The 250,511-nt window shown below is 34.8% G+C and overlaps 3 protein-coding genes across 7 annotated transcripts; 2 read left to right on the top strand and 1 right to left on the bottom strand.

Annotated features, from left to right (window-relative positions):
• The first annotated feature begins 10,846 nt into the window (after positions 1-10,846).
• Positions 10,847-95,811, top strand: LOC148956357 (peroxisomal ATPase PEX1-like). Of its 3 annotated transcripts, none has more exons than XM_089095025.1 (18): positions 10,847-10,931; positions 20,903-21,033; positions 23,788-24,024; positions 27,260-27,371; positions 29,955-30,394; positions 31,616-31,863; positions 35,149-35,270; positions 38,474-38,581; positions 59,544-59,703; positions 62,229-62,391; positions 64,986-65,154; positions 69,932-70,107; positions 72,613-72,747; positions 87,543-87,667; positions 88,077-88,266; positions 89,324-89,483; positions 91,091-91,181; positions 95,628-95,811. In XM_089095025.1, exons 2-18 carry the CDS (start codon positions 20,965-20,967, stop codon positions 95,692-95,694), a joined length of 2,772 nt encoding a protein of 923 aa, XP_088951151.1. In that variant the 5' UTR covers positions 10,847-10,931; positions 20,903-20,964; the 3' UTR covers positions 95,695-95,811. The 3 variants fall into 3 exon arrangements, with proteins under 3 accessions (XP_088951151.1, XP_088951156.1, XP_088951146.1); XM_089095030.1 differs by lacking the exon at positions 10,847-10,931 and adding an exon at positions 15,260-15,324; XM_089095020.1 differs by lacking the exon at positions 10,847-10,931 and adding an exon at positions 18,330-18,626.
• A 10,531-nt stretch (positions 95,812-106,342) lies between these two features.
• Positions 106,343-142,493, top strand: LOC148956356 (serine/arginine-rich splicing factor 4-like). 3 transcript variants are annotated; one of them, XM_089106838.1, is made up of 11 exons: positions 106,343-106,439; positions 118,017-118,157; positions 120,502-120,572; positions 122,951-123,091; positions 125,493-125,562; positions 130,265-130,338; positions 131,775-131,960; positions 133,133-133,198; positions 136,005-136,049; positions 138,670-138,755; positions 142,380-142,493. In XM_089106838.1, the coding sequence occupies exons 2-10, from the start codon at positions 118,026-118,028 to the stop codon at positions 138,752-138,754; spliced, it is 870 nt and encodes a 289-aa protein (XP_088962964.1). In that variant the 5' UTR covers positions 106,343-106,439; positions 118,017-118,025; the 3' UTR covers position 138,755; positions 142,380-142,493. The 3 variants fall into 3 exon arrangements, with proteins under 3 accessions (XP_088962964.1, XP_088963045.1, XP_088963010.1); XM_089106919.1 differs by lacking the exon at positions 122,951-123,091 and adding an exon at positions 122,781-122,891; XM_089106884.1 differs by having other exon boundaries at positions 106,416-106,434.
• A 15,062-nt stretch (positions 142,494-157,555) lies between these two features.
• Positions 157,556-224,255, bottom strand: LOC148956355 (nucleolar pre-ribosomal-associated protein 1). Its single transcript, XM_089106760.1, has 19 exons — positions 224,210-224,255; positions 214,420-214,603; positions 208,851-208,999; positions 205,824-206,260; positions 201,746-201,916; positions 197,918-198,079; positions 195,563-195,862; positions 191,526-191,855; positions 186,403-186,709; positions 182,789-183,862; positions 180,351-180,574; positions 177,144-177,312; positions 175,209-175,721; positions 173,068-173,195; positions 169,481-169,678; positions 164,660-164,883; positions 163,745-164,008; positions 162,074-162,212; positions 157,556-159,992 (listed from the first exon to the last, which is right to left on the bottom strand). The coding sequence occupies exons 1-19, from the start codon at positions 224,229-224,231 to the stop codon at positions 159,249-159,251; spliced, it is 5,739 nt and encodes a 1,912-aa protein (XP_088962886.1). The 5' UTR covers positions 224,232-224,255; the 3' UTR covers positions 157,556-159,248.
• Positions 224,256-250,511: the final 26,256 nt, after the last annotated feature.

The raw sequence follows: 250,511 nt of genomic DNA, 5'->3' as shown, positions 1-250,511 counted from the left end.
TGTATTATTACCATCAACTCCACTATCAACTTCTAATAGGGTGAACATTCCACTTGCCATCAACACAAATATATAACCAAATAAACTATTCTCTTTGAATTCTATTCACAGACTAATAAAACCATAGTAAAAATCCTTTCCTTATAGTCCCTCCGCCGATAATATGTAAGAAGCCCTCTGATTGGCTGAGAAGGAAACACGCAATCTAACTGTTTCCGGGAAACTCATAACATTTGCTGAGAGCAACAACATGAAGGAAGTGTCACAACAACAGGAAGGAAGTGTCATTAACTTTGCCCGGAAACGATTTGGTTAATGACTCAATAATCCATGAAAGTGACAAAATTCCTGTTTTTCAAATTCTCACTGACAAAATCCATAAAACATCCAAGAAAACAGACATAAATGTGACAAAGTTCCTGTTTTTTCAAATTCTCACTGACAAAATCCATAAAAACATACAAAATGTGACAAAGTTCCTGTTTTTCAAATTCTCACTGACAAAAACCATAAAAACATGCATAAATTATGTAAAAAAAGTTATAGGTGGCAGCAGGGGTGGGTGACACGAGTCAATAAGGCATCTCTACTTCTTCCAACATAAAAATAGTAAGCCAAAATATGGATTCTTATAGAAAAAAAAATTGAAAAGATACAAAATGTTATTTTTTTCATGAAAATGACTTTGTCAATACGAAACGAACAGAAATTAATCAAAAAAAACTTTTTCCACAAAACAAGTTTTTCAAAAAAAAGTAAAGAGCTCCATTAAGCAAAAAATGGGCAGAAATGAAGTCAAATAAACACCCAAGCGTAAAACTATCACAAATCACTATCAATAAATAAATGAAACTCAAAATGAACAGAAATTAGAAAAGATAGCCGAGTGAAACTCAAAACGAGCGAAAATTAATATTAGTAGGGCTGATAACCCCCATGCCTTCTCAAGACTAGAAAATAATTTGCGCTTTACTGAAAACCAAATATGTTTAAATGTTTCACTTTTTTTACTTAAATAAGTAAAAAACTTTTTTTTACTCACTTTATTTAACCCTTTTTTTTATTTTAAGGAATAAATATCAGTACATTTATATTAAACTGACAATCAACGGTCATTTATTTTCTTTTTTTTCAGTAAAGCCTAAGTTAAATTCTGGTCTTGAGAAGGCATGGGGGTTATCAGCCCTAGTAATGTTAATTTTTGCTCGTTTTGAGCTTGAACCGGAAATTTATTATAATTGTTTTGAGTTTCATTTAGTTGTTGATAGTGATTTGTGGTAGTTTTACGCTTGGAAGATTATTTGACTTTATTTCTGCCCATTTTTGGCTTAATAGAGCTCTTCACTTTTCTTTGAAAACTTATTCTGTGGAAAAATTTTTCAATTATTACAAATATATAACACCGTCATTCAGCCAGGGGGGGCCTGGCGCCCCCCCCCTATGGGTGCCCATGAAGGATGGTCGTATAAACCTCGAGGGGGAGGGGACTCATTCGATCCATTTTGTTGAAGATAGTCCAAAGGTTTAACAACTATGCCTTCGAGTTTGACATAACCCCACAACCTTCGGGGGAAGGGCTGTAAGTCATGCAAATTGCCCGTTGTTAAAATATAAGGTGTATTAAAATATAAGGTATTGGAAAAGGGACCTATTTGATCCTGGTTATCCCAAAAGGCTTATGACATTAAGGTGAAACTTTAAGGGAATGTTGAGATGGATAGCGAGCACAACCAAAACACACTATATGCATGCGGGTTATCAAGAAGGAATACCAGCAGTAACGGCTGAGGGTATTAAGTTAAAACTTTCAGAACATGTTGAAGAGTGATCATGGGGCAACCAGCTCACTCTTCCCTTTTTAGTTGTCCCCTTCCCTCAACACTGATCCAAAACCAGAAAAAGCCATTTTTTTCAAAATAGTCAAGAGGTCTAATAACTATGCCGCCGAGGATGCCATGCCCATCCTATGGACCCGGGGCGAGAATTGTAAATTATGCATTTTTATTATCGTTTATATGCAGGATTTGTAGTTACTAGCAGTTACAGTCGTAGGTATTTGCTGTCGGAAGTAGTCAAAGTTGCAAGTAGTTGCAGTCGTAAGTAGTCGCAGTCACAAGTGGTAGAAGGGGTAGCAGTAATAGCCCCACCGAAGTTCCTTGGGCATTTCCTTCCGTGCAAGGTACAGTTCGGAAAAACGAGTAAAATGATTAATATATAGAGCCCATTTTGCTTTTTATTTAGGCAACAGTATCGCACTGTCTATAAATAGTGATAAGAGCGAGTGTGACATTTATATATCTATTGGCTTGGTATCTGAAGGAAATAAATTAGCTAGCCTAATGATACTTTTTAGACGTGGATATGCCGTGGATAAAGTTTAAAGAGGAGATTAGGATGTTCTTAGAAAGTGTAGAGGAAGGGTCGACTGAATTTGCACTCTTAGATTATTAATTGAAAAGCACATGAATCATCATGCACGCTTTAGTTCTCAGTTTTATTAATCATAGACAGGCATTTGATTCAGCTCATAAAAGCAAATAGAGGGTCCTATTCTTGTATGGTATGCGAGATAAATACATGAAAGTGGTTAGTGCTATGTACGAGAACAAAGTTGTCTGGTCTATTCCGCCCTCCCTCCTAGAAAATTCTCCACCGGACAAAATTCATTCAGGAAATTTCTCTTGGACAATTCCTTCCCCGACAATTCTCGTTGCGTGTAAAATTGAACCACCAAAGCCAAAGTAAGACATGTAAAGAGAATGAAGGAACGATGAGATTCTAGAATATTCTGCGTACAATCCAAAATAGGCTGCTACATATAAAATATTTGATAAAGAACATTCGATAGGATTGATTTTTATATTTATATTTCTTTTATTTCTTCTTTTCGTGCTTGTGGTTCTTGGGGCCAGGTTATCATGGAAGGGCATGATAATGGTTAAAGAAACTAATTCTACTTGCTTGTTTAAAATAAGGAGTTCTGGTCATCTTAAATTTTCTTTGTTCTGACTTGGAATTTGACCCCATGATATTAAACTTAAAAAAAAAACACCCTTTAAACGTATTTCTGACGGTAAAACTTATGATGCACGCCTAGAGGGCAAATTGTCAATTTCAAAGATTGAATTTGTGTCATCTACTTTAAATGTCGACAAAGGACAGTGCTTCCACTTTAGGGATTTCCCCAAAAAGGATATTTTGAGGTTATCTCGGGGTGAACTTTTTCAGTTGGGAATTTCGAGATTTTTGCAAGCCTTCGTTGGTACTACGTTCATACTTACAAATTATTTTATTGACCTTTATCCTATCCAGCCATAGTAACTCAATCCCACAAAAATACGAAAAAAAAAGAATATAAAATCAATGATAAAGGATATTTTACACCACCACTCTAACTATAAACTGAAATATAAAATAGAATATTCCGATATTTCCTGAGAGGAGTTTTCTGGGGGGGAATTTCCCGGGGGGACTTAGCGTAGAACCGAGAATAACTTGTCAGTGGTTAAGATAGAAAATGAGTTTAGCACCTGGTTTGGTATTGAATTAAGAGTTAAGTATGGCACAGACTACGGAAAGGCATACAAAACTGTAACAGACTGTATTTGCAAAACCGTGTTAGATTATGTACAGGATTTGAGTATCCAAGATCAATGTGTTAGGAAAATTAATTAAATAATATGGATGTAAGAGTAAGTTCGAAAATCAAACAGTTCGCGGTAACGAAGCGACCGGGCTCAATAGTAACTGAAACTCTAAAAACCGGAATTTTGATCACCTTAGATACATCAATAGAATCAGATTTTATGCTGATTTCAAATATATAAGTTTCATTAAGTTTAGTTTTACCCATCAAAACCTACGCGCATGAGAAAATTTGCCTTATTTTCGAAAAAAGGGGGATACACCCCTAAAAAGTGATAGAACTTTAATGAAAACCACACCATCGGATTCAGCGTATCAGAATAGCTCATTGCAGAAGTTTCAAGCTCCTATCTGTAAAAATGTGGAATTTTGTATTTTTTGTCAGAAGAAAGATCACAGATGCGTGTTCTTTTTTTTTTTTTTTTTTTTTTTTTTTTCCCAGGGGTGATCGTACCAATCCAGTAGTTCTAGAAAACCGTAAGAGGGCTAAATTGACCGAAAAATAAAAGTTATAGTGCCCTTTTTAAGTGACCAAAAAATTGGGGGCATCTTCGCCCCCTCCCACGCTCAGTTTTTTCCCGAAGTCACCCAATCAAAATTTTGAGATAGCCAGTTCAGCATAGTTAAGCATAGTAAAAAATCTAATAACTAAGTCTTTGAGGATGACTTCATCCCCCACAGTTTCCGGGGGAAGGGCTGCAAGTTATGGGCTTTCCCCTTTGTTTACATGTAGTATTGGTTAATGGGAAGTATAAAGACATTTCAGGAGGGATTTTTTTCTTATGGTGGGGAGTGTCGGAGGAAGGGGTTACGGGGGAGGACCCTTCCATGGAGGATGTTTCCTTGGGGGAAGGGACATTTCTATGAAGGGGCGCCGGATTTCCTAGCATTATTTAAAAAACGATCAGAAATTAAAAAAAAAACTAGTTTTTCAACTGAAAGTAAGGAGCAACATTAAACTTAAAAGAAACAGAAAATTTTACGTATATGAGGGGTTTCGACCCCTAGTCAATACCTCGCCCTTTTCGCTAAAGTTTTTTTAGTACTTTCAAAAGAGCTATCTATCAAAAGATCATTGCTTTTCCTGAGGCCAAAATAATTTCCATGACTTAAAGAACATGAAAACTGGAACTTGGAATGTTACGACGTTAAAAAATGACTATCGTATCGACATTTTGACTGGCAAATTCAGACGATTCGAACTGGATTTATTAGGAGTTTCAGAAACTCACAGCCCAGGGGTAGGAAGTATGAAATTAGGTGATATAGAATTTGTTCACTCAGGCAGGAAGGATGGGGTACATAGACAGGGAGTAGGGCTCAGGATGAATAAGGAAGCTGCCAACTCTTGTTTAGGCTGGGAAGGTATTAATAATAGAATACAAATTGCTCATTTTATGACTAAACAGTTCAAAGTATCAGTTATGGTAGTATATATCCCTGTAGAACCGACTGACGGAGATACTAGTGACTCAGATGAATTTTACTTACAGTTACAGGAAAAAACAGACAGGGTCCCAGGTAGATATATTATGTTTTTACTGGGAGATTTTAACGCCCAACTTGGTAGAAATAGGGATAGATGGTATCCTAGCCTAGGTAAATTTGGTGTAGGAAAAGAAAACAGTAATAGATACAGACTTTTGCAATTTTGTAGGTATAACAATCTAGTTATAACAAATACGATGTTTGGTCATAAAATCGCTCATAAGTTAACATGGTATTCAAGTGACGGTCAGACAGAACACCTTATTGGTTATATTATTGTAAACCGAAGACTGGCAGGATCAATACAATATACTAGGGTATATTGGAGTGCCGTTATTGATGTTTAGAGTAAAGATCACCATCTAGTAGAGTCAAGGGTTAATTTAAAGCTGAAATATCGGAAGGGTAACTACCTCCCGGGAAGTATATGATGCTGGTAGACTCAAGGACAAGAATTTGAGAGACGCTTTCCAGGAGCAGTTGAATACTAAACTTAAGATTTTAAAATTTGATAATGTGGAAGCTGGTTGGAGTAATTTTAGAACAATAATTTGTGAAGTTGCTGAAGGTGTCTTGGGAAAGAAAGCTAGAACTGCAGTTAAGAATATTAGTGAAAAAGCTTTATGTTTGCTAGAAAGGAGAAAGGACTTGTACAAGAATGACCTTAGTGATAGATGATATGAAAACAAAAGGAATGTAAAGAAACTGGAGAAAGCATTTAAATATCAAATAAGGAGGTGTGAAGTGGAGGCCATGGGTAAAATTTCCGAGGATCTGGAAAATGCAGCTAGACGGCATAATAGTAAAATATTGTACTGGCATGTTAACAAATTGAGAGGGAGGAGTCAATGCGGACTTGGCCTAGTTAAAGATAGGAATGGGCCGCAATTAGCGATAAGGAAAAAACTAAAGAGAGATGGGTCGAATATTTTGAGAATTTGCTTAACCGAAATAGAGTTGAAGGAAGAGATATAGAGGAAAATGAAAAAGTTTGATATACATTGGATGTGAAGGAAGATTTGTTTTGTGAGGAAGAATTAGCGACAGTACTAAAAGGACTAAAAATAATAAGGCTCCAGGTGCTGATAGGGTGGTAAATGAGTTTCTTAAATATGGTGGCTCTGAGGTTAGAAATAACTTACTGAAGATTATGAATATGATTTTTGAAAAAGGGGAAGTACCTAACGATTTTAGGAAAACCTAATTAAGCCACTTTATAAGAAAGGTAATAAAAGTGAGTGTGGTAATTATCGAGGGATTATTCTGGTCTCTGTAGGTAGTACATTACTTAGTAATATGATACTTTTTAGACTGAGAGATGCCGTAGACAAAGCTTTAAGACAAGAACAGTGCGGTTTTACAAAAGGTAGAGGATGTGTCGACAAAATTTTCACTCTTAGGTTAATACTTGAGAAGTTCCTGAGTTTTCAAATACCTTTCGGTCCTCAGTTTTATAGATTATGAGCAAGCGTTCGATTCTGTTGACAGAAGAGCTTTAGTATAGGTTTTACCCTTGTATGGTAGACTAGAAAAATACATTAAAGTGATTAGTGCTATGTACAAGAATAATACTGCTGCGATTAACGTAGGAAATGAGGTTAGCAGCTGGTTTTGTATTAAAACAGGAATTAAGCAGGGTTGTGTTCTATCCCCCTTTATATGGATTATTTTGATGGACTTTGTCTTAAGGAGCACAGGAAAGGCAATGGGAGAGCACGGAATCAAATGGGGAGGAAAAATTCTCCTGGACTTAGATTATGCTGATGATTTAAGTATCCTATTTGCGAGTTTGCGAGTTCAGGGTGCTAGAATAGGGTTGAAAATTAATGCTCAGAAGACGAATTCAAAAAGGCTATAAATAAATGAAGGTAGAATCGTGAAGCTTGGTAATGAAAAGAATAATTATGGAGATCGCTTTACTAACCATGGAAGCATTAATAGTAAAAACGATGGCGGCAGTGAAAAATTCAAAAGTGCAATGGCCAAGGCCGGGGGAATTTTTTCAAAGATGAAAAAAAGTTTGAAAGAATAGGAAGATAACTATGCAAACCAAGGTTAGAAGATTGGAAGCTATTGTAATGACAGTGGTCAAATACGGGTCTGAAGCATGGGCACTCCGAAAAGCAGATGAAGATTTGCTAGATGTTTTCCAGAGAAATTGCTTAAGGATTATTCTGGGTACCCGGCGGACTGACCGTATTTCAAACAATAGGCTATACGAAAAATATGGTTCAATACCGCTCTCTAGGGCTATAATGAAAGAAAGGTTGAGGAGGCTAGGGCACGTTGCGCTGATGAAGGATGACAGATTGACGAAGATTGTTCTTTTCAGCCAACCGTCTAGGGCTAAACGGAAAGCAGGTCGTCCTCGTCTGGAGTGGAAGGACGTCATTAAGAAAGATTTAAAGGAAATGGGAACTTGATAGGCGGGTGTAAAAAGGGAGGCTTAGAATAGATTGGGATGGAGGAGGAGCATACGTAACTTTGTTGGCCTCAGGTGGCTTGGTGCTGCGGTGAGTTGTTAGTAGTAGTAGTAGTAGTATCTATTCTAATTAACCGGCCTTTGTGATTCAGGGGCTTGTGATTCGAACAAAAGTCGAACTTTGGCGTAAAGAACGAGGTATCGACTAGGGGGCAAACTCCCTAATATACGTAATAAAAAATTACTAATATAGAAGTTCGTTACGTAAGTTAATTCGTAAGTTACGTCAGAACAAAATTTCGAGAAAGCCATTTAACAAAAAAAGTAAAATTATTATGCAAATTTCATTTTAATTATTCATGTACGGTGAGCCAAAATAAAAACCTGCACTAGTTTAAAAGCGTTCAGAAATTAAATAAAAAAAACAAGTTTTTTTAACTGAAAGTAAGGAGCGACACCAAAACTTAAAACGAACAGAAATTATTCCGTATATGAAATAAACTGTCCCCTCCTCAATACCTCACTCTTTACGCTAAAGTTTGAATCTGTCACACAACTTTATTTTTTTAAACAATAACAAACTTTAGCGTAAAACTTTGAGGAGGAGACAGTCCCTTTCATATACAAAAAATTTCTGTTCCTTTTAAGTTTTAATGTCGCTCCTTACTTTTAGTTAAAAAAAACTTATTTTTTTTAATTTAATTGTTGTCAAGAAGACTTAGGCACTTAGACTAGGAGTAAATGAAGGTGAAGAGGTGATGTTGGGTAACGAAAAGTTTGGACATGGGAATTGCTTTACTTACCTGGCCAGTATTATTAGTTAATATAGTGGATGCAGTAAAAAAAATATGACAAATAGAACAATCCAGACTCAATTAATTAAATCACAGTTGAAAAAAAGTTTGGAAAAATGGGAAGATAAGTCTACGAGCCAAGATTAGAATATTGGAAGCTAAAGTAGTGACAGTGGTCAAATTCGGTTCCAAAATGTGGGTGGTTAAAAATACGTAAGAGGATTTGTTAGACATTTATCAGAGGAATAGTCTGCGGATAGTTTTGGGTAGGGTACCCGTTTGACTGACCGTTTATCAGTCAAATTTGCTCTTTACTTTGAGCAAATATTTTTTTTAAATAATCCATGCTCACTTTTAACGTAAGGAAAACGAGAAAAATAGCGGTCCATTGCACTTCATAATATGTTCCAGAATTAATGTTTTTTTCCAAATATACAGTCTTTGAAACCTTATCATTTAGTAAAAATGTGAGCCTAGTTAATGGCAAAATTGAATAATGTTCTATGCTTCCTGTTTCGCCACATTTGCTCAGGTCAATTTTTTCCCCTGACACTTGAGGTGTTTTCACTTCCTAAAATCTATCAGTTCAAGATTTGATTTTCTTGTTTTAAAACTTTCAAAAGTGGAAATAAATACATCCTCTACATCTGCAAATAGGATAGAAATGGAATCATTCAAGAATAAGAAGGTAGATATACAGTGAAATCTAATTTCCTGAATGAATGAGAGATCATTGAAAAAGAAAATAAGACTTAGTGCTTTTTACAATGATTTTCGCACTATAACTAGATAGGCCAAATCAGTTGTAGCTTGGTCATGGAATTTGCTAAAGAGGAATCCACTCCAGAAATCATTTAATTGTTTTAATCTTTACTTCCAGTATTTAATTGAAACTCCAATTCTCCTATTTGTCATTGAAATGCCTAATAAGCACTGAGAAATTCTTATTCCCTGCGTATTGGATTCACATACTAACGCATAAATACTTAATTGCCTTATGTACGATACCATGCTGACTCTTCGGTATTTTCGCTTTTCTAAATATTTCTTTTATCCAGCTTCAAAAAAAGAACTGACACAAATGTGCTAAGAATTATGATTGAAATTACTCGCATTTCACATAACGTCAAGGCTACTTGTGGGATATTTATCTCTGCATCAGAATTCTGTACCAAATGTCTGCTGAGACTAGAATATAGAGAATTTAAAGAAAATATGTATATTTTTCTCACGATTTCGAAATGTGGTGTGCAAATATAAGCGGTATCAACCCATTCTCTTTTTCTACTGTTATCAGTTTTATCAAGCTACACTAGGAGACCGTGCTTTGCTTGTGAAGGGAATTGTAGACATAAAAACCATATTCAATGTAACCCCCTCCAGAAATGTATACCCCCCATACTCTGAATTACACAAGAACAACTCTAGGAGTCAATTTTCCATTCCAGTTAGTATCCCTGGCAATTTTTAATTAATTTAAGGTATCTTCCGCAATGATGCCAAAAATTGTTTTGATTTTCTGGATATTCTTTGTCAAACAATGCCCAACAGATAAGTTAATAATTTTAACTTTATTTTCCGAATACTTTCAAATTTAAAGTACGGTTGCTATTTAAATGTAGGGAATATGTCACAACATAATGTTTCACAATCTTTGATAATACTTTGACTTATCCTGTACCTTTAGTCAGACAGCGCTATTTCGCTGCCCATGATCTTTATTTTGGCTTTGGCCCGCTGATACCAATGCTATTTATATAAATTGGCGAACCTACAAACAAATCAATTTTTTTTTTAATCACAAATAATATCTCAATAAATCACGTATATTATAAGTTTTGTACAACAAGAGTCAAAATCCATTAAAAATTACGAGCAAATGAATAGTGCGATAACTGGGGCTGTTAAAATAGAGCTTGGTTCAATTATAAGATTGAGCATCCTGTGCTGGCCGTTGGGGCTGGGGGAAGGGGAGGGTGGATATGCACTGCGGCATTAGTGGTGAATCTGACCGAAAAAAAAGCCGAGTGTATTGCGACATTAACACTCGCCCACCCGAAAGCTCGTTTAAGCTATACTACTGTCGTCTGCTGCAGCCCATTGCAGACAATTTTAGTAAAAGGCGAGCATCATTACTTTTATTTATTATTGTTTAATGTGTGTTTATTGTTTATAATTTATTGCGTAATTTTTCTAAATTCACTAAGTAGCGTGTTTTTTAAATAGTTACTTTTTTTCACTACCAATTGAATAGCAACTACTTAAATAGCACCCCCTCTTGCCCCCTCCCCCTAGATGATAATACTTTAGATACGCCCCTGCAGAGAACAAAAAGGGACAATAATCGTGGAAATTTGGCAAACCTTCAGGGGCTTGCGAATAAGCTATGTTTACAGTGGAATGCAGTGAGTACATGAGTCGAAGTATCTGTAGTTATTTTTACAGGTTACATCCGGGAAAATTAATATTAAGCGGAAAAGTTGGTGGCTGCTCAAGGAGATCCTAGATGGCATCTTTATTATTTTAAATTTGCAGTTTTCAAAATCAAAAAGTAACGTGGAACTAAGCACTATTAAGCACAGGTAAGTCGAGTCCGTGAACTTTAAAAAGTTATAAGTCAAACCAACTTTAGACGAAATCTATAGTCTTTTCTTAAGTCCGTGTAAATGTCTCATCATCCGATAAAAATGTCTGAGAGACTGCAAATTGAAATATATAAAGTAGAATAGTCTTAAGATCAGTGGTGTTCTAGGCAGGGGAGGGCAGCTACCCCTTCCCCAGTTGTTCTGACGGTAAATATATACCAAATCATATTATTGAGTTAGGAATAAAGTGAATGCACCATTGGATGCTTTTTTTATGCTGATTACGAACATAGCCTTATAATCATTTCTATTGGAAATGAATTTTAGCCCCCCCCCCCTATATATGCCAATTCAGGGTATATATTTCTACATTAGGGGGGTGGGGGTAAATTTTAAACTTACCTCCCATTTACATCAGAAACAAAATTTGCCCCCCCCTCTAATGTAGAAATATATATCCTGAACTGGCATATATAGGGGGGCTGAAATTCATTTCCGATAGAAATGGTTATTATATTTGTAATCAGCATAAAAAAGGCATCAAATGGTGTATTCACTTTATTCCTTACTCAATAATATGATTTGGTATATATTTACAGCTCTCACATCTGATAATATTTTCCTTTTATTTTATATACCTTGATGTACCTTGTCCCCCCAGCTTATGAGCAGGGCAAAATAAATGGTAATTGGAATGATTGGGCCCTGGCTTTTAAAGGGCCCTGTGCTGCCATCAAAATGAACACTTGATTTTTGAAAATTTGAAATGTTCTTAACAATTCCAGTAAGCATTGCTTCTGAAAAAAGATCATTTTACAGATTAAAACCAATAAAAAAAAACCCATCTGATCAGGATCAACAATAAATCAGGATAGACTAAATAGTGTAGGAATTATGTTGATTGAAAGTTAAGATGCAAGGAAAATAGATTTTCAAATCATTTTAGAAGAATTTATAAAACAAAAATTTAGAAATGTTTAAATTCAGGTGCCCATATTTAGTGATGTGAATCTCAAAAGGAATTTTCAGCAGTTTTTTAATATTTAGGGGATGCAAATGTAAATTAACATAAGCACAAAATGAGTACAAAAAAGAACAAAAACACAAGCTCAAACTGAATAAATTGGACCATCAAATGAGACAAGATCAAGAAAACAACCTGAGAAATGCAAATATACAGGTGATAATGAACAGCCTACACCAATCCAAGCAGCTGAGGCAAAAGGCACTGAAAAAATGTCTGAAGCAATGATAAACAAAAGTAAATATCAAAGAAATATACAGTTAGAATATTAGCCAAACTGGTAATTAGAATAAGTTGAAAACAAAATTGAAGATCATAGAAATATATAGTTAAAAGATAATTGGCAGTAAGAATCACAATAACTCAAAAACAAAAGTGAATAAAAAAAAAAAAATGGGTTTACAAGACATGCAACAATGAGGATCAGAACAAATCATCATTAAAATGAAGAACAGAAAAATTGGTGGTTAATATATATATAAAAATAAGAACAAAGAAATATGCACTCAGAAGATAATCAGCACCAAGAATTACAAGCAACATTAGGAAGCAGAATGTGTCAAAAATGAAAATGAAGAACAAAGAATTGTAGGGTTAGCAGACAAGCTAAAGCAAGTATCAGAAAGTGTTAAAAATGACAATGAAGAACAAAGAACTGTGCTGTTAGAAGACACTGAGAATCAGAACAAATCAAAAATGTAAGTGCAGAACAAAAAAAATTATGTTATAAGAAAAACACCCTTGCAATCTTTGATGCCACCAAACTGTGGTGTAAAATCCTGAAAAGATGCTGTAAACTATGCAAATTTTATTTACAAGTCATTAGACCCTTCAACCCTGTATGTATTCACTATGGAGTCCTCCATTATCCTGCAGGAAAAGTAGCCAACAGCCAACCTCTATAAATAAATACAAAACTGAAACTCTTGTTTTGTATTAGCTTCATTAAACATAAGCAATGATCAAACAATGAATAGTTGTAATATTTTCAAAAGAGCTGGACAAATTTATCACTTATGCATTTATCAATTTATTAGTATACACATCTTGGACCCCTGAATGAGGTTTTGAACTATATCCATATAGTCAAATTTACTTTTAGACCCCAATGGAGATGTTAAAGAATGCCTTTCATATCTTTTAAATTATTAGATCAGTTGTAATGCAACAGATATCTTAGAAGGAATATTGCAAGACACAAACAGCTATGGTAAGGATTACTTAAAAATTTAATACATAGAGGGGCCTGGCAAACAAAAATCCAATCAGGCCCTGCACCTAGTCAATCTGACCCTGGTTTTGATGCCTTAAAACTGCTAGTCTACTGCTTGAGCTATATGCATGTAGCCTATAGGTTACATTGTGTCATAACTTAAGTAGGGAGAAAAGGAACACTTGTAAATTTGTAGTTTTAAACATAATTTATCTAAAATGAAACTGAATTTAGCACTTGATGTCCTATTTGTGCTCTTTCATAATCTAATAATTGCTTCTGAGGGAAGTTACATTCTGAGCCCTCAAAGAGCTAAAGTGGCTCAAAACAGCCTATAGTAATAAAAAGTTTAAAATCATGTTTCTAAAAAGAAATAAAACTGGCTAGTGATAAAAAATTGCCATTTGTAGGCTAGCTGGTTCAGGAATAGAGGTAAACCTTTATATTAACAGAATATTCAGATAGCCAGGAAATAAACTTACCTCTGGAATCAGAATTAGCCTATAATTAAAAGTTCAAGTATGGATAAATCCATTTAATAGACAGTAATAAATTTCACAAAAAACACTTGATATTTTGGTCACATATGCAGTGACCATCATCAGTAGTTTTAGTATTACTACTGATGATGGCTACTGCATATGTGACCAAAATATCTAGTATTCTTTGTGAATTTGTCACTGTCTATTGAAAGGATTTATCCCTATTTAAACTTTTGTTTATTGTCATAGAAATGCTGTGTGGTCTTCAAAATTATCTACAAGATCAGAATTTTATCCTGAGTCCAAACATGACATTCATTTCTGTTGCAAATCCTTTCTAACCTTACCTAAATACATAACACTTATTGTATATTTCCCATACATTTGTTGATTCTTAGTTTTGTCACTGTAGATTCAATTTATGGGTAAACCAGTTTTAATAACATTGATGATAATAAGCTGTATCTAAAATAGGTGGAAAAGGTATCAAACAAATGTCATGTTTGGATTCAGGATGAAATGCTGATTCCAGAGGTAAGTTTGTTTCCTGGAAATCTGGATAATCTGTTAATATAAAGTTTTACCAAATGGAAATTATTCCATTCTTAATAGTAAAATGTCCTTAGTTTTAATAGGAAAATGTTATTTGAAAACAAATTTACAGAAACTTTTTAAAGGGCTAGAAGCCCTGCAAAAGTGATTTCAGTTTTGTAGTTATTAATATGGACTGTGTGGTGAGGTCATTTTCAGGGGTTTCAGGCTCTTAAAAATTCCTACAAATTTCTTATCATAATAATATTTTACTATTAAGAGAATAAGAAAAATAAGGATAAGGCTACCATTTCTCAATCAGCTACAAATGAAAATTTTCTCTTACTCGACAGTTTTTTTTTATAAGCATGTTTTTAAACTTTGGTTTAGCCTACTGTGGACTGTTTTAAGCTTTTGGGGCCCCATTAATGGCTCAAAACCTAATTTGACCCAGAAAGGAGTATTGAATTATGAAAGAGAATCACTTTCATCATAACTAAATTGGGAGGCATTTCTCCCCTGGAAAATTTCCTGTTTTCCCCAAACATATCTGATCAAAATGTTGAGGTAGCCATTTTGTTGAAAATAGTCCAAAGATCAAATTACAATGCCTCCAGGTTTGACAACCCCCCTTCCAACCTGGACAAAAGCTGCAAGCTGCCTATTAATAAGATATAAAGATTTTATGGGAAGGGTGGTTGTATAAACTTCAAAGAGGGGAGAGGCAGGTGCCTCAAAGGGTGCATTTTAATGCCAAAATATCCTAGCTCTCTTTGAGCCTTCAGGTAAATACAGGATTGGTTCTAAGGCAAGGGGTGGAGGTTGAAATTGATATTTAATCCCTCTCAATTTCTGGGGATATTCCCGGTCTATACTGTTATTATGAAAGTAAACAGTATCATTAAACCCCAGAATTAGCAGAAATTATTCTGTATAGGAAGGGGCTACCCCTTCCTTGTCCCTAAACTCCCCATAGTGGTTGTAGAAACTTTGGATGATCATCATTAGGTCAGAACTTGAGAGTTCTGGTCTTTTCTTATAGGTCAGAAGTGATAGGATACCAACCAGCCCCTGTCCTAAAACTGTATTGATGTCTGGTCCTTCTGTTACCCCCCTGGGAGACCTGATCAACATTTTAAGGTACTTATTTTGTACTTTCTATTTGTCTGCTCAATTTTGCGTGTGGGAGAATTATCTGGGAGGGGGGAGGGGTGCTGGCTCCCAGCTAAATTCATTTGAAAATTACAAATATACCACATTTTACAATTTAAGAAATAGACATACATTAAGAATTAGGATTCCATCTTGAATCCAAATATAATTTTCATTTGTATCAGAAATGAATTTCACCCTCACCCACCTAATGTGCAAATATATATTCTGTGGTGTATATATACACTGAATTCTCTTCAAGTCTCTCTTTACTTCAAATTGATTGAACAGTTTGATAAAATAATGGAAAAAATTAACTAGAAAATTTAGCTAATACACTAATTTATTACTCTTTTTGCTCTTTTCAAAAGAGCTTATCAATGCGCTTGCAAAGGCACAGCCCCTCATGATGATCCCATATATAGCCTTAATAATGCTTTTATGCTCACCACCCCCAACAGTGTTTTGCATAATCTGATTAAATATTTAACAAACAATAAAACGGGTGTATTATTATAGGTTTAATGGCACAAAAACTAGTAGCCTAAAAGGAACAAAAAAAGGTATATAAATATGAAAGGGTAGAAAATACTGAACATATTAATCAAATTACCGACAGTGTCTTTACTGGAAATTTTGTTAAAGTTGTTTATGAAGGAGAGTTTTTTCCTGGGTCTGCCCAAGAGGAAAACAAAAACAGGGTCAGAGTGAGTGTCATGTTCATGGCTGGTCTAAGAAAGTGGAAGTGGTCAAATTGAAAAGACTCAATATTTATGCACAGGAAGACATTTTGAAAAAGTTGTCGCCTCCTACCCCAGCACCTGGTACAGCTTCCAGAGCAGCGTCATACTTCGTCTTTGCTGACTGGTAGTCTAGTCTTGTGCCTAAGATATTTTACTTTTGAAGCCAAATTTGTAATGTAGTTTTTATATGATGAATAGTCAAAGTTTTCTACCAATACGTGAATCTTTTTACTATGCCCCAGTGTATACCACCTTGTGTCCCAAGATATACCACCTCTGGTACATAGCAGGACAAATAGTATAAGCAGGGACACTCTCCTTTTTTTTCTTCTAGCTATACAAGAAAAATCACAATTTCTGCAGCAGTTCTGGGACTTTCATTTGAGCCATAAACCATTTTTCTACTCCAATGCTAACCATGCATTTTGGAGGTTTTCCAAAATCTGTCCCTGCATTTACCACTCTCCTCTACTTGTCTATCATATAAAACACACTCGAAAAGGGAAGTTTGATGAATGCTAATGAAATAAAACAAAATTATGATGACAAGATAATAGTTTAGAAACAAATTTGGGCTATATATTTGCACATTAGGGGGAGGGGGTTAAGCATAGCATATATTAAATACGTAACCTAAACAAACCTATTTTAACCTAACCAAAACTATTTAACCTAATGAAAAAAAAAAATATGATCAAAATAGAATACTTTATTAGCAAAATTGTGAAAACTACAACTTGGAAATAAGCTCTCAGAACGCAGAAATGTCCTCAAGAATCGCGTTAAAAGGAACTAGGCCTTCTGCCTTTACTGCCATCCGCCGCTTGTACTCTATTAAGTATGAATGTTAACAATAGCGGGACGTACATCGGCGCCGGTTGTTCCTCCACTTTGCAGAACCCCACATTCTTTTTACTTTTTGAGTAGAGGTACCGGTTTCTGGGTCGACAAAATTATTTTTGTTCTTCACTTTCAAATGAGTGAAATCTGCTTGTTCCAGCTCAGTTGTGTTGTAGCCCTTCCAACAATCTGAAATCATTATAGAACATTCATAGTGAGACACCATATTCTGTCACTAGTCAAAGATAACTAACCGGTGTCCTCAAGAATCACGTCAATACTGAACTAAAATGAAGTAGGTCAAGAATCGCGTTACTAATGAACTTTTATTTGTCTTTAAGACGGTCAGCCCACGCAAAGCTCCCAATTTAATAATTCACAAATGACTTGCATAATTTTGCTAATAAAGTATTCTATTTTCATCATATTTTATTGCCACCAAACTTCACTTCTTGAGTGTGTTTTATATAATAGAAAAGTACCAAATTCCGATCTCATGATCACTCATGCCTGACACAGACTGTCTTGACAAAATTATTACCGTACAACCTTTGACTGAAAAAGCTATTAAATTGAAATTAACATGCTTGTATTTACCTAATCAACTTGTCCCTGTAATTGTTACTGTATTAGTATTGTGTCTTAGCTATGAAAAGAAAACAGTGACATCATACAAGTTTCTTTAAAGTCGTGAAGGTAATGATTCAAAATTTAATGCTAAAACCAAATAGTCAGAAACACTTTTCACCAACAGCTGGGACTTGCTTTCCAATTCTTGTATTCTTGCAAAAATTGGTCTGGCAGCCTTCTGTTAGTCACAATTATCAAATGGAAAGTTAAGCAGGCTTTTCCAGCTAGCTAAAAAAAAAAGCATTGTCTTTGAGGGACAAAGGGTAATATTTATGCATCGAAAATATCTGTACTTTTCATAAGCATATACTGCTGATAACAATTGCTAAGTTTGTAAGTACAAGGGTCTTTTGGAAAGTAACCTTGGAAAAGGGTATTTTGGAAAAAGATCTGGAAGTCTTGGTTGGTGATAAGCTCAAGTTTAATTTTCACGCACAGTCTGTAGTAGCCAGTGCCAACCAAACTCTTGGTATAATAAAAAGAACATTCTGCCGCACATCTCCAGCTGTGATTACCAAGCTCTAAAAGGGCCTGATCAGAACAAATTGAAAATTTGGGATGTGTGTTGCTACTCCAGTAAATAAAGGTGATATATCAATTCTAGAATCAGTGCAGCGACATGCAACTAAATGCATAAAGCGATTCCAACATCTTGCATATCTTACCCGATCACATAAGCTCAAACTACCATCTCCTACATATAGTCGTAGGTAAGGAGATGCAATAATGACATACAAGTTAGTACGTGACCAGAGTATGATCCCCAACCTGTTCCAGATAGTCAGTTCACCAAGTACTAGAGGCCACCCCTTGAAGCTTTATTGAAAACGTGCTAAAACCAGGCTGGAAAACAGGCTCTTTTCTAACTGCTTAGTCAGCCTATGGAACTCCCATAGCCAGAATGCTATTATGTCTTCCAGTGTTGAAGCCTTCAAGTCTGCAGTTGACGAAGACTGGTGCAAGAAACCTTGTCTGACAATATGGGATACATCTAACAAATTGAGTTATCATCATCAGTGACCGGCGTTCACAAGATTTGTCCTTATCGCTGGCAAGTGCGATTTAAGGTAATATAAGGTAAGGTAACCTCCTATTGATGGTGAAAGAAATTCCACCCAAAAATAAAATAGATTTATTTTTCTACATTTGAAAACTGCATCATTATTCTGCTTTTTAGCATAGTTACTCTAGCACTTACTATATCCTTGCAGTAGTTTAGAAATTTTATTAGTGTTATAATTTACTGTCTGTGTCTTGAGCCAGCTCTTTGACCTTTTCCTCCAGCTTCTCATTATCACTAAAGCAATAAACCATGGCTAAAAAGGATCACAACCAGGGATAAAACGGTGGAGTGTGTGAATCCTGAGACAAAAACACCATCAAGGTGTGGGCCTAAACAAATTTACTGAATAAACCCAAAAAAGCCTGGCAAAATTTCACAGCAGGTCATTCATGGCAACTGTTTTCTGAAATTTTATGCATGTTTTTTTGGCTTCATTCATGGAATAAATGACAATATTTGCGAAGAACATGTACCATGAAACATTAGAAAAAATAAGCAGGGCTATACAAAACAAATGATGTGGTATGCAAGCTTTGGGTATTGTACTGTTGCACAACAGTGCTCTACCTCACACTTTTTACGGCCTTTGGGGATGTTTTAAGATATCTTCTTTGTAGCCCAGAATGGTCGAAACCCTGTCAGCATTTTTTGTATTGTTCTGTATCAGTTGTATCATTAAGTTAGCCATCATGTATTTGGATTCCTATTATTGTGTTTTCATTGTGACTAGTTAGAACAAATATCACTTTGAAGAATTTCCACCAGTTTCTTTGCACTCTCAGATGGGATCTGATTCTTTGGTTGAAAAACAATTAAAAGAATGTCTCATCTGGTCTTTTATCAGTAGTCTTTTAGTCCTGTTATCTCTATATCTGTAATTGTGTCACCAAAATGTAAACGTCTGCCTTTGTTGTGATTTGCTAGTCCTTGGCCTTTATTATTCACGTCCAAGTGCCTTTTTGTCTTGGAGGGCAAACAGCCTCCCCCCCTCCATAATCTCCGTACACATCCAATCAAATTTTGAGACAGCCATTTTATTCTGCATATTTGAAAGGTCTAATAATTATGTCTTTGGGGAGAGACCCCCTCCCCCCACAGCTCTCAGGGCAAGGGCTAAAAGTTATACAAGTTGCCCATTATTAACATATAAGGTTTTTTATGGAAGGGATGGTCATATAAACTTCCAAGGGGGGGGGGCTCATTTGATTGGAAATCAGAAGTTCTAGTACCCTTTTTAAGAGTCAAAGTGATTAGACGGCAATTAGCCCCCCCCCCCCTATGTCCTCTTTCCCCCAAACGCATCTAATAGAGATTTTGGGATAGCCGTTTTGAAAAAAAATAGTCCAAACATCATATAACAAGGTCTTTGGGATTTGACAAAACCCCTAGAGCCTGGGGGTAAAAATTGTAAGTTATGCCTCAAGGGCATATAAGGTTTTTATGGGAGGTGTGGTCGTATAAACTTTAGAGGAAGCTCATTTGACTGAAAGTTGAAAGTTCTGGTTTCGATTTTAAGGGTCAAAAGTAATACCAGGTTGTCTAGACCCCCCCCCCCCTCCGACGCCCTCTTTTCACTGAACGCATTGGATCGAAATTGTGAGATAGCTATTTTGTTCAAAATAGTCCAAAGAACGTATAATAATGCCTCCAGGGTGGAAACAACCCTCCAGGGGCAAGGTTTGTAAGGTGTGACCTAGGGCATATAAGGTTTTTATGGAGCGGGAGGCTGTATAAACTTCGGATGAGACTCATTCGATTGGAAATCAGAAGTTTTAGTGCCCTTTCTAACAGTCAAAAGTAATTGGAAGGCAACCACTCTACCATGCACATCATCATAGGCAGTGCAATTGCGCTGCCTAAGTAAAGAGCAGTGTGGGCACAATGTGTTATTTTTTATTTATTGTTTCCGACCAAGGCCCTTTGTATAGAAGTTGTTGCAGAAACTTCGAAAGGAGCTCATTTGATTGTAAATCCCTGATATTTCATGTTTGACTAAATTGTTTGACATAACTGCAAGTAATTAGTCTTTTAGAGCTTATCCATAGGCTATTAATAATAATTTTCTAGAAACCAATGATTTGACATTTGGTTAAGATTGCAGTTCTTAATTCTTATCTTTAGAGATAAGACTAACCCTGTGTATTTTTATGCTTTAAGTAAAAAAAACTTGCATTGACAGAACATGTCTCAATAAATATATAGAATCTGTACTAATATAAGGATGGCAAATTAAAAATATCCACCTATAATCAAAATTAAACAGATTCTTTTCTTTAAAAAATATTTCCAGGAACTTACCAAGCTAGAAGAAACATGGAAATTTAAGTTTAAGAGAAGACCATAATTTTACTGATGACTTCACTGAAGTTAACAGAAGCCTTGAGAGGAGGCGAGGCATTAGTTTTGGGAAGAAATTTCGAAGTAAGTCTGACAGTTTTACTGCTGAAAAAAATAAAATAGAAACCTCTAGCCCAAACTGTTTCTCGTGATCTCAATCCTTATTCATGTAATCATATCAACCTGTATCCCTAATGTCGGCTTATTGCTTTGAAAAACAGTAATACAAGAAAAGAAAGCTCCTCAAATAGAGTTTAATCCTTCAAGAAAGTTGAGAAGTTTATGCTCAATATATAAAGCTCCTCAACTCTATTGATGGCTTCATTCTTAAATGGGAAGTCATGATTGTGTGGGATTTTTAGTCTGATGAATAGTAATTTTTGTATTATGGCTTATCTCAGTGGCCCCTGGCATAAACTACATGATTGAGTCTTGCTTTTAGATAAATGTACAACAAATTATTGAGTCTTCTATCAAACACCTCAGGCTGTATTTGAGGAAAGCATTCAGAGTGAAAGCATTGTCAGAAAAGTGATGACTAAGTTCTTGCAAAGTCATTGCAGTAGTATTCGAAGACATAATTTGGGCTGTTATCGTTGCGATGGGATTTCATCACATTAAGGGTTTGGAGTTTGTAGAGAATTTGAATGTGGAATAGTTAGTAATATCAAACCGTATCTTTCCAGCAAAGGAAATGGTGGACTTCTCTACCCTTGTTTGTAAGCCAGAGCAAGGACAGGGTAACCTGTTTCGAAGCGTTGTCCTGTTTCGGTTGGTCTTATAATATTTCTCCATCAAAATGAAAGGAGGAATTTAAAATCATTAAAAAAACACACTTAGCTTCCCTGTTTCAGAGGCAATGATGCTGCGCGTTGGCACTTCTGTCCCTCTAAGATGTACGAAGTCCGTAAAATTTAACAGTTCATATGGACATTTATTTTGAAGCTTGATTCATTTGAGGCTTGGTTAAATTATGTACACTGATGTGTAATTACAAATGAGTCATTACCAAGGAAGCTTGGTAACAAGTTTTCTCAGGCTCGTAACCTTTGTTAAGTACCGTAATTTGAAACTTAGTAATTTTTGTATTTGAAACGACCATTAAAAAACTCATTATTTTCATGTATATGTTGAAATTAAATTTTGTCTCTTTATAATTTTGGCCACTATTACCGTGAGTTGTATCTAACTTACATTTTATTATCAAAACTGTTAGGAGTTTTCTAATTTTCTGATGTGCTGAATTTAATTGTGTAATTGTCATCAAAATTATTTTCGTTTTTAAGGGGGTTTTCATCTTTCTTCTGTGATTTGGCAAATATTCTCAGGCTCGTAACTTTTGTTGAGTAATTTGGAACTTGGCAATTTTATAATTTTGAAATTGCCATAAAAAATCATTCTTTTCATGCAAATACTGTTATGAAAGTTCCTTGCTTAAAGTTCGTTATAATAAATTATTAGAAATTTCATAAACCAGAGATTCACAACCTTGTTTTAAATGTTTTAAATTTCTGACTTTCAAGGTTATTATTCTGAAATAAATTTTAGAATCTCGAAATAAAATTCGATTTTATTTAAGAATCGTTGCACAAAATCAATTTGTTGCATTGATTCTTTAGGTTATTTATACAGGGTAAAGTGTGAGTATAATGTAAATTTATACCTTTATCTTGATATTATTGTTTTTAACCTTTGTCTTTATCTGCATCTATTTAATTGTCACTAACTTTATCTTTCATTGTACACGTACATGAACATCGTACTGGACGTCTGTCTCTTCATCTATAGTTCCTAGACAAGGTATAAAAATTAACATTCTAAATTAGTCTAGTTTTCAGGTAGCCTGACAGCTTAATATTGTTGGATAGCATTTTAAATTAGCTCAAAGGTGCTTCTCTATATAGGACTCATTGCTGGTAGCGGCCTGTTCATATCATTCTTTTAGTGGTTTGGTGAGAAATGTCACACTATAAATACCACCATCTCATACCATAGAAACTCTATTTATGTCAGACTATGAAAATAATTTGTCTCAAAATTGCCTTTTTCGCTCTCTATCTTTCTATCTCTTTTTCTCCCTCTGATGTTACTGTACTTGTTTTCAGTGGTAATAAAGGGTAAATACAGGATTACAACCTTATAATTATGACCATAGGCTACTTATGTTTTGCGATGTGATAAACTGTTGTTTCATGTTCTTATCACTTTTTTTATACAAAATATGAAAACCTGTTTGCATTTTGTACAGCTAGAAAATGACGATAATTGCATGGCTCACGCATATGTCAATATAATAAATTTATTTGATTTATATATACCTACTCTCTTTAAACGAGCAACTGTGTATTTATGTATGCATGTATGTAAAAAAAAGTTCTTGAAAACAGCTCCATATTTTTTTGAAAATGGCACCCTGTTATTTTCTGGCCTAAAAACGATCTAGATAGGTTACGTGTTTGCTAAAAGTTTATTTAGAGCCTTAATTTTGGTTTATATATATCTGTGTGTGTATGTGTGTATTCTTATATGTACTATTTTTAATATCTAGTTTTCAGTTAGACGTATTGAAAAACTTATTAAGTTTATTGCGGATAAAATGGTTAAATATTTTTCTTTTTTCTTTTATTGTTAACCCCTATTTTTAGCAAATATATTCTTACGAATACGCAAAATTCAGAGCTAATGAAGTACCTTCACAAGAAATTACAAAAAAGTAGTGTTATTTGAGTCAGCACTTCCGTTGCTCAACATAGTACTATGTAAAATATTAGTATTATTTTTACTTATTTATTTATTCCACTCTCAGTATCTTTATGTAGCTGCTATATTTCATTCCAGGAATCCTGCGTTATTAAAGTAGCTAGTCTTGAAGATGCTTCAAAATTTGTCTTATGCAGTGCAAAACCTAATTTCAGACAAACTGTGATAGATACTCAGATAACTTTAAATTTCACTTTTGCTAAATCTAATGGCTTGAAAAACAATTCGCTAGTAGACGTCACAGAAGTGAAGAAGGTTCTGAAAGCTACAAAAGTGTATGTTGAGCCTGTGTCCAGTGGTGACTATGAAGTTATAGTAAGTAATGTCAATCGTATTTAATCACCATTTAGGCTGGTGCTCCTATTCTTTTTGTTTCTTATTATTATTGTTTTGTTCTATTTTTATTATTATTATTGTTTGTATTATTGCAAGTTGAAGACAATGAAGGCACAAGTTGAGCAATTAGTTTGTGAGTGTACCCATTACTCTAGGCCTACTGGTGTCTCCTCAGATTTCACCTGATTTGCTTCCGCTGGTGTTGAGTCTCAAGGCTACCCAGTGTGTAGTGCAGACAAAGGATATCCGATGCAGACATAAATAGACTCCAGTGCAGTCTAGTGCAGACGCAAGATATCCAAGCCATAAGATATCCAATGAGAAGTAAAAGCATAAAATCTTATAAATGTTCTTTTCGGAATATTTAGTGTTTTTCAAGTAAGTTCAAATCTTAAAATTGTCATGCGTAATTGATAAACGTTTTATGTTTGATTATTTCCTTGATCCATAAGATCAGATCCAGATAACAATGCACAAGCGAGAGGTAGAAAGAAAACATTTATTTCTCAGTTTTTCTCTCTAGCAAAAAAGGAAATAATATATATATTTATTTGTGCCCGCTTATTATAAAAATGAGAAAAGAGCGGAGTATCAAATGAAAGAAGAAAAGGAAAAAAACATAGCTAACGCTAAAACTTAATTCACATAAACGCAATCCCATAAATAGTTGAGTCAGCTGTGAATCGTATAGCTTGCTGAGAGATCGCTCGGAAGCTCTACGCTTTATGTCGATCACTTTAGTTGATGGATTTAATACTCCGTGTATCGATGAAATCTCGGTTTTACAGAACCTGAGTGGAAGTCCCAGGCAAAATTTTGCATATTGGTAATAAGTGCTTCGTATTTTTCTACGCTCGGTGAGAGACAACATTTCCCACAAGGGCGATATATGCCAGATTATGAGAGAGACAACGGCATTGAAAAATTTTGAAATAATAAAACGATTGAATGACCTCTTGCATTTGACAGTGTTCCCGTAAGATGATCGGATAGACCTGCAGATTGGCAGGCCTCTAGTGGATCCAAGCGTCTGGCCGTGATACCAAGGTATTTCAGGGACTGAGGCTGCTGGATTCTAGTACTATTAATGACGAGATTAGTATCTGCCGGGTTAGCACTATTAAAAACAATAAATTCCATTTTTTTCAATGTTGACCCGCAGTCCTATTCTTCTGTATAGGGTCACTAGGAGGTGAAGATGCTCTTGTACACCCCTGAGCGTGCTGCTTAGGAGTAACAATCATCTGCATATGAAATAAAACTGAGATCCACGCCCTTTGTAAAAAAATGTCCCTCGAATGGGTCCAGCTACGGAATAAATTGCAAAATCGAGCATGATGGGGCTTAGACCAGACCCTTGTCTGCTCTACTGAGCTTTCAACTCCCTTTGAAAGCTCAATGGGCTCATAAAGTTTTTGCCTACTGTGTCCAGCGATTTTTTCCCATCCCAAAACAAGACTGGTGTGCGTGTGGGAGTACCGATCATGGAGAGCTGGGAGAATGCTGTGATCTAAACCTGAATCTAAGAGGCAGCAGAGTGCTTGCGAGTGGACGATTGAGTCGAAGGCAGCAGCAATGTCGACATTACAGACAAATAGCGCCTTTTTGATCAGAGATGTAGTTGTTATTAGTGTCTTTAGTAGCTGACGGGCTACTAAAGAGAAGGAACTGTGATTGGCCTGTAGCTTTTACAAAGCAGTGGATCTTTATTCTTTTTCAGAATATTGGATGTGCGGCCACCGTGAAAGTTGGCAGGTGTGAGTCCCTGCTCAATGCACATTTGGAACAGTAGGGCTAAATACTCATAAAGAAGTTCTGTGCCATGTTGTAAGTATCTCCGAGTAATTACATCGAGCTCCGGAGATTGTTCTTTTTCAATGTTTTTATAATTGTTTCAACGTGCCATTTAGAAATAATGACTGTAGTTCGGCGGAGTTTTGACCTACCTGTCTTTCTTTGTAGCTTAGATCTGGAAGTGTAGTCCAGCTCATTGAGTGGTGGCGCGAACACGTGCTTGTAATAGTTTACCCAACTTTCATCAGAAATGGGACTTTGCACATCACCGCCAGCCCTGTTTGATTGGAATTACTTTAAAGGATTTGTGGGTAATTTTACAATAATTTGATAGTTACTCCGCTTGTTGTGCTTGTATGCTATCGACAGTAAAGTTGAATTCTTTTTTGGCATTCCTTCCACAATCCTTCTACAGTTGGTACCAGAATTTGGATCTCTTCTTGATAAACTTGACAAGTGGGTTATCCCATCCATTTTTACGAGTGTTGGGGTACACTTTTGCCACTGGCACAGAGACTGATTCCACCAACTTCGTTGAGTGTACAATTTTGGAGCAACAGATATTCAGAGCTATTCTGTTTTCTTTTTGACCATGAACTAGGAGGTGGAACGGTACTTTAATTATAACAAGAGTCGAGTCAAGGATATTTTTGTACAAAGATTGCTCTACTCTATGCCAATCACTATGTGCCGTGATCTAACGGGGCATCACTTTCGGATCAATAATTGTACTAATAAGCTAATTCCAAGATGATCACTACAGTTGTGCTCAGAGTGCATAACTGCTTTCATCCCCGTCGGGAGTTGGAAATTAAGAAAAAAGTGATTGATATTAGACGTGGTCAAGGATGCGCTATGAACAAAAGTAAAGAACTTAGATTTTGGGACTGGAGTCATAGTGCCTTGCAGATACTCCCTAAGTATAGTGAAGAAACGGTCATCATCTAATAGCTGGCAATTTAAGTCCCCACAGATAATAATCTTTTCTGACTCGTGTTGTTCGACCGACCTCCCGAGTCTCAAACAAGCGCTCGTATGTCACCTTTTTGAAAGAACACCACGATAATTTATGGGGAGGTACACTGATATTACGATAAAACCGCTAAGGCCAGGGCCAATATTAAAAAACAGTTAGTTTGTGTGAACTGTCATTACTAATTACCAAAACCGTTTCGAGATGATTTCGATATTCCCTTTTTTGTTCAAGAAGGTGGAAAAATCATTTTTTTCCGGATAAGTTTGTGTATGTTTTTCTGTGATTCACAGCTCAGAGTACACGGTGTGCATGGCGACCCCGTTATGTAGTTACTCCTGAATGTGCAACTACAGAACAGAGTTAGACAAGCTACATACAAAACTTTGACTGTTGTAATAGCAGAAGAAACTATCCAAAAAAGAAAGTCATTTTTAATTTTTTCAGGTATCAAACCTAGAGGGAATACAGTCGTCCTTGTTAGAGCAGTTTCAACTAGTTTGGAAAGGGGCAGTCATTCCAGTACGTTTTCAGGGTCTCCGATCCTCTATTCGTGTCTGTAAGTGCTTCCTATTCCTAGCCCTCTTAAAAGATCAAAGACAACAAATAGGGAATAAGCCTTTCTTTAACTCATCAGAGAGCTACGAATAGACATAGATTTTACAAAATTAGTTTTGGTGCTTTTTTATGCTCCTTAAAAATGACAATACTGACATTCCACAAATCCTACTAGTAAGATGCTGGAAAGGCATTTGGTATTAGTTCCTTTTTGTTAATACTGTATACAACGGAATCTTATTTCAGAAAAGCATTACAGCTAATGATAAACTAGGATATTAGTCTCTGCATAGTATTTTTGTGGCCTCGATATATTTTAGTGCATAATACCAGGAAATAATTTATTCTGTAGGTTTTGCATTTGAGATGAAGTGCTTACAAATTAAATTTAGCTTCGGGCAACCTTAATTTGGATGTAATGCAAGCTATGAAGTAGCTAAAAAAACAGAAACTGTTCGACTGTTCGATAGCAGTGTGTAGAAAATTCTCATATCAATCAGTTTTAAAGGATTTTCAAACAGTTCGTGGTAACGAATGGTAACCGAGAGTCTAAAAAACGGAATTTTGATACCAATAGGTACATCAAAAGAATCAGATTTTAAATGTGATTTCAAATATATAAATTTCATCAAGTTTAATCTTACCCATCAAAAGTTATGCGCCTGAGAAAATTTGGCTTATTTTGGAAAAAGCGGGAAAAGACCCCCTAAAAGCTATAGAACCTTAATGAAAATCACACCATCATATTCAACGTATCAAAGAACCCTACTGTAGAGGTTTCAAGCTCCTACCTATAAAATTGTTGAATTTTTCTTTTTTTGCAGGAAGAAAGGTCAGGGATGCGTTTTTATTTGTTTTTTTTTTCTTTTTCCCAGGGGTAATAGTATTTACCCAGTGTTCCTAGAATATCGTGGGATGGCTCATTGGAACGAAAATTAAAAGTTCTAGTGCCCTTTTTAAGTGACTAAAAAATGGAGGGCAACTAGGCCCCCTCCCATGCTCATTTTTTTCCCGAAGTCACCCGATCAAAATTTTGAGATAACCATTTTGTTTAGTAAGGTCGAAAATGTGATAACTATGTCTTTTAGGATGACTTAATCACCTGAAGCCCCTGGGGGGAGGGCTGAAAGTTATGATCTTTACCCAATGTTAACATATAGCATTGGTTATTAGGAAGTATACAGACGTTTTCAGGGGGAATTTTTTCTGGTAGTGGGGGGTGGCGGGGGCTATGTGGAAGGATCTTTCCATGAAGTAAGTTTTCATGGGGGAAGGGACATTGCTATGAAGGGGGTGCCGGACTCCCCAGTATTATTTAAAAAAAAAAACAGAAATTAAATATAAAAAAACAAGTTTTTCAACTGAAAGTAAGGAGCAACATCAAAACTTAAAACGAACAGAAAATATTAGCTATATGATTGGGTTCACCCCCTAGTCAATACTTCGCTCTTTAAGCCAAGCATGTTTTAGTATTTTCGCAAGATTTATTTATTCAACGTCATTCAAAATATGTGTGACTAAGGGATCAATTTGAAAGAACTAGAAGAAATCTCTACCTTCACATTAAATAACAAGGTATTGACTATGAGAACAACCCGCTAATATACGTATTAAAAATATATGAATATAGAAGTTCGATACGTAAGTTAATTCGTAAGTTACGTATATTTGTTACTAATAAAAACGTTCGTAAACAAAATTCAACAAGTTTCAAGAAAGCCATTTAACCAAATAAAAGTAAAATTAATAAGCAAATTTTGCTTTAATTATCCATTTATGGAGAACCAAAATCAGAACCTCCATTAATAAAAAAATGATCAGAAATTAAATAAAAAAAAACAAGTTTTTCTAACTGAAAGTAAGGAACAACACTAAAACTTAAAATGAACAGAAATTATTCCGTATATGAAAGGGGCTGTCCCCTCCTCAGCGCCTCGGTCTTTACGCTACAGTTTGACTTTCTCACAACTCTATTTTTTTTAACAATAAAAAACTTTAGCGTAAAGAGCGAGGCGTTGAGGAGGGGACAGTCCCTTTCATATACGGAATAATTTCTGTTCGATTTAATTTTTAACGTCGCTCCTTACTTTCAGTTTAAAAAAAACTTTTTTTTTTATTTAATACTCAATAAAGACTGGCCATGTACTTATCACGTGCACACCTCGAATGTATAGGAATGTTAACTTTCCAGGAGAAAGGAAAGCTAATTTTAGGATGTTCTCCGTTGCTGATGGGTGTAAACATTAAATAAAATCCCAAAAAGAAGTTTTACTAACTTGAATATTAAGAATAAAATTTAAAAACCATACTCTCTCTCTCTCTCTCTCTCTCTCTCTCTCTCTCTCTCTCTCTCTCTCTCTCTCTCTCTCTCTCTCTCTCTCTCTCTCTCTTCTCTTCTCTTCTCTTCTCTTCTCTCCTGTCTTTTGTCTTCTTTTCGTCATGCTTCTCTTTGTCTGATATTTTGAATTGTAACTATGTGTCTCACATGGATGACACGTTGTTGTTATTTTTTATTCATATTTTGAACTCGTACTAATTGAGCTGTGTACATAATCATATTTATTATATAAGCAACCATTTATAGTGCGTTTAGAGAATGATGGTCAAATCTATGGGCGTCTAGTAGAAATGACAGAAGTTCATATTTTGGATCCCAAACATCAGCAGAGTGATGAAGAAACTAGAAGCTTTTCTGAATTTTCCTTCGAGGGTTACGGCATAAACAGCAGCTTTATCAAGAGAAAGTTTAAATTGCAGAATGATATGGCCTTCGTTTGCAGAAACACTTTAGCAAATTTTGGACTTGTAAACAACTTCAGTGAGCTCAGTGGTTTGTTAATGTATGACGAAAAGGAAGTTCTTGTTAAACTTATTTTGGATGACTCCGTGCCAGTATGTCATATATTCATGTCTGATAGTCTTTTTAATTGTCTAGAGCTTAAAAGGCCGTCGTTAATTGTTTTTAAATGGATAAATGCCTGTCAAGTGAAAGAACCGAAGCGTCTTGTTGTGAAGCATAAACAGGTGAGCTTTGGGTTTAATATTGTAGATAATTTTGTCAATAGTTTCTGTTTAGGCTTTTAATACTGGTTCTGTTTAGTATTTATAGACCGAAAGTTGTCTAATTATAAAACTCCCTTCCAGAAGTTTGTTTTCAGGTTTAAGCTTAGCCTTTTTTATTTTTGGGGTTTTATCAACTTAAAGTTTAAATTTTATTAACAAAGGTTACAAAAAAACATACCATAGGCTCTAAAAGGTTATACTCGTCTGAGGAACCCATGACTACACAAAAATTGATTATCTAGGTTTTACACAGACAGTAAAGAAAGCATAAACAAAAATAATAAGGCTTATAAAGAAATGAGAAAAATAAAGGACGGAAAGAAAAAAAGAAAGTAAAAAAACTATAGTCTTGTTTTGATTGCTTTCTATTTGATTTTATTTTACATTTGCCTTTTCTCCTTGTTTTTTTTAATTAGTTTTTGTATTTTACAACATTTTTTAAAACCTATTCTTGCACTGGATATGCTTTAATAGAGATTGTTGCGAAAACATGTAAGATTTCTTTTTCTTCCTTGCCTAAAAAATTTCCTTGTTTTTGTTTGTTTACTATGTCTAGCCTGTGTGACCAAGTGTCTGTCCTTCCATGGAGCAATTATAGTATATGTAGTTGCTCAATGAGGAAATTCCAGAAAAAAATGGTCTCAATGGACTCCAATTATTTGTCAATATACTGCTTTCTATTTGTATGTTACAAAATCGATTATATTATATAGTTCGCACAAAATAATCGATATTTTCGGCCAGTTAAGGGAGCAGTTTTCATTTTGTTAGCGTTCCTCGTTTTGGCATTTATTTAAAAATACAGTTCGAAAATTTAAACTGTTCACAGTTTTTATATAACAGTAGTCATGTTGTTTTTACTGATTATATTTTATGCGAAATGTTTTTGTAGTTTGTTCTGTTTGAAACATTCCATTAAAAAAAAACTCAACATGTCTATAAAATAAAACATTTTCTATTCGCCATATGGAAAACATTCAGTTCGGTAGAGCAAGTCAGTTTCACTCCTGAAAATTTCTTCAAGTCCAAACCGGCTAAATTTTATAGAGAAGGAAACTGATAAGCTAATCAACTGATACCACTTAGCTGATATACTGTCACACATAATATTTGTCTCTGTGCAGCAAGTTAATATTTTTAAGCAGGCTATTTGCGACCTGACCTAATGATTTCCTTTTCCAGGGTATTTCGCTAACATTAGCAGAGAAGGATGTAAAAAACTTAGCGAATGGAACTGCTCATGTTTTTATCAATGAAGGAATGCAAATACAGCTATGCGACACAACTGCAAGCCTCCACTTAGATCCGGAGAACTTAACATATTGTAAAGTCAGACCTATCACATTAAAATCGATCCCTATTGTTTTTGAAGAAGAAAAAGAACAACTTCAAAAACCTGTTCTTGTGAAAAACAACGTGCTAATTGAAGAGTAAGTCGTCAAGGCTACTTGTCAATTAAACGAAACGCATCCAAAAAGTGAAGATAGATTAATCCTAGTAAAATATAACCTTGATATAACCTTAAATTTATATAATAATATAATTTGGGCTATATATTTGTACATTAGGGGGTGGGGTGTGGGGTAAAGTATTTGGACAGCGTCCCTAACCTAACCTTACCCCCACCCCCTTATGTGCAAATATATAGCTCAAATTATATAAGTCCAATGCATTATATCACCCGTCACTTGTCTTTTTGGCTATGAAACCGGTTGTCTGAGATCTAACTTAAGCGTAATTCTTGAGTGTGTTTCGTTTAATTAACTAGTACCTCTTCAAGTTCTATTTCTCTACATAGTAGTGCTGTAAAAACATCTGAAAGTCCGTATTGAAGTAAGAAGTTTATGTTTTCACCTGTGTAAGCTCAAATAATGCTGTCCAATAGAACTTATATCTGAACCTGTCTTTTGAGCAGAGGGGTGACATCGAAGGCCTTTGGAATTTGTCTAAAACTACCCTTTTTGCAAAATATATGCAGAAAACGTTTTCATTTTTGTGAAAGACCAGGATTTTAATGGTGAAATGCAATAAGGCAAATAATTTTGCTTTTCTTGGAGATTTCAAAGGTGCAACTAATTTCAGAATTTTTCAGAGTATAGGAGCGCATAGGAGCGAGTAATCAAATCTTGTTGATCCAAACCAGTAAAGTAAACATTTCTCAGAACTTTATTATTGACTGTTCAACTATCTATATCAAATAATAAGAGGTCGTCTCTGTTTTATTTCCTAGTTTTTTTGTTGTTTTTTTTTTTTTTTTGCTTCCATTTTATAAAAATACGTATCTGAAAACGTGGCTATTTTTATCTATAAATATGTAAAAGTATATTTATAATACTTATAAATATTACAAATAGCAAAATGGGAGGAGAGCTGTTTTGACACATTCAGTAATTGCTTGTAATTTCTATAATCAACGTTGTTAAGTCAACATTCCTCTCAGAGGGGGCTGTCGGTATCAACCTGACTCATTAAGGAAGAAGAGCTAGACACATTTACTCTGTTAGGGAAAGGGGGCTCCTAAATTGTTGTTTTCAGCACGTTTACCTGAAAGGGTAAACGTGCTAGCAAAATTAGCAAGAAGTAATATTTAATGTCCTGGTTGTGTTTTTGATGTCTTGACACAATCCAACCTTTTCTGAAGAGAAGCGGCCCCTAAGTTCTTTTCATTTGAACAACTACCAGAATTGGTTATATAATCTTAAGCAAATTGTGTGTATAATAAAGGCGCATTAATTTTCCTAGTACTGCCATTCTGTGGTGCATAGCTGATCTGATCATTGTGGGGGGGGGGTTTCATATTTGTCGTCACATTATCACACAAAGATGCCAGATATAAATAAAGCTGGGCTGGAAAGAAGGCATAGAGTCATATCTATGTTTTTCTTATTCAGAGCCGATCGTACCTCTCTAGGTTATGGAGGAAAATTCTTGCAATCTGGACATCTACTAGAACGCATTTTTGGTAGCTCAGCAAAAGATCGTTGAAAGTTGAGAGCTGATTTCCCCATTTTTCCCCATTTTATTTTGGGGTCTGGGATACGGCCTTTGCAGGGGGACGGGGCTCTGAATTCTTGTATTAAGCACATTTATCAGGAGGGGCTGCGGGTCCAAATCAACATTGGTAAGTATTAAGACCTAGGCTTGTAGTTGTCCCTTTAATGGTCTGCACCTGAACTGACCTCTGTGGAAGGCTTAAGGTTGCCAGAATGTCTTTATTTCTATCTGATTAGTAAACCTAATTATCGTTCATAAGACTATTTGCGCTTTTAGACGGTTGAAGTTCAACCCGATTGACGTTGTTCCTTGTGTTGCTCCACAACCAGTGACCGTTGGGTCCCATGGGTCATAGTTTCTGCCCCTAGGTCTTTGCACCAGATTTGAAGTTTCGACTCTATCCCCTGCTGATTAATATGCTTTCAACGAAAACAAGAGTTTGGCTGAGGTAATTTAGATTTGCCTCAGCCTCTTTAGTTGATTTTCCGCTAGATTATTCCCTTAGATTCTAACTGCACTTGAATTTAAGACTAAACGGTTTATTCTTTATCGTCGACTCTATCCCCTGCTGATTAATGTGCTTTCAACGAAAACAAGAGTTTGGCTGAGGTAATTTAGATTTGCCTCAGCCTCTTTAGTTGATTTTCCGCTAGATTATTCCCTTAGATTCTAACTGCACTTGAATTTAAGACTAAACGGTATGTTTATTCTTCATTTAACTATATATCAAATTGGCTCTATTCCGAGGCTTGTAAAACTTAAAGCATGTGATATTGTAACTATAAATAAAAAAAATAAACAAAAATGCCGTGGAATTTAGTTTGGATCAAAAATGATATTTCAGAATGATATATGGATAGTGATAAACTTGTCAGTGTACAAAATTCTTGGATCAGCATTAACATTAAAAGCAAAAAGAAGAAATTCTGCGCCGCACCGATTTTAGAAAATATCGAAGCAAAAGCGCAAAATGAATTGCTTCTGGTTATTTTCGCTCACCCAAATATTAAGTTTTCATCTTAAATTTTAACATGCTGTGAGCTACATGACAAGTAACCATTTCTGTATTTTGCTGTAATCTCAAACAGGTAATATTGTTGTCTATAGGCTGTTTTGAATGGAACCCTAAAATAACTAAAGAGTAGTGTCATTTGGTTTCCCAATCAACACTATTTACAAATATAATGGTTGTTGTCTTGACAATAAGCCCCATTCTGCCTAATGAGATCAGATATAGCCCTGGGCTAAATATATAGAACAACTATAACAATAAAATTCTTGTTTTATAAAATTTGTATAAAGAAAGCTTCTATTAATCAGATTTTCACATTTCCTTCCATTTGTATCCATGTTTTAAATCATTTTTTAATAACCTATTTATTTATCTGTTGTGATTCTTTCAGAATGATACACAGCCATTGACAGGTAACACAAAAACTCGCTAACGAAAAGGCACGACAATTCAAGCAATGAAACATAACAGATAAATATATTATTTTGGGATATATTTGGCGCCAGTCTCTTTGTTGGGAATCGGTGGTATTACCCTTTTGTCAGTAGGCTACTATCCGTACTACCTTTTATACAGTGTTATCCTCAAACAAATTCTAGAAGTTGAGTATATAATGCAGGAGTAACGTTGACTCAGTTAGCAGTTCAGTATTATGCTGCATGCAAAATTAAATACCATTTGCTTCAGACCCTATTTATGTCTTTTACAGTTTGCATGATCAGCAAGCCCTTATAGACATTGTATTATCGTGTCTACCCGTGGACCCTGAATTACATGGGACCCCGCAGTACCTAGTATCTGGATGCAAATTTGGCAATATTCTAGTCACAGGTAAGCTGCAATTATTGTTGTTCAACCGTTTTTTTTTTTTTTTTTTTTTTTTTTTTTTTTCTCATAATATTGGTATTTAGGGAGGCTGTAGCTAACGAAATGGAAGGATAAAGTTGCAGAAAAGGATAGTGCGATTGCATAGCTCTCAGTTCATCCAAGGGTTTGTGTACATATAAATAATAAGGAAAATGTACAAAAAAATCATTGTAAGCAGGGATACGTTTCAAACAAAACTGGTTGGAGCGAGTATGCCAATATAACATATTTGCGTCTAAGCAAATTAAACGTACTGGCGTTGGGTTTAAACATAAATTATTTTAAATAAATGGCGTTTAACCCATTTAGGACAAATGGCTCCACTTCGTACTTAGTTATTCTAAGTATATTATTTACGGTGTTTGGCAGTAACGTTTATATTTTTGTTTCATTCAAGATGAATGAATACATTAGCATAAAACCCACTGTTAAATTGCAGTGTAATTTTTGAAATCAACGCATGGGGTTTTGTGAAATGATGGGATTTAAAGCTGGAGCCAGCACCGTAATTTTGTATCATCCTTAGAGAAGATACAAAATATTTCTCTCAGCCTCCTCTCCCCCCCCCCCTATGTGTAGGTATATTTACAATTGCGTCAGTCTCCCCCCTGAAAAAAAAAAAAATCTGACACTGTTTTGGGTAACATCTGTACATAAGCGATGTTGGTTTAAAGGATTAAAAATCTGTGAATTTCTAGGTATCAATGTTGCTTAAAGAATTTCTACGAATCCTTGTTTCAACGTAATGCTTTCTTTCAAAAGTCACAATAAAAGAGATTTTTATGACCAAATAACAATCAGCTAAGAGAAGCGCTTAAAAATAACCTTCGAGAGAATTGAAAAAAAAGGAAAGCAACTCCAGCGCTATAGTCGAAAAATTCAAGACAAACACCATTCAGTCAAAATGTATTGGCTATTATACCAAGTATAAAATAAGGTATAAAAGAGAAAAATAATATAGCAAGAGTTTTGTTATAAAGAATTGTGACTTTGGCATGTACAAGGTTTGTCCGGAAAGTAATAGGACTAATTTTCTCTCGCCACGACTGTACTTCGGAGCGTGCGCGCTCCAACTCGATTCGGTAGAGGGCTTTCCTAGCTAACAAATGAGCTGCTGGTCAGTTGTCTCCGAGCACCTGTAGAGTCAGGACAGGCATTTTTGCGTGACGTGTTTTCTGTTAGTGGTGCAAGCCGAAAATGCAGTGTTCGTTAGAGCAGAGGTAGGCGATTAAATTATGTTTGAAACTCGGTAAAACTGCGATAGAAACGTTTGATATGATCAAGCAGGCTTACCCAGATGTTTCTTTAGCAAGAAGTGGTTTTGGTGGCACCAGGCCTCTTTGGAGGGCCGGGAAGAGGTCGCCGATGAAGACCGTACTGGAAGACCTTTGACTTCGACAAAAACCGACAATGTGACTCTTGTGCGCAAAGTTTGGAACTCCGGCCGTCGACTAAGTATTCGTTTAATTGGCCAAATGTTAAATTTACAAAAATCTGTCGTTCATGATATTGTGACGATACATTTGAACATGCGCAATGTGTGCGCGAAGATGGTCTCAAAAGTGCTCACTGAGGACCAGAAATTGCGGCGAGTGGAAAAAGAAAGAAAATTTGAACATGTGTGAAAGTGACCCCCAATTTTTGCATGACGTAATCACAGGTAACGAGTGCTGGATCCTTGAGTATGATCCCGAGACAAAGAGGCTGTCTTCCGAGTGGCACACGTCGGCGTTTTCTCGCCCAAAAAGGCAAGAATGAGCAAATCCAAAATGAAAACGATGTTCGTTGCCTTTTTTACATCTAAGGCATCTTCCACCATGAATTTGTTCCTCCTTGATTAACCGTCGACGCCAAGTTTTATGTGGATGTCCTCAAGAGACTCAAACTAAGGGTCAATTGGGTCCGACAAGACATCGCAACCGACTGGAAGTTGCACCACGACAACGCCCCGGCTCGCAGCCGCCCTACAGCCCATATGTGGCCCCCCGGACTTTTTTTTGTTTCCTAGCCTCAAAAGGCCCATGAAAGGCAAGTATTTTGAGGTGACAGAGGGGATCCAAGCAGCATGCACCGCGGCTCTCAAGACTATTCCGGAGAATGCATACCGTGACGCCTTCAATGCTTAGAAATCGTGCTGGCAGTGCTGCATTGACGCAGAAGGAGCCTATTTTGAAGGTTTTTAAAGAATTGTAAAGAATGGCTCAACAAATGTTTTTAATTTGACTCAGTCCTTTTACTTTCCAGACAAACCCTGTATATTTTTAGGCTACAACATTGTACAATTTTTTCATGTTGTGATAGTTTAGTAAATCCAAGATCAACGATCCGCGATAATGACACTCGATCTTCCCCAGAGATTAATGCATTGATTGTTTCGAACTGGTCGACATTTTATGTTCTTCGTAGGGGGATTAAAAGTTGGAAGAATCACCTTGATGAGAGTATTAAAAAACTTAGCGATATTTATATGTTTAAGAGAGCAATTAAAGAAATCCTTTTCAGTGAGTATGAATTTTGTTTTTTTTTATGAGGAGGGGGTGTGTAAATAAATAATTAAATGAATTATTATAGCCTCTTGTAAAGTTGAAATTGTTTTGTTATAAGGTTTGGGTTGCCAATTAGGATGTGTGATTTGTATTAGTTATTTTATTATTTATTTATTATTTATTAAACACAAAATGAATATAGTTAAGGCCATTCCCTGAACAAATGGCTAAAATACAATTTTCGAAACCATCACACTCCCACAATTCTAAAACATATGTTTAACACGACAAAAGTTGATTTTTAAGGTGACCACAATGGTAGAGCTCAAATTCAAAATTGTCGAATAGCACAATCAGTTGAGTTTTCAACTATTGTGTTTTCTATATTAAGCGATAGCAGAGCGTTGGCCTTATCATTATAGCACTAAATTATTTAAATCGCAGAGTAACTAGCATTACCTAACATTTGTCTAAATGCATATCTATAATAAATACAATTTATTTATTAAGTTATTTCATTATTTATTTTATAGTCCTGTATTATGTAATGTATTTTTGCCACCCCCTCGGGTAAGTTTTTTTTATTTCTCGGGGTGACTGTTAATACTGATGTTGTTTTTTCTTGTGTAATAACTATAAATCCGATTGTATTCTTTGTCTCTTTTTTTTCAATTGTTGTAGGTGGCTTAGGCTGTGGGAAAACTACTTTTGTTGATCAGATCTGCAAGAAATTGGAAGACCCACCATTTGGTGTAAAAGCTGTTTACTTGAATTGCGTCCATTGGAAGGGTAAATATGATTTTTGGTCATTTATTTTGTTTTAAACTTCAGTGGGTTTTTTCCTGTTACTGTTATGATAATGTTAGTTGTATTTAAGGAGTTATTAAGCTACCAACAATAATAAAGCGATATAGCGTTATAGTTATAAAATAAAAGAACGAAAGTAAATATGGAAAATCGTTCTAAGGCTAAAATTACGATGAACAATATTATGTATCAAAGGAATTTCCTCTTATGTTTGACAATTTTTAACACTTTAGATACGGTAATTCAAAGAGCATGTTGTCAAACACGAAATGAGTAAAAGATTAGGTCGCAAAAAGTCGTTCTAAGGCTAAAATTACCATGAACAATATATTTCAAAAGAACTTCCTCTTATGTTTGAAAGTTTTTAATGTTTTCGCTACGGTAATTCAAAGAGTGTGTTGTCGAACACAAAGTGAGCTTGTACGAGAGTAGATCGTTAAAATTTGTTCTAAGGCTAAAATTACCATCAACCGCGTTATTTATCAAAGAAACTTCCTCATGTATTTCAAATTTTTAATATTTTGGCTACGGTAATTCAAAGAGCATGTTGTGAAACACAAAATGAGTTTGTACAAGAGTAGGTGGTAAAAAATCATTCTAATACCATGAACAACATTATGTATCAAAGGAACTTCCTGTTATCTTTGAAATTTATTAATATTTTGGCTACGGTAATTCTAAGAGCATGTTGTCAAACACAAAATGAGTTTCTACAAGAGTAGGTGGTAAAAAATCGTTCTAAGCCTAAAATTACCATTAACAATATTATGTATCAAAGGGACTTCTTCTTAAGATAAGATAAGATTTTATTCATTATCAATACACATACAATAATACACTGTGCTATTCTTCGCAGAGGTACATTTACCTGTAATTAGGAGTTTATATACGGGTCACAAACTAACAATAGCGGATAACTTAGTGAGATAAAAAAAAAGAAAGAAAAAAACAGTAAAAAAAAAAAAAAAAAAAAAAAACATCAATAAAGCATAACATAATTCATTTCTCTGCCTATTATTCTAGAATCAAAAAGGTGATCTTCCTACCCTTCTGCAATCCACTGGTCACAATCAGATTTTACAGAAAAAGAAACGGAAAACAATTAAATGAAAAACTATTGCCAACCATTCAAAACACAAAAGTAAGCCACGAGAAAGGCAAAAAAAAACAATTATACTCACAGTCACAGAAAGAAGAGTAAAAGGGAGAAGAAAAGAAAATATAAATAAATAAAAATTATGAAGTAAAATTTATTGAGGAAAAATTAAATATTTATTCAGGAAAAAGTAAGGAAAATTAATCACATGAAAACGAAAAATGTTTACTTGTCTTTTGAAGGTGTCAAACGAGTGGCATTCTCGAGCCGAATCGGGAAGGGTATTCCAGGTCAAATTACGCGTAACAAAAGGATTAAAATCGGATCTTATTGTTGGTATATGCGGAATTTGGATATTTATAGAACTACGGAGCCGGTACTTTGACCGATCAGATACAAAAGAAGACGTAAATCTAAGGGATCTAGGAATATCACCATGGAGCTGAAGAAAAGCGAAAGATGCACAGGAAAGAATATAAAGTTTTTTAATATCAACTAACGGTTTAGTTGCCGAACGACTTACATCCTGGATAAGATTTATAGCTTTATCGTAAGTATTCGAAAGCGGTTTGAAAAAATAATGGAAAGTAGACATCCATATGACTGGACAATAGGAAACATAAGGATAAATTAAGCTTTGAAATAGGATTCTTAGAATTGGTCCTGGAAAAATATGTTTGAGTTTTCTTAGAATACCGAGGTTTTTGCATACCTCCACTTTGATCAAATCAATATGGTGTTTAAAAGATAAATTGTTATCTAGGAGGATACCTAGGAAACGGACATGGCCATCCTTTGGTCTACTAATAAAGCCTTTGGATATATGAATTTCAGATAATTGAGGACAAGCTTAAGATATACGAGAAAAATTAAAAAATTAGTTTTAGAAACATTTAAGGCAAGAGCTTTAGTATCAAACCAAATGAAACTCTCTCGAAGAAGTCCACTAACCTTGTACGAAACTCATTCTCTGTTCTCCCAGAAGTAATAAGGGTGGTATCATCGGCAAAAGTAAGAAGAGAATCCGAGGTATGCAAACTATGGTTATGGGTACGGGAGAATGTTGGGCAACATAGACGACAGCAGTAAAGAGGATTTTTACTTCTAACTGCAAAAATTCAAAGGCTTTACGAACATCCAGAAACAAAGCGGCAGGAATCAAAAGGGAGTCTAGGGCAGATTGAAGATAATTCAGTAAAACTGCACAAGCATGCTCAATCGAATGATTTGCTCGAAAACCAAATTTAAAATCGTGAAAAAAATCTTCGGAAGTAAGAAAATTATTAAGACGAGAAAGCATCGCTTTCTCAAATATTTTGCTAAACACAGACAACAAAGAAATTGGCCGATAGTTGGCTGGATCATTTTTTGTCCCCCTCCCTCCTTATATAATATGATGACTCGAGCTCGCTTGAGACTACTCGGGATAATACCATACTGAAAGGAAAGGTCAATAAGTTTCGTTAAGGGAGAAATAATGAAAAGAAGTGTGAACTTAATTACTTTAGTAGGAATATTATCAGGGCCAGACGACGAAGAATTTTTCAATCCCATAACAATTTTAGTAATTTCTTTCGCCGTCGCTGGTTCCAAAAACATTGAATTCATACAACGTGGCCCAAGATAAGATCTGAAGTTGGATCTTGAAGGAGAAGGAGAACTAACAGCCGAAGCAGTCCTTTTGCAAATATTCACAAAATATGAAGTAAATGCATCTTCAACAGTCAGCTCGCCTTCGATAATTTTGCCATCGAGATCCAAAAAAGAAGGGACTGATGGAGATTGAAAAGAGGGTCTAAGCACAGAATTTATAACCTGCCAAATTTTTCGTATATCTTTATCTTACCTTTACTTTAGACCTTAGATCCGCCTGTGCCTCCAGAGGCACCCAGGGCATCAAGAAGGAGCCGCCAATCTTCCCGCCGGTTTGCTGCTGCAAGTATGTCCTCCCACTGAGGTTGGATTGATGTGTGCAGGTTACAGAGATCTGTCTGGTACGTTCGACGCAGGGTGTTTCTGGGTCTGCCCCTGCGGCGTGGACCCGATGGCTGCCAATGGAGCGCTGCATTTGGTAGTCGGAGATTGTCCATACGTAGTACATGGCCAAGGTATCTCCATCGGCGGACTCTTATGATATGTGTCACAAGAGGCTGGCCAGTCTTGTCACGGATGGATTGGTTTGTTATTTTCTGCTGCCAATGGATGTTGAGAATTCTTCTGAGACATGTGTTTTCGAAAGCAAGTAACGCTCTTGTTCCTGGTTCATGTGCCAGGTTTCGGCAGCGTAAAGCAGCACTGGCATAACATTGCTATTGAAGAGTCATGACTCTAGCTGTATAGAGAAGCTTTGGGACAGCGATAGTTTCTGTAATCTATTGAAGACCCCATTGGTTTGGTCGATTATTATGAGCCCTTCTTTTGTGGTAGATTCGGTACTTTCTATTAGGCTTCCCAAGTATTTGAAATGGATGACTTGCTCTATGTGTTGGTCTCCACAAGTGATGCTCAGGGGTGAATCTGTGGTAGCCATTCATTTTGTTTTCTGATTATTTATTTTCAGGCCGACATGGCCACCTCTCTCCCTCACTTTGTCAAGGAGTTCTTGGAGTCTTTGCTTGCATGATTTTAGGACGGCGATGTCGTCAGTGAAGTCTACATCACTGAGTCGTGTTTCTGGATTCAGGTTGATTCCGTCTGTGCTTGTACTTCGCAGTATGTAATCAATGACGATTACGAAAAGTAGCGGTGACAAGACGCAACCTTGCTTAACTCCTGACAGAATGCGGAAGAAACGGGTTTGGCCATCTGGTGTCTTTACACAGCACTCGCTATCTTCATAAAACGCAATAATCAGTGAAACTATCTTATCAGGGATTCCGTAATGCAGTAGGATCTTCCACAGACTTTGGCGGTCTACTGAGTCAAATGCCTTCTCAAAATCGATGAATATCATATAGATTTTGGAGCGCCATTCTCTGCTTACTTCCGTCAGTAGCCGTAGGGTGAATATCAAGTCTGCACATGAACGGTTCGGTCTGAATCCATGTTGCTCGTCGCGAAGGTGTCTGTCGAGCTGTGAGCTGATTCTCTGCAGTAAAATGTGCGTCAGCAATTTGCTGGGTATGGAAAGCATGCAGATTCCTCGCCAGTTGCCTGGGAAGGACGTATCGCCTTTCCACAATCTGAAAAACAATTAAAATAATGCTGGGACTTGGCCTTTCGACATACAGAATTGTAAATATTCCTACAAATTTTAAATCGCTGAAAGCAAATAGCTTTTATTAAGGGGCCAGCAGACTTAAAGGTCCTCCAGGGATTATTTTTTCTCCTACAACTCCTAAGGAGACCAGGGGTCATCCAAGGATTTAGAGGAAATGCATTCTTGTACTTACGATTAGAAGGTGAAACAGAACAAATATCAAGAACAGTTTCTTTAATAGACTTATAAAAAGTATCAAATAAATTACCGAAATCAGAATCAGTCAAAATTACCCCAAGAAATTTCTGCTAATCTTGACCTAAGAAGCGTCAATTCCACTTCACCAAATCTAAAAGGCCTCATACTAGATTCACCACTCTTCTCAATAGTCAGTTTATCAAAACAGTATCTAGAGTCAACAGGGAAATGATCAGAAATGTCACTCACTAAAACATAATTTTGGATCACGGTAGCCGTACAGAAAATATTGTCAATCAGAGATGACGTACTTTCTGTTATGGAAGATGGGATACATACAGAAGATAAAGTGCCTGCGTCAAGCATGGACGACAGAAAATCCAAAGATACCGAAGACCTTATATCCATCAAATTTATATTAAAATCTCCCATGATAATTAACTCAGCCGATTGTTTGAGGATGGTATCCAGTAGATCATTAAGGATGTGTAGAAACGGTGGAATCGCACCACTAGGAGGTCGCTGAATAATACCAACAATTAAATATTTACCTCCACATTTTATCTACGAACAATGACTCAAAGACACCTTCGATATTTCTGGATAAATCCATTCTAAGAGAATATGGGAGATTGTTAGAAATATACAAAGCAAAACCACCCTTGGCCATCTTTTGTCGATTCAGTCGCTCCATTTCATAACCTTGCAAATCCGAAAGGATATCATTTTTAGGATCTAAGAAATTCTCGCATAAACCAACAACATCAGGAGGCTCACCAGAAACAATCTGTTTTAGATGGTCAATTGAAGGATAAAGACCCTGGATATTCAACTGCATCATCGAATAACATCCATCCCGTTCGACAGCCTTCCTTACGTTGCAAATGTGTTTATCTGTTACTGGGTGGTATATTGTGGTTAGATAACTAATAACATGCCCAATAGAATTATTAAGTATACTTACAACATCTAACGGGTTATTTTCAAGCTCAAAAAGTCATCCTTCAACTGGGGGCATTCCTGATTTGCCAGTAAAAAGACAACAAATTTTAGATATGGCACTAAATCATAAAATATACATAAAAAAAATACAAGAAAAAAAAAAAAAAACACCATATCTAAGCACAATCCGCGAATGATCGAATCTTTCGCATCATTGATTAACCTGGTGGTTTGGCCAAAATTTACCCACGGTCAGTCCACACATTAGATTTACCGAAGCAATCTCTTGCCGTATTTAAAATTTCACGACGCTTTTTTGATAGCTATTCTGACAAAAATATTCCACTTTCTGCTAGTTTAATCTTTGCTTTGAAAACAATTCGAGCTATTTCAGCATTTTTGAAGCGTATTAGCACTGGAGACACTTTAGATTGATCGTTATAGCCATTCAAACTAAATCAATAAACATTTACCATATTATTGACTTCAAAACCAGGGACCAGTATCTTGTCTTTATTGATAACCGATACCTCTTTCTTTAGATCATTTCCAGGTCTCTGCTTTACTCCATTCATCACTAAGCAATCCAACATCTTTTCTTGCTCAAAATCATCCACTTTTGATTCCAATGACAAAATCCTACTTTCAAAGCTTTTAACCATTGCAAATAGTCCTTTGAGTGATTTTTCTATTTCTTGGAATTTTGGCTTGTAATCAGTGGAAATGGCATCATGAATTTTTTTTTTGACTGTACGTAGTATCAATTCCTTGATTTGCTGTATCAGGGTCTGATAGTTTAGCCTTAACTTGACGGGAAATCTCAGCTGTGAGATTCACTAGTGTGCGATTTAATTCATCCTGGGTAAAAGCTATTTTTTGCAGGATTAGGCCAGGTGCCAGTGAATCTTCTGCAATAATGCTCGCTGGGGTTAATGCTAGATAAGTAGGTGATGACGAATTATAAATGCCGGGAAACGAATCCAATTCGGTAAATGCTTTACCAACATCTTTTTCCGTTCTTTTGCGAGCACTAGGGTTATCCGAAAGTAATTCCAAATTAGTCTGTGCCATTTGGTGCTCAGAGTGATCGCCGTAGCAAAAAACTGTATATCTCCATATTCCTTTAGCACCAGTTTTTGACTGCAAAACAATTGCCGGCCAAGGGGAGTAACTTTTGAAACTAGCGAGAACAATATCAAAAGGCTTGAATTTTGACATGAGCGTAGCAATGAGAATAAATAATCACTTATCTTTGAGTGGGTCAAGTAATCCAGTAATTTGCAAATAATTGCAAGTAGTCCAAGTATTTCAATGCATCAGATGATAATAGTGCTGAATTCAGATGATAATAGTGCTGAATACTAACTCAAAGCCACAATCCATAAATAATCCTTAAGCCGTAATCACATAGAAGTTTATAAATTTATCTAAGAAGTTTCAATTATAATTTCAAAAGTGATGCAATACGAGTCAATTACTCCCGAAAGCCAAAGTCAGTGGCAAAAGGTTTTGCAAGCAATCCAAGAATTTCACTTTAGATGTTGTTTATTTGAACGAAATGAAATATAATCTGATTAGTTAGATGTTGACACCTTGAAAATTAGTTCAGTACTAGTTTGGTTTGAAAATTTTTAACACTTCGGCTATGGTAATTAAAAGAGCATGTTGTCAAACACAAAATGAGTTTGTAAGAGATTAGGTCGCAAAAAGTCGTTCTAATGCTAAAATTACCACTAACAACGTTATATATCAAAGAAACGGTAATTCAAAGAGCATGTTATGAAACACAAAATGAGTTCGTACAAGAGTAGGTGGTAAAAAATCATTCTAATACTAAAATTACCATGAACAACATTATGTATCAAAGGAACTTCCTCTTATCTTTGACAATTGTTGGACTCCTTGGTCCCACTTTGTTCAGATAAATGTCCCTCCCAGATTCATTTCTTTTGGCCCCTTAATTATTTTCCTTCCCCGAGTAATAAATATTAATTTTCCTTTATTTTTGTGACGCCAATTTGGGTCTTCTTAATTGCGTACGTGTTTAATAGACCACGAGGTAAGAAATTGCGCAGTTAGGGAGGTTGACCAGTAAATTAGTAAGTCCTAGGATTGGCTGGAAAGATTCATTTACTACCCTCGTAACCCCTGTCGCAGCACGCGGCTAGCGGGCTGGGAGAAAGAGTCCTTTTTAGTTCAGTTCTTTTATACAACGTGTTGTGAATACAGTAAGGTTTTTTTTATGTACTTTTTTAACTTTTCAGCTTTGGTCGAAACTAAAGAGATAGTTAGAAAACCTTATCGGTAAACTTTGGCTTTAAATGTGGCCATAGACCATCCGATCACGTTAGTATACGGAACCGTTGGAGTAACCGCGGAAATCCCACTAATTTGGGGCCGACGAGGGAACTCCCCCTCCAGTAAATGGCATAGCAGCTCTTTTGCGCCATTTTTGCCTTTAAAACTGGTGACCCCCGCACGTTACACGTCCAATAAATGGTGCCAGCGGTACTGACACTTCAATAAGAGGTGGCAGCGATTTAAGGTCCTATCAGTAAATCTGATAATAAAAGAATTCCGCGCTTTCGAAAAGACGGGTTAATTTGGCCTAGAAAGTAACCTATTGTGGGTAAATATATAAAAATCGTAAAAAGAAATTTTTTATCTGAGCTGTGCCTAGTCGGATAATAATAGGTAATAAAATTTAAGAATCAATAAATCACGCGAATAATTATACTTGTGAGACAAGGGAGGCTGCGCCACCCGCAGATAATCGACAAATTAAAAGGAAATAATTTTTCACGAAAGGATAAAAAGAAACATTGATAAAAGGATTTTCATTTGAACGAAAGACGTTAAATAAACCTTGAAATAATGGCGGACAAACGAAGAATTCAGACAAGATCTAGAGCGGCAAAACAAAAATCGGATTCAGACACACAATTGTGTGCGACTCCCGCTGGAAATACCCCAAGAAAAACACCGTCAGATAGAACCATATATCACTCAACAGATGAAATAGACATTTCTGGGACCTATGAAGAGGATATCTTCAAACCAAAATCAGTAATAGAGCGATCCCCGGTACGAACCAGAGAAGAAGAGAAAAGTCTAAAACAAATGCAGAAAGAATTACTCGCAGATTGAGAAACCCGAACAAAAGAAACAGTGGCGATAATACATGAGGAAAAGTCATTACATGAAAGAACGGGTATAACAAAACAAACTCACCCTTCAGAGAAGGTACAAAAAGTAGGGGGGAGTTGGGGGGAGAAGAAAATATTATACAACGAGAAGACTCAGAAAATAAATTAAGAGAATATAAAGACAGTGATATTTAAAGTAGGCCAAGTAGCAGGAGTAGTAGAAGTTCAATTTCCAGCAGGAGCTCACGAAAAGGCACTAAAATAGATATGACACAACGACTTTTAAATTTCATAGAGAAGGGAAGATTAGACAGAGTACGAAGAGAGGAAGAAGATAGAGACCAAAGAGAAAGAGATATAATTGCTAGAGAAAAAAAGGAAGAGGCTTATGGTAAAGCCAGAGAAAAAAAGGAAGAGGTTGATAGGATAGACAGAGAAAAAAAAGGAAGAAGCTAATAAGATAGCCATAGACAGATAGGAAGAGGCAAACAGAGAAGACAGAAAATGCATAATGGAACTTATTGCCGGGAGAAATTCCCAAGAGCCTCAGAAATTGTTTACAATAGAGATAACGCAGGCAGTAAACCTTCAACCAATGAAAGAAAATGAAGATGTACATTTATTCATATAGAATTTTGAAAAAACGGCGGAATTAAGCGGATTACCGAGAGAAAACTGGGTGACAAGAATACAACCCCTCCTCAACTACAAAGCACAACTTGCATACAAAGCATTACCAATGGAATACTCAAAAGATTTTGAAAGACTAAAACAAGCCATTTTTGAAAAATTTCAACTCTTCCCCGAGCACTTTCAAAGAAGGTTTAGAAGCGAAAGAAAGCGAGATAACGAAACTTATAAAGAACACGGGTACAAATTGAAAGATATGTGTGTAAAATGGCTAGAGATAGAGAACTATACAATATTAGAAGACCCGGAACAAATAAAAGATAAGATAACGGGAATAGTTAATAAAACAGCGATGGAACAATTCTTAGAAAAGACCCATCCAAATATGAGAAGGTACATAAACTAAACAACCCCACAAAAAAATGAAGAACAGTCCTAATTAGCAGACAGGCACACTGAAATTAGAAGTGAGGCATTCCCACAAAAACAAAGGTTGGGAGGACCTGGTAGAAAAGAATACCAGCACACAGAGAATAAAAAGAATGCTAGTCAAATATGGCAAAAACACGGAGAAGTAACATGCTACCACTGTGGCTTAGGCGGCCACTATAGCCCCAATTGCTCAAATAAGGAAGATAGAAAATACGGACGAAAGCAGGAACAGTATGACGTTACCTATTACAACTGTAACAAACGAGGACATTACACCTCAGATTGCTAAAGCGCGAAAAAAAATTCCAACAATAATTACAGAAGAAGAGACTATGGGGCAAGCGGAAGACAAGACAATCCGAGAAATGATCGATCCCGAGAGAATTGGAAAAAGTCTCAAACGTATAAGAGAACCGCATGGTTAAAAGCCCAGAGAATATGAAAACTTGCGCATTTGCAGAATCACACAAAGTATGTGACGAACTAACTGGTAAATCGGTAGAAATAGCTATTGATTCCTGCAGCGACCAAACCTATGTACGGGAAGACTTGATAAAGAAAACCGCCATAAATTACAAAAATAAAGTGGCATTGCTATGCTACTATGGAGCAGAACATAAATGTCCGACAGCTCAGGTCATAATAGAATTAGCCAATAAAGAGGGAAATACGGTTAAAAATGAATTAAAAGTAAGGGTTGTACCTACTCTTGCAGTAGACATTTTATTAGGGGGAGATTTCGGAAATATCGAAAACTTTCTTGCACTAAAAGCAACCTCCATGATAAAAAGAGTAAATGCGGTGACACGAAGTTAAGAAAAAAATAAAAGGGAGGCTGGGCCGTCCCCTAATGAAAATGATGATCAGAATATACAAAACCCATTTCAATTCAACGACGAGATATTCATAAAAAATGCAAAACTAAGAAAACCGAAAAGCCAAAAAAGGGCAGATAAAAAGAAATATAACCAAAAACAAGAGAAATTATTGACCGTAGAAAAAGAACCAGAAAAGACCAAAGAGGAACTAACCGAAACACTCGGAATAACTTCCGAAAAATTTGCAGAATTACAAACAAATGATAGAGATTGCAAAAAAATAAAAGAAGCACTATCGAATCAAAAGAATCCACAATCTAAACAGTTTTCCAGTAATGGAAATCTACTTTACAAAATAATGGAAACCGGGGAAAACGCTAGAAAACTTCAACTTTTGGTACCACATGAATTAAGGAAAGCGGTAATAAAGTTGGCTCACTCAAGCCCAACGGGGGGACACATGGGATCCCAAAGAACAAGAGATAGAGTCTTACAGCGTTTTTGGTGGAAATGATTAAACAAAGATATTATCAACTTTTGTAAAAGATGCAAAGACTGTCAATTAGTTGCATACTAAAATCCAAATGAAAAAGTTCCAATGAAAAAAATGCCCATTTTCGGTAAACCCTTTGAGAGAATTTCAACGGATATTGTGGGTCCACTCCCGAAATCTAACGCAGGAAACAGATTTATTTTTGTTATCAATGATCTGGCTACAAGATACCCAAAAGTTGTCCCAATGCAAACAGTAAGAGCACCAAAAATCACAGAAGAATTAGCAAAACATGTCTCACGTCACGGAATTCCGAAGGAAATTTTAACAGATAATGGAACCAATTTTATATCGACATGCATCCGAAAATTATACAAAATTATCGGTATTAAACAAGTATTAACTACTCCATTCCATCCTCAGACAAATGGAGGGACAGAAAGATTTAACGGAACCCTAATTAGTATGTTGAGACGTTTTGTAAGAGATGATGTAAACCAATGGGACAGAATGCTTCCTTATGTCCTTTTTGCATACAGAGAAACTCCACACCAAGCTATAGGTTTCTCGCCATTTGAATTACTATATGGGACAAACCCAAGGGGGTGTTAGACATTTCAAATTAATCATTGGAGAATGATGAGAAAAAAGAAGCAACAGTGATAATCCACGTCCTATGACTACGAGAGAAACTGTATAACGACACCGAAAGTGCAAAGAAATCACAGGGGACATTTGCGCATAAAACTAAAACATGGTAATACAAATTAACCCAACTGTACGAATTGAAGAAAGGGGAGGAAGTTCTCATTTTATTACCGGACGGAAATAATAAATTGGAAGTAAGATGGAAGGGACCGTTTAAGGTGAAAAAGAAAATGAATGATGTAAATTATATAATAGAATTAGATGGAACAAGAAAAAAGGAAGAAGTTTACCATATGAATTTACTGAGAAAATTTAACAAGGAAAATGAAAAAGAAAACCTCAAGGATCCGCAAAAGCGCTGTCTCATGATTTCGACCTCAGAACATGACGAGGAAAGTGCCCCCTTAGGTACAATAGACCTGGCAGAAGCACATAGAAACGCCATTGAAAGGGCTTCAGCAAACAAATATCTGAGCTAGGCTCAGAAATCCCAATTTAATAAGTTACTCACGGAATTTGCAGATGTATTTACAGACCAAATCGGAAAAACAGAAAATTTAGTACATAAGATACTATTAAAGGACAAGAAAGCAATAAAACAATACCCGTACCGAATACCGGAAGCAAAAAGAAAAGAAATGAAAAAAGAAATTGACCGAATGCTCGAGTTAGGGGTGATAGAACCATCAAATTCAGAATATACAGCACCAGTCGTATTAGTCCCAAAGAAAGATGGCTCCATTCGATTTTGCGTAGAATACAGGAAACTGAGTAATATTTTCGAATCAGACGCGTACCCTATACCAAGAATGGATGAAATTCTAGAATCAGATGGCTCCACAAAACTTATATCAATTTTAGACCTGAGAAGGGGATATTGACCAGTAAAAATGGAACCAGATGATTCAGCCAAAACTGCCTTTATTACTACATTTGGGTTGTACCAATTTAGGTACATGCCATTCGGACTAAAAGGGGCACCAGCAACATTCCAAAGGCTAGTAGATTATATTTTAAATTCCTTACCCTATACAAGAGCCTACTTGGATGACATTATAGTATTTTCGAACTCGTTCAATGAAGATCAATCCATATGGAACAAGTATTAACTAGACCGAGGAGAGCTGGACTAACTTTGAATGTATAAAAATTTAAATTAGTGCAGACACAGACAGAATACCTGGGACACAAAATAGGAAACGGTATAATAGCCCCATTAAGGAAAAAAACAGAAAAAAAAATTAGAATTGCAGAAGGTCCAGTTACACAGAAAAAAGTTCTGTCATTTTTGGGGTTAGCAGGTTATTATAAAAAATTTATGCCAAATAGTGGAACAGATATAACAACTTTGAGAGATTCAATATGAAAAGCGGCCGTATACCCTAGGCAATTGTTAAAGATAGAACTAAAAGCATTTGATACACTAAAAGAGATTTTTTGTAACAAGAGGGTACTCTGAGATCCAGATTTTTCCTTACCATTTGTGCTACAAACTGACAGTTCAAATTACGGATTAGGGGCAGTTCTATCCCAAAATTTTGAAGATAGGGAACATCCAATCACATTTAAATCCAGAAAATTATAAAAAGTAGAATTAAATTATACCACAATTGAAAAAGAATGCCTTGCGATAATTTATGCGGTCAAAAAACTGGACTATTATTTATATGGAAGTAAATTTAAAATAATAACGGATCACAACCCATTGAAATGGCTGAATATAATGAAGCCAGATAACCGACGATTAGCACGGTGGGCCCTATGCTTAAAAGAATATGATTTGGAAATAAAATCAAGACCGGGGACAGATAACGGAATTGCTGACGGCATGTCCCGATTGGGAAAAAAGAATAATATAAGTTAAATTAGGCGGGCTGTGCCTACCTAATACCATGTATATATACGAAAAAGATAATAATTGTATTTTTTCTTCATTAAATAGATGTCGATATTTTGGGGTAAACGTCTGCCGACGGAGAAGGAGGTCAAAGAAGCATTTATGGCACAGGACATAGGATGTCTCTAAAATTGGACGAAACCAGTAATGATACCAATGGTAGAAATGAAACAAAAGAAACCAGTAATAATGCCAGACCGAGTAGTAATGGAGCGACCCATTGTAGGGTACACAATATTTAAAGCCGACATTGTCGCGTGGAAAATTACACCTCCATAGGGAAGGCTTGTGGAACTGGCGAAACACCTGCACCGAAGCGGAAACCATCTAGCGGTGAAGGAGATGTTTCACCGCATAAAAGAATACGTGCATATTCCAAGCCTCAATCAAATTTTAAAGGAATCGGTGGAGGGGTGTGGCTGTTCGGCATGGAAGGAAGAGTCCCTTCGAAAACGCCAGCTGCTGTCCCATCAGAAAGGGAAAAGAGAGGTAGGGACCCACGCCAGAGCAGAAACAAGCAGATCCCAAAACCCTCCACCGCATTCACAAGAAATAAAGACACGTCAGACTGGACGGGGGGCTGTGCCTGGCCGTCCATCGTTATTAGGAATCGACCAACCAATATTCAGCTATCAAATACCCCAAAGACCGCAGGCTGAGCCCTCGCGCCCTTACGTCAACCCTCCTCTTCCCCCTCCAAATCGTTACACCCGTCCACCCACCACACACATTCGCCCAAGCACCACTCCTTATTTACACCCCTCCCCAACTCGTCACAATCAACCGAATTCTAGATTCATTCGCACCCCAATAAAACCCCACCACAATTCCCGTAACTCTCACAATCCCAACTCATCACCAGCCTCATCTGGAGTGGCCTTACAAAGGCAACCTTCGAAAGGAACAACTATTAATGCAGCCGCACCAAAGATTCATTACCCCGCTATGGATATTCGGTTTCCTGCTACTGCAACTACAAGCAGAGCAGAGATTATTTATTCCGCCACGGATATTCGATATCCGGCCGAGGAAATAAAACCCCTGCTACCTATGTCAACCCCCTTAATCCCCCCAGAAAAATTAACTGATAGGGCTCTCCTTAAAATGTTCGTTAACCGTCAGGAGACTCCCGAGGACGACATCCTACAATTATTTCCAACGGAGGAGGAAGAGAGGATACTGAAAAAAGAGGAAAACTTCATAGTACCCTACACTACTCGGCAAGGCAGAAACCCCCACACGGCAGGATCTATAAGGAAGAAATAAACAGGAAGACCGGAGCAAGATGAAGAAAAATTTAGTGTTTATTTTAATTTGATTTTATGTCTGAGTTTCCAGCCAATCCACCGGAGATACGGGCCATCTATCTTAGGAGGGAGGGGTTGGAACCCTTGGTCCCAGTTTTTTCAGATAAATGTCCCTCCCAGATTCATTTCTTTTGGCCCCTTAAGTATTTTCCTTCCCCGACTAATAAATATTAATTTTCCTTTTATTTGACGCCATTTTGGGTCTTCTTAATTGCGTACGTGTTTAATAGACCACGAGGTAAGGAATTGTGCAGTTAGGGAGGTTGGCCAGTAAATTAGTAAGTCCTAGGATTGGCTGGAAAGATTCATTTACCACCCTCGTAACTCCTGTCGAAGCACGCGGCTAGCGGGCTGGGAGAAAGAGTTCTTTTTAGTTCAGTTCTCTTATGCAACGTGTTGTGAATACAGTAAGGTTTTTTTTATGTACTCTCTTATCTTTTCAGCTTAGGTTGGAACCAAAGATAGTTAGAAAACCTTATCGGTAAACTTTGGCTTTAAATGTGGCCATAGACCATCCGATCACGTTAGTATACGGAACCGTTGAAGTAACCGCGGAAATCCCACTAATTTGGGGCCGACGAGGGGTCTCCCCCTCCAGTAAGTGGTATAGCAACTCTTTTGCGCCATTTTTGCCTTTAAAAGTGGTGACCCCCGCACGTTAAATGTCCAATAACAATTTTTAACACTTTGGCTATGGTCATTCAAATAGCGTGTTTTAAAATACAAAATGAGCTTGTACAAGAGTAGAACAAACTTAGTTATGTTGGAATCTTCAATTGTTATAAATGAACAATTGTTTTTCCAATAAAGCTATTTTGAAGGAACTATTTTGATATTAAAAGCTCTGAATTTTTCCTATTCAGAATTAAATAGGAATTGATAATAAAAATGGGAACCAAATTTTTACAACCAAATATAAATGAAAACGGATTGCAACAATTGAGAGAGTCTATTTCATTTAACAGAGTATGTCGTAAATACCAGTTTGACACAAAGTTTCAAGTAATGCCTTTAAAATAGCCTCAGGCAACAGGACCAAAATATGCACATACCTTCACCCATTCAATATGCATTCATACGTTTGCTCTCCTCGACTAGAAAGAAAAGGATTAAAATTTAAATTAACAAATATTTTAAAGTTTAAGTAGTAATATCAATTTTCTGCATTATTCTAATGATTTGGGTTCAAACAAATAATAGCAAGTTATATATTCAAACTATTATAGCATTTCGATTATTTAGTATGGATTTTGGAAAAAGAAGATTTAATTATTAGGCTATAGAAGATTTAATTCTTAGTCGAAATTCGTAAGACAAAAAAGAAGAATGTATTTTAAATCTAATCTGGAATGGAGTAATATATATTAGTTTTCATATGTAATTGAAAGTAATTGACTTAAGCTACTATGAAGTGGATGTAATGAAAACATCTTTTAAATAGAACACTATGGGTAGGCTGGGGGGGGGGGGTCGCGAATAAATTGGACCATTATTTTGTTAAGTTCGTATTGTTTGTGCAATACAAAATTATTTAATTTTTATATTTTGATTTTACAAGGGAGAGGGATAATTGCCCAATCTACTCTCTTCCTCGTTTGTGCCGAAATTCGGCCACTAGCTGTAGCGAATCCTAAGATTTTTTTTCTTATGTGGTTAATTTTATGCAACTAATTAGCAACGAACAAAGCAAAACTTTTCACTAAGTTACTATGATGTCATTGTGTTATTATTTTAAAATCTTTTCTTATAGGTTACTCTCAGCACAGCCTTTACGTGATTGACAACATCTATGAAACCATATTAATATGATACTATGGTACCATACGTGGTACTATGCGCCATCAGCATGGTCTTTGGCATCTGTAATGATTAATGAATGTACTACAGTAAATATAGGCATGTGTGCTCATGAACATCGCTTCGAGCACAGTATTTAATCCATCTACTAGCTTTGTGATAAAATAAATTAAAATTTTTGAAAATAGTATTAAATACGAACGATCGAAACATCTGGAGATCTTGTTAGAATAATCAAATTCAGTGAGGGATGGGAAGCGTTTTTCAAACTTGAAGCTGCTTTCTGAATTCTTAAATCCTGAAGTAGTCTTTAAATGAACACTGATAAAAAGTAATTTCCTGCAATACTTAAAAATACAGGCACTAAAAATATACTTTATGGGACTTAAGACTGCCTCATTTACCATGAAAACATCTTTGGCTCGCCTAAAATTTGTATGCACCTTGGTTAGAAAAGTTCTTTGATTTTTTATGTATTTCAAGCAAGCCAGATTTACGTTGCTTGGACAGCGTGAAGTTTTTCGGGAGCATTACTTCGATTCCGTTTCATCCGCATTGACATAATACTGAAGTTGTCAACCTCTCAAAACTTTATAAATGGTATACATCAGGAATATTTTTTTTTTAAGACGAGATGTTCATTAAAATACGATCCCAAAAAAAGTTGTATTGTTAAAACCATATTTATCCTGAATTTCCGAATATTGAGTCATTGTTTTAAAATGCACCATGTAAAACTAACTAGTGCTCTGCTACTTGGCCCCAAATAAAAACGGAACACAATCAGTGCTGTTATTTCAAAAATTATAGTATATACAAGCTAAGGCTATATTAATTTACCTTACTATATAACACCTATTATTTCTAACAGTTTGACGCTGTGTCTAAAAATAATTTGATTCTATGAAAAGTTTGACTAAAAATAATTTGTTTCTACGTCTGTTTCCGGCTGATGGCTACGTAAACACATTCTTAGTAATCAGTAAACTATTTCATTGCTTTGCTTATTTTTTACAATTACTGCGCAATAGATTTTATAAAGACAAAGTCTTCTATCTTTAAATGTAATGAAAACGACCAAAAAGGTAGACCAATTACCGCAAGTATGTAACCTCTCGTCCCCGAAGAAGAACAAGTTTTACGATTCTTGCTAACAAGGCACTCTGTAACAAATCGAAAATTCTCCAAAAAAGAAAATTTAAAGCCTGTTAGCGTCTGAGCCGTTACAATCAACTGTCTAAAATTCCTCGGTTAACGTCTCCTTGACTGTAAATACCTTTTTACTAAATTATAAGTGAATGCAGGCAATTTAGTGCGGATGAACTTTCATATTTTTCCTCTGAAAGTCCATCCGCTCTGTCTCTTTGCCCAAAATTACTTACCCTGTAAGTTCCAAGCAGATTGGTGGTCGGAAAGGGGAAATGTACCTCTAAATTCATCGTTATCATGTCTCATTGACTCAGATTACTTGCCCTATGAATATCATGCCGATCAGTCACAATAAAATTCCCTGCCTATTTCTCTGCCAAAAATTCGGCGAGGGAGCTGGTCTTGGAAGGTCTAAGGGTGCGCTTCGTGCTTTGGGTCATACAGTTGAGAAATTCTTGCGGTGAAGGGCGGCTTGTCTTTGAGGGGCCACTTGCCTATTTCGTACTTGAAATAATACAGATTGAAAATCATTGCATATCGTTGATTCAAACAATTTGCAACGTGCCTACCCTTTCACTCAATTAAATTTAAAAAACTCCAATTTTTTTTTTTTTGAAGGTGCGACATTAAAACTTAAAACGAGCAGAAATTATTCCGTATATGAAAGGGGCTGTCCCCTCCTCAATGCCTCGTTCTTTACACTAAATTTTGACTCTTTGTCGTAACTCTACTTTTTAAAGCAATAAAAACTTTAGCGTAAGGAGCGAGGCGTTGAGGAGGGGACAGCAAAAATGTGGAATGTGCAAAAATGTAGAATTATTATTTTTTTTTTCATAGGTGATCATATTGATCTAGTGATCGTAGAAGACCGGGAGAGGGCTCGTTTGATCGGGAATTAAAAGTTCTAGTTTCCTTTTTAAGTGACCAAAAATATTGGAGGGTATCTAGCCCCCCCTTTCCCCAACGTCATTTTTCCACGCCCGTTTGTTCCCCAACGTCAGCCGATCAAAATTTTGATATAGCCATTTTATTCAGCATAATCGAAAAACCTAATGATTATGCCTTTTAGGATGACGTAACCTCCCCCCTCCTCACCGTCCCTGGGGGGAGGGCTGCAAGTTATAAACCTTGCCCATTATTTACATATAGTATTGGTTATTGGGAAGTATACAGACGTTTTCAGGGGGGATTTTGATGGTTGTGGGTTCGGGGGTTACGTGGGAGGATCTTTTCATGGGGTAAGGGAATTTTCCATGGATGGGGAGCTGGATTTTCCAGCATTATTTCAGGAAATTAAAATTATCCCTCGTCAATACCTTGCTCTTTACGCTAAAATTTTTTTTAGTAATTTAAAAATAGCTATTTGCTCTAATTAAACGGTCTTTGTGATTCATGAGTCATTCTTAAAGAACTGGGACAAAATTCAAACTTAGCTTAAAGAGCGAGGTATTGACGAGGGCCTAACCTAACATCATTTTTATACAATCCTAAAATGGGCTTATCCCAGATTTGCCTCTCAATCACTCGGACTATCTGTCTTGGTTTTTTCTACAATTAGCCATGTCTTGATGCCTGCAAAATACTTGATTTAATTCCTTCCCATATCCCTAATAATTTCTGTTCGTTTTAAGTTCTAATGTTGTTCCTTACTTCGGTTAAAAAGAACTTTTTTTTTCTTAATCTTACTATAGAACAACTTTCTTATATTACCATTAGGAGAGAAGCAAAGAGAGAACTATTGAAAACCCCCAATTTTTGAAACATAGAGAGAACTATTAAAGTTTAAACGTGATACCATTCTTCTACTTCATCCCCAATCGCAGAAAATTATATCACAAACTCAACAGAATAGCAAACAGAAATTGCTCGTAAAAGCAGAAAGTAGCACTTTCAGGCCCGTGGAGAGATTTTCCTTGTTTGGATTGAAAAATTTCCTATTTGTTAATGTAAGAAAACATACCAGAACTGGGGGCAGGGAACTGTCGCTCATCTTAAAAAGTTTTAGATGTTAACCTAGTTTAATTTCAAACTACCAGATTGCTTACTTGCTTGAACAGAGCTTTCAACTCGAAAGCAAAAACACAGCTTGAAGAAACGAAATTTTGGCAAAACAGTCTTCTCTGACACATGCTATAAAACTTCGCTTCAACTGACACACTGTTTGTTCTGGCTCGAGGACAAGCGAAAACCATCCTTTTCTTACCCTAGGTCAGAATTAGACCTAGCTTTCATAATGTAATATCTTATTTATTAACCTGACCGGAGATCCGCACTTTCAGTAAAAAAATTGCAGAAGTCAGGCCCTTGCTGCTTTCTTGCAATAAACGAAATCGACGGCAGAGGGGTAAAAATAAAAGGAAAAAAAACAATTGTGTTGCTCCTGCACCACATCTTTCTTAAAACATAATTGGATATATTTTATAAATCTGTATCGTCAAGAAAAAATAACAGGTGGTGACAAGATAATTTATATTTGAGATCATATTGAAACGTATTCATTTTTCGTTTTTGACCCAGACTATGGTCTCTTCGTTACATTGGGCTATTTCAGTAGTCGGAAGATAAAATGTTAGCTTTCACGTGATCGGACGAAGTGGTTGCTCAGGGAAATTTGACTTAGGCTTGCCAATGTAAAATAAGGTTGAAAGACACCAGTTAAACAACTCAAATGTCTTTCTTGTTTGCTGACTCAACGTAATTCCTGATTCTCTGCCTTCTGCCAGGAGTGCCATGCGTGATTGGGGGCAAATCGTCCGATCCTTCCTGTGTTTTTCCCCCCAGATTTCTTCAAGTACCAAATTGGAACTTCATCGGTCCTAGCTGAGCTTACAGAGTCACCGATCATCTCATCTTTAAGTAAATAATCAGTGACACCAGGACTCGAATCCCAACCCTGAAAGACATCCAGTCCAGTACACAAACCACATACAACCGCCCTTTATTTGTGCTGGATCCCCCCCCCTCCAACTCACAAATGCTACATGACCTTAGTATCCATATATCTTTTCGCATGTAGGACTCTTATAGCCACCTCTGATGGAATCTTTAATAGAATATAGACAGCATCATCAAAGGGTGGCAGCGAGGTTTTCCTGGTCACTAGCAAGTGTGATTTTAGATAATTTTAAGTAATGGTCACCATTTGTCATTCGAGAGTTTCGCATACTGTTGCTATATTTACGGTATTTTTAGGGAAAAGTCCAGTCTCAATATCTGGAAAACTGGAGAAAATCTGGGAAGATTTATCAAAAGTACAGCCATCTTTATTGGTGCTTGATAACATGGATGTTCTGTTTTGTAAGACGGAAAACATTGTGGTTAATAACCCCATAGAGGCTTCTCATACTGACAGGTATCATCATTAAGTTGATGTTTTCTCTTTAAAGTACCAAAGATAGTAAAAATGAAATCTGATTCTTTCAATTAGTTAAGTGAAAACTTAAATAACTATATACCTCTTAAAAAATTAGGAAAATCCGGGAACTCTATTTTATGAAAAAGATTTCCATGGAAAGCTATGCGGTTTTGATATTTAGCGGACGTCAAATTTGAAAATAAGCAACGTGTGTGAAAATGAGCGGAAAAAAAAATATCATCATGGAGTTGTAGAAAGTTTAATTTCCCTGATTGCTGTAGCAAAAGACAAAGACTGTTGGAAGTAAACTGGGAAAAAAAACAGTGATTAAAATTATGTTAAAATATAACCCTAACAGCTTGTTACCAATTAGGAATTGAAAAGAAATGTATGTATCATCAGATAGCTAAAAATCAAAGGTATCCATTAATATGTTTATTATTAGGCTTACTAAACATTAAACACTTCAGATCATTAGTTAATTCACTTACTACAAGAACATCTTCTTAGTAAAACCAATTGTACTGTTTTGATATATATTGTCCTTTAGTGTTCGACTTCATTCACATATCAGTAGGATCCTTGTTTTCTTCCGATTCCAAAAGTATCACTTGTATTACTCAATTTTTTTTACGTAAAGCACAAATGTTAAATTCAATTTTTTGCTTCAGACACCAGCAGAACAAAATCCAATCAGACGTGATGCATTGAAATGTTTACTCTTTTGAACTATCGCCTGATTGCCTTATAGTGAACCACCCCGTTGAGCGTTAGATTAGCCTATGTTGTGTAAGCAGGAAAAGCAAATTACCGCATCAGTTTCCGCTTCTTTTTTTTCACCGTTCAATATTGTGAACTTTGGCGAAACTTTGCGCAAGTCTTTAATCTTCGTAATCTTATAACAAACAAAAGTGAAATCGATGAAAATTCCTATTTTGAGTTATGAATAGACTTAAGATGGAGCCAGGGGGCATTTTTTTTTGTTTCCGATGTCCTTGGTACTTCAATTAACTTTTACTGAACATGCTAAATCCTTGCCAATCCCATATTTAATTATGTACGTCAAAGCTTCCTTTTTTTTATCCTTTTATCTTACCAAAATTTTCTAATCATCTACCGTAAGTTGCTAGTGGCTTTTTATTCTCCATAAAAAATATTTGATGTAAGAAACATCGTATGCGTTAAATGCTGGAACTGAAAAGAATTGGCTCTGACATTTATAACAGTACACAGATAGCTGTTGTTCTATTCAGTTTCAATGTAAATGTGGACTGGGTCCGTTGTTTTTTTATTTTATTTTTTTATTATTATTTACATGTTTCAAGTTTCGAAAGAAAATTACTTGCCTGAGTAAAGGTGCCATTCTAAATGCAGTTAAGGGTATTAAACAAGTAACCGAGGAAGCTAACGGACAATCTATTGTTTTCTTTCTTTCTTCTTTTCTTTTTTTTTTGGTTATCACTCATGTGGTGGAAAAAAGTCTCTCAGTTTTCGTCGAAAAACAAGCTTTTTGAAATTTTTTGTATATCAATCCTTATCTGGAAGAATTCTAGCTCAAAAAAGTACTTTGTGATTACGGCTGTTCTCCTTGAATAACATGGAGGAGCAATCGACTTTGCCTATAATACTTTCAATTTTGGTGCAAAAAATGCCTACCCTGTATCCAGGCACGTACATGGTATGTGGTGTATGACGCTGTCCGCCCCCCCCCCCTCAAATGTCGAGTATGTTTTTCTGAATCATTCGCAAGTGTTCTTCGTTTTTTATGTGCCTCTCCCCAAAGCAATATTTGGGTACTTTTGATTTAAGCTCCTTTGCTTTGGGTCGAAGTATAAAGTTTTTTTTACAATTTCTTAGACCCCACAGCTGTTCCATTTACAAAGAGAGTTTAAGAGAGAAAAAGGGTTTAATTTAAATAAAGCAGTGACAGGCGTACTAAAACCTACTATAAATAAATAAATATATATAATTGCATAAGAGCTCCCATGTCTATTCGTAAGGCTGTCGTCTTCAGACATTTTCTGAATTTAGGCAACTAGTCTATTTGTATTTTTTTTTCTGTATAGCATTATCGTCAAGCTTTTTAGGGAGCTCTAGTGGAATATATAGTTCTTCTTCTCTCTCTTCTTCGTAGTACAAATATGGATTTCAATTCTTTTGTCATCTTTTGGCGGCTTTTTTCTAGTCCCCACAATTGAGTTAATTCTGTTAAGACCTACGTTAGTCTTTGAGGAATTGTAATCTCTAATAATCTACTCTACACAAAAGTTAACCAAAAAGGTAATCAGCAAAGCTGGTTAAATTTTATTTTATTAAAAAAAATAAACTTTAAGCACAATTAATTTTGGTATCGAAATATTTTTTTTTTCATCTTTTCTCCTTCTTTCGTAAGTGAAAGTAGAAACTGTCTGATCTGTTCTTCTTCTTTCCTTGTCTACGTTGACAGCTTGTAAATAAATAGTATTGTCATTGATGTTTCGATTGACAATTGTGTATATAGAAAATACACATTTTCTTTTTAGGATTGTAGAAAAGCTGTGTTCGATAGTCGAAAACACGGAAAGAAATCCGAGGCTGTTAATCATTGGAATTGCCCAATCAAAGGCAAATCTTCATTCAAAACTAGCTGTTAACCAAGGCCGTCATTTTTTCACTTATTTTTTTGAGCTGAAAAACCCAGATAAGGTAAGGCTCAATCTAAAACCGATGAGAATGATCAAATAAATAAAGAATTTCTGCTGCTCTTAGTATAGTGTTGTTCATTGGTGATTACGGATCATGTCTCAGGAAACGGATTATCATGAAATTTCTCACAGGAAAAGGGGTTATAAATAGATTAGATCATAATTTACGAAGTTTTCCATTGAGATAATTCCTTGAAATCTGTCAGGTTGGGGGCGAAGGAGGAAGGACCCGCCCTCCCAACTGGGATCAAGTGCAAGTCTTGTTTAGCCGCAATATAAAAAAGAGCTGGTAACAGTAATTTTTTTTTATCCTTCTTTTCTTTTTCAAAAACAAAGTCTAAAAACTTGTCGTTGAGGCTATGCTGGTAAAATTTCTCGAAAGTTTCAACTAACCTACATCTAAGAACACTCGTGACAACATTCTATTTCCCTGAAACTACTGTATATGTCTTTTTTTTGTATAACAGTTAATGCAGAAGTACTTAAACTGTTAAATAGTTAATGAGCAGCAAAACAGTAAGCATCAGTGGTAACAGGAAATCCTCAATGTACAGCAGCACTCTACATAATCACAGGGAGTCCCGTACTTAATTTTTTAAAGTTCCTAAAATTCTTATAAAAATAACCAACGTAAGTCTTAAAATCCAATTCAGCCTATTTAATTGCATGAACAGTTTTTGAGGTTTCCGGGTGGTTAATTTGGTTCGCCTTATAACCACTGTTAATAGATATAAGATTCGGTATAATTATAGGTATTTTGGGTTTAAATACATGCAAGTTGTCTCTAACATACTCAAATAGCCAATATGTTCCGGAAAGATTGCACATTTTTTTTCAAATTATGTACCTTTTTTCTCGTCTTTTTGTTTTCGTCATTGGTATAGTTTAACGTTGCCAATAACTGAAAGACCTTTTTCCAAGTCTGTTGCTAGTACCAGAAGTGTAGTCAAAATCTTTGAAGAGGATATAAGTGACATTTTTTATGCTCAATGTTCAGCTAATCTAGAAGAATTTAGTCGTGAAATTAATTCACTTTGCGAAGGAACTTACGATTTTTGTAAACAGCATTTCTATCTCAATCATAGTTAAATTAGTTAATTTTCTGCTAAGCCTTGGCCATCGTTTCTACCTCAAGAACTAATCGATGAGGAAATATTAGTTCTTTGCTATCGATGTAAAGCACATTACGAGGACAGACGTAAATCAATTGCGCCTTCTTAAGCTTATTGGAATAAATTGTACCCAGGTCCTATTCCAGACGAAATATAACTTTTGACGCAACCGAGCGTTGGCTTCTATCTCGGATAATTATATTTACAAAAGTTGTTAAATTTAATGGCCGTTTTGGTCAGTACGGCTTTAGAGGTAATCCTGTAATGACTTTTTTGCTCTTGATATTTTCAAGGTCAGCCAAAAATTACCAGCTATGCTACCCATATATAGCGAAGATACTGGCATCGTGGCACTTGCATAAATTTTGGCAAATTTAAATATTGTGCAAGAATATACCATTTTTCGTGAACGAGTTTCTGATGCTCTTAGTTGAGGTAACTTTTAAAGAAAAATGTAGACTTTAATTTTCATTGTGTACATACAACTTGTCATATTCACAGTTGTATATAAATCATTGGCTGTGTCTAAATTTGCTATAATTACTCAGCTTCCAGACCTCAAAATGGGTTTTCCAAGTTTAAGCACGTGTAACTTGTATGAAACATACTCAAATAGCCAATTCCTTCTAAATGGATTGCCCATTCTTTGCTTTCTCAAATCAGTTACCTTTTTTCCTGTTCTATATTCTTTTGTTGAAGGTATAGTTCAAGGTGCCAGTAATGGAAATGCCTTATTTACAGTCTGCTTCGAGAGCTACAAGTGTTATTAAAATCTTTCATGGGGATGTAAGGGACATCTTTACCAACCTTTTACTGATCAAGGTCGAAATTTTGGTAAAAATTGAATAGACTGCTTTAAAATTGTAGTGATTCCTACTGCTATTGGAAGCACAATATTTTTACCGACTGGTTGACCACGTGGGGGGGGGGGGTAATTTTTAAAGATAAAATCTAGACTATAATTATAATTATGTACATAAATAATTTCCTAGACCACACTGCTTTTACATTTACGAAAATTTAAGGGAGAAAAACGGGTTTGATTCGGCTTGATAAAGTCGTGAAACAAAAACGAAAAAAAAAGAAAGAACATAAATTAATAAAAAAAAATCCGAATATTTCGGCTCCACGTCATGGACCATTTCTAAACGGAAAGAATAAAAAAAACTTAAAAAAGAAAAAAAATTTTTTAAATTAAAACTACCAAAAAAAAACGACGGACTAAACACACTGGAGAAAAAAAAAGAAAAAAAACCTAAAAAACGAAACAAATAAATACAACTCACATTATAAACAACTTCCGGAACTGCTGTTACTCACCGAACAAGACAAAAACGAATGTCTATAGTGCTCCTCTTTACAATCAGTGGACAAACGGGATCTATTAAAAATGAGGACTATATGTATTTGAAGAAAAGGTCATAAAACCCCAGGTTATGTACCTACAACTTGTCATTTTTACAGTTATATATAATTGTTTCAGATGCAAAGATTGAAACTGCTGCAAATGATATGTCCAAGTTTCCTACCTGGTGAAACTGATGAAAATTTCGACGAGCTTTTGAAGCGTATGGAAGGCTATTCAGCTGCAGATATTAAATGCGTTGCAGAAAGAGCTTTTGACTTTTCGTTTCAGAAAGGTAGTTCACATGGTGAGAAAAATTTATTCTTGCTGTTATTGGAATCGATAAAAACTGTATTATTGTTGGAAAATACAAACTTAAAAAAAAATATGAACTAAGGAGGTGTGAAGTAGAGGCCCTGGATAAAATTGCCGAGGATCTGGAAGATGCAGCTAGACGGCATAATAGTGAAATATTGTACTGGCACGTTAACAAATTGAGAGGGAGTAGTCAATCCGGACTTGTCCCAGTTAAAGATAGGAATGGGGTCGCAATTAGCGATAAGGAAAAAACTAAAGCGAGATGGGCCGAACATTTTGAGAACTTGCTTAACCAAGATAGAGTTGCAGGAAAAAATATAGAGGATACTGAAAAAGTGCGTGATCCTTTGGACGTAACGTTTTATGTGTTTTGTGGGGATAAATTAGCAGCAGTACTAAATGGGTTAAAGAATAATAAGTCTCCAGGTGCTGATTGTGTGGAAAGTGAGTTCCTTAAATATGATGGCTTTTAGGTTAGAAATAAGTTACTGAAGATTATGAAAATGATTTTTGAAAAAGGGGAAGTACCTAATAATTTTAGGAAAACCTTAATTAAAGCAATTTATAAAAAAGTTAATTAAAAAACAGTTTGGTAATTATTAAGCTATCTGTCTAGTCTCCGCAGGTAGCAAATTGCTTTGCAACGTGGCAATACTTAAACTTAGAAATGCCGTAAACGCAGTTTAAAAAAATAAGCAGTGCAGTTTTAGAAACGGTAGAGGATGTGTCGACCAAATTTCACTCTTAGGCTAACAATTGAGAAATGCCTGGGCTATTAAACACCTTTAGTCCTCTGTGTTATAGATTATGAGCAAGCGTTCGATTCTGTTGAAAGAAGATCTTTAGTAAAGGTTTTATCCTTGTATGGTATACCAGACAAAAACATTAAAGTGACTAGTGCCATGTACGAGAATAACACTGCTGCGGTTAAGGTAGGAAATGAGGTTAGCAGCTGGTTTTGTATTAAATCAGGAGTTAAGCAGGGTTTTGTTCTATCCCCCTTTTTATGGATTATTTTGATGGACTTTATTTTAAGGAGCTCAGGAAAGGCAATGGGAGACCACGGAATCAAATGGGGAGGAAAAAGTCTCCTGGACTTGGATTATGCTGATGATTTAAGCCTCCAAGATGAAAATGTGAGCAAAATGAATGACGTTCTAGAGGTTTTGCGTGTTCAGGGTGCTAGAATTGGTTTTAAAATTACTGTTAGGAAGACTAAGTCACTAAGGCTAGGAATAAGCGAAGATGAAAAGGTGACGTTGGGTAATGAAAAAATTGATTAGGTGGGCAGCTTCACTTACCCTGGTAGTATTATTAGTAAAGATGGTGGGAGCAGTGAAGATGTTAAAAATAGAATAGCCAAGGCTCAGCGTGTTTTTTTCACAGTTAAAAAAAGTCTGGAAGAATGGGAAGATAAGTCTGCAAACCAAGATTAGATTATTAGAAGCTACAGTGATGACAGTGGTCAAATATGGCTCTGAAGCATGGACGCTCCGAAAAGTGGATGAAGATTTGCTAGATGTTTTTCAGAGAAATTGCTTAAGGATTGTTCTTGATACCCGTCTGACTGACCGTATTTCAAGCAATAGGCTATACGAAAAATATGGTTCAATACCGCTCTCTAGGGCTATAATGAAAGAAAGGTTGAGGTGGTTAGGGCACGTTGTGCGGATGCAGGATGACAGATTGCCAAAGATTGTTCTTTTCGGCCAACCGTCTAGGTCTAAAGGGAAAGCAGGTCGTCCCCGTCTGGGGTGGGAGGAGGCCATAAAGAAAGATTCAAAGGAAATGGGAACTTCGTGGGCGGGTGTAAAAAGGGAGGCCTTGAATAGATTGGGGTGGAGGAGGAGCGTGCGAAGCTGTGTTTGCCTCAGGCGGCTTGGTGCTGCGGTGAGTTTTTAGTAGTAGTAGTAGTAGTAGTAGCTTCGCTTACCTTGGTAGTATTATTAGTAAAGATGGTGGGAGCAGTGAAGATGTTAAAAGTAGAATAGCCAAGGCTCAGGGTGTTTTTTCACACTTAAAAAAAGCTTGGAAGAACAGGAAGATAAGTCTGCAAACCTGCAAACCAAGATTAGAATATTAGAAGCTACAGTGATGATAGTGGTCAAATATGGCTCCGAAGCATGGGCGCTCCGAAAAGCGGATGAAGATTTGCTAGATGTTTTCCAGAGAAATTGCTTAAGGATTGTTCTAGGTACCCGGCTGACTGGCCGTATTTCAAACAATAGGCTATACGAGAAATGTGGTTCAATACCGCTCTCTAGGGCTATAATGAAAGAAAGGTTGAGGTGGCTAGGGCTCGTTGTGCGGATGACGGATGCCGAAGATTGTTCTATTCGACCAACCGTCTAGGGCTAAACGGAAAGCAGGTCGTCCTCGTCTGGGGTGGGAGGACGTCATAAAGAAGGATTTAAAGGAAATAGGAACTTCGTGGGTGGGCGTAAAAAGGGAGGCTTTGAATAGATTGGGGTGGAGGAGGAGCGTGTGTAGCTGTGTTGGCCTCAGGCGGCTAGGTGCTGCGGTGAGTTGTTAGTAGTAGTAGTAGTAAAAAAAAAATAGGTAAAGAATAAAAATCGAAGACGTTGCATTGGGACGCATTATCGCATCAGTAATTTGTGTAGAAATAAACATGAAAGATCTTAGCCGAATTGGCCAGCCATGACAAAGAACAAAGAAAGAAAACTCAATGAAGAAACAAACAAAACGAGACTACGGCAAGTAGAGAAAAGATAAAAAAAAAAAAACGGTGCGGATATTTTGCCTGTATAAAACCGAGGCGTCTTTAGCGCAAAAGGAACAAAGATTAAAAAACTAAATAAACTGAAAACACATAAAACTACCACCAGTATTAAACTACAATTGTCGCAACAGATCCTTGACTTACCTACTTGACTTAACGCTCTTGCTCAGCAGGGTAGTCAATGTACAGGAAACTGGTTGACAGCACTCTCAGTCTTCTCCAAGCAGCCCTGTCTAGGGCTAGGGATGGGGCCTCATTAGGGTCGATGTTGCGGTTGAAGAGGCGTTGATTTCTAACATCAGCCCATCTGGTGCGCAGCCTGCCTCGAGGAAGTTTCCAGACAATCGAGGGATCGAAGTCCGATATGATCTTTGCAGGGCTAGTTGGCGGGAGGCGGAGTAAGTGGCCGTACCCTCTTAGAGAACGAGTTTCTACATGGGTAGAGAGGTTCGCTAACTTGAAGGTCCTCAGGATCTCAGTATTGCGGATCTTGTCATACCACTTGAAGACTTCAACTCGACACAGGTCACAGGTCATTATTTGTTGTCTCGTTTTGTTTGTTTCTTCATTGAGTTTTCTCTCTTTGTTCTTTAAAAATATGCAAATGATTATAAATGAAAATAATGGTTCTCGTTTTTGTAGTGTTTGCTTTTAGGTTTAATGATAGAATACTGCAATGTTGCATATCTCTGTTTTGTTTGAATTCCTCGTTTCTTTCATTGTTATCTTCAGTTTTGAAAATTATAAGAGACTATTTTTCTCATGAGAAACTTCAAAATTGTGATTTCCTGGCTGCTGTATTTTAACATGTCTTTCTGTATTTATATAGCACGGCAATTGAAAGAAATGAAGACTAAACCTAAGGGACTTTTGCGAAATTACAAACTACAAGACTAAAGATTTTAGTTATTATAAGCTGCTCTAGAAGGGGAGACTTGTCTTGGATTGTACTTCAACATTAAGACCAGGTCTTTAACTTTTATATGACCGAGTATTAATAAAATTTATTCTTATGAATTTAAAATTATTTCTCCCATCTTATTTATAACTTTAGCTGGATGCATGGCAGACTGACGTCTCGAAGGTCAAGCCGGGCCGTGTGCCGTGGCTGGTGATGAAGCGGCTCTGTCGACAATGACAAGCTTTCTATTTTCAAAACGAAACTGGAGGACAGGGGACTTGCCAATGTTGTAATATTACAGTAATAATATTATAGTAATGTTCTTAAAATTTCCATTGTGCTTGACACAAATTGACACAACTAGTTTTATTATTAATTAATATTAACGTCTGATTGTATCCGCAAGGATCATATTTTTAAGATAGATATAGTTAGAATCTATAAATTTATAATAAGCCTATAATCTAAACATAACGTTGGCTTAGTGAAATACTCTATGGAATTTAAGAATGTAAACTGGTTCACGATTTGTAAGCAAAAATGATTGGTAATACCGTTGCACCCTTGAAGATCTTTGGTGGGGGGGGGAGACAACTCGACTGGTCGTAGTTGTATATTTCTATCTACTTCTTAGGACCTATGGTAGATTAGCTACGGTTTGAAAAAAAAGCTTTATTCCATCTAGCTCAAAGGCTGAAGCCACATTATTTAGCTGAACATTGGAAAAACGTCTAAATCGCCATAGGTCCAACCTTTCAAAGTTATCAGGGTATTTCTTCGGAAAAAAAGGGGAGAGAATATGAATTCTTGAACCCCCAAATAGTTCAACTCTCACACAAGGTTAGAAGCATTGAGATTTTTTTAGCCCATAATTTTTTTTTTTTTTTCAGTAGATGATGGAGGGTTGTTTTGACCCGATTTTTGATTCTGCAAATCCCCTCTCGTTGTTTTCCATGTGCGCATGTGTGAAAAACTTGTTTTTAATCTACTCTGCAATTAAAAGAAATTCTTATATATACCCTTTCGACGGCGATACGTATGTTATGAATTTAAACCATCAAAGAGCAATGTACAGAGGTAGTATTTTTATGCAGTAGATCTGTTGAATTTGACCAATGTTTGTAGATTTGGTAAACTTGCAAGTAGAGTTTGATGATGTTGAAAAAAGCTTGAATGGATACGTCCCAACCAGCCTTCAAGGTATCAGTCTAATGAAAAATTCAACCATTAAGTGGAGTGATATCGGTGGTCTAAAACAAGTGAAAAAGGCATTGATTGAAACGCTGGAGTGGCCTGCGAAGGTGAGTTTGCTGTTTGCCCAAATGTGTTTTTTATTATAAAATTTTTATATAATATTTTTATATAAAAATATGCTTTGTATTTATTTATTATATTTCAAGTTCGGTTATCAACGTAATACATCATTATGAAGCTATGCCTTCTTTGAAGGCCATTGATTTTTTTCAAATATGTATCTTTGGAAACTTTGGTGACTTTTAAGGAATTCGTGTAATAAGCAGGCTTTGTCTCTTAAGGCTATCTTGGTACAATTCTTATCTTAAACTATAAAATATAATAAGAATATTTTCTATTTTTCATAGTCCCCATATTATCTAGTTTTCAACATGGCTGAATAGGGAATATCAGTAACTTAACCTACAGTTTTGGAACGTTATTTTGTAACTACATTGACCTGCCTTGTAGTTACGATTTTTAGAAATCCATTACGAATTATATCCTAACCAAGAACTTGATATTGTAACACATTTGATTTTATACACGCAGTTCACCCGAAAAATGTCTACTAAATTCTAAATCATATAAAATTCGTGTGTGCTGTAACGTTTCTTTCCCACGAAAAACGTTGGTATCGCTGGAACGCATACCGGATAGAGATTTCTGTTTGTCTAGAATGTCAAACAGAGAAGTAGAGCAAATTCCTTTTTCCTTGAAAGTTGGAAACTCTGAATGATTCGCAAGTTTCAACCAGGGCTATGGAGTCGAAGTCGGACTTTTAGTAAATTTTTGCCGAATGGAGTTGGAGTAACAGAAATAATGTATGATCCTTTGGAATCCGATTTAGAGTCAGAATTATGGAAACGTATAAAGGCTGGAGCCAAGCCAAATTCTCTTAAATACTACTAAATAGTGGCAATATTAAACAAAATTAATTTAGTAGGCTAATTATAGTGAATAGAATTTTTTGGCAACCATACTACAGAAACAATAGGAGTTGGAGTCGGAGCAATTATGTTTAAAGTTTCAGGAGTCGTAGTTGGAGTCAGTATATTGAAAATACAGGGAGTCCGAGTTGCTCGTCGGTTGTAAAGTGGACCGACTCCACAGACATGCATTTATGAACTTTACTGGGTAACTTCATTTAGCTGCTATTTAGTTATTATTTCGAAACGTCGTTATATTTTGTCCCAGCCAAGAATTTGGCCTACAGAAATTATATTTTATTTGGATCCTGTACAGAAAACGCATGATAGACAGAAAAGTTCGTGACAAAGGAATATTGTAACCAAATATTGAACATCCGAGACTACTAATGTTATGGGTATACTTCATTTATTCTTAAATTTTGATGTTCCACAAAAACCAGAATTTTGCTTCTCCTGTACAATTTAGATTATTCAAAGTTGTCCCTTGGCTGCTGCTATGTTTTTAAAACTGTCCTTCTGGCTGCTATTTTTAGCCGTCCCGCTTAATATCAACATGTTATGTCGATCAGTTCTATCATTTGCCTCGTATCTTCTTTGGCATTCTCGTTTTATTTTTAAACTCTAGATATAGAAAGAGGGGATACATATCATTTTCTGACTTGGGTAAATCGCTAAAACTTGGAATTTTTTACGCTTAAATTTTACCTACCAAACCTTGGAGAGCTAGAAACAAGAACCTTACTTGAAATAACAATTTGCATAAAAGCATTATATTTCTTGCTGCCCATTATAGCAAGAAGTTGCAAACTTATTCCAGGCCTTACAACATCGAAATGCTACATAACTATTTTAGAGACTTCGGCATGGTGTAAAATACAAGCATTTGTGCGTCTTGTGTCATGGGAATCGTTCTCTATTTTATGCTGGCCTTTTTCTTTTTCGTGATAGACAGAAAGCACATCTTCTCTCAAAAAGATTATTTCGTTTTTCAGTCGAATTATGCCCCTTTTTCTATTTTTCCTGACTTATAAAATCTGATATGCATACGTACATCGTGTGTCATAATTTTGCAAATGTTATATGTCTTTTATAGTAACATTTAAGATTTGAACCTATTTCTTTGTTTCTATTATTTGTTATAAGTTGTTTAAAAAAAATATTTATTTGAAAAGTTGACTCTTTTTTTTCTTTTACTGAGGTGGGCCGGCAATACCAGGGATTTTATCCTTGATATTGTTTCCTTCCCTACCCTTTTCAGTTTATATGTTTGTAATGTTTGTCATAACAGTTCCATTTACATCTCTGGCTTTGAATCAGGCTTCATTTTCTTTCTTATCTCTCCTTTTTATTTTTTCACTTAGCATGCTAAATATATATATTATACCCTATATTTTTAAGTTCTATTAGTATTTCAGCAGCTTTTTAATAAGAGCTGTTATTTCAGTTTGTATTTGAAGGAGGAGAGGTAACAGCTATACATTTTTTTGGACGAGGGAGTTTTAAAGGCCCTGTCTTTCATTTTATGTGCATTCTTTGATTTTCAAATCCCATTTTCCAATCTTCCTGCCAATAACATCTCCGTTTTTCAACCTCCGATTTCTTTTTTCTCACAAATGAAGTAAACCAAATTCGTTGTTTCAGTATCCAAAATTGTTTGCTCAAGTTCCTATTCGACTTCGTTCTGGAATCCTTTTATATGGTCCATCTGGCACTGGTAAGACAATGTTGGCTTCAGCCGTTGCCAGGGAATGTGGAATTAATTTCATTAGTATCAAGGTACCTTTTATCCTAGCTTCATTTAATTTCTTTGGAAGAAGAAATGGATTTTAGTCAAAAGGAAACAAAAAAGAAAATTAATCTTCAAAAATGAATAATGTGAAGGCACTTGTGGAATCGTTAAAGTAGAGTTGCCTATGTCAATAGAGTTGCCTAAGTCCTTTTTTATAGGTCTATGCTAATATTTGATATTATTAATAGCCTTACCTCAGAATTTTTTAATGGCATGTTTATAACTGGTGTGGATTTCGGCGATGCATTTCGGCGGCCGCAGTGTGAAACAACCCGGTCACAGTTCTCTGCTCGGCATGTTTTGCCGAGCTCCTGGAGTCATTTACCAATTGGGGTTGTGCGTGAGTATGACTGAAGTAGTTTCCGGGGAAGATTTTTTTTTTTTTTTTTTTTTTTTTTTTTTTTTTTTTTTTTTTTTTTTTTAGTAGTAGTGCCATAATAGGATTTTTGGTTGTGTTGTTTTGTTAGCCCGTCGGTGGGGGATATTGTTTTGTTTAAAACGCCGGTCACCGAAAAAGGACAAGGAAAGATAAAAAAAAACGCTAATATCTTTAGATGCGTCAAACGATGCATGCTCAATGCCGATAAAAACCAGAAAAGAACAGAAATGTGTAACAATAAGAAAAAAGGAATTGCAACTAATTACGTGAAGAAGAGAAAGGGAAAATCAGGATTGCCCGTCAATAAAACTAAAAGTAATTAAAATCTAACCTGCTAATGCCTATTACTTGGATGGGATTAGAGTTGCTTAAATACATTTGGTTTGCTTTTTTTGTGTGGGAGGGAGAGGGAGGTCAATTGTTTTTAGTTTTCTTTTTTTTAAATATTGTTTCTAGTTTTCTTATATCTTCTTGTTGTTCCACTCTTCTGCTTTCGTATTGCTCTCGTTTTTATTCTTTTATTGTATTAATATAAATGAATAAATAAATCTTAAAATGAGTTCAGCTAAAATTGAATATGCAAATAAAGCTTAAAACAAACAAAACTATTTTACTATTGTAACATAAATGAAACCCAAAATGAATAGAAAAACAAACATAAAACATGTACTAATATAAATTAATAAATGAATCTTATAACGAATAAAGCTTTAATTAAATATGCGAATCAAGGTTGAAACGAACAAAATCACTACGAACATGAGTATGGATACTGCCTCCTCCCCTTCTATAAATATTACAAATATTTTCTTACATACTTATTACAACATTGAAAATAAAAATGAAATTAGTGTAAAATTAAATTTTGAAGTGACGGATTTTTCACCAGCTGGCGTCATTATATATGGATTATTAAATTTACACTTATTTATTCCCAAAACTATTTTCGATGAATTTAGTTTCATTATGCGCAAGAATTTGGCTTCTGCCCCATTCTATAGCTGTATAAATCTAAAGCCTACTGCGCCATTGGCGCTTCATTGACAGCTAATTATATTACAAATATCCTCTTTTCCAGTTATTAAAGCATTGAAATGAAAATAAAAATTACACTATTCAAATTTCACTTATTCAATTTTTTTATTATAAAAAAAAATTTATTTTTCAATTTTATTTATTTAAATATAATTAACCTTTAGCCTCCTTATAGTATACTAAACGCTAAATGCATATTAAATGCGTTCAATACCTTGTGGAAATTAAATGTTTCCACTTGTTGAGATGCCTACTGGTACAGAAATTTCAGCTCACTCGGCCACTGCAGGTATGGGCGGTTTTAACTGATAAAGATTGCGTGCGTTAAAATAAGCGTATTGTACAAAAGTCCAGTTTTTGTAGCTTAAGAATTCCACGCCATTCTTTATCAGCATCATCAAAATAACGTGACTACTGAGGTTATGGTACGCTATTTTGATGCCGGAAAACTCTCTATTGGTAATAGAAACTAAAGCTCTAAAAAACAGAATTTTAATAACAAAGCATAACTGAGAAGCATTGAAATTTCGTTTATTTTTGGTTTTTCTTCTTTTTATAAAATTTGATAAATCTAAAGCTTCCCATCAAAAGTTACTAGGATAAGAAAATTCACAATTTCTCTAGGAATAAGAGAAAAGACCACAAAAAAGAAGATGATTTTGGTTAAAGTCATTGTCATTGAATTCAACATCTCTGATAACCCTACATTGGAGATCCGAATCCTTATTTGTTAAAAAACTAAAAATTTATTAAAGTTAAAAAAAGGGGAAATATTTAAGACGTATTTTGCTTTCAGTAAACTGCAAGTTATGTTCTGGTCTTTGGGAGGCACGGGGCTCGTTTTGAGTTTTACTCGGTTAGTTTGAGTTTTACTTTGTAGGTTACTTTGAGGTTACTTTTTCGTTTCGGTTACTTTGAGTTTTACTGTTTTCCAGTTTAATACCTTAAGGTTTTGCTGGGGTATTGTTAATGCATCCCTTTGATAACCCACATGTACATAGTTTTTTTTTATGATTCAGTTCAACACCGCCCTCACCATTCCCTGAAAGTTTTATTAATACCCTTAGCATTAGCAATAGTAGTAGTCATAGTAACAGAAGCTACAGTAGGAGCATTAGGAGTAGAATTAGTGACAGTAGTAGTGTTAGTAGTAAGCAGTAATCTTATTTACATTGTGCCTTTTTGGTCTAGTTCAATGTGCTCTCCTTATGCCTTCATAGTTTTAACTAAATACTTCAAGCCGTTTCTGAGATATTTTAATACGCCCTTGTGATAACCTGTGTGGACATAATGCGTTTTGTTTTGGCCCAACATCCACTTCAACAGTCTCTGAAAGTTCCACATTAATACCATTACCCTAAGTAACATTATTACTAATTGCAAATACCCTTAGCCCTAGTAGTAGTATTATTCTTAGCAGTAGAAATAGTAGTAGTAATATGCTTATAGTACCTTTCGGTTAGTAAAACATCGCCTTTAACATGTTCTGAAAGTTTCAACTTAATACTCCAAGGAGTTCCTGGGATATAGCTGTAACGTACTTTTAATAACCTACATCCACGCAGCGTGATTCGATTTAATTCAACATCTTCCTCAACATTCCCTGAAAGTTCCACCGTAATACCCTTAGCTTCAGTAGTATTAGTAGTAGCCGTCTTAGTAGTAGTTGTAGTACCAGTAGTAGTAGTAGTAATAGCAGTAGCATACACATAGTGCCTTTTGGTCAGTTCAACATCCCCCTTAACATGCCCTGAAAGTTTCAACTTAATACCCTGGACCTAGACTATCCCTGGGATATTGCTAATGTGCTCTTTTGACAACCTGCATGCAGAGAGTAAGTTTTGATTTAGTTCAACATTCCCGTAAATATTCACGGAAAGTTTTGCCTTCCTACACTAAGCCTCAGTAGAAGTAGTTGTAGTAAGAGTAGTATTAGTAGCAGCAGTATGCACAGTGCCTTTTGCTTAGTTTAACCTCCCTCTCAGCACGCCCTGAAAGTTTCCACTTAATGCTGTAAACTATTCCTGAGAAACTCCTTATGCATCCTTTTGGCAACCTGAATGCACACAATGTGCTCTGATTTAGTTTCACCTCCATAACCTTAGCCTCAGTAGAAGTAGTATTCGTAGTTGTAGTAATAGTAGCAATAGTGGTAGTATGCACATAGTGCCTTTTGGTTAGTTCAACATGCCCTGAAATTTTTAACTTAATGCTCTAAGCCGTTCCTAAGATATTGTTAATATGCCATTTTGACAAACTGCATGCATATGGTGTGTTCTGATTTAGTTGAAACTCCCCCTAAACACTCACTGAAAATTTCACTATAATACCAATAGCCTCACTAGTTGCAGTAATCGTAGTAGTATGCACATAGTGCCTTTTGCTTAGTTCAAATTCTGCCTCAATATACCCTGAAAGTTTCAATTTAATAATCTAAGCTATTCCTGAGATATTGTCCAGATATTTGTGGCTTACTCTTTTGACAATCTACAATCCACATGCTCATAGTGTTTTTTGTTTGGTTGGACATCTCCCTAAACATTCCCTGAAAGCTTCACCTTAAAACCCTTGCCTTTAGTAGTAGCAATAGCTTTAATGCTAGTAATTGCAATAGTTGCAGTATGCACATAGCACCTTTTTTTTCAGTATCCCCCTGAACACACGCTGAAAGTTTCAAGATAATACCGTAAATACTTCTGGGGATACTGCTGATACGTCTTTTTGACAACCTGCATGCATATAGTGTGTTTTTATTTAGGTTATCATCCTCTCAACATACCCTGAAATTTTCACCTTAATACCCTTAGCCTTAGTAACAGTAGCAGCACTGGTAGTGGTAGTAGAGGTAGTAGTAGCAGCGTTCAAATATTAACTTTTGGTTAGTTCAACATCCTCCACAATTAGCCCTCTAAGTGTTAACCTCATACTCCAAGCCGTTTCGCCCTTTTGACAACCTGCATGCACATAGTGTTTTTTTTATTTAGTTCAACTTCCCCCTCAATATTCCCAAAATTTTCACCTTTATACTCTTAGCCTTAGTAGTAATAGGAGACACAGTAGTAGTAGTAGGAGTAGTAGTTTTAGTAGAAGGGTTGTATTAGCAGCAGTAGTAACAGTACTAGCAGTAGTAGCAGTAAGCATATATTGCCTTTTGGTCACTTGAACACCCGCCTCATCATGTCCTGGAAGTTTCAACTTAATACGCTAATTCATTCCTGAAATATTGCTTATGTGCTCTTTTGACAACCGGTATGCGCTTAGTTGTTTTTGATTTAGTTCAACTTCCCCCTCAACATTTCGTCAAATTTTCACCTTAATAGCCTCAGCTTTAGTAGTAGTCGCAATAGAAGCAGTAGTTGTAGTAACAGTAGTATTAGTGGTGGCGGTAATAGTAGTAGTATTAGTTGTAGTAGTAGAAGTAGTAGTAGTGGTGGTGGTGGAAGTAGTAGTAGTATTAGTAATAGTAGTAACAGCAGTGTTAGCGTGTACATATTGTCTTTTGGTCAGTTGATAATCCCCCTAATCATTTCCAGAAAGTTCCAACTTGATGCCCTAAGTCATTCCTGGTATACGACCTTTTGACACCACGCACGCACATAGTTTGTGCTAATTATGTTCAACACTCCCCTCAACGTTCCTTTAAAGCTTCATCTAAATGTCTTTGCCTTTTAGGACACCAAATGTCAAACAACCCCCCCCCCTTCCCAATGAAAAATAATATATGTAAACAATGGGCGAATTGTATAACTTACAGCCCTTGCTGCAAGTGCTGTGGGAGGGGGGTGTTATTCCCAGGGACATATTTATTGGACCTTTCAACTATGTTGAAAGAGATGGCTATCTTAAAATTTTGGTCGGTTCTCTTTGAGGGGAAAGGGTGCGTGGGAGATGGCTGGTTGCCTTCCAATCACTTTTGACTCTTAAAAAGGGCACTAAAACTTTTAATTTCTAATCGAATTAGCCCCGTTTGAAGCTTCTACGACAACTCCTTCTATACGAAGTGCATTGGTGATAAAATAAGAATACGTAATACTATGTACCCACTTTGCTTTTTACTTAGGCTGGGCTATTGCGCTGCCTATGATGAATGCTCTAACAAATGAACAATCATAGGCAGCGCAATAGCGCTGCCTATGTAATGAATGATGTTGGCACAATGTATTATTATTTTTTTTTTTTTTAGACCAGGGAACTTCGTATCGAAGGAGTTGTTCTAGAAACTTTGAAAAGGACTCATTCGATTGGAATGGCTAGTGCCCTTTTTAATAGTCGAAAGTGATTGGAAGGCAACTAACACCCCTTCCACGCCCACCATTTCCCCAAACACATCCAATGCAAACTTTGAGACGGACATTTTGTTCTTCGCAGTTCATTTCCAGATAGAAATTATGTTTTGAGTAGGACACTCCCCCCACAGCCCTCAGGGCAAGAGTTGTAAGTTATGCCCTGGGGGCATATAAGATATTTATAGAAAGCTTTGTCATAGAAACTTGAAAAAGGGCCCATCCGATTGGAAATTCAAAGGGCTAGTACCCTTTTTAATAGTCGAAAGTGATTGGAGGGCAACTAACCCCCCTCTTACGCCCACCTTTTCCATGAACACATCCAATAAAAATTTTGAGATATTCATTTTGTTCAACTTAGTTGAAAGTTCTGGAAATTAAGTCTTTAAGGATGACAACCCCCCACAGCCCTCAGGACAACGGTTGTAAGATATGCCCTGGGGGGCATATAAGGTTTTTATAGAAAGCGTTGTCTTAGAAACTTCAAAAAGGGCTCATTTGATTGGAGATTGAAATGGCTAGAGCCCTTTTTAATAGTCGAAAGTGATTGGAATGAAAGTAACAACCCTTCCACGTCCACCACTTCCCCAAATACATCCAATCAAAATTTTAAGATAGCCATTTTGTTCAATGTAGTTGAAAGTTTCGGAAATTAGGTCTTTAAGGATGATAACTCCCCCTCCCACAGCCCTCAGGGTAAGGGTTGTATGTTTTGCCCCGGGGCATATAAGTGCCCTTTTTAATAGTTGAAAATGATTGGAGGGCAACTAACCTCCTCTCACGCTTACCTTTTCCCCAACCATATAGGCTACAGTAAAAATTTTGAGATAGCCATTTTTTTTCAACATATTTGTCAGTTCTGGAAATTATGTCTTTGAGGATGACAACCCCCTAAAGCCCTCAGGGCAAGGGTTGTAAGTTATTCCCTGGGGGCATGTAAGGTTTTTATTGAAAGCTTTGTCGTAGAACCTTGGAAAAGGGCGCATTCGATTGGAAATTCAAAGGGAAAATCAAAGGGAATTTTAAGGTTTTAAGTTATGCCCTGGGGCATATAAGGTTTGTATAGATAGCGTTGTAGTAGAAACTTCAAATGGGGCTCATTCCATTGAAAATTGAGTGGGCTAGTGCCCTTTATAGTCAAAAGTGATTGTGGGGTAACTAATTCCCCTCTCATGCCCACCTTTTCCCCAAACACATCCAATCAAAATTTTGAGATAGCCATTTTGCTGAACGTAGTTGGAAGTTCTGGAAATTCGGTCTTTGAGGATGACACCCTCACTCCCCACAGCCCTCAGGGCTAAGATTGTATGTTATACCTTTGGGGCATATAATGTTTTTATAGAAAGCGTTGTGGCAAAAATTTCAAAAAGGGCTCATTCGATTGGAAATTGAAAGGGCTGTTGCCCTTTTTAATAGTCGAAAGTATTCGGAGGGAGACTCCCCCCCCCCGATCATTTCCCCAAACATTTCCGATCAACATTTTGATGTGGCCATTTTGTTCAACGTAGTTGAAAAATCTGGAAATTATTTCTTTGACGATGACAATCCTCCCCCCCCCCCCATAGCCCTCAGGATAAGTGTCGTAAATTATGCCCTTGGGACATATAAGGGTTTTATAGAAAGTTTTGTCGTAGAAGCTTCAAAAAGGGCTCATTTGATTGGAAAATGAGAAGACTAGTGTCTTTATTAGTAGAAAGTGGTCAAAGGGTAAGTGCCCCCCCCCCGCCCCCCACACCCATAATTTCCCCAAACACTTCCAATCAAAATTCTGAGATAGCCATTTTGTTCTACGTTGTTGATTTCCAGAAAGAAATTATGTTTTTGAGGAGTACACTCTCCCTCAGCCGTCAGGGCAAGGGTTGTAAGTTATGCCCTGGGGGCATATAAGCTTTTTATAGAAAGCTTTGTCGTAGAAACTTCAAAAAGGGCTCATTCGATTGGAAATTCAAAGGGCTAGTGCCCTTTTTAATAGTCGAAAGTGATTGGAACCCCCCTCTCACGCCCACCTTTTCCCCAAACACATCCAATCGAAATTTTGAGATAGTCATTTTGTTCAACGTGGTTGAAAATTCAGAAATTAGGTATTTGAGGATGACAACCTTATCCCCCACAGCCCTCAGGGCAAGGGTTATAAGTTATGCCCTGGGGACATATAAGGTTTTTATAGAAAGTGTTGTCGTAGAAACTTCAAAAAAGGGCTCATTCGATTGGAAATTTAAATGGCTAGTGCCCTTTTGAATAGTTAAAAGTGATTGGAAGGCAACTAACACCCCTTCCACGCCCACCATTTCCCAAACACATTCAATCAAAATTTTGAGATAGCCATTTTGTTCAGCGTAGTTGAAAGTTCTGGAAATGGCATCTTTGAGCATGACACTCCCCCCCCCCCCAAGGTCTTCAAAGCAAGGGTCATAAGTTATGCCATGGGGGCATATATGGTTCTTATGGAAGGAATGCTCGTATAACCTTCAAAGAGGGCTCATTTGATTGAAAATTGTAAGTTCTAGTTCACTTTTTAAGCGTCAAAAGATATTGGAGTATAACCAGCCCCCCCCCCCCCCCGCAACGCCCTTTCTTCTCAAATACATCCAATAAAAGTTTTGAGGTAGCTATTTTGTTAAAAATAGTTCAAAGATCATATAAAAAACTCCGGGTCGACACAACCCCCCAGGGCCCGGTCTCAGGTGTTGTAAGTTATGCCCTGGGGCCATAATGGCTTTTATGGAAGGGATGCTCGTATCAATTTCAAAGTGGGCTCATTTGATTGGAAATTTAAAGTTCTAGTTCGCTTTTTAAGAGTCAAAAGAGATTGGAGGGCACCTAGCCCCCCTCCCTCCACGCCCTTTTTTGCTCAAACCCATTTGGTTAGAACTTTGAGATAGCCATTTTTTTAATAAGAGCTCAAAAATCGTGTAATGAAAATTCTGGGGTTGACAAAGCCTCCCAGAGCCCAATGGAAGATATTTCAAGTTATGGCCAGTGGGCATACATGGTTCTTATGGAAGGGGTGCTCGTAAAAACTTCAGAGAGGGCTGATTTGATTGGAAATTGAAAGTTCTAGTTCAGTTTTTGAGAGTCAAAACAGATTGGAGGGCAACTATCCCTCCCACGCCCATTTTTTCCTGAATGCATCCGATAAAAATTTTGAGATAGCCATTAAATCAAAAAATGGTTCAAAAGTCAGATAACAAAAACTCAGGTGTCGACACAACCCCCACGGGCCTGAGGGCAGGCATTACAAATTATGCCCTGGGGCATATATGGTTCAAATGAAAGCGATACTCGTATAGACTTCAGAGAGGGCTCATTTGATTGGAAATGAAAAGTTCAAGTTCACTTTTTAATAGTCAAAAGAGATCCGAGGGCAACAGGCCCCCCCCCACACGCCTTCTTTTTCCAAACCCACCTGATGAAAATTTTGAGATAGACAGTTTTTTAAAAATTGTTCAAAAATTAGATAATAAATTAGATTTGTTAAAAAAAAATAGTTCAAAGATCTAATAAGAAAAACTCCGGTGTCAATACAACCCCCCAGGGCCCGGAAGAAGGCGTTTTAAGTTATGCCCTAAGTGCATGCATGGTTCTTATGAAAGGGACCCTCGTATAAAATTCATATAGGGCTCATTTGATTGGAAATTGAAAGTTCTAGTCACTTTTTAAGAGTCAAGAGATTTAAACTTTTTAAGAGTCCATGCCCTTTCTCCCCAAACCCTTCCTCTACAATTGTGGCATAATCATTTTTCACAAAATTGTTCAAAATTTAGAGAACGAAAACTCCATCGTTAACACAACATCCTACAAGGCCCAGGGGGTAAGCACGATAAGAGCTGTTCTCGAAGTATATATGGGTCCTATAAAAGGGATGCTTGTATAAACTTCAGAGAGGGCTCATTTGATTGTAAATTGAAAGTTCAAGTTAACTTTTTAAGAGTCAAAAGATATCCGAGGGCAACTATCCCCCCCCCACACACCCTTTTTTCCCCAAGCCTATCCGATAAAGTTTTTAAAATAGCCATTTCATTAAAAATAATTCAAAGGTCAGACAAGAAAAACTTCTGTGTCGACGAAACCCCCCCCCCCCATGGCCCGGAGGCAGGCGTTGTAAGTAATACTCTGGGGGCATATATCGTTTTTTTATGGAAGGAATGCTTGTATAAACTTCGCAGAGGGTTCATTTTATTGTAAATTGAAAGTCCTCGTTCACTTTTTAAGAGTCAAAAGAGATTGGAGGGCAACTAGCCCCCCCCCCTCCCCCTCTCCATGCCCTAAATGCATTAGATAAAATTTTTGAGATAGTCATTTTGTTAAAAATAGTTCAAAGTTCAGATAACAAAAACTCCGGTGTCGACACAGCCCCCCAGGGCTCGAGGGTAGGCGTTGTAAGTTATGCCCTGGGGGCATTGGTTTTGAAATAAGGAACTTTTAAAACTTGAAACTCTTTGCAATAAAAAACGAACAAAAATTAATTAAAAGAAAACTTCCCGAAAAATAAGTTCTTCAAAGAAAAGTAAAGATCATTTTAAACTTAAAATTCAAACTCAAAACGACCAGAAATTATTATTAAAGAATAAATGAAAACCAAAACGAACAAAAATTAAATTAACAATCATAGGAAAAAGCATACAACAAGTAATAATATAAATGAATAAATAGATCTCAAAGCGAGTATTGCTTAGATTGAATATGAAAATCAAGCTTAAAACGAACAAAAATCACTACAAACAAGAGTTTGGGTATCGCCTCCTTCTCTCACTGTAAAAGTCTAAACCTTACTGCATCATTTGCACTTTACTGAAAACTATATACGTCTTGAACAGTCTTGGAAAGTATAAACAACATCAAATCTAATATTTGATATATAATGATATTAGTTGTTGAAATAACTATCAGTTCAAGAATTTATTTCACTCTTAATTTTGTTTTTATTTTCAATGCTGTAAGAACTGGAAAATAAAATATTTGTTATATAATTCGTTTTCAGTGAAGCGCCAATGACGCAGTATGCTTTTGGCTTATATTTACAGTTAAGAAAGGGGGCAGTATCCAAACTCTTGTTTGTAGTGAAACTACATTCGTCTTGAACAACTTTAGAAAGAACTAATAAATTAAACTGAATATTTGATGTATAATGATATTAAATGCTGAAAGCTCATCAGTCCAAAATTTATTATAATTGTAATGTTTATTTTCAATACTAAGTACAAAAGAAAATATTTGTAATAAAATTAGTTTTCAGTAAAGCGCCAATGACGCAGTAGGTTTTAGAATTTTACAGTGAGAGAAGGAGGCGATACCCGAACTCTTGTTTGTAATGATTTTTGTTCGTTTCAAGCTTGATTTGAAGGTTCAATTCCTTCTTCACTTGTTTTAAGATTTATTTTTTCTTTTACGTATATATATATTGTATGTTTGTTTGCATGTACTGTTTATTTAATTTCCGTTTGTTTAAAGTTTCATTAATACTTCAACATCAAAATATTTTTTTTTCGTTTTAATCTTGATTGTCATATTCAATCTAAGCATTACTCGCTTTAAGACCTATTTATTCATTTATCCTATTTCATTACTTCCTGTATGTTTTTGGCTATTATTGTTTATTTAATTTCTGTTCGTTTTGGATTTCTTTCGTTGTTTAGTTATTTCTGGCCGTTTTGTGTTTGAATTTTAATATTTATTTGTATCTGCTGAGCTTAAGTTTAAAATGGCCTTTACTTTTTTTTGAAAAACTTATTTTTCGGAAAGTTTTTTTAATTAATTGATTAAAAAAAACTTTTTCAACAAAAAAATTTTTTTTTAAAGTAAAGAATTCCGTTAAACAAAAATGAACAAAAATAGTATCAAATAATCTGCCAAGAATACAACTACCGCAAATCAATATCAATAAATAAATGAAACCCAAAACAAAACAGAAATTAAAATAAATAAGAGTCAAACTCAAACGAGCAGAAATTAATATGGGTAGGGTTATAAACCCCAAGCTTTTTAAAGGCCAGAATATAATTTGTACTTTACTGAGAAAAATTCTTTTAAATGTTTTCACTTTTCTAACTTTAAGAAACCAAAAATCAATTAAGATTATAAGGAGTAAATATCAGCATATATATATTAAATAACAATACAGATTTTATTCGGTAAATTCATTTGAATGTTTTTCAGTAAAGTAAAAATTATATTATGGCTTTTATAAAGCTTGGGGTTTAGAACCCTACTCGTGTTAATTTCTACTCGTTTTGAGATTGACTCTTATTTATTTTAATTTCGGTTGGTTTTGGGTTTCATTTATTTATTGATACTAATTTGTGGTAGTTGTATTCTTGGTAGATTATTGATTATATTTTTGTTCATTTTGGCGTAATGGAGTTCTTTTGCAATATGGAGTTCTTTTGCAATAATTAAAATCCGAAATCAGATGACATAGTTCTCCAACTTGTTTAATTGCTGGTTCGTTTTGTTTTTGAGTTAATGAATTGTTCTTTTTTTCTTTTATTCCTCAGTTGTTCGCTAGTATCCGTCGATGGCAGTTCATAAGATTGTTAGGTATTTGGTTTTAATTCTTATAATTTTCGGCTTTTATTGAATTTTATTCATCTTTTATGTTTTTGGTTTTTTGGTTCTATTCGCATTGACTTTCCGCGTTTGTTTTTTGTTGTTTTTCTCTTCGGCATTTTCCTTGGATACATTATTTCGTTTCGCGCTGAAGAAGAGGCGTTTGTCCTCTCGAAATATTCGCTTTGTTGTGTTTTTTCAGTATTTTCAATTGGCCTTTAAAAACACCACTTTTGCTCGTTTTTCTTTCTTTATGATGGATTTCTTTACTTTTTTTAAAGAACTTATTTTGTTGAAAAAGTTTTTTTAATTACGAAAACAATAAGAATTCCAAATAGGGATAGGTCCTTTTATTAGACAGTGAAACGAAAATATAAAACAAAGACGAAATATTTCGATGACACAGTCGGTCATCATCATCAGTAGAGTAACACTACTGATGATGATGACCGACTGTGTCATCGAAATATTTAGAGTCTTTATTTTATATTTTCGTTTCACTGTCTAATAAAAGGACCTATCCCTATTTGGAATTCTCATTGTTTTCGTCATAGAAAAGGCAGTGTGGTCATGGAGAATAATAGTAATTTTTTAATTAATTACGAAAAGGCCACATTAGAGCTTAAGACAAAAAGACCACATTTAAAGCTAACCTCTTGGTGGAAGTTTATTTTCGAATTAATCTGTCACTGTTCACAGACAGGTCAAAAATGTGCTAAAAATGAAATTTTTTGCAATGATCAGAAAAAATGGTATAAAATCCACTCCAGGGGAAAAGAACCTTTCGAGTTATAGCCTCGCTGGAAAATAGGGACATCCATGTCCCTTTTGGAAGGTCTTTTCTGGTGACGCCCGTGACCCTCGATCTTTTGCACCTTCTGGCATGGGTGACCGTTGCTTTTCCTCCCTATATTCTCTCCAGAATTAGGAATTAAACGGTGCACCCGTTTAATTCACCGGTTTGCACCGTCACCCACGGTGCAAACCGTGGGGGACGCTGAGCACAAAATAATATCGATAAAAACGTATAAAGCCCGATGAATAAAAGGGTGCGAGAAAAAACTTGGGTTAGGGGATAGCCCCCTCCCCTTGAACCTGCCGGTACTCCTGTCTATTTTATCTAAAAATGTATAAATCAAAATTACATATTATGTTTCCAAAAATTTCCGGTTAGTTCCAAATATTCTTGGATCTTATATAAATTTAATCTTGTTCTTTTTATATAAAAACAAATTTAATGCTCCTAGTTTTGCTGGATAATGTTGCCCTTTTGGAGGTGCTAGTTGTTTTCAATTTATTAAATCCATTTTAAAGTGCTTGAGTATTCTCCTTTGTCTGTTTCTCACGTTCTTTGGCTTTAACTAAAATTTCAGTTTAAATACAATCCCCCCTCCCTATATTCATTTATATTTCCCTCTCTCTCTCTCGCTCTCTCTCTCTCTCTCTCTCTCTCTCTCTCTCTCTCTCTCTCTCTCTCTCTCTCTCTCTCTCTCTCTCTCTCTCTCTCTCTCTCTCTCTCTCTCTCTCTCTCTCTCTCTCTCTCTCTCTCTCTCTCTCTCTCTCTCTCTCTTCAAATATTTCTGAAAATTTTCCTTCAATTAGTAGTTATAAAAATTACTATCCGGAATTATCCACAATAGTATGTTATTTTTGACAATAGATTTATGCAAAATAACTAATCTCGGTTGCATACTTCGCATGAAAAGAAAGCTGGAGATCACTTGCAAGTTCCTATTGAAATGTTGGCTATTGCTACTAAGATTTAGCAAGCATATACCAAAGGTCAAATGTTGTGATCAGTTAAATCTTCTGCCGTGATTTATTGAAGAAAACATTCTTCGCAAAGTTGTATTGCATCTATGATAGGAAGCTCTACTCCTCCTCTCCCCCCCCCTCTGTGCTCTCTTATTCTATCTTTGACCATTCTTTCTTTACCTTCTTTTTAAATCGCCTATTTCTAATTACATTTTCTTCAGCATTGCTTTTAAACCTATTAAATGGTCTGAGAAATAAAATAAGAGGTAAACGAAGCGTTTAAAAGGAAGTGTGCAAAGGTGAAAAAATATGCACGTTGTTTAACTGTTCAAGATTCTTACCTGCTACAGAAAAGGAAAGTGTCGTATTTTTGTCATTTGAGTAAAATGTCAAAACTTGTTTATTGTAATAATTTAATATGAATCTCAGCTCGTAAATTGCTATGCAGTTACGAGGCTCTTATTTTTGTGTGGTTTTTTCCCTCCCCCTCTCTCTCCTGACCCAGTTTATGGACATGTTAATGAGCCTGTGTGATATAGTTTTTTGTCCTGAGACTAAAGGACGCGTCTCCAACCATTTTTAAAATGAGTTGTTGTGCCCATAGCGTCCTTAATTGAGCTTTACTTGTATTTGAAGATCACATTTTTTTGTAGGTCTGTATAAACGGTAATATTGCCACGATTGGGACGGGACATGTTTGCGCTAGATATATTATATAATATGGACTAGGATCTATGTACATTTTGTTTGACCTTGTAAATAAGGAGCTCCTATTTTGTTTCAGGGACCAGAACTACTTTCTAAATACATTGGCTCAAGTGAACAAAATGTCAGAGACAGTTTCAAGCAGGCTAGACAAGCTAGCCCCTGTATTCTTTTCTTCGATGAATTTGACAGTTTAGCACCAAGGTAAGTAGATATATCGTATGATGTTCGTTAGCTAGCATTATTCGTTGTTTTAAAACTCTAGCGTCATTCTGACACAACGTTTATTTTCAAAGTTGATTCTTCAATTACTAGGATAGTAAGTATTCTCTAAGGTGTTCTTTCGGCTTAGTAACGCTGTCCACTGTGCCATTTTTAATTATAAAACCATAAATGGCATTTTATTTCAGCAATTTTATTATGGATTTTTCCTTGATTTTTTTTTTTTTTTTTTTTTTTTTTTTTTTTTTTTTTTTTTTTTGTCTTTCTTTCGTTCAAGGGACGGGATTTTTATTCTGTTTGATATATTTATTAGTATGGACAATCATAAAAAATTGTAAATCTCCTTAAATATATTTTGAATTTATCCATTTACAGTTTTCTATTTCTATAGGCGGGGTCATGACAGCACAGGTGTTACGGACAGAGTGGTAAATCAATTGCTCACGGAGCTAGATGGCGTTGAGGGACCAAGTAAAGGAGTTTGGGTTTTAGCCGCAAGCTCACGACCAGATATGATTGACCCAGCCTTGCTACGTCCTGGGAGAATAGATGTTTCTTTATATTGTCCACTACCAGACAAGGTCTTCATTTGCTCTTTCTTATATTTTAGTTTTTTTGATTTTTAAATGCATATTTCTGCTAAATGTGTATTTTCTATCTAACATCACTGTTGGAATTTTCAGGAGAGTTTTTCTTGTAACACAACGTCTTTTTATCATTAAAAAACAAATGCTGGGCTTATTTGTATTTTATCTTTTGATTCTTAAATCAAGGTTCGATAGGGGTTCGGTTGCGCAAAGATGTACCATTTTAAAATGCCTTTAAAGGTAAAAGAGGGAGGCCATTTCAAGAACGGGAAGCCATTTTCAAGAGAGGGAAGCCATTTTCAAATAACCTTCTATCAAAGGATCTCTACTATTTCCTGAGAATAAGGAAAGATTGCTCGTGGTCTTTTGCCCAACTTAAACGGTCTTCTTGGAAAGATAACTCACTGAAGGGCAATGATCAAACTATAAAGAATCTAGTTACCAATACAAAGTCAAATAGTAATTGTTTAAACAGGAGTTATTCAAAAGCACAAACGTTCTCTATTGCTATCAAAATTCTTGCCCCTAAAAGATGAAAGAAGAGATAATAACTATGTCTTTCTACTCTATCTTGTGTTATTGCTTAAAGAGACTAAACTACATCAACAAATCAGTATTAAATAGAGTTCAGAGCACAGTCTCGGTATTTATTAATAAAGCACATTTGCTTACCTCTTTCCCCATTATTTTCTTGATAAGAAACCAATGACTGCCTTCAGAAAAAATGGTCACAAAATCTTTATCCTTCCTTAAGGAAGACAAAATACATGGGAAATATAAATTGTGCAATATTTATGTAAATATAATAAACTTGGTAGGGGAGGGGGTATTGGTCAGCTTTGTTATATTCATTACCCATCACAGTTTAATTCTTCATGGAATTGTATTCATTGTTATACAGCGTCTGTTTTCATTGGAGCTATTTGTAGCTATTCTTTGTGTTTAGGGACTTCAGAAGGGTCGGAGGGAGGAGGGGGTTAAACTAGTTCTGGTCTGGTTTAGAAATCTAATTACTCATGATTACTTCTTTTTCCTATTTTACCTTTTTTAGGAAGAGCGCCTAGAGATCCTCCATATTTTAACTAGAAGTCTTGAATTGGATAATCCTGGTTATTTATCAGACGTTGCAAGTTTAACAGATGGTTTTTCTGGTGCTGATTTGAAAGGACTTGTTTATGATGTCCAGCTTTTAACGCTAGAATCTAATGACGGTAAACTTTCTAGATATTCCAAACGGACCAAAATCGTAGAGCTTTAAAAGACCTGAAGTTTTAAGTTAAAAGACTCAAGTTGGTGAAAAAAATATGTAATCCATGCAAACTTTATAAATTTTTTTTGTCATATATAACGCGGAATATCTTCAGGTTTGCGCATATTTCACAAGACGGTTACGATTGAAGGTGACAAGAATGAATTCTGATTTATGCAAAAATTCTAAGCGCAAGGATGTGATCTCACGAAAACGGACAGTATTTCCCCACTTATTAAGCATGCTGCAGATTGCAATTCCAGATTTAAGACTCCGTGAGAACTAAGTATTTGTTTATAAATAATTTGTTATGAAAATCGTGCAAATGTCTATTGTTTATTAATCTAACAAATTTCCCCTACCTTTAAAGTTTGATGAAGAGGGATGCTATTTGAGATAGTACCAGGGACTACCCCCTTCTAAGACTTAAAATCTGTATGATTGTCCCATACCCCAAAGAGTATGAATAACTTACAAGGAGGGGGAATTGGTGTTGGTGTTGACAGAAAACGCCATCTAGCGGTGTGCAACACTTGGCATTTTTTCCCGAGTAATAATAAGAATAATTGACTGAATTTTTGTAGTTGTTAAAATTAGTGTAGTATTAAGTGTCTAATCTCAATTGTTGACAGAAAAACGATTACAAAGCTTGAAAAAATGCCAAGTGTCGCCAAACTCTAGGTGGCACTGATGGGTTTTTTTTGTCGACAATTGTGCCAGTTTCCACTCTTATATGTTACCCATGCTCTTTGCCATACCCTGTAACAATACATTGCTCTTGTACCCAGGGGCGTCCCGAGGCTCATTTATTGGGAAGGGGGCGATCTTCGTCAATTTTACCGAATCACTACCTGATTTATGCCGAATTCTCTGCAGAAATCAAGAATTTTGCTAAATTTTGGCCGATTTTGCAAAATTTTTGCCTTCGGCGAAAATTTTACCAGATGTCAAAAAAGTTGGGGGGCTGTGCACCCCTACCCCCTTCGGGACGTCCCTGCTTGTACCCTCCCTTCCTCTTCCAGAAAGAAACTTTAATCATGTCTCAGGTTATGCTTCATGTCTCAAAGAGAAGAACTCTAGTTATGTTAGCTAATGATTGATGCAACCACGAGTATTTATGTCAAAGAGTATGTCAAAGAGTGGAGAGTATTCCCTGGATAGAACCCCCAAATATTTCCTGGTCTTCGAGACATTAACTACCTATAGATTAACGATAAACTCTGCGTGCCACTTCTCAATTGTCTCTATGAAGAACGTCCCTTCTGTTCCTTATTTTGGTTCTTGTATGTTTTCTCGCTCAAGTCATTCCTAAATTTTAAAAAATCTTCCTTCTAAAACTTCTTGAAATTTGTTGTACGGTCTAGCTGTAGGATTTCTCTCTCTCTCTCTCTCTCTCTCTCTCTCTCTCTCTCTCTCTCTCTCTCTCTCCCTCTCTCTCTCTCTCTCTCTCTCTCTCTCTCTCTCTCTCTCTTTTTCGTCCTCTCTCTTTGTCCCACATTTTAGTTACCTTTGCAATCGTTTTTGTGCCTTATTTTTTTTCTCATTAATTGCTCTTTACTTTTGATTCAGATGGAAAAATCTTTCTACAACATTGGATGGAAGTTTTACAATCATCGAAACCTTCTGTCTCTCAGGAAGAGGTTCATAATTTTCTCAGATTGTAAGTGTTCCACTATATATTTTATACTGCATAAATATAACTTGAGCAAAAGATCTTTTTGGGTAATTCCGTTTCTGCCTAAAATGTCATCCCATAGGACAGAATTTAATTTTAATTAGTAGTGATATCAAATTTCCAGCAATAAGTTCTTATGAAAAAATAGGTAAAATGTGTTGGACTGATAAGAATAACAAACCTCTTTAAGACAAAATTAAGCAGACATTAGAAGTCAAGGATTTTTAATAACTTCAATCAAGTTAAATGAACTAATAAGGATAAAAAGAGATTCAAAATTTACTCCATGCTTGCAAATTTTTGGACCCCTCATTCCTTGTCCTCAAGTAAAAGTAAACAGAAAAGAAAATTTTTCGTTTCTATTGTAGCTCTATGAAAAAAAAGCATCTGTTTTTTTGTTTAAGTTCATTCTATCTGTGTAGTGTCAATTGGGGGAACGGGGCTTATGCCTCTCCCTATATCTTTTGCCACCTCTCCCTTAATTTAGAAAATACTTTCTTTTAGGGGGGTGGGTATTTTCATTAAAAAAGGTCTTTTTTGGTATTTTCATTGGATAAATTGAAAAAAATGATAAATTTGGCCCCTGCCCTAGACTCAAAGATACATTTTTTCCATTTCTGAAAGAAAGCCCCGGTGAATTTTTTAAAAATGTTAGCTTTCGTGGCAAAATGAGCAAAGTTTTTACATGGTAGGATTAATGAAACCATAGCGTAACCTAATTTATCCATTAAAAGGATATATTTTGAAAATAAATTTTCAATGTAGAATGCTTCGGAATATGTAAGTAGCTAAATATTGACTTTTCAGATCTTTTGACCAACACCCTTCTTGTGAACTCCCTCCCTGGCCAACGTCTTGTTGGGCCCCCTCTATTGCAAATGTTAGTTAATGTTGTTTAATATACTAAAAAAAAATACAATACTTGAAGGTTGGAAATAACTTAACAAAGATCATATTACTGCAAAGCTCTGCTTTTGGTTGCAGAATTCTGCTTTTTGATTAAATTGCAAATCATAAAAATAATTCATAATTTAAATGTTTAAAAAAAGAGCAAATGAAATTCCGTTACTTTTTATATACGTGGTGAGCTTTGTTATAGCTAAAAATCACATATATGCCATTTTGTTCTTTGTCTAAGAGTTCGAAGTTGTTTTTAAAGAAGAAATTATCTTGCTCTCACCGAAATGTAGTATGTAATATATCTCATAAACATACCGTGGCACCCAAGCTAACTATTCGGTTAGCGGTCTAAGGATATGTAATGCCAGTATAATTATTACAGGGAATGAAATCAAATAAGCGTCAAGTTTGACCGTTTTCTGTTGAAGACTGGCCCATTTCAATAGAACTTTCTACCTTGAAAGCATCTCTGAAAGTATTAGTTTGCTAAGTTTACTTTTTATTATCTCTTGATTAGAGGGCCTACCATCTAACTATCACGTAAACCCAAGAATTAGTAGTAGTAGCTTTTTTATTATTCAAATGATAAAATACTCAGTTTTTGTCTAAATGTCAATGAACAGTCCAACCTTCGCTACGGTCTAATCGTCTAATAGTTACTATCGCTGTACTTAGGGTGTATTTATGCATTTTCTGTAATTTTGTGGATATAACTCGTTCTTTATGGATCAGAAGCCATTTCGACAGATATAGTCGGGAGGGGAGTACTTTTGGGTAACATTTTCTCCACTGTGAATGTAATAGACTAGAATACAAAGCTCAGAAACCGACATAAATGTAAAGAAAGAAAAGAAAATAAGAAAAGAGAGGAAAAAGAAAAGAAACAAACGAATGTAATAGACTTGAGTAGAATGTTTAGGAACCGACGTAAATGTTACGAAAGAAAAGAAAAACTACATCATAGATCCTAAGAGAAAAGATCACGTGGTAATATCCTCCAAATAAGATTAATCAGTTAGTTCAGCTATTTTACTAAGTCTGAATTCTTGTGGAAACTGACTTTGAGTTTATAGTATGAAAAATAGTATACAACAATCTAGAATATGATAGAAAAAAAGAAAACATGTGTCACAAAAAATATTTGACTGTTAAGATTATATTTAAAATGATCTTATTGACATTTATAGCTTTTATTAATTTCTTAGTTTCTTATCGAGATGGTTTTTCTTCTTGTTTTTCCAATGATTCATGGCTGTACATAAACTAAGCAAATTTGCCCTAGACTTTTTTTTCTTGGTTTCTAGGAGCATAGGTGGCTTGAAGCTGTAATTTGAAATTTTGCAAAATGCACAACAAGTATATTTTCTTTATATTCCGAAAATTGCAACATATTGCAATCTTTTTCAGTTGATAGGAGTTTTAGTCAAAAGTTTTTTTAGGGTTTACAGCATCTGTATATGGAGTGTTTGAAGTGTTGGAGTGTTGGATTTTTTGGAGTATATGGAGCGTTTGGTTTCTTGTTTACATGAGCTTTTGGTAGAATACAAAGCTCTTGAAATTTAATTTATACATGATTTATTTAGTCTTTGATAGACATCATTTCTTTGCGTGTCTACACTTGCTATAGAGTTCAACCAGATATTTCTAACAAATGTGAATAAATTAGGTTTTTCAGGGAGAGCTAATAGAAAAGTAAGATGCTTGGTTTAAGAAAAGGGGAATTATTTTTCGTATTGTACATGCACATAGTTTATAACCGTAGTACTTGCATAAGTTTTGATGTGATCTTGGTCTAAAAGAATAAATCTAATTTCCAAATCAGCTGATGAATATTTTCCTTAGCACCAGCAGAATATCAAGTTTTCACATGAAATCCTAGTATTTTGCATATTGTACGATTATGGAATCCTTTATGGGTTTTGCTATATATATATATATATATATTTTTTTTTTTTTTTTTTTTTTTTTTTTTTTTTTTTTTTTTTTTAGGCTACTCGTTTTAATAGATAGCACTTCTTCTTTTCATTTATAATCTTTAAGTAAATTATTGTTGGAATTTTTGAAGCAATAAAGTCGTGTATTGGCAACTACACTTGTAACTTATTTTCTAATAATCACGTAATACATAAAACAATTTAGTTTTTATTCCATTTGGATAGGGGCGTAATTTCAAGAGAATTTACGTGGGGGGGGGGGGTCAAAATAAATGTTTCAATATCTAGGGGAAACAAAATTGCAATATTTTTTTCCATTGAAAATTCTAAAAAAAGGGGGTAGTCTACGGGGTCTATCTATACAAGGGTAAAAGGATGAAAACTAATTAGAGCATTTTTCTAGGGATGATATTCTTGAATAGATAGATTAATAAGCATTGGCAAAATTAGGAGATGCCAATGGTCCATGGCCCTTCTAGATTTTCAAAAATACCCATTAATATCGCATTTCCCCTATTTTTGGCATGTGTTGCTGAATGTTGCTAAAAAATGAGCCATACAGTAACAAAAAAGGTAAAGATATACTAAAGGAAACTGACCGGTTACTGTGGATGCTTGAATTATGCTCGCTTATCTTAGTTCTGATAAGATTTTTGGAGAGAAACTAAATTTCAGTTGGGGGGGGGGGGGGTCTGGGGAGGTAGGGAAACTGAGGTCTAGGAGGGGCAGTTTACTTTGACGCAGATTTTGACGTTTGGATTATATGCTAAACGTTTTTCTCTCATGTGTATCTTTGTTTTGTTTTTTCATGTAATTCCTAAATGAGATTATCTTGAATTTTCTAAAAATGTGAACGGGAAAGAGGAAAGAATTTTTAATTTTATTTCATTTAAGCATAGCAAAAAGCCATAAATTAGCAACTAGAATCTCGCAGAAATTCTGAGGAAAATGTACCAACTACTTTGTCACCAAAATTGTATTAGATTTGAAAACGACCTTCCTTTGCAAGCTAATTGCTTCTGTGTTATAATTCGAAGTGCCATATTTTAAATTGGGCATGATATGCAACTGTTCTTGTTATATATATATATATATATATATATATATATATATATATATATATATATATATATATATATATATATATATATATATATATATATATATATATATATATATATATATATATATATATATATATATATATATATATATATATATATATATTCGTCCCAGCCAACTAACTGACACTCTGGACTTGCAATCCTTTGTTTTTTGTGGCTGGTGTTTGAGTCCTTGTGGCTCTTGTTATTTGGTTTCGGTTGAGGGTCTGCGAAGGGACTCCTTAACCTGTGCCAGAGTTGACCCGGCTCAAAATGGGTACCAGGAGAAATATGGAGGAAATACAGGGGAAGGGTTGGATGATATGCCCCAATTCAGCATAGCACTTCCGACCGAAGGTAGAGAATCAGGAGATCGGTACCTGTGCTACGCGAACCATTGGTCTGTATGCAAAAAGTTGTTATTGTTATTCTTGTTATAAGGTCTTGATTGTGTGTCCACGAGAATAACACTTATGTTTGACAATTTTTTCCAGGCAAGAAGGATTGTTTGAGAGACGGGGACTTCCTACTAAAATTGATCAAAGTGTGACTCTGGCATAAGATGAGAGGTCTGTTAATATGGCTTCCTCAACACTGGAGCTCGAAATTCATGAGCAAATTTCACGTTTTGTATTGAAAGGAGTAATATATATATATATTATATATATATTCTTTTTCGACCACGTTGCATTCAAGGTCGTAGCTAGTTATTTATTTAGTTTAATCCCTAAAATAAATTTACTAATTAACATAGAATGCAGAAACAAAAAAAATAGAACAAAAAATCCTATAAGAAGGTAAGTAGGGGCGAAAATAAAGAAATCAATGAGCCAAAAGTTTTTTGTTTCCTGGGTAAAGTCCTTACCGCAGCATAAAGAAACACTTTCACTTGAAATGAAAATTTAATTTAAAAATATAACAATTAGTTTATTTATTACCAACTTTATTTTGGAGAATAAATCAGAAACGGGTGAACATCGATCGTTACAGTTCATGTTGTTTATGTTACATGAAGCTGTGCCCCATCCCCCGAATATTCTGATTGGACTATGCCTCCTCAGACAACTCTTCCTCTCCCCTCCTCGACTGTGATCTTTGGATACTCTTCTGTTTTCGCGGATGAGATTAGAACTGATTCGAGAGAGATAGAAATGTTCTATAATCCTGTTAGGAATTTCGTTTATCGTGCGAATACTGCGGAAAATCCAACTGCAGATATTATCTCGCAAGCAGTAAAATATTACAATCCTGATATACTTATAAAAGCCAAGAAAGTTACTTGAACTCTGGCTGGTAGGACCACTCGTGGAAATTCTGACCAATCTGAAAGGAGCTGTTTGGCACTGTGAAGAAAGAAAACATCTATTCACAAGTTTGTCATTTAAGAGTCTAGTGAAGTGCCAATGGTACCTGTCAAGGTTTGTGCTTCGCTCACCAGGAAACTGAGCAATATCTGAAGTAGTGTCGGAAGACCTTGAATGGCATACAACCTCTCTGATATCTCAGTATAGCCTCATGCCCTAGCTTCCTAAAGTCACTCCTCAGTTTAAATCCACATATTTGGTTATCCTGAAGTAATCATACAGATTAAATTCACAACGGGTGAAAATCAACAACTAGGACTATCAAATGAGACAAGACCCAAAAAACAAAAAAGTATAAGTTCTATAAATGATGATTAGTTAGATGAAAAATAAATTTTGTCCCACCACCTAAACAATTAATGAATCTACAACCTGCACCTTCATATAAGTCTAGACCAATAAAGGCAGCTAAAGCAAAGGGCATTGGCAAATTGTCTGAATTAATGAAAATCCAAAATGAAGAACAAAGAAAATGGCGTTACCAGAAAAGCGACAGCGGAAGAAACTTGCCAAAATTGAAAATGATAGTTATGATAAATGGGTTTGGAATTGTGACATGGATAAAGTCATCAATGCTTACTATGCCTTTGTTACAAAATTAGTTGCGGTTATATGTGTATCATAATGACAAAAGACAAGCTGGGGTAAAAGTCGACGTTCATCGTTTTATAAAAGCTCTAAGTGATGAAATAGCAATAAATAACGACATGTGAGTTTATAAGGACGTTATCCAAGATCCTGATGCTACATCAGCCTCTGCTAAAAAACAACAAAGGTACGGCCTTATGTTTTTCATAATGACAAAAGACAAGCCAAGGCAAAAGTTAACGGTCAAATAACAAAAAACATAATTTTACAAAGGCGCTGATTCTAATGTAAGGGCATTTAAAATATTTATATGTATGTATGTATATTGTGTCTGTGCTTAAACACATAGAAGAGTTTTATGCTGAAATATGCTCTGAATTATGCTAAAGGTGGGATTCCACCTTATGGACAAATCGAGCTTCAATGATGAAAGTTTTTATCTGAGAGCATCATAGGGGTTAACTCAAAGTAAACCTGAAAAATCGTCTACCTCGTATTAGCCTCAAAAATTGCATCTGCATTGGTAAGTTTTTCCAACTAGAAGAAACGTTCTGAACGGTCAAAATCTATCTTATTGTTTTTTATTTTATTTCTTTTTTTATTTGTTTATTTAATTCATATAAAGATGCAAAAAAACATTAACCCCAAAATAGAGCACCAAAATAGAGCAGAGCTCGTAAAGTTGAGGTAAACACGATGTACGACATATAAAAGAAATATTACTTATCATCATAATAATAGCAAAGACAGTACAAAAAAAACAAAGAACTTAAGAAATACTGGGCTGGAAGGGCGTGGGAGGTGATCCCAACACGGGGACACCAAAAAACACGTACACACAGGAAAATATAATGTTATCATCAATGATCAGTAAACAATCTTTAGTATTTCCTTCTTTAGAGAAAAACTAGATGAAACAATTAAAGTTTTGGCATTCTCCTTAAATTTGTTGGAAATTACAGGTATTTTGGGAAACAAATGACCAGTAATTCAAATAAAAAGTAAATAAGAAGTGGTAAATTGGTTTTAATGGAAAAATATTTTTCACACAATACGTCGACCAAATATTTTGAGCAAGTTTTACCCTTAAATGGTCAACATGATTTTGAAATGCCAAAAGGGGTTCAACAGAAACTCCTAAGTAACAATATGATCGGATACTACGGATTTTATGCTCACCAGCCTGAAGCTCCTGAAAAGAAATCTCTCAGGTAAACACAATTTGCACTTTACTGAAAAAAATACAAATAAATGTAAATTATCAGTTTAATATACATACACTGATATTTAGTAATCGAAATGTTAATATTATTTGATTTATTATAGCTATAAAAGTAAAAACATATATATTTTTTTCAGTATAGTGCAAATTATGCTCTGGCCTTGGGAAAGCATAGGGGCTTTGCGCCCAACTTATGTTAATTTTTGCTCGTTTTGAGTTTGACTCGGTTATTTATTGTAATTTCTGTTCGTTTTGGGTTTCATTTATTTGTTTCACGCTTGGTAGATTATTTGATTTTATTTTTGGTCTTTTTTGTTTAATGTAGTTCTTTACTTTTCTTTGAAAAAATTATTTTGTGGAAAAAGTTTTTTTAATTAATTTATGTTAGTTTTATATTGACATAGTCTTTTCAGTGAAAAAGAAAATAATACTTTAAATCTTTTTGTTTTTTAAGACTTTACAGTTTGGCCTGCTATCTGTATGCTGGAGAAAAATTTTCAGCAATTTTTAACAACATGCACCCTTTTTTAAATCTGGACACAAAAAGAGCTATTTAATTTAGTTTCATACCTCCTCAAGGGGACCTGAAATAGAGAAATTAATGGCAGCTGAAAAAAAATCTGTTTACTTTATTTAACAGGCGGAGTGCACTTATACTATTTTGATCTGGTTAAATTGCCACAGCAGGAGCTATTGCAAATTAGGTAGATTACTCTCATTCGATAGTGGGATATTGCTGAGATGTCTTATTGGGAATTAGCATTATCACAGTGCATTTTGATTTAATCTTAAGGCAACATTTAGTTTTTAAACATAATGGACAAATGGGAGGGTGGCCGTGAGAGGGTGGGAGTGGAAGGGGGATTAGTTGCCCTCCAATCACTTTCGACTATTAAAAGGGCATCAGCCCAATCAATCGAATGAGCCCTTTTCGAAGTTCCCACGACAACTCCTTCCATACGAAGTGCCCTGGTCTAAACAACAACAACAACAAAAATATCACTAATCACTTTCGACTATTAAAAAGGGTACTAGCCCTTTGCATTTCAAATCTAATGAGCCCTTTTTGAATTTTGTATGACAAAGCTTTCTATAATAACTTTATTTGGCCCAAGGGCATAACTTACAACCCTTGCCCTGAGGGTTGCGGGGGAGTCTCCTCCTCAAAAACATATTTTCTATCTGGAAATCAACTACGCTGAACAAAATGGCTATCTCAAAATTTTTATTGGATGTGTTTGGGGGAATGCTGGGGGTGAGAAGGGGGTTAGTTGCCCTCAAATCACTTTCGACTATTAAAAAGGGCACTAGTCCTTTGAATTTCAAATCGAATTAGCTTTTTTTGAAGTCTATGACAAAGATTTCAATAAAAACCTTATATGCCCCCAGGGCATAACTTCTAATCCTTGTCCTGAGGGCTGTGGGGGAGCATCCTCCTCAAAAACATATTTTCTATCTGGAAATCAACTACGCTGAACAAAATGGCTACCTCAAAACTGTGATTGGATCTGTTTGGGTGAATGAGGAGCGTGGGAGGGGGGGGCTATTTGCCCTCTAATCATTGTCAAATGTAATAAAGGGGACTCGACCTTTCATTTTTCTATCGAATTAGCTTTTTTTGAAGTTTCTACGACAACGCCTTCTATAAAAACCTTATGTGCCCCAGGGCATAACTTAAAACCCTTGACCTGATGGATGTGGGGGAGCGTCCTCCTCAAAAACCTGTTTTCTATCTGGAAATCAACTATGCTGAACAAAATGGCTATCTCAAAATTTTTATTGGATGTTTTTGGGGGAATGATGGGTGTTGGGGGGCTAGTTGCCCTCCAATCACTTTTGACTATTAAAAAGGGCACTAGCCATTTGAATTTCCAATTGGATGAGCTTTTATTGAAGATTCTACGACACAGCCTTCTATAAAAACCTTATATACCCCCAGGGCATAACTTAAAACCCTTGCCCTGAGGGATGTGTGGAAGTGTCCTCCTCAAAAATATATTTTCTATGTGGAAATCAACTACGCTGAACAAAATGGCTATCTCAAAATTTTGATTTGCTGTGTTTTGGGGAATGAAGGGTTTGGGGGGGGGCTAGTTGCCCTCCAATCACTTTCGACTATTAGAAAGGGTACTAGCTCTTTGAATTTCCAATCGAATGAGCCTGTTTGAAGTTTGAGGTTGTGGGGGAGTGTCCTCCTCAAAAACATATTTTCTATCTGGAAATCAAGTTTGCTGAACAAAATGGCTATCTCAAAATTTTGATTGGATGTGTGTGGTGGAATGATGGGCGTGGGCGGGCTAGTTGCCCTCCAATCACTTTCGACTATTAAAAAGGGTACTAACCCTTTGAATTTCCAATCCAATGAGCCTGTTTTGAAGTTTCTACGACAACGCCTTCGATAAAAACCTTATATGCCCCCTGGCCATAACCTAAAACCCTTGCCCTGAGGGTTGTGAGGGAGTGTCCTCCTCAAAAACATATTTTCTATCTGGAAAACAACTACGCCAAAGAAAATGGTTATCTCAAAGTTTTGATTGGATGTGTTTGGAGGAATGATGGGGGTGGGGGGGGCTAGTTGCCCTCCAATCACTTTCGACTATTAAAAAGGGTACTAGCCCATTGAATTTCCAATCGAATGAGCCTGTTTTGAAGTCTCTACGACAAAGATTTCAATAAAAAAAACTTATATGCCCCCAGGGCATAACTTATAATCCTTGCCCTGAGGGCTGTGGGGGAGCATCCTCCTCAAAAACAAAGTTTTTCTCAAAACAAGGTTATCTCAAAGTTTTGATTGGATGTGTTTGGGGGTATGATGGGCGTGGGGGGGGGGCTAGTTGGCCTCCAATCACTTTCGACTATTAAAAAGGGTACTAGCCCTTTGAATTTCCAATCGAATGAGCCTTTTTTGAAGTTTCTACGACAACGCCTTATATAAAAACCTTATATACCCCAGGGCATAACTCAAAACCCTCACCCTGAGGGATGCGGGGGAGTGTCCTCCTCAAAAACATATTTTCTATCTGGTAATCAACTACGCTGAATAAAATGGCTATCTCAAAATTTTGATTGGATGTGTTTGGGGGAATGATGGGCGTGGGGGGGCTAGTTGCTCTCCAATCACTTTTGACTATTAAAAAGGGTACTAGTCCTTTGAATTTCAAATTGAAGGAGACTGTTTCGAAGTTTTTACGACAACGCTTTATATAAAAACATTATATGACACCAGGTAACAACTTACAACTCTTGCCCTGAGGGCTGAGGGGCAGTGTCCTCATCAAAAGCATATTTTCTATCAGGAAATCAGCTACGCTGAACAAAATGGCTATTTCAAAATTTTGATTGAATGTATTTGGGAGAATGATGGGCGTGGGGGGGGGGGCTAGTTGCCCTCCAATCGCTTTCGACTATTAAAAAGAGCACTAGCCCTTTGCATTTCCAAACCAATAATCCTTTTTTGAAGTTTCTACGACATTGCTTTCTATAGAAACTTTACATGCCCCCAGGGCATAACTTAAAACCCTTGTCCTGTGGGTTCTAGGGGAGTGTCATCCTCAAAAATATATTTTCTATCTGGAAATCAACTCCGATGAACAAAGTTGCTATCTCAAAAGTTTGAGTGGATGTGTTTGGGGGAATGATGGGCGTGGGGGGGGGACTAGTTGCCCTCGAATCACTTTTGACTATTAAAAAGGAAACAAGCCTCTCTCAATTTCTAATTGAATGAGGCAATGAGCCCTTTTTGAAGTTTCTACGACAACTCCTTCGATACGAAGTGCCCGGGTATGGAGAACCATAAAACAACACATTGTGCCCACATCGTTCTTTTCTTAGGCAGTGCTAGCGCGTTGCCTATGAAAAGAGTTGCAACTGCGCGTTCTGTCGACCTGCTTGCCCTAAATCAAAACTGGTATTTGGTCAAAACTTATTTCATCCAAATAATTACAAATCCGTTCTTGTAAAAAAAAATTTCAAACACTTTAGATAATGGCGATAAAATTGCAACAGTACGGTAATTATTCACATCAGGTTTATCGCTTTTTTATGTATTGGAATTTTTCTGGGCAATTTTCTGTCTACTAGGAAATATACCTGAAACGATTCGTAAATTAAAAATATTAATAAGTGGTTCAAAAATCACACCGATAATACTTTTTAGCAACTTTGCTGAAAGTTCATCATATCCCACTGAATTTATATTTTTCTTATATTTTTGATAACGTTCTGGAATTCTGCAAAACTAACAGGGGATTGAACTTGCTCGCACCTTCAGTGGGAGGAAAATATTGTTTATGCGACCTGCTAGAAGAAAAATCTATTTCTGCTGAAACGACAGATTGTCCAACACCAGTAAAATAATCACTAAACATCTCAGCAATAGCTTGAGATCCTCTAACTTCTTCACCATTTATATCAAATAATAGCTCAGGATATGACAACTTTTAATTTCTTCCAATTTTATTCTTAATCAAACTCCAAGTTTTCTGGGTAGAATCAGACTTGAAATTAAGTTTCATAATAAACTCTTTCACTTTCTCTAAGAAGCCTTGCCAACAAATACTTATAATTTTTAAAACGCATTGTATTTATTTCTGTGGGATACTCCATTCTGATTTTGTATAAACGGTTCTTTTCATTGATATACCTCAAAATTAATTCATTTATTCATGATTTTCTTGGGGCTTGCCTCTTTCCTCTTGGATTTCTGTACGAGCAAAATTAATTAAGCTTTTCAGCTAATATATTTATAAAACTTTTCTAAGGATTTATTTGGATTCATTTCATTAATTACTTTACTGTTTAGCACTAACAGTATGTTAGTGCTGATGGGGTACAATCGGATTTTCTTGAGGTTTTCTGTGGAATACCCCAAGGTACCAAAACGGGACCTGTTTTATTTTTAATACTGTGTAACAAAATGGCGACTTGGCATGAAAAGAGAGCGAAGTTTGCAGATGATTTGTCATTGCTGATACTTCATAAGGTAGGATCCATGATTAGTACGGATGGCATAATTCGCCGTTTGGAGGCTGACTGTGAAGAGAAACGGCTTTCAATTAATAGGAAAAAGTCAGCACTTAGGAAAGTCCCGTTTTCGAAAAAAAAAAGTTCCTAGTCAAAGTGATTATAAATGTGCCAATTGTAAATAATATGACTACCAACCGATACAGATTGTCTCTTCGACAGTATTTTGTGTCTCATTTTAATAAGTAAGTGACAAGGAAGAGCGATTATTTAAATTATATTGTATCTCATTTAATTCTTGTTATTTGACATAATAAATTCGTATCGAACTCAACTCGACATCACCAACACCTTCTTTTAATTTTAGCAAATTTTATGTGACAAGTTTCTACGCTTTTTTACGTTATTGTACGGCACCCCCTTGCTTTTGTCTACTCCAATCAATATGAAAAAATTGATAACCTTCAACGTGAATACTTTCAGCCGAAAACTCATCTAAAAAAGTTTAGCATATGTCTAAAATACCCGTATCAGATACCGATACAAAAGTTTCAATCATATTTTCTGCAGTCCTCCAGTCCCGACAAGTACAAAACGATACCTCCTTGTATTTGAATTTTTCTTTGCCAGTTCATTCAAAAGTGAATATTATTTTTTTGGAATATCTGATATAGTGCTATTTTCTTCATTATTACTAGCTACAATATTTTTTTAAACTACAGCTAAGAAAAAAAAAATATAAGCATCCTTATTCCAAGTCAAATTTTTTCAGTGCTGCTATTCTGAAAGACCTATATGTGAATCTAAATAAGCAGTAAAACAAATAAAAAAAACTTTTTAGTAAGAAGTTAAATAAAACAAATACTACTACTACGTACTACTACTAAGAACACACCGTATCACCAAGCCGCCTGAGGCCAACACAGCTACGCACGCTCTTCCTCCATCCCAATATATTCAAAACCACCCTCTTTACACCCTCCCAGGAAGTTCCCATTTCCTTTAAATCTTTCTTTATGACATCTTCTCACCTCAACCACGGACGACCTGCTTTCCATTTAGCCCTAGACGGCTGGCCGAAAAGGACAATCTTCAGCAATCATTCATCCTCAGACCATGCGCTAGCCATCTCAGCCTTTCTCTCATTATAGGCCTAGAAAGCGGGATTGAACCAAACTTTTCCTACAGCCTACTGCTTGAAATACGGAAAGTCATCCAGGTATCCAAAACAATCCCTAGGCAATTCTCTGGAAAACATCTAGCAAATCTTCATCCTTTTTTCGGAGCACAGGCTTCAGAACCATATTTGACCATTGCCATCACTGTAGCTTTCAATATTTTACTCTTGGTTTGCAGACTTATCTTCCTATTGATCATAAAAAATAAATAGACTAAGTAAACCAAGATTAAACGCTTCAGACTTATATGTTTCAATCGATAATAACAGGGTGGTTCCACTATTACATGTTATGATTTTATGCCATTGAAACATCAAATGGAAAACTATTATATACTTCTCCTCGGACTCTGAAAAAAAGTCAATTTCTGGTATTTCATCACTAAATGAGTATTTTGTAAATGAACCATCAGGTCTTTTTACGAACAAGTTCGTCTGAATCTCCTTCGGTATCCTTGCATCATGTACGTGAAGTTTTCTTAATTTATCACGTTTTATCAATAACGGCTTACTTATTTTAGAAATTTCGGCAGGAACATCATCACTGGTAAATGATAGGAGACTAATATTCTCATGAAAAATCTGCGGAAGATCATTAGTATAAATCAAAAATAAAAAGGGACCTAGTACTGAACCTTAAGTGACACCAATATAATTCAATCTTTTTAACTTAGGCAGTTTTTTGTCGACATCTACCGTAATTTTACATCAACACAGATATGATTTTATTATTTCTAGTTCTTTTCCTCTTATGCCTGAATTTTCCTTTTTGTCAAGAAGAATTTCATAGTTTAAAGTGTCAAATACTTTTTTAACATCATAGAAAACGGTAACCAATGGAAATCATCATCTAAAAAATCATTTATTTCTAATAAAAGATCTTCAACTGCGTGTTCTGTCGAAGTACTTGCCCTAAATCCAAACTGATATTTGGCAAAAATTAAATTGTATCCAGATAATTACAAGTCCTTTCTTTTAAACCTTTTTCAAGCACTTTAGATAATGGAAATAAAATTGTAATAAGATGAATATTATTTACGTCAGATTTATCGCCTTTCTTATGTATCAGAATTACCAGGGCACTTTTCCATCTACTGAAAAATATACCTGAACCGATACATAAAATAAAAATATGAATAGGTTGTTCAAAAATTCCACCAAAAAAACTTTCTAGCAACTTGGTGAACAGATAGATTACAAAGTGATATTCAGTAGTTTAATGTATTGTGCTATTCAATACCCAAGAATGTAAACTGACTGCTGTCTACCCTAAAAGAATGACTAACTACGATCCTAGCAGCCTAAGAATAACAAAATTAAAAACAGCTATAGATACAATGTGTAAGTAGATAGACAGGGATCACATCAGTCAAAGAATTGTCAAAATAAATCAGGTGGCAAAATTATTTCAATGGAAAACTAGCTAAGCTAGATTACGAGCATATTTAGTCATCTACTCCACTCAAGAAACTAATTAACCTCTGTGTATTTTTCATATCCAGCAACCTGAAATACCTCCTACCCATTTAACTCTAGAAAAAGGTCCAAATAATGGACTTCGTTCAGCTAAGTTAAGCTATTGCCTCATTTTTTTCTTGACACATATACTGGTTTCTTTATTCTTTGATACCTTACTCTAGTAATTGCTATCTACCCAGAAAATTTTGTAATTCAAACCTTCCGCGGAATATACTTTCTTGTATAGTGAAGCTAACAGCCTCAAATTGATTCGGTACGGAAATCTTTTGTCTGGTCCTGCTACTGAAATTTCGGTTTCCAATTATCAATTTGGTAATGAATATTTATATTTCTTTCCATCAGATTTTTACTTATTTGTTTTTACATAACTAAAGCGGCTTAAAGTACTTTTTCTGTGTCTGAATACTAGTGGCATCTAAAAATTGTCTTTCTTTGATTAAATTCATTTCTTATTTGTCAACTGCGCAAATATCCGCCATTTCGTTTGTGTGCTTTGAAGCTGTTATTCGGTAAGGTAAAGAAAGTCAAAATAATTCTTGAAAATAACCTAGTTTTTGTTCTATATAACCCGCATTCTTATGTAAACAATTCCCTTAATAAATCCTTTGATGATGGGTTCATAGCCTAGGCAATTCCTGATAGTTTGGTTAAATCTAGGTAATAGTCAAGTCACCACTTCAGTGGTGAAAACCTAGGCTAGAAAATATGTCGTTAACCCCAAATTTTGGTAAAGTTCTACGAAATCATATTATTGTGTTAGGACTAAAGTGAATACACCATTCGATGCCTTTTTTTATGCTTATTAAGAATAAAATAATCTTTTCTTTTATAAATTAATTTAAGCCCCCCCCCCCCTATATATGCCAATTCAGGGTTAGGTTAGGTATAGCCTATGCTTATTATATTCGTAATCAGCATAAAAAAAGGCATCGAATGGTGTATTCACTTTGTTCCTAACTCAATAATATTATTTTGTAGAACTTTAGGCTACCCAAATTTTAATTCAAAACCATGCACTAGGCCTACACACACAACAACATTAGTTTCAAATTTCAAATTAGTTTCAATTTAGCCATTTTCAAATGGGATCCCAATCTAGCCCATGTCTGCTGTTTAAAGCAAGGATGCTTAAACCTAAAGCCTAGCCTAATTTTTTCTCTTCTATGCTTGTCAAAACTGAGACCACATTTTTAATTTATGCTGACAAATTATTAGTGAAAATTTACCATGAAGGCAAGGCCTTTGTTAGGCTACTACCCTCACATTTCATCATGTTATTGTATAATAGCCTACTTAGGGGTGGTCAAAAAACTAATCTCTATTTTCCAGGAATGCTAAAGAAAAGTGGTCTTTCCTAAAAGGAGATCATTTACCCTATTTCTTAATTAGGAAACATGCTAGGCTACACACTTCATTATTGGGGGGGTTCAATTGGGAGGGAAAGTTTCTGGAGGAATTTCACATGGACAAGGGGATTCCCAGTAAAATTCTAGTTTAGCTACTTTTGGCTAGCTTGGAAAGGGGTTAGGTTAGGAAAATCAAACTTTCAGGTTTTGGGTCTACATGCTAAAGTAGCCTATGTCCTGGGAAGGTTTTTGAAGTACCTATCTCCTCTCATTCTCCCTCTAGAGGGTCCTAAAATTTGCCTACATGACAGGTCTAGCCTATACCTAGCCTATTGAAATTTGGTTAAACCATTTTACTATCATGAATTTCTATTGTGGGGGGGTGTATTCAAGTTTTGGGGGTTTTACAGAAGACTCAAAAACATAAAAATCATTTATATGCATTTTGTTGCTCTTACAAGTCATATATATATATATATATATATATATATATATATATATATATATATATATATATATTATTTGCTGTGCCAAAAAAGTTGGGGAAAGATGTTCCTTTTCTCTATTTATCCAAGGTTACAGCAAAAAAGAGCATTTTTAAGAATGACAAAACACATTACCAAAACAAGCCTACAGAAAACTTTAAAACTAGGCCTAGCCTATGAAATAAATGATTTTGAAATCCAAAAAACTAGAATTTTGAATTTTTAGTTTTTCTGCTCCATATAATCTTGTGCAATATTTCAAGCATATAAAGTAGAAAATAACTATAAAACCTATCATTTAAGCATTTATTGCTTTAAGAGATCTCAACTCTTCTTCAAGCATTAGGGGTGTTTTTTCACTCATCAATGTGCTAAGATCTTACATCTTCGGTTGTTGTTGTGGAAACTTCTCATCATTCTGCTCTGATCAGTAGTCTGAGAACAATGATGAGTAGATGACCAAAGTTCTCTCATCATTGTTCTATACAACAGAACAGTGGTGGTCTTCACACTTTTTGCTAACATCAGTGAGCTGTAAGATCTTAGAACCAGTGGCATATCCAGGATTTTGTTTTTTTTTTGGGGGGGGGGGGCCTTCAGTCTACCTTTTTATAGCAGTCATGTGAGCAAGAAAATTATCTATCATAGTGCAAGATTTCAGGCGGGGTAGGGGGGTAGCTAGGTAAAGAAATTAAAAGTACACACTCATCATGAGTATTTCTAGTTGTAGACTTTTTGTTTGAGAATGGATGACAATATTTTGCCAACTAAGTCAGAATTTAAAAAAAAGTTAGAAGCAGTGCGAGTTTCTATTTTGGGCAAGTAGTTGTTTTGGAACTGCCACAAAGCAGCAGAATTTAGAAAATATAAAATAAAGAAGTGCATTATTTCTTATATTTGCCTATGGGACCCTTGTTTTAGAGAACTAAATCAATAAAAAATAATATTATATAAAAGACATTTGCCTAGAATTTGGTTTTGGAGGGGTGGGGCTTCAGTCTGCCTATTATAACAGCCATGAAAGCAAGAAATTTATTGATATTAACATTGTGACCTTGGCGTCATCGTTGACTCCCAGTTGAAATTCAGCTCCCACTCACAAAAAATCTCAACCAATGCTAGTAGAGCCCTAGGCATCATCAAACACAGCATCACCAGTAGGAGTAAACACGTAATCACCAAACTCTACAAAGGATTAGTAAGACCTAGACTGGAGGTGGGGACGATACTGGCCACCCCTCGATTCAAAAAGGACAAGGCAGTTCTTGAGCAAATCCAACGAAGGGCCACTAAGATGATTGTCGGCATGGAAAACAAGACATACAGTGAACGGCTGAAGGAACTCAACCTCCCCTCCTTATTATACAGACGGAAACGTGGAGACATGATCCAGGCGTACAAACTCCTCTCAACCAATCAAGAAAATGAGATCCTGGAGATCGACACCTCCCACAAAACACAAGGACACCTTAGACAAATCCGCAAACATCACGCTACAACTGGAGCAAGATGCAATTTCTTCTCGAATCAGATTAAGAACCTCTGGAATAACCTCAAGGAGGACACTGTTGCTTCTGAATCAACAGATGCTTTCAAACGGCATCTGGATGCTGAGTGGAAAGATACACCATGGAAGTTTGACTGGGAAGCACCAGAATCTTCCACCAGAACTTAACCAACTACAACAGTCATCATAAGGAGTGATTCAACAGGATCGAAAATCCTTATTTCACTCCAAGCTGTGATTTAAGGTAATTTAAGGTAATTGTTTACAGAGGATAAAGCACAATTAAAATTTAAAAAACAGAATCAACTGCACTTAGAGAAATGAGCAATGAAAGACAACCTAACCTCTCACAGTAATAGCTGCCAGTCTTTTTTGGCTGCAAATCAATCAAAAACTTGGTCAGCATTGACCTGGATATTGTGGTTCAGGGTCATGTGAGCTAGTCTGTTCAGATGCTCCTTGCCCATGGAGCTCTGCAGATAGGATTTTAATCTCTTAAGACAGCTAAAGCTCCTCTCAGCAGAAGCAGTAGTCACTGGTAATGTCTGAAAAATCGTCAAAAGCCTTCAAATGCATGGGAAAAATCTTGCATTGCATGATGCAAGAGTTGAAGTTACAGTTGATGGTTTCTCAAACTTTCCGAGCCACTTCTGTTTCCAAAGGACTAACATTTGAGCACATGTCTACCACTGTGAAATCCCTCATAAACAGCAACAGCATTCACAAATTTATTAATATTTAATGACTCGTTAGCTGGCAAAAGCCTTCCAATTTTGAAAGATGCCTCCTGATGGCATAAAAATCTTTGATCAAGTTCTTCAATAAGTGAAGCAAAGTAAGGTTTGAACAATGGCTTGCAATAAAAAACCTTGATGGATTCATTATTGTTGATGGACATTCAGGGGATAGACCTTGGAACAGCCAGAGCCACATTTACCTATTGTGCAAGTTCATGGGCTTTCTGAAAAATTGTTTCAAAATCATTTTGTTTTGACTGCAGTAAAGTATCAGAACATAGCTTTACAGCACTGCCGACAGCACTCAACTAAGTCTAAATCTTTAGCTTGCAGCGCCTTAGAGAAAGAGAGCATTATGGCACTAACAAACTCTAGCTTAGCCAACGTGAACATAAAACTAAATTCGGTTGCTGCTGAAACCAATGCATTTACTTTTGAAATAACTTCCGTATCGCACCATATGCTACCAACTATTTCCTCGAGTGCAGAAATAATTGCACAATACAAAGACATAAAAACTAAAATGCAGTCATGACGCTCCACCCATCTCGTTTTGCACAACTTCACGAGCTTTCTCATGGGACTATCAGGACGAACGACAGTGACCGCTTCTAAAAACATATTTGTTCTTTTTGGTGAAGATGATAAAAATGATTTAATCTGCTGAATAGTAGCAAAGGTTGACCTAACAAGTCCTACCCTATTAGTTTTACATAAAGTCAAATTTAAGCTGTGCAATGCACAGTGGGTGTAGATCACATGCAGATATTTTTTCCAAATTTCTGCCTGTGTGCCAGAATAGCAGCCTGACATGTTGCTGGCCCCATCAAAACCAACCCCCACAAATTTCTCCATTTTTAAGCTGAATGCAATGCATTGGCCAATGACTTGCTCTGCTACTGGAGAGCTGGTGAAATTTCTGCATACAGAAAACCTGAGAAACCGCTCTTCAAGTAAAGCACAAGTTTCATTGTAGTATCTGACTACAAGAACTAATTGTTCCTTATTGGAAATGTCTGTAGTCTTGTCGGCAAGGATTGAAAATGCTACTGAACTATTTACATCACTCGCAATGCTTGGCACAATAATGGGCACAGCACAATTGATCAGATCGTTTTGAATGATGGGATATATATACTGCACATTTTTTGCGCCATTTTTGAAGTGTTTTTTAGACATTGCTCTCCACTCTCTACCATTAAATGCAAAACACCACAAAAAATGCCTTCATTTACCTTAGTTTTGTTGCATAGTTTACTCTCCTCTCTGTGTCCTTGCAGAGGTAACTCATGCCACCCACAAAAAAGGACCACATGCAGAATTGGTGTTAGTATTTCACATTTTTTTTTATTTCAGCCTCTGCACTTGATATAGCAGACACAATGCTCCTAGTTTGTTTTTCATAAATGGAGACAAAGCTTTCAGTGCTAATCATTGAATCAAGATGGTAACGAGAGTTCTGATGTGCCCGCATGTCTGAAAGGAAATGCTTGAGTCCTGTGTATGGTTTTGAGACTAGAGAGCCTTGAACCTGATGGCTACCCTTCTTAGCAGCTTGACAAGCAAATAAAACGCATTTTGCACAAAAGATACCCATGCACAATGGACTGAAGACCCATTCTGGGAAAGTTTGTAACCAAGAGTACTGAAAGGATCAAACTTTTGTTTTTCCCTTTTCAATAAATGCTTTCAAATGAAATGGGAAATTCTGGTTCAGCTTGAAGTGACTTGTTAAAAGATTGTATTTTTCTTCATCTGAAAGGTTTTTGAGTTGATCTGGTTTTCCAGCATACAAGTTAATATCTAACTTTGAAAGAACACAGGATGAGTCTACAGAATCCTGTTTAGTTGGCTGGTGAAATTTGGTCATATCTGAGCCCTTCAAGCAAGAAGCATCCACACCACTCATAATATAGTCAATACTACTAGAAGCAGAGGTACTACTGTCATCGCCAAAATCCAAGTCTAAAATTAAAAAGACAAAATGAAGTCACAAAAAGAAATAAGCAAAAAGTAAAAAACCAGAATAAAAGAGTGTGAATTACAAATTATTAGATAAATCATAATTAATCATAGTTCTTTTAAATATCTTAGACTTTAATGGACAGGAAGTAAAAAACACAGATATCAATTCAGCTTTAGATCCAAAGCTTCTTGGAAAAACATATAAAAAAGGGTGCAAAGATTAGTTGCTTATTTTTGGCAAACCCTATATTTTCTTAAAGCAGGACTGAAGATATTATCTATATTTTAAAGTTAGATTTCCATTTTCTACATTATGATATTCTTCAAAACCAAAACGTGTGAATTATTCTGCTAGTCCAATCTGAGTTTTGGGTTCAAAATTTTTTATGCATGACACAAGACCCAGGTCAACAAGCATGCCAAATTTCAATCCTTCAAAACATGGGATCTAGAGAAAAAATCTAGTAATTTGGAAACGCTGCGTTTTCTGTACGATTGCCTATTCAGCAAAAGATCTTAATATGTCCAGTCATTCTGAAGATTGTCTATTTTATATGATCTATATGCTTTTCAAATTGAAATACTCTGGATATTGTTGAATTCGCATGACAAAATGTGTGATCGGTTCCACATGGAAGCGCTAGTTGGAGCAGAGGGGTTAACAACTGGGCATTTTGAGGGACACCTAGAGGCATGCCTCCAGAGGCATATTCCAAAGGGTGCAATATGTAAATAAATACTGCTTGCCTGTTATTTGGTATCAGTCAAATATTTCAGCACCTTCAAAAGCAATCTTTTAAAAATTGGAAAAAATCATTTATGGGTTTATTTGGCAAGGAAAAGAACCCCCAAGACTGAAAACAACTGATATGTACCTAAAGAAGAAGAATGGAGGACTGCAAGTTGTTGATATTCATGCAAAAACTAGGTGACCCTACGATGGTGCCACTTTTTCCTATTACACATTCAGCATTGCCACCAGCTCAAAAATAAAATCCCGGAACACGGTTTTTAAGTTGTACAACATAGGGCTGCGCGGTGATGACGTAAAAAGCAAGGTGAAAAATTCAAAGTACCGTGAAACGTGGTTTCTAGTTGTAACTAACAACTCATTGTCAATATTCCTAGTATTATTTCGATGTGAAAACGTTCTGGTGGATTAGTAGGATCTACAACAAATATTTTAGGCCAAAAACAATTTGCCAAAGTTCTGAAATAACGTGTCCACGCATCTGCATTTCATTGTTATTTGAATTTCTCACCCAAGAATTGATGTCATGCTTCACAGCCCTATTCAATATGGCTTGGCCAGCGGTAAAAGTTGCTTTTTATCACATCTTCACACGCCTCTTTCCCTTTTATCATACCTGCTTTTCTGTTTAGTGGCTGTGCCAAGACGCACCCTTGGATCTCGGATTCTTAATTGTACTAAAAAAAGGAATCTGCTGCTTTTACACAAAAGAATCCAGAAGAAACACAGATTGCTTTTTCCCGAATGTACTTGGAATCCAACTTTATTGGTATTAAACCCAGGCCTTTGGGTGTTTGAAGAGAAAACTGTAAAGCAACAGTCAGAAAAATTGTTACTACTGAGTTATTAGTAAAAAGCAGTAAGTAAAGCAACCAACTAAAAAAAATAACTAGTTTCTCAGATATTTATTGTCCAATTTCACACCAACCTCTGCATTGGTTTGTGGCAACTCACGTAGTCCTACTCATCAGCCCTGGACCACCACCCATTTTAATCGGTCACTACTCAGCTTCTCAGAGCTTTCCCTCAGAAGCCACAACAGCATGGATTTTTTTTATTGGTGTTATGGAGCCAACAGAAGTCTTGATTCAGTGTCAGTCGCGGAAGCCTTTTCCTGCTTATCAGACAGAGTATTTTCCTCTGAGTCACTGTCGTGAAGTACAGAGACGAACATTTGGTACTTGGTGACCAAAAGCAGAAAGTACGTCGTCGGGTATCAAGGCTTTCATTATTTGCTGGCTTTCAATACGAGCTCGCCCTAGCTCGAGCTTGATTTCATCGTCCCCGGGCAAAGAAAAATCGGAACTGACAGACACAACACCAATGGATCTAATTCGCTTGGCCTTGGGCAAGGACAACTGTTCATTAGAATATTGAGCTTCAAAATCCGTTATACTTTCATATCGACGAATTTGATGTAGAAGTTGGAGGAACAAAAAGTTTATTACAGTACTGTAAGTGCTGGTTTGAGACTGCATCTTCCTAAAAAAATCTTCACACGTTTGGCTATTCATGTTGGAGAGTTTGAAAAGACGTTCGAGTCCAAGCCGTTTGAATAGACAAATGAGAAGCACTAGGGAATGCATATTTATCTCTAGGCAATGGTAAAGGTTTTGTTTAATAAAATTCTTGTTCAAAGCATAATGTCCACTTTTTAGGACCCAGGATCTCCAATGTTGAACGCAGTAAACAACACAACCAAGTAAAGATAACCTCTCAGGAGGAGAAAGCTTGCCGTCGTAAAAAATGCGCCGTACGCTTTCCATAAGCCAAAGATAAAACTGTGTTCCTTCGCTTCCAGTAACACGCTGTTTCAGGTGTGCCGGAGGCACGAAGGAAGGGACACCTGCGATGGTCAGTTATTAGCCCCTCTGTTGGAGCATCATGTAGTGTGACCTTAACAGTAAAGTACCAAGAAAATGCTCTCTACCCGACTGTTCCAAGGCTTCAAAGATTGCCCTTGAATCGTTAAATTACTCATTTTATTACTTATCTCGCTGTTCCTGGAACATTTTTCCTCCCAATTTTACTAATGGTCGCAAAAACTCGTTTTCCTCGTAAAAACTGAAAACAATTAAATTTTGTTAATTAAATTATTTGCGTACATGACTTGTTTGGTAGGTCAAAGTTTGCCCACCCCCCCTTCAAAAGTATTGAATTTTAGAGACACAGCTAAAAATTCTAGAATGGCTCTATGATCAATTCACACAGTAAAATGAAAAAAGGAACGGGTGTTGCAAATAACTTTAAAGCATGAATATTTTGGAACTTACTAAATTGGCACTTAAAAAAAAAGAAGAAAAGAAATTTTTGCGGGATTCTACTTTTTGTTTCTGGAAATATGGGAGTATGAAGGTATTCCAACATTAACCATGCTAATAGTTACACAAGAAATAGAACATAAAATGAATGAACTATTAATAATCCCATTTTGGGATCTAGAAAAAGATTAATTTTCAAAAAAGTTTGATCCCACCCAAATAATGATCATTTTTACTGTTTCCTTTAATTGATCATAGCTAAGAAAAATTCTTACAAGAAGATTTCCAAATTAAGATTTGGTCGTCTTTAATCTAAATTGGGAATTGCATTTAATTACTAGTGACACGTGCGTGCTTCTAAACCCACTAATTACAAACTATTGTCAGAATAGTAGTAAACTCCTTACCGTCATTGCTGGTTTTTGCAATCTTTAAGAAATGCTTAATGCTGGGCTGGCGTCGCTTGATTTTCTTTCTTTCATCTCACGCGACCTTTCCGTTTAAATTCTTATCTTACACTGGAATTATAGCACCGTTTGAATGAACTATCGCCTCTTAGTCTGATTCCTTGTCGCAATTCCTTCATTGAAGAGAAGCTAGTGCTTATATCTCCGAGGGTTAAATAGTGAGAAAAATTTCTTGACATCTTGTTTGATTACAGGAGGCGATTGCTCGTTTGATGATAAAATAATAATATAAGCTTGCCGGAGAAATGGATAGCCATTTGACAAGAAATGAAAAAAGGAACGGGTGTTGCAAATAACTTTAAAGCATGAATATTTTGGAACTTACTAAATTGGCACTTAAAAAAAAAGAAGAAAAGAAATTTTTATGTTACTGCTTAGAACAAAGACAAGTTAAAAAACAATAATACTTATTTCTTTTTCCCAAATTCTAAATCTGCTTCAAGATCTTGATTTTAGATTTTTTTTTTTCTTTGACCTCTAAGCTTGATTGGCTTTCTTATTTCTTTCTTTTACACTTTCCACACAATGCAAAGTGGGGTCTTCATTGCATTCATGATATTTAAACTGTTGTTCTTCAGGGTTTAGGAGGGGGTACCTAGGTTAGGCTACATTTTTAATATATGCTATGCCTACCCCCCCCCCCCCCCTCCCTAATGTGCAAATATATAGCCCAAATTTGTTTATTAACTATTATATATTCATCCTATTTTGTTTTATTTCATTAGCATTAACCAAACTCGACTTTTTAGAAGTGCCCATATAATGCACTAGTACTGGTTTCTTTATGCCATTTTTTTGATGAGAGAAGTCTTCTTTGGTTCTTTTTATAGCAGTTCAGGGGCAATATGCAGATCTCTCAAAAGTGTTTTCTTTGCCTTTATGTTCATTGTCCTTTGCTCTTATCATCTTGATTTGCACTCTGGTAACTTTCTATGAAAAATGATGTCACATTGGTACTAAGACCACACGCAGTGTCTGCAGTCCAGCTTCTATATCCTCTTTTGTACTGTCACTGTCAGGGTTATTGATTTTAGCCTGTTTTTGGGATAGACAGGAAAAAATGACTACCATCTTTAAGTCTTGCCATACAACTCCTTTTCTAATTCTGGAGTATCATATAGCATTTCTTCTGTGCTTGCATCTACTGCTCTTTTGCTCACAAGCTGCCAACCTGTGCTGAAGTTAAAGCTTTCATAATCTTCTTCAGCAAAACTGAATGTTTGATCCTGTCTACTTGCATTTGTATTTGCCTTATCACTTTGCTTAATCAAATGCCTTTGAAAATGAACTAAAATCTGCTGGCCTACTTGCTGCTTTTTGTTAGGTAGGCCTTGTCCAATTAAGAACTTTTGCAGCGTTTGATGAGCAATTTTTGTTGGCTTATGAATTAGTCATCCATGTATTTAAATCTTAGATTTTTAGTTAGGTTATCTTGGTGTGTTTTTTGTTGTAATTGAATAAAGAAAATTTTATTTTAGTTACAAAATTGATAATAATATTAAATATTCAGGCAAGCTTACCTCTTAGGAAAACTTTAAAAATTGGCTTAAAGGAGATTTCTATTTGGGGGAAGAGGGTTTGTATTTAAGTTCTGGGCCCTTTCCAAAAATGCATAAAAATTGTTTACATGCATTTTGTTGCTCTTATGAGTCAAGATGCCTTTTGGGTGGAGACCTAATAACCCTCTGGATTTGGTCTTGAGCAAATTGGCAACTTTGGGAGTTCCTTGGTGTTACCAGCATTGATTGAAAACCTTACCAGCACAAGGAACATACTATTTATGCCATAGTTACATTGAATAAACAGCACTTAACTTAACAATTAGTGAAAGTTTTTTTTTTATCTTTGCTTATTTAGAACTTGCCTCTAGTTAGCTTTTTAAATTGTTGACACATCATAAGATCTATTAAATTCTACCAAAATTTTAAGGAAATACCATTTGAGTAATTTTGCAGTTTTGGGAGTTTCCCATGGCACTGGAAACATATGCTAGTGTGCCATTTGTCATAGAGATGGCCATCTAACACTGAGGGCCTGGTGAATGAGTTGTAACGTGTTTGATGACTTTGGTATAAAAGAATGGTGTGAAGAACCTAAATGCTGTTAAATTTTGGTAGACAGTCTACTGTACAACATAACTTGCAATACATACCAACTTGACAGTGTCCTTATTTATTGTCAGGCCCAACTACTTTCAAAGTGTATTCTTGGTAATAAATTTACATTAATTCAAATGCTATTCCAGCTTATTATTATTTTTAATTTTATTATTAATCTGTCAAAATCTGGGATTTACTGTCTAAATGCAACTTATTAAAGACTAATTTACTGTATTAAAAATGCAAAAATTTCAAGGTTTCTCTGCTCTAATTTTCTAGTAACCTTATATTTTCTGTTCCCAAAAGTGACTGACAGTAGATTTGTGTATTTGTGTACTGATTATACCCAAATCAGCTATTAGGTTTTTTTTGTGAATGACAAAGGCTATTCAAATATCTGGTGTAAATATGTACTAATAAATACTGGGAATCTGAAAATACTAGCATAACATTAAACTGAGGACTATCTTTAGGTTCTCAAGATGGGTGGCAATAGCAAGAGAGTTTTTGTTGGCAATTTACCCAGAGGTTGCAGAGAAAGAGATGTTGAAAGATTCTTTAGAGGATATGGACGGGTTGTTGAAGTCCTAATGAAGAAAGGCTATTGTTTTGTGGTAAGTGATTTGTTTTGTTTGTTAGTTTTTTAGCAGACAATAGCAACAGGTAGTTATCCCTTCTTTTGGACAACACTGCTTCTGCTCCCATTTTGGCTGTGGCTTAACACAATTTTTTCAAGTTTGAATTGCTAGTATGAACTTGAATCAGTTAAGGAATTCACTTTGTGATAATAAAAACAAATATGAAAGACTGTCAATTTAAGTAAATTATTATCCTCAATTCTCTAGCATAAAATCATATGGTTGACTCTTAACCCTGTGTCCAATGAGCTTAATGTAAATGATTTTGTAGTTTTTAGCTTTCACTAGCCTATCCAAATTATTTGCTTATTGTGCTTCAGAGCTATGTGCTTCAGAGCTTTCTTTTACAGAAACAAAATTTATGTAATATTTAGTTGTGTATGTTAACAGTATTTTCTGGTAGTACCAAAATTTCAATGGGTTCACAAGTTTTTTTTTTATTTACATAAAAAATTATTTATGTTCAAATAGCATTCAAAAGGGCACAATAATTATGCATGTTCATTAAGTTGGTGAAACTATTTGCAATATGCTCCTAGCATTATTGAATTCAATTAATTTATTTGAATAAAAATAAAATATAACATCAATAACATTAAAGATCCTAGAAGAGAACTTGTTAAGAACCATGACAAAAAAAAGAAAGAAATTAAAGTGACTGAAATCAGAAAAAAACATAGATAATTAAAACAAATTAGTTAAGAGTTGAAAGGTTAAATTATATTTTCAAGTTTTGTTACATTATTGTACAGCATATGGAAACTTGTGGCTAGCTCAACACTGTATGGTATTTAGTTCCATTGAATAATAAATGTGTAAATGGGAGATTGTTGGGCATCACTAGAAACACATTTAGGGATTATAAAGCCTCTATTGGATGAATGGAGACAGTGGGCTTTGAGCATGGATAACTATTTGCTATATTACCAACGCATGTTCATACTGTTATTTATTGTTCAAGACAGAGACAAACATCACCAAATTATTCTTATCATTTGTTTATATTGAGCACACATTGCCATAGTCTAGCTTAAAATTTTGAACCTGTGAGATAATGTGACTCGAAAAATTTACCTCAAAGTTAATGTATTTTTAAAAATTTTATCTGCTGCTCAAAATAGCGGTTAATGTCATCAAGCTTTGTTATTGTGGATTGTATTGGTTTATCACAAGACTGACCCTTTCTATAATTAAACTCGTATGTTGCTTGGATCTTTTTGTTTTCAAGGGTAAATTTCGTTAATGGAAGTTCGAATCAGAATTCTTTTTTTTAGATTTAGATCTTGGTGTAATTTCTACAGTTTTTGCCTATTGTCAGTTCGTAGTGCAGGGCTTTTAACACACTTTGGCACTACAAAAAGGCACTTTCACTACAACGTAATTTCAGCTGTAACTGAGTGATGGATGTGACTTTTGTGACAAGTTTTACATCTAATTTATTATGGTGTTTTGGTTCCATAGCAGTGGAAGCAGAGACAATAGTTACACAAGCAAAGCTCATAGGGAAGGGCATAAGTAATATTAAAACCCTTTGGAAATAGGCTTGATACTGCGTTCAACATCTTAACCAAAAATTTAATAGCAATTCTTTTTGAAATACTAGCTTTAAGGTGTAGTTGCAAGTACCTTCTATTAAGCTCTCCCTTTTTCATGAACAAATCTCAGTTTTAAGAAGTATTGAATAGGTTTTCTCGTCTGTTCGTACTGTATTTCAGACTGGATATGGGGAAATATTTTCACATGTTTTGGGAACTATTTGTCAACATAAAGCAGAACTAAGCTGGAACTCTTCAACTCTTTAAGTAAAAAGGAACAAATAGAATCAAATTTGTCATAATGCGCTGGAAATATGGAATTTACCCAAAATTGGCAGATGTATGGAATTTTATCAGGAAATATAATTTGTTCCAAAAATAGTAAAATTCCAAAAGTGAGCACAAGCTAAGAAATGTGAGGGTAGTAGCCTAACAAGAGCCCTGCCTTCTTGGATAAATTTTTCCAAATAATTTGTCAGCATAAATAAAAAATGTGGTGTCTATTTTGACAAGCAATTAAAAAGAAAAAATTATAGGTTTGGTAAAACACATGTATGTTTTATAATGGCGCAGTGCAACGTGCAAGTATACAATCAGAAACACTGAGATCCATTTTGGACCCAATTGCGACCGCTTTGTGGACCTCCCCCCCCTCCCCCGGTTTCATTGACCACAATTTGAAAACACCACTCTACAGAAACCTGAAGGTACTAGTATCTATTTTAGCTCTTTGTTTTACTTATTGCACTTTTTGTTAGGTTTTAATGAACCATTTATGTTATTAGGAGTTTGATGATCCACGTGATGCTGATGATGCAGTTTATGATCTCAATGGGAAAGACTTAATGGGAGAAAGGTTAGTTTTTTTAAGGGTATTTTACCTAAATCGCTTAATGACTAATGACCTGTATAAATGATTAAGTTGCATATTCTGTGCTTTTGCATTATTATAGTAATTTTTTTTACCTACTATACAAAATTGTTAAACAGTAGAGCCACAAAATTAGAAACAAGACGATTAACAGGCAAAAATTAGTGACAAAGGGTTTCTAGCGGGAAATAACAACTTAAAGATTATGCAGTGAGCCTGATTGTATCTCCAAAAAAAACATCTTTGACAACTCATTTAGTACCCTCTGAAGTTGCATAATATCACTAGGTCCATATTTTGGCAATAATTGTCTCTTTATAATAGTGCTGGGATAAATTAAGGGAAAATTTATAGCTACAAAAGTACATGGAGTATCAACACAATTTTTAGCCAATGGCAGAAGTAATGCTTCCGGATCTCAAACAAAGAGCATGATCACGGGACAAATATAAGATTTGTCAAAGCACGCCGAATATACTTTTCACGATTTGTCAGGTTTTTAGCTAAGCCTGTTCTTAATTTAGTTTTAATATCCTAAAAATGTGGATTTTACAAGCAGAAATTGAAGAAATATCACTTTGGCAACTTCTGAAAACATAGATGACAAACTGTGGTCATCAATGTTTGTGTTAGTAGCTTGTATTATTCTAAACTTTAATTGTAATCTGAAGTGCTTGTTTCCCTGCATTTTCTTTTGCAGTGAACAGAGTTTTGGGGGGCAGGATTCTTTGCCAAAATTTCGGGACAGCCATTATAATTGGAATGTTCAGTAAGTGATTTGTGCATTCAGAGAATATTCAATATGTGCTGCATCAAAATGTATCCCTGTCTTCAATATGCTTCAATAATTCTTATTTGATGAACTATTATTGCTTTGTTAAACTAATAATATTGACTGTTTTCCGAATATCCGTAATAAATGCTAAATTTCCTTTTGACGATTCATATCCGTCTCTTATCAGGGACGTATCAAGGATATTTTTCGGGGGATGGGTTACAAAAAAACCTAAAAAACGCATAAATAGTTTTTATTTATTTTTGTAACGTTTTTAAGAGCCGGACAAACATTTGGGGGGAGGGGGGGGGGTCATAACACCCTAATCCTCCCTGGAAACGGCCTTGTATCTCATACTACTAAATAAATACTTTATACTTCAGATGTAGATTAATATGGTGGTGTACTTGAACGCAAAAATTAAAAGAACAAGTTATTGTTTGTGTTAACAGAATTGTTACCCTATATACTGCTTATATATTGCTTATTGCTTCTTATCATTGTGGTTTATGTTGTTGTATTCATTTAAATCAGAGATCTCTTGATTTTTTCAGATCATAAGACCTGATCAAGGATGCTCGAATAGATCGAGGACCATAATTAATACAGAAAAGGAATTGAGTCTAAACTAAATTTTGCGCATTTCTTGCAAAGTTTTGCAAAAAAAAAAAGAAACGAAAAATGATATTTTTAAAGTGCCTAATTGCCACATCTGACCAGTTAGCCAATTTGGGGATCCTTGATTTTGGTAATAAAAAAAAAAAAATTTTTTGGCGATTACGAACCGTTGTCTCATATTTATTTTATTAATTGATTTACTGTAAAAATCCTATTGACATATTTCTAAAAATCACCCTCAAATTCCCTCTTGAATCAGCGTATTTGACACAAAAAATGCAGAAATTTACAAAAAAAATAATCTATTATTTCTCTTGCTTATTCTTTTCTAGCAAAACTTGAGATGTTTTACAGCTGAACTATTCAATGCAGCTTGAAGAATTACACGCGAAGGAACGATTAATTTCAGCTTTGTTTTAGTGTACATTGAAGTACTGGTATTGATTAGGATGGGCAGCTGAATGAATGAAATAAAAATATGGCAGTGACTTAAAAATGGTAAAAGTGTTAGTCAAGTGGGCAGTGATTCCTTATCGTTGGGTTGATATCCTCCTTTGGATGTAAGGAAATAGCTGAAGTAAAAGTTCAAAATATGAATAACAAGATCCATTTAACTAACATACACTTAAAATAGTCTACTAAGTTGGGTTTACTTTTCCTGTTAAAATTAAATTTTATTGTCCCATTTCCCCCCAAAAATAATAAGAGCCCAGCTTTTTGTACATCAATATCTTGATGGGATTAAGGGTTGGGGTGGATAAGACCTGATTAATTATTATGTAAGAAATTGATCCTTCCAGGCTGGCTATCGAACATGCCAAGGGTACTGCACGCGGCGGTGGCAGTGGGGGGCGTTATAGCTCTAGCCGTTATCCTCCTACTCGTCGTGAAAGGAAACAGTGGATGGACAAGTAAGAACACAGTTTTATTTTGTATTATATTCTATATCTGATGTGAAATTCGTTTTCAGACTCTCAGTTGAAAATGCGAAGGGAACGCCTCGTGACGCCTTTCAAAACGATCGCAGAGATGATCGAAGAGGAGGCTTTAGAGGTGGATTTAGAAGGGGTTCCTTTCAGAGGGGTCGCGGTGACAGAAGATTTGATGACAAGTAAGAAAAAAGTATATAGTAAAAAGGGAATGTTACCAAACTATCCTCTATAAGCCTCTTTACTCGTTTCTACTGGTGGTGTATGTACTGACTGGGGTGGCTCAGTATTATTTGGAGCCTAAAAGTATTTGTGCAACACTCCCTTTTTCTGTTGCTAACGTCTGCAAGTAGTGTTGCCAACTTCATGAAATTCTAAAGATCTTGTTTTTATGTGATTTATATATTCTTGGATTAACTTCCAACAGATACAAAAGAAAGCAAGCTCTTATAAACTGAAATATATTTTAGTGGGAAATTGTTTTCGTTAAAAAAGAACAATTGAAGCTTGGCAACTTTACCTGTAGACGCCTTACATGAATTATACAGTACAATAATAGTCGAGGATATGTGAAAGTAATCAAACTTCAGTGAAATATTAATAAGTTTGCTGTTTTTCAAAAATCAATTTCTGCTGTTGTTAGATTGTATGAGTAGTTTCTCACTTGAGAATGATTACTTTGCAAGATTCTGATGTTTTTATTTATATTGATGCCTAAAAATCTACTTAATCTGTTTAATAAAGTACTGCAGGGCTATGAACTGAAATCGGGGGACTTAAAAGTAACAATAATATACTTTGTGAGATCTGTTCTGGAAGTGAAAATACAAAAGTTCTGGAAGTGGAAATCCAAAAGGTGTTTTTTTTAATGACATACATTTTCTAAACGTCAGATTTTTTGTTCATAGCCGTTCTTGCTTGACGTCCGTGGCTTTGAGGTATCCTAAAATGCAAAAACAATTAGTCATTTAAAACCCCCCTGATAATTCCGAGTATTTTGATAAACAATTGGAGATACTTGTTCATATTCTATTTTTGTCCACTGAAAAGGGTTTTACATTATCCATAATTCTGGAAATGTGTTCTGTTTGTAAAACAGAAAAAAAATGATAACCTATATAATGCTTTTAAAACCATCTATACACTTATTAAAGAATATACAGTTACTATGATTTCCTCATTTGATTTTTGCTCGGGGGTGTATGTCCTCTTCCCCCTACATTATGTACAAATAAGCCCTTTTCGTTTATTTTTATATTCTCGACCAATCGGTAATAAGTGGCCGTAATGAATTTCGATTGAACCCCACAAAATATCCTATATTTAGTATTTACGAGCGTCCTAAAAACAATTTACGTAATTTGATGCGTGTTGGGCACCTATTGGAGAAAGTTTCAGGCTTAACGAAAGATGTCCAAATATTTTATTTGTTAAATAGATACATAAGGAGAGGGGAATAGGTTCAATTGTTGCACGCAAGAAAACACCTGACCGTGAACGCATGTTAACTAAACATTGGCGTAACTAAAGGTGATTAAAATTCTTTCATTGCATCTTCAATTCTATTTTCCCTTTCGTTATAATGGATCTAGTCTCTTTCAGGGAAATCCTAGCTGAATGGAAAGTACTATAAACGTAAATGAACTATAGTGAGATAAATACACAAACAATTATATCCTTGTTTTCAGAGTCTTTTATTTCGTGCTCCAAACTAAGCAAATTTTATTTTGGAAAGGCCTTTGCAGCAATTTTCGAACTATATTTTTTCTGTACTTCAGAAAATACAGACAATTTTTCTCTACTTCACACGTTTTCATTATTCTAATGGGCGCACTGGTCACAAATATGTACTGGCGAATTGTCATAAACAGCTGTAAAGTCCTATGGGTATGTTTGATTTTCTGTAAGATGGAGAATCGGACGTGAACTCATTGGACTTGCAGATTTTTTTTCTGTGAATCATACTTTATTTTATTATGTTAATATTAATCAAGTGTTTTTTTTTGTTTTGTTTTTTCGTTGTTTGGGAGGTTTACCCTTCTAATGCAATGGGTCATCGCATTTGTTTGTCGATTTATTGTTTTTAAGATTTGACTTAAATAAAGTCATCTTTTCTTCACACAAGCACAACAATTTTCAGAATTTATCATAATCTAAAAGCCAGAATCTTGATTCAATTGGAAAGAATTGTGTTGAAAAGGAATGACACAATCTAAACGGAGCTGTAGTCACTCCTAAAGACAAGAGAAACCCGCTTATTTGTTTATTACATTGAAGTATTGCACTAACGCAACTGTTACATTTCTTTAATATTTTACGGATGGTCGAATTTTATCTGAAGCCTTATACTTAATATTTCTGCTATTGCATTACAAGTATTTTTCTTAGTTTCTTTTTTGCTAATAAAATGAATTGTTTTTCCAATGCCTCATTTTTTAAAAGTTAGTTGGACTAGCAGTCCAATTTTACTTGAGGTTTTCTGTTGTAACGTGGGCTATTTACTAATCATAGAAATTGTTGTCAAGTATGTTGATTAACCTGTATCTCGTCGTTACAAAGAAATGAATTTCTTGTTCCTTTCAGATATGGACCACCGGTTCGAACCGAATACCGTCTAATAGTTGAAAATCTCTCTTCACGCGTTTCTTGGCAGGTAAGCTTTTGTCGTAGATTAAGTTTTTCTTCCTGTAATTTAACTTGAATTTCCCACCAATTTGAACTACTAGGCATTCATTTGTCTCTAAAAAATTGTGATTTTTAAAGTATATTTTTGAACTTAGACGCTGTTTATCCTTGTTCTCCGTTAAATAACTCAATTCCCAAATTCATAATAAGATTGTCTGACCATCGTAGGCTAAGGACCAATCGGAATATCTAAATTAGTCTTAAAGAGAAATAATTTATGTGTCTTTTGTTGGTAGTAGAATTAACGTGCTTCCATAATAACTTACCCGAATTGTCATTCTATCCTAGTGGTAGGTTGCATCGGCAAAATTGAGGCTTTGGAAACAATTTTCTGCCACTAAAAGATGAGAATTTGTATCAGGTGATGTATTCACCTTTTTTAAAAGCACAAACGTTATTTGGGGATTTGAACTGAATAGGTTAGTAGTTTTTTTTTTTTTTTTTTGTATTTGCTTCTTGACCGATATTTTGTAAAGTAACTTGTAGTATTTGTAAACCAAACTGACTACTAGAAGAACCTAGATCATGAGCGCCGTCGGGAAATTTCCCGGGGGTGGAGCAAGCCCTACCAGGATATAGTTTTTTTTAATACCTAGATTTAAATGTATCTTATTTTCTTACTTCTATACATTTTTAAATTTTATACCCCCTCCCCCCTTTTCCATGACCCTGATGTGTAATGTTTGGAATTTTAATACGTTATAGTTACGCTAACATTTTTAATACTGAAGAAAAAAGAAGAATCACAACATTCATATTCACCAATATTATAAACAATATGTAAAATGTATCTTAATCTTTAATTGAAATGCTGTATTGGAAAAAAAAAATCTCCTTTGTCAAGCCATATACTTTTAACCTCTGAAAAGAAATTTATGTCTATCTCTGCTTTATATATATATATATACATATATATATATATATATATATATATATATATATATATATATATATATATATATATATATATATATATATAATATATATATATATAATATATATATATATAATATATATATATATATATATATATATATATCTGATGGGAATGCCCATTTCAGTACATAGCTTTTCCAAAGAGAAGAGCTGTTAATAAGAAAGTAATCATTGTCAAGACTTGAGTAGAGGAGTTCGTTACCTGGTTGCATGAGCACTCAAAATGCTAGTAAATTAACAAATACAGAAATTACTTTTCGCTTTGTGCACAATATGTCAAAAAAAAATCTTCTGTAATATCTAGATTTTCCAAAGATAAGAGCTATTAGGAAATAAGTATTAAAAACAGTGTTATGCTATCTAGTTTTGGGTTCTTGTTCTTTGACAATGCAACAAGAATTGGCTTTTCATCTAAATGCGTATGAGTATCTTGAAAAAGCAGGTAAGGCCTAAGTGGGTAAAAAGACGTTATCCATTTTTTTTTTTTTTTTTTTTTTTTTTTTATTTATTGTGAATGATGATTTATTGCGATCCATTGTTGCTGCTATTGTCTATCTACAGCATTTGTAAAGAAAAGAGGGATTAGTCTCGTTACCATTTTTAAGTTGTGAACTGAGTTCTATTTAAATTGAAAACGCTGTGATTTAATTATAGCTTAGTGTAAGGGTTTAATTGGTTATAAGCTGAATTAAATATAATATCATAAAACATTTTGAAAATGTTTTGTTATATGTTTTTAAAGCTAGCTATATTGACAGTTTCCAATTGAAATGTTTGTATTGCTGATTTAGTTTGTATCTGTAAAGTGAATTACTCTGATGTTGTGCATAGGTATAACTCAGCAAAATATTGGTACAGCTGCATCACCAATCAAGTTGCCTGTTCTTGGCTTTGTATCCGGTTTTTTGCTTGAATAAATATATATATATATATATATATATATATATATATATATATATATATATATATATATATATATATATATATATATATTGTCAAGGTCTTTTCTGGGCCACAACTGTTTTTAGGCATTTATCAAATAAAAAAAAAAAAATTAGAGGAAATGATGTCTGATATATAATTCCAACGCTCTTGATTGGCCATTATTTCATCTTTAGTCAAAAATAATATCATTTTGTCTTGCTGTTGTAAAAATTCTTTTTCTTATCTAAAGTTGTAAGCTTTCTTCTTGGTTTTGAACCAATATTAATTTCTTGTATTTTAAAATCACAGTTCATTTGAGATGTGATGACGGGTACCAAGACTCCTCGAGAACCATGGATGCGATGTGACCATGAGGTTCCAAACAAGCCCCCTTTTGAGTCAGTTGTTATCAGTCCAAAAAGTCGAACGAGGTCATATAGAGGACAGTTGAGGTCCAAGGCCGAGCGGTCATGTTCAATAGAGAGGGTCCAATCAATCTTAGAATTCTGAGGTGTTGTTACAGCATTCGTCTTGTGCCATTCATGAAGAATCTTGGTTGGGTTTCTGGGTATTATATGATGGCTAATTTAAATCATTCTGATTTGCTAATTATATATACCTCAATTTTAAATTAACTCTTAAACGTTCGAGTTAAAGAATATGGTTTAAATTGGTAGTTTTAAATCTAAAGCTGAATTTTTGCTAATTTTTGGGTGGGTTGTGGGGGGGGTCGTGAGACGAATTTGAGCTCTATATTTGAACTGTTAATAATGATATATTTTTAAATAGATGTTACTTAAGATCAGTTTCGTTCTAAGGGGCTGGGATAAGCTTAAATTGGTGCTAGATTTTCTTAAAGAAAAATCTAAACGTTAATTTGTAAATATTTCATTTGTACTTCCGCTGTTTTTTTTTTATATATATATATTTACGCCAGACCTCTTTACTTGAACTTAACTCTTGTACTCAGACTTGCTGTACGTAATATTCGACTTTTTGACCTTAGACTTGACTACTCGTATTTGGCTTCACTTATGCTCATCTGTTTATCAAGATCTTGCTTCCAGTAGTTGGAATCGACTTCCAGTTCGGATTTTCATTAGATTTTCCGAATTTTTATGCTTCAGTCAATTTTTCGCCCGACTTAGGATGTAGGACAAAAGAAATAAACAAATATTGAAGAACCAGGAAGAATTTGTCCCGTTAATGCATATAGGAATTTGTATCCGCCGACCCAATGTGAGAACGACTAGAATTAAGATCAAGTAATTGTGGGTATCAAGCCATGGCTAATTGTAGAAAAAGCCAAGACGCATAGTCTGAGTGGGTGAGAGGCAAATCGGGCGTAAGTCCTTTTTAGGATTGTAGAAAAATGATGTCATTTTATTTATTGATAGATAAATCTATCTATCATCCGTCCATACGTCATTCCTAGGGCAGAACTAAGGTAAATAGTCATAGAATTTAGGGATGAAAGATTGGATTGATTTTGGGTTGACGCGTGACTAGTGTAGAATGACTTCAAAAATACGGAAAACTGAAGACTTTTGATATTTGATAAGATAGTATGCAATTCAACATGATTAAAGCTGAAATTTCATATGAAATATAATTCATTAGCATTCTTTTTTTCTTGAATTATTCTAAGTCAAACACAGTCTGCATACAGTAAACCTTGGATATCTTGGTATGTTAAGCAGGTTAATTAGTTAAGATAGTAGGCCGTTTCGTAGACAGAGTTCGTTTTTTTTTTTTTTTTTTTTATTTTTTTTTCTGTATTTTGAAGTACCCAAAAAGACATATAGTAGTTTTAGTTCAGAAAGTCGCCAAACACCAGATGGCGTAGGTTGATTTCTCTTCTCGACACCAGTGCTAGTTTCACCTCCTATAAAATTTCCTTAGTTCTCTACTTTGACTTCTTAGACCAAGACTGAGACTTCTATTTTCTACTTTCATTGGACTTGAGAAACATTTTTACATGACTCTGTGAACTCTTTACTTGACTTCTTCTTGGATGTAGTGCAAAAGAAATTACCAAAAATAGAAGATACCAAGAAGAATTCATGCCATTAAGACCTCAGACGTCTAGCAAGTTTCATTCATTTTCCATACCCGAAATTGAGCCACAGATGTCATCTCTGGTTACCAAAGTCGTGAAAGGGTTATCTCTTCTTCCTCGAGGGCCTTTGTCATATTTAATTCATAAAGGTAATTTTTCAAGGTTGTACATTTGGAAATACCGGCTCGCTGTATCATTTTTATGTTTAGATAATAAGCAATTAAAACTCGTGTTTAAAAATAATCACTCAATTTGTGTCGTAATTATAAAAGAAAATTTAACAAAAAAATTCTCTATGAGAAGCAAATCCACTGAGTAAACACTTCATGGTAAATTAAAGACAAAAATGTTAATTGTCACACATGTAACTAATTGATTGTTTTTACTTTTTACTAATTTTTGTCGTCTGAAGCTGTTTTGGATTCTTGCTTTGCAGAGATGGAATTTTAAAAAGAACAAAAAAAAATTTGTTCTGGATATCTTAAATTTGTTAATTATTCTTATGACTGAATTTACTTTATATATTTTTGAACGTTGAGTTTTTCATCAAGAGCTTGTGAAGCATTTTAGTTATGTTTTCTGTTTTATGTTTGTAGAAGAATTTATGAATTAAAAAGAAAAGAAGTTAAAAAAAAAAATTATGCATGCACTCTGTTTATTATGAAATTGTGTTGACGAGATTTGCTTTGAAGCTGCTAGTCTTGAAAATGAAGTTCAGAGTTTTGTTTTGCTAATATGTCAACCCTTGCAGGATTTGAAGGATTACATGCGCAGTGCTGGAGAAGTTACCTACGCTGATGCACACAAAGGAAACAAAAATGAGGGGTAAGTTGTCTGCCGTGTGCCCATTTTTCAATCTATAATTTAGTGCTATTCAATTGCTGCCAAATTGAAATGTCGCTTTCCAGGGTCGTATCCAGGATTATTTCTGAGGGAGGGGGTAGTTTTTCTTAAACGCATCAAAATTTGTTTATAAACAAACAAAAAATTAGTTTATATTCATTTTAGATACATTTTTACGAGTCGGACAAACTTTCGGGGGGAGGGGGGTCAGTTTTCCTAACCTCTCTCTCCCCTTTCGTGGATACGGCCTTGGTTACACATCAAGTCAGTGAAGTTCATGTGCCTTTTCCGGAGTGTTAAAAAATTTTAGTTACAAATGTCACTAACAGTTGTTTTTCCGTGAGCTAACAGAAATTTTTATTTCCAACTTTTAGGAAAATTCTGTATTGCTCGTAGCGCTCAGAGAAAATTAAGCCTGAAATAATCATAAGAGTAAAATTAAAAAGTATCCATTTTTTCGTATAAGAAGTAATTATAGACGACATCATTCTGTTTATATGCTTATTGTGGGCTAACGTAAAGATTCATAAAAATCCTCATTATATACCAGCATCTCTTGTCATAAACAAATTGGTCAAAACTTGAAATGTGTAATGGAGACAGATGTTCACGTTCGTATGGAAGACCGGAAAATTGTAAAAATCTATTGATTGTTATTCCGGAAATTTAAATTTTTTGCTATTACGTTGACCTCAATAAGGCAACGTAAGCTTACGTTGGGTAAAATTCTATGTAGAGTTCGAAACCACTTGCCACTGCCTATCTTGAGAGCAAAATATGCTCAGGGAAATTACATAACGTTAAGTCTAAGGTTATGCTAGTGTGGAAGGTTTTACGGTTTAATTTGAGAGAACCATTCTAGGGCTTGCATATAGTTGCTAGGTTTCACTAAATGTGCAAATTTCATATTTAGCTTTTCAGTATATCCTGTTTTGTGATTTACAGAGGGTAATCTCCCCCGTGGTTAGGAAATTGAGATGGACATTTCGTTTTTTAGGGGCTGGGGCAAGAAGACTTAGAACTTTGTGGGGGACAGGACACAAAATTTGTACTCACAAGAGAATTTTTCTCTTGTACTCACAAGAGAATTTACTGGTAATTTTAGCGAGGCAGGGAGCTCAGTAGTGGAGAAGCGTCGTTTATCCGATCACTACTACTACTACTGATAATTTAGACAGGGTGTTAACTTTTCTTTTATAAACGTGAAATTACTTTGTAAGTCAAATGGGAACAGGCTACCTTAGGCTAAACTGACCGCATTTGTTTTAATCATGGTTTCTTACTAAATTAACAATCTCTAATTCATATCGTGTTTTCACGTTTTACACTTTTGTCACAAAGGTATAACTATCATAAAATGGGGAAAAGCTGTATAGATTTAATTTTCTTGTCATTAATGTTGACAACTTTATTTTCAGATGCATTGAATTTGCTACATACAGAGATATGAAGAACGCCATAGACAAGTTGGATGATACCGAGTTAAATGGTCGGCGAATTCGCTTGATTGAAGACAAGAATGGTAGTCGTCGCTCTCGCAGCCGCTCCCGTTCCAGGTCTAGAAGACGCTCAGCGTCGCGTTCTCTTTCTCGCTCCCGTTCAAGGTAATTGTAATATATTTTGATTGTTGATCTAAGGTGAGTTTGCATTCTTTATTTCAAACGAGAAAATAATGTTAATTTACTTGAGCCAGAATCTGCACTGAAGCCTAGAAGATTTTTAATGCGATGCCTGATTCTCACAATTTCTTGAACATATTTAAATATCTGGTGAGACGTGTTTGGAAATTAATAAATTGTTTGGTGAGTGTGGAACCCACTCATTATTTATACTAATTTTTTAATGTTTTGATATCTCCTTCCTGGTATCAATGTGTTTCTTATATTTTAAATTCAATTTAAGATTTATACTAGGAAATAATTCATCTAGTTAATTTAGTAAATAATTTCTCTAAATAAATTCAATGTAAAATCCAACGCTTGATAAAGCATTAGGGCTTCTGATAAATACTAAATTGTGAATATTTCGGGAGTTTCTCCTGGCTCTTGATGTATTTCTAATGCATTGAATTCTATGCAAGATCAGAGAATAATTCAACTCCTTGAAAAATTGCCCTTAGTCATTGATGGTATCAGCTTCAATTTCTGGAATTTCTCTCCGTTTTGGATAAGTTAGTTATGAAGTTTTTTTTTGTAGTAATCAGAAAGATTGTAGTCTGTTTTCATATAGCGTTAAAGCTTAGTTCTGACAGAGCGCAAATATTGCTTCGCCGAGCCACAGTCTTCCCGAAGGGGAAGCGGAGAAAAATCAATTTGCCACGCTTTAACTTGAAGTTGAAAAAATTTATGGCGAGGTGAGAGAATGGATGTTGAAAAATCAATATTAATCATTATATCGTATCCTGTATTGATATATGCTGCAAAGAATACAAGGACCTGGGAATCAAAATGCATGGAAGGAGATGGCAAAAACACTTGATTAGTCAGGTAAAAAATGTGGGGTGTTTGTTCAATCTTTGAAATTAATAGCCTAGTTCTTTATAAATAAAGGGGGAAATCAACATTTATAAATAAAAAAATAACTGTAGCCTTACTGTTCATAACATAAGATAGATCCTCCAATTAGAGCTTGAATAATTTAAGCCAAAAAAAAAATGGCCTTCAGTGCGAATTGGCAAGTGATTTTTGTTTCGCCCAGCGAACTACCTTTTTCAAAAAACCATTTTTTTTTGTTGCGTTCTGTCAGAACTTAGCTTAACAAAAGCATTTCTTTGTAGGTCAGCGAAACGAAGTGCTTCTCGTGACCGTTCAAGATCCAGATCGGCAGATAAATCACGCTCCAGGTGAGTTTTCAAGTATTATTTCTATTGTAATGCTATTCCCTATCATTCCATTTTTCTTTTAACTGAATCTTCCAAAAAAAATTATAATGTCATTTACACTTGTTAAAAGATATTTAAACCTTCCTGATTTTTTATTTTGCGGTTTTTACTGCCATAATTGTTCTAAGTCAGATGTATTTTCTAGTTTTAATTTTTATTTAAAAAAAGGTATCAAGTAGATCAAATGAGTATTGTAATTTTAGGGACTACCAAGCATTGTATTTTTAAATTTGATTTAATATTACTTTTAAGTGTTGTTTAGATTTTCTCATAAACCGCTGTTTTAATTCTTTTGATGCTAACTGCTCTATGGATATTAAGCTTGGGTCTGTTTGCTTTGCATATTCAGCTTGGTTCCGAAAGTTCCTTCATTTGGAATTTCGGATGCTTTATTCTTCTATGGTATCTACACTTTTTTTTCTCGCATTGTGTTGGTTTTGGGAGTTAAAAGCATCTCCATTGGACCAAAAGCAGATGTGGGCCTGCTTCCGATGCATGGTAGACGTGGACATAGCAGTCTAAAATGTGTAAGGACACAATGCATACATTTTGTTTCGCTTTTTTATGCTCTTTGTAACAGATTCATAAGGGTTTCAGACAAAAATCTTGTCCGCCTTGATACGTGACCAGACTGGAAAAACTACCTATACAAGAAATTTACTAAAGGGTGCACAATCATCATACGAAAAATCCTCGAATCCCTCACTCTCTTTCCTTTAAGACGGGAAATGCGTATCTGGCACAGAAAATGGATAAATAACTGAATTCCTAGTATTTTTGTGACAGGGGGTTTAGCATTTTTCTTGGGTGAGTGTGTTTAAACCAAATAAATTATTCTTTATGCTGCTAAAACAATTTTGCAAGAAATTTTGGCCGAGTGGAAAAGATTCATTTGATGCAATTTTTCAGGTTAAGCCGCTTTATTGCTCATTTTCACTTTCACAATACGTGTCTGTCCAAACGATACAGATTTTGGTTGTTACTAGCTCTTTTTATCCATGATATTTAAAACCTCTGCAAAATAATTTTTTTCATTTTATTTTAAAATGTTCGAGTTCTTCAATTATGCGTTCTAATACAATGCATGTTTTTTTATTATCAAAAAAGTCAAAGATTATTATTCCTTCCTTTTTATCTCATATTGTTTATGAATTTGGCTTATTTGTATATTTTGCTAAGTAGCTGCACAGTAATTTCTATCCAGTGTAAAGACACTCAGTCACTAGGACTTTGGTCCTTTTAAATTCTACTGACTTATTAAAATAGTAATTTGTTTGAGAATTTTCATCATACATTTGTTTCTTTGATCGCAGAACTGGCAATGCCTATATTGTTATCTTCTAATTATTATTGTCCATGTTGTTTTCATGTTCATTATCTTGTATCACTTTTGGAAAGGTGAACCCCACTCAATTAAGCCGACATCAGATAGTATTCCGCTACTGATGTGTGCTAGCAGTGGGCACAGTAGTTTCTATCCTGTGTAAGGACACTCAGTCACTAGGACTTCTGTCCTAAGGGAACGATAGAGACAGACCTTTTTAAATCTATTGCCTTATTAAAATATCAATTTATTTATGAGAATTTTGATCGTACATTTCTTTCTTTGATCGCATTAATTATCTATAGTTATCGTATGGAAAGAACTGATAATTTCGATGTTCTTTATTTTCTAGTTATGATTGTCCGTGTTACTTTATGCTCATTATTTTGTATCAAATTTGGAAGTGTCAACCCCACTCAATTAAGCCGACATCATAGTATTTCGCTATTGATGTGTGCTAGCGGTGGGTACAGTAATTTCTATCCTGTGTAAGGACACTCGGTCACTAAGACTATTGTCCTAAGGGAAAGATGGAGACATGTCTATTCAAGTGTAGTAGGATAAAAATTGCATTTCAAACTAACTTTTGATATCTTAAAGGAGTTGGCTTTGAAATCTTAGAGTTTTATTTACCTTATTCAGATACTGTCTTCAGTATTGAAGAAAGTGTGTGTGCAAAGGGATTGTTTATCCAGACTCAATTACCTCGCAAGTTAGTTTGTTCATGACTATTTTCATGGACCTTCGCTTATTTATAACACGAATTGACATCGTAATCGCCACCAGGAATCAGGCCAGGAGTATAGCTCCCCCCCCCTCCAGGATGTGAGAAATACTCTGATCAGATCCTGGTAAGTAGGGTATATCTTGTGGACACCTCCCCACTCTTTCTCCTGGGTAATTTTTGTTATGCTTGCTTAACTGACGTAATAATCTTGTCTTCAAATAAATATAGGGGGCATGGGCTATTGATGGGCAGCTATTCCTCACCGAGTCTTACCACGATTGAGAAAAAATAATAATTCCGTCTCTTTAACATTTGAATAACTTCCTTTCTGTTTTCGGGATAAGTAATTATCAGACTTGACTAAAATGCAACTGCTTTCCTGGGTTCCGAGTTTCCGAGTTGGGTTTGATAAAGTAGCCTCACCTTGCTTTCAGTGTTGTGACTGTAACTATGCCAGAAGGGTCTCTTTAGACACTTCTCTTAAAGGTAACATATATGCTGTTAGAATAACGTTTGTATTTCAGTGTAGTACCGTATGTTTCATTGGATTTCTCTCGAGAGTGAACCCTACTCCATAGCAGATGTTTTCAGATGTGCGCGAAATTTATTCTATATCTTGACTCGGTAACATTCATTTTTTTTTTTTTTTTTTTTTTTTTTGCGTGGATAGAAATTTATAATTTAATTTGTTTTGTTTTAAAGCGGTTTTATTTTAGATCACCAGTCAGGGATGAAAAGGCACGCTCCCGATCTATTTCAAGGTAATTATTTTTTGTTTTGTTTTGTAAAGCTTCAAAACTATTAATTATGAAAGAACTAAAATTTGCTGATCTCTTTGCTGAAATTTGCTGGAAAGTTAAGCTAGTCTTTAAGAGAGGGAATCCATTTGGGAATAATATTTAAAAAATGATGCAGTGTAAGGAATAGCTTTCTGGACAGTTTTGCTTTGGTATTTTAAGGAATTTGTAGAGCCAAGTGGAATCGTCTCGGATTCGAATATTGAAAATCTGAAAGTTTGTTTCACCTATTATTACTTTTTAACTGTAACATATAAAAAAAATTGTGTCTGGAAAGCGATTGTTTACCATAGCTTAGCACTAGAATTTTTTGGTGATGTCGAGAGTATTGTAGTCACCTCTCATAACTTTTACTCTCGGATTTCGTTTCCGGTTTTGGTTCTTAAGCCCTTCTCTCCATTGGCTAGAGTCGTAACCATGTCTCATTGACAAAAAAGTTGGTAAAAGTCAGATAACGGGACATCAGTGAAATCTTTCACGTTAAAATTAGTTTTTGTGTGGTTTAGAAACTTGAAAAGACACGGAAAATGTCATGCAGGATTTAGATGCTTTAGTCCAGCGTCTTGGCACATTTGATCTCCCTAATAGTTTTAGGTTATGTTCAAAGTGATGTTGATATATCAGTTTCCGATGAAATTTCGAGCTCAAAAATGGATTTGAGAAGTATCAAAATATACAAAATTGTCCGACAACTGTAGAAAGAAAATGTTCTGCTTTTCATTTGCTTCCTACTTACGAAATTTGTAGTGACAGATTATTTTGTTGCATATTACTTGCTATGTGGAATTAATATTGACAAGAAAAGGATCAGATTAAATATTGATTTTTACTCATCAGTTCAATAGGAAAAAATTCATAGCGCTAACAGTTCCTTTGTATAAGCCAATCTGTGTCTTATTTTATATTGATTTCACCAAATTGTTCAGTATGGTGATTTTTTAGCCACAAATTGAATAGACATAAACGTTCGAACTAGTGTTAGCTGTTGTGTGCTATGAAGCGAAAGATATTGCTGCTTTTGGAACGACGTGATTATGAATCATTGTATTGGAAATGAGATAAATCTAAATACTGTAATTGATTAGTTGTTGAAAATCTCAGAGATGTAGCCAAAATAAAAAAATCGAGTTGGCTAGATTGGCGAATGCAAAGGAACCGCAAGTTTCGCGTCAGGAACAGCATTTTGTTAATGTGGCTTTGTTTGTGCTTGTAAATGAAGTAAGGTTCTATATACATTATATTTAAATATAAAAATTGCAGAGAAGATATTTTCTGACCCTCAGTCTGTTGGTCATTTCAGAAAACAACCACACATGACGTTTTGTTTCATAGATGCGATCTAGGCCATAAATTGGACTTTCTTTACCTTTTTATAATTTTTAACATAAGATAATCGGTTACATCAATTCTTTTTGTTTGTCGGCTATTTTACTACTTTTAATTGTGACAAGCTTTGTTCTTGAGGAAGTCTTCTTTTATTAACTAGACCTATCCTGACAGCTGGAGCTGTCATAGGGCACCATGGGCCGTCGACCTTCCATCTCTTGTGACGTTCGAGGGGACGCTTCCGTTTTTTTTTTAGAATTTCCGTATGTTATAATAGAAACATTCTCAAAACTTTTTCAGTCTAAGCTTCTTTTTTTGAAGATTATAACTTAGTAGGTTATTTCATGCTTAAACTCCATATCTGCTTTGAAAAGAACGTTGTAGAAATCATTTTTGTTTAGGGACTTTTGACAATTCTAATGAAACTGATATTTCATCAAAGATTCGGGAAGTAAGTTCATGAATCGAAATCTTATGACCTTCATAGTAGACCCGAAGAGTATGGGCAACTTACAGTTGAAACTAGCAGATTATAACTTAGTAGGTTATCTCATGCTTAAACTCCATACCTGCTTTGAAAAGAACGTTGTAGAAATCATTTTTGGTTAGGGACTTTTGACAAATGTAATGAAGCTGACATTTCATCAAAGATTGGGAAGTAAGTTCATGAATCGAAATCTTATGACCTTCATGGTAGACCCAAAGAGTATGGGCAACTTAGAGTTGAAACTGGCAGTAGTGTCGACACAAATTCAGCACTATCTTGCGTTTGGCGACACCTGGAATTTTTCAAGTATAATATTAAGAATAATTAATTTAATTGTTGAAATTGGTAAAACTAGGGTAATATTGTCTGATCTCAGTTTCTGATTCAAAAGGATTACGGAGCTTGATCCCTGGTGTCACCAAACGCTAGATGGCATTAATAGTTTTTTCCGACACGTGTCAGTTTCCACTCTAAGTTACCCATACTCTTTGAGTGGACCATTAATCCACGATTTGATTTTTTATTATTATTATTATTATGAACAAATAGGTTACAGAAAACAGAACAGTTAAAACTCCATATAATACTAACAAAACAAATTAACGTATCTGGGACGTAAAAAAACTGATTAATTCATGATGTAATAGAGGAATTGGCTTTTCCTTTAAGGCTATTTTTGTGACCTCAAGAATACCTTTATATGCGTTGAAGTTTTTCAAATTAGCCTATGGAGTTTAGGATGCCACTTCTGATTGTCTCTTTTTTATGTAGAGATCGTCGCTCACGCACAAGAAGTGAAAGCAGAGACAGGAGCAGATCACCAACAAGAAATGGAGAAACAGCCAATGACGATTAAGGTGAGCTTGTTAAACAAATTTGATCAAGAAATGCATCTTGTTTAAAGCTTCTTTTTATAATGGTAATATTTTTGACTGAATGAAACTTTCTAAAGGCCTATTTAGAATGATATTTTCCTAATGCCGAGATTAGCGAGAGCTAATTTCAGGAATCAGTTGAGACAAAACTGATTCATATTAGATATTTAGCTAGTGTCCGGGATTATTAAGCCAAAGCTGAAGTTTAATCGATTTTAACTTTTTTTTTTTTTTTTTTTTTTTTTTTTTTTTTTTTTTATCCATTGAAAGTCCACTTACAAGAGAGGGATGGATAATTTGATGCGAAGCAATCCGGGATTAACGGTTACCATCTAGAGTATAGCAGGATTGGTTGGTACATCCTTCCCACGTGCATTCGTCCTTTCCAGTATCCGGAGTGAGCTTGCCAAATCTGGCATTTAGTCTTTCAACCCTAACGTCTTTACTAAGAAAAATTTTTGTAGACAAGTAACGGACCAAGCATGTCGTCTGATTATAAGGCAAATGAAAATAACAAAGGAATCTCAAGAGCTGCACAGGAACTAATACCTCTTCTCATTGTCACTCCAGAACAGGTCAAACCTTCCGTAAAAGCTTTTTTTTTTAGAAAACAATCTATTAGGAGAAGGCGGTTTAGCGGGAAAACAGATATCAACTTATACTCCAGATGAACCAGAAATTGAAGCCGAGGAGGAAAGAAAAGAAGCAAAACTGCTAGGTCAAAAGGAGTCCATAGCAATTAAACTAATTATACATGTATGCATCTTTCGATGGCCAAGTAAGGACCATAGGCTGGCTCAGTATGGACCATCACTTGTCATGTGGTACATAGTGGACCATGAGAAGTTTTCAGCAGCTAGGGCAACGGTTTAAAGTCCTAAATATACTAAAAAAAACTTCATTGAGTACTAGAGTTTGGTATAACGAAAGCTACAAAACATTTAACTGGTTGCAAGTAAGTCAATTAAAAAAAGCTGATGAATATGAACCATTCATCCCTACTTGTAATTATCCATAGACCACTGTGTCGAGTTGATTTATACTTACAGTGTAACCAATTAAATTATGTCGGCATGGAATTGTGCTGAGATACCAAATATAAATCTCCATGGGCGCCCATAAGCTGAATTCCAGGGGGGGGGGGACAAACCTCGTCTAATTGGCACTTAATGCTATAAAATAGAAATTTCAGAACAAAAATATATAAAAATAAGGCAAAATCATACAGCCCGGGGGGAGCGCCCCCCCCCCTGATGGGCGCCCATGTAAATCTCACCGACGAACAATTTGAAGATGTTCAGTCGAACATTCACCCACCAACACTGCCAATTGTATATTAAGAATTCCAACATTTATCGGGTTGCTAATAGTGATAAAAACACCTAATGTGTACTGCACTATTTTGGATCTTTAGCATGTACTTTCAAATTGCGCAAAAGATATGAAAAATTACAGCACGTATTCAATCATCATGTACCAAAATATACATTTCCCTGTATTTGATATTATTTCAGTACGAAATTGTTACATGATCATAGAATTCACACTGGTTTCAGTATCCACATTTCGTGTTTCAGTATCCACATTTCGTCACTTCGGAGCCAAATTGTCCTACCGGAAAAAATTTTCCGAGATAATTGTGTTTAAAGATTTTAAATGCGGGTGGTTTGCTGCAGAAGGACAAAATTGCAGAAGTAGTAGAGGCAAAACTACAGTACATAGAAAATGCCAACTACACCGTTCAAAAGCTCCTTAAAAGTATGATATATGGCAGAGGATATTAAAAAAAAAGACATTCCTTATGCAGTAGGACAATATTGATTTGAAGTGACGATTTGTATCTTGTGTTCACCAGTATTCACTGTATAATACTGGTGGATACAGGTATAAGTGTGAATATTGTCCAAATTTCACTGTGTCCCGTTTGATCTTCTGAAAATGCTTGGCTCATGTGGAGCGTCGAAATTGAATTTGAGTAATAGTTGCACTCATAAACAAAATGTATATTCCCAAAAGGAATGGTACACTTCAGCACACTTTTTAGATACTATAAAATAACTCAAAATTCAAAAAAGATTTCCCGTTGTCAAGCTAAATAAACTGAGCAGCAAATTAGATTGATTGAAGGATTATCGAAATTATTCATTTACCTATCTGACTCAGACAAAATGTTGTTATTAGCTGCTGAAATTTGCATGCTCACGACATGCTTGTGGAGTCTCAATAATTGTCAGGAAATATGGTTACCCATAGAGTATATTTTACTACTGCCAAGGATAAGTTACGGCTAATATCAGGGATCAGTTAGGACAAAACCGGTTTGCAGTAGCTAGCGTCCAGAACGGCATCGAGCCAAAACAGAATTTTAATTGATTTGGCCTTAGTTAAGGCTCAGCCAATCATTATTTTGCATAAAGAAAAATCCATCGGATAATTATGGTATTAGTCCATTTCAGTGTTTAATCTGTCTAGCGAATGGTACCTTAAGATCACTAGCACCTGTTGATACATGGTTTCGGAACGGGATTAATTTCAGCTTTATTAAAATCTCAATGTCAATAGCCCTTAAGCAATATTTATTGGGATTTCCTCCATGACATTAGATTAACTTGGCATGGTATGGGAGATATTGAAGAACCGCCTGCTCATTCTGAAAATACGTCGTAAATTGATCTGTAAAAATTCTGAGGGCTTAGTATGGTGTTAGAGTCCTTAGTTAACGGATGGTTGCAAGACCTTTCGCGTTTTTGTTTTGATAGTGCTCTTTGAAAATATATTCATTCATAGTTATTTGTTATGAAAGTGTTTGTTCCGCCATAGTTTCTATCACTGGAATTTTATTATCTCGTAATAGGTGTCCAATCCTTATGTAATCTGATCCCGCAACCTAAAATATGTTGGGAGATTAAATGAGTTCCTGGGGGTTGGTCTGATTCTTCTCATGTGGCGTTCAAGGTTTTTTTTGTGTTGTTCAAGGTTTTTTTTTGTTTTTTTTTTTGTGTGTGTTGTTCAAGGTCGTTTTTCGAGACGTTTTTCGAAGAATCTTAGCCAGGTGTTTCTTGTTGATTATGCAAATAGGTATTAATCGCATTCATGTTTTAAGGTTTAATATTGATTATATAGAGTGGTCGATTTAATGACGAAAAAGCCAGGGGAAGTAAGCAAAGAATTTTGCTAACTGAACAATTTGCACAGTAAATATTTGTTTTTGTGCCTATAATATATTAATATTCTATAACTAGGCAATCTAGCAAGGGATAGTAATCCTTAGTAATGGAACGGGATGATTTAACGTTCATCCTACCAAAAAATGGCATGTCAATTAGAAATCACGTTCAATAAATTTGTATAACTGACGGCTTGCTAATTCGGTACGATAACTAGAATTGCACCATATTTATTTCTGGTAAGTAGTTCATAGGAATGGCGCTATGAATTAATATTATTTGTGTTTTATTTTTTTGGAAATTGCTGTGATGATTAATCTTTCGGGTCTGAATATCTTGAAGATTCCATAAACGTCCCATCATGTTCTGAGCTATTTTTCAAGACACCTTATAATCAATTTCTTTATGTATAGTATCGTAACGGACTAATTTTTTTTAGGTACCGGAATGGAGCTGTTCTTGGCGAAGAATGGTGTTTTTCAAGTGTTTTACTCGGTTTAAACTGTTTAATAATGTATTTTTTGCATCATAAAATAAAACCCATAAGATCGTTTCTTTTTGTTTAAAGTCTTTCCTTTACAATAAAAATATCATTTATAAAGGAGTCGATTCTTTGTTAGTTTTCTTTGGCCGTTCGTCGTAGATTTTAGACTACAATAAAACTTAGTTGTTGCTATTTCAACCTATTTTGGTAAGGGTTTTACTTTACTTTACGTTGTATTATCTTAAAGACAAACGGTCAATTCAAAAGTTTTAAATATGTAACGATTGCTTCTCTCGATTTTCAGAGTTGCCTTTATTTAAAGTATATTGTAAAGAGCCAAGAAATTTGAGTTGATTAATTGAAAAACTTCTGCAGAAGGAAATGGGCAATATTTGGAAAGTAGTTTTGTTTAGCCAAGCATTCAAATATTAGTGGTTCTAAAGGATGAAAAAGTCTCCGCTGAATTTATCCCATCATCAGTCTTAACTATCACTGTGTCACGACTACGCACCTTGGCTATCTCATGAAAACAGGTCAGTTTTTTTTCATAATTAAGTTAATGACAAGAATTGGGTTATATTTTAAAGCTGGAATAAGAGCTTATTTCACCGTGAAAGCTGTTTTATTAAAACTAAACATTCAGTAAAACGAAGCGTACAGTAAATCCTGAATGGATGACAATTTTTAACGGTAAAACATTAATAAAAAAGCAGTAACTAAATCATATGACGTTTACTTAAATGCCTGAGAATTGCTCATGATCATTAAAATGCCAAGCGTTTTTGGAAATTAGAATCTTTATCTTGGCGCCAATTTTTATAGTTGGTAGGAACGCCAGACCTGTGTATTTCTTATTTGAGTTTTACTTCCGTCTTTATCTTGCATGAATTTCGTTTTTGTACCATTTCGCATTTCTTGATGGTTTATTATGTTGTCTTTGTTATTGCTAATAAAGGAGCTTCTGTTTGGATTAATTTTTATTTCAAATGAAATAAATATTTATTTACATTGAAGTTGATATTCTTTCTTTAAGAGACTAAGCCATTTGACTACTTTCTATATCGTTCTTCAACGGCCATTTGGGTGTCTGTTTGGGGTGAATTATTATTGACTCTTTATCCTGAAGTTTCCTCAAGACAAGTTCCCTTCACTTCTTTATCGTATTAGAAAATTACCAGATCGGAAAAATAAAATTATGGTGATTAATTTTGCTTTGAAGCACAGTTTATATAATATATCAGTAAGTTTACCGCAGATGATTTCTGGTTCTTCATTCTCGGTGCGAACAAAAAGCTCCTCCCACTTATTTCTGCACTTATTGTCCACTTATTGGTTGAGCCGGGCAAGTGGTTTTGTCAGTACTTGTTCCGTAGGTGATTATTCTTTGTCTACCCGTGAAAAGATCTAATGCCGCTTATGTTTATATCTGCAAAAACGTTCTCTGGAGGACTCGCACCTCGGTCTGTGTTTTTATAATGGGTGAGATACGGAAAGATCATACTGGATAATTAAATAAACTGCTTTGTAGGAAGACCGGTTATATGAACCTTATAGACATAAAGTTTGTCTTTGATCAAATAAATGAATTATAATAATTGTGTGACGGTTGCAGTGGTGCGGAAATGCAGGGTGACGGTTGCAGTGGGACTAAAAGTAATTGATCCGCGTTCAGGTCTCTCGCTTCTTGGGCCCAGGGTAAAATCTTGATTACCAAAATTTAAAATTTCTGCACTTTTGGATCGAAGTGCCCCCCTAGGACTGACTGCCTCTGTCGACATGGTGGTGCTGGACTTCAATAAGGCCGATATATCAGTGTTATCAATCTTTTCTTATGATCCAATTTGCTATAGGGAATGACAACTGTAGTAATATTCCTTTTTGCTCAGTTGGGTGTAATTTAGTTCTTCTCTGAAAAATTGCAACCATGCCCATCATGTTCTGAGCTGTTCTAAATGTTAGATGTGATTTCACTGGTAAATCATAACTTTGAATTTAACTGAAACTTTTTTACAGGTACTGGTTAGAATGTTGACGAACTTGCGTTTTCCGGCATTGGATTATCTTGAAAATCGGTGAGTCACTGTTTTATGCCAGACTTCAAAATCGAGCCCTAATAAGAATTTAATTAAAATATATATATTTTTTGTCAATTTTGGTAAAATGAATTTGAGTTTCTGCTTAAATTGTTATTATCTAATACCAATTCAACGATGACAGAATGTCGTGATAAACCCTTTTGTTTGTTTTTTTCTAATTGGCTATATCCTCGGGAAGAAAGAATGGTCGATCGGTGAAAAAAAAAACAAATTTATAATATATTACAGGCAAGTTAATGACTATATGTAGTGGAATAGGGAAGCCTATGGTTTTACTTGTGTTTTGAACTTTTTCAAATCGTGTTAAAAAAAATTGCAAATTCTATTTATGCGGCTAACTATAGTTCAATTGACAATAAGAACTGTCTTTTACTGATACTATCAAGGATAACTTATTGCTTTGTGTTTTATAATTGTATTCTTCAACTGTGTAAATGTTCCATTATTTCCTTGGTTGCTACAAATTATTTTGGTTTATAACTGACAGAATTTGCCCTGGCTCTTGATATCTTATGGTATATGCTCCTGTCGAGAAAAATGATTTTGTGACAATATTTCGTATCAAAAGGACAAGGTACACAGGGGCGGTTCTGGCTTCTTGCGCTCGGGGCAAAATATTGAACCCCCCCCCCCCCCCCGTCTCCCAAAAAATGTCAGGCCAAATTCTAATAAAATCTTTTATTTCTATTTTTCCATTTATTTAATTCTGTCTAAAAATTAATTAAATTCATTCGATTTTTTATTTTCAAGGAATTGTGATGAAAATATGGGAAAAAACAAACATTTCGGATTCAATGTGCCTATACTTACTACCAACTGCGCCCTCTACTTTATTTCAATAAAAACAGAATTTCAAAAAATTACAACATAGTTCTAACCGTTAGATTATTCACTTGAAATTTTGCCCTCTTAAAATTTCTGTACCCGGTGCAAGTGCCCCTCCTGTCCTCTCCCTAAAACAGCCTCTGATGGTAGGCTACCTATATATTTGCATTAACAATGATTGCACTTACCGAGCAAGAATTATGATAATACTTTGACCTTTTTTTAGAGAAGGATCTGATATTGCTTTTTAAAAAAGGGAAAAATTGTCCTTTTCTTAACAATTTTTTAAGAGTTTTATTCTTAAAAAAATTATGTACATTGTATATTAATTTGCTGTATTAAATTGATAATCGATATGTTAAAATTGAAAGGATAAAACAACTAGTGTGAAACCACCATCTTGCATTATTCTGTCTTCGTTAGCCCCTCCCCTTCAGTTGAAAAGCTGGTCTTTGTTCACTGCAATGAAAATAATTTTTATTCTGGCTACAATTTTTTTTCTAGCTGAATAAAGACAAATTTCGTTAAGGAACTTCACAGTTGATTGTTGTTATTTAGTCTTGAATAGCAATGATGTTTCATCTTTCGGGTCTGAATTATACTTGAGGACACCATTTATCCTGAGCAAAGTTTGTGTACAAGATGAATATGTTCTAGTAATATATGTTTAAAAAAAAAAATACTTCCTTTCTAGGTCATCGTTACAAGGAAGGTGGAATGGAGATAGAAGCCCTAAGTCTTAAAGCCAAGCACATGCTTGGTTGGGACAACGCAATAAATAACTGTCGTTGGCAAAACATACTATGATATAAAAATTTTGGATACTTGAAGATCTGGTTTGAATCACGGCTACATAAATTTAAGAAGTTGTGGACTTTGTATCCTTGGTGCTGAAACATAGAAGAATCGTTTCTTGGTGTCTCCTAGTAACGTCACTAGGAAACATGTTGCTGTTTTCATGGCAGTTTTCTTAGTTGCTTTATGAAATAAAGGTAATTTGAGTTTATTTATTCTTTATATTGAGTTTATGTATAAGACTACCTTGACCTTCCGATAATAAACTCCTTTCGTGATCAATGGAAGATTTAGTAATCTATTTTTTGTTCGTTTGTTTCTGCATAATAACGATGTGATTTCATGTTATGATTATAATATGTTCAGGTATATATACCCAAAATTTTGTAATTGGATCTAGGTCAACTTTGGGAAAGGTATTTTTTTACCGTGTAATACCTTGTAATTGTTTTTCTTTTCTTTTTTTGACATGGCTGTGAAGAGTGCCCTTCCCATATACATAACAACGCATGATAGTTCTTCTCTTAAAAAAGGTCCCATGTCCAAATTTGTGTTATATTTGAAGTGGCTGTGTACAGCCACTCCCGCCATTTACCCGTGCCCCAGCCATTTAAACATTTGCCTTTCAATTATTTGGACTATCTGTCTTGGCTTTTCAGCCATTTGACCATCCTTACTTGGCTTTGAATGAATTTGACGGTTTAATTAAAACTTGGACTATCTGTCTTGGCTTTTCTCTTTCTACAATTAGCCATATCTTGATGCAACCTACTGCAAAATACTTGATAACTTCAATTCAAGTCCGTTGATTTTGAATTGAAGGTATCAAGTATTTTGCAGTAGGTTGTATCAAGACATGGCTAATTGTAGACAGAGAAAGTCCAAGTAATTGAGAGGCAAATGTTTAAATGGCTGGGGCACAGGTAAATGGCGGGAGTATGCATGACTCTCTTAATGGACACACATACATAGCAAAGTCTTCTCTCAACAAAGGTCCCACGTACATTAATAATCCTTTTTGTGGAACTACTCGATTATTTTTGTATTTCTTTTTGTCTTTGTATCTGCACGATTCCATGACTTGGGATTGCGAGTTGTTTTCTTTTCTTTTTTGAAAACTTTAAATTGAAGGGTTTATACGATAAAACTGAGTTATAGTTTTTTCAAGTAATTTTCTTTGAAACTGTAACATGATATAAACAATTTTTGTCCTATTATTCGAAAAATGCTTTGCGTGTCAAATTTTTTCTGCCTGTTTAAATAATGAGTTCTACGTCCTTAGTTAATGTAGCATTAGTCTGAGGTTTTTATTTTGGCACGAGTGCAAATTAGCTATCTTTTGGTTGTTTATTGTTTCTGACACTTCCGACACATTGATTTTTCGTGTCGGTTAGTTAACCAGTAGTTAAACAAGAACCAATATGGTATTTTTCTATAAAAACAGGAATTATTTTAGTCACTCAAGGTCATTCAACCATTGAAATTTTTGCTAATCTTGGTTGGAACAGATTAGCATCTCCTTCCAATAGCTATGATGTTCCATCTTTCGGGTCGGATTTATCTTTGAAGACACCATTCATCCTGAGCTAAATCTATAATATCGTGTGTATTCATCTATCAAATCTTTTTTTGTATCGTCGAATTCCTTTTTAGGTCACTGCGCGCAAGAAAGAAATATAATGGTAATTGAAGTCGAAGACCCATGTTTAAGACGTAATAGCAAATAATGGTACAACTGCCTCCCCTGGAACCTGAGATAATATCATATCAACTATGTTGTTGGAAAAGAAGTCATAAGACTTGTAAGAGGTGTGTTCTTTTATTGATTTACACAAAAACAATAAGGTTTTTCTTAACTAGTATTCTATCACGCTTCGTCGGATTTTTTTTTAAGTTCTTGGGAATGTTTTTTTTTTTTAAGATTAAAGATGTATAAAAAAGAGTGTCTGTTTGAAATACAAAGAATATTATTCTGACTATTGGTTAGCTTTTGAGCAACTAAGAAGCTGTAAACTTAGATTTTGTCCATTTAACTACCCTAATATTATTCTACTGATACAAATTTTAATATTAATGATACTTGTGGAGATTGAACAGATTTAAGAACACTTACGCTTATAATAGATGAGTCAAATAGGGGGTACCATCCAGTCTCAAAATGGTCCGTTTGTATCTGAGGTTTGCTGGTTTTTTTTTTTTTTTTTTTTTTTTTTTTTTTATGTATTTTCAAGTCTATTTTCAGCGTATGATTGTACAAAAAGGTCAATAAATCCAAGACTGAGTGAGAACTGGATAATATTATTAGTTCCTTAATGAGTAACCAATTTTCTGAACATTTCTCCATTACTCAACCACTTGACTGTTTCTATTTAGGTTTTTATAAGTATGATGTTCCATCTTTCGGGTCTGAATTGCAATTGAGGACACTATTTATCCTGAGCAAATTTTGTACATAAAATGTCTATTCTAGTGAATTGTATCCTTATCTTATAGTCCATTTTCTTCCTAGGTCATCATTACGAGGAAGGTTGAAGTGAGACGTAAGTACAAATCAGATGCCTGTGAAGCCAGAACGAGATGCGTATTAACCAGGCACAGGCTTATGAACTTGGTGGTTGAATATTATTTGAACAGTGAATGCTTGACAAGCGGTTTTTTAATATTACTCTCCAGTTTTTCTTATACAGTATTATTACCAAGTATTTATTCAATTTATTGATATCTTTTTTATTTTTGTTATTTATGATTATTATAATTCCATATAATGTGTTCAGTTTATCTTACCCTAACCTAAAACCCGGTTGTCCGCCTGAGACTTTGGCTCTCTTTTATTCTTTTCCACCGAATTGGCTTAATTAAAAAAATCAACGGTTAGCGTATTCAATTGTGCTGTATACCTCTGGTATAATTATATGTCGCTATTCCAAGCTCTTCAGGTATATATCGGGATTTCAACTAGAGAGGGGTGGATTAACATTGAGAAAGTTAATTGTTAGTCATTAAGTAACCACCAAGTATGAATACTAGTGACACATTTTTCTTCTTTTTTAGGGGGTGGATGTTTATTATTACCCCTCGTCCCGTACACATATGTATCTTTTTAAGGAGATTTCGGAAAAACTAACAATCCTTATGTGAAACTTATCTATCGTTTTCTTAGGTTTATTGGTCTTCATATCTACATTTCCTCTTAGATTCCAACATTTTGACCCATAAAACAGTAAACTTGGATTGACTAGCGCAAAAGCGTTATATGTATTGAATATAAATTCAGGTGTCTACCAGCCTGCGGTATATAAACTAGAAGTTTGAAAGTATTGACGAAGAATCCTGAAGCTACGAGAATACAAATTTGTATGCATAATTGCAAGCAAAAAGACATCAAATTTTTTTAGCTGGAAAATAAAGAGCGAATAACGACCAGCAATTCTGGTGGCCATGCTTACCCGACGAATAGTCAGAACTAAGAGTACAGTCTTGTATTAGTTTTTTTTGGGGGGGGGGATAATTGAGTCTGAAGTCTTAGTCTCAGCATGCTCTGTAATAACGCTGAAATAATTTTGAACTTAAGTAAAAAGGAACCGTTTAAAAACCGGAAATTTTATAATACAAAAGAAAAAAGTTTCAAGGAACACTTATGCTATAAGAAGTAAGACGAAATGCAAATTGTTGTTTTAACCAGCATGACACTAGTCTCCTTGGCCCAATTTTTACTGATTCAATTCGTGTGTTAGTTTTGCTTATTGTTGGTTGAAAAGAGATAAAATTACTTACCCTATAAATAGATAGGACGGGAATTGGCGGTGACTTCGATTAGGGATGGAAACACCGTCCTTTGTGCCATGGGATAGCTACTCCTCATTTTGATTGACATGCTTTCAGTAATCTTAGTGGTTACTGACCTCTTTTTTTCCGATGTTCGTTACTTAATTTCAGTATAGCCATGCTTGATCCAGAATTCGACAAGATTTAAAATTTCTAAAAGCTTTTGAAGATCTCATCATTTTAAAAGTAGTGTTTTCCTGTTCAGTACGGTTTTTTTCATTCCCTTTTTAATGGGATTAATGTCTCTTTGTGGTGCTGTATAGTTTAAGAGTTTTACATATCTGTTTTTCTTGACGCCGTTTTTTCGTGTGTGAAGATGTAAGCCTATCAAGTATTGTCTCTTGATATCAATTTGTGATGTCTGCTTTATTTTGGGATTACATGTTCTTAGTGCAAGATTTAGAACTATTTAAATTTGTCAACGAGTTCTAGTAACATAGTAGGGTAACTTTTGGGATCGTCGAAATCTCGGAGAAGAAAAGTTCACTGTTAAGTCCGAAGCTTGGATATTCGCGCTGAGGGGGTGAAGTCGCCCTACGTAACTACCATATTCATAACAATGGCGTATTGTTATCGCAGGTATCTAGACAGATTTTTAATAGCTCATACAAAAGATAGTGCTCGTATTTACGTCCTTCCTATAAATTCAACCATCAGCATGTTCCAAATAGCACTAAAAACGGCACTTGGTGCCATGTCTCAATGGGAAAAGCTGGGGCTAGTGGGCTACCAGTATCTTTTAGAGTGACGTTGAATGGCTCATTTGAAAGCTATTGTTCGTATCTACGTCTTGTTTATCAATTCTACCATCCGTAAGTGTGATATAGCACTAAAAACTACTATTGATGTCACTAAGAAGAAAAGCTTGGGAAGTATAGAACAAAATCATCATTGTAATAATTATGGTCCAAAACCCGTAACTGGAGGTTTGCAAGAATACCTCGTATGTTCCTCCTCCAAGCCCCATTAGTAAGTTACGTAATTAAGGTAAATGCACTAATATATCAAAGCTCTTTGTTAGATGCGCGGTTCTGTTAGTACAGCGTTCGACTTAGAAATAGTGTCTTGCGTTCGATTCCTGCTTGGGTGTCGACACCTGAACTATCAAAAGTGATAAGATGTTAAATTAGACAAACTGGACTATCAATTGAGACTACATCAATACGGACAGCTAAAGCAAATGCCATTGCTAAAGTGTCTGAAGTAATCGAAATCAACAGCGTGTCAAAAATGAAGAGCTAACACGGGTGGTTAGATGATATGCGAAAACGGCGATTAGAGCGTGTTATAAATGAAGAGCAAGACACAAGCGGTTAGAAAACACGACAGCGAACAAGTGAGGGAGTCGAAAACGAAAGTGAAGAGCAGGGAGTCAATGAAAATCAACCGGGACAGCGAGAATCAAAACGTGTCAAAATTGAAACTGATAGCGATGATGATTTAGTTTGGGATTTTGACATGGATAAGGTCATCGATGCCTACCATACCTTTTTAAAAAAAAAACGAAGGTTCGGCGCTATGTATTTCTTAATGACGAAAGATAAGCCGAGACGTAAAGAAGGAAAAAAATTGAAAATGATAGTGATGATGATAGGGTTTTGACATGGATAAGGTCATCAATACCTACCATACGTTTGAAAATCAAAATATGGACTGGATAAGTCGTTGGAAGAAAAAGAAGTTTTTGTCCCACCACCTGAACAATTAAAAGAAACAAGATGGTCGTCAATGCCTTCCATACCTCCCTAGTAAAATCAAAAACCTGGACTAGATAAATCGTCGGAAGAAAGAAGTTTTTGTCCCACCACCTGAACAATTAAAAGAAACAAAGCTTTGGCGATATGTCTCATTATGACAAAAGACAAGCCGATGCAAAAGTTAAAGGTCCGATAAAAAAAATATAATTTTACAAAGGCACCACTTCTAATTTAAGGCCCATTTGGACTTCATGACAAAGAAAAGCTCAAATGTCTGCGTTTAGACGACAAGCGACAGTGAGAATCTATATATAGAAGCCTGCCGGGGCCCGGTACTAAATATTTATATTATATATATATATATAAATTAACGGATATACAAATTATATACGCAAAAGGAATTTATAGTTCATAAATCAAAGAAACATTTTGCATTGGATTACATTGCATGTAGTCATCACAAATACAGTGTAAATCAAATGTAGTATAAACCATTTTAAAACCGTCTAAAGCAGGAAATCGAGAAAAAGGAGAAAAAAATCCGGAAATTGAAACATGAACAATATTGTCTTATTTGCAAATATATCTTTCCTCTAAGTTAAAAATGCTTCGATTAGCACATATAGATCTTCTTGTGGGATCTTCCTTAATCAAAATGTAGCCCAAGTATGTCAAGGTATACCTTTCCGGATTAGATACAGCACAGCGGTCTCGAAAACTTTTTTTTTTTTTCGTAGCTCATTCTGTTACACTTAAGCAGTTACATACGTTAATAATGATATATCTCTCAATCTTTGGAGAAAAAAGGACAACCTGTTTGTATTAGAGGTAAGTCCTTATATCTGAGGACTCAAGTTACAACATTTCTCCATAAGATGATGAATGGTAATTGAGTTTGTACTTTTCCTAATCAAAGATGGTGGTAACCTTCATGGGTGCCCATAGGGGGGGGGGAGGGGCGTCCTGAGGCTCATTCTATTGGGGGGGGGGCGATCTTCGTAAATTTTACCTAATCGCTACCTGATTTTTGCCGAATTTTGTGCAGAAATCAAGAATTTTGCTAAATTTCTGCTGAATGACAAAAAAATTGGGGGGGGGGGGCAGGGGGTGTGCCAGCCCCCCTGGCCAAATGACGCTGCCTTATATTTTTTGTTTTGAGATTTTTATTATACAAGTAGGCGTAAGTGCTGTGCCAATAAGGGAAGGTCGGCGGTGGCAAAAAATAGCAGCAGCGCGCCGCTGGCGTGATCATTGTTGACCATTAAAATTTTTTTTTGTTTTGATCAGTCTCTCAAATCCTAGTTTTAATTTACATCAGATTTTGGCCTATTCACGAGTTAGAAACTTTGCGAGTCAGTGCCTGGACGCTTCTTCGTTATTCATCAAGAGAAGTAGAAATCTGGTAGAAACGAAATGGCTGTGGCATATCATCGAGCAACCGTCAGCATCAAGAAGAACTGTGACCATCACAGCTGGGTTGGTAGGAAAATCTTCCTCCTTGGCTTTCATACTATCAAACATCCAGGAGGGATCTGGGAGGTATATCCCCTTTCAATCTCTATTTGTTTGATAATGAAGATCATGTGATAATGTGCTCTTCAGTACAGACTAACCAAATGTTTCTTAGCCCATGAAGCTGGTGACAAATTGTTGTGCTCATTAGAGGTTCTAACTCCCATCCCTACCTGCACTGCCTTACCCCATCCCTACCTGCACTGCCATCCTCTCACCCAATGCTTTCAGTAAACCTTTGATTTTGCAGCCAGTGTGAAATAGGATAGTCACACCTGAACAAGTACAACCTCATCTCAGCACCACCATGAAACAAAATACTTTAAGACAGAAAGAAGGGCAGAACAAAAGTGTTCACTGATACATCAGAGAAAGCCAAGATTTATGGTGCTTTTGCTACAAGGAAGGCAAAGGAGAGGTGGAAAAGAAAAAATTGTAGCAAAAAAAAGAAGCAGGGTGTGAAGAGATTTGGTGAGAAGACAGCACTGAGGGTGAAAATGAAACTGGAAAGGTTAAGACAGTGACTGTTGATGGCAACTCAAACAGTTCTCTTGGGTAAAATAGTGAAAAGGAATGTGAACTTAGTTTTCATTTGGGTTGCAGTTGGCAACTTTGTAAGTCATCTATGAGGGCCATTAAGGAGAAGGTAGAACCTACTGCAGAGGTGTGATGACTGAGTGGCGGGAAAGCTGTGAAAGTGGCTGGAACAGCAAGATCATATCTACTACATGAAAGAGGATTTAGAGTAGAAAACACCAGAACTTGGACAGTGTGTGATCTTGGACAAATGTTTTGACTAAATGTATCTCCCCTAAACAAGGACAGGAGGATCTTAATCTTACATCTGATGCAGATAGTTAAGATTGGCTGACTACAATCTTATAGCCAAGTCTATTTAAGTATGATTTTTTTTTTTCACAATACATGTCAGTGATTGAATCTGTCCATGATTGAGATACTTCAATTTTAAGATCCTTTGTTCAAGATTGTGCAGTACAGTGTTTCCACTTCTCCCGATTTTTCGGGAGATCTACCGAATTTCTAATCCATCTCCCGACAAAAAAAGAAGATACCGAATCTCCAGAAAACTGAATCCCCGGATGATTTTACTTTGTGGTCATTCTTTGTTTGTTTTTTTTTTTTACCTGGCCGTTGCCTGTGGTTTTTAAGGGATTTTTCTTAACGTCCCAGGCAATTGAGGCACCGCGATTTGAATTTATTGGCATAGGTTTGCCCATTATCCATTACGCAGTGGTTGCATTGACTTTCTATTTTGATCATTTAAACAACTTCAAAATTTGTAATTAACTAATTATTTTCAATTCATAAACTAACCACAGGTGTTGGCTCGCACTAGCCCTATGTGGGTCCAGCTGATTCAATAGGTTCAAATGATCCAAAGTTACTATAAATTTAAAGAAATATGACAAAAAATAGACTTTGTCTGCAGTTGCTCTGTAGAACTGAAGGGGTTTGCTTCAAATGATCCAATACAAGAAACAGAAACGAAAATTGCTGCATTTTGAAAACAATTTACCATTTTTGCTGGTTGACACGTTAGTCCCATTCCTGAAAAATATGCCGCATAAGAATGTTACTGATAAAGTAAGATTGGGTAAGCAGAAAGTGACGAATGTAGTCCGCCATGGCCTGTCAGTGTATTATAAAACATAAAATCGCAAAGAAAGGATGAAAACGAGTACAATTAGTGGTCGAAAAGTGCCATTGAAAAAGAATGGCGGGAACATTTCGATAGTGCCAATGATGATAAAACAGTGACTCTGACAGCCGTGGATTACTGGAAATTGGCTTTGAGTGCGAATGACCACTGTGGAAACCAAACTTAGCAAAGTTTGTATAATACTTGTTTTCCTTCCTATTTTCGAACGTAGCTTCAGAAAGACTTCAGCTTACTCAAGAAGTAGACAGACAGAAGGATCATTTGGTAACAGTAACTTTGGCTTCCACAATTCAGACGAAACTTGAAATGAAACGAGACAGAGTTACAGCAGACACACTGACAGTTGACCAGCCCCTCAGAAAGAGGCTAAAAGGACTAGTAGCGTATGTCAGCACAGCTGAGTTACTGCATCATCAGAGGAGGCTGCTCACATAAAAAGCCATGCGATAGACACAGATTATGAATGTAATGCGGTATATGTATCTGAAAGTTTTGCTATTTTTTATAATTTTTTTTTCACTTATGTGAATAATAAGAAGCTGCAACTTTGCGTTTTCTCTTTATCATTTGTGAATACCTCTGGGGATGGTTGTAAAAAAGATTATCCATTTAACTCAGACACAATGGCCAAAGGCCTAGCGTCCGTAATTCGTCTATATTTTCTGTCCCCGCCCTGAACTTAGTGGGCTTTCGCGTGGGATCTGAAAGGTCGAGAAAAAGTAGGGGTCGATGAAGAAAAATGTCTTAATTAAACAGCTTTAGAGTCTGAATGAAATATAACTGCACTTAGTTTCAAAATTAAATACATGTCAAGCTTCTAGCTACTTCCTTTTGTCATGTTTGACAACGTTGAACAACGAATTTCTTTCAGGAATTGCAGCTGGCTCCCGTAAATCTGCACTCCAAACATTTAGAATGTGGTACTTTATACTCTAATCGCTCGAACACCTCCAAAAACTCAATACAAAATACAAAAAAAAAACTGAAAATTCTATCAAATCCTGATATCCATCTCCCGATTTTCTCCCGAAAATTGTCAAGATTTTACAGATTGTTTGAAAAGATAAGTGGAAACACTGGTGCAGTAGCCTATTTTCTGAGATTAGAGGCAAGCTAAAAATTTGTAAATACAACTAGATCCCTACTACTAACTGTCTGTGCATTTACATTTGTTACCACTGCAAATAGGCAAAATATTCAAACTAATGAAATAATTATTAAAAAAATTTGTACTGATTTAAGAGAGAAAACTTAATTTTCCAGGTGGTATAATAGATATAATTATTGAGATGGTGATTAGGGAGACCTGTATTTGTAGTTTCCTTCCTGTTCATTTCTGTCGATGTCTGAAATAGATCCCCGTCCTATAATTAGACACCTTTTAGTCTGCTCCTAGTAATTACACCTCCAGTGGTTTTATGACAAATAATGAAACACATTAATTGTCCTCGATGTTAAATTCAGAATTTGACAGTTAGGAACTTGAGAATTTTCAGTACCTACCGTTTCAATTAACGCATCTATGTCACGGGATCAAAACCTCAGTATTTATAAACACCTGCCTATGGCAAGGACTCAAGAAATATTTATTTTTTGATATACCAAGGTTTCTTGAAATAGAGAGGTCATTAAATATCAAGTTTCTCTACCAAGAATTTATTCGGGTGTCTGTTCAGAAGACAATTGTCTATTCAATGGATGTGCTACAAGAACTAGTACCGAATAAAAACACCCTTTGAGCACAAGGAATTCATGCAAATTATTTGTGTGCGCACTTGTTTAATTTTGAAAACCGCACTTGGTTTCTAAGCAGGAAAATCGAAATCCTTAGCAACACGAGTAAAGAAAAGCTCCGACATTGCAGTTGACGCAATAAAGAATTGGCTCAAATTAATTCCTAGTCAGCGGAACGCTGCCGCCAGTCAGCGGAAACCTCATTAATTAAAAAAGATGTTTAAACTTGCTACTCGTTCAAGCTCTACACCAAAGAGCATGGTTAACTTAAAATAGTAGAAAATAACGCTAGAGTGGAAAAATTTACCGACACACATCTAGCATTTTAAGTTCTAGGCTTTTTTTTTTCAAACTTCGCAATTGTTTTTTTTTTTAGGCAGGTTAGATAATTGTTAATGCACTAATTTTACCTTATTATCAAACTAAAAAAAATGCGAACGAGCTCTAGATATTGCTTGTTATTTTTTCGACACTAGTGCCGGGCAGATGCGTCACTGGCCAAGATGTTCGAGGGGGGGGGGGGGCAATGGATTTTTATGACTGGCTGATCATTTTTACCGATTGATTTGGGTGGTATGCAATAAAAATTACCATTTCATCTTTTATTTTTCACCAAATGGGACTGATCTTTTTTTATTGATTTTACGTCATATATTTCGATCAGCTCACTTAAGCTAATAAAAAAGAATATAGACAGAACAAAATAGTTGAGCTTCGCACAACTCTTTTACCGACTCAATTTTTTTTTTCTAACTGGCTGAAAACATGGGGGGGGGGGCATGGTGCCGTTTTCTGCTCATAGGTTACCCATATTCTTAAATTTGCCCAAAGAATAAGACAAAGGTTTAATGATTGGTAAAAACAATCTGACACAATTTGCTAAGCCTTGCTGCAATAATCAATCCTAATTTCTGTATAGTATATTCTATTAATGTTTAACTTTCAACACAAATTCAAAGTATCGGTGTATTCGGCCGGTTATCCCATATAAAAATATTGAATACAAAACAAAAATTCAATTTTTCTGCAGATGACATTTGTTAAGGGTTATTTGTTGATACTCAGGGGCGGATCCAGGATTTTTTTTAGGGGGGGAGGGGGCGCAAAATAGGTTGATCCGAAAAAAAAGTTTTTAGGGGGGAGGGCGCAAAAAAGGTAGATCCGATAAACTTGCGTTATGAGCAAGTTTAATTAACGCAAACTTGACTTAATTAAGTAAATTACACTACTTTAGACTATACTAGGGGGGGACCGCCCCCTGGATCCGCCACTGTTGACACTGCAACACTGAGAGCAATAAAATACGAACAAAAACAATATTTTATTCATTTCAGGATACTAATTTGTATTTAATTCTTTACTTTCAAATATAAACTGTTCATGAAAACTTGTAGTGTCTTTTATTAGAAAAGAAATACTGCTTGCATGGAACTAAAAGATATTTCTGCCTTTAGTAACATCTATTTTCCTTAGTAATAATCCACAGTTTTCTAATTTCAACGCTAATTCTAGTAGTGGCTTAATGATTAATAAGTAATACTGACGAATTAAATTAGGAAACATCTGTTGACGTGAATATTAAAATACTTGATTTTGTCTGTCACAAAGCTATTAACCATTTGTAGCTTGCATAAGTAGAACATTTTTCTTTCATTTATTAGGTTTAGCGAAAATTTGTCCTTAACTAGTCTATTGACAAAAAAGCTTCCTAAAGGCTAGATGGTATAATTGCATAATCTAATAAGCCAGAAATGTTAATGATCCTACCACTGGTCGGTATGCTGGTTTATCCGCGATCTAAAGGTTAGAGTATCCATGTTGACGTCGCAAACTGAGGAATACACTACAAACCAGACAGAGATCCTCCTAAAAACGCACTGGACTAAATGCTATATATCAGGTTCTACAACTATAATGAGACATACATTAATTATACATAAATATTTGTTGAGTATCCTTCACCTTAATACCCTAAGCTGCAATTTGCGGGTTTTAGGTGCAATTAGTTCGATATAGAGTCGATGTTTTCAAACTGAGTGATACTGATAACGATATTATCGTATTCTTTCACGAAAAAGTCACTCGAAGAAAAAAAAAAGGAGGTTAAATTCATCAGAACTAAGTACAAGTTCACTGACAGATCCAGGGGGTCGAAGGGGGCCATCTCCCCCTCCCCAAGATTTTTTCTGGTGCCCTCTTTCCCTGTTTTATTTTTCTTTTTTTTTACTTTTGTTTTAGAATAAATTTGTCAATTTTTGGCACCTTGATCCAGGGGCAGATCCAGGATTGTTTTAGGGGGGGGGGGGCAAAATAGATTGATTCAATAAAGTTGCGTTAGGAGCAAGTTTAATTAACGCAAACTTGCGTTAACTAAGTAAATTACACTAATTTAGACTACGTCAAGGAGGGGGGGGCGCCCCCCCCCTCTGGATCTGCCACTGCCTTGGTCAGATTGGGCCCCCTTCAAGATTTTGCTCTAGATCCACCCATGTACAAGTGACTATAAGAGATTGTAACTTCAATAGAAATTAAGCTAAGAAAAAAAGCTCACAGCTCTTAGGTCGATTCAAACTTGAACACGTGTGAAATGCCATTATTACACTGGATTATATCTCCTATAGTTTAAAAAACATACGAGTCAATAATTCAATACTCTTTATTAGCCGTTCGCAGGTGAACGAACGTAAACTTTTAGTAGACTGTGTAATCTTTTCCTAATAGCTTGGTTTGAATTTGTTAAGCTATCAATCTCATTGCAAAGTAACTCTGAGGTCAAACAATGAATTAACGAATAGTCATTGTTTTCTAATGATAGAAAATCCACCAATTCCCCGTCATAAACAATAAAACGTCTGCAGTCGTGAATAATTCGTCGGATAAAATCAGTCAGGAGAATACGTGGAAGACAATCATAAGCATTAGATGATTCGGCAACGGTTAGGATGCTTTCAGCAAAATGGATAATTTGTTCAGCCTCGGTAGGAATAAAATCTTCTTCTGCATAGTTTGCAGACCACAAGGAAGTGCATAATTTCAGAAACTGATTATACAAAATACTCCTTGATAGACGTGATTCTTCATGTTTCTGATTACTCTCTACAATTTTCCGGACCTTGGGCCTAGGTTCATCATCTTCCTCATTCTCAGATGCTATATCACCAGTTAGCAATTCTTCATCTTTGATCTCTACTAAAGGCTGCTTACTATTGAAATCAATTTGTGCTGATTTCCAAAGCTGAACCGTTAGCTTCGTTAGGTACTGAAGCTGAGTTCTTACAAAAAAACTTTTTCCAGAGTGAAATACATAAGATTCAATCCAAGTTAAAATTCCTCGATTTTTGACAAGGTCAGATGCAGCCGACGGGATTTTGGAAGCAGCATGTAACACTTCAAGTACTTCAACCTATAAATGAAGATTTATAATTAGAATGATTAAACTTCTAAAATCTTCAAAAACTCGAAAAGCGTCTTCCATAAAGCTCAGATTTTTTATTTAGTCAGAGGGATTCTTTTTGGGAGCATACTGACTTAAAAGTCCATAAAACCGAGATCTACCAGGTCAATAGTATTTGATAAAGGATGCATGCTTATTAGCGAATCATTGGATGATAGCAAAGTGGTAAAAATAAATTACTACCATGAATCAACGTTCTTAAATTTCCTAGAATATCTTAGGTTACATTATTGAAACGACAAATATATTAAAAAGGATTTGGAAGAAAGATATTATAGATAGATTCGAGATATAGAAATAGGATAGAAAACATAGAAATAAAAACATAGGAAAGAAAAGAGAAAGAAAACATAGAAATAGGATAGAAAACAAAATAAAAACGATGATATTTCTTACACGTAAGAAAAAATCATGAATTGAAACTGTTCCAGATTCAACTTTTCAGAAAAGATATAGGAAAGCCGTCCATTATTATTATTATTTAAACTCGGAAACATGAATTTAACCATCGTATTTTGAATTTGAAATTTTTTATCTAAACCGTATTAATATAAAACCTAAAGATCTAAAGCTGAAATGAACAACCAGGTCCGTATCCAGGATTTTTTTTTTGGAGGGGGGGGGGGCGGTTTACACAAAAACTTAAAAAAAATGCATAAAAAATTTATTTGTATGCATTTTTTTTCGTTTTTACGAGTCGAACAAACATTTCGGGGAGGAGGAGGGGGGGGGGTCAAACTCCTAAGCCCCTCCCTGACTGCAGCCTTGTGAACAACATTGACAAAACTCAAAAATAGGGAGGAATATACATGCATTATATATATATATATATATATATATATATATATATATATATATATATATATATATATATATATATATATATATATATATATATATATAATATCGCCACCGATTCCCGGTACGGCTACGCGGCAAGCTTTTATATATTGATTCTCATTATCACTTAGTCTTCTAACCGAGGCTGTTGTCCCAGTGAATTAGCAGGTTGATTTAAATTATCCTCCACTTGTCGCGTTTTCATATAACCTTTGGCATAGTTGTTAGTGTCTTGCAATATTTCCTCTAAGAGATCCATTACTTTACGAGAGATTCCATAATCTAAATGATGGGCAAGGCATTCTTCAACAGCTTTATCGGGTCTAAAATTTAAATTTGGCTATATGAAGGTATTTTAAAATAAGGGTTTTAAATCTAAGGTATTCTTCAAGGGTTTGTGATGGATGTTCCGCTTAATTGATTTGATGAAAAATTTGTTCAGCTACTTTGAAGCTGAAAATAGTACGACCATCGCTTACGTTGAACGAAACAAAAGAAAAACGTAAGTTCACATTTCGGATTTGTTTTGAAACTCTTTAGAGTTAGAGAGGTCCTATAAAAGGTCAAACCAATTCATTTGGAGATTCTGGAGGTGGTAATACAATTCGACCAAGCAGCAACTTCCAAATGAATCAACTTTATTGGCTGATAAAGTTGAATCAACTTTATCATTCTTGGGAAATTGGAGGACTCCACGATGAATAGATACAGCCCTGAAGGGTCCCAATGACTTTTAATTAACACGTGCGTAGTTTACTACATCTTTATTTCTTTGTTCTTCATTTTATTTTTGATTCGTTCTGATCCTATTGCGTGTATATACAAAAAGTAACGCATATACAAATTATATATGTACAAAAAAGATTTATAGTTCAAAAGTTAACGGAACATTATTTTGCATGGAACAACGTTACATTTTATGTAGTCATCAGAAATACAGGGAAAATAGAATGCAGTATAAACCATTTTAAAACCGTGATAAAAGCGGGAAAACGAGAAAAAGGAAAAAATTAAATCCAATGTCACTGAAAATTTCTATAAATTTTTGCAAAAAAAATAATCGTAAAGAAACATGTGCTATTAAGAGTTATATATGTACAGGTTGTATACAGATAGAAATACTACTAGCCTTATTTTTGCGTTCAGTCATAAGAATGAGTTTTAAGGAGAATTAACGGAGATGAACTGACCTTAGATAAATCATCGCATAAGGGAGAATCGTAGAAAGTCATCAGCATCCTAAAAACCTTTCTCTTTGAAGATATTATATAATCATTATGCTCACGAAAGCCATCTCGTAGTAAGTGGAGAATCCAATTTCGCCGCATTCTGAAAAGTTAAATTGTTTTAGCAAATATTAGAGTGGGTTAATCCTCTCTCAGCAAAAATAATGCTCAGATGATTTCGACCTAAAAACCCTTTCGAGAGGGGGTTTCGATAGTTTCAAAGGACAGAGATTTAATTACCAAGAATTTCGGCCCGTTATTTTTATAACTGGCGTCACAAATATTGCCAAAAAACATAATATAACGGCGCAGCCCCAATGTTCGGCGTAGGAAGGGCGCTATGATATAAAAATTGATTTTTTTTTCCTTCTTTTTTTTAGGCATTTCAAACAAAACACAAAGATCATTCATTAATCAAAAACAATAATCCCCAAAGGGTCCATGGCCTGTAAGGAGGAAAGATCATGCGACAAAACAGTTAAACATTAAACATCCAAACACATAATATTTAAAACATTCGCTAAAACAGAGAAGAGAGAGAGAGAGAATTCATTTAAATTGAACAAACCCAGAAGTCAAATCAGGCGATACGGCCCACCACAGACCCAGGAAAAAATAAAAATTATTTATAAAAACATACATAGCATCACCTATTACAGCCAAATAAAAAAAAAAAAAACCAATTACGATCAATCAATATACCCATTAAAAGGAAAAAGACACTAAAAGAAAAATGGATAAGCGAGTTTCCTTTTATTAAATATGGATCATTTTTTATTCTTATAGTAAGGGATAGAGCACCCTTCCCCTCTGCTAGGCCCAAAATCAAACAAAAAACGTATTCAAATTTTTCGCTTCCATACTCTGTCAGTGTAGTTTACAAGTTGCAACTCAAGTTAGTAATTCTTCCACTATTAGTGTCTTTATTAGTTTTCTAGTTTTCCTCTATCAGTTCTTGCTAATGTCATAAATTGAAACACTCGTAGAAATTTATTAGAGATACTACAACATAAAACCTTTTTTTCAGCCCAAAAAATTCAGTTACAAAGAAGTATGTTTTGAAGTTTGGATTTTTCAAAAAAAAAAAAAAAAATAGCGAAAGAAGATGTTTAGAGAGTGCTGTATTGATAATCTGTATTATCATGTGGAAATAAATAGAGCCTGCAGAGTTATAGGGGATGCATGATAATTAAAAGCAGAAAATTAGACACTGGTCTGAAATATTATAAAGTTTTGGATTTTAACGTCTATATTCCCTGCGAAATATACGATCTTGCGACAAGCCTAGAGCTGTATTTTGGACCAAAAACCAATGATACTAACATCATTGTATAAATTAGTCTCAGATCTATCCATTTTCTGAGCTAGAATTATGACATTACTTAAGCTTGTTCTGAGAGAATGATGTAAACTTATAAAAAAAGAAGAAAATTTCAAAATATAGATGGCTAAGCTGAAACTCGATGAAGCTGAAAACGGCTGAAACTCGGCTATCGAAGCATATCAGTAATGTCGTTTTAGACCAAAAAACAAGAACTGTAGTACTGCAGAAAAATAAAATGCAAAACTTGCACAGAGAACATTACTCTTAAGGCCAATTTAAATCACACAAGATTAATAAGGAATAAAACTTACTTATAATCAGGTAGGGAGCTCCCAAAGAGTACATAGAATTCTGGAACCTGCTGAATATCTAAGCTTGGCTTAACTAATAGAAAATTGTGAACAATCTTGTACATTTCCTCCTGTGAATCGGACATAATATTAGCGGCTCTTGAGACAAACAAACCAATCAGTGAGGTAATCCTAAGGTTGGTTGACTCTTTTCTACTTCCAATTGTAGATAAGGAGTGTTGGAGAGAATCTATTAAGTTTAACCACAGTGGCTTTTCATAGAACCTAAAAATTAAAAGAAGAATAAAACAACGACGCATAATTTGTCTTTGGACAAAAGATTTAAAGGAAATGGGAAATTCCTGGGAGGGTGTAAAAAGGGAGGCTTTGAATAGTTTGGGATGGAGGAGGAGCGTGCGTAGCTGTGTTGGCCTTGGGCGGCTTTGTGTTGCGGTGAGTTGTTAGTAGTAGTAGTAGTTATTTGCTCCCCAGATCAGATCGTTTTCTCCCTAGTAGTTATGTACATGTTTTGATTGTTTTTCCATATCCTTCTGTGAATTTAATTTATGTATTTGCTAGGTTTAGTTGAATTTAATAATGATATAACTCGGCGTGAGTTTGTTCAGGCGAACTTCTTTTTTGTTCTTATTTAATGCTTTTTTTCACTTATTTATGGAGGAATTCATCTCGTATTTTAGCTGTACAGGCTCCCTAGAGCTTAATAGTTAACCATTTTTATATATTTCGTCTCTAGTTGTTTTTTCTTCAAGTAGATTAATTCACTCTTAAAGTTAGAACTTAATAGGTTATTTTTATAAAAGTTTAATACATTATGATTTCATATTCGTTGTGATAAAAAATAGCTTGGTCTGCTGGTAAATCCAAATTTAATTCATTTCGATTTTCGAAATAAAAATGTAAATTCAATTTTCTCACCTGGCTCCTTCAAGATGTAGATAAAAACGAGAGAGAGTTTCATATCCAAGTGCTCGAATATCCTCATCAGCACTAGTTAATGAAGAAAACATTAATGACAGACATCCATTTTCAATAAAGCCCTGACAAGGCACTAATTGGTCTGGACTCAATAAGTGATAAAATGACTGCAAAAGAAATCTCGGATCGTACAAGCTACTTTCCAGTCCCTCGTGGAAATAAGCCTAAAAACAGAAAGTCAATTTAAACATTCCATTTTCTTCATTAATTAGCGTGATATCTATAAATATGTTACAGGAACAGACCTTATCAGGAAATTTGTAACTTTCAGGAAGAAAAAACGTCCAAGATCGGAATAAAAAGAATAACTCAGAGACTATATTTACGTATGGCCTAGAGGACCATCCAAAAGCCACGCTTTAATGTTTATTTTTAATAGAACAAAGCTATTAGAAGAGTTTTCAAGCTGTTTTCTTTTTAGTTTGAAGCATAAAATTATCCATTATTTTTGGAGCAAAACATAACCGAAATATTAATGATTATTGCATGGGCAAGTGTCTGTTTGGATTTTAAAACTTCAATAACTCATTGATTTGATTCGTATAAAACTAACTAGTTATCGTATCTAAGTGATTTATAACATGCAATAAGGCAAAGAAAGTTATATTTTAAAAATGAACAAGCACTATAATCAAATTACCGATAAATAGCAAAAAGTATTTGGGAAAGCAAGAATAAAGAAGAAAAACAAACAAACAGTAGCATATTGTGAGCCGGAAAACTTGTTGATTATATAACGATAAAAAACTCGCTTGGCTTCAGGCTTCATATACCCATCGTTTAACATCACATGGCTATTTTCAGGTTAGTGAATGGCTGGGAGTTATGGAGTTAGAGACACCAATCATATCTAGTGAGGTAACTTTGGCCTCAATATAGAACGAATGTTAGCCAAAATATGTAGAGCAATGCATAATAATAATATGTTTGTACATACATTTATTAGATTGAGTGATAGCAAAGCAGTTTACACGTATTCAGAGAAATATAGTGCAATGCAACGTTCTCTTTGTTTCCAATTTTGAAAAATTCCAAGACTTGGTATCTGGAAGTCCGATGGATCATATTGACAATACGGCAAGTCGTGTCATTTGAGCTGATCTTTATCTTAAAAAGTCGGTGTTTGCTGCAGAATAGCACAGCACACCTTACTTTTTTTCGGTATCTTGAATGACGCTCAAGTTCAAACTGGAATGTGCAGTTATTTGCCTATTAAGTAATTTTTGGCTTTTTTTTTATTTTTTATTACCTAAAGTAAGTTTAAGGCATCGTTTTACCATCAGTCCTTAAAAGAGGCTTCAATAATTTGTTCACGGAGAAAAACAAACGAAAAACTATTGCCTCAACAAAAATTAGACTCTATAAATAGGTAAAAAAAAAAATGTTATCCCTAATCTTATAACGATAAATTGATAGCAGTTTTCTTCCAGCCAGCTACAACAACAGAAATTCTATATCTTTATGACACCATCACAGAACATTTAATAAATTATTGATGGACATAGCGCAACACAGCTGCTGCACTCACATCTCGTTCGACGAGAATATTAAGGTCTTCGGCAGACAAAAAAAACTAGGTTGTTTACGCCTTTGCTTTCAAAATTCAAATTCAAATTCATTTAATTCAAAACAAGACATCGCTCTCGTGGGCAAAGCCCAAATATGATGTCTCTTAGTCATAATTAGCAAAATAAAGTTGTCTGATAAAACCATGTCAGGATAAATACACTAAAGGATAAAAACACTTGAGATTGAGAATAAAATTGTCTGATAAAACTTCGTCAGGATAAATACACTAAAGGATAAAAACATTTGAGATCATTGCAATACTTCACAAAGCTTGGCACAAAGCTTTTACTGTAGCGCACGGTGTTACAGTGGACTTGGGTTAGTTTCGGAACCTTCTCAGCCACTTCCCTGGGGGGGGGGACGAGATCTTATAGGGACAAAAGGTGGGGGAAGGAATGATCGGTAGATTGGATGTTGAAGGAGGGAGGAGCCAAATCTTTGGCATAATTTTTCTCGGCGGGAAGAAAAGGATTCAAGTTTAAATTCCTTGAGGTAAAAGGAGTAAGGTACCGCCATAAATGATTTGCAGTGATCTCTTCTGAACTCGTTCTATTTTATCAGTTTCATCCTGGATAAGGGCAAAGTGCCGAACCGGACAAGCATATTCAACTAAGGGGCGGATGAAAGTGTAAAATTTTAGTTTCAGCTTGTCCATAGGAACTCGAAATTTTTTCAGTGTGTTTAGCATTTGGATTGCGCTGTTAGCTTTTTTTTACAATTGTCTTTGTATTCTCCCGCCATGAGAGGTCAGAAGAAATCACCACACCAAGTAAAATTATTTTATGGCTTATTAGCTCGGAAGCGATAGGAGGTTGGAAAGTAAGTAGAGTATTCTGAAGAAAAGAAAATGTCGTGACCGAGGCATTGTCCTTATTCACGACCATGTTTAGTTCAGCCGCCTCTGAGGTAACTTGGTCGATGAAACCAGCAGCATTGCTCTTCGAATCCTTAGATACGATTTTCGTTAAGGACAATTCGATCACAGTTCCTTGTGGAATTCCACAAAAAACTGGCAGAGAAGTGGAAAATTGGTCTGTATGCGTAATAGATTTCTCACTATTTGTTAAAAACCTCTGCACGATTATAATAATGAAGCTGGGTTTATTTTTTTCACCATTTTTTCTAAGAGGATTTTGTAATCATACATGTCAAATGCTTTCTGAAATCAATTGCAATTAAATTTATCCATTTTCAAGGTTCATCCAGGTGTTTTAAATAAAATAAATTAAATTAACTAGGTAATGAACTGTGGAACACTTAAGGATGCTACCAAATTGCTTTCGATCAGTTACTTTCAGAAGATATTTTTTCAGCCATGCGGCAAAAAAGCTTTCGTATATTCTGCTAAAAACTGACGGCCACTGTGATCGGCCGGACACCAGAGAAGTCATTAGCTGCTCCTTTTTTTGGAATGGGGGTAATAAACCCTTTCTTCCATTTCTTTGGAAAATATCCTGTTTTTGTTATATTATTGAAAATTACCTGAAGGGGAAATGATAATTCTTTAGCAAATACTTTAATGAGAGCAACTGCTATATCAAAAGGGACAACAGAAGTTCTTTTTGAAGAAGAGTTTACGGATCATACATCCCCACGAAATATCAGCAATTAAAATATCATCTGGAGAAGTAGTAGAATTTACTGGTAGATTCTCAGGTAGACTAAGGTAGTAAGATCGCACGTATGAAGCAAAATGGCCAGTTACATCATTTGCAGTTTTCTCTAGAGGCTCCTCCTTCATGAAGTTAACTGGTTGAGAACTTTTGCCAGTCAGACTTTTTACTTTACTGAAAAACGGCTTGGACTCCAAAAGATGGTCAACTTCATTTTCATAGTAATTTGCTTGTGCCTTTTTGATTTTCCATTTTATTTGGTTTGCTAACTGTTTTGCTTGGTTCACTTGACCTTTTCGCATTAGGTGCAATTTATGTTTTATCAGTTGCTTTGTTTTTGAATTTACGTATGGTTTATCACTAGAACGGAATTTAGTCTTACGTTCGGGAAAGCACTAGTGACATTTTTAATTTAGCTTACTTTGGAATTCTTCCTGCTTGGGAATCAAAGTCTTTAGCTGAAGAGTCTATGATCCATTTTTCTCTCGTCATCCAGTCACCAAATTGCAGCAGACCATGATCAGTGACCGGCCTTGAAGTAACTTCAGTTACTGAATATTTAATTTTCACTTTTTCCAAGGGGTTCCACTGTAACATATAATGATAACTTCCACCAAGTAGTGCTAGTTTACTTGGATTCTAGTTGTATTCTGAAAGATTAGTCTGGATTACACCCAGAAAAGTATCCCCTTCAGTTGTTGGGAAATCGACTAGAGTTTTAAGGTTAAGTGACCTGGCCAGCGATTTGCTATCGAGTTCGTTAGCATCTCCTAGCATTACTACTCCAAAATATGGGTGAGTAAAATACAAATGAGGTGTGCTTTTAGCTTTTAGAAATGAAGTAGGGTTATGTATTCAGATGGAATTTCACTCATTATTGCAATCAGAAGTTGTAGCATGATAAGCTAGATCAATGCATATAGAATCCATTTGTAGAAAAATCAGCTTGTTTGTTAGGAGATGTGCGTGCAGCAGCCACGACACTATCTCCAAATTAAAATTGAAAATTTTAGTAGATGCTTGTCGTTCTCTAGCAGGGATGAGGCTCCACTGTCTCTTGAATGAAAGAATAATAATAAAATAAAACATTGATTTAATAAATATGAATAAAACGAATAAAATAATTAAAAAAGAAGAGAGCGAAATAATTAAATAAAATTTTTAATTAAATGTGCGTGCAGTAACATCTCCAAATTAAAAATTTTAGTAGATGCTTGTCGTTCCTTAGCAGTGATGAGGCTCCACAGTCTCTTGAATGAAAGAATAATAATAAAATAAAACATTGATTTAATAAATATGAATAAAACGAACAAAATAATTAAAAAAGAAGAAAGTGAAATAATTAAATAAAAATTAAATAAAATTAAATATCCGTGCAGCAGCATCTCCAAATTAAAATTGAAAATTTTAGTAGATGCTTGTCATTCCTTAGCAGTGATGAGGCTCCACTGTCTCTTGAATGAAAGAATAATAATAAAATAAAACATTGATTTAATAAATATGAATAAAACGAATAAAATAATTAAAAAAGAAGAGAATGAAATAATTAAATAAAAAAATAAGAAAACAAAATACTTACCTCTAACCTTAGATCAACAGGAAAATTTTCAGCAGTCTTCTTCATAGTGTTTGGCTCTAAAAGCGTCAAAACTTCTTGGACAGAATCCTGAGTCAATAAATTTCTCTGAGTGTTTGAATAAATTAAGGCGGCGTCACCCCAAACCAATGGCCGATAGTGTTGAAGGTACGCACCTTTTGTTTCATAGTGGCAAAGCAGCTTAAATATAGAAATTAATATTAATTACAACAGAGGACAAATTTTAAATTGTATGCTTAAGGAAAGTAATTCTGTTAGAGATCTAATTAATAAATTATTTTCAGCCTTGATTCGATTTCTATTACTTTATTAAATGTTTTGTTTGTTTGGAGGAAACAATATTGAATTAGACCGAATTCACAAAAGAAGTCCCAGAAGTTTAACTTAGTTACATACATATTTTTCAAAGTGTCTTTTTTGGGCTTAAACCAGGCCAAAAGGGGTTTTAAACATGTTAAAAACTATAATAGATAAAAGCGCACTTGTAGTGGCTATTTAGCTTTAGGCGCTAGTTCTTTAATAGTTATTTTTCAACAAGGTTCACTTATAGTAACTACATATAGCAACTATATAAGGCTGGATACTCCCTATGTCCGTAACGTTTTCATCGCTGACGAAAATACCAGTAGCACACCAAGTGAGAAATGAGAATATGACATTCATAACCGCCCAAACCAGTAATAATTACAGGCATACATGTAAAGGGCGGAGCTAGATAACGAAGCAGCCAACCAGGTAAAAGGAGCTATAATTTTTGTTGGCTCCTTCAACCTGGGGTAATGATATCACCGAGTAATAACATTGATTTTCAATTAGCAGAAATTAAAGCAGCTTTCCGCGCTTGCTAGAAAAATTAGTCTCTTAACCAAGTTCCTGTTTTTATTTCTGTTCTCTCATGGATGCATCTTTAATTTTCTGACCTGATATTCAGGCACTAAGAAGATCCAAGCTCTACATGTAGAATTCAGCCAAAGCTCCTTTCTCTGCTTAGAAAAAAAAAGTTGAAACAGGTGTTCGGTGCTAAATAATAAGAACAATCAGGACAGGTCAAAAGCTTTTCTTTTGAACTGACCTACAGCCTGCCAATATTTCAATTGTTAGTGGAATAGATCTGAGTAGAAAAAAAACATTTCTGGGCTAGGTTGCAGTCTACGCAAGGTAAACACTTCATGTCCACGAGCAAGGCCGTGTCTAAAAAGGGGGGGGGGGTATTCCAGATCTTAACCGTCCCTAAATTTTTGTCCTATTCGTAAAACGTAACAAAAATGTATATAAACAAATTTTGGATGTATTTAAAAAAAAATTGTGAAAAAAATAATGTTGGAAAGGCTCTTATTTTCTACTTTATTCGTTTTTTTTTCTGGTCTTATGGCTCAAAAACCTACAGAAGAATGCCTACAGAACCTACAGAAGAATAGGTTTGTGCATAGACTCAATTTGGGCTAGATCTTTTGTTTTCATAAAAAAATAAAAACAAATTAGCAAAGGAAATTTTTTGTTCTAGATCGGAATTCATATCCTGAAACCAAACACCGAAGATTTTATGTCATATTTAAAAAAATAGCAACAAGAATGAAACTAAAGGTTTACTCATATTTTTATGGAAACAGTGTCTTATTCTAGGATTCAAACAAGAATAACAAATCCTTACAAATTACAGTATATAGCTAAATCATGCGCCTCCGTTTAAGTAGAAACTTAAATACTACATAAATTAAGTTAGGTACCCTTTAAGCTAGGTCCTGAAACATTTCTGGCCCAACCATGGATAACCTCCCCATCTGTTTATGTAGTAAATATGCCTTTACTGAAGGGGCCAGTGGACAAAGGTCAACAAGAGGGATCGTTCTCAGTTCCAGACTCATTTTCAAAGAAACGTGAGATTCTGGACCAATAAGTGCAATGGGGGATTATGGATCCAGCTTCTTCCATATCGGTTCCTCATAGGCAATCCTATGTCCGTAAGGATGGGGTTTGAGTCCTGGTGTCACTTGTTATTTGGTTTGGAGTGGGGGTCAATAGCGTAGCTCTGTAAGCTCAGCTAGGGTCGACTCAGATCTAAATGGGTAGCCTGCCTGGAGAAATATGGAGAAGATAAATAAGAGGGGATTTGATACGACACGGGAGGTCCACAACCCCCCATTGCACTTATTGGCCCAGAATCTCACGTTTCTTTGAAAATTTCTCTTTCTCAAACAAGAGGATTAATAATAAGAGGAGGTAGAGGACTAATATGTAATAAAATAAAGATCTGATAAAGTCCTCTTTGCAATTTATATATAAACTTCCTAATACACGTTTTACTTTCAAACTCTAAATTATGCACCGAGACTGAAAAGTAGATGCGGAATAATAAAAACAACAAACTTACCTCCATCTAATGCCTTTTTCTACAACTAAGTAAGAGTAGAACATTCGACCAAACAAGATTCACTTGGAATGCTACGCTACACTGCCGTAGTTAAAAACATAACAAAAGTTTTTGGATCGATAGAGGAATGTCTCAATGACCCCATTGTTGACGAGTTATTTCAACAATGGACTTATCGCTAGCGGTATTAAGCATCTTCAAACAACCATAGCGGCGGTAATATAATTCTGAAACACTCCATTTTATCGCTAGTAGTATTTTAATATTGGAAGATAGTCACTTAAACGTCTTCTTAGAATGCATGTAATCTTCGGTACCAAAATCAGTACACATACAGTCTTTTGACTAGCGCATTATGCTTTTCGGGTTGTAAATGTTAGAATGACGTACAAGTAAAAATTGTAAATTTTGAACTAACAGCAATCTTCTTATTTATGATAGCAGACCTTAAAATATTATCTTCTAACATATAAGCCTAAAATTTTATTGACAAAAGCATCGATCTCTTAGAGGAAGCAAAAACGGTTAATCACAGGGAAAGGCTTTAGTCGAAGACCTATAGTCTTTAAAGCCATGTTGAACAAATGAACGTCTTATAGATAGGTGCACTGAATTTCGGCCCTTAAAAAGAGTTTTATTACTTGTTAGGGGGGGGGGGGGTATGAAAAAGACCATTTTAGATAACAATTTTTCATGTTTCTAGGAAAAGGCACTTCAGCCAATTTTATATTGGGAGGGGGGATACCATTTGTATGCAAGCATGCTCTTATCAGGCCCGGAATACGAAGATATCAAAATACATTAATAATAAAAAGAATGATTTTTACTTGTTGACAGACATTTTACTCGAGCAATTAAAGAGGTCAAACTAGGCAAATTAGTCAAAGTAAACCAAAATAATTTTTCCCATTAACAGCCAAACAAAAAGCAGGTCGTTTCCGAATAGGGGTGAAAGGATGTCGTAAGGAAAGATTTAAGGGGAATAAGAACTTCTTGGGAAGGTGTAAAGAGAGAAGGCTTTGGATAGATTGGGATGGAGGAGAAGCGTGCGTAGCTGTGTTGGCCTCAGGGGGCTTGGTGCTGCAGTGAGTTGTTAGTAGTAGTAGTAGTAATTAAGGAGAAATTGTTAGTTTCATGAATCTTGGAACAACTTATTTGAGCATTTCAGAGAGTAAATAGATATTTAAATCGAACTCACCTGGTAGACTAACTGATCAAGCTTATCAAGGGTTGCGTGATAAGCACTAAGATAGAGAGGAATATGAGATGTCTTGCAAATCATTGAATTTTTTCGCGTTAAGGTTAAGAGCAACTTTAGCAAAGCACCTGAAAAAAGAGAAAAAATTCCTAAAACTGACATATCATTTATTAGTAACCATTAAGATTATACCTCAATCTTGGCTACTCGCTGCCGTCTTGAACGCCTCAAGCGGTTCAAGACTGCATGTTCCTTTCATTATCAGTAATTTTAATTACTAATTCTTTCATTTTTGATTAATAGTATTTAAAAGCTATTAAATGAAGTTTGTAAAAAAGATGAAAATTAAGCACAGAAGAATGTAAACACAAAACAAATATGGCATTCATTAACTGACGATGAAAAAGAGAAAAAAGAAAAGAAAAGGAAGTGTTCAACCAAAGGATTCGGAACCTAAAAAATAAGTTTCCTTAAGTGACAAGCGTAAGTGACAAAATTAAACAATTATGAGGTAAGTTTTCAAATTTATTTGAAATTTATTTTCATTTGAAATTGATTCATGTGGAATTTATTTTCATTTAAAATTTATTTTTATTTGAAATTTATTTCATTTAAAATTTATTTTTATTTGAATTTATTTCAAATTTCAGAATTCATTAAGGTAAGGAATAAGAGAAATGGGTATAGAACTATGATATTAAAAAGTAAACAGATTGAAGCAAAACTGAAAAACGTAACAAAACATTGGACACACGATATTGGTAGAAGATATTTAGCTTCAGCTAGCTTCAGCCAGAATAATCCAAATTGTCCATATCAACCCCTGTGAGTTCGATATAACAGGTTCAAGGACTAACAAAGCTATTTTAATCTCCAATTTATTGACAGCAACGCAATATACAAAACATTCATTTGAAGTCACGTTTGTAATTACATTACAGCAAATTTTAGCTAGCGCGAAGGATGTCATTTAGGAGAGGGATTAGGGGCGTGCAAAAACCTTTCCCGTGTTTTCTCCTTTTCAAATGTTCTACATAATAACTTCAATTTACAAACAAAAGCAGAAAACTCAATCATATTATATTTCTTAACTAGACAAAGATTGTAGCAAAAAGTCAACTCAGAGGTGTTCCTAAAAATTATTTTTGATGGAAAGAGACACAAAGATAAATTACAGCAGCCTGCGACGGATTTAAGAACATCTGTTTTCCTCTCATAATAACTGTAAACCGAAACTCTTCTTGCTTTTACTATTCTCGACTTTTATCCCAAAATTAAAATGCTTAATACTTAAAATTCCTCTCACAATTATTTGCTAGTTTTACAGACGAGAACTGAAAGTAAGGGAACCAAATTCGGAGTCTTAACTCCGAGATTCTGAATCTAATAATTTATTGAAATACTTGAAAAATGCATGGAATATTCTGAACACACTCTGAAGAGTTTTGAGCCTTTCGACTTCTTCCTTATTTTTGAGTGCAGTGCCCTGATTAGCTGTGACTCTATCAGTATCTAGGTAAGTTTTATGTTATAGTTAACTCGGTTCAAAAAATTTTGATTATAAAAAAATAGTCAGTAACATGTCTGGCCTGAACATCATTTTTATTTCGAGGACTTTTTCTTAACATAAGGTGGTCATTAATTTAATACCTTCGTATGGCCAACTTAGCATACCCAAACTATGTACATAGCCCGATCCATGCGATAAGTGCGTCAAATACAAAACCAAAATTTGACAAACAAGAGGAAAAAGTGCTTTTTCTGGTTTTTGTCGATATCATTATGAAACAAGATATTAGATTGAAGGAATTTTAACATTCTTCACTCAAAATCACGAATGATAAAGACTAAACGAAAAAATATCATATGATAATTAACTAATAACAATTTTGCTCCCTTCTGAACTTAGTTAATTGCAGGAGTATTGACAAACAAACTTCGAAAATTGATTCAGCATGAACATCTAACATCGGAAATATATGCAGTTCAATATATGATTTCTCGTCACTTGATCCTTACCACACAGGTGGGACACTATGAACCAAAAACAACTGAGTAGACATACCTGCCTTTAAAAGCCGGAAAATAGCGGCTTAAAATCTAGAAAAAGCTTAAAATAGAGATTATAAATACAAAACTACCTTTTTGTTTCTCATGCATATTTCTATCGTTGATCATCAAAGAAACAAAATCAGAATGGCCTGCTGCCATATTATAGACAAGCTCAATTATATCTTCATGTTCATCTGTAAACCATTTGTATACGACAGCATTGAGGAGCTCCAACAAATAGCTACTTGCTTTTTTGGCTTCTTCCGCTTCCTCCAGTTCGTCTTCATTTGAAGATTCTTGAAGACGGAGCCCAAACTTCAAACAAGTCTTAATAAAAGTCATCACTATTTTCTCTCGAAGAAATTCGGCGTTGTCTAAATCAGGTAGACTTTCAACCAATGAGCCATAGCCGACAAAGTATTTCGTAAGAACTTTAGCAGACAATGTTTGCTTACATAACGATGGCACAGAGTTGAACATGGACTGGAGTATTGTTTGGCATGATCCAAGATGAATTACAGGCAGAAGCTGTTCACTTATGATTGGTTTGATTTTAGCATTGTTTAGCAGCACACTGAGGGAGTCAGTAACTATTTCTTGGTCTGAAATAAAAAGGCGACATAAATGATGATCTGTAAAATCAACAATAATGGAAATTCAGTTCTGTTTTTAAGAAGCCAACACAAAAGTAACTGCGCTTTGATGTTTCAGAGCTACATTGAACTCCTCTATATATAGATTTCACTTAGGTTTCCACACAGGGCATAAACTGTTCTGGGACAGAGGGAAGTTAACCCCTAGAGACCTTGTTCAGTCCCCAGGTTTTCGTCTGCCCTTTCAAACGATTTCAAGCAAAGACAATTTTAATGATTATATCTGTGATCGTAATTTTATCAGTCCTATGTTACACACCCTGTTATCCATACGAACAAAGTTGCCTGCTACTTAATTTGGCTTAATTCTGCACTCTATTGAGTTCTGTTACTTCACCCTACTGTAGGCTTCTTATTGGAAAATCAGTTAGGCCCCTCCAAGATCTTTCTTGAATTTACATCAATATTTCAAGTAATGGAAATTAATTAGTTCAGCTATGAAATTGCTGGTTCCTCAATAAGTTGGAATTGCAGTCCCCCAAAAAGAATAAATTAATTCAATCTTTGGAGAGCAAGCATCATACAATGTTATAATATTCATGCGCCGAAAAAAAAATGCTTAAAATGGACAAGATAGATTGAAAAAACTATAATGTCTTCTAAAAGAAAGGCAAAAATGAGGAATCTTTTCTTGTGCAATGAAAGCATTTTAATACTCAGGGAAAAGTTCTAAAGGTAAAATAGCTTGGAATTAAATAGTAGGCTAATCAAAGAGAACAATCTGCTTTCAGCTGTCCGGCAAATCAACATTTCTTATAATCAGACAAAAGGAATCAAACATGTTTTGTTATTTTTACAATTTAATTGTTTGCATTATCATGGTTGAAAGATGTAATGCATCAATAATGATGATTGTATCTAATAATTACTTGAGTATCTAAAATTGATTGCTTAATACAATCAGTTTAGCGGTTTTAGTCCAAAGAAGTAAGAGAATATAAAAGAGAAAATTAGTTTTACAAGAAAGATCCATTCATTGCTCAGAGTGGCAGTACTTGTCGATTACGCTTTAGAAACAAAATAGCTGAGGTGTAAAAATAAGAATAAAAACAAGAAAAATGCACCCGATAATGCTTGTAGAAAACATTTGGGAGACACGTAACCAGAGGTATTAAAACAAGGGAACAAACAGCTGATGAAACAACTAGAGCTGTTTTATTGGATGGGAGGTGTATCTGGGAGGCATGGGAAGTATATTTTTTTTAATACGAGCTTGTGACTCAAAATATTGTAATATGTCGACACCTAATCTTTGAATCTCTTTTAAGGATATATGCTATGGTAATTCTTGGGGGATTTCAAACCCCTATTTAGTCAAGTATGATAGATAATGGAAAACCATAAATAAAAGAAACAAACTTGACAACTTACTTTTGATAGAACTGGCCAAAAAATTATAAACAGTGGAATAGTTGAAGTTTCCTTCCCGAGCTAAATTTTCAAAACGTTCAGGGTCTTCCAGACTTTGCAGAAATAAGCCGGAATAATTGGCTCTGATTTCTTTCGCAACCTTTTCATTAACTTCCACGTGTAAAGCTGCCTAAAAAAATAATAAAATTACCAATATGAAGATTTGTGTTGCCTGGGCAATTTGAGAGTTTGCAACAGTGTCGCGTGGCCAACAAAGCTTTGCAGGAGCAATACATTAGTTTTACTTTCTCCCCAACATTAAACCTTTAGTCCTTAAAAATTAGTCCTTAAAAATTTTTAAATTACAAGTTCCAAGAGCAATTTTTTCTCCGAAAAAAATGATTCCATGTTCCTAGAAGACGGTCTCAAAATAAGCTGTTTCTACTTAAAACCAGCCTTCTCTTCCTAGACCAGGGTTGCCACCATGGTCAGATCCTAAAGGGCTACAATTAACGAACTTTACGTGCTACACATCGATTTTCGGTGCTACAGTAAAAAATCGACTGTAAGAGTGGTAAAATAGCACTTTCGTACCACAGGTGGCAACCCTGAGCACGTGTTACAGTGCTACACATAATCAAATAGTTTTAAAATAGCACTTTTGTGCTACAGGTGGCAACTCTGTCCTAGACATCTCTCTGAAAATGCATACCGCACAAAAGCTAACTTTTTGCTATTTTACTCTAAAATGTAAGATATAATCCAGTCTATGTTGTTACTTATACTTTGTTACTGTGTTGTTACATGTATATAGCATAAAAATTACCACGAACAAGCTAATTGTTCCTCACTGTTGTGTGTCTCAAAACCTAAGTGTGCCTCAGAATATAACGCCTATGGTTTGTTTTTTATTTATTTGATGGTAAGAGTAAATTGAACAGTATGAGGAAGTGGCAATCCCCGAAACTACCATAAAAACTCTTTTTCGATAAGTAAAAACTAGGTCAATACTCTGCATTAATATCTATAATCACTGCACTCCTATCGACACAAAATTTCCTATCTTCAAATGTGTCAGAAATGGAAAAAAATAGACCAATTAGTATAAACACAGCATATAGCCGCTGACCCCTTAAGATTATCGGGCTGTACAATTCTTGCTAAGAAGTAACTCTTGGTGACAGATGATACGAATTATTCTTAAATCTTAAATGCATATCAGAAAACGAAAACACGTAGGCTACTCTGAGTAGCGAAACTTGGTATAAAAATATTTCGAGTTTGTGTCACTTTCAAATGGCGTCTGCTGTCTTGTCTCTAGATTTCCCACCCATCGCAACACCAAGTCTTTGACGCATTATAGGGTAAAAAAAGTATGAAAAATGGACATAGGGACTGTCTGTGTTCTTCGGTCTGTCACTTATCTCGCCGGGCCTATTCCCCTGCAGTTATAAAGTAGGTTAATGATATAATTTTACATTCTGTATTTTACTAGGGTATTATTGGGGTGGAAAGACCACCGCTGGTACCACAATTATAACTGGGCCCAAAACTGGCACCACTTTTTGGAGTCTAATTGCCTCGCGGCCACCACTATTGTAAAGTATGTCTAGGGTATGGTAATACCCTGTTACGGTAAACCCTGTTCTAGGGTATTGTAACGTTATCAAACGATCAATAGGGCCAAACTCTCGGCCAAGGGTGCCATCACCTGGGACACCACTAATATCTCTAGCTATCTCTTTGGATGATAAACGGACCCCCCTGCCGATATTCTAATGACGGTATTTCTCGCGAACTATTTTCTTACCCTGGATGGGTTCGGGGAAAAATAATCTATACGGTTGTAGAAAATAACTAATTGGTATTTCTTCCAAAGGTCACTTCACATAACACATCTATAAACCGTGAAAACAGACTCCCTAAACGGAGTCTCAATGCAGACTAAAAAACATGATATTTTAACGCATTAAAAAATCTTGGTGCTTGAGGTGTGGCTCAGTGTGACGTGGGCCAATCTAATGTATGAAGCCCTTCAATTGAATTTGCTCTAAGCATATATTAAGAATCGATGGCCTGATCCATGAAAACAGATATAGATTTTAGCTTGAAAGTATACTTATTGCAAATCTACTAGCTTAGCAACGGGATTTTGACCTTTACTTGAAAATTATAATGTGTACAAATCATAATGTGTACGAAAAGGAAAACAGGTCGTTTATCTGAAAAAGGAAAAGAAACAGGGGTGGAACCCCAACAGGTATTTAAAAAAAATTAAACTCACATTCATTTGATAAATAGCAAGACTTTATTTGTAAAAGCTAAATACGCAAGACAACATACGATAAACAATAATGGCTAGCAAACAGCAATTTGATACTAACTGCAAATATACTGTACCATAAAATCTCGTAATTAATTTGCTGCTTTATTAATCTATAAAAGTTGAATTTGGAATTCATTTAATACTTACGTATTAAACTTCTCAAAATTAGGTATAGTTATTTATTCCAGACAAAGTACCGTCAAAAAGATGAGGAAAAAATATGTTTAAACATTTATCAAGCTCAAAAGCAATAGAACGTGTTCCATTGTCCTAACGAAAGAAGCGATGTGGATCAGAGCCGTCTGTTGGTTTGTTTAAGCAGAAGTTCATCAGATACATCAAATCCAGCGATTAAACTTGGCTAAACCTAGCGGCATATCAGACACTTGATTTACCTGGGACTACGAAAAATAATAAAAAACCTTGTTCTCCAAGATTAGAACAGCAAATCAATGGCCATACATGGGACAAATTTTAAAATATCTTATTTCCTCTTTGACAGAAGACCAAAAAATGCCAAGTGCCAATTGCTTGCTTTGGATTATCTTCAGAGGGAGTTTTTCGCCTTTGGCAGAAAATCTTATTTCCTCTTTGGCAGAAGACCAAAATACGGAGCAAAAGTATTCATATCGTCTTGTATATGTCAGGGAGATCTGATTCCGTAACTCCTTGAAACAGGACCAGGCATTTTTCCTCCTCCCCTGATATCTGAAATTCAGATGTTACGAGGCAATATATATAACCGTAAGGTCCCTAGACACGCGGCGCAATGTTGGATACACAAGACTTTAATGGCATTTCAATGACAAATAGACAGAAACAAGTTAATTGTTTAAATATGTCCCATCACTAACGCATAGCATTTCATTTACACCCCGAAAAAAGATAGAGCTTATTATTACCTTGGCTTCCAAATAAGCTGCAAGCAGTCTCACATATACAGCATTTACTTGCTTTGGATTATTTTCAGAAGGATTTTTTCGCCTTTGACATTTGAGTAATTGCCTAAACGACTTCTCATACTTCTCCGGTCTGAAATTCAATAGGAGATATGCCAGTTTTTCATTTTCAAAGGACCAGTTTTGAAATACTTGCCAATTGGACATAATATCGCCAATGCATTCACCTAAAAAAATGAATTTGACACAATAAAGGCCTATTGAATTGAAAAGGACAGAATTTTTGTTCAAAAATGGTTCTTAAAAAGCAATAAATTTGAAACTGCTGGGAGTCTGGTATGATTAACTGATGAAAGTTAAAATGATAAAATGGAAAAGAAATAAGCCCCAAATTCATCCAATTTAATTGGAAAATTCCATTGAAAGAAACTTCATCAACAAATAATGTTTTGATAAATGTTATTGAAGTTCTTTTAGTTTTTAAAGGTATTTTAAAAACTACTCATTTTACAACGTTAATTGTAATAAAGATTTCTTTTTGTATTTTAATGTGACTCTGAATGACTTTTGACTCCCTTTGTCGTGAAATTCCACTCCCACAACTTTGTCGCATAGGAATACGCGATAGTAATTATAACTGGCTGAGAAATTACTTATATAATCAAATGACCTTTTGAATGATTCCAATACTGACAGAAGTATCATTGACGTCGAACCCTTCTGTCGAGTCTACTGTCGACGACAGTACCCTTCTCACCTCTTGCTCTTCTCAGTATGAAACGTTCTGGTCTAGATTCTATAATTCAGAGAGCTGAAGCGAAGTATAACAACAATTGACTCGCTCTTATCCTCTGTGTCCAATTTGAAATTGATTCACGAACTTCAAAAATTCATCCGCGCATAGGCGAGATCAATATAAAAAAGAAAGACTTTGGAGGTCTATTCACTACCTTGATGTTAGATGAAAAGCTTACAACACGTGTTAAGCTCATTTAATCAAAACTATCTCAAACACACACATGCTAATATATATATATATATATATATATATATATATATATATATATATATATATATATATATATATATATATATATATATATATATATATATATATATATATATATATATTTTCTTTCTTTGATTCAATCTTATTCTCTTATTGTGCAGCAACTTGGATTGGTAGTTTTCACCTTTACTAAAGTCTTTCACTATTTTTTTTTTAGAGGTTTTATTGAAAAAGAAAATATAGAGAAAGATACAAAGAAGCTATGAAGTCAGGGTTTGTAAAATATATTCTATGTATACCAAATATCCTTGATATAGTTTAGCAAATAAAAATAATATCAATGACACCACCCAACAAAGTATGAGTTGAGACCATTTTATGTCAGTTATTTAAATAATTTGTTTTTTAAATGAAAATAAAGAAAATAAAATGAAAACAAAAACATTAAAACTTGCAACGAGCAGAACTTATCCAACAAATAAGAGGAGCTGCCAGCACCAACCCTCTGCCCATTGCGCTAAAATTTGACTAATGTTTTCCTGAAAGCATTTTAGAATGCAACAAATATAGCCAGTGGGTGATTGCAAGAGTTTTACTAGTCTATTGCATTTGAAAATATGGCACTTACGTGTTATAGCGACATACTAAAGAAGTGAAGTTAGGTTAATCCTAATGAAACACACCATAAAATGATGAAAATATAATACTTTAGTAACAAAATTTGGAACCTACAACTATAATTATGGAAAGCAGGCTGCAGGCTGCTCAGAATGGATTATATTAAATACCTAACCTATCCAACTCTATATATTAAATATTTATTTAAAATATACCTGTATAGCTGTTTATCTCACTGAGACTAAGCTAATTATCTCTGAATATAGACAGAGAAACCGGTTTTAATCAGATCAAGAACTTGAGTGTGGTCAGTATAACAAGTAAGTACCGACAATATTTTGACTGACAATTCATATGCTTATAGTAAAACAATTATATGAAATTTTCGTTCTTTTAACGTAATAATAAGAAAATCAACTTTCTATCACGACGCTCTTGTTTTCGTTCTTGAAGAATTGACATAAAAAGTCAAATTTTAGTGTAAAGACCGGGGGACTGAGAAAGACTACAGTCTCTTTTATATAAAGGACAATTTCTGTCTTTTTCCAATCTTACCTTCGCTGATTTGAACGAAGTCAGTCTTTTATTCACTCTTTGCTTGTTTCAACATCGAATTTAGGATTGTCCTAAATATAAATGGGATGCCCTTCCCCCTACTTCCTCTTATATTGCTCTAAATATGAGGGAGATTAGCCACTTTTTACGCAAAACTTCACAACATTTACGGAAAAAAGACCAGAAAAAAAACCTAGTTTTTAAAACAAGAAGATTTTGGATTTGGAGGTGCAATAACAAAAGAAGGAAACGAACTCACCATCATTTGTTTCTTCAACTAAAGTTGTTGGATAAATTATCAAGTACGTCCTGATAGCCCTTGCCAGTGAATTCATTCCGCCATCAACTGATCCAGAAACGAAAAACTTGCAGATAGGGGCAAAAATAGGCGTTTTGAGAGGCATTTGACTAATATTCTTAAGTCTATTTAGAGCAAAACATTCAAGTAGTGCTGAGGCAATAGTCACATGCACACTCCCTTTGTCTTGACGAAATTCAACACAACCCAAAAGATGAAGACATTTTTGGCTATCAAGTTGAAGTATAACAATCGAACTTTCAAGGAGCTCTAAATTGAAGTTCCTGTTATTTAACGGTGATAAAAGAGTTTGCAACTGTTCATGGAGTTTACATTGATATTTTAAAACAATGTCATTTTCCTTACATTTAGATAAATACTTCAATATAACTTTTGTGCATTCAAAGAGAAACTGGTCCTCATCAATTACCTGAAATAGTTCATAAGAGGTATTGCTCAACAAGAAATGAGATATTATTAAATCATTACCACTTTTGACTGATTCGTCAACAATAATCTGAATCAACTTAAGCATAGCATTTAATTTGTCGGGGATTAGCAAACTAGGGCGTCGTAAATAGAATAAACACTGATTCAGTACTAAAGTCTGTTTAGATCGAATCTTACAGGGCAGAATCTCTGATAGTTGTTTTTCAACAATGGAGTATACATCAAGATCTGCAATAGCCACTATTAATGCATCTTGGAGTTTTGCCGCATTTTTCACCACTTTCTTTTTCTCCATCTTCGGTTTATATGTTTCGGGAGAGCCATCTACCCAATAAGATATGTACTTCTTTCTTTCTTTACTGCAAAGACTCTCAAGAATAAGAGAAAATATGGACTGGAACGACTTAATGTCACTTTCAAGAGAAAGAAAATCTCGGCTGATATCATCCCAGAATTCTTCGGGTAGTTTATTATCTGATACTTGTTTAACTGCTATAATAAATGGGGATATTTTGAAGTCTTCAATAGCTCGAGGGTCGCAAGCTGTCGAAGTGCTTTTAGGGTCAAAATCGTCTTCCATCATAGCTGAAATGAAATGAAATTTTAGATATATATGACAGTATAGCATTAACGCTGAATGAACCGAAACGTTTATGAGGAAATCTTCCCGAGTCATGTTTATAAAGGCGGGTGGGTGTGGATTCAGAGATCTAGGAACAGTGTGTTTTTTCTTGGAGTATCCAAAAAAAACACTTATTATCTCTTACCAAGACTTGTCTAGAGAAAGGGAGCACCAGTTTGTCTTTCAAGATTTTGAGTGAAGTAGGTTTCAGAAAAGTACACACAATTTCAAAGTAGGAGCGAAACCAACAAAATCGAGGCTCAGAGCTAAAAGGCCCATCGCCTCCCAACCCGGGCGGCTGAGCTTGCAGAGTCACACCACTCCCATCCCAAGCCAGGACTTGAGATTGGCGACACAAGCTCCGAAGGACATAGGATTGTAAGTCTAGTGTGCCTAGACTTACTAGACTTATATGTTATATTATTAACAATAAAATTTGTTAATAATGTCGTAATGTTAGTAAAAATAATGTCGTAATTAGCTCTATGCAAATTCGATCCCAGCGGTAACCTAGTGGTAAAGACCTCTACTAATCTTTGCAGAAACTCTTGCAGCACTTCACCAAGATTCACGTAGTAATGAATGAGTCAAAATTTCAAGGCAGCAAAATATTACTTCATCAAATAATAGATTTTGATGAAATTCACTTCACAGATGAAGTCACTTTATGTTAATACGAGCATGTCAATATACAAAAAAGACTACAAAACGGTGATAACAAAATCCAAAGTAGCAAGTTTTATAAAATCCCTGGTTAAAATGATGAAAATTTGGCTGCACACAGGCTCCGTTCCTGAAGCGTAATTTCTTTTAAGTAAAAGTTTACTTCTAGTTAATCTAGTACAGTATCCAAGTTGTCTTGGTAGGAAGGATGAACATAATAGTGAAAGTAGGACTTTTTGCACGTCAACCCAAAATCCATAGTTAACTTGTGTCATCCCATTTCCAAGGAAACCAGACACATCTGATTTAAAACATCCTCATCAGTGGTGAAGCAAGAACCAAGAATGGTACCTATTGTTTCAATTAATCTTAATGGTAAAAGTTTATTGCAAAAACAAATTTCTGACAATTTCGAAAAGCAGACTGAGACTCCACAAAAATAGTTTCACGTCGAAAAAAACTGTACCACTGGATTCTCCATAACCAAAAACCCTGTATAGGAGAATTACAGTCCCCAATCTTGAGTATCAAGGGAGCACTTTTTCGAATGGGAAGCAGACATGTGTCTCCTCTTTTTATTCTCTTTTTTGTTCGTCTTCTTTTTTTTCTGTCACCGCTAATCTGGCATTGTGATACCATTTAAATATTTAAGGCCCATTATAAAGGAATTGCTACATCGAGAGACTTTTGTAAGTAACAAAAGGTAAGACTAAAATAAAATGCAAATTAAAAAAAAAACAACTATATTTTCTGTACAAGATGACGTAACATACTTATCTTTTGACGAGACAATATAACACGCGTGTCTATTGAAAAGTGCTTCTCTGGCATATGATATCATATTTGAATGACTCTGCTACCTGATTCCCTGTGGTTCGTTCTTTACTAGATTCCAACTAAGAAAAAGCTGAAGGCCTTTTCCTGTGTGTGATACATACATTTTACTTTAAGAGTAGTTTGGGTAAAAGTGACAGCACTAAAATATACACTAAAAGTCGAGGATGCACACAAATTATGTTTGATTCTAATTGATGCCAGAAACGTCTACGGTATTAAGTTCATTTCAATCAAGACCTCGTTTTTTAGAGTTTCGGTTTCTATTGATAAAATTAAAAGTAAACCTTCATCAGGACATTAAATGTAACCGTGTGTTTACTAAGCGATAATACGAGATATTTGGGTACTAATGTATTCCTAGTCTGTCATATTCTGGACTTAAGAATTTTACCATACATGACCGCCCTAAAATTTGAGCAAAATTCATACCATGCATCTTCAACTTTTAGAGGTTAGATACCTTTTCCAAGTTCAAGCCACAAAGATTTCAACAACGGAGCTTCTACGTTACCACAGAAAAATCAGAATTACGACATTTTATTACTAGCGGATTAGTGATCATTACTCATTATCTGTGGTAACTAACTAACTAAAAACGTACAAAAAAGACACTTATATTATTTATTACCCGTTACAAGTAAATCACTAATTTAAAGTACAATTAAACTTGTTGCTAAAAGGAACAAAATTACATAATAACTCAGCAAATTGGTTATTAAAGAATTTTTTCAGTGCAAAGATAAAAAGAACCAAGAACAAAAATGTTCGGTTTTATGGCATAGGGTTCTTCAATGTCCCGTAATTGTAAAATATTTTATGATAGGAAGTTTTATTCAATTCATTTTCGTCTCCTTGTCAATTTTACCATGTATAATCACCCCAATTGTAAGTTATGCTAATATCTTTTGCAATAGATACACTTTGCTATAAATCCTAAACAGTCACGAGGTGAATTTGCAAGCCTAAAACTAGAAAATACAAATAGGTAATGCTTGAAAGGTACCTTTAATTGCAGCAGTTCTAGCTTTTACATCAGACTGTTCCACAGGCGTACCGGCCAACAGCCCCCTCATCTGGGAAACGTAGAATGTCGGATTCTCTAAAAAACGAAGTGAAGCTTCAGCAAGAATATCAATTATTTCTAATCTGTCTTCCATAGCATCTAGCCATACTCCTAATTCAGCATGTGATATGGCCAGGTCTCTGCACATGAAACTGGCATAAATTGAAAAAATCATTTCTTTGATTTCTACATCCTTCGAGCTGGTATAAAGCGACAGCACTGTTTGTAGAACATAGCGAGCAGTGTCCTGAAAGAAAAAATTGGTACGACACTTCGAACGAAACAATATAATAGATATAATCTTCTATCAAGTTTATTCAGAGATCGAAGGCAACATTGCATATAATTGACATTAAACATGCACTTTATGAACCACCAGAAATTCCTAATTAGGCAAATCCAATCCCCCCCCACCCTCCAGCCTACTGTAATTTTAACTGCATGTGCAATTGGATAAATTGTATAGTATCCACGTTTAGAAAGAAAAAAAACGAAAAAACTATGGTCGCATTAAGGTTCCTTAATATCTAAATACATATAACCACACGTTTGTGCGTGTACACTTTTTCTTGGCCACTAAAAAAATGTAAACTAATCACGTGAAGACGGGAAAATGTAACCAGAATAACTTTAAAGCCCCAATTTTGGACAATGCTTATACAAATTCCCCCCCCCCCCAGATTTCCCATTGTAGTCATAAGCCGGACGAAAGACAACAGTCCTCGTTATTACGGTTGAAAGCCGTCCATAGTCTAGTCCAAAATCCAATGCCAAATCTAGCAATAACGAACGTGCTTCGCAGTCTTAATATCAGCCTTGCATTTGGTACCGAATTTATAAGGCAAATATGATAAAATGAAAAGTGATGAATCAATGTTAACACTTCAGTCACAAAGTGATAACTTCCTCACTCCCCTCCCCCCCCCCCAGATGGCCACGAAATGATCGTTATATCGCTTTTTGAGAGCCTTCATTGAAATTAATAAAACTAAGAATGATCACGACCTTCCTTCCTATCGAAACCTCTCGTCTTTTGGTTGATGAAAAAAACCATTATCCTTCGTCCATGACGTCTTCTTTTTTTGGGGGGGGGGCTTCTCTTCATTTTATGAATACTCTTTGTTTTTACATTGATTCTTAAATATTGTGTTTGGACCTTGTTTTATGGAGTCACTTCAAAGTTAATTAATTGGCGAAAGCCTTCCATAGTCTTCTGTGAAACCACCAAAATCTTTTCTTGACTTAAGAAATATAACGTAATTCATAATATAAATAATGTAATAGAAACATAAATAACATAATAATATAGTACGATAGTAAATAATAATAATGACATAACGTCTATGAACAATAAGTGTATAAAATAAATAATCTCTACAAAGAACTGTACTCGTATAAGGCGTCCATGAATTTCTAACATATTACATAGACCCTGGCGCCGCGCTGATGAGGGAAAACTGGTGGTGGCGGGGTCAAAAACCGCGTGCCGCGCCGCCAATACCACGTTGGCGGTGCGCCGCCGGCGCGACCAATGTTGGCCGCAAACATTAATGTTTTTATCAATCTTTCTCAAATCACATGCTTAAATTTACAACAGATTCGACCCTATTCATGAGTTCAAAAATTCACAAGTCGCTGGCTGGAAACTGGTCTTCTTCGTTATTCATCAAGAGAAGTAGAAATGTGGTAGAAACGAAATGGCTGTGGCGTTTCAGAACCCTTGCATAATACGAGTAGCTGAATTATCTATTAGTTATGTATTCTTAACATAAATAATTATCAAAATTAGTAGTTTTTTCATCGAGTATTACTGCATATACAACTTCAAATACCGTATCACAAAATTCTTTAGTTACCTGGGTAAAAACTTTGAATGCAACTTTGAACTTAGAAGTTTAGTTTTTTCACAATACCCTTTGCCTAAATCTGTTTTGTCCCCTTTAAAACAGTTGAAATGGTCGACTTAGAGATTGATTGTTTTTTTTGATCTTTTGGATTATTAAAAAGACTTCTTGTATTAAAAACTGGTTTTTAATTACAATTTAAAAAAAAAAATTCATTTTAAAGTTTTTTGGCTTCTTTATAGAATATGTGTCAGGTAGGCTAAGGCTGAACTTCTGCTCTTTTGGACATTATTCGTTTTTTTCTTTTGAGGATTCATTCCAAATTATAAATTGATAAATACATAATATCAGTCAAATTATAAACTGCATCTAAAAGGAGTAAATTTATCAAATTGAAAAATACATGATGAACGCTTCACATTAGAACACTTCAATTATAATGAAACAAAAAAACACTTAATGGTTTATTCGGTATGAAGAAAAATTAAATGCCAGCTATTTTCTGGTAAAAAATGAAAAGCTCATCCGTTCTAAATGTAATTAAATGAAATAATATGCAGATTGAAGTAGCTCCAGGAAGATGTTGAGGTTTTCATCCTAGTTCGTCACTTTTAATCCAAGTAAAATGTTTGGACACTTAGTATCAGTTATTGAGTTTAAGCTTTGATTTCAAATTTCTAACAAAAATTACCAAATTTTAGAAAGTCGCAACAATAAGTCACCTGTGGTCAAAACATTCAAAGACTCATCTTAGATTCCCACACAGGCTCAAAGCTTCTGCTATGGTCATTTCCATGGAAATCGCCAAAGAGTTTCTTTTTAAAATGGCTTGCAAACGTAATTAGGGGTATTTAGCCTGTTTTGCTTTTCTTCAAAGCTTTGAAAAAAGTGTTATAATATTCTAAATGTTACATTTGTTATATTTGTGCATATTTTTGGTAATCGTTTGTGCGGTGATCGAATTTTTTAAACCACTGTAGATACGTAAGAACGTTTGAACATATAGTACCCTGAGGTCATAAGACTCTCAAAGACTCCTTTATGGACCTCCCAAATTGAAAGCTTTTATTATGACCTGGCCTTTTAATGTAACTTGGGCACTGGACCAAGGGCGCCATTGTCACTCGTGCGCAACGTTAGGTGGGGATGTCGATATCCCTTTCGTTACACCAATTCGTTTTAGTGTAAATCTGCCTGGTACTTATGAATGAATGTTTTCAAAGTAAACCCGTTTCATGAATAAGAAAAAAAAACAGGTTGGACGCATATGTCCCTTTCCCTTTGGACGATAAAACCATGCAAGTGCTGTATCATGTATAACTCACGAAAATCTTGTTAATTTTTGTCAACTTTTCAACTTTTTAGCATCCCTGCTTTCAATAAAAAAAAAATCAAGGTACTATCAATTAAATATAATAACTTCCTATGCCCCCCCCCCCCTCTGGATACTATCTTGATAGGACACCGTCTCTGCTTTAAATAAAAAAAAATAATTAACTTATTGGCACCCCTGCTTTAAAAAATAAATCGAGGTATTATCATTTAAATATGATAGCTCACTACCCCCCCCCCCTTCTGGATATCACCTTGATAAAATGCCGTCTCGTCTCTGCTTTTAATTAAAAAAAATAACTTTTTGGGATCCCTGCTTTAAATAAAAAAAAATTCGATATATTATCCTTTAAATGTAATACCTCCCTAACCCCCCCCCCCCTTCTGCATACCACCGTCATAGGATACCGTCTCAGCTCTCATTGGAAAGATAGTTTACTGAATAATTGACTAGCCCACTCTACGGTTTAAATAAGCTCGCGAAACGATGTTAAACACATTAGTGTTTCTTGAAAAAAATTGAGAGAATGAGTAAAGAGGTATATAGACAACAACGAAAATTTCGAAATTATTCAGATATACCTCAAATTATTGGAAAACTGGGTCATAGATTCACCGTGGCATTCAATAAGATCCAAAGAATCTAACTAAAAGGGAGCACACACAAAAGCCAAATTAGGCCAGTAGCCTATGAGAAATCGCAAAATATCCAAGACAATGAACAAGTCTTAGTGGGGGGCCCTGGGTCTATCAAAATATTTCAATGGTTTTCCAGGGAATTTGATATCATTTTCTTCTGTCTCCACTTTAAATGAAAAAAATAATTATCCTTTTGGCATCCCTGCTTTCAATAAAAAAAAAATAAGGTGTTGTCCCTTAAACATGATAGCCCCCTATCCCCTCCGATAGGCAATCATTTACAATTTATTTATCAGTAATATTTTTGGGGTAGCTTCCGAACAATTGAGTATTATACATTCATGAGTTCAATAATTGAGTATTAAACATTAAGATAATCGTATCTAAAAACAAAAAAAAAAAAAAAAAAAAAAAAAAAAAAAAAAAAAAAAAAACTTACAATTCAGCTGTGGAAACAATCTGTCGGCTATCAATTTCAAAATCCAACTGAAGGCTGAAGCTGTATAGTAGTAAATTCTTTCTATAATTCTATTAAACTTGAAAATAAATTTGTTGACTATGAACGATGTTAGAAAGAGCGATTGGGAAACTACATTCAAAATGATTTAAACTAATTTCAGAAAGACGATACTGTTTTTTGTCAGCATATGAAGAACTGTGTATAATGCAATATTTGCAATTGCATATTGCATCTGTCTGGTTTTTATGCAAAGTAACAAAAGAGACGAAAATTAATGAACAAGAGAGGAGTGAAGAATTATGGTATGCCAAGTAATATTTGGCAGGGAAAGTCACTGGTGATAAATTGCTAGGGGTGGCACCGTGATTGCGTGATTTTCGGGGAACTAAATTTTTTTCGGGGTGACGCATAGATTTTAGGGGAAATACCCGAAAATTCGAGGATAGTGCAGGCCCTGCTTGATTTCTAATCAGGAAAATTGAAATACTAAATCACATGAGAAAGAAAAGCTCCGACTTTGCGGTTGACGCAATAAAGACTCACCGCAAAATTAATTTAAAGTCGACCGAACGCTGCCACCTCTGTCGGCGGCGGCGCGCCTTTGGCGCGCGGGCGGCGTTACGACACTTCGGCGGCGTTCGACCAGGCCGCGCGTCGGCGGCGTTCGGTCGATCCGCCGGCGCGGCGCCGGGGTCTAATATTACACATCAGAAATATGAATAAAATTTGAAAAGTTTCATCACACTTAATTTTAAATAAATAAAATGAATCGGCATATGTAATCATACCTTGCTCAGTGCGCTGGAAAGCGAATTTACTGTCTTCAAACTTGCAACTAAATGGATGGCTTCAAGTTGAATTTTATGCCAACATTCTTTTGCGTCCATACCACTAAAAACTTTTGAATTGCCAATTTGAATAATATCTGACAATAGTGTTAAGTAGAACCGGTCTAAATCAGTCACTCCACAGAATAAAAACTGATCTGCATATTTGAATACTTTGAAGAGCAAATGAAAAATTTCGATCTCTTCTAGATTGATTTCCGTTTCTTTTTTCTTCAGCTTATCGATAATGGAGCTTGTGCATTCAATATATCGATCCAGATATGGCATGCCCTATAATCAGTAATCTACATAAGTGAGATATGACTAGTTAACCTGCAATCGTTACATTCACTGCCTAAGAAGAGGCAAGTTGTTTTCTTGAAAAAAAACAAAAAAACAATAACCTATTCAAAAAGGTAATTTTTTTGGCTCGAAAATTGTGCGTGGTTATATTAGGCTTATTATGGTTAGCTGAAAAATACACAGGACTCAGAATAGGTAGTGTTAAGTTATATCACAATCACTAATATCAACTGGTTCATTATGCCATGGAATGAGGAAAGGCGATATTTCACGAGCAGAAGAACCATGCAATGCTACTAGGCATCTTGGCCGACGCTGCTGATAGTTAGTTTCTCTCACCCAACCCCTATTGCACTTCCTGGATTTAGTTCCACCCTTCCCCTTGTTTGAAATGAGTAGTGGTATACCTGTCCTCAATTCGGGTTTTACACCGTGAGTGTGCTTGAATATTTCTTGCAGCTGTGAAAAACCACCTGACCACTCACTTTATTAGTCCAAATTGCATCAAGCTAGTATACTTAGATATTTCTAGTCTTTAAATCGCTTTGCTCATTAATTCTTTAACGAGTTAATTATTATGTCTAACTCGTCAACGAGTAATTTGAGTCTATATTTGGTCTCTTTTGTTTTGCAAAAAGCAACGCTTTTCGCATATGCTTCTAGTTGAGATCGTTACAGTTCAGCATTAAAAAACCACGTAGGTTGTCTAAGGTATCCAATGAAAATTAGTTAATTAAAATTAACAAGCGCGCAAGGTAACAATATATAGTCAGCATGCCCCAGTAGATACACTGTGCACATACACCAGTCGCCTGGTTATGTTCAAACCGAAGAGTGTGGCATCATTGTTCAGGCTTCCCAGCATTAAAGAATACACAATTTATTGATGATCCAGAAAATGACAGACGACATAATCGAAAAGCGCATTCACAAGCAGAAACTTGACGCTTCTTTAATATCCGCATACATGCCTTTAAAAGTTTATGTGCAACATTTATTTCTTCACTTTGAATTTGTCTTATAACAACTTCCCCAACATAATCAACAATTGCCTCATTAGTTCCACACAGCTGAACGTCCATATTTCCATCCCAAAATGCGAGTATCTTAGCATTGAAATTATTTACGTATTTATCGTCTTAGCGTCTCTTTGAATATAAATTCTTAAACCATTTTTATAAATTCGTGAGAGACAATTTTAGTCTTAATACATGCGTTTCGAGGAAAACCAAAGCGACAAAATTCTGAGCAAAATTCTGACTTTCTCTATGAATACGATTATATGAATGCCAGGACTGCCTCTGTTTTGAAACTCTACTTGCTATCAGGAATCTTGCCATCAGTATGAATACGATTATATGAACGCCGGGACTGCCTCTGTTTTGAAACTGTATTTGCCATCAGTAATCTTAAACTTTACCATTCAAAACCTCATCATTAACTTGGTTATGTTTCAAGAAAGCTGTACTCTTTTTCAAAAATGGCGATTAACAAGTACCGTTGGACTTCATAAATAGTGATGTCATCTGGATTTATCACTCGGTCAATAAACAACACTTTTCTCACATTCGTCCAGTTGAGATCGTTACAGCTCATCGCTAAAAACCATGTGGATGTTCCAAGGCACCGTATTAAAGCAATTAGTTCATTGTTTACAGTTACCCAATATGCTGTTGATCCTCTCAAATTTTTCAAAATTAGATATACATCATCATCTTGTCAACGCACTTTTTTATAATATGCAAATATTGTGAATTTGCATACGATGAAATGCGAACAGATTCGTGTGTTATATCATCTTGTATATGCGATGATGTATGTTTGCTAAAAATTGGGAGCGGAAGTAAGCAAGATGGGTGAATGTTAATGTTGTATTATTGTACTGTCATTGGAAGTGCATATATTGATAAAATTTGGAAGTAATTGAACGTACGGAATTGGTTAAAAATTACCCACAAATTGTAATAAGCATAAAAAAATCGAGTTAAAAAGTTGACATCTGGACCAAAGAGTATGGGTAAGTGATAAGACTGGAAACTAGATCTAGTGTCGGCAAAAAACCATCGAAGCCATCTAGCGTTTGGCGACATTTGAACTTTTTTTCAAGCTTTAAAATCGTTTTTCTGAAAGGAACTAAGATCAAACACTTATTACTAGACTAAATTTACCAACTATACAAATTAAATTAGTTATTCTCATTGTTTCGTTGAAAAACTGCAAGTATTGCCGAAAGCTAGATGGCGTTGATTTTTTTTTTTTTTTTTTTTTTTTTTTTTTTAGAAACTAGCACCAGTTCTCACCCTTGTAAGTTATCTATACTCTTTGATCTGGACTTTTCATACTAGCTCTGCGAGACAATAATACTTAGCAAAGCATTAAATCTTTGCTTAACTATACCATCACAGCAAGAAACTTGGTAAAACAGCACAAAATTAGCTAAACAAAATGACAAGAGGCAGCTATTTCGTAGGGCACACAATATCATCTTAAAACCAAATACATCAAGTAACAAAACAAAATTTTCAATTTTAACAACGTAAGTAGTTTTAGATTTTTGAGGGGGCATCAATACTATACTTATTTATGGTAATTTCTGCCCACTCTACTTTCAAATTCCTCGTTCATAGCAGTTTGTGTTCGTTGTACATTTTATTTCTTCTTTCACGGTAATTTCTCTGCATCTTGAATTTTATATCTTACAGAAGCTAAATTTTGCTCGTTTTACATTTTAATTGGTAATCCACTTTGGAAATCTCTCTTCGATTTGAATCAATGGTACACGGAGAAGTTTCGATTTTCACCAGATATAGAAAAGCAAAAGAAAAAAACGCAATCCTTGCGTGGTCGTACAGAGAGTTAAAAATAGACTTCAATGATATATTATCCTAAAAGGGATACCTGAGGAAAAATTAAAAATACGAGGACAGGCTGTAAACGTTTATCATACAATTCCTTCAACGACGTAACGCATTGATTCAAACGACCATAATTTTACGTGAGAAGTAGCGATATCCTTTTCTTTGGCGATTGTCCCACCTTTACTAAATTGTGTGGGTAGTTTTGACGATATTTCAAAAATACACTGAAGTTGGTTAATTTTAGCTCAGCGACGCATCAAAGATTCAAGCTAAAGAAGAACTTATGTGAAAAAAAATTTATAAGAAATGAACACTTAAAAATTAATAGGTTGTGTTTGAAATATATAGTAGCTTATTCCAAGACTGAAAAATAGCAAAAGAATAGGTATGTAATCATGAACTCTTGGGTGAAAGTACCTGAAAGCTTAGGACTGGAAGAGAATGCAGACAATAGGCAAGCCTAGCAAGTCAGCGTGGCATGCTTCGTATTAAACAAGCTAAAAGTACTTAAATCAAAAGTATTTGAAAATAATTTTATGTAATATTTTATCTTGAAAAATCGGTTTATTTTGCTTGAAATCAAACTCAACGTTAATCACCATTAAATTGCAGTTTTGTGACCACCAGTTAAATGTGAACAATGCAAGACGTACTGATATACCTTGATCACTGAACAAGTAAGAGACAATCATTAGGTCTGCAGATTTTCTTCCTTTAAAACTTGATGAGTGGAATTAAATACAATACACCGCAAAATTAACGTATCTCAGCGTGTCATAATATTTAGCCTATAAAAATGAAACAGAAAAAAATAGCCTATAAAAATGGTGCCTATACCTTTGACACTGCGTCCTTGAGAAACTTCAACACATTCAATTTTTCTGCTTCACTATACTGATTTCCTTTCTCTCCAAAGAGTGCAATTTTGAATTCTACGGCCTTGTCTAAAATAGATACAGCAATCTTCACAGCAAGCATTTGAACAGAAATAGCTTCAGATACAAGAGAATCTTTTAAAACATGGTTAGCAAGAGTTGGCGGAGGAAGAAACATATGACTTGCACGCATTACAAGTTGCTTCGGTCCAAGTTGCTCCTGACTACCAAGAACAATACTTACATTCTGTGATGCTAACACCTAGAAAGAGACATAGAAATATATTAGGAATCAAACTATTCATCTTAAAGAACGGCAAATAAAGGAAAACCTCATGGCTAAGAAAACAGTAAGAAACGTAAAATCTGAAAAGACTATGCATTCAAAGAATCCAGCTGATATTGATTCCATATACTTATTATCTACAGCCCCGAAACACATGCCATTGGTTGTGTTGTAATGAAACTGCCAAAATTGGAGTACTAAAAAAAAAAAAAAAAAAAAAAAATTAGAAATTACGTATTACGGTGTCGATTTTAATTTTATCAATAAATCCAACAAACATCAATCCGTATCGAGTCTCTGCAGCGAGAACACAAATCGGCACCCATTGCTCTACGGCAGCTACGATCCAAAACCAAAGCTGGACCGGTCACCACCTATCCTAACGTGTTCCTTCTAAAGATACTGATTTCAAAGGAGACTTTTTCCTCTTTGTGGCCCTTAAAGACATCCACTGGAGTGAATTCCTCTTTACAAAAGAACTAAATTCTGTATTTTTTCTGATAAGAATGCTCACGGATAAGCGTTCATTTATTTATTTTTTCATCCAAAGAGATCAGGCCGCAAAAAAATCGCATGGGAGCGACTTCTGCGATTCTGTGGGGCGGAACAGCATTTTTGCCCCAAAGCGGGCCACATTACAGACACTTTAACTTAGAAAATCACAGAAAATCATTTTTAAGTTCCATTTGACTAACTCTATTCATTGGGAATATCGTCAATCTATGTACATTAGTAAAGGTACGCACTACCTAGCGGAGGGAAGGTTCAGATGATTTTCGGTGGGAAAAGCCTGAGGCTTCAGATACTTCATTTTTAGATCCAAATTTTTTCACTTTCAATAGAAAATCATCAGACAAATATAGAAGGAAATTCATCCCCTAGCGTCTACAAACTATGAGGAATTTTTTTAAATGAGCCTGCAGCGGGGTGACAGCACCTCTCTTAATACACAAATGCTTTGAGTATAACATAGAAGACAACTTTCACATGATTGACTCCACAGAAAGAGAATGTATGGGCATGGAAGGCGGGCACCCCCTAAAAATAAGATTTGTCCGTAGAGCCCTCCCTAAAAAAAGCAATTCTTTTACTTCAAAATTTCATTGTTAATCCTAGGAAAATGAGCTAAAATAGAAAGGATAGAAGGGGTAGCACCCTTTCCCCTGTATTAAAAACTAAAATGAAAGTAAAGTGACACTATAAACTAAAATGAATAGACATTATCATATATAAGAGAGGGGCTACCAGCAATTTCGAGATCAAAAATGTTCGATAGGCCGATTGCCTCCCAAATTATTTAGATAGAGCTTTTTTTACACAAATGTTACTAAATTCTTTCTCTAAGTATAGTGATAAAAAAGTTATACTTTTTGTAAATTATTCTTCCGTTATAATATTTATTTTTGAAACACTGAGATAAAAGAATCAGACTTTAGGGCAAAGAGAAGAGATGTTAAGGGGAAGGGGTTCAGTCCCCACTTGCATAGGATAATTTCTGGTAATTTTAGGTTTCGACATTTCTGTATGTTTCCAGTTGAAAGGAGTTTATTTTTTAAGTATATTTCATTTGAGCCTAGGTTCAAACCAGATTTCCAGACTCAAAACTTAGAAAATTTTGTCCTTCTGCACAAATAACCCCTACTACATGAACGTTAAAGTGGTATGCATCTTTTTTAGTTTCTTATGATTAAGTGTGTGCAATTGAGTACTTTTTTTTGTATTATTATAGAAAAATATTCGGACTGTTTCTTGGAGAAGAAGTGGCATAAAATTTCATTGCCCCATTTTAGTTTCTTAAACATTATATTTATAATTTCTTAATTGGTTGATATCATTAGAATTTTCACTTAATCTTAAAATGATAAATATGAAACACCCTCGAAATTACTATAAAGTATATTACAGAGAAAATTACTCAATTCAAAGTTCAAAACAAACTGGGAAACTTTTGTTTTCGATGAAGTTGTAGCAGCAAAATTCAGTTGAGTTCATAGAGCTAAGCAAGCAAAAAGTAAAATTAATAAAACCAACCTTGTTTATGAAAGTGGCAAACGTTTTCCATTTCTCGCCTACGCGAGGGGCGGCTATTGGGCCGAGGATGTCAAAATAAAACCTTAGTAAATCTGGGCAGGCTGAAAGTGTTTTCATAATAAGCTCTGCTAGTTTTTCATCTTCCCAAGGCTTTTGACATTTCTAAAAAGAAAACAACATTTGTTAAGTATGGTATACAACACGAAAGAAAAAGTTCAACAAAGTTGCTGCACACTGTACGTATAAATAAATAAGATTACTAAGAAATTATTTTCTGGTTTCGTAATATGCAGAAATGGTACATGTAGTTGATCATTTTCATCATCTACGTTTGACGTTTTGTTCTTCATAATTATTTTTTGACTTTGTTTGTTTCCTTCTTTTTAATATTTTTTTTTTTTATTGAATGTACGATGTTAACTATTCCACGCATACCGAAAAAAGTCGGGTGCTATCGATGAGGACCTCACAAAAAAAAAATCTAATTATAGTTGGAAAAAAAGAAAAAAAAATAACGACACAGCAACCACAAAAAATTCTACAGAGCCATCTAGAAGGAATGAAACAAGGAATGGAATCTTAGAGCTTACAGTGTAGAATCCCCAACTTTTTAGCTGAACAAGCAATTCAATATTTACGACTAAAAACTGGGCTTTATTAAAGCCTAAGAAAGTAAAATTAATTACCTAGCTTGCGAAAGTAACCATAGTTCTTTGGGACAAACTCCTTAATTTAAAAAATGTAGTTGAGCTCATTCTAGAACTATCCATTTAAAATTCATTAAGTTACCATTTGAAACTTGTCGTAGACTTCGGAGGGGGCTCATTCGATTGAAAGTTGAAAGTTTTGGCGCCACTTTTTAGAGTCAAAAGTGCCTGAAGGACAACCAGCATCGCTCGCCCTTTTTGTTTTTTTTTTCCTCCCAAGGAAATCAGGTCAAAAATTTTAGGATAGCAACTTTGTTCAAAATAGCTAAATGGTCCAAAATCTATGCCTCCGAGGATGACATGTCTCCCCACAGTCTATGGGACAAGGGCTGTAAGTTAAGCAAGTTGGGCATTGGACAACCTTGGTCTTTAAAAAGGCTAAGAATATTAAGATTAAATTTTCAGGGTATGTTGAGTGGCATGTTGAATTAAATCAAACACACAATGTGCATGCAGGTTGTCAGAAGGTCGTATCAGCGATATCTCAGGAACGGCTGAGGAAATTAAGTTGAAACTTTCAGGGCTACTACTAAAATTACTGCTACTACTACTGCTACTGCTACAATTACTACTATCGAGCTTTATATAAATGATTCCAAATATATAAAATTTATTAAGTTTAATGTTGCCCATCAAAAATTGTGAGCCTAAGAAAATTGTCCTGATTTTAGAAAGGGGGGGGGGAAATGATACCGATAACTTTTAGTAGGGAGGTCAGGGTTGAACTGGACGAAATTCACCGATCACAAATATCTCATTTGTTTACGAATGGAAACCCAAAATTCGATGTTCTCTAGATACCTCTCAAAATAAGGAATGCTGAGATTTTTTTTAGATTTTTTGTTCTTAGAATTATCTCAAAATCTACATTTATAATTTTAGTCAAAGTGTACGAACCAACCCCACCTAGTGGGGTTAGTTCAGACACGCTGAGGCTTGAACCGGAAAAGCTTAAAAAAATGCCAAAAATCTACCAGCAGTCATGTACAAACAGTAAATTCATCCGTAAAACAGTTTTTTTTTACTTTGAATACAGTTGTACAAAATTACAAAATTATAAGATTGCTTGATTAAGACATATTGTGTTGTGAAAAATCAAATTCCTAGAGAAAGCTTTGAGGCACTCTGCTGATTCCTCCACAGGAAAATAGTTTTGGCAAACTTTTGAGAATATCAGGAAAATCCACACTTGCAACAGCTTCTGCCTCGGGAGGAAAAACCTTTTACTCTTCTTGCACATGAAACTGATCGTAGCTTCACCTTCAGTAATGTCCTGCACTAACCCAATACAGCAGCGGGTTGACTTCTTAAGCTGGAACTTGACAAGGATGTAATCTCTAACTGACAAGGAAGGTGGACTGAACAGCAGGTCACCATTATTGTATTTTCTCCCAGATGTAATGATTCATCAGATGGATGGCCGTCTCCTTAGGTTGTTTTTCTCTCCCTTTCCATGCTTTTTTGCTTCAATTCCTTCGTTTTCTCTAGTGTCAGTGAGTATCCTGGTTCTGCCTGCTTTGCCGCGCTTATGAGAGCTTGCGTAGACATGTCCTATAAGCGGAAAAGGTCTAATCATTTCTGAGGTTATTCTTGCAAACTGACCTTGCAGATTGATGGTTGATGGCCCGAGAGCAGGACTGGGGTTAGTTGATCCTCCAGGAGTAGAAATATTATCATTGGCACGAAACCGGCAAATTTTGTCAATTAGGCTGCTGCATATACCTGACTTGAACTGATCTTGAATAAGTCCGTCACTTTGGACGGGAGCAAATCCACGTCACTAGAAGTGGTCAAGTAGACGTTTTTCACAGTCAGTCTCTTTACTAACTGAATATGGGAAGTAATTCGTGAACTGAGATTTAAAATTAATTTAACATTCATGGTCGTAAGCAAAGAAATAAAGCAATCATCTACTCTTGCCCATGTAGGGTAGAACCGTACACCGTTCGTTTCAACTCGAAAAAAAAATATCCGGATTACCCTCTCGCCCCCTCACAATTCGACTGAGAAATCCATCAGGACAAAGAGCATTAAAGAAAAGGGTAAATAGCGCAATTTTTTACGATTCTAGATTGATGAAAAAATTTAGAGAACAAGCGAAAAATTTTCTGTTATTATAATTACAGCTTAGCAAAACAATGTGCAAGGTGCCAAAAAAACAAAATTGACCTACTTAAAACAGTATTTGCAGTTTAACTTTTGAAAGGATCAATCAACTAAACTAGAAATTCGTCCCTGAGACATGAAGGTAAGATGGCACTCTAACAAATTATTGTTGAATTTTTCACCAAATGGTGTCTGACTAATTGAGGGTGAATTGCGCAATATGGCTTCTGAGAAGGATGATAGCTTTTTTCCATAAACGGAAGGGCTTACTAAGGCGCATTTGCTTTAAAAAATTCACTTTTCACTTCAAAATTTCAAAATCCTATATTTCTTGAACTCAGACATGCTTCCAGTAACGCAGCAGCAAAACTCAAGAATAAAAATATGCTTTTTGAAAATGGGGTCACCCCTCTGGTACAAGACAATTTCTGTTCGTTTAAGCTTTGATCGTCACTCGTTACTTTCATTTGTAAACTTATTTTTTATTCAATATAGGAAGTACCTCAAAGGTACAAAGTACACTGTTTTATGGAAAGTACAGGCACAAGAGCTGTTACTGTGCCAATCTATCGATAATGTAAAGATAGCAAGATACTGAAAACATTCAGTTCGAAAGCAAAATATGACCCAGTGTAGTCTTCAGCTTACACCATCACTCAAAGGCACTATGGATATTTAATTAACTTGACCTTGGATCTACATAGTAAATAAAGTTTTTCCTGCGCTCCCATCAATTTTACTTTAACTGAATACAATTTTGTGCTTTCTGGCCCTCTTTGGTTATATTTTACATTCTATTTCCCTCCCGTTTTCTTTTTTTCATATTTACGTTGCTGACTCGACATGCAAATTCAGCTCATCGCATGCGTAGCTATTTAAGGTCTTTTTGTAATAAAGCATGATTACTCATTTATAATTGTAAAACACCACTTGTCCGTCTCCCGGAAAAAAAGGATTGCAAACATTAAAGACTGGATTAAAAACATTAAAACAATGGGACACTGTTGTCACTTACTTGAACCAAATGCCAACACAGTGGGTTGAAGTTTCTTCCACTAGTACCAAGAGAGTAGTCGCAAAAGGCAATTCCATGTTTATGAGAGGAGCAAAGTTTAACCAATAGCTCGTGAACAGTTTCGGCAACAGCTTCACGACTTTCTTTCCACTCATCACTTGGTTCTGCATCCTAAAAGAGATATACGGAAGATAGAGCGTAAGATAATTTTTTTACCCCTCCTGCATTAGCATTTTAATATAATTGGCTTTTTAGAGATACAAATGGCATCATATCTTTTAATTTTTTAATAGTTAAAGTATTTGTTGGGTCTTCCGTAGTGGAGACGCAATGTCCGTGTAGCTTGTATGAGCCTTTCACTACTGCCAGCAATCCCTGGGGCCATTCAACGTCTTCCTTGAACTAGAAAAATAGCTCTTTCGTAGCTATTTTCCACGAGTTTCTAGTAGATTTTTATTTTGTTATTTTACAATTTTCAATGTTTTGTTTATTTCTAAGCAAAAAAAGTAGGTTTTCCTACTTTTTCATTTTTGTCTTTAAGTTGCTGTTGATTTTCTTTTCTTCTCGTTTCACTACTTTTTGTATTCCATTATTTAACTTCTTTGTTTTTTTTAACTGAAGTGAAAGATTCATTGATTTATACCTTCTTTTTTTTTAATATTATTCTTACGTGTGATCTTCATTTGCAGCCAATATGGTTCTTATTTTTATTCGTTGAAATCCAGAAAGGATCGTTAGAAAATTCAAACATTTCGGTCTCAAAATGGGTAGATCTATTTGATGAAAATTTCATTTCCAAATTATTGAAAAAAGGTAGTTTATATCCTTACTTTAGCTCAACTATGATAATTCAAAGAAGTTCTGTACCATTTTTTTTTTACATAAAACTTGGATTTTAGCCTGCATTGTTTTTCATAAAAAGGTTGAAAACATAAGTATATTCTTCTTACGCCGGATTTAGAAAACTTTTATTTTATTATGTATAGCGAGTACACTTAAATGAGTCCTTATTATCCTAGCATTCATCTTGAAGGACTTTGATCTGGACTTTTTAGTTAATTTAATAGTAGAAAAGGTGAGCCTTTTACACTTTATTAAAAACGGAGTCATGCAAACAAATAAACTAAAATATTTATGATTAGAGCTAACAATTGGTTCTGCAAACCTTTCACCCCTCCCCTCCCCCAACTTGTTAGCAGAAAAGTGGGGATATTACAAGTTACTCAAAAAGGAGTCATAAAAGGATTCTCAATCTCAGTGTCGAGAAACGAGTCTAAGCTGCGGCCTAACTCGGTGTAAAAACAAGATAGGTTCTAAGTGGAAGCGAGAACAACTGAAGTTCAAGCTACTCAATTTCGATGACGTGGCACAAAAAAAGCACCAAAACGGTTCCTGATAAACGATTAATACTGAAAAACAATAAATAGCTCATTTATACTGATAAACAAGCTAAGTTCTGAATCTGCCCAAAAACCCGACAATTCCTGAGTCGGTACAACACAATGTGAGTACATACTTAGGCAAAAATGAACTAGGTACTTACTCAAAGCATAAATTATCAAAGTCCTGACTGCAGAATTTGCAAAACCAATTATAAATTTTCTATGTGTGACATGGGAGGACCAAACCACCTACCCCGAACAACCCTACAGCCCCCCCTCCCCTGCGAAAAATCGTAGTAGATAGTTGTTTGAGTTTCACCTTGGTTGAAGCAGATTCATATATTGATCTTCAAACTGTTTGATCAAATGCACAAAGTTGGTGTGTGGTCCAAGAAACTTTTGGGAATCATTGGAATATCAAATATTATGGATGAAAGTGTGGCTAAGGCATACCTGGCTATAAGTGAGATGTCGAGGCTGATGGCGACCCTTCGAATAGCTGACAACTTATTGCCAAGACAAGTCCTGAATATTGAACACTGGAATCTTTGTTGAATCGCACTCCCATTGAAGTAAGCTTTCGCAGCTGAAGAGATTTATAAATATGATTTGGATATCCTTTGAGTTTCCTAAACACGAATAAACGGCCAAGACATGACGCGTACTGATACTCCAGATTTGGAAACGGTCCTCATTATACAATAGCGGCTTTATTGGCGGTTTTGGTTCGATTTTTTCAATCACTCAAATCAGCTAATTGCATCATTGATCATGAGCCATGCTATCTAAACACATTGCTCATGTCAGGTTTAAAGCCAAGCTCACAAAAATCACTATCGTAAAGGTCTACATCCCAACTAGTGAAGATCCAGAGGAAGTAAAACGGAGTTTCTATGGTTCTTTGCAAAGAACTCAACAAAGGATCCTGCTTTAAAATGTTATCATTATAGATAGCCACTTCAAAGCCAAAAATAGCCAGAAGATGGATAGTTCCAAGCTCCCTATAGGAGCGCATGGAGGGCGCGGGTATGGTAAACGCTGCCCTAATGATATAGCCCTGCTTGAGTTCGTTATTCAGAATAATCTTGCAACTACAAACACTCTCTTCCAGCGCATATCCATCGATAGTATAACATGGAAGTACGACGGACTTGTTAAATCCCAGCTAGACTTTTTTTTTATATCGAAATGGTGGAGATGCATGATGTCAGATCCCCGTATCTTTATACATTCTAATATAGGGTCCAAATCGAGCTCCGATTATTATCTCCTAAAAACGTAACTAGTATTCCGCCGCAAGGAATCAAAACTGCATGTAGCCGTGATAAAATTGTAGGAAACGGTATAGAAAATAGTGAGATAAATTTTTTTTGTAGTTTAGAAATCAAGAAAAATTTGTAAGCAGGATTTAGAACATTTGAAGGATTGAAAAATATTAAGGTTTCATGTACTGTTTGAACAGTAAATAAGCATATATGACTGAGGGTACAAAGAAAGAAATAACATAATGAAAATTATGTTAGTGATCTTTCATAAAGGGGAAGTACCTAGTGGTTTTTGGAAGACTTTAGTCTTCTCTTTACGAGAAAAGTGAAAATTGAATGTAATTACACTTTGGCCCAAGGAGCACAGCAAAGTCTATGGGAGGACATTGGTATCAAACGGGAAGGTAAAACTATTCTAGCCTTACACAGATGGTTTGAGTTTTTGTTGTTATTTTGTTTTTTTTTTTGGTTTTTGTTTTTTGGTTTTTGTTGTTTGTATTTTTAGCAGAATGAATGAATTTTGGAGATTATGAGGGTTCGTGATATTGAAAATTTATGTTAAGAGAACTAAGTGCCTTAAATTAGGAATAAACGAAAAGGAAGAGGGAGCGTTTGGTAATGGGAACATTGACAAAATGGATAGTTTAACTTACCTAAACAGCATTGTTAGTAAAGAAGGTGGATGCAGTGCAGTTGTAAAAGTAGAGAATCAAGAAGTTGAGGCGGATAGGCAAGATGTTTGTAGAGGAATTGACAAAGATAATTTTAACTAATTATTAGAATAACTAAATTTCCATCCCTAAGCTGTATAAAAATGTGATTTAATTTCCTTTTTCAGGTTGATGATGATGAAGAAAGATAGAAATGAAAAGAAATAAAAAAATAATGAGAGAAAGAAGGGGATGAAAGAAAAAAAGAAAGGGCTGAAAGAAATAATGAAAAAAGGGATGAAGCATGATAAACTACCAAATCCAGTTTGGGCCAAACGAAAGCAGGACACCATGAAACAAGGTAACGATAAATTAAGGAAAGATTTGACGAAATTTGGAACTTCATAGAAAGGGGTAGAGAGTAAAGCTTTGGAACCAGTTGGATGGAGAAGAGGGTGCGCTGCTATGTTGGTTTCAGACGAATTGGCACTGCGATTTGTTGTCAATGGCAGCTTTGCTCAAAGATTACTAAGTCATATTTTAGCGTGCATTTTATTGGGTATTTATCCCCATCCTCCATTTCAACCTTTATTCAATTTCCTTTTCTTTTTTTCTTATTCTATTTTACATCAAATCAATTGGCGGTATTCACAAACTGTTTTTACATATTATAAATACTTCTACCATTAAAAATAAATAGACAAGTTAATACTTTCTCAGTTGAAAGCATCAAATTAAAAAACGCGACGAATAAAGATAGGAAATGAGAAATATCACTTACGTCTTCCTCCTTTGACTTTTTCTTTTTATCTTTGGTAGTTTTATTCTTGAACTTCTCTGGTCCTTCCCAATGATACAGTTTCATAATAAAATCCAAAGAGCTTTGATTGAAAACTTTTACTTTCTGTGTCTTACTGATAGCACTCGATTGTACAACTTTCTCAATTAAGGCAAGTAGAAACAGTTGAACTGTGTCAACGTCATCATATATAAGACCAGGCAAAATGCTTTGGATTACTTGTTTCCTATCTAGAAGTGATCTCAAAATTGAAGTGTCCTCATCAAGAAAGAAGGAGATTATAAATTGAATATATCGAGTCCGACAATCAGGCATGTTTGTGAGAGATCGTCGTTCCAAAACGTAGCCAATAACAGGATCCTCAAAATTAAAAGCGGTTGCTATTTCTCTTGCAATTGATGAATTAATCGATACCATAGCTTCAAAATAGAAGAACAAAATTAAAATCGTTAATAATAAGAATTGAACAAAGGTTACTATGCGAACAGCATATAACCCAGATTATGCGTAACCCAGAAGACATTTTTAAGATATATTTCAAAACAAAATATAGAAATTTAAAGAAATATATGCCAGAGTATATTTCATATTATTTGTGCAAAATTATGTTTACTTGAGCAGGTAAATCAGGTAAATGTTATGTTTTCTCAGAGTATCAGAATACGTTTCTGTCAATTATTTGTGAGTTTGATGTCAACTGTGCCCCATGTATCCTGACTGCTGACAGCGACAAAGCTTCTTATTACTTAAATCATAAGTAAAAAAATAAGTGAAGTGCTGTACTGCTGTCCTTTTCATAAAACGTGTTTGTCAATAAATATTTTTTTCGACCCTTTAAGGAAACATCCTGCATGGAAATGAAATTAAAAAGTTGATGTAAAATACAACCATTAGAAAGAGAAAAATCATAGTTCGAAAAATCATAGGAATAGACCCCTAGATATAGCCGCCCTAGACAAGCACAAAACCTTCGGAACACTAAAGGCTTTTTAAGACTTATTTTATTGAATACAGTTAAATTTTTCTTTCCTGAAAATATATGAAACCGTTCTTGTGTCTAGAAATGTGAGATTTTGTCTCTCAAGAAATATACAGCCAAATAATTTTCACAGACCATAGCAGACTATTTCAGCGACTGATACAGATTTTTGGAACGGGAATCCTAGAATTTTGTATCCTCTTCTTTTTCTAGACGTATTCAAAGGCTAGTATTCGAACTTAACGCTCCAGAACCTTTCTCACTAGCATAACTGAAAACTTTAGGTTACGTTTTACAATCTTACGGAGCAAACTCTGTCCAAAACGTAAGCAGATCCAAGTAGACTCGAACTTTACATACCACTTTATGTTATGTAAGTTTATGTTATGTTATGAAAACGTAAATATAGTAGTAACAATATGTAATTTCTGAACGAATAACTGGTAAATTTTCAAAGTAAATAAATAAAATTTTCCTAGAAAGCAATTCATGCATTAGAATTATCAGAACTTGATCTCCATTCCGCATTTTACTTGTGTAGTAGTTTACGATAAGTATGATGATTTTATGGATTTTCACGTTAAAAAAAGTGGTTAACTCAATAGCCTAAACGATACCTATTATCTCTTTTTTATTATTATTATGACATAGATTCATCAACAATGATGATATGCTGTCAGTCATGGTAATTTATTTATTTTATTTTCAGCTTTGATGTATTTATTTTGTTGTATCTTTGCTTGAATGTTTGAAGCGTGGGATTTTCACGGATTACCTGTACAGGAAGGCTATTCCGGGTGACGATGAATCGTCGGGCGGACCTCATTTTTAGGTATTCCTGAAGGGTTGTACCCTGCTCAAGGTAGTCCTGCCGGGCTGTGGTTTGGCGAGTGCCCTTAAAGACCCTGTTCTTTCAGGAACAAGCTTGGATAACTCCTCTGATGGAGGAAAATGCATGTATTTATAAAAGACCGACATGGTTCCCAAGTCAAAATGATGTTGGATCAATTGCAGGGGTTTGGCACCCAGGTTCCCAAAAGTTCCTGCGCGAGCTGCTCGATTATGAGCTGTTGTTCGTTAACTTGCTTATGTGTAAAAATGTTATGTACATTTTCATAGCAAAAACTTAAACTGCATGGAAACAGGTTGTATTACCCTTCTCCCAAAATGAAAACCCAAACTTTAATCGCAAATGCAGTTTCTGTTAATGGCAGAAGGATAGAAGCAGCCTTTTATATAGAGGTTATATTCTACGAAATTTGGAAACTAAATTTCGACTCTCCAGAGAGATAAGCTTTTCCTATATTTTCATGATTTTTCTAGCATAACCGTAAATTTTCAGAATAAATGCTTTAAATGTCTGGGTGTAAGTGTTTTTTTTTTAAAATACGATTACCGTATTTTTATTTATTATTTTTTTTTTACTGGAGGATAATTCGTCGCTTTTGTTACCAAATTATTCGTTAAAAACTATAAGTCTTGGCATTTGCCGGACAGATTTATGATAAAATACAAACAAAAATATAATCATAAGAGGTTTTGCATTCAATATTAACCCCCCCCCCACCCCCTCCCAAAAAAAAGGAATAGTTTGTTTTCAATAGATAAAAAAAGAGAAAAGACTCAATAAAAAGGTCCCTACATTCATATTAATAAAATGCTGTGTAAGCCTTGATATATGCCACGAAAAATAAAACGAAAAAAGATAAACACTTGTTTACTTTTTCAATAAGGATAGCTATTCTAAAAACATATCTAAAACTACCATTAAACTCTGACAATAGCAAACGCGTTTCTGCCCAGCGGCATAAACATAATATAAAGATACATTGCACTTTCCCGATTAATAAAAAAAAATAGAAAATTGATTAAAACAAATTAAAAAATTAATTTCTAAGAGTTCTTGGACTTGGAGGTACAAGACTTTCCATTAGTTTCAGCTCAGTAATATAACATGAACACATCACCTAATTCTTTTATTTCTCTGAAAATCAACTCATTTCTCAAGAAGTAGTGTTTTTTCCTCATACCTGTCAACACTCGAAGGGTTGTTTTGACTTGAAGCGCACTGCCAGAAGGAGACAAGGACATATAGATAAGCCGCAAGTGATTCCTGATAAGATTTTGCGCCGTTCTTATAACATCTCCAAGTAATCTATTTGACTGTATGGAACTTGCCCTAAAATGATACAAATTAATAAAACAAAAAACATCTGATGAAAATTGAACACTTTTTTCTCAACACAACAAAAAGAAGAAATGGAAATAAGAAATAGGAAGAACATAAGAGAAAATACGGTTAAAGCTAAAGAAGAAAGGAAACATAAGGTATTCGAGTAAAACAATGTGTTTTTCTGATTATGATGAATAATGTTTCTAATATTCCTTTTTAATGCTTTTCAGGAATTGCTGACATTTGATATGTTGAATTGCCTTAGTTAATTGACAGTGATTCAAATAGCTCTTTGCTGAACAGAACTTTGGCAAGTTAGGTGGGTTGAGTTTTTGGTGTGTCGAACCCCTCGTGTTGAATTTCCCTAGATTGAGTTCTCCATATTGTGATACCTCCATTGATTAGCTGGTTTATTTAGTTGCCTGTGTTGAGCTATCAGTATTGTGTATTAAATGCTAGGTTGGAAATGTACATTGTGCTCAGTTGAATGAGTTATTTCATAACCAGAAAATAGTTCAAAGAGATAAGGACGTTTTTGAGTTGTCTGAATTACATTTCCTGTTTTGAGTTTATGGCGATGTTTCTATGCTCAATGCCATGCAGAGCTTTGTGGGCCAAGCTGGGTCGATGGCGTGATATTGATGCGTACGTTGAGGAAATCCTGTTTTAATTATTTGGTTAAGTTAACTGGATTTGGATTGTTGTTACCGTGAATGCCCGAAATCTGGTTAATATCGATATTCACCAGTGAACCATTCACCGAAATTCCTTTTTCTCTGCTTGGATTCAATTAGCTTTTCGAATCAGCTCTTTCAGTCTTATGCAAGCTATGACGGTAAAAGTTAAAGTTAGGTTAGATTATGCTTAGTTTAGGTTGGACTAGGTTAAATTTAGTTATAAATATCATTAATGGATTATAAACCTAACCTAAGCTAATCTAACCAAACCTAACCTGTCATCGTCAAACCTTGCATTAAATGGAAAAAGTTGACTGGCAACGCTGACTAAATCCAAGGAGAAAAAAGGTATTTCGGACATTCACCGGTGAATGTCGACATTCACAAATTTTTAACATTCACGGTAACATTGTCTCAGAAATAACAGTTTAATTGAGTCAGAAGAATTGAAACACAGTTCGGAAATAATAAATGAGAGAACACAATATTTTTATTTGGCACCTAGGCTTTCATAAAGTTTAATAGTCCTTTATTATTACGCTATGCCAGTATAAAAAAGGGAACGGCTTAAAATCAGGAAACTTCTAGAGGATTCCAATAATCAACAATTTAGAGCAGGGAATTTTGAAATTTACTGTTAAAACGCATGTTTTTTTCTTACATTTGCAATTTAAAAGCATCTTTTAACAATGAAAGGTAAACAGTACTTTGAGGCAGCCAAGTTTTTAATCCAACTAGCATTATGAACAGTTTAAATTGTGTCAAAATGAAGTTTTGGAGAATAACAACCAAAATGTTCAGTTATTTACAGGGATTTGAAGAAGACAAGGTTTACAGTTTCACTCATGCCAAACTCTGAAAGATGCTCTGTTATAATCCTTTCCCTTCTTCTATAGGGAAACATATCTATTAATTCATGGACATTGGAGGCCCAGAAGAGCATTATAGCCAAATGAATCTAATAGAGAATATTGTATATTGGGAAGACTGCTACGAGGTTTGGAAACATACGTATTGCACAAAACACAGATTTTTTATGATATACTAGTTTCTGTTTCTCTCTGAGAAAAGATTTTTGCTGATTTATAGTGCATTTCATTCTATTGGAATTACAACTCTTGACTTTCAAGTTCCTGTAATAAGTAAAATCATCTGAGCAGAATGGTCGATGATATTTTTGTTGTTGTTGGGTGCCCTGTTTTTTATTGACTAGATTAAATTTACTATCTTGGGCTCATTGCTTTCAGCTTCCAAGCCTGAGTTGTCTGAATTAATTTAGTGCGTTGAGTTGTCTGTTCTGAGCTTTCTGCATTATTTAGACAGTCATCTCAGAAGTGCATAAGGATTGGGCCAACTGTTACCACTCTCCAAGCAAATCCCATCTCCGAATGCAAATCTCCAAGCATCATAACAATGCTTCACGACACACCACCCATGCCAAAGTCAGAACAATCCAGGAAATGGTAATGAAGCTGATAGTAGTGGACCCAAAAGTGCATTAAGAGCAGTGGAGATCCAGTTGAATCGATGTGATTTGGGATTACTAGTCAAGGATTGTACTGAAAATACAAACAAAAATTAAACAATTTATCTTTTCATTTCACATCAGGGGATTCTGAGTCACCCCTCATACCCATGAAGTCTCTGCTTTTAAATGTGTCATTCCTATAATTGTGCATGCTTGCTTCTGGTGCAGTAGCATCTTGTTTTTCAAAGACATAATTTTGAGGCTTTTTTTCGGCCAAGTTCATAGCTTACCGCCCTTTCCCCGGGACTGGGGGGGGGGGGGTAAATCATCCTCAAAGACATGATTATTAGACTTTACTACTGTGCTGAACAAAATGGCTATCTCAAAATTTTGATCGGGGACTTTGGGAAAAAACTGAGCGTGGGAGAGGGGCTATCTACCCTCAATATTTTTGCACTTAAAAAGTACACTAGAACTGTTGATTTCCGATCGAATGAGCCCTCTCTCGATCTTCTACAATCACTGGTTCGATATGATCACCCCTGAGAAAAAAGATGTAAAAAAATAAACCCGCATCTGTGATCTTTCTTCTGACAAAAATGCAAAATTCCAATTTTTTGTACATAGGAGCTTGAAACCTCTACACTAGGGTTCTCTGGTATGCTGAATCTGATGGAGTGATTTTCATTATTGATGTTGTGTGGGCGTTTTCCCCCTTTTTCAAAATTGGGCAAATTTTCTCAGGCTCTTAACTTTTGATGGGTATGATCATTATAGAAAAAATTTATACAGTAAGATCTCCTATCTCAACCATTAGACAAGCCGGACCAGGATGCTACTCCTCCGGAGAGCCTATAAACCAGAAGAAACATAAGCAACATTAAATTTTCCCTTGGTAGGCACGCGTGTGGCATCGGTATTCACAGCCTGGAGAGCAGGAAAAGAAATAAGACGAATCGAGCGTCAAGGGGATAAGGAAGAATACAAGAATACGTTGAAGAGATGAAAGGAAAAGGGAAATGATTGATCTGGCTGTATAATGCAAAAGGTGAAGACAACATTGCTTTGAGAATGGAAAGACAGACAAAGAATGAATTTATAAGGATAATCAAGGTAAAAATGAGTTTTATTTGAACAATACCATAGCTTGATGACATTTGAATAGGAAATTTGGCGCTTTGCATTGATCTTTCGGTTCCATAGTTTTATCAATTTGTTCTCAAAGAGAAATTATGTGGTCGGCATGAATGCAAACTCGAGCTAAATTAAATTTAGTCACTTCCTTTTTTCACATATGTTTATAGATATTGGTTTAACTTTTGTTTTCTGTAGTAATGTGGAGCTCATTAAGGAGATAAAAATAAATAAAAAAATAAACCCCCTCCCTTTCTCCAAAAAATAAAATCCTAGACATGCACATGGCTAAAATAATTTGTTTTGACATTTGCAAAAGTCTTGTGCTATGTCACATTAAAGCTAAATAATTAAGCTACAGTAAATTATGCCAGCAAGGCCACTAGTAGATCTAGTGAGGGGCCATACCCTCCTCTCTATGGCTCCAAAAATGCCCTGGACAAAACAAAGTTTGATTAGAAACTGACAAAAAACTTGGTAACTAGAATGATTAAATAATTTTAAATTATCTTAATGCAATTCTGAAACATTACAAGTTTTATACCAAACTTGCATGTGACCCGAAACTGGATAGACAATGAATAGAATCGTGAGGGTTAATTTAATGAGTCAAATGCTTTTTGATGAGACGTTTTACGTAATTTGCAAGTTCGTGGCAGAATATTCACACAAGCATTACTTTGTATTCTTCTTATAATACAAATACAATTCTTTTGTTGTCCTTCAATTTTCTGAAAACTCACTAAGAATTTCACAACAAACAATTCTTAACAGACCTTTGGTATCTTCCTCGATAGGGCTATTCCACCAGTTATTAGAAGAAAAACAAAGGTCCTAAGTAAAATTTCGAATGACATCTTTATTGCCCAAAAAAGAGTACAAAAGAGGAAAAATTCAAGAGAACATTCTTCCTTACCAAGAAGAAAAAAGTTTTGACGCTCCATGGCGCAATATTACTATCTAAAACCACAGATTATTGTCAAACCTAAAAGATAATCTGTGCTAAAACTATTTGGTTGTCCCTTTGTGGTAAAACATTTTGTGGCAAATTTCAAATAGTCCTGCCACTTCAGCGATCCCTCTCCCACTATTTATGAAATCCCGACTATTCCCCTGTTAGAGAGTTGATTAGAAGTTAGCACAACAAATTTTCGTATTTGCTCAAATTTAATCCAAACACCCCTTTCAGGAATCCTGGATAGACTACTCAGTCAAGTCATAAGTCATACCTGTGAGATGGGAAAGTGGCAAGCAAACCACTTCGCTGGCTCATCCCTTTTTTTCTGCTTTCACAATCATGAACAATACAAATTCGCACCATTATTCAAAGTTGTTCGAGCTACTGAGAAATATACACTGGATTGTTGATGGTAGAGAATATGGAAGGAGCTTTTATGCGCGTCGAGTCTGTAGTAGACAAATATTTTTCAGGATGAACCTACTGGATAAATTTCTCTACACTGGGTACAATTAAACTTGATGAATTTTACATATTTTGAATAAGCATTAAAATTCGATTCTTTTGATGTATCTGTTGTTATCAAGATCCTGTTTGTTAGAGTTTCGATTACTATTGACCGCATCACTCCTTACTTACAGTTTATTACCATGAACTGTTTGATTTACAACGACTTTTTTTTAAGGTTAACAAAAAATCAAAGGTGAAAATCCAAACATTTCAAGCTTTTTTTTCAATTACACTAAAAATAAAAAAGAAGCAGGTTATTTTTTTTGTCTTGGGGGCTCTCATATTGCAAGCTATTCCCTTCTCAAAAAAATTTAGTTAGATCGTAATTTTTTTTTTCCAGTTTCCTTTGGGCTTACACCCCTAAGGAGCCCATTTTTTAGTCTTATAAGCTCACAGATTGCAATTCACTTAGTTCTCAAATAAAGTTATGTAGATAATAATTATGTTTATTATAGTTTTCTTTGGGCCCTGGCTCCTAAGGATGCTGTTCATTTAGGGGTTATGAACTTGGATCTAAGAATACATTCAAACGTACGAGGTTAGTCCAGAAAGAAACCTCGTAAAATACGGAATTGTATTTTACGTTGTTGTGCGTATTTCAACTTGTTTTTTAATAATAAATAATAAACCTTGAAAAAAATTAAATTGTTTGATTTCATAGTAAATTCTAAAAACTTACCTTGTGAATATAGATTCAAGAGAGGAAAAAATTATGCCAAGTTCAGAACCTTTCTTCTTTGAGCTATTATCAAGCAATGTGTTAATTTTTCCGCATCCACCATTGTTGACAAATCTGACCACAAAGTCCAAAGCTTCATTCTCATCTTCTATTTGCTGAATTGTGTCAGAAAATAATTGGATATCTGAAAGTAGTATCATACTGCAGTAGTTTTTTTTTTTTTTTATAATCATGAAATTCTTGGATGTTCAGTACGGGATGATCCAAATGAAATTGCATCAATAATTCTTTTACCTTTTCACGAAAATATATATATGATGAAAATTTCCATATCCTAGACTAGGCTAATATTTTGTTGTTTTTTTTCCATTATCAAAGTGGGACCAAGAGCTGCAACATATTAAAAAGCAAATCATGGCCATAGTATCCAGAAGTTCAAAAACTTATTTTGAAAAATTACCATGTGTAGCTAGTTCAGGGATGGTAACTGTTAGTTCAACTAATAGTAAAAAATTATTTTGAAAACTGATTTGTCAGAATTCCGAAGAAGGGCCTGAAACCCTAAAAAATTTTCTGCGTCAGATCAAAATCAAAAGTAGGCTACACCTTGAAGTCACCACGGTCATAAACCCCATACAGGAAAGTTATAGCCCACCTCCACCCCCCAAAAAAACAGCAACAACAAAAGGTACTTATTGCATGGAAATCACTGATGTGTCCCTTTTTTTCTCTGTCACAAGTGGGGTACTGGAGCACCATAGAGATCTGTTTAAGGGTTCATTTGAAAGTCATTTTTTATATCTACCCTCTTCTTGTATATTTTACTTGATAACAGCCTCTATAAGGACCCTAGAAATGGCACTTTGGGTGCCATTTCTAGAGTGGAATGTCTGAAGAGCATAAAAGGGGTAACATCATTATCATAATAGTCAAAAACCCCAAAACTGAGGTTCCTGATCCTCCATCTTACATATTCCCCCTCCCGCTCCCCTTCACAACTTTCGTAAATCATCTGCTTACTAACAGAACTAGGCTATTTGCCTCAAATTTAGATAAGGGAGGGGAGGGGCAAAATATATTTTCCATTATCTAGGGGGGGCAACTTATAGGCTAGTTGTTTTGTTTTTATTTGCTCAATGGAAATACCATAAAAGAACACTTTAACGAAAATACTCAAAAACAAGGTAATTTTCTAAATCTAAAGGGAAAAAATCTAGGGGGCGGAATTCCCACCCCCCCTCCCCCTAAAAAAAATTACACCAGTGAAACCAGTAGGCAACTGCAATATTGTGCAGAGACGTTTAGAGGATCAATTTAAAGCTCTTGGGCATACCAATGTGCCCTTAATACACCTTTTTTATGATCCTTTTCCAACTTTTGCTTGCATTGCAAGAGTACCCATGAGCTGATATATGAAGACACTGTAATCAGAAATGTTTCTTCTGAACGCAATGCTGGGAATTTCTGTATTTTCCCCTTGAACGGCTACGTTTTTCATGTTTTATTATCATTTTTTTCCAGGAGTGATTGTATTTATCTAGTTGTCACTTTGAAAAAGATTTAATTTTTTTTACAATTATGTAGTATAAAGGTGTCAAATATATTGGTTTTTGGTATTCAAAATTAAATTAAAAATTTTCATTTGATTTTTTTTTAATCTTAGTTTTAAAGTTTTATTTTGAACAAATTACTTTGATAATGCATTACTTTTTTTTTTACAAACACTGAGTCTAAAGGCATTAAATATTTTGGTGTTTGATAACCAAGTTCAAAACTGTTGATATTGTTAAAACATATCTGTCCAACGCTTCAGCATTGCTTAACAGAACTGAAAGCTGGGAGTTTATACCTTAGTTTTTGTAAGTAGGCTAATATTTTGCGTATTTTTTGTAATTACTTCCTTTTTTTCATTTTTATACACTTTTACTTTAATTGACATACTTTTTCCATTGCATTTATAAACATGTATTTTTTTAAGCTTCATTAAATTAAAAAAAAAAAAAAAAATTCAAGTGAAAGTAAGGAGCAACATTAGAACTTAAAATGAACAGAAATTATTACGTATATGAGAGGGGTTGCCCTGTTCCTCAACACCTCGCTCTTCACGCTACAGTATTTTGGCGCTTTAAAAAAAGTTACTTATTATTCTAATTAAACAATCCCAGTGTTTCAGGAGTCGTTTTTAAAGAATTGGGACAGAATTCAAACTTTGGCGCAAAGAGCAAAGTGTTGAGGAGGAGCAAACCCCCTCATATATGTAATAATTTTTGTTCGTTTTAAGTTTTAATGTTGCTCCTTACTTTCAGTTGAAAAAACGTTTTTTTTATTTAATTTCTGATAATTTTTTAAATAATACCAGGATACCTGACTCCACCTTCATGGAAAATCCCCTCCCCACAGGAATATCATCTGGATAATTCAATTCTAGTGAAAGTTCATCCTGGACAATCACCCTTAGCATCTCCACACGTAAAATTGAATTGTAAAGAGAAAGCAAGATTATACAGAATTTCATATAGTAATTTTGGCAAATCACCAAGTGTAAAATTTCCCCTGAAAAGTTCACCCCCGGAAACTTCCTTCTCCAAGGAAAATTCTCCCTGTGCAAAATCCTCCCAGCAGAAAATTCGTCCTCTCCTCCCCACCCAAAAATGTATGCATACTTCCCAATAACAAATAAAACAATGGGCAAATTTTATAACTTAAATTTTCTTTAAAAATTTGGAAAAAAGCCAAACTTCACAGTAAAGAGTAAGAAACTAAGGAGAGGCAGCCACCTTCATATAAAGAATAATCTATTCAAATAGGTTTCAAATCTGTTCCTTGCTTTCAGTTGAAAAGTTATTTTGTATTTAATTTCTGATTGTTTTTCAAATCATACCCAGGCCTAACCAAGATATGATTTGAGGTACTGGCCCTATAAATCCCTTGTTAATTGCTTTTAAAATGTGTAAATCAATAATTGTACATTGATTAGTACCATCCTATGTTTAAATTTGCAATTTCAATTTTGGATAAACTTTGAATATATTTAAAATTGGCAATGAACAGTAATTTTGGTGACAAGTCCTTGTTAATATTACTACTAAAGAATTTTGGTTCGATGAAAAGGAGTATTACTGTTTGTGTGGATGGAAATTCTGCAAGACTCTTGATCTTCTACATTTAACTGAAGCCATCACAACCTCTACAATAGGATTTTCTTATTGATAAATACATTACATATATTTGTTTAAATACATTTAAGTACTTCATACAAATAGAAAAAGAAAAATAATACCATTTAAAATTGCTGAAAACTAAGTACCTAGCAGTATTTGCCATCCCCAAAAAATTCCCTGGCAGGGCTGATGATGACCTCCCTTGGCTTTTCCACCTGTGCTGATAGATGCGGGAATGTGACACATTAGCCATAAAGAGAAACATTTTAATTGATTCCTATTCCTCCCTACCACTTTCAACATCTGAAGCCTCATGAAGAGTAAGCAGTTTGTCCATTAAAATGTACTTTTTTAGGAATCTATCCTACCCATACCTAAACAATGACTCACTCTCCCCCCCATCATTATAGCTGATACACAAATAAAGATCACCAGACATAACCTGATTTCATTACAAATAAAGCGAAATAGATTGGTTGAATTCAGTACTGCCACCTTTAGGCAGTACTGATACTTGATACTTTTAAATCATTGATACTTTTAAATCAATGTTATTGATACTTTTAAATTAATTAGCTTCTCAGAATTTAAATTGATTGCAAATTTGTCCTCTTTGGGGTAAAGTTGTAGTTTGGTCCTAAAACGGCAGAAAACAAAACTTTCCCCTGACCCAATCTGTATGGTCACTTAAAAAGATCTTTAAATTTATGTTTGAATGAGCTCCCTCCCAACTATCTTGGACCTTTGGGTTTATACAATCACCTGTGGGGAAAAAAATAAACATGCATCAATAAAGTTTCTTCTGAAAAAAAGCAAAATTCCACTTTTTGAAGATTGGAGCTTGAAACCTCTACGGTAGGGTTCTCTGATATGATGTAGCTAATAAAGGGATTTTCAATAGGATTCCTTGCTTTTTTGGGGGGTGTTTTCCTGTTTTTCGAAATTAGGCAAATTTTCTCAGATTTTTGGTACATAACAATAAACTGAAAGCATTTTATATATTTAGAATCAGCATAAAAAGCCAATACTACCAGTGTAGCAATTGGCATGAAAATTCCATTTTTAGTTTTGGAAAATATTGGTCAAGTCACTTTTTGTTTCCAGCTTTTTATCTTAAACTATTTGAGAAGATTTTCTTGTGACAAAATTTTTTTGAACCTGTTCATTTTATCTAGTTGAAAAGAACAATAAATATAAAAAGGGTTAATTTGACACCTGGATAGTAATTTTAAATTTTGTTTTTCTTTCACTATTTCATTTTTTTAATATCTGAATATATAAAGGATTTAAGTTTGATGGGGAGAATTGTCTTGTCATGAAAGATGTAGATTTTACATGGCCGCTAGAAAATCAAAACATGGTGTCTATGCAGGCAGGATGATTTTTGGGTGTCTCTACTCCTTCTGTTAAACTATTCTAAGGCTTAGGAAATTGCATAAAGACAAGTCTACATCTGTTATAATCAACGGAAGCAATAAATCTTTCTCTAATTTTGGTTTGAGTTTGATTTTCTTTTAAGATTAAATCCATAATAATTAAATATACTATTGATTAAATAAATTGATCCCTTTGCCAGGAATCCTTGTCGTTTAAAATTTACTCAAAAATAAACTTAATACTATGAAAAAAATATCCTAAAATATATTCCCTGTCACCATACCACCACTGCTATTTTTGCACCCCCCCCCCCTCTGGAAAATGTTCTGCCAGGGCCCCCTTGAGGAGTTGGTTGCAAAACTGGATATTGCACTTTCTAATGTTCTTGATAAATGTTCATCAAATTTTAATGCTTTGAATTTATCAAAAACTAATTTCATAATTTACAGCAGAAAGTCAAATGTTTGCCTTGCATTACCCAAGTTACTTCTTCAAAATATCTATTATCAATATCTCAGGTAGAAATGATAAAGTACCTTGGACTTGTGATTGACAGAAGCTTATCTTTTAAAACACAAGTTCAAAAACTATGCTTAGAGATTTCAAGGTGTGTTGATTGATGCAAAGGTTGAAATGTTACTTGCCCAACTCTGCTTTACAAAGCATTTATTTTGCTCTGATTCAGTCTATTATGAATTATTGTTCTCTAATATACTTATCTACATTTAAAAGCCATATTAAACTAATACAGATTTTATAAAATAAAGCCCTAAGATCCTGAAACATTTTATTCCATCACCTATTACACTTCCAAATAAATCTACAGTATTCTTCCAGTTTCTCAAAAATTTATTTTTTGAGCAATTATTTTCAAACTTATTTATTAAATTAAAAAATTACTGCCATATTACCTCAATCAAAGTTTGTTCTCCCAATCACAAGATTTACATATTTATAACATTTGACAAAAAAAAAGAGTATCTACACTGATAAGTAGAGAAGTCTAAATTTCCTCTATTTGTGTCAATAGCCTAGTGCTGAGATGCTCACAATAGTCTTATTGATAAATTTACTTCTATCCAATAAATAAAAAAGGAATAAATTAGCCCTACAGGTCTGGAGGACCTTAAAGCTCTCAAATGGATTAAGGTGATTAAGGTAAGGTGAATCTTAAGTTTCATTTAGTTCAAAATTATCTTTAATTTAGTGTCTATTTAATAAGATAAAGTTACTTGGGTACTTGTATGATATACCCACTACTGCTCAAGTTGTTCATGCATTAATACACTGTAAACTAGTTTCTTTCAACTTAGCATGAGAAAAGACAAAGAGAATTGACGTAATAGATGGGAAATATATAATTTGGGCTATATATTTGCATATTAGGGGGGGGGGGAATTATTCGGACAGTGTAAAGTCAGAAAACAATTCTTACTTCATAATATGCCAAATAAATGTAAATATTACTATACTGAGGGTCAAACTATCTTTATCTATAGGTAAAACCCTGTTGCCTAATGAATATATTGATTAAAACTTATCTTTCCTAAGAATGGACAACAGGCTCCTAATCTTTGACATGACATGTATAGCTTTAGACAGCTGGGATTGGCTGATTGTTTGGCTGACTAGGGTAATTAAGATAGGCTATCAATATTCTATTCTTGGAAAACTTTTGTTTCTCAATATTGAAATTTAAATAAAAGTTACACCTACTACCTATCCTGTTTAATTTAAGTTATTGTACTTTGCAATACATATCTTAGACTAAATCTGTCCAAGATTGGAGTCTGCCTGTTATTGAGATGCCCTTTGTTCTAACTATAAGATCCTGAATCCAAGATTGGACAGTATTTTCAAAGATTAGGCTCCATTATTAACTGTCAGTGAATTTAAAATATTCAGCATTGTTTATGGCTAAAATAATGAAACAAATTGTCTTAAATTACCTTAAATCACATTGTCCAGTGAACTAGGTATTATCCTGTAGGTGCTGGTTAATGAAGATGTCTAGCCAACATGTTGGCTGCATCCCATTCTTAAATTATAATCTTGTTCTTTAAAAATCAGACAAATTCAAAATTGAAACAATAAAATTTCTAGGTGGTATAGACTAATAACAATTTTATGAATTAACTGACTAAGAACTGGATATATTACCCTGTAATCTTAGTGTTACAAAACCAGAACCTTGAGAAATAGGCCAACTGCTCAAATGAGGCAGAAGGAAAGTGTTTTTAATATTCTAGGCCTACCTTTGCTTAATCCTTTTTTATAAGGTTTTAAAGTTTTGTAGGCTAGGCCTATATCTGTTTCTCAAATTTACCTTAAATTGCAGCTAGGAGCAATCTAAGAATATTTCCTTGTATAGCTCTGGAATCATGATTAATTGTATGCAAGAATCACTGGTGACCAGGTGCTGCTCCATCTTTGATAGCATCCCAATTGAATTTACACTCTCTCGAGGACCATTCAATATCTAGCCTTCATTTAAATACATAAATAGGTCCAGCATTAACAGTTTCATTGGATAATTTGTTCCAATTGTTGACAATACATGTTGAGAAGAATTGAATATGGACTCTAGATGTTGTAGACTGCTTGACAAGTTTCAGTTAATGACCTCTAGTTCTTGAATTGGTGCTAACAGCAGGGAATAATGCTGGGAGAACATTAGTTCTCAATAACTTAAAGACTGAAATGGCATTCCCTCTATTTCTCTTGCATACAAGTGTAGAGAGATTCCAATTTGACAGTCTTACAGGATAGGAAAGCTCTTGCATACCTGATGTCAATTTAATGGCTCATTTCTGCGGATTTTCAAGAGCTTTTATATCTTTTTTTAAGTATAAAGAGGCAAGTTACATTCCAACTTCAAGCTTAGGATGCACAAGTCCCTTATAAAGAAGACTGATGACTTAAGAGGAACAAGTGGAGATGGTATGCTTAATCAAACCCAAGGTTAAACTAGCCCCTGCAGCAGATCTCTTAGCATGTGTGCTGAATTGTAATTTGTTTTCAATAGTGACACCAAGATCTTGCTCATTATTAACAGAGGAGAGTGGGTGACCTAAGAAAAAATAAGAGGGGCATGGATTCTGTTTCCCAAAGTGAGTGATAAGGCACTTGCCAAGATTAAATTCAATAAGCCAGGCCTCAGCCCATTGACCCAGCAGATGAAGATTATTTTGTAGCAGGGCATGATCTTCACAGGACAAATCTGGTCTGAGAAGCTTCAGGTCATCTGCATAAAGAGTTGAATTACTACTGATAATGGAAGGAGCATCATTGATGAAAATATTAAATAATGTAGGACCCAAGACACTTCCCTGAGGAACTCCACTTAGAACACACATTGAGGAAGAAAGAATACAATCTCCAGAGTCATCAAACAACTGAACACGTTGGTTTTGAAAATAGAGAAAACCAATGATCCAAAGCAGGGATTTGTCTTCAAGCTTAACTGCATGCAAGTCGATTATTACACACTTTATCAAAACCTTTAGAAAAGTCAAGTAGAATCATGTCAGCAGGCACCCCAATATCAAGCAAATTGGTAATGTGATCATATGATTCCAGGAGATTGGTGTGAACAGGTCTTTCAGAACGAAAACTATGCTTTGAACTATGCAAGAAATTATTTGCTTCAAGGTGTTTAACAACTACAGAATTAATTATTCTTTCAAGAACCTTAACAACTGCTGAAGTCATGCTGATGGGTTGATAATTTTCAGCAAGGTCCTTTCTACCTTTTTTAAATATAGGAAAAACATGAGCAGTTTTCCAATCCTGAGGTAGTCTAGAAAGATTTAATGATAATTTGAACAGCAGGGAAAGAGGTTGACACAAGACTGTATGACATTTGTGTAGGATACATGGGTGAATGCCGTCTGGGCCAGCAGATTTATTCAGTTTGAGGGATGTCAGTTCCTTTAGAACGAAAGTATCTGTAATCAGAATTGGTTCCATATTATGTGATACATCATATAAGGGAGGTACATCATATAATTTAGGGAGAAAATGGTGAAATTCTACTTTGGCTACATTTTGCTATCTTGGAAAGATGTTAGGTTAGGAAAATGAAACTTTCAGGGATGGGTCTACAGACTAAAGCATGTCCCAGAAAGGTGTTTTGAAGTACAGTACCTACCTCTAATCCTCTCTCTTGAGAACTGTCACCTTTGATGACCTTTAAAAAAATGCATGCTATGAAAGTGAAATCTTGTAAAACAGATCTTCTGCTTAAATGAAGCACAAGAAAACCTGTTTTTAGTTTCACAACTTTGCTCAATCCCATTTTATAAGGTTTTAAACATCTGCAAATACATTTTCTAAATTTAGAAAAACCCATTTAAATGGCTTAAAATTCAGTAATTTTTTTGTTATTCATATTTTTGACTTATGAATAAAGTAAACATACTACTTGATGCTTTTTTATGCTCTTTCCAAATATAATAATCATTTTTGTCAGAAATGAATTTTACCCCCCCCCTCCTATATACACCAATTCAGGGTATATATTTGCATATTAGGGGGTGGGGAAAAATTTTGAACTTACCTCTTATTTACATCAGAAATAACATTTATCCCTACCCCCTAATGTGCAAATATATACCCTGAATTAGTATATATAGGGGTGGGGATAAAATTCATTTCTGACAAAAGTGATTATTATATTTGGAAGGAACATAAGAAAAGGCATTGAGTGGTATGTTTACTTTATTTGTAAGTCAATAATATGAATAACAAAAAATTTACCTAAAATTCTAGGCTACTCAAATAGCCTAACAGGAATTGCAGTTTCAGAACTAAAACGAGAGAAAAAGATGACAGAAAATTAAATTAAAATGTTGTTTTGTAAAAATTTCAATAGGTATAGACTTGTCAAGTAGGCTAAGCAAATTTTTAAGGTCAAGAAATCAGAAGAGGGTTTACATGGAAGCTTGGCAATACCTTCCCACCCACAGTATGTTTTTGGCCCTGGATTCATTGCTAAAACTTTTCAATATAGTAAGAACACCCTCAATTAGAGCTTTATGTATCCGAGCTGAAGGAAAGACCTGGGATGCAGCCCAATAAGAAGTAGGCTAACTGAAAATTCAATAGATTGCCCTGGAAATTTTCTGAAGATATCGCAGTAGGGATTTTGTCTTAGCAGTGATTAGTTCAGAATAGAAAATAACCTAAATTGTTACCAATTCACTAGGCTACTCTCACTTAAGAAATTTTCAGCTCAAAATATTTTATAATACCTTCAAGAGTATTCTCAGACATTGCTGCCCTCGTGTTGAAATTACTTCTAAAATCACTCTTCGATTGCCAAGTTTTAGGCTGATAAAAATAATTGTTTAGTAAAAAATTCACTTTTAATTTATGCCAAAGTAACAAATGATAAAAAGAATCAAACAGTTCGTGCTAACGAACTGTGAGTAAGGAGCGACCCTGCTCAATGATGACCGAATCTCTAAAAAACGGAATTTTGATACCAATAGATATATCAAAAGAATCAGATTTTAATTCTGATTTCAAATATATAAGTTTTATCCAGTTTAATTTTACCAATCAAAAGTTACGCGCCTGAGAAAATTTGGCTGATTTTCAAAAAAGGGGGAAAGACCCCCTAAAAGTGATAGAACCTTAATGAAATTCACACCATCATATTCAGCGTATCAGATAACCCTACTGCAGAGGTTTCAAGCTCCTATCTACAAAAATGTGGAATTTTGCATTTTTTGCCAGAAGAAAGATCACGGGTGCGTGTTTATTTGTTTGTTTTGTTTTTTTTTTTCCCAGGGGTAATCGTAATAACCCAGTGGTCCTAGAATATTATAGGAGGGCTCAATGGAACCGCAATTAAAATTTTTAGTGTCCTTTTTCAGTGACCAAAAAAATGGAGGGCAACTAGGCCCCCTCCCACACTCATTTTTTTCTCAAAATCACTTACTAAAAATGTTGAGATAGCCATTGTGTTTAGCATAGTCGAAAATTTAATAAATATGTCTTTTACGATGAATTAATCCACCACAGTTCCCAGGGGAAGGGCTGCAAGTTATGAACTTTGCCCATTGCTTACATATTGTATTGGTTATTGGGAAGTATACAGACATTTTCAGGAACAATTTTTTTCTGGTGGGGGGGGAGGGGGCTGGAGGAGAGGGTTACTCGGGAGAATCTTTCCGTGGAGGATGTTTCTTTGGGGTAAGGGGCATTTCTATGAAGGGAGTGCCGGATTTCCAAGCATTATTTAAAAAACGATTAGAAATTAAATATAAAAAAAACAAGTACTTTCAACTGAAAGTAAGAAGCATCATTAGAACTTAAAATGAACAGAAATTATTACGTATATGAGGGGGTTATCCCCCAAGTCAATACTTCACTCTTTACGCTACAGTTTTTTTTTTTAGTGCTTTCTAAAAAGCTATCTATTCTAATTAAACGGCCTTTGTGATTCAGGGGTTTATGAATTAAATTTTTTTTTTAATTTTAAAGTAAAGAGCGTGGTATTTAATAAGGGGAGAACCCCAACATATACGTAATAAAAAAAAAAAACAATAAAAAAAAAAACAAGCTATACTGCTAAATATTAAACGAAACTTTTAATAACGGAACTTTTATTTAAATAAATTCTTCAAAATATTGAGCACATAATGATTATTATAAATAAATGAATTTTATTAATTTTAGTATTAATCATCAAAGGCTACGAGCCTCAGAAAACTCACCTGATTTTTTAAAGAGGGGGGAAACATCTTCTAAAAGTGAAAATTTTTTAATGAAAATCACACCGTCAGATTCAGCGTATCAGAAAACCCTATAACATAGGTTTCAAGCTCATATCTGCAAAAATCTGCAACTTTTGTATTTTTTGCCAGAAGAAAAGTATACGAATATAGAAGTTCGTTACGTAAGTTAATTTGTAAATTACGTCAGAATCAAATTTAGAGACAGCCATTTAGCAAAAGAAAAGTAAAATTTTTATGCAAATTTTGTTTACTTATTCAATGACGGCAAGCCAAAATAAAAGCTGCATTAACTACAAAACGATCAGAAATTAAATAAAAAAAACAAGTTTTTTAAACTGAAAGTAAGGAGCGACATTAAAACTTAAAACGAACAGAAATTATTCCGTATATGAAAGGGGCTGTCCCCTCCTCAACGCCTCGCTCTTTACGCTAAAGTTTGACTCTGTCTCACAACTTTGTTTTTTAAAAATATAAAAAACTTTAGCGTAAAGAGCGAGGAGTTGCGGAGGGGACAGCCCCTTTCATATACTGAATAATTTCTGTTCGTTTTAAGTTTTAATGTCGCTCCTTACTTTCAGTTAAAAAAACTTGTTTTTTTATTTAATCACTATATAGTCACACAGCGCGCAATACAATTTTTGATTTTGCTGCAGATAACAATATTTTTCAAATTATTATTTCAATATTTTGTAATAAATATTTTGGCTAGTTTTGTTTTTTCTTTATACATTTATCAATTCGGAGGTTGTAATCTTGCTGAGAGATAAAAGTTTGAATCTTTGCAGTTATACCTATACCACTATTTAAAACGTATAATATATAAAAATCAAACATTTCTTATAAGACATTTTGCAGCATTTAGCCAATTGCTGTAGGGGAAAAAAATGCTTGTTAAGTACCTTTTATAAAAAAAAACGCGTGTCCCGGGACTTCAAGATTTATAATTTCTGAATCTGTTCGCATGGGCGCCCAAATGGGGGGGCAGGGGGGGGGGGCTCCCTCCCCCCCTGGCTGAATGATATTGCCTTATTTTTATATTTTTGTTCTGAGATTTCTATTATATAGCATTAAAAATGCCAATTAGATGAGGTTTGCCCCCCTGGAATTCAGCTTATGGGCACCCATGTCTGTTCGGCTATGCCTATACCACTACTTACTCGTGGATTAAGTTGCTTCAATTTACGGATATTAAGTTGGGACAAAAGAGTACTGTAATATATGGCAAAATGCATGGAAAGTATAGAACTTACGACATATGTATGCACATTAAGGGGGTGGTAAATTAAATTAAAGCGTTTTTAGGAGTGATATATCTAAGTATTTTAAGATTTTTTGGATAATTTATATCACAAACTATACTTTTCTCATGCATTTTGCCGTATATTACTCTTGTTTAAACTTAATGCCGGCAAACTGAAGCAACATAATCCACGAGTAAGCAGTGCTATAGATAAAGCGGAAAAGGTAAAAAATCATAAATCTTGAAGGCCCAGGATACACGTTACTTTATGAAAGCTACTTAACAGGCATTCCCCCCCCCTCTAGAGCAATTGGGTAAAAGCTGCAAAACGTCTGATATAAAGTTTTTGATTTTGCTACTCATTAATGTTTTTGAAGGACTCCTGTTCTGGGCTTCACCTTTTTCTATAAAATCATTTTTTTTAAAAAAAGCTTAAAAAAGTACTTCAAAGGAAAATTAAGAGCCACATTAAAACAAAGACAGGCAAAAATAAAGTCGTATAATAGTCAAACAGTTCGCCGAGTCAAGGAGCAACTTAGTTATAAATAACGGCCACTCTAAAAAGGGATTTTTGATAATAATATGATATAAAAAGAATTGATTATTTCGCTGACTCGAAATTTATGAGTTTCATTAATGTTGAAGCTACCTATTAGTAGAAAGGGTGGTACCAGCCCCATTGCTCACCTCTGCGGCCACCTACAACTTTTTAATATAATTTATGCCTGTTTTTACGTCTGTTCGTTGTCAGTGAGAATGGAAAAATCGAATTTTTCTCACTTGGAAAAACAGGAATTTTCTCACTTTTATGTCTGTTTTCATGGACGGTTATGTGTGTTGTTCGATTTATTTGATGTTTTTCATGGATGGTTATGGATGTTTTATGGTTTTTGTCAGTGATAATTTGAAAAACAGGAACTTTCTCACATTTATGTCTGTTTTTATGGTTTTTGTCAGTGAGAATGGAAAAACAGGAACTTTCTCACATTTAAGGATGACAACAGCAATTTATGTTCCTGTTTTATGTCTGTTCGTTGTCAGTGAGAATGGACATGCTTGACGCGAATGTTATGAGATTGTTTGGCTAACCTAACCTGAGAAATTGTTTTACATAATCGCCAGGGGAAATTATTGATTCACGAAGGGGAGAATTAAGAAACATTATGGCTTCTTTAATCTTAGGCCTGAGGGATAAACATTCTTTAGGTCAGAGAGAAAAATTAATATTCTATTTTTAAATAGGGCTTCATCGATCTTTAGTGTCGGGACTTATAAATGACATCACTTCTTATCTTGGAATTATGCGGGTGTCTAAAGAGATAGAAATTCTATTTTTAAATACGGCTTCACGGAGCTTTAAGTCGGAGAGATAAATTGATATTCTAACGAAACCATAATAGTTTAGCTAGGAACATTTATGAGATGAAGAGATTAACGTAGGAAAGGGTTTCCTAGAAATTTGAAATGTGAAAGCACAGAGATGCCAAAAAACAAAAGGAACACACAGAAATTACTTTTAGGGGATTATTTGGGCGAAACGGTTTTAGACAGCTTATGGAATTATTTTGGCGAAACCGTTAGAGACCTTGATTTAAAAGATGATTTAAAAGATGATTTTAGAAGAGGTTTTGAGTGTGGTCGTTATAATACACAAGTTCCATTGAACAGTGTTGTGAGGTCCCCTACCACAACCCCAAAGGGCCCCGATCACCCTACCCCGATCCAAAGGGTTCCAATCCCCATACCCCCATCCAGAAGGCACCCCCCGGTCCCCAAAGGTTCCCAGGGCTCCCACCCGGCCCCCAGACCCTCAAAGGCCCACCCCGGGCCCCTCAAAGGCACATCAAGCTCCCAAAAGACCACCGGGGTCCCAAAGGCCTTCACCCGGTCTCCAAATGTCCCCCAGGCTCTCAACCGGCCCCCAGGACCCCCAAAGGCCCTCCACCGGTCCCCAAAGGTCCCCCAGGCTCCCAAAGGGCCCCCATCCTCCCCTCCCTCTCCCTCTCCTCCCCCCCTCCTCACCGTCCCCTCAAGGTTATCGACACTATCGAGTTTATTGCATGCATTAAATCAGTATTTTTTACGCAGTGGAAGGATCAACATACAATTCATATCTGTAAAAAGTGAAGATGAATTATTCGACGAAAGTATGTGCACATGAAAAAATCATTGTCATGTTGAACGCTGACAAGGAGAAATACCTGAACTATGAAACGAGTGCAAGTGGAGATCTTATTGGCAATGTATGCATACGTTGTCATGACAGTGAGGAGTTAAATTCCTTTGGTGTACCCAAGAATTTCCATCATGCAAGCGGTGGGTATGCGAGAGTAACATTACAAGAGAAATTAGTAGTCAAAGAGAATTCCAACTTAAAAATAATAGTTGATGAAGAGGGGCAACTTCTAGCTAATGGTTCTGGTAGCATGTTAGCCGTTGATAGATCTTATCGCAATTCTTCCGGTGTTAGCATTCGAATGAAAGCAAAAGGAAAAAGAAGACAAGCATACAGCTGCATCAACATCATAAATCATATCATGTCAATGTGCCAAAACTGCTATCTATGTAAAAATAATGTGACAATAGACAGTGAAGTCACAGGCAGAATAAAAAGGACATTAGCAGACAATATCATCAATGAATATAAAGATGAATTGACGGAAAATGAAGCGCAAGTGTACTAATAATGTATAATAATGTATTTAACATATTTTTATATCAATATTCTACATATCCTTTTTACATTAAAATTATCTTATGCATTATTTTGTTAAGTGTTCATTATTTTAAGGGTATGCTAGAACGTCAAACGTTCAGAATATCTATTAAAAAGGTCAGAGATGTAAGAAAAATAATTTTAGAGATGATGATACTACTAGCAGGCTCAATTTTTCATAGAAGATAGAAAAGTTCAAGTTCTCTTCTGAATTTTACCAAAGAACACAATTCAATTCTAATTTCACCAGAGAAAATAAAAAGCTTACTCTTCACTTTTAAGTTCACAAAGACATGAAAAATTTAAAGTTCACTTCTAAATTTTTCCGTAGAAGATAGGAAAAGTTATACTATGATAGTGATTATTTTCCATGATGATAAAAAATTTCACGTTAATTCTAAATTTTCTTAAATTCAATTCCGACCTTTCTCAAAGAGTTAAATTTAAAGTTCTATTCCAAATATTTTCCCGGAAGAAGAAACGTCCCAAGACATAAAAAATTTAAAGTTCACATCTAAATTTTTCCGTTGAAGATATGAAAAGTTATACTATGATTATGATTATTTTCTATGAAGATAAAAAATTTCACTTTAATTCTAAATTTTTTTAAATTCAGTTCTGACCATTCTCAAAGAGATGAAAAAATTTAAAGTTCTGTTCCAAATATTTCCCCGGAAGAAGAAAAGTTCAACTTCGATTCCGAATTTTCTCAATGAAAATGAAATAAGTTATTGATCAATTCTATTTTCCCAAAATAATATAAAATTTTCGACTTCAATTCAGATTTTTCTCAAAGAGATGAAAAAATTTAAAATATTGTTCCAAATTTTTCTTAGAAGATAGAAAAGATCAAGTTCTAATCTGAATTTTACCAAAGAACACAATTCAATTCTAATTTCTCCAGAGAAAATAAAAAGCTTCCACTTCAGTTTTAAGTTTACCAAGACATAAAAAATTTAAAATTCAGTTCTAAATTTTTCCTTAGAAGATAGGAATAGTTATACTTTGATTGTGATTATTTTCTATGAAGATAAGTTTCACTTTAATTCTAAATTTTCTTAAATTCAGTTCCAACCTTTCTCAAAGAGATGAAAAAATTTTAAGTTCTGTTCAATATATTTTCTCGGAAGAAAAAAAGTTCAACTTCGATTCTGAATTTTCTCATTGAGAATGAAATAAGTTATTGATCAATTCTATTTTCCCAAAATAATGTAAAAATTTTCCACTTCAGTTCAGATTTTTCTCAAAGAGATGAAAAAATTTAAAATACTATTCCAAATTTTTCATAGAAGATAGAAAAGTTCAAGTTCTCTTCTGAATTTTACCAAAGAACATAATTCAATTCTAATTTCTCCAGAGAAAATAAAAAGCTTCCACTTCAGTTTTAAGGTCACCAAGACATAAAAAATTTAAAGTTCTGTTCTAAATTTTTCTGTAGAAGATAGGAAAAGTTATACTATGATAGTGATTATTTTCTATGAACATAAAAAGTTTCACTTTAATTCTAAATTCTCTTAAATTCAGTTCCGACTTTTCACAAAGAGATGAAAAATTTAAAGTTCTGTTCCAAATTTTTTCCCGGAAGAAGAAAAGTTCAACTTCGATTCTGAGTTTTCTTAATGAAAATGAAATAAGTTATTGATCAATTCTATTTTCCAAAAATAATATAAAAATTTTCCACTTTAGTTAAGATTTTTCTCAAAGAGATGAAAAATTTAAAATACTTCCAAATTTTTTATTGAAGATAGAAAAGTTCAAGTTCTCTTCTGAATTTTACCACCGAGCACCATTCAATTCTAATTTCTCCAGAGAAAATAAAAAAGCTTCCACTTCAGTTTTAAGTTCACCAAGACATAAAAAATTTAAAGTTCTGTTCTAAATTTTTACGTAGAAGATATGAAAAGTTATACTATGATTGTGATTATTTTCCATGAACATAAAAAGTTTCACTTTAATTCTAAATTTTCTTAAATTCAGTTCCGACCTTTTTCAAAGAGATGAAAAATTTAAAGTTATGTTCCAAATATTTTCCAGGAAGAAGAAAAGTTCAACTTCGATTCTGAATTTTCTTAATGAAAATGAAATAAGTTATTGATCAATTCTATTTCGCCAAAATAATATAAAAATTTTCCACTTCAGTTCATATTTTTCTCAAAGAGATGAAAAAATTTAAAATACTGTTCCAAATATTTCTTAGAAGCTAGAAAAGTTCAAGTTCTCTTCTGAATTTTACCAAAGAACACAATTCAATTCTAATTTCTCCAGAGAAAATAAAAAACTTCCACTTCAATTTTAAGTTCACCAAGACATAAAAAAATTTAAAGTTCTGTTCTAAATTTTTCCATAGAAGATAGGAAAAGTTATACTATGATTGAGATTATATTCCATGAAGACAAAAAGTTTCATTATAATTCTAAATTTCCTTAAATTCAGTTCCGACTCTTCACATAGAGATGAAAAACATTTAAAGTTCTGATCCAAATTTTTCATAGAATATTGGAATAGTTTTACTTTGATCGTGAATATTCAAGTTCTCTTCTGAATTTTACCAAAGAACAAAATTCAATTCTAATTTTTCCAGAGAAAATAAAAAGCTTCCACATCAGCTTAAGTTCACCAAGACATAAAAAATTTAAAGTTCAGTTCTAAATTTTTCCATAGAAGATAGGAAAAGTTATACTATGATTGTGATTATTTTCCCTGAAGATAAAAAGTTTCATTATAATTCTAAATTTTCTTAAATTCAATTCCAACCTTTCTCAGAGATGAAAAAATTTAATCTTCTGAATTTTACGAACGAACACAATTCAATTCTAATTTCTCCAGAGAAAATAAAAGCTTCCACTTCAGTTTTAATTTCACCAAGGCATAAAAAATTTAAATTTCTGTTCTAAATTTTTCCGTAGAAGATAGGAAAATTATACTATGATTCTGATTATTTACTATGACGATAAAAAGTTTCACTTTAATTCTAAATTGTCTTAAATTCACTTCTGACTTTTCACATCGAGAAGAAAATATTAAAAGTTCTGTTCCAAATTTTTCATATAAGATAGGAAAAGTTACACTTTGATTGTGAATATTCAAGTTCTTTTCTGAATTTTACCATAGAACACAATTCAATTCTAATTTCTCCAGAGAAAATAAAAGCTTCCACTACAGTTTTAAGTTCGCCATGACATAAAAAATTTAAAGTTCAGTTCTAAATTTTTCCATAGAAGATAGGAAAAGTTATACTATGACTGTGATTATTTCCTATGAAGATTAAAAGTTTCACTTCAATTTTAAATTTTCTCAAAGAAGTGAAGAAAAGTTCAACTTCGATTCTGAATTTTCTCAATGAAAATGAAATAAGTTATTGATCATTTCTATTTTCTAAAAATATTATAAAATTTCACACTTCAATTCAGATTTTTCTCAAAGAGATGAAAAAGTTTAAAATACTGTTCCAAATTTTCAATAGAAGATAGAAAAGTTCAAGTTCTCTTCTGAATTTTACCAAAGAACATAATTCAATTCTAATTTCTCCAGAGAAAATAAAAAGCTTCCACATCAGTTTAAGTTCACCAACACATAAAAAATTTTAAATTCAGTTCTAAATTTTTCCTTAGAAGATAGGAAAAGTTATACTATGATTTTGATTATTTTTTATGAAAATAAAAAGTTTCATTTTAATTCTAAATTTTCTGAAATTCAATTCCAACCTGTCTCAAAGAGATGAAAACATTTAAAGTTCTGTTCCAAATATTTTCCTGGAAAAGAAAGGTTTAACTTTGATTCTGCATTTTCTCAATGAAAATGAAATAAGTTATTGATCAATTCTATTTGCCTAAAATAATATAAAATTTTCCACTTCAATTCAGATTTTTCTCAAAGAGATGTCAAAATTTAAAATATTGTTCCAAATTTTTCATAGAAGATAGAAAAAGTTATACTTTGATTGTGAATATTCTTCATGAAGATATGGAGCTCCACTTTATTTCTAAGTTTTCTCGAAGAAGTGAAAAATGTACAAGTTCTCTTCTGAATTTTCTTAGAGAGGAAAAAAAAGTTAGCTCAATTCTGAAATTTACCAATGAAAATGAAAAAGCTTCCATTTCAGTTAATAATTTCTCAAAGACATAAAAATTTAAAGTTCAATTCTAAATTTTTTCCATAGAAGATAGGAATGGCTATACTATGATTGTGATTATTTACCATGAAGATAAAAAGTTTCACTCTATTTCTAATTTTTCTTAAATTCAGTTCATTCATCTAACCACCAAAAACAATAGGTTAGGTTAGGTAATAAATAAATATTAATAAATAATTAGAAACATTTCTCTATGTTTAAGTTAGGCTAGGTTAGGTTAACTTATCATGAGCGCTCATGATAAGCTAACCTAACCTAACTTAAACATTGTAAAAAGAATAAATCAGGTTAGGTTAGACTAGATTAAGTTAGGTCAGGTTAAGTTAGGTTAGGATAGGTTAGCCTACGTACGCGTGCTTTGTTTAGGTGAGAGACATGCAAAATGTTAGGTTTATTATTAGGTTAGGTTAGGTTAGATTAGGTTAGGTGAAGGTAGGTTATGCTAGGTGAGCCTACGTACGCGAGCGGACGGCGGCTAACCTAGCCTAACCTCACATCGCCTAACCTAACTTAATCTAACCTAACCTAACCTACTCATACAACTAACTTTTTGCCTGCCTCTCACCTAACCAAAGCACGCGTACGTAGGCTAACCTATCCTAACCTAACTTAACCTGACCTAACTTAATCTAGTCTAACCTAACCTGATTTATTCTTTTTACAATGTTTAATTTAGTTTAGGTTAGCTTATCATGAGCGCTCATGATAAGTTAACCTAACCTAGCCTAGCTTAAACATGGAGAAATGTTTCTAATTATTTATTAATATTTATTTATTACCTAACCTAAACTATTGTTTTTGGTGGTTAGATGAATGAACTGAATTTAAGAAAAATTAGAAATAGAGTGAAACTTTTTATCTTCATGGTAAATAATCACAATCATAGTAGAGCCATTCCTATCTTCTATGGAAAAAATTTATATTTGAAGTTTAAATTTTTATGTATTTTATATATTATTAATTAAAATTGAATTTTTTTTAGTTTCATGGTTAAATTTAATAAATGACCTAAATTTTTTTATAATCTGTCTTGAAATTTATATTAGACATTGTACATTTGTACTTCTTAGAGAAAACTTAGAATAAAAGTGGAGCCCCATATCTTCATGAATAATATTCACAATCAAAGTATAACTTTTCCAGTTTTCTATGAAAAATTTGGAACAATATTTTAAATTTTGACATCTCTTTGAGAAAAATCTGAATTGAAGTGGAAAATTTTATATTATTTTAGGCAAATAGAATTGATCAATAACTTATTTCATTTTCATTGAGAAAATTCAGAATCGAAGTTGAACTTTTCTTTTCCGGGAAAATATTTGGAACAGAACTTTAAATTTTTTCATCTCTTTGAAAAAGGTCGGAATTGAATTTAATAAAATTTATAATTAAAATGAAACTTTTTATCTTCATGGAAAATAATCACAATCATAGTATAACTTTTCCTATCTTCTATGGAAAAATTTAGACCTGAACTTTAAATTTTTTATGTCTTGGTGAACTTAAACTGATGTGGAAGCTTTTTATTTTCTCTGGAGAAATTAGAATTGAATTATGTTCTTTGGTAAAATTCATAAGAGAACTTGAACTTTTCTATCTTCTATGGAAAATTTGGAACAGTATTTAAATTTTTTCATCTCTTTGAGAAAAATCTGAATTGGAGTGTGAAATTTTATAGTATTTTTAGAAAATAGAAATGATCAATAACTTCTTTCATTTTCATTGATAAAATTCAGAATCGAAGTTGAACTTTTCTTCACTTCTTTGAGAAAATTTATAATTGAAGTGAAATTTTTAATCTTCGTAGGAAATAATCACAATCATAGTAGAACTTTTCCTATCTTCTATGGAAAAATTTAGAACTGAACTTTAAATTTTTTATGTCATGGCCAACTTAAAACTGAAGTAGAAGCTTTTTATTTTCTCTGGAGAAATGAGAATTGAATTGTGTTCTTTGGTAAAATTCGGAAAAGAACTTGAATATTCACGATCAAAGAATAACTTTTCCAATCTTCTATGAAAAATTTGGAACATAACTTTAAATTATTTCATCTCTATGTGAAAAGTCGGAACTGAATTTAAGAAAATTTAGAATTAAAGTGAAACTTTTTATCTTCATGGAAAATAATCACAATCATAGTATAATTTTCCTATCTTCTACGGAAAAATTTAGAATAGAACTTTAAATTTTTCATGTCTTTGTGAAATTAAAACTGAAGTGGAAGCTTTTTATTTTCTCTGGAGAAATTAGAATTGAATTGTGTTCGTTGGTAAAATTCAGAAGATTAAATTTTTTCATCTCTTTGAGAAAGGTTGGAATTGAATTTTAAGAAAATTTAGAATTATAATGTAACTTTTTATCTTCATGGAAAATAATCACAATCATAGTATAACTTTTCCTATCTTCTATGGAACAATTTAGAACTGAACTTTAAATTTGTTATGTCTTGGTGAACTTAAACTGATGTGGAAGATTTTTATTTTATCTGGAGAAATTAGAATTGAATTGTGTTCTTTGGTAAAATTAAGAAGAGAACTTGAATATTCACGATCAAAGTATAACTTTTCCAATCTTCTATGAAAAATTTGGAACATAACTTTAAATTTTTTTCAACTCTATGTGAAAAGTCGGAACTGAATTTAAGAAAATTTAGATTTAAAGTGAAACTTTTTATCTTCATGGTAAATAATCACAATCATAGTAGAACTTTTCCTATCTTCTATGGAAAAATTTAGAAGTGAACTTTAAATTTTTTATGTCATGGCGAACTTAAAACTGAAGTGTAAGCTTTTTATTTTCTCTGGAGAAATGAGAATTGAATTGTGTTCTTTGGTAAAATTCAGAAGAGAACTTGAATATTCACGATCAAAGTATAACATTTCTAATCTTCTATTAAAAATATGGAACAGAACTTTAAATTTTTTTCATCTCTTTGTGAAAAGTTGGAACTGAATTTAAGAAAATTTAGAATTAAAGTGAAACTTTTTATCTTCATGAAAAATAATTACATTCATAGTATAACTTTTCCTATCTTCTACTGAAAAATTTAGAATTTAACTTTAAATTTTTTTATGTTTTGGTGAACTTAAAACCGAAGTGGAAGCTTTTTATTTTCTCTGGTGAAATTAGAATTGAAGTGTGTTCTATGGTAAAATTCAGAAGAGAACTTGAACTTTTCTATCTTCTATGAAATATTTGGAACAGTATTTTAAATTTTTTCATCTCTTTGAGAAAAATCTGAACTGAAGTGGAAAATTTTTATATTATTTTGGTGAAATAGAATTGATCAATAACTTATTTCATTTTCATTAAGAAAATTCAGAATCGAAGTTGAACTTTTCTTCTTCCTGGAAAATAATTGGAACAGAACTTTAAATTTTTCATCTCTTTGAAAAAGGTCGGAACTGAATTTAAGAAAATTTAGAATTAAAGTGAAACTTTTTATCTTCATGGAAAATAATCACAATCATAGTATAACTTTTCCTATCTTCTACGGAAAAATTTAGAACAGAACTTAAAATTTTTTATGTCTTGGTGAACTTAAAACTGAAGTGGAAGCCTTTTATTTTCTATTGAGAAATTAGAATTGAATGGTGCTCGTTGGTAAAATTCAGAAGAGAACTTGAACTTTTCTATCTTCTATAAAAAATTTGGAAGTATTTTAACTTTTTCATCTCTTTGAGAAAAATCTGAATTGAAGTGGAAAATTTTTATATTATTTTTGGAAAATAGAATTGATCAATAACTTATTTCATTTTCATTAAGAAAACTCAGAATCGAAGTTGAACTTTTCTTCTTCCGGGAAAAAATTTGGAACAGAACTTTAAATTTTTTTCATCTCTATGTGAAAAGTCGGAACTGAATTTAAGAAAATTTAGAATTAAAGTGAAACTTTTTATGTTCATAGAAAATAATCACTATCATAGTATAACTTTTCCTATCTTCTACAGAAAAATTTAGAACAGAACTTTAAATTTTTTATGTCTTGGTGAACTTAAAACTGAAGTGGAAGCTTTTTATTTTCTCTGGAGAAATTAGAATTGAATTATGTTCTTTGGTAAAATTCAGAAGAGAAGTTAAACTTTTCTACCTTCTATGAAAAATTTGGGATAGTATTTTAAATTTTTTCATCTTTTTGAGAAAAATCTGAACTGAAGTGGAAAATTTTTATATTATTTTGGGAAAATAGAATTGATCGATAACTTATTTCATTTTCAATGAGAAAATTCAGAATCGAAGTTGAACTTTTCTTCTTCCGAGAAAATATATTGAACAGAACTTAAAATTTTTTCATCTCTTTGAGAAAGGTCGGAACTGAATTTAAAAAAATTTAGAATTAAAGTGAAACTTTTTATCTTCATAGAAAATAATCACAATCAAAGTATAACTTTTCCTATCTTCTAAGGAAAAATTTAGAACTGTATTTTAAATTTTTTGTGTCTTGGTAAACTTAATACTGAAGTGGAAGCTTTTTATTTTCTCTGGAGAAATTAGAATTGAATTGTGTTCTTTGGTAAAATTCAGATTAGAACTTGATCTTTTCTATCTTCTAAGAAAAATTTGGAACAATATTTTTAATTTTTTCATCTCTTTGAGAAAAATCTGAATTGAAGTGGAAAATTTTATATTATTTTGGGAAAATAGAATTGATCAATAACTTATTTCATTTTCATTGAGAAAATTCGGAATTAAAGTTGAACTTTTCTTCTTCCGGGGAAATATTTGGAACAGAACTTTAAATTTTTTCATCTCTTTGAGAATGGTCAGAACTGAATTTAAGAAAATTTAGAATTAAAGTGAAATTTTTTTTCTTCATAGAAAATAATCACAATCATACTATAACTTTTCCTATCTTCTACGGAAAAATTTAGAAGTGAACTTTAAATTTTTTATGTCTTGGGACTTTTCTTGTTCCGAGAAAATATTTGGGATAGAACTTTAAATTTGACTCTTTTGGAAAGGTTGGAATTGAATTTAAGAAAATTTAGAATTAAAGTGAAAATTTTTATCTCCATGGAAAATAATCACTATCATAGTATAACTTTTCCTATATTCTACGGAAAAATTTAGAAGAGAACTTTAAATTTTTTATGTCTTGGTGAACTTAAAAGTGAAGAGTAAGCTTTTTATTTTTTCTGGTGAAATTAGAATTGAATTGTGTTCTTTGGTAAAGTTCAGAAGAGAACTTGAACTTTTCTATCTTCTATGAAAAATTGAGCCTGCTAGTAGTATCATTATCTCTAAAATTATTTTTCTTACATCTCTGACCTTTTTAATAGATATTCTGAACGTTTGACGTTCTAGCATACCCTTAAAATAATGAACACTTAACAAAATAATGCATAAGATATTTTTAATGTAATAAGGACATGTAGAATATTGATATAAAAATACGTTAAATACATTATTATACATTATTAGTACACTTGCGCTTCAATTTCCGTCAATTCATCTTTATATTCATTGATGATATTGTCTGCTAATGTCCTTTTTATTCTGCCTGCGATTTCACTGTCTATTGTCACATTATTTTTACATAGATAGCAGTTTTGGCACATTGACATGATATGATTTATGATGTTGATGCAGTTGTATGCATGTCTTCTTTTTCCTTTTGCTTTCAGTCGAATGCTAACACCGGAAGAATTGCGATAAGATCTATCAACGGCTAACATGCTACCAGAACCATTAGCTAGAAGTTGTCCCTCTTCATCAACTATTATTTTTAAGTTGGCATTCTCTTTGACTACTAATTTCTCTGGTAATGTTACTCTCGCATACCCACCACTTGCATGATGGAAATTCTTGGGTACACCAAAGGAATTTAACTCCTCACTGTCATGACAACGTATGCATACATTGCCAATAAGATCTCCACTTGCACTCGTTTCATAGTTCAGGTATTTCTCCTTGTCAGCGTTCAACACGACAATGATTTTTTCATGTGCACATACTTTCGTCGAATAATTCATCTTCACTTTTTAAAGATATGAATTGTGTGTTGATCCTTCAACTGCGTAAAAAATACTGATTTAATGCATGCAATAAACTCGGTAGTGTCGATAACCTGCCATAGAGTACCAGTGGAAAAGCCACGTCGTGTCCATGAACAAGCACAGAGTATGATTGGTAGATCCGTAATCATATTTCATGTCATTTTAAGATACGTAAAAAGTTAAAAAAATACCATGTTAAAAAATTCAAGAAAGTATTTACGAATTGGGGAGGGGACTCTTTGAGGTTTGAAAATGGGTTTAGGAATGACATTATGAATGGAACTTGTTCAGAAAAGATATAATAAAGCCATAAAAAAGTATTAAAAAAATGGAGAGGGGGCTCTTTGGGGGCCCGGGGAGGGTGTTTGGGGGACCCTTGGGGGAGGGTGCCCTTCTGTGTCTCAATGCACAAAAAATATTAAAAAATGGGGAGGGGAGGAGGGGGAGGGGAGGGGAGGGGGAGGGGAGGAGGAGGGGAGGGGAGGGGAGGGGAGGGGAGGGGAGGGGGATTAGGGGGGAGGGGACGGTGAGGAGGGGGGAGGAGAGGGAGAGGGAGGGGAGGGTGGGGGGCCCTTTGGGAGCCTGGGGGACCTTTGGGGACCGGTGGAGGGCCTTTGGGTGTCCTGGGGGTCGGTTGAGAGCCTGGGGGACATTTGGAGACCGGGTGAAGGCCTTTGGGACCCCGGTGGTCTTTTGGGAGCTCGATGTGCCTTTGGGGGGGCCCGGGGTGGGTCTTTGAGGGTCTGGGGGCCGGGTGGGAGCCCTGGGAACCTTTGGGGACCGGGGGGCTCCTTCTGGATTGGGGTATGTGAATTGGAACCCTTTGGATCGGGGTAGGGCGATCGGGGCCCTTTCGGGTTGTGATAGGGGACCTCAGAACATCAATGGAACTTGTGTATTATAACGACCACACTCAAAACCTCTTCTAAAATCATCTTTTAAATCATCTTTTAAATCAAGGTCTCTAACGGTTTCGCCGAAATAATTCCATAAGCTGTCTAAAACCGTTTCGTCCAAATAATCCCCTAAAAGTAATTTCTGTGTGTTCCTTTTGTTTTTTGGCATCTCTGTGCTTTCACATTTCAAATTTCTAGGAAACCCTTTCCTACGTTAATCTCTTCATCTCATAAATGTTCCTAGCTAAACTATTATGGTTTCGTTAGAATATCAATTTATCTCTCCGACTTAAAGCTCCGTGAAGCCGTATTTAAAAATAGAATTTCTATCTCTTTAGACACCCGCATAATTCCAAGATAACAAGTGATGTCATTTATAATTCCTGACACTAAAGATCGATGAAGCCCTATTTAAAAATAGAATATTAATTTTTCTCTCTGACCTAAAGAACGTTTATCCCTCAGGCCTAAGATTAAAGAAACCATAATTTTTCTTAATTCTCCCCTTCGTGAATCAATAATTTCCCCTAGCGATTATGTAAAACAATTTCTCAGGTTAGGTTAGCCAAACAATCTCATAACATTCGCGTCAAGCATATCCATTCTCACTGACAACGAACAGACATAAAACAGTAACATAAATTGCTGTTGTCATCCTTAAATGTGAGAAAGTTCCTGTTTTTTCATTCTCACTGACAAAAACCATAAAAACAAACATAAATGTGATAAAGTTCCTGTTTTTCAAATTCTCACTGACAAAAACCATAAAACATCCATAATCATCCATGAAAAACATCAAATAAATCGAACAACACACATAACCGTCCATGAAAACAGACATAAAAGTGAGAAAAGTCCTGTTTTTCCAAGTGAGAAAAATTCGGTTTTTCCATTCTCACTGACAACGAACAGACATAAAAACATGCATAAATTATGTAAAAAAGTTGTAGGTGGCAGCAGGGGTGAGCAATGGGGCTGGTACCCCCCTTTCTACTCCTATTAGGAGGTACGAGTTGGAGAAGATTTGCTTCATCTTTAAAAGGGATCGTAACACCCCCAAAAAACCTAGTCCATGCCATGATCGCTATTCCAAGCCAAGATTTTTCAACAAGATGACTATTCCTAAAGTTTGATCAGATATCTTTGGAGGAGGACAACTAAAAAGGGAAGGGGAACAGTAATTTAGCCTTTGGACTATTTTGAACAAAATGGCTACCTAAAAACTTTTATTCGATGCCTTTGGGGGAAAACGGTGTGTGCGGGGGTAGAAGCTGTTGTCCGATCGATTGTAATTCTCAATAGGCTAACAAGAACTTCAAATTTCCTATCGAATGATCCCCCTCCGAAGTTTATGAGACCACCCGTTATGTAAAAACCTTATGTGTTAACAACGGGCAACTTGCTTAACTTACAGCCCTTGCCTCGGAGGCCGTGGAGGGTTTTTTCAACCACGGAGGTATAGTTATTTGGCTTTTCGACTATTTTGAACAAAATGGGCATCTAAAATTGTGGTCGCATATATTGGGGGAAAAGGGACGTTGGGTGGAGGCTTGTTGCCCTCTGATCACTTTTGAATCTTAAAGTGGGCACTAAAACTTTCAATTTCCAATCAAATGAGCCTCTTCAGAAGCTTATAAAACCACCTCTTCTATATGAAATGCCTCTGGGAAAAAAATAATAATACATGGAAGCCTTGTGGCTCTTTACAATTGGGAACGTTATAGCGTTGCCTTTGATTACTGTCGAGTCTAAAATATAAAAACCTGTTAGTATCATATCATTTGAATAAATATTATTATGGTACTTGTCCATTATTCAGAAAACCCCAAGAATTTGGATCTGCAAGATCAGACAATAAACCCGTTTATTTATGTCTGTATACGGAGACGATTAGCTCTGACTCAGTGAAAAACTACATTGTAACTACATTCTAATTAAATATTTAGTAGGTATCTTGGTTAGATTACATTTTGCTTGCAGCCCCGCTATACTTAACCCCCCTCCCCCCTAATGTACAAATATACAGCCAAAATTATATATATTCTATCTATCTCGCAAGCGTCTCAGTTGTTTCAGCCTGTGTGCCTGTAAATTGAATCAAATTAGGTGTTTTCTACATAATCGACAAGTTCCATTATTATTTCTATGATGTATAAAAATGGGGTTAACGGAATAACAAAAGAAAAGTGTTGCTCAAATTGCCCTAAGGCTGAAAATGAAAAGCAGGTGATTATGTTTGTATGGGCGTCATCTAAAATAAAGCATTCCAGTAACCATGGTAACTACCAAATCAATTATCAGATTCAGTCGAGGAAAAATCAAAAGTTTGAGCAAGTAAAATTTGTGGTCACAGGCGTAAGTTAAGGGATTATAAATGTCCATCCTTGTTAATTAGCCCTTCAAGAACCATTGTGGTTGTATGCACATAATTTTAGTCACTTTAACACATACAGGACGAGTTACGAGTGACAGGTATTCTCAAGGTATTTATTGAAACCCAATACAATCGTGTCTCTTTCATTAGAAAAAGAGCATCACATATACTGAAAGATATCACTCTGTTGATGTATTTATTATTCGAATAGTGTCCCAATAAGTTCACGGTAAATAAAGGGCAACTCTTGCAAAAAAATGAAATAAAAAAAAAACGATTTTTTGGAGCAGTAGGCCTATATACAACTTTGGTACTTTCCCATTATATGAGCACTTCTAAAAAGTCAAGTTTGGTTAATGCTAATGAAATAAAATAAAATAGGATGAATATATTATAGTTTATGAACAAGTTTGGGCTATATATTTGCACATTGGGGGGGGGGGGAAGGTAGAGCATTGCATATATTAAATACGTAACCTAACCAGAACTAGGTAGCTTCCCCCCCCTAAACCCCCAAAAAACAAACAACAGTTTAAATATCGTATACGCAATGAAAACCACGCTATGGATTGCATTACTCTGAAGCTGTCTATTGAATTAGCCCGTCAAAAACGGGTTTTTCATGACTGGCTTTTTTGTAGGTGCCCATATAGTGGGAAAGTACCACATCTTTTATCGGTGGTTCTTAATCTGAATTTTTTTTTATTCAACATAGTTGAATAAAAAAGTACATACAACTGAGAGTAAGGTGAAATATTAAAACTTAAAAAGAACAGAAATTATTACATACATGAGAAGGTTCTAGGCGAATACCCCCCGGAAAACAACCCCCGGAAAATACCCCCCAAAAATTCCCCCGCGGAAAATACCCCCCCCCCCAGAAAATACCCCCCGTAAAATAACCCCCCCCCCAAAAAAAAAATCCCCCCCGTGGAAAATAAGGCTTTCCAAATTTGAGAATTTTATTTGAGTTTTATTTTTTAATTTCCGTAGGGGGGGGGGGTGGAATTTTGGTATTTGTGTATTATGCGCCACTCAATCAAGAAATAAATTATGCGCCACTCACTTTAGAAATAAATATGCGCTATAGATTTGCACATTAGGGGGGGGGGAGTAAGCATAACGGGTCTGCATGCAAAATCTGTTTGGTACAATTATTCTGCATATTATATAGATAGACAAATAAGTGTATTTTAAAGCCAAATATATGGCCATGAACAGAGTAGAATAACATAAATGAATATAGTGAATGGGGGGGGGGGTGTTTAACCCCCCAAAAAATGCCCTCCCCCACCAAAAATACCCTTCCCCATAGAAATATTTTCTGGACAATTCAATCCTGGCTAAGATTTACCCCGGACAATTACCCTTAACATCCCCACGCGTAAAATTAAATCGGCAATGAGAAAGCAAGACATAAAGAAATTACGTATATGAATATTTGCAAATTCACCCAGCGGAAAATTTCTTTTTAAAATTTCATCTCCTGGAAACTATTTAAAATTCTCCCAGCCACTATATTCATTTATGTTATTTTAATTTGTTCATGGCCGTATATTTGGCTTTAAAATACACCTATTTGTCTATCTATCTAATATGCAGAATAATAGTACCAAACACATTTTGCATGCAGACCCGTTATGCTTAACCCCCCCCCCCTAATGGGCAAATCTATAGCGCAAATTTATTTATAAAGTAAAGAAGAAACTAACAAAAAACCCGGTGTGTTCTTGAATTTTACACAGCGTTAACTTGAATGAGTGGAGCATAATACATAAGTACCAAAATTCCACCCCCCTCCCCCTACGGAAATTAAAAACAAATAAAACTAAAATAAAATTTTCAAACTTGGAAAGCCTTATTTTCCACGGGGGGTATTTTTTTTTTTGGGGGGGGGGGTATTTTCCGCGTGGGGTATTTTCCATTTTTTTCCCGGGGGGGGGGTATTTTCCGCGGGGGGTATTTTCCGCGGGGGGTATTTTCTGGGGGGGGGGAGTAATTTCCGCGGACTGGTTATTTTCCACGGGGGAGGGCGGTACTTTCCGAGGGGTATTTTCCGAGGGTGGGGTTCAAAGTTGAGCTACTTTCACTGTTAAGATTGCTGTAACTTTCTGTTATTGTGTTACGATAAGAAGACGTAGATGGGAATCAAATCCGATCCCTTTTCAATACCTTCTTCTTCTTCTTGTTCCACTTTTTATTGCTTTTTTTAAAGTTGGTTCTGAGCCAAAGAAAGCAAGCAAGGAGCTCTGTCGTTTCTTGGTTCTATTAGCCTTTCATAACCAAATAAAATTGATACAAATTATATTTTTAACAACGTTATTAAACACATCAAAGTTCAGAGCTGGACGAAGCTGGTTTTTACAGAACTGGTTAAGGAGCTGACAGTTTGGCCATCTTACATCACTGAACCTATGGACGCACTTATTCTGAATTAATAATTTATAGAATATGTAGCAGCCCAGCTGCCCCGATCCCAGGACCACATGTGTATGCGTTCTTCCACCTGACGGAGGGTGGATGCATCAAACAGTTAAAAAGTAAAGATAGCCCGTTCCTTCCTCAAATCTTCAATAGGACATTTTTCTTCAAGCGACATCGAAGAAAAGTTACTTTTTAGGAAAGACGTTACTTGCTTCAATTCAAAAACATTATAGAATACATAAATAAACAATGCATATGCATCAAACAAACAAAAATTAAGTAGTGGACTCAGCTTTTGCTATGGCCATCAGCAATGAGCTGTAAACTGTAAACAAGCTTTCGGGTGGGTGATGGTGAGTTTAATAAGCTCGGATTCTTTGCCAGCTTTACTGTTAATATTAAAGTGCATATCTCCCTTCTACTTCTTCAACTCCTGTGCCCATCATAGGAGACTAAATTTCACAGTTCAACTATGCACTATTCCAACAGCCCCTTCCATCACGTAATTCAGTTGCATGTGATTTGAAAATGATGTCTTATCAAATCAAAAACTCCTCCCTTTAAATTGCCATTGTTGAAACCTTTGACAGGAAAATTACAATCCCTTAGTAAACAACAAGAAAAAATCCCTTTTTTTACATGGGCAGCAGTGAAATGTCCTCTTATTTTTCTTCGTCACTACTGAGGCACTGGAACAATATAGAGATCTGTTTAAGGACCTATAAAAGCTAATTCTTATATCTTATCGTTTCTTTTATATATTAGACATAAAGTGCCACGTGGTACACTAAAAGCGCAATTTGGGTTGGGACATTTTCGGAATGGGAAGGCCGGTCCGGACGCAAGAACATCAAATTGTGGGCTCATTTATGAAGTAATTTTTATACTTAATTGCTCTTTATAAATTTGAATTTAATAAAGCAATCATGAACTAACACATAGCACCCAAACAGTGCACTTTGGATTGTTTTTTCGTTTCAAAAAAATTAAAAATAACAAAAAGGATGTTGTCCAATGAAAAAACCTGGCGGAGAAGTTTCCCCCTACCTCTGTGGAAATTATCCTCCACGGAGAGTCCCCCTGCAAATTTTCCTTGCATTTCAAATAGATATAGTATTTTTTATTTGCAGTATTAAAAAATACGTGATTTAATACGTGAAATACGAAATACGTGATTAAAAACTCAACTCTCGTTGAGTTTTTTTATTATTAAGAATATACAGATAATCTGAACAATTCTTGGCAGCATTGCGATTGAATCCTTACATCAATTAAAATTTGCCAGGGATGCCAATCAAATGGTAAAAATTTACACCTAGAGTTCGAAAATTACCTTCCTCTTTGTATATTTGTTAAAAGATAAAAAAAGCGAAATCTAGCAAATTATACACAAAAGTTTTTTTGTGTAAATCAGGTAATGGGGGCTATACATTTTTGGAAGGGAGGGGGGGGGGGTACTGAATATTGTTTTTGTCTAAAATTCCTTTCACTAAGGGAAGCTTGGTGTTCTGGTGCTGCATGTTAAAACTGATAACAATAGAAGAAGAGTATTTGTTGGTACCGCTTAGATGTGAACGCAAAATTTCTAATTGTGAGAAAAATATACATATATTGTCTGAGTTAACTTTATCCCACCTGCAGCAGACATTACGTACAGCATGCTGATGCGTAGATAAATGTCACACAAGTAACGCTGACGTTACGCGAAATATAGTAATAATTCTCACTACATTAGTAGTGATAGTGTATAAGGTTTGAACCCTACGCCTGAGGCATGAATATGCAGTACAGTTTGAACGGTACATTGACTTACCAAGGACAGTAACATATTACTACGAAAGATACATGAGTTACCAGACGGGTTGCAAAAAGCGACCGATCCCTTTATATTATAGACCTATAAACTGATCAAACATGTTTTAAAACTATGGACGGGATTGTATAATGCAACCAGACTGGTTTAGATGATATACAAGAATCTGGGTGTAGTTAACAACTAATGTTTTTGAAAAGGGTAATTACTTGTAGCTTCAAAAGCCAAATTAAACTTCTGTTGGTTAAGAATGCGTCACGGGTAATTACAGAACTGTGAATGATGAAAAGGTGTAACATTTTGCTTAAAAGCTAACTCTAATTTCAAAAAAGGGTATAGCATTTGCGAATTGGACTTTTAACGATATTAATTTTTGATTGAATAGTAGGGATGTGAATGATCCTAATTAGTGATTGGATCGTATGAAGGTGGAGAAAAAGGGTTAAACTGATTAGCAGTTAAGGTTACCCCTCGGGTTTGTTAACTCATAGCTTATTTATTATAAATTTGGAATACCATCAATCTATGGAAATGGTTAACAATGATAAAATAGTTTTGTGACTTGACCTAGCTTTACTTCTTCGATGTGTTCTGCATAATACACAAGTGCCGTTTGAACAGCGTTGTCAATTTAAAATAGAGTCTAAAGTTATAGTGTACTAAAAAGTTAATATTAAGAGAGATTTAGATGGCAAGAAAAGAAGAAATTCAGAACAATCCATAGAAATCCTTAGAAATCAAGTAGTGATGTGTATATGAGTACGAACCGTCAAGGATCATAAGCACCAATTACCCTAACCACCAGGGACCTCAACCCCCAAAGGTCCCCTATTCCCCAAACTCCAAAGGACCCCCCCCCCCAACTTTTTGGACCCCCTCCCCCATTTTTCTTTTTTTGATTTTTTTTTTTTTTTTAATTTTTTTCTTATTTTTTTTTGACATGACGTATTCTTTTAACCTTTTTTTATATATGTTAAAACGACTTGCAACATACTTGAAATATAAAAAATTCACATTTAATATTTTCGAAATTAAAAATGTAGATTATATACATATACGTTTCGGAACTTTTACTATTAGACAAATATTTCTTGTAGTAGCACTTTTTTTTATTGGGCTAAATTTTTTTTTTTGGACTTCGAAATTATTCAACTTTTATTTCTTTTTTTTACGTATCTGAAAATGATATAAAATATGCTTATGGCTCTAACAATTGTACTCTATGCGTGCCCAGAGACATGATGCGGCTTTCCCACCCCCTCCCCCCCCCCATTTTTTGATTTTTTTTGAAGTTTTTTTTTTAACTTTTAATTTTTTTTTAACATGATATATTTTTTCAACTTCTATAAAAAAATCACACTTAATATTTTCCAAATTTAAAATGAGAATGATATAGAAATGTTAATCGTGACTTTTACTATTAGAAAAATATTGTTTGTAGTAGCACTTTTTTTTATTGGACTAAGTTTTTTCTTTGACTTCGAAATTCTTCAACTTTTTTTTTTAAGTATCTTAAAATTATATGAAATATGCTTATGACTCTAACAATTGTGCTCTATACTTGCTCAGAGACACGATGCGGCTTCCCCACTAATGCTCTATGTCCGATTATCGACACTACCTAATTTACTAGATGTATTAAATCAATATTTTTTACACAGTGGAACAATAAACATAAATCATATCTTTAAAAAGTGAAGATGACGCATTTTAAGAAAGTATGTTCACATGATCTAGTTATTGTAGCATTGAATGCTGACAAGGAGAAGTATTTAAACTATGAAATAAGTACAAGTGGTAACACTATCGGACACGTATGCGTGCATTGTCATGACAGTAAGGAATTAAATTTCTTTGGAGTACAAAACAAACTCAACTCTTATGATGGTGGATATGCGAGATTGAGATCTCCGGAGATGATTGCACTGAAAGAGAATGCCAACATAAAAATAATACTTGATGAAGAGGGGCATCTTCTTGCTAGTGCTTGTGGTAACAATGTTACCCGGTGTTAAACCATATCGTCAGCTTTCGGGTATTAGCATTCAAATGAAAGCAAAGACGAAAAGAAAGGCCTACTCTTCTACAAATATCATAAACCATATTTTGTCTACGTGCCGGAACTGTTACCTGTGTAAAAATAGTGTGATAATAGACAGTGGAATTGCCAGAAAAATAAAAAGGGCATTGACAGAAAATATCACTAAGGAATATAAAGATGAATCGATGAAAAACAAAGTACCAGCAAACGTTACTGCCATTGATCAAAAAGTCAATGAACCAAATAATACCAAAGACGAAAAGCATATTGACCCTGTCGATGACACACCTGTAAAAATTGTGTATAACTAAAAATGGAATTATGATTATTCTACTGATTACGAACTAAGAGAAGACAATAGCTATAGTATCAAGAGAGAACATGATGAAGCATTTTATGGAACAGATTCAAAATGTCCAAAGTTGATCATTAATATTAATAATGCATAATAATGTATCTACCATATATTCATATTAATATCATATATGTCATTATTCCATTCAAAATATGTTATCCATTACTTTGTAATATTCCCATTATTTCTAGGGTAAGCTAAGACGAACACTGAGAGAAGCAAACACCTGACCAAACACAAAAGCAAAAATAGTGAGAGACACATACAAATACATAGATTCAGATATACAAACCGACAAAGACAGGCACTGGGATAAGCAAACACCTGCCCAGACACACACACAGACAAATAGAGTAAGAAACACATACAAACATATAGGTTCAAACATAAAAACCGAGAAAGACATGCACTGGAACAAGCAACCAACTGCCCTAACACACAGGCAAAAATATTGAGTGCGATAAAAACACCTGCAAATATATAGATTCAGACATACAAAGAAACAATCACAGGCATTGAGATAAGCAAATACCCGCCCCTACACATAAGCAAAGAGAGCGAGAGTGACAAAACATACAAATATATAGATTCAGACATACAAACCGACAAAGACTGGCACTGTGAGAAGAGAATATCCGCCCAGACACATAGGCAAGGAGAGTAGGAGAGATAAAAACATATGCAAATATATTGATTCAGACATATAACCGACAGAGACAGGCACTGAGATAAGCAGACACCAGCCCAGACACATAGGTGCAGAGAGTGAGAGAGACAAAAACAAATGCAAATATATAGATTCAGACATACAAAGCAACAATCA

This window comes from Artemia sp. Qi Xiang Cuo, chromosome 1 (genome assembly GCF_049724085.1).
Source record: "Artemia sp. Qi Xiang Cuo chromosome 1, ASM4972408v1, whole genome shotgun sequence".
Classification (NCBI taxonomy): Eukaryota; Metazoa; Arthropoda; class Branchiopoda; order Anostraca; family Artemiidae; genus Artemia; species Artemia sp. Qi Xiang Cuo.
Note: the sequence above shows the minus strand (reverse complement) of the source record. Positions and strands in the feature narration are given on the sequence as shown.

Coding starts and splice junctions, on each gene's coding strand:
- LOC148956357 (XM_089095025.1), top strand. CDS start 20,965: ATGACTTCACTGAAGTTAACAGAAGCCTTGAGAGGAGGCGAGGCATTA. Junction 65,155..69,931: donor TCAGAAAGGTAGTTCACATG/GTGAGAAAAATT, acceptor CAATGTTTGTAG/ATTTGGTAAACTTGCAAGTA. Junction 70,108..72,612: donor CGCTGGAGTGGCCTGCGAAG/GTGAGTTTGCTG, acceptor TCGTTGTTTCAG/TATCCAAAATTGTTTGCTCA.
- LOC148956356 (XM_089106838.1), top strand. CDS start 118,026: ATGGGTGGCAATAGCAAGAGAGTTTTTGTTGGCAATTTACCCAGAGGT. Junction 125,563..130,264: donor CTTCACGCGTTTCTTGGCAG/GTAAGCTTTTGT, acceptor CAACCCTTGCAG/GATTTGAAGGATTACATGCG. Junction 131,961..133,132: donor CTTTCTCGCTCCCGTTCAAG/GTAATTGTAATA, acceptor ATTTCTTTGTAG/GTCAGCGAAACGAAGTGCTT.
- LOC148956355 (XM_089106760.1), bottom strand. CDS start 224,231: ATGTCTGAGAATACTCTTGAAG. Junction 175,722..177,143: donor TTTGGCCAGTTCTATCAAAA/GTAAGTTGTCAA, acceptor TTTTTATTTCAG/ACCAAGAAATAGTTACTGAC. Junction 164,009..164,659: donor CTACATCTTGAAGGAGCCAG/GTGAGAAAATTG, acceptor TTTAATTTTTAG/GTTCTATGAAAAGCCACTGT.